General features: G+C 47.7%; 8 protein-coding genes across 21 annotated transcripts; 4 read left to right on the forward strand and 4 right to left on the reverse strand.

Annotated features, from left to right (window-relative positions):
• Positions 1-289: 289 nt before the first annotated feature.
• Ccnq (cyclin Q) lies at positions 290-32,684 on the forward strand. 4 transcript variants are annotated; one of them, XM_046453265.1, is made up of 5 exons: positions 290-507; positions 3,019-3,202; positions 4,780-4,912; positions 6,737-6,964; positions 32,215-32,684. In XM_046453265.1, exons 1-5 carry the CDS (start codon positions 390-392, stop codon positions 32,242-32,244), a joined length of 693 nt encoding a protein of 230 aa, XP_046309221.1. In that variant the 5' UTR covers positions 290-389; the 3' UTR covers positions 32,245-32,684. The 4 variants fall into 4 exon arrangements, with proteins under 4 accessions (XP_046309221.1, XP_046309220.1, XP_046309218.1 ...); XM_046453264.2 differs by lacking the exon at positions 32,215-32,684 and adding an exon at positions 8,805-9,467; XM_046453262.1 differs by lacking the exon at positions 32,215-32,684 and adding an exon at positions 8,560-8,879.
• A 5,096-nt stretch (positions 32,685-37,780) lies between these two features.
• Atp2b3 (ATPase plasma membrane Ca2+ transporting 3) lies at positions 37,781-106,454 on the reverse strand. 7 transcript variants are annotated; one of them, XM_046453248.2, is made up of 22 exons: positions 106,278-106,454; positions 87,986-88,319; positions 81,994-82,191; positions 81,626-81,883; positions 81,066-81,191; positions 80,306-80,431; positions 78,196-78,237; positions 76,269-76,433; positions 75,433-75,647; positions 74,530-74,772; positions 73,768-74,009; positions 68,723-68,957; positions 65,129-65,308; positions 64,918-65,005; positions 64,352-64,458; positions 62,963-63,154; positions 60,707-60,920; positions 60,201-60,412; positions 58,731-58,838; positions 56,286-56,468; positions 51,514-51,600; positions 37,781-41,162 (listed from the first exon to the last, which is right to left on the reverse strand). In XM_046453248.2, the coding sequence occupies exons 2-22, from the start codon at positions 88,191-88,193 to the stop codon at positions 40,842-40,844; spliced, it is 3,750 nt and encodes a 1,249-aa protein (XP_046309204.1). In that variant the 5' UTR covers positions 88,194-88,319; positions 106,278-106,454; the 3' UTR covers positions 37,781-40,841. The 7 variants fall into 7 exon arrangements, with proteins under 7 accessions (XP_046309204.1, XP_046309211.1, XP_046309212.1 ...); XM_046453258.2 differs by having other exon boundaries at positions 41,002-41,162; positions 51,447-51,600; positions 106,278-106,453; XM_058582499.1 differs by lacking the exon at positions 37,781-41,162 and adding an exon at positions 51,914-51,980 and having other exon boundaries at positions 51,466-51,600.
• Positions 106,455-113,672: 7,218 nt separating this feature from the next.
• On the reverse strand, positions 113,673-127,426 carry Bgn (biglycan). Of its 2 annotated transcripts, none has more exons than XM_046453273.2 (8): positions 127,274-127,426; positions 118,629-118,880; positions 118,197-118,309; positions 117,460-117,673; positions 116,728-116,838; positions 116,412-116,505; positions 116,173-116,311; positions 113,673-114,865 (listed from the first exon to the last, which is right to left on the reverse strand). In XM_046453273.2, exons 2-8 carry the CDS (start codon positions 118,867-118,869, stop codon positions 114,668-114,670), a joined length of 1,110 nt encoding a protein of 369 aa, XP_046309229.1. In that variant the 5' UTR covers positions 118,870-118,880; positions 127,274-127,426; the 3' UTR covers positions 113,673-114,667. The 2 variants fall into 2 exon arrangements, with proteins under 2 accessions (XP_046309229.1, XP_058438493.1); XM_058582510.1 differs by lacking the exon at positions 127,274-127,426 and adding an exon at positions 120,753-120,881.
• A 24,051-nt stretch (positions 127,427-151,477) lies between these two features.
• Haus7 (HAUS augmin like complex subunit 7) lies at positions 151,478-177,864 on the forward strand. Of its 4 annotated transcripts, none has more exons than XM_046453294.2 (10): positions 151,478-151,609; positions 152,424-152,539; positions 156,834-156,901; positions 158,551-158,612; positions 165,260-165,351; positions 165,885-166,043; positions 166,194-166,290; positions 167,043-167,267; positions 168,657-168,771; positions 177,712-177,864. In XM_046453294.2, exons 1-10 carry the CDS (start codon positions 151,499-151,501, stop codon positions 177,729-177,731), a joined length of 1,065 nt encoding a protein of 354 aa, XP_046309250.1. In that variant the 5' UTR covers positions 151,478-151,498; the 3' UTR covers positions 177,732-177,864. The 4 variants fall into 4 exon arrangements, with proteins under 4 accessions (XP_046309250.1, XP_046309259.1, XP_046309266.1 ...); XM_046453303.2 differs by having other exon boundaries at positions 167,055-167,267; XM_046453310.2 differs by having other exon boundaries at positions 165,885-165,980.
• A 35-nt stretch (positions 177,865-177,899) lies between these two features.
• Trex2 (three prime repair exonuclease 2) lies at positions 177,900-181,492 on the forward strand. The gene is made up of 2 exons (XM_046453323.2): positions 177,900-179,898; positions 180,509-181,492. The coding sequence occupies exon 2, from the start codon at positions 180,543-180,545 to the stop codon at positions 181,251-181,253; it is 711 nt and encodes a 236-aa protein (XP_046309279.1). The 5' UTR covers positions 177,900-179,898; positions 180,509-180,542; the 3' UTR covers positions 181,254-181,492.
• A 12,749-nt stretch (positions 181,493-194,241) lies between these two features.
• On the reverse strand, positions 194,242-206,220 carry Zfp92 (ZFP92 zinc finger protein). Its single transcript, XM_046453325.2, has 5 exons — positions 205,667-206,220; positions 199,131-199,182; positions 198,691-198,817; positions 197,444-197,548; positions 194,242-197,110 (listed from the first exon to the last, which is right to left on the reverse strand). The coding sequence occupies exons 2-5, from the start codon at positions 199,161-199,163 to the stop codon at positions 195,876-195,878; spliced, it is 1,500 nt and encodes a 499-aa protein (XP_046309281.1). The 5' UTR covers positions 199,164-199,182; positions 205,667-206,220; the 3' UTR covers positions 194,242-195,875.
• A 15,689-nt stretch (positions 206,221-221,909) lies between these two features.
• Positions 221,910-228,337, forward strand: LOC124097529 (paraneoplastic antigen Ma6E-like). Its single transcript, XM_058582647.1, has 4 exons — positions 221,910-222,113; positions 224,380-224,577; positions 224,677-224,770; positions 224,951-228,337. The coding sequence occupies exons 1-4, from the start codon at positions 221,910-221,912 to the stop codon at positions 227,206-227,208; spliced, it is 2,754 nt and encodes a 917-aa protein (XP_058438630.1). The 3' UTR covers positions 227,209-228,337.
• Positions 228,338-262,960: 34,623 nt separating this feature from the next.
• LOC124097546 (glycoprotein-N-acetylgalactosamine 3-beta-galactosyltransferase 1-like) lies at positions 262,961-264,190 on the reverse strand. Its single transcript, XM_046452054.2, has one exon. It carries the CDS (start codon positions 264,188-264,190, stop codon positions 263,075-263,077), a length of 1,116 nt encoding a protein of 371 aa, XP_046308010.1. The 3' UTR covers positions 262,961-263,074.
• Positions 264,191-284,362: the final 20,172 nt, after the last annotated feature.

Raw genomic sequence — 284,362 nt, forward strand, 5'->3', positions numbered from 1 at the left:
CCACTCCCTGGGACAGAACTTGTCTCCCACAGGCAAAGCATGACTTTCCCAGGGGCGTGACTTGGACGCCTAAATCCGGCAAGTGGAGTGTGGAGGGGGTGTGTCTCCAGGGGGCGGGGCGTGCGCCTCCCCCGACTGGTTGTACGGTGTCCGGAGGTGAGCAGGCGCGCAAGGAGGCCTCCAGGAGGTGTCGACCTCTGCGCCTGCGCCTGCGCTTGCGCACTTATCTGAATCGCCTTCCTTTGCGCAGCCGCGCTCACCTGAGGAGGCGTGTCGGGGCGGGGCCTACGAGGCGGGGCGGCCGCGCCCGCCGCGAGGACCCCCCCGGAGCCGGCCTCGGCGCGCCGGGGGCGCTTCTCCTTCCTCTGGGGGGTCGTGGGCGGGGCCTCATGGAAACCGTTCGCCCCGAGAGCTTCGAAGGAGGGGCAGTGGCGTCTGGGGCCCAGGGGCGGCCGGCGCCGGAGGCAAGGGTGCACTTCCGAGTAACGAGGTTCATCATGGAGGCAGGTAACCGCCGCCAGGGAAAGGGCAGTTCCTGCATGGACGGGGCATGGAAACCGGGGTTCGCGGAGCTGTACAATCACAGCGCCCAGCCTGCAGGCCGTTGCTTTGCAGAGAAAGCGCGGCTGGGCCAAGGGAAGAGGCCAGGCCTTGCCAGCGTGACCCGCCTTAGCGGACGCTGGGAGGTCTGCTCAGGACTGAGGGCCTCTGCCTTTCCGGTCTGCCATGTGTACCAGGCATTGAGATGCGAGGGAGGCGCTGGTATCCCCCTTGCACAGAAGAGCGCGCAGGCCCAAAGAGCGGATGTGGTTAGGGACTGGACTAGGCGGGGCCCGAGTCTGAGAGCCCACTACTCTGTAGTGTCCGGCACGCCTTCTGCCACGCCTTCCGCCACGCCTATCCCTGCATGCTAGAAGATTGGCACTTGGTCTCTAGGAGCCTTTTGCAGCATGCTTTTGGGCATCCACGATGCAGCTAGAGTTCTGAGTCTTGGCTAAATCTACCATAGTGCTGGGCAGCCAGCTTCCAGAGTGATGCAACTAAGCCACAGGGATTTCTATAGAAACACTTTTTCTCTTTCAGTAGTATCTTGTTAAGCTGGCTAACAATTATTTCCTTGACACTATGTGTACTTCTTGGAGCACAGGCTTGGGCACGTGTGCTTTCAAGTCAATGTGGTTCAGAGGGTCTGAGGAAATGGCCTCAGACCTGCTAATCCCAGTGATTTGTAAATTTACAAGAGTTGTAGAGTTTATTAAGGAAAGATGTGTTGCCCCCCTCCATCTGGCTACCTTCCATCTGCTCAGACGGTCAGGCTAGTAACACTACCTTATCTCGCATTTTCTGGAATGAGATCCCATGTAGGAATTATCTGATTTTTAGACCTTAACATACTCTTTAGGTGTTTTCGAAGGGCTGCTTTATAAGCATCGTATATACCATTGCCCTTTGTAGAAGCTACATACTGGTTCCCTGAAGATGTCCCTGTCCTAATCTCTGGGACATGTGAATGTCATATAGCAAAAGGGACTTTGCAGATGCAGTTAAGGACCTTAAGATGGGGAGATTATATCCTAGATTATTGGGGGTGGACCTATTTTCACCACATCTGTCCATACAAAAGAGAAGCAGTGGGGGTCACAGAGGAGAAGGCCATATAGCAACCAAAGCAGTGTTAGAAGATGCTGTGTCACTAGCTTTAAATATGGAGGAAGGGGCCAGGAGCCAAGGAATGTGGGAGGCCCCTAAAGCTAGAAAAGGCAAGGAAACAGATTCTTTCCTGTATCTTCTAGAAGGAACCAACCCTGATGACACCTTGACTTGCCCCCTAAGTCTCATTTTTAACTCTGATCTCCAGGATAGGGAGAGCATAAGTGTATGTTTTCTCAGCCACTGAAATTAGTGGTTATTTGTTACAGTATCCTTAGACAATATCTGCCTTCTTAGATAGAGAATGCTGAGAGCAGTCTGATTATTTACTGGTTGCTCTCCACATCATCTATTAACTTTCTCTTGTTAATCTAGTCATTGCAAATTGGTTTTGGTTTTGGGACCCAGCACATTAATTCCCTTTGGAACTGTTTAGAGGGTGAGAGGGGAGAGGCTAAGCCCTGACCCCTCCACTCCACTCCACTCCATCTGTGATTTTTTTTTAATATTTATTTTTTAGGTGTAGATGGACACAACACAATGCCTTTATTTTTATGTGGTGCTGAGGATCGAACCCGGGTCCCACCTGTGCTAGGCGAGTGCTCTACCGCTAAGCCACAATCCCAGCCCCTTCATCTGTGATTTTTGAGTTCTGCTCACTTCTCAATGAGTTGGACTCCTTCTCTGGTGCATGTCCATGGCCATAAATGTTGCTTTTTCTCTTCTCTGCCTGTGGTTGCTCTGATCAGCTTGCTTTTCTGACCATATCTGTGGACTAGGAAACCAGTGGTGAGAGTAATGTTTAACTATAACACTGGAATGTCTAGCATTTTTTGATGCCCCCACCCCCCCAGGGCTTTTACCTCCTGTCTTCCTAACAGGATTTTTGTTAGGTGGGTTGTGGGGTGAGTAACCTCCAGCTCAGTGCCTGCTTGGGTGAAAACAGATACACAACAGTCCTTGGTCCTTTCCAAGCTTCTGTGCAGAAGCCCATATGCCAGTTGGTAACTGAGTAATAGTCAGAACCTTTGCTTATTGGGTTGGTCCTACCCACACTATTGGTTTGCAGACCATAGTGTGGGTAGGACCTGGGGCCTTGTCAGAAGTGCACAGTCTCAGAGCCCCAGTCTTCCTGAAGGGCATCTGCATTGCAGTCTCATCCCCAGCATCTTTGCTAACCTTCTGGAGTCTGAGAATTCTGGGTACCCAGCAAGAGACTGAGCAGCAAGGAGTGGCAAGGCTAATTGTTCTTGGTCTTCTCTGCTTAGGGTGTGCACCCTTAGGGCCTATTCCAGCAGCTCCCTCACTTGAGCAGTGTGTGAATGAGCATTGGACTGAAGGATTCTCCTGCCTGCTTTCTCTCTGTAGGTGTCAAGCTAGGGATGCAGTCCATTCCCATTGCCACTGCTTGTACCATATACCATAAGTTCTTCTGCGAGATCAACCTGGATGCCTATGACCCTTATCTGGTTGCCATGTCTTCCATTTATTTGGCTGGCAAAGTAGAGGAGCAACACCTGCGTACTCGGGACATCATCAACGTGTCCAACAGGTACTGGTGTCCTGGTTGAGGTGTTTGGGAGGGCTTCCTGCTGTTCACCTGGCAGGGGCAGAAAATGCTTTCTTGGGCCTGCTGCCCAGGTACCAGCTTTCAGGCTCAGAAGGAAGCAATTGAATGGCTTGACCCAGTGTCCGAAGCACTAGCTGCAAACGCAGGAAGGAACCTGGGGTCAGGAGCCCAGGGGCCTCTGGGAGGGAAGCTTGGCCACATTATGGGGAGCCTCAAAAGCTAACCAGGGTGGAGGTAGGTTGAGCAGAAGGAGCTTGGAGAAGAATGTCAGAGAAGAGTTATCTGTTGTCCTGGATAGGACAGAGGGAGATGGCTGAGGGCAGAAGAGCATGGAAGAGAACCTTCTTGGTTGGATTGTGGGGCCCAGCAGGCCTGAGTGGCCTGGAGGGGGGGATTATGGACCCAGCAGGGCAGTCATCATATTTAGGATATTTAGGTGGTGTAAGAACCTGAGTCCCAGGTGCCCAGGGGTCAAGGGGGAGGTGGGTTGCACAGCTGGGCCAAGCAGTTGTATTGCTGCTGGGAAGGACACGGGGGCCTATCCATTTAGGCTGCACCAAGGCCCCAGGGGGCTGGGTGGCCAGGAGACAGACATGAAATTTATGGAAAGTTACTGACTAGCTGTGCGTCATGGGCCTTTCCAGGAACTGTAATTAATTAGGAAGAAAACTATTTTGTTCTTTTTTTAATAAACAGGTAACGGAAAAAGCACTCCCTACCCCCTAAGCCTGACAGGTTCACGCTGTACAGGGAGAGACTAAGATAAAAACAGGCACGGAGTGAGAGAGTGCGGCTGGAGTCCACCCATAATTGCATGGCCCCCAGCAGGGAGGAGCAGTAGAAGGGGAAATTGTGTGGAGCCCTAATTAGATGTGGGCACAGGGGGCCCAGGGTTCTGCAGGGATCATGGAAAACGAGTGAGCAGTGAGGAAGGATGAGTCACTGGCAGAGAGTTCTGAGCATTTGAGTGTGAACTCTGTTCACGTACATCTTGGGGATCTTGCGTAGGTAGAAGCGTTGTGGACATACAGGGTGTAAATAAGGACAGAAAGATCTGGAAGAAAGGAAAAATAATCCAAGAAATATAAAAGTGAAATATGTTGCCTTTCAGAATACATGTTTCCTAGGCTGTTTATGTGCATTCCTTGGGCTCTAAGAGCAAGCCTTGGGTGCTGTACCTTAGGTGAGGAAGAGTCTCCCCAACGCTATACTACCCAAGACTAGGCATGCTAAAGCTTCTGCTTCCTTTGGAGTCATTGCACAAACCCAGTCTTAGCTCTTGATAATCTTGCTGAATGATGGTGGATGGCCCATTGGACTAAAACTCGGAGCCAGCTTCTTTCCTCAATGCCTCCAGTTGCCATTGTGTACACTAGATGTGTAGATAAAGAGTCATTTTATAAAAACAGAAATAAAGTGACCCCATGTTAATATACTGGAAGAAACTGTAGGTTATGCTTGGACATCATATGACTTCAGTGCTTGGAACACTGGAAGCTGCCCCATTGCTTGGGAAACATGTCTCTTGCCACTGTAAGCATTGCAATTCCTCCACACAGGTACTTTAACCCAAGCAGTGAGCCCTTGGAGCTGGACTCCCGCTTCTGGGAGCTCCGAGACAGTATTGTGCAGTGTGAGCTCCTCATGCTGAGAGTTTTGCGCTTCCAGGTCTCCTTCCAGCATCCACACAAGGTACGTGCATGCTGGGGAAACTGACAACTATTTCTAGAGACTGTGAGGACTTTGTTCCATTGCCTGAAAGCATGTTTCTTCTAATGTCTGAGGGTATAGCAAGCAAAGAGCAGAAGGGAACCAGAGCTTCTGATTCCACACGCAGCAGTGGCTCAGCCAGCCTCCCTTACCCCAATCCTGGAATCTTCTGGGGCAGGTCTTATCTCAGCTGCCCCCTTTGTGCTTGCTCATCTGTGCCCACAGGCTGGGACTTGTGTGGCTCTCGGAAACCATGTTTCACGGAAACCACTACCCATCTAGATGGAGTGCTCACTGAGCCTCTGAGAAGGGCTGGTTTTATAACCTGCCAAAGTCCCTTTTCCTGTGAGTTACTATAGCATCCAGCTCAGCTGTGCTTAGAAATCCATGAGGAAAGCCAAGTTGCTGAGTCCTAGTGGTACCCTTTTAACTTCTAGGGGCAACAGAAGTCTAACAGAAGACCATTACAAACAGCAGCACAGGGGAAGGCCCACTCTTAGGAGCACTTGGATGTGCCATTGTGGTACGTCAGCTCTCTGCGCAGGCTGCTGGAAGGATAGCCTGCAGAGAGTGGGGCTTAGGGCTCTATACTAAGACTTCTCTTCATTTTTAAATGGGATTTTTATTGATGTAATTATAAATTCCCATGCAGTTGTATGGAATAATCTAGAACAATCCCATGTGATCTTTGCCTAGCCACTCCAGTGGGACCCCTTCAGTGTCACAGCCAGGATGTTGATACTGATACAGTCTACTGGTTTTATGAATATTTAGTTCTGTATTATTTTATCACATGACCATTACAGTCCAAAACAACTCCATCCATACAAGGATCCTTTGGTGCCCTTTTAAAATTTCATGCTACCCTTTCATTCCCCTCCCTTGCCCTGGAAACCTATGGTCTTGGATTTTTACACAGTAGTTTTTTGTCATCAGAATACCTGATCAGCATCCCAGGGGAGGGTGAGAACTGTGCTGGCAGCTGTGGGGTGGGGTTGTCAAGGTGACAAGACTTGGGAACAGTGTTCTGGCCTGTGGCCCCTTCCTCTTCCTCTAGGCAGATGAGAATCTCAGTAATATAGGTCACCCCTCCAGGATGTGTCTGGGTCATATGTGTGCTCAAGCTGCCTAAGTGCTTGCCATGATCTTTATGCATTGCATGGGGTTTAGGCTGACCTCCCAACTGGGAGGTCATGGGGACATGGGAGTTGAGGCCAACACTACTTTATGGTCTTGACACAAACTGGAGAAATGCAGTCTCTAGTCTCTAATCCTCCTGAAAGCGGCAGCCTCCTGAGAGGCTGGGCATATAAAGTGCAGACTAGTCCTCTAGTCTGCAAGTAAAGGCACTGCTTGCTGGAGCACTGGGCCCCAGATGATTTCTCATGGTGGATCGAGCAGGGTCCTGGGATCTAGGGTGTTGCTGTGGGGATGGCATTCAAGAATGGCCTGAATAAGTTCCCCCAGAGCTATGTCTGGAGAAAGAGAGTGGCCAGGCATGTGGAGACAGGGGTGGGGGTGAGATGGTTCTAGAGCATGCCCAGTATATTCCAGCATGGTGGGAGGGTGGACTGGGAGATGAGGTCAGAGAGGGAAACAGTGCTTGGTGACCAGCAGAAGGCTTTGGGGCTTTTCCTAAATGACATGATGTCATTGGAAAGTTTAAGCAGTGAGGTGGAATGATTTGGAATGATTATGACTGCTTATGGAGAGAGGGTGAAGGGACCACAGTACAGCGATGAAGAGTTGGGTTATGGGGGGGCCGAAGCCCTAAAGGCAGACTGGCTGATGTCTGTGTCTTTACAGTACTTGCTCCACTACCTGATTTCCCTCAAGAACTGGCTGAATCGTTACAGCTGGCAACGGACCCCCATCTCTGTCACGGCCTGGGCCCTGCTGCGTGACAGCTACCACGGGGGACTGTGTCTGCGGTTTCGGGCTCAGCACCTAGCTGTGGCAGTGCTCTACCTGGCTCTGCAGGTCTATGGAGTCGAGGTACCTGCTGAGTCTGAGGCTGAGAAGCCATGGTGGCAGGTGAGGTAGCCACTCAGTGTGTTGAATTGTGCCCCCTTTTCAGAAGTCCTTCTAACTGGGCATTCACCCATTTTCTTTCTGTTAATTGTCCTTGATGAAAGACATGGGCCACTTGGAATTTTTTTTTTTTTTTTTTTTTTGATACTGGGGATTGAACTCAGGGGCACTCGACCCCTGAGCCACATCCCCAGTCCTATTTTGTAGTCTCACTGAATTGCTTAGTGCCTCGTTGTTGCTGAGGCTGGCTTTGAACCCACGATCCTCCTGCCTCAGCCTCCCGAGCTGCTGGGATTACAGGCATGTGCTGCTGCGCCCAGCCACTTGGTAATATTGAAGCTTAAAAATACTCTGTTATAATCATCTTCCCTTTGGCACTCTTGCCATTTGGTGATAGATCATTTGAATGAACATGGCCTTAGTTGCAGTCTTGGGCCAAACACACCCTTAAGATCATGTTGGGGTAAGAGCACCTGTGTGGACAGAAGTACTGCTTCACGTGTGGTCTTCTCAGGGAGTTTCACGTAACAGGGATATAGTGGCCTTGCTCCGTTGGAATCAGATGGCAGCAGATGGGGCTACCACTTCCTGGGCCTGCTCTCTGAGGACATCTGGATCTGCAGTGCCCTCCCTTGCTTCCCATTGTGCTGGCCCGCCTCCATTTTGCTTTCTTTCTACTCTGTCTTCACTAGTTATAAACTTCACTTGATGTACCAGCACCACCTCCATATCTCATGCTCAGCCCTGCCAAGAGGAGTACCGGCTGCCCTGGCCCCGCACAGCCAGGAAGTAGCCCTATCACAAGGCTGTTTTCTGGGCATTGCACTCACCCAGTAATTGCTCAGCCTGGAAAGAAGTTGCCATTTTTGGGATGGCAGACACATGTTCACCCAGCTCTTCTTAAAAGTCTGTCACACTTGACTTCACCTTTTCTGGATGGCTCAGAGCTGCATACACCAGGAGCTTCCAGAATCCACACCACTTTGGGCTGGTGAAGTGTGAGTTGCCTTGGGATGAGCTGCTCCCGGTGAGGCCCCGGCTGCATGGGTGCATGGAAGCTCACATCTGATATTCGAAACACTTTTCCTCCTCATGTGCTCTTAGCTGCTACTTTTTTCCATGATTGCTTCTGTTACTTGTTGGCCATGGGTTCAGCACAAGAGCCTTACCTATGGGAAGCCAGCCTGTACTGTGTGTGCCAAGGCTATGTGCCAATAAGATGAGTGGGGATGGCAGTAGGCTCAGAAATGCCTCAGGCTATCACACAATGTTGCTGAAAGTTCCATAGCCAGAGCCACACCCAGGCCATCCATGCTTAGGAAGTTGATGTCTCCCACAGGTGGAGTCAAGCCACTAGGTCTTCTTGGTTCCAGAGGCCAATAGTGTCTCACCACTGGACTTGGAGATGTGATCAGATGCTCTAGGGTTTGTCACCTACCCTTGACTGTTTTCTTAATTTGTGGTGACAAACACATAAGATAAAATGTACTATCTTCACTTTTTTTTTTTGAGGGGGTGGTGTACTAGGGATTGAACCCAGGGGCATGCTGCCACTGAACTATATTCCCAGTCCTTTTTATTTTATTTTTTTGAGACAGGGTCTGTCTGAGTTGCTGAGGCCATCCTGGAACTTGCCATCCTCCTGCCTCAGCCTCCTGATTCTCTGTGATTACAGGCATGCTCCACCATGCCCAGCCCTTTGTCATTTTTAAATGCAGTTCAGTGATATTAATCACATTAACATAGCTGTGAAACTGTCACCACTAACCACCTCCAGAACTCTTTGATGCAAAAGGGAAAACCTGTCGCCGTTAAACAGTAACTCCTTGTTCCTTCTCTCCAGCCCCTGGCACACATCATTCTACTGTCTTTAGATTTGACTGCTCTACGGATCTTCTATGTATGGAATTGTACAATATTTGTATTGTTGTGACTGGCTCATTTCACTGAGTATCATCAGGTCCTCAAAGATCATCCATGTTGAAGTATGTGTCAGGTTGGATAATATTCCATTGTAGGGATGGACCACATTGTATTTATCCATTCATCTACTGATGCATACTTGAGTGCCGCAGTCTGGCTGGGCACAATCAGGAGCCACTTGTCAAAAGAAACTAACTTTATTTTTAGAACCACACACGACAAACAAAATAGTCTCTCAGGAAAAACCCTCAGAGCCTCAACTGCCACCACCAGCTTTCCCCAAGCCTCTCTCTCCCACACAAGCTTCTCTCCACCTCCCACAATCCTCCTGCTCTTGAGGCCGATTGGCTGGGTCACGTGGGCGGAGCCAAAAAAGTCCCCCAATGAGCAGCTCCGTGGTCTGAAAGGGCAGGGAAACAGCCCAATGAGCATCACCGCAGAGGAGCCAATCAGCTAGATGTTGCTGTGGCCGAGGAGCCAATCAGCTAGATGTTGCTGGGGCTGCTGTGAGCCAATCGTCAGCCGGCAGCTGGAAGTTTGCTGGCAGCTGGAAGTTTGCTGGGGCCCCTTCGGCTGTGGCTCTCAGCATCTCCCCCTCTCTGTTTAAACAACAAGCATGTGGCTTAGGGACCGTGCCTGTTAGGCAGTCCAATTCAACATATGGTCCTTACCCGTCATCGGATGAACTGACCTCTAGGCGTCAGCCTCCTGTCTTAGGTTGGTACCACTGCAATTGGATCATACCCGTCACTGACTACCGGTCCAGCATACAGCCATACTTGTGGATAGGCCTTTGCACCTGTGGGGGGGTGAGGTTCTTTGCCTCACCTCTGTTGGCCCCCAAATTTTAGACCATCACTAGTAGAGGAGGATGCAAAATGCCATGACATTAAGCCAATTGAGGGCTCCTTTGAAAAATTGTACCACCGGTGACATCATCAGCAAAAATACTCCAGCACTACCACAATTCGCTGTACCAACAGATAGTTCACAATGCATACAGGTGAGCTCACAATGTGTCCAGGCAAGTTCTGCAAGCAGTTCAGTGATGGCTATTGTAGAAGCTGTAGATTGGTTTTATCTTTCACTTCACCAGCACTGGGATGAAGATAGGAATTCTGGCAATAATGGCTAAAGAAAAAATTATGTAACATTACAGAAGGCACTAAAAGAAAACAATTTTCTTAACAATTTACATTGTCTTCACCGGCACTGGGATGAAGATAGGAATTCTGGCAATAATGGCTAAAGAAAAAATTATGTAACATTACAGAAGGCACTAAAAGAAAACAATTTTCTTAACAATTTACATTATCTTTAAGAGAATTATTAAATATAATGAAAAGGAAAGGTGAAAGTAAACAGATCTGTTAACCTTCTTTTTTGTTTACATATTAAAACAATCCTCAACAGTTGTTTACCCAATTTAAATTAAACCATATAAATCATGTGAAAAAAAAATATTTGGATCCATTTTATCATGAGCGCTCATCATATATGATATATGGACATACGTACATTCAAACATATAACACAAAACACAAGTGTGCACACATAATATAATACATACAACACATAACATTATAGTAAAGGCCTTATAACTTTTTACAGGTGAAATCTCCATTGCAATGCTTAAAAACTCTATAGTCAAAAAATAGAACTGATCAGCAAAACATTAACCTAGGTCTGTATGAGCTCAAAAAACAAAATAGAACTTCATGATATGGCAAAGGGCAATAATAAAATAGATATTGAAAAAAGCATCCTGGTTCTGTTGCAGATGTAAGAATAGCCAAACTGGAGTTTTGGATATCAGTTGTTATGGATTTGAGCCAAATCATCTTCTTTTTGGTCTGTAGAAATCGCTTTAGTTAATCTTTCTGGAATCCAAATCGGCTGCTGTTCTCCCTGTGGAAACACATAAACAGACCCCCGACTCCAGACAATCACTGGGTCAGGACCTTGGTTAATCTCTCTGGAATCCAAATCGGCTGCTGTTCTCCCTGTGGAAACACACAAACAGACCCCCGACTCCAGACAATTACTGGGTCAGGACCTTTCCATTGTCCTGTTAGAATATCCTTCCAAAGTACCTTGGGCTTATGTACATTTTTTGGACACATATGCCTTTCTGCAGCACTAAGTCCTGATGAATCCAAATTTAAAAAGTTTAGAGTAAAAAGGGTTATTTTAAGTTTATCTTTGGGGAATATATACCCCTTCCCAATTCCTTCTTTTTGCTTTAATAAGTACATTTTAATAGTTTGATGAGCTCTTTCAACTATGCCTTGTCCCTGTGGATTGTATGGGATTCCTGTTATATGAGTAATGCCAAATGTTGAGCAAAATTGTTTAAAAGAGGTAGAAGTATAACCAGGGGCATTATCTGTTTTTAACTGTTTTGGAACACCCACAGTGGCAAAATTTTGTAAGCAATGAGCTATAACATCTTTAGTTTTTTCTCCGGCATGAAGGGAGCCCATCAAAAATCCAGAAGAAGTATCAACTGTAACATGCAAGTATTTTAATTTTCCAAATTCTGGCAAGTGTGTGACGTCCATCTGCCAAATATGGTTAGGTATCAATCCTCTAGGATTGACTCCAAGATTAACTTGTGGTAAAAAGGTCACACAATTTTGACATTGTTTTATTATTTGTCTAGCTTGTTCCTTAGTTATTTTAAAACGCTTTTGTAAAGTATTAGCATTGATATGGAACTTTTTATGAAAATTTATAGCTTCTTCTAGTGTAAATATGTATGTCATGTGTAGTTTTATCTGCTAAATCATTGCCCAAACTAAGGGCTCCAGGCAATCCTGTATGTGCCCTGATATGTCCTATAAAGAATGGATCTTTTCTGTCCCAGATTAGACTTTGTATAGTGGAAAGCAAAGAGAAAACAGTAGAAGAAGGGGAAATCCTACCAGCATCTTCAAGAGATACTATAGCATTAACTACATACTGACTATCAGAAAATCAATTAAATACAGAATCTTTAAACATCACAAAAGCTTGTAAAACTGCATTAAGCTCTACCTTTTGAGCTGATTGTTTGGGTACTAAAAATGTAAAAGTTTGATCAGGGGTAACTACTGCTGCTGTACCATTATTTGACCCATCAGTGAATATATTTGGAGCATTCATGATAGGTGTTTTTCTTGTCATTTTTGGAAAAACTACAGGATGCAAAGACCAAAAAGACAACAAAGGATTAGATGGTAAGTCGTTATCAAATGAAACATTAGATTTGCCCATGATTATTGCCCAAGTATTTAACTCATTAGCTAACTCATCAATTTGATCCATAGTATATGGAGTAATAATTTTATTGGGAGAAATCCCAAACAATAACAATAAATAATAAAGGCAAACTTATATCAATTCTATCCAAATGCATATTTTCCATATATGTTTCAATGATTTTTAATGCCTTTCTTGCTTCAGGCGTTAACATTCGGGGTGAATTTGGATCTGATGGACCTTTTAGGATATCAAATAAAGGTCCCAACTCTCCTGTTGGTATACCTAAATAAGGCCTTATCCAATTTATGTCTCCTAATAACTTTTGAAAGTCATTAAATGATTTGAGTTGATCTACTCGTATTTGAATTTTTGGTGGACGGACCATGGTTGAGGATAATAGAACTCCTAAATAATTAATTGGAAAATTTAATTGTACTTTATCTATTGCTATCTCTAGATTATAATTTTTTAATAATTTTGTAAGTGTGGCATAACATTCTAGCAATGTGTTTTTATTTTTGTGTGCTAATAATACATCATCCATATAGTGAAATATTTGTAGTTCAGGATTTTGATTTCTAAGTGGCTGGATTACTTTGTTAACATAAATTTGACACATAGTTGGGCTGTTAGCCATCCCTTGAGGGAGTACTTTCCATTCATATCTCTGATCAGGACCTTCATGATTCAGTGCAGGGATAGTAAATGCAAAACGTGGACTATCCTCAGGATGAATTGGAATTGAAAAAAAAACAATCTTTAATATCTATAACTAAAACATACCAGGTTTTTGGCAAAGCAGACAACTGAGGAATCCCTGATTGAGCAGGTCCCATAATAACCATCTCATTATTAATGGCTCTTAAATCTTGCAATAATCTCCATTTACCAGATTTCTTTTTGATGACAAAAATGGGAGTATTATGGGGAGATACAGAAGGTTGTATATGTCCTTCTGCTAATTGTTGTTTGACCAGGTCATGGGCTGCTTGTATCTTTTCTTTAGTCAGGGGCCACTGAGGAACCCATACTGGTCTTTCTGATTTCCAAGTAATTTTTATTGTCTCAGTGGCCCTTTCTGAAAATCCAACCCATGTCTGTCTGTTCCTTGATCTATTTGTATTGGTGCTGCTATACCTTGTTCTTGTTTTTCTAATCTTTTTCCTTTCCTAAAACCTTGTCTAGTCATAATAGTGGGTGCATTTTGGTTGATGTTATTTGTTAATGTCAAACCTAATTGATCTAGGACATCTCGTCCCCATAAATTTACGGGAAGATGATCCAATACATATGGCTGTATAGTTCCTTCACATCCTTCAGGATCCTTCCAATCTAATACCATTGCACTTCTATGGGGATTAGTCGCCACTCCTAGGCCTCGAAGCGTTTGAGTGGCTTGTTGTAATGGCCAATGTTTTGGCCATTCTTGACGAGAGATGATGCTAAGGTCTGCACCTGTATCCAGTAGCCCATTAAATTCATGTCCTTGAATATTTAGTTTTAGCATGGGGCGAGAATCTAAATTTAAAGAAAGCATAGCCCAATGTACACCTGTGGAGCCTAATCCCTTGGAACCTCTTTCTACAGTACGACTGGAAAATTTATCATGTAGGCTGGGTATTATTAGTAACTGTGCTATTCTATCTCCTGGTGAAATTACTGATATACCCTTTGGAGAACTGGCTATAATTTTTATTTCACCTTCATAATCGGGATCAATTACCCCAGGACTTATCATAAGTCCTTTTAGAGTAGAAGAGCTGCGTCCCAATAATAAGCCTACTGTTCCTTTGGGAAGAGGTCCTTTCACCCCTGTGGGAATGATTTGAACTCCCATCTCTGGAGTTAGTACTGCTCTGGCGGAGGCGCAGATGTCCAACCCTGCGCTCCCTCTGGTTTGTCTGATGAGGGATCTGATGGACAATGTGTCCTGGGCACTACCCTGATGGGGTTGCTGGGTTCCTCCAGTGCTCCGTATATTTGTGGTTTGGGGCCCCGGAGCATTGGGCCCCCCTGTCCATTTTTTGGCAATGGAGCCCAATGCCTTTCTCCACGATATCGTGGATAAACACCTGGTCCTTGTTCGTTTTTTGATAATGGAGTACCCTCTATGGTGGTTTGAGAACGGCATTCATTAGCCCAATGTCTCCCTCTACGGTATCGTGGGCAAATACCTGGTATTCTACTCCTTTGATACCTAGTTTTGTTAAACCCTCCTCCAATGGGGCAATTCCTTTTAAAATGTCCTGTTTGTTCACAATTGTAGCATGTTCTTGGCCTGGCATCTAAAGCCTGTTTTACTGCAGCTGCCACAATTTGCCCTTGTTCATTAATGTCTCTGGCATCTAAAGCCTGTTTTACTGCAGCTGCCACGACTTGCTCTTGTTCATTAATGTCTCTACATAATTTAATATATGTGTTTAAATCTTCATGTTTCCATGGTCTAATGATATCTCTGCACCAACGATTCGCTTGCTCATAAGCCAGGTGTTTTAGTAATGGCATTGCTTGTTCTGTATTCCCAAAAACTCTGGTAGCTGTTTGAATAAGCCTATCTACAAATTCAGCATAAGGTTCATTAGCTCCTTGTATTACCTTAGATAATTGACCTTGTAAACCTCCATGTCCTTGTAAAGTCTTCCATGCCTTAATTGCATCTGCAGCAATTTGTGCGTATACGCCAGGATCATATGCAATTTGTTGCTGCTGATCCTCATAAGGTCCCTTTCCTAACAACATATCTAGATTTCTCTGAGGATAACCAGCTGCTGCATTTCGCCTAGCCGTCTCCTTGCAAAATTCCTCATTGGCAACCTTCCATAACAGGTATTGTCCTCCATTTAGCACAGCTTTACACATATTAGCCCAATCTGCTGGCGTCATGTTCAAGTTGTTAATGGATTCGACCAAGCTTACAGTGAAGGGTGCTTGAGGACCATAGGTTGTTACAGCCTCTTTTAGCTGCTTCACTGTTTTGAAATTTAAAACTTGGTAAAATCGCTGCCCTCCTGCCTCAAATACAGGGCATGTTAATATTTGAGATCTTGTCTCAGGATCCCAACTATCAACTGCGGGGGTTGGGGGCCTCCCAGCATATGGAGGTGGCGCTGTTGGTTGGACACTTTCGCCCTCTGGTGATAGAAAGGTGTTAGTAGCAGTCTCCTGTAGAGGTGGTGCTGTTGGTTGGACACTTACACCCTCTGGTGATAGAAAGGTGTTAGTAGCAGTCTCCTGTTGTACCTTTCCCCCTGATGGCTTTTTCTGTTTTACACTTTCTTTCTCTGTCTGACTAACTTGAGAGACCTTCTCTTTTACTTGAATCATTATGTCTTCTCCTTCCTCTACCATTGTCTGAACTGAAGGCTTTGGACTAAGCAAACAAGATATGAACGTCCACAATGGCAATGTGCCAACTGGCAGAGTCCCTGGGCTTTTCTTTTCTATTCTTTTTAAATCTTCACCATGATGGTTCCATTGTGATATATTTAACAACTCCTCCTTAAAAAGCCATGGGCTACATTTTTGTATTGTATCAACGTATGCCCTGATTGTTCTTGATTTTACTGAGATGCCTCCTTCCTCTAACAATTTACTTAACACTCTTTCAGTTTGTTTTTTACTAATTTCTGATCCCGTATTTCTACTATAATACAACCCAACAAGATGACGCCAAACAAAACCGAGACAGAATGAAATAAAAAGGGAACAACAAAAAGTCATTATAGCCTTTCTATCCTCCTGACATGGGCATCCGTCCTTTCTCCCTATCTGTTCCTCAGACGTAAATAGTTTTTCCTCAGATGTGAGCGGTTTTTCTTCCGTCTCACTCATCTCCAGGGACAGGCAACTTAAAACAAAAGTGAAACAAAATAACAAAAGAAGAATCTTAAAATGGCTACCCATCCTCTCGCCCTGCCCTCAGGGGCGCGCAGTTTCACTTACCCTCAGTCGCTCCCCGTGCGAGCCACCACATGCCGCAGTCTGGCTGGGCACAATCAGGAGCCACTTGTCAAAAGAAACTAACTTTATTTTTAGAACCACACACGACAAACAAAATAGTCTCTCAGGAAAAACCCTCAGAGCCTCAACTGCCACCACCAGCTTTCCCCAAGCCTCTCTCTCCCACACAAGCTTCTCTCCACCTCCCACAATCCTCCTGCTCTTGAGGCCGATTGGCTGGGTCACGTGGGCGGAGCCAAAAAAGTCCCCCAATGAGCAGCTCCGTGGTCTGAAAGGGCAGGGAAACAGCCCAATGAGCATCACCGCAGAGGAGCCAATCAGCTAGATGTTGCTGTGGCCGAGGAGCCAATCAGCTAGATGTTGCTGGGGCTGCTGTGAGCCAATCGTCAGCCGGCAGCTGGAAGTTTGCTGGCAGCTGGAAGTTTGCTGGGGCCCCTTCGGCTGTGGCTCTCAACATCTCCCCCTCTCTGTTTAAACAACAAGCATGTGGCTTAGGGACCGTGCCTGTTAGGCAGTCCAATTCAACATATGGTCCTTACCCGTCATCGGATGAACTGACCTCTAGGCGTCAGCCTCCTGTCTTAGGTTGGTACCACTGCAATTGGATCATACCCGTCACTGACTACCGGTCCAGCATACAGCCATACTTGTGGATAGGCCTTTGCACCTGTGGGGGGGTGAGGTTCTTTGCCTCACCTCTGTTGGCCCCCAAATTTTAGACCATCACTAGTAGAGGAGGATGCAAAATGCCATGACATTAAGCCAATTGAGGGCTCCTTTGAAAAATTGTACCACCGGTGACATCATCAGCAAAAATACTCCAGCACTACCACAATTCGCTGTACCAACAGATAGTTCACAATGCATACAGGTGAGCTCACAATGTGTCCAGGCAAGTTCTGCAAGCAGTTCAGTGATGGCTATTGTAGAAGCTGTAGATTGGTTTTATCTTTCACTTCACCAGCACTGGGATGAAGATAGGAATTCTGGCAATAATGGCTAAAGAAAAAATTATGTAACATTACAGAAGGCACTAAAAGAAAACAATTTTCTTAACAATTTACATTGTCTTCACCGGCACTGGGATGAAGATAGGAATTCTGGCAATAATGGCTAAAGAAAAAATTATGTAACATTACAGAAGGCACTAAAAGAAAACAATTTTCTTAACAATTTACATTATCTTTAAGAGAATTATTAAATATAATGAAAAGGAAAGGTGAAAGTAAACAGATCTGTTAACCTTCTTTTTTGTTTACATATTAAAACAATCCTCAACAGTTGTTTACCCAATTTAAATTAAACCATATAAATCATGTGAAAAAAAAATATTTGGATCCATTTTATCATGAGCGCTCATCATATATGATATATGGACATACGTACATTCAAACATATAACACAAAACACAAGTGTGCACACATAATATAATACATACAACACATAACATTATAGTAAAGGCCTTATAACTTTTTACAGGTGAAATCTCCATTGCAATGCTTAAAAACTCTATAGTCAAAAAATAGAACTGATCAGCAAAACATTAACCTAGGTCTGTATGAGCTCAAAAAACAAAATAGAACTTCATGATATGGCAAAGGGCAATAATAAAATAGATATTGAAAAAAGCATCCTGGTTCTGTTGCAGATGTAAGAATAGCCAAACTGGAGTTTTGGATATCAGTTGTTATGGATTTGAGCCAAATCATCTTCTTTTTGGTCTGTAGAAATCGCTTTAGTTAATCTTTCTGGAATCCAAATCGGCTGCTGTTCTCCCTGTGGAAACACATAAACAGACCCCCGACTCCAGACAATCACTGGGTCAGGACCTTGGTTAATCTCTCTGGAATCCAAATCGGCTGCTGTTCTCCCTGTGGAAACACACAAACAGACCCCCGACTCCAGACAATTACTGGGTCAGGACCTTTCCATTGTCCTGTTAGAATATCCTTCCAAAGTACCTTGGGCTTATGTACATTTTTTGGACACATATGCCTTTCTGCAGCACTAAGTCCTGATGAATCCAAATTTAAAAAGTTTAGAGTAAAAAGGGTTATTTTAAGTTTATCTTTGGGGAATATATACCCCTTCCCAATTCCTTCTTTTTGCTTTAATAAGTACATTTTAATAGTTTGATGAGCTCTTTCAACTATGCCTTGTCCCTGTGGATTGTATGGGATTCCTGTTATATGAGTAATGCCAAATGTTGAGCAAAATTGTTTAAAAGAGGTAGAAGTATAACCAGGGGCATTATCTGTTTTTAACTGTTTTGGAACACCCACAGTGGCAAAATTTTGTAAGCAATGAGCTATAACATCTTTAGTTTTTTCTCCGGCATGAAGGGAGCCCATCAAAAATCCAGAAGAAGTATCAACTGTAACATGCAAGTATTTTAATTTTCCAAATTCTGGCAAGTGTGTGACGTCCATCTGCCAAATATGGTTAGGTATCAATCCTCTAGGATTGACTCCAAGATTAACTTGTGGTAAAAAGGTCACACAATTTTGACATTGTTTTATTATTTGTCTAGCTTGTTCCTTAGTTATTTTAAAACGCTTTTGTAAAGTATTAGCATTGATATGGAACTTTTTATGAAAATTTATAGCTTCTTCTAGTGTAAATATGTATGTCATGTGTAGTTTTATCTGCTAAATCATTGCCCAAACTAAGGGCTCCAGGCAATCCTGTATGTGCCCTGATATGTCCTATAAAGAATGGATCTTTTCTGTCCCAGATTAGACTTTGTATAGTGGAAAGCAAAGAGAAAACAGTAGAAGAAGGGGAAATCCTACCAGCATCTTCAAGAGATACTATAGCATTAACTACATACTGACTATCAGAAAATCAACTAAATACAGAATCTTTAAACATCACAAAAGCTTGTAAAACTGCATTAAGCTCTACCTTTTGAGCTGATTGTTTGGGTACTAAAAATGTAAAAGTTTGATCAGGGGTAACTACTGCTGCTGTACCATTATTTGACCCATCAGTGAATATATTTGGAGCATTCATGATAGGTGTTTTTCTTGTCATTTTTGGAAAAACTACAGGATGCAAAGACCAAAAAGACAACAAAGGATTAGATGGTAAGTCGTTATCAAATGAAACATTAGATTTGCCCATGATTATTGCCCAAGTATTTAACTCATTAGCTAACTCATCAATTTGATCCATAGTATATGGAGTAATAATTTTATTGGGAGAAATCCCAAACAATAACAATAAATAATAAAGGCAAACTTATATCAATTCTATCCAAATGCATATTTTCCATATATGTTTCAATGATTTTTAATGCCTTTCTTGCTTCAGGCGTTAACATTCGGGGTGAATTTGGATCTGATGGACCTTTTAGGATATCAAATAAAGGTCCCAACTCTCCTGTTGGTATACCTAAATAAGGCCTTATCCAATTTATGTCTCCTAATAACTTTTGAAAGTCATTAAATGATTTGAGTTGATCTACTCGTATTTGAATTTTTGGTGGACGGACCATGGTTGAGGATAATAGAACTCCTAAATAATTAATTGGAAAATTTAATTGTACTTTATCTATTGCTATCTCTAGATTATAATTTTTTAATAAGTTTGTAAGTGTGGCATAACATTCTAGCAATGTGTTTTTATCTTTGTGTGCTAATAATACATCATCCATATAGTGAAATATTTGTAGTTCAGGATTTTGATTTCTAAGTGGCTGGATTACTTTGTTAACATAAATTTGACACATAGTTGGGCTGTTAGCCATCCCTTGAGGGAGTACTTTCCATTCATATCTCTGATCAGGACCTTCATGATTCAGTGCAGGGATAGTAAATGCAAAACGTGGACTATCCTCAGGATGAATTGGAATTGAAAAAAAACAATCTTTAATATCTATAACTAAAACATACCAGGTTTTTGGCAAAGCAGACAACTGAGGAATCCCTGATTGAGCAGGTCCCATAATAACCAGCTCATTATTAATGGCTCTTAAATCTTGCAATAATCTCCATTTACCAGATTTCTTTTTGATGACAAAAATGGGAGTATTATGGGGAGATACAGAAGGTTGTATATGTCCTTCTGCTAATTGTTGTTTGACCAGGTCATGGGCTGCTTGTATCTTTTCTTTAGTCAGGGGCCACTGAGGAACCCATACTGGTCTTTCTGATTTCCAAGTAATTTTTATTGTCTCAGTGGCCCTTTCTGAAAATCCAACCCATGTCTGTCTGTTCCTTGATCTATTTGTATTGGTGCTGCTATACCTTGTTCTTGTTTTTCTAATCTTTTTCCTTTCCTAAAACCTTGTCTAGTCATAATAGTGGGTGCATTTTGGTTGATGTTATTTGTTAATGTCAAACCTAATTGATCTAGGACATCTCGTCCCCATAAATTTACGGGAAGATGATCCAATACATATGGCTGTATAGTTCCTTCACATCCTTCAGGATCCTTCCAATCTAATACCATTGCACTTCTATGGGGATTAGTCGCCACTCCTAGGCCTCGAAGCGTTTGAGTGGCTTGTTGTAATGGCCAATGTTTTGGCCATTCTTGACGAGAGATGATGCTAAGGTCTGCACCTGTATCCAGTAGCCCATTAAATTCATGTCCTTGAATATTTAGTTTTAGCATGGGGCGAGAATCTAAATTTAAAGAAAGCATAGCCCAATGTACACCTGTGGAGCCTAATCCCTTGGAACCTCTTTCTACAGTACGACTGGAAAATTTATCATGTAGGCTGGGTATTATTAGTAACTGTGCTATTCTATCTCCTGGTGAAATTACTGATATACCCTTTGGAGAACTGGCTATAATTTTTATTTCACCTTCATAATCGGGATCAATTACCCCAGGACTTATCATAAGTCCTTTTAGAGTAGAAGAGCTGCGTCCCAATAATAAGCCTACTGTTCCTTTGGGAAGAGGTCCTTTCACCCCTGTGGGAATGATTTGAACTCCCATCTCTGGAGTTAGTACTGCTCTGGCGGAGGCGCAGATGTCCAACCCTGCGCTCCCTCTGGTTTGTCTGATGAGGGATCTGATGGACAATGTGTCCTGGGCACTACCCTGATGGGGTTGCTGGGTTCCTCCAGTGCTCCGTATATTTGTGGTTTGGGGCCCCGGAGCATTGGGCCCCCCTGTCCATTTTTTGGCAATGGAGCCCAATGCCTTTCTCCACGATATCGTGGATAAACACCTGGTCCTTGTTCGTTTTTTGATAATGGAGTACCCTCTATGGTGGTTTGAGAACGGCATTCATTAGCCCAATGTCTCCCTCTACGGTATCGTGGGCAAATACCTGGTATTCTACTCCTTTGATACCTAGTTTTGTTAAACCCTCCTCCAATGGGGCAATTCCTTTTAAAATGTCCTGTTTGTTCACAATTGTAGCATGTTCTTGGCCTGGCATCTAAAGCCTGTTTTACTGCAGCTGCCACAATTTGCCCTTGTTCATTAATGTCTCTGGCATCTAAAGCCTGTTTTACTGCAGCTGCCACGACTTGCTCTTGTTCATTAATGTCTCTACATAATTTAATATATGTGTTTAAATCTTCATGTTTCCATGGTCTAATGATATCTCTGCACCAACGATTCGCTTGCTCATAAGCCAGGTGTTTTAGTAATGGCATTGCTTGTTCTGTATTCCCAAAAACTCTGGTAGCTGTTTGAATAAGCCTATCTACAAATTCAGCATAAGGTTCATTAGCTCCTTGTATTACCTTAGATAATTGACCTTGTAAACCTCCATGTCCTTGTAAAGTCTTCCATGCCTTAATTGCATCTGCAGCAATTTGTGCGTATACGCCAGGATCATATGCAATTTGTTGCTGCTGATCCTCATAAGGTCCCTTTCCTAACAACATATCTAGATTTCTCTGAGGATAACCAGCTGCTGCATTTCGCCTAGCCGTCTCCTTGCAAAATTCCTCATTGGCAACCTTCCATAACAGGTATTGTCCTCCATTTAGCACAGCTTTACACATATTAGCCCAATCTGCTGGCGTCATGTTCAAGTTGTTAATGGATTCGACCAAGCTTACAGTGAAGGGTGCTTGAGGACCATAGGTTGTTACAGCCTCTTTTAGCTGCTTCACTGTTTTGAAATTTAAAACTTGGTAAAATCGCTGCCCTCCTGCCTCAAATACAGGGCATGTTAATATTTGAGATCTTGTCTCAGGATCCCAACTATCAACTGCGGGGGTTGGGGGCCTCCCAGCATATGGAGGTGGCGCTGTTGGTTGGACACTTTCGCCCTCTGGTGATAGAAAGGTGTTAGTAGCAGTCTCCTGTAGAGGTGGTGCTGTTGGTTGGACACTTACACCCTCTGGTGATAGAAAGGTGTTAGTAGCAGTCTCCTGTTGTACCTTTCCCCCTGATGGCTTTTTCTGTTTTACACTTTCTTTCTCTGTCTGACTAACTTGAGAGACCTTCTCTTTTACTTGAATCATTATGTCTTCTCCTTCCTCTACCATTGTCTGAACTGAAGGCTTTGGACTAAGCAAACAAGATATGAACGTCCACAATGGCAATGTGCCAACTGGCAGAGTCCCTGGGCTTTTCTTTTCTATTCTTTTTAAATCTTCACCATGATGGTTCCATTGTGATATATTTAACAACTCCTCCTTAAAAAGCCATGGGCTACATTTTTGTATTGTATCAACGTATGCCCTGATTGTTCTTGATTTTACTGAGATGCCTCCTTCCTCTAACAATTTACTTAACACTCTTTCAGTTTGTTTTTTACTAATTTCTGATCCCGTATTTCTACTATAATACAACCCAACAAGATGACGCCAAACAAAACCGAGACAGAATGAAATAAAAAGGGAACAACAAAAAGTCATTATAGCCTTTCTATCCTCCTGACATGGGCATCCGTCCTTTCTCCCTATCTGTTCCTCAGACGTAAATAGTTTTTCCTCAGATGTGAGCGGTTTTTCTTCCGTCTCACTCATCTCCAGGGACAGGCAACTTAAAACAAAAGTGAAACAAAATAACAAAAGAAGAATCTTAAAATGGCTACCCATCCTCTCGCCCTGCCCTCAGGGGCGAGCAGTTTCACTTACCCTCAGTCGCTCCCCGTGCGAGCCACCAAATGCCGCAGTCTGGCTGGGCACAATCAGGAGCCACTTGTCAAAAGAAACTAACTTTATTTTTAGAACCACACACGACAAACAAAATAGTCTCTCAGGAAAAACCCTCAGAGCCTCAACTGCCACCACCAGCTTTCCCCAAGCCTCTCTCTCCCACACAAGCTTCTCTCCACCTCCCACAATCCTCCTGCTCTTGAGGCCGATTGGCTGGGTCACGTGGGCGGAGCCAAAAAAGTCCCCCAATGAGCAGCTCCGTGGTCTGAAAGGGCAGGGAAACAGCCCAATGAGCATCACCGCAGAGGAGCCAATCAGCTAGATGTTGCTGTGGCCGAGGAGCCAATCAGCTAGATGTTGCTGGGGCTGCTGTGAGCCAATCGTCAGCCGGCAGCTGGAAGTTTGCTGGCAGCTGGAAGTTTGCTGGGGCCCCTTCGGCTGTGGCTCTCAACATCTCCCCCTCTCTGTTTAAACAACAAGCATGTGGCTTAGGGACCGTGCCTGTTAGGCAGTCCAATTCAACATATGGTCCTTACCCGTCATCGGATGAACTGACCTCTAGGCGTCAGCCTCCTGTCTTAGGTTGGTACCACTGCAATTGGATCATACCCGTCACTGACTACCGGTCCAGCATACAGCCATACTTGTGGATAGGCCTTTGCACCTGTGGGGGGGTGAGGTTCTTTGCCTCACCTCTGTTGGCCCCCAAATTTTAGACCATCACTAGTAGAGGAGGATGCAAAATGCCATGACATTAAGCCAATTGAGGGCTCCTTTGAAAAATTGTACCACCGGTGACATCATCAGCAAAAATACTCCAGCACTACCACAATTCGCTGTACCAACAGATAGTTCACAATGCATACAGGTGAGCTCACAATGTGTCCAGGCAAGTTCTGCAAGCAGTTCAGTGATGGCTATTGTAGAAGCTGTAGATTGGTTTTATCTTTCACTTCACCAGCACTGGGATGAAGATAGGAATTCTGGCAATAATGGCTAAAGAAAAAATTATGTAACATTACAGAAGGCACTAAAAGAAAACAATTTTCTTAACAATTTACATTGTCTTCACCGGCACTGGGATGAAGATAGGAATTCTGGCAATAATGGCTAAAGAAAAAATTATGTAACATTACAGAAGGCACTAAAAGAAAACAATTTTCTTAACAATTTACATTATCTTTAAGAGAATTATTAAATATAATGAAAAGGAAAGGTGAAAGTAAACAGATCTGTTAACCTTCTTTTTTGTTTACATATTAAAACAATCCTCAACAGTTGTTTACCCAATTTAAATTAAACCATATAAATCATGTGAAAAAAAAATATTTGGATCCATTTTATCATGAGCGCTCATCATATATGATATATGGACATACGTACATTCAAACATATAACACAAAACACAAGTGTGCACACATAATATAATACATACAACACATAACATTATAGTAAAGGCCTTATAACTTTTTACAGGTGAAATCTCCATTGCAATGCTTAAAAACTCTATAGTCAAAAAATAGAACTGATCAGCAAAACATTAACCTAGGTCTGTATGAGCTCAAAAAACAAAATAGAACTTCATGATATGGCAAAGGGCAATAATAAAATAGATATTGAAAAAAGCATCCTGGTTCTGTTGCAGATGTAAGAATAGCCAAACTGGAGTTTTGGATATCAGTTGTTATGGATTTGAGCCAAATCATCTTCTTTTTGGTCTGTAGAAATCGCTTTAGTTAATCTTTCTGGAATCCAAATCGGCTGCTGTTCTCCCTGTGGAAACACATAAACAGACCCCCGACTCCAGACAATCACTGGGTCAGGACCTTGGTTAATCTCTCTGGAATCCAAATCGGCTGCTGTTCTCCCTGTGGAAACACACAAACAGACCCCCGACTCCAGACAATTACTGGGTCAGGACCTTTCCATTGTCCTGTTAGAATATCCTTCCAAAGTACCTTGGGCTTATGTACATTTTTTGGACACATATGCCTTTCTGCAGCACTAAGTCCTGATGAATCCAAATTTAAAAAGTTTAGAGTAAAAAGGGTTATTTTAAGTTTATCTTTGGGGAATATATACCCCTTCCCAATTCCTTCTTTTTGCTTTAATAAGTACATTTTAATAGTTTGATGAGCTCTTTCAACTATGCCTTGTCCCTGTGGATTGTATGGGATTCCTGTTATATGAGTAATGCCAAATGTTGAGCAAAATTGTTTAAAAGAGGTAGAAGTATAACCAGGGGCATTATCTGTTTTTAACTGTTTTGGAACACCCACAGTGGCAAAATTTTGTAAGCAATGAGCTATAACATCTTTAGTTTTTTCTCCGGCATGAAGGGAGCCCATCAAAAATCCAGAAGAAGTATCAACTGTAACATGCAAGTATTTTAATTTTCCAAATTCTGGCAAGTGTGTGACGTCCATCTGCCAAATATGGTTAGGTATCAATCCTCTAGGATTGACTCCAAGATTAACTTGTGGTAAAAAGGTCACACAATTTTGACATTGTTTTATTATTTGTCTAGCTTGTTCCTTAGTTATTTTAAAACGCTTTTGTAAAGTATTAGCATTGATATGGAACTTTTTATGAAAATTTATAGCTTCTTCTAGTGTAAATATGTATGTCATGTGTAGTTTTATCTGCTAAATCATTGCCCAAACTAAGGGCTCCAGGCAATCCTGTATGTGCCCTGATATGTCCTATAAAGAATGGATCTTTTCTGTCCCAGATTAGACTTTGTATAGTGGAAAGCAAAGAGAAAACAGTAGAAGAAGGGGAAATCCTACCAGCATCTTCAAGAGATACTATAGCAGTAACTACATACTGACTATCAGAAAATCAATTAAATACAGAATCTTTAAACATCACAAAAGCTTGTAAAACTGCATTAAGCTCTACCTTTTGAGCTGATTGTTTGGGTACTAAAAATGTAAAAGTTTGATCAGGGGTAACTACTGCTGCTGTACCATTATTTGACCCATCAGTGAATATATTTGGAGCATTCATGATAGGTGTTTTTCTTGTCATTTTTGGAAAAACTACAGGATGCAAAGACCAAAAAGACAACAAAGGATTAGATGGTAAGTCGTTATCAAATGAAACATTAGATTTGCCCATGATTATTGCCCAAGTATTTAACTCATTAGCTAACTCATCAATTTGATCCATAGTATATGGAGTAATAATTTTATTGGGAGAAATCCCAAACAATAACAATAAATAATAAAGGCAAACTTATATCAATTCTATCCAAATGCATATTTTCCATATATGTTTCAATGATTTTTAATGCCTTTCTTGCTTCAGGCGTTAACATTCGGGGTGAATTTGGATCTGATGGACCTTTTAGGATATCAAATAAAGGTCCCAACTCTCCTGTTGGTATACCTAAATAAGGCCTTATCCAATTTATGTCTCCTAATAACTTTTGAAAGTCATTAAATGATTTGAGTTGATCTACTCGTATTTGAATTTTTGGTGGACGGACCATGGTTGAGGATAATAGAACTCCTAAATAATTAATTGGAAAATTTAATTGTACTTTATCTATTGCTATCTCTAGATTATAATTTTTTAATAAGTTTGTAAGTGTGGCATAACATTCTAGCAATGTGTTTTTATCTTTGTGTGCTAATAATACATCATCCATATAGTGAAATATTTGTAGTTCAGGATTTTGATTTCTAAGTGGCTGGATTACTTTGTTAACATAAATTTGACACATAGTTGGGCTGTTAGCCATCCCTTGAGGGAGTACTTTCCATTCATATCTCTGATCAGGACCTTCATGATTCAGTGCAGGGATAGTAAATGCAAAACGTGGACTATCCTCAGGATGAATTGGAATTGAAAAAAAACAATCTTTAATATCTATAACTAAAACATACCAGGTTTTTGGCAAAGCAGACAACTGAGGAATCCCTGATTGAGCAGGTCCCATAATAACCATCTCATTATTAATGGCTCTTAAATCTTGCAATAATCTCCATTTACCAGATTTCTTTTTGATGACAAAAATGGGAGTATTATGGGGAGATACAGAAGGTTGTATATGTCCTTCTGCTAATTGTTGTTTGACCAGGTCATGGGCTGCTTGTATCTTTTCTTTAGTCAGGGGCCACTGAGGAACCCATACTGGTCTTTCTGATTTCCAAGTAATTTTTATTGTCTCAGTGGCCCTTTCTGAAAATCCAACCCATGTCTGTCTGTTCCTTGATCTATTTGTATTGGTGCTGCTATACCTTGTTCTTGTTTTTCTAATCTTTTTCCTTTCCTAAAACCTTGTCTAGTCATAATAGTGGGTGCATTTTGGTTGATGTTATTTGTTAATGTCAAACCTAATTGATCTAGGACATCTCGTCCCCATAAATTTACGGGAAGATGATCCAATACATATGGCTGTATAGTTCCTTCACATCCTTCAGGATCCTTCCAATCTAATACCATTGCACTTCTATGGGGATTAGTCGCCACTCCTAGGCCTCGAAGCGTTTGAGTGGCTTGTTGTAATGGCCAATGTTTTGGCCATTCTTGACGAGAGATGATGCTAAGGTCTGCACCTGTATCCAGTAGCCCATTAAATTCATGTCCTTGAATATTTAGTTTTAGCATGGGGCGAGAATCTAAATTTAAAGAAAGCATAGCCCAATGTACACCTGTGGAGCCTAATCCCTTGGAACCTCTTTCTACAGTACGACTGGAAAATTTATCATGTAGGCTGGGTATTATTAGTAACTGTGCTATTCTATCTCCTGGTGAAATTACTGATATACCCTTTGGAGAACTGGCTATAATTTTTATTTCACCTTCATAATCGGGATCAATTACCCCAGGACTTATCATAAGTCCTTTTAGAGTAGAAGAGCTGCGTCCCAATAATAAGCCTACTGTTCCTTTGGGAAGAGGTCCTTTCACCCCTGTGGGAATGATTTGAACTCCCATCTCTGGAGTTAGTACTGCTCTGGCGGAGGCGCAGATGTCCAACCCTGCGCTCCCTCTGGTTTGTCTGATGAGGGATCTGATGGACAATGTGTCCTGGGCACTACCCTGATGGGGTTGCTGGGTTCCTCCAGTGCTCCGTATATTTGTGGTTTGGGGCCCCGGAGCATTGGGCCCCCCTGTCCATTTTTTGGCAATGGAGCCCAATGCCTTTCTCCACGATATCGTGGATAAACACCTGGTCCTTGTTCGTTTTTTGATAATGGAGTACCCTCTATGGTGGTTTGAGAACGGCATTCATTAGCCCAATGTCTCCCTCTACGGTATCGTGGGCAAATACCTGGTATTCTACTCCTTTGATACCTAGTTTTGTTAAACCCTCCTCCAATGGGGCAATTCCTTTTAAAATGTCCTGTTTGTTCACAATTGTAGCATGTTCTTGGCCTGGCATCTAAAGCCTGTTTTACTGCAGCTGCCACAATTTGCCCTTGTTCATTAATGTCTCTGGCATCTAAAGCCTGTTTTACTGCAGCTGCCACGACTTGCTCTTGTTCATTAATGTCTCTACATAATTTAATATATGTGTTTAAATCTTCATGTTTCCATGGTCTAATGATATCTCTGCACCAACGATTCGCTTGCTCATAAGCCAGGTGTTTTAGTAATGGCATTGCTTGTTCTGTATTCCCAAAAACTCTGGTAGCTGTTTGAATAAGCCTATCTACAAATTCAGCATAAGGTTCATTAGCTCCTTGTATTACCTTAGATAATTGACCTTGTAAACCTCCATGTCCTTGTAAAGTCTTCCATGCCTTAATTGCATCTGCAGCAATTTGTGCGTATACGCCAGGATCATATGCAATTTGTTGCTGCTGATCCTCATAAGGTCCCTTTCCTAACAACATATCTAGATTTCTCTGAGGATAACCAGCTGCTGCATTTCGCCTAGCCGTCTCCTTGCAAAATTCCTCATTGGCAACCTTCCATAACAGGTATTGTCCTCCATTTAGCACAGCTTTACACATATTAGCCCAATCTGCTGGCGTCATGTTCAAGTTGTTAATGGATTCGACCAAGCTTACAGTGAAGGGTGCTTGAGGACCATAGGTTGTTACAGCCTCTTTTAGCTGCTTCACTGTTTTGAAATTTAAAACTTGGTAAAATCGCTGCCCTCCTGCCTCAAATACAGGGCATGTTAATATTTGAGATCTTGTCTCAGGATCCCAACTATCAACTGCGGGGGTTGGGGGCCTCCCAGCATATGGAGGTGGCGCTGTTGGTTGGACACTTTCGCCCTCTGGTGATAGAATGGTGTTAGTAGCAGTCTCCTGTAGAGGTGGTGCTGTTGGTTGGACACTTACACCCTCTGGTGATAGAGAGGTGTTAGTAGCAGTCTCCTGTTGTACCTTTCCCCCTGATGGCTTTTTCTGTTTTACACTTTCTTTCTCTGTCTGACTAACTTGAGAGACCTTCTCTTTTACTTGAATCATTATGTCTTCTCCTTCCTCTACCATTGTCTGAACTGAAGGCTTTGGACTAAGCAAACAAGATATGAACGTCCACAATGGCAATGTGCCAACTGGCAGAGTCCCTGGGCTTTTCTTTTCTATTCTTTTTAAATCTTCACCATGATGGTTCCATTGTGATATATTTAACAACTCCTCCTTAAAAAGCCATGGGCTACATTTTTGTATTGTATCAACGTATGCCCTGATTGTTCTTGATTTTACTGAGATGCCTCCTTCCTCTAACAATTTACTTAACACTCTTTCAGTTTGTTTTTTACTAATTTCTGATCCCGTATTTCTACTATAATACAACCCAACAAGATGACGCCAAACAAAACCGAGACAGAATGAAATAAAAAGGGAACAACAAAAAGTCATTATAGCCTTTCTATCCTCCTGACATGGGCATCCGTCCTTTCTCCCTATCTGTTCCTCAGACGTAATAGTTTTTCCTCAGATGTGAGCGGTTTTTCTTCCATCTTACACATCTCCAGGGACAGGCAACTTAAAACAAAAGTGAAACAAAATAACAAAAGAAGAATCTTAAAATGGCTACCCATCCTCTCGCCCTGCCCTCAGGGGTGAGCAGTTCACTTACCCTCAGTCGCTCCCCGTGCGAGCCACCAAATGCCGCAGTCTGGCTGGGCACAATCAGGAGCCACTTGTCAAAAGAAACTAACTTTATTTTTAGAACCACACACGACAAACAAAATAGTCTCTCAGGAAAAACCCTCAGAGCCTCAACTGCCACCACCAGCTTTCCCCAAGCCTCTCTCTCCCACACAAGCTTCTCTCCACCTCCCACAATCCTCCTGCTCTTGAGGCCGATTGGCTGGGTCACATGGGCGGAGCCAAAAAAGTCCCCCAATGAGCAGCTCCGTGGTCTGAAAGGGCAGGGAAACAGTCCAATGAGCATCACCGCAGAGGAGCCAATCAGCTAGATGTTGCTGTGGCCGAGGAGCCAATCAGCTAGATGTTGCTGGGGCTGCTGTGAGCCAATCGTCAGCCGGCAGCTGGAAGTTTGCTGGCAGCTTGAAGTTTGCTGGGGCCCCTTCGGCTGTGGCTCTCAACACTTGAGTAGCTTCCACATTTTGGCCTTGGATACTTTTTAATAGTCATCTGTCAGGAGTGCATGGGTAGCAGAGCCTAACAAGCAAGCCTGTATTTCTCAATACGGAACCCAGGGTGGCAGCTGTGCTTCCTAAGCCAGGGCCTGGAACATTTCCAGGTCACTGTCTCCCATCTGAGGTTGTAGGCCCTAGGATATGGAGGTGCCTACCTTTGGGGGTTTTGAAAAGTGTGGACTCAGGTCCAGTTTTTGCCTTAATTCAGCCTAAGGCCTTGACCTTCTTAGTATCTTGGTTCCCCAGTGCAGGATGACTGTGGCATCCTACCAGGTTGCTTTGCTTTTTAACTTCCCTTGCAGTCAGGGATACCTCAGAGCACCCTCAGGCTTGATTTGCTGGGAGAGTATGCACTGAGTACTGTCACCCAGGAAGCTCACTTGGTCCCTTGTGTTTAGGATTTTTACTGGAGTTGGTCTTGGAGGAACCCTTGTGGCTGACCTGGGTGGTTCAGGCACCAGGCACCCGGCACCCCAAAGTCCATCTAGTTCCATGTGGCCCAAGGCCCCCACTTGCATCAAGGCATCAGCATAGATTACCTGGCTTGGGCCTTAAAACCCTGGTGAACCAGACGTGCTCATCAGGCAGGATGTTCAAGGGCCTTAAAGGTCATCCTCTAGGAGTCAGGCAGGACCCAGACTCAACTTTGGGATGTTCAGGCTTTGGGTTTGTAAGTTTGTTCTATACTGTGTCTCCCCCTTAGTTTCGGCCCCTTAAGGATTATCCTCAGTCTTGGGAGCACTCCTGTGCATTCAATCTGGATGTCTGTTTTAGTTGTTCCTTAGGCTGGGGGTAGGGTCCAAGTTACTTAGTCTACTGTTTTTGGAAATAAGACTTCTACCCTTTCCTCTTGCCAACATCCTTGGAGACCCTTGATTTAAGAAAGACCCAGATAGGAGGGAGGAGCCTATGCTCTGGGCCTAGTTCTGTCTCCACCCCTGTGGGTGATCTCGGCCAAGTCCTTTATCATGCCCAGGTTGAATGATCTATAAGGCCTCTTCCATCTGGAATGTTCTTTGCTTTGTATAGTCTTTGATCAGCCTCAGTAGGCTGGAGCTTAACTGGTTGACTGGAGAATCACCATGGTCTGTTTTTTTTTGTTTTTTTCCTTTTTTGTTTGGTTTTGGTATTGAGGACTGAACCCAGGGATGCACTATCACTGAACTTCATCTTGAGCCCTTTTATTTATTTTTGAACTTTTAAACAGAGTCTTGCTAAGTTGCCCAAGCTGTAATCCTGCCTCAGCCCATGGCGGCACTAGGAGAGCATGCGCTACTGTGCCTGGCAAGCCACCATCGTCTGGATAGCCAAGTCCCCATGTCCCCTGCCCTGACCGGGAAATGCCCTTCTGTGATAGTGGATGGTGCCTTGCTTAACACAGAGGGAGTCTAATTGGAGCCTGTTTTCCTTCTCCTTTCTAGGTGTTTAGTGACGACCTTACCAAGCCAATCATTGATAATATTGTGTCTGATCTCATTCAGATTTATACCATGGACACAGAGATCCCCTAAGGCCCTGGCCCAGGCCTGCCCAAAGAGAAGCCCAGGATGGTCGGCTGCCTGGGGACGGTGCCACCACGTCGCTGTGACGGCCGGTCCCCAGAGGACCAGCTGGGAGGACTGGTTGTGCTGCTGGAGATGGGCTGGTGAAGGCGATGACATGCTGCCGCTCTGACTGTCCCCAGCAGCCGCGGTCCAGATGATGCTGGGAAGTGCACCTCCAGCGGGCAGGCTGGGAGTGCACAATGTGCTGCTGCCCTGGGGTGGCTGCAGCTGCTTTTGTCCTTTGAGAGGACTCTTAACTGCAGTTGAGATGTGATATCACTGGCAGGAAAGTTGAAGAACAGATGAGACTGTACCCTATGGATTTTGTAAAGCCAGATTTATAGAAAGTATGAATGTGCAACATAGATGGAATTTTATTTTGTGTAATAAAAGATGATGCAAATCAACAGAGACCCTGTCTTTGCTCTGCACCTGTGCTGTCCTCAGGGTCTCATGGGGGTTGGCAGAAACTTGATTTTCCCTTGACATGCTCCCCAGATAGAGTGCCCCTTGTGCTCCAGGGTGCACTGGAACCCTGCAGCCTGGGAGGTGGCCCACTCCGGCTGAGAGCACAGCCCATCTTTGGGGAGGGTCACTGGTATTCAGGAAAACCAGACGTGATCCCAGTGTAGCGGGAAGTCCTAAGGTAATGTTTATGTTGAGACAGCCAGTCTAGAAGGGGAATCTGAAGAGATGCCAAGGCGTGGCACCCTGTGACTCCCCACTCAAGTCCTTTCTTCAGAAAGGCTAGCTTTTGGATTTGTGAGCAACCCGCCCGGCACTTGCTCCCTCAGTCCCCCATTGGGCTCGATGCATGTTGAGCACATGGTGGCTGCTTCCCCACATTTGCCAAGTTGTTACCATAGGGGAGTAGGATCTGGTACCCACAGGCCTCTGAGCCCTGGGAATGCCTGGAGTCATACATGGGGCTCCAGGTGAGAGCTTCCTGTTAGCTGGGCTGTACTCATCCCTGGTGGGAGGCAAAGGGAATGGTTGCATAGTAGTGGTAGGTCAGCCAAGGAACTTGCTTAGCTTTACAGAGTAACCACGTTATCTGTCCCCAGGGTAAGGAAGCTGAGCAAATGTCACAGCCCTCCCCAGTGGGCTGACCTGGCGTCTGTTTGAGACCAAGTGGTCATGCTACGATGTTTATCGAGCAGCTGCTGTGTACCGTCTCAGCTAAGAAAGCAGGCGAAACTCCTTGCCCATCTTTTAGTGTAGAAGAGGAAATTGCTAAGGAACAACTCTCCTGAGTACTTTGGGGCACAGTGTAGTTGCTCACCACACAGGCTTTTGAGGCAATCTTTCTGGATTCTTCCAGATACAAATGTAGCCTCCTTTGTCACCAAGCCTTGTGCTGAAAGAGCCTCAAGAGGCATGTGGAGAGGGTGAGGCCTCTAACTTTCCTTCTGGGTGTGCTAACAATGATGAACCTGACAGGAGTCCTGTACTTCTGTCAGAATGGAAGAAGATCCATCTGCCACCAATTTAGAGATGTACCATTGACTTGTTTGGAACGCACAGGCAGCTTTTCAGGTGAGCCAGAAAAGGGGGGAGGTGTGCACACTGAAACCCACTGCCTCTGCTGGCTGCCCAGGACTCTGGCCAGGTGTCCTGGACAGTGACCTCCAAAGTTGCATCCTCATCCCCATCTCTCCTTTTCTCATTGCACCCTGGCTTCTTAAGATGCCGGGCTCTTTGCAGTTGGCTTCCTTTATTGCCCCTGCCCTTTGCCTTCATGTATTTTTTGTTTTTCCTCAGTCTTTAGACTTGGATGAGAGGTTGCTCCAGACGGGTCTGGTGGTACTTCCTCTGGGCTCTGCTGTCCCTAGAATACCGTTTTTCCACTGTGTAATTTCTGCAACTATCCAGTGTGACTGGAGCCCCTGGAAGGTAGCGGCAGTAACCTAGACCCAGGGCTCAGGGCAGGGGTTCTGAGCACTAAGGGGAGGAGGACAGCCCAGGTGGCAAACCTTCAAGGATAGACCAGGGCTCCAGACTGTCCTTTCTGCCTTCTATTTGCCAAGCACCTTGCCTGTCCATTGATGGTGCACTGCTCTTGGCCAATGCTTATTGCTGACTTAAATGGGCTTCACAGACACATCAAAAGTATAGGCCCAGGCTGCCTTGATGGAGTCCAAAACTTGAGGGGACCCCAAGGAATTAAAAGCCTCTCCAAAGGTCTAGCCCTCCCCTGTGGACTGAGAGGGCTGGATGATGGGGCATATCCAGACCCCCTAGGAAGCTCTCTCTACTAATGTTCCAGTCTTTCTCCCCTCTTCTCAGTCCTTCCCCAGGGCATATCGTGAGGAAGCTGATGGTTGAATTAAGCTCCTCGGAAGACTGGGGAGCATCCTCCCACCCCCAGCTGAGAGTACCACACTGCACCAGGAGTGCTCAGCCTCAAAATACTTCATATTTTCTTTCATAATAATTGAGTATTAGCAAGTTCCTTTCTCTCTGTGGAACTCACTGAATTGTGTCCCTCAAAAAACCTGACCATGTCCCACACCTGAAATTCCCAGTTTCCATTCTGTAAATTGAGGCTGTAGCAAATAATCTGTTTCCTATTGTATTTGCTTGTTCCACCTATTGCTGGATGTGGCAGTGGACATCTGTAATCCCAGCAGCTTGGGAGGCTAAGGCAGGAGGATCTCAAGTTCAAGGCCAGCCTTAGAAATTTAACAAGACCCTAAGTAACTTAGTAAGACCCTGTGTCAAAATTTTAAAAAAGAAGCCAGGAATGGTTGTGCACACCTGTAATCCTAGCAATTTGGGAGGCTGAGGCAGGAGGATCACAAGTTCAAGTCTGGCCTCAGCAACTTAGTGAGACCCTGTCTCAAAAAATGCAAAGGGCTGGGGTGTAGCTCAGTGGTAGAATGCCCCTGGGTTCAATCCCCAGTATAGAAAGAAAGAAGAAGGATGGAAGGGAGAAGGAAGGAAAGAAAGAAAATGCCTTTTCCATAGCTTGTGTGCCCATTATACTGCTCTGGGGACATGCTGGCCTTGATTGGTGCTACTGGTCACATTATCTCAGTGCTTGTCACTTTGCCTGTCTGTTTTTCCTGAAATGATATTCAGCTAGTGTCTGTCAGTGCTGGTGGGACAGTGTGGTTCAGGCCTTTTTCTTTCTTTCTTTCTTTTTGAGACAGGGTTTTGCTAAGTTGCCCAGGCTAGCCTCCAATTTGCTATCTTCCTGTCTCGGCCTCCCTAGTGGCTGGGTTTACAGGCATGCACTACCATGCCTAGTACATGAGGCCTTTTTCTATGCATGGTAAAATTAAAGTAATTGTTTGCTTGTTTTTCCTATTACCAAGGCTTTTGCAAATAATAATAAAAATAATAGAGATTAAAGATGCACAGCCTTCTATTTCCTCTATTTTGGGTTTCAAAAGGCCTGCAATGAGAGATTCAGATAAAATATTCTAGAATCTGAAGCTTCTAGGAGTTTTCTTTTTGCAGAGTATATCTTAATTACTGTAAAGTGATCAATGGCTGAGTCTTACTTGACCTATAAATCCAGTGGAAAGAGGAGGAGGGCAACCAAGTGTTGGTAGAGACTTGGCCCATCTCTTCCTTCCTGGCTATGACTCACTGAATTGTGTCCCTCAAAAAACCTGTCCATGTCCCACACCTGAAATTCACGAATCTGACCTTATTTAGAAATAGGGTCTTTGCATATGTAATGAAATTAAGATGAGGTCATTAGGGTGGGCACTAATCCAAGGACTGGTATCCTTAGAAGAGATAAGTCCACATGAAGACACAGGCAGAGGTTGGAATGATGCCTCTAGCAGCCGGGGAACACCAAGTATTGCTGGCAATACCAGAAGCTAGGCGAAAGGTCTGGAACAGATTGTCCCTGAGAGCCCTCAGAAGGAGCTTGGCCTTGCCAACACTTTCACCTTGGACATCAGGCCTGTAGAACTGTGATAGGATAAATTTCTGTTTTTTTTTTTTTTTCCTTGCCACCCAGTTTGTAGAAATTGGCTACGGCAGCCCCAAGACACTTCAGGCAGCCCTCCCCCAGACCCTCAGGGCTCCTTTGCAGTAGTGCTTTCTTGCCCCAAGCCATTTGGCTAAGTACTGAGTTTTCCCCACGGAAACCTGTGGGAAAGAGAAGTCAGACACAAATTCCCAATTCTTTGGGGAGGGGCATGTCTATCCAGATGGTGCCAGCTGTCTTGATATGGAGTTTGGCCAATCTAGACTTTCTTATCTGCATGGTTCAATATGTACTTGCATAGCAATAAAACAAGGGTGTTCTGCTATTTGTCTTTTTGCCTGCTGTAGAAACACAGATTCTGGTGGTTGGAGGGAGCTTGGAAGCCATTTTTTCTCTTTTCTTGGCTGATGCCCTGCAAAATGTGTCCTCTGGTGCTGCCAAGTCTAAAACGGAGATGTGTGGAGCAGGGAAATAGAAACATAGCGAAATGGGATAAGGGAGTCTTAGCACTGTTGCTGCAGTGGTGACTTGAAATTGTGGGTCATAGAATTGTCTGCCTGGCTCTTCCTGGCCTAAAGAAAACACTATGAAGCACAGATGTCCATGTGCACGGGTATTCAGAGGGAGTTGAGGAGCGCAGGAATGAGGCATGTGGAGTAAATGCATGAGTGAAATGAGGACTTTCCTTTCATGGCTTCTGAGTAAAGAGGAAGTCTATGACTGGAATCCTTGTGCACTGCTGATGGGAATGTAAAATGGCACAGCTGCTGCAAATAGAATGGAAAGCAAGGTCTAGGAGAGTAATGTGTATACCCAGTTCCACAACAGCATTATTTATAATACTCAAAACCTTGAAGCAACTTAAGTGTCCATCCATGAATGGATAAACAAAATGTGGTCTGTCCATACATTGGACTATTATCTAGCCTTGAAAAGGAAGGGAATTCTGACACATGCTTCAACACGGATGACCCTTGAGAACATGATGCTCAGTGAAATGAGCCAGTCACAAAAGGGCAAATATTGTATGATTCTATTTCCACGAGAGGCTTTAGATGAGAGTCTTACAGCCAAATTCATAGACAGACAATAGGATGGTGGGTGCTAGAGGCTGGGGAGGAGGAGTTGGGACTTGTTTGATGATGTGAGGGTTTTAGTGTGGGAAGATGAACAGGTGTGGAGATGGATGGTGGATGTTTACACAATACTATGGAAGTGCTCAAAGCCACTGACCTTTGTGCTTAAAAAATGGTTTAAGGGCTGGGGTATGGCTCAGTGGCAGAGCACTCACATAGCATGTGTGAGACCCTGGGTTCTATCCCTAGAACTAGAAAAGAAGTCAAGATGGTCAAGCCAGTTGGAAGCTCCCACAGGTAGAACACCTCTCATCCCATAGATGGACTGGCTGCTTCTTGACAAGGACCCCACAGGACAGCAAGCATACCTGGGGAGAGATGCCACACCCGCAGCTTCCTCTCTGGCTCAGTCGTGTGAACATACCTCTGCTTCCACCGAGAGAGAATTCAGCAAATAAGAAATCACACACGTTGCCCAGACCAGGATTGTAGGAGCCTTTCATTTTTTTTATACACAGAAATTTTGGTCTATTCTTTAAATTAGGAAAAATTCCACTACAGACATAAAATTATTATGCATCTGTGGTCTTCCTCATTAAGATATTTTTGTTCATCTTTATAACAGGCAGATAAAAATGTAAAACATATTTATTAACTGAACACAGTTGACCAAGCCATTCCATATAATATAATGCTTTAGAAAGAGGGGCTTCCCTCAGCCTGAAGACTGTACAAGAATCAGAACAAAAGATGCAAGCTCACAGTGCCCCTTTCCCGAACCCCACAGCCCAGCGCAAAGGCAACTGAGGGACCACACAGTCAACATTTACATCAGGCAACTTTACACAGCAGCAGTGAGGGTTTGCTTTTTAATATATAGTGGCCATTTGCTCTACCGATGTGTCTACAACAGAGGATGAAAAGAAGCCCATGAGTGTGGCCGTATACAGCTGACCTTCTTCAACCAAAACGCTTCAAATTTTATTTCTTGTTGAAGAACACAAAGACCCTCAACAAATTGAGTTGCCCTTTTTTGTTGTGGTGGTTTGAACAAGGACATCAGGGAACAATTTACAAATGAGTAACATTCTCAATGTGCCCTTTAGAAAAAAGGGATGGCTTTAAGGTATCCGCAGCTGGCATTGGAAAGTGGGATTTGCTCTTCTAACTGAAATTCTTTTGCCCGAGATTTGACTACTCCTGCTCAGGGGTGACATGGCATTAATGTGAATGCTGGGGCAGAGCATGTTTTCTTTTGGATTTGCATGGATGCTGGGGAGGTGAGGCAAGGCCACCACTGGGCTTCCAGTACAGGATGGGGGTGTGACAGGCCCAGCTCCCTGGGGAGCTCCATTTATTCTCATTGTACACCCCTTGGCTTCCACCTGTGTCCCAGATGCTGAGCCCTAAGCAGTAGGCTTATGTGGGGTCTGTGGTGAGACCCCAGTTACCTCCCTGTGATGGGTGACACCCGTGAGTTCAGAAGGTAAAGGAACCTCATGGGTAAAGTGCTGCCCATTTCACTGGTGTCACTGTGGGTGTCCACACTTGGAACCTGGAGGCACAGGAGGGTGTTGGCCTTCCATGGGAAAGGGGCACATCTGTCCCAGACATCAGGAGCCTCTCACTCCTGCCTTCCCTGCATTTTCCTCTTGGGTTATCGCTCTTTAGGAATACGAGGCTTGGTGTGCTGGGTGCCTGCATTTGCCAGGAGAGACGCTTGGGGAACCCATCTCAGGAACCCCAGGCCCAGCTCTCCTGGCCTGCTGACCAGCCCTGCCTGCCTGGATGGTTCCGAGCCCTGCCTGCCCCTTGTTCAACCACTATGGCCCCAGTTGAATCACTGGCATGATGAGACTGACAGCAACACTGACAAAATGCCATTGCTCCAAGAGGCTTTGCTTCTCTAATGTTGCCGGAAGTGGCAGCGACACAAATCCATGCCTTTGTGGGTTATGTTTATCTTTTGGCTGAGAAGACCAGGGTTGGGAGAGTGCTCTGGCAGGGGGACACTACCCGTGCTGCAGCAGACACTGAGACACTGAGGCGGGCCGGTGAGTGCTTCCTGGCATTTGCCAAAACACAAAGTGGGAGCCCAGGCAGTGGTGTCAAGGGTGATGGGGTCTGGATGGTTTCCCTCAAGTCAGCTTCTTGGGTTTTTTTGTTTGGTTTGGTGCTGGGTCTTGTCATGCTAGGCCAGCGCTCTGCCACTGAGCCATACCTCCAGCCCAGCTTCTTAGGTTTTGATGATCCCTCTTCTTCAGTTGTTTTCTATTGGACTCTGGTCTTGTATTGGGGGCGATCAGTCTCTGCTCTTCCAGGGCTTCTCCCAAGGACTCTGGGTCCACCCATTGGGTTAGATGGGTCAGGGGCTGTAGAACCCATAGCTCACACACAGTGCTTCATGCTCTTGAAGTAGGAGTTAGACAAAGAAAACCATCAGCCAGAATGAAGGATTTGGAATTGGAATCAAAACCAAAGGAAGCCAAAACAAAAATTCCCCTTCCACCTACTGGAGGGGGGCCATTCTAATCAATACTTTGGTATTTTCCTTTTAAATAAAAAATCCCATTGAAAGGTTTTTCTCCTCTATAGGCAGGGGTCTCAAAGTGCAAATGTTCCAATTGTAAGGCCTCCAGGCCTCGAGCATCCCTCCCCAGACTTCCTCCTTGGGAAATTGGCAGGGCTATGAAGGAGAAGCAGTAGGGTGGGGGTGGGGTCCTGAGGGGCCAGGAGTTAGGGAAGAAAAGATATTAACTGAGAACATATTCTTGCAGCCTAGTTCCCTGAAAAAAAACTTGCTACATTCAGTAATGAAGTTTCAAAAGGAAAACGCCTAATAAGAGGAATGGAAATATCATGCCAATAGTTCCTTATTCTTTAGATATGCATCTTGTCATATATATGTATATGCATATAGACACACATACACATATATGTATGCACATGCACACACAGGGACTGCAGATGGTTCTAGTGTACTCAGGATGAGTCGCTTTGCAGTTGCAGGTACACTTGCAGGCGGCTCCCTCCGGTGGCCTGTCTGGGCAGTGGCACCCTTCCTGACCCTGTAGAACGCTGGCCTTTTTTGGTGCGGGTATGCAGATCTGATTGCTTGCTAGTGGGTGCAATGAAGCTCCCAATAAACCCAAACCAGCCCCTGCCCCCACCTCACAGCCAAAATGGCGAACACATGGTGAAATTGTAGTGTTCTTTAAAAAAGGGTTGGTAGAAAAAAACTGGGGAGCACACCTGTTCTTGCTCTCTCCTTTCTCCTTCTTCCCATCTGGGTGAAGAACCTCCCCCCTCCTCCTCCACTTGCCCATCTACTCCCTCCTCCTCCTCTTCCTCTGTCCCAGATGGAAGGCCTGATGGACTGCACCTTACTGGATGGATTTGGCTTCTTACAAGAATATTCTTCAGCCACCTTAGTCGTTTCCCTCTTTGGCAGGTGTGTGGGCTCCCCCCGCCCCCCGTGTGTGTGCGTGAGTGCGTGTGACTGCATGTGAGTCCAAGTGTGCATGTGCTGAGAGAAGTTCTGGTTAGAGGGACGTCTCCACACTGTGGAGCGGGCTCCCGGGCCTGGAAGAGAATGCTGAAGAGGTAGCTGACTTGGTGACATGCGTGGCCAGGTAGATGCCGCTGTCTATGGCGTTGTTGTTCTGGTTGGGGGCCGGGGGTGGGGGTGCTCGCAGGCGCTCCTCGTTCTCGTCCACATCTGTGTCATCGATGAGCGGGATGTTGTGGGTGTAGTCATTGATCAGAAACTCGGGCGTTGCCATGAAGTTGTGGATGGAGCTCTTGGATTCCGGTTTCTCCAGGCCTTCATAGAGTGAGCTACGGAAGGCTTTCACCACCCGGATCTGGAATGGGAGGTGGAGGGAAAGGCAGAGGTGGGAGCAGAGAGGGGGGAAAGGAAAGGAAACAATTAATGGCTGGCTGGTACTGCCAAGTTCTGCCCACATCAATGGCTGGGGGTCATCGCATGATAAATGTTCATCCATGGGGGGGCTGACACGGAATGGGCTAGCATCGTGGAAAGGGCTTGCAGGTCTGGGCCTTGGTCTTAAGTGATCTCCATGCAGGAAACATGGCTGACCTGGGCAGATGTTCTAGAACACTTTGCTCTTGACCTAGGAGCAGGACTAGTTTAGGTGGCTCCTGGGGTCTGTCCAGTCTGAATTTCAATTTGGTAGTAAAGAATGATTTTTAAAAGGGAGACTTCTGGAGAGTGGGCTCTCTACTGTGTCTTACCTGAAAGAATTAAATACTTTCTGATAAGAGAGAGGTCCCAGCCTATGTGCTTTGCTGGCCTTTCTGGAATGGTTCTCCCTCATAAGCTTCCCTCACCTCCATCACCGTGGCTCCTGTGGCTGCAGCCAAGACCCACCATGCCCAGTCACATCTGGTTACCACAATCCCTACTGCTAAGTCCAGCAGCCACTTCTGTATCTTAATCTTAATTGATCCCTCAGGGACACTCAACACAGCTGACCTCCTGTTTGTTTCTGGAAACTTCCCCAACACTGTTCCTGTTGACCTTCTTTTACCTTACCAGCTGTTCTGGCCCCACATCCTCTACTGCTCCCTTTTCTGTCCTAGGGTTCCCCAGAGCTTTGGCCTCTCCCTGCTCCTCTGTCCATATCTCCCCACCCTGGCCACAGAGCTGGGGCCCATCTGACTAGAACCAGGGACTGTGGCATAGGCCCCTCATCAGAGCCCCAGGCCTGAGAGCCTGTCAGTCCCCAATCTGGGGCCAAGAGTGAAAATGGCCACACTTTTGATTTGCAATACATCACCCGCCCCTGTCCAGGCTGCCCCATCTACTACAGAGGTCCTTGTGATCTCCTCACAGCTCCATGCAGCAGCTAGATGTATCTGGGTTTGATTGCATGCTTGGGACCACCAGCAGTCCTTTGCAATCTACTGCCACCTTCCCCTCCAACCTCTCTCACACTCCGCCCTCTTCCTCCTCCTCACTCTTCCATGCAGACATCCTCGCACTTTGTCATAGTCAGCCCCTGGAGCCCTCAGCCCTCAGCAAAGCTCATGTGTCCTCTAGCCCCTTGCATCTCCTGCAGGACTCTGCTCTGACAATTAGCTTCTCCCTTTTCTGACTTCTCTATCTTTACTTACACATGGACTCAAGTCTCATCAGTTTTTATGAGCCACAGGACCACTGCCTGTCTTTGATCCCTTGCTGGATTCCCAGGCTGGTCTCCCTCCAGCTTCTAGAAGCCAGAAGTTGATAGGTAGGCTTCTGTCAGGCCTTACACAAGCCAACATAAGCAAAGCCAGTCCAGCCGCCCTTCTATGGGGGCAGTGGAAAGAGTGCTGTCCTGCTAGGTAGGACACTGGGGTCTGCCTGGCCCCAGTTAGCTCCTTCCTATGTGAGGGAGTGGACATATTATGAGTTCTTAATGTCATTTCCAAGTTCAAGGTCCTAGAATTTGGTTTTCTTGCTTTAGATAAGGTGTCAGCAAACTACAGTCAGAGGGTTAACCCCAGCGCTCTGCTAGGGTTATAAATAAGTTTTTATTGGGAAGTGGCCATCGGCATTCATCTATGTTCTGTCCACGGCTTCTGTCAAGCTACAAGAGCAGGGTTGTGTAGTTGCAACAGAGACCTGGCTCCAAAAGCTAAATATATTTACTCTCTGAACAGTTGGCCAGTCCCTAGTTTAGACAATGAATCACCCTGACTACAATGACTCCCTTTCAGCCCCCAGAGTCTGGACCTTGGGGCCTATAGCTCAGCCAGGGCAAGCACAGAGCTCCTAAATCAGTTTAAAGGAGGCAGACCTTGGAGTCTGGGCAGTGCAAAAAAAAAAAAAAAAATGAAGCCAAAATGTTCCATAAAACAGGAGTTTTCTAACTCCCTGTTGAAATCCAGTGAGGATTTTCTCTGGACTTGGTGAAGCCACATCTGCCAGATTGCAGATGGTCAGCCATTCTCTCTCAGGTCTTTATCCCAGACTGGTTTCTGAAATAGGGGTATCACAGAAATTGAGGCCCATTTGACATTGTTAATAAAAAGATTATAATTTACTTTTTATAGCCAATTTAGATATTTTCTTGTTAGTTAGGATTTCTGGTGCAGGACTGGAGTGTTGATGCTCAGGACATTACCTTCTCCAGCTGCCAGCTACACCTATTAAGTCACAGAAAAGAGAAAAAGCTGAACACTGGTGCCCTTGATCCTGGGGATGTGCTTAGTAAGTTCACCAGCAATGCACCCATGATCTTGGCAACACCCTTTTCCTTGCTGAGCAGGAGGCCTTATTTGGATCTGGGTCATATGATCAGGCCAGGCCCCTGCTCAAACCTATCCACAGGTCTCATTGCACCTGGCTGAACTCCAAAGCCCTCCCCCACAAAGGGCGGCCAAGGCCATAGGACAGTCCTTGCCTGCTGCTTCCGCTTCTATAGCGATGGCTGCTCTGGCCCTAAAAGATTGTCTAGGGTGCTCCTCTTGGGAGTAATCTGCCATGTTTGCTTCCTACTACCACAGCCCAGTGGAGTACTTTCTCAGCCAACACTTGGGGAGCACAGGTGTGAACGAGAGATCTATCCCAGAATGAGAGGGCCACCGTGCTCTAACATTCTGCTGTTGTGTTCGAAGCAGGCTCAAGTCATCATGAGTCTTACAGCTGATGGTGAGTCACTTTTTGTCCAGGTCCTCTTTTCCCTGCACTCAAATCTGGGGCTACTAAAAATGGCTTTTTATTGGTTTTATGCTGGTGTTCTTAGGTAACCCTAAGCTGGAGGGTGCAAGCAATTCCTGGGAAATTGTTTTAGTGAAAACTAATGAATGTTTCTAAGACAGGCCCCTCTTGGAGACTGGGCTTGCACTCAGGTGCTCATGGACAGCCCACAGCCCCATGGCTTCCTGCATTTTCCCTAGCTTATCTCTATTCCTCCCAAAGGAACCTTGCCATCTTCAAGGCTGGTAGTGCTGTCTACAGCCTGTCAGAGCATCTGGACACCATCAATGCCATCTGTACCATGTCCACTTGTATACCTGCAGCAGGGACATTCATCCAGATTGCCAGACTTTGACACCCTGACAGGCTCCTTGGTGCCTCCCCTTGGATGTCTCCTGTCTCATCTCTACCCCATTGCTCCTTGCCCTCTTCCTGCCAAAGCTTGGAGGCACCTTGATCCCCACCCCACCGTCTCAGCAGCCTCGTGGGCCCTACTTACATGAAATGTCTTCTACATCAAGCCCCTCTCCACCTCCACTGCTGCCTCCATGTCCCCCCTGGGGTTCCAAGGCCCCTGGGGACTCACAAGCCCCGTGGTCAGAGACCTTGTCTGCCTGGGGATTGATCTTTCCTCAGCGCCTGTCTCATGGCTCCAACTAAGGTGTGATGACCCTATGGTCACCTGCACTATCTCTTTTGCAGATGGCATTTTCAGGCGCTCTCTGGCTAGTGAGTCAAATCCTGTCACTCCCCACTTGACTCCAAACATTCTAGAAGGTGATAGGTCAGGCCTGGGTCTTCACTTTGAGTGGAGAATTCATCCCACAGTCATCTACTCCCCAAAGTCCATTTTTCTACAGGATAACCTTTAAAGAAAAGAAATAAAACAGACTCCAGGAAAGATGAGTCCTAGGGTCAGGGCTGAGGCTTCTGGGAATGCAGAGAGGGGTAAGGTGGGCTGTCACTCTTGATACTTTATTTCCTCCCATGGCCCAGCAGTCCCCCACACAGCAGGTACTCAATGATGCTCCTCCCCCCAGCTCCTTTCCAGCCTGTTTGCCAGCCCCCTTCCCCTGACCATTCCCTGTCATCCCCTTGTGGCCTCCCATCCATCTGTCTGCCAATCACTGTTTTCTCCGCAGCTTCAGACATAGATATTTAAGCCAAGTCTCAAACTTAATTGACCCCAAAGCTCCAGGCCCAGCCCTCATCAATTCTACTGCTCCCTCCAAATGACATCCAGAATGCAACTTCACACCCCTCCACTACTGCTGCAGCCACCACCACACCAGGTTCACACTGGCTGTTGTGGGATCCCCTCCCTCATCTCCCTGCTGCCACCCTTGACCCCCACAGTCTATCATCAGCATAGCAGTCTGAGAAATCCTTTCCAATGGAAGCTTCCATCAATGCAAAGCCTCCCAAAGCTGTGTCTCCTGCAGAGGAAGGGGAGAAGTCCTGCCCCAGCCCTGCCTCAGACTCGCTTTTTCTGTTACCCTTCATGCCCTTCAGCTTCCAGCACATTCCTTCCTTAGGGTCTTTGCACTGACTCTTCCTTCTGCCAGGAAGGCTCTTCCTCAGTAAGACTCAGGACGCCCCTCCTGCCTCCTCAGCACCCCTGCACCCACTTTGGCTTCCCTTGCTCCCTTGCCCATTCCCCCTTCAAACATGTCCCCCCCCCACATTGTCTCTCCTGTGTCTTTCCACTGGAGCATAAGTCCCCTGGGAGCAGGGATCTGTGGCCTTCTGTGATGGCCCCAGCACCCAGCAAAGTGCCTGCACCCAGCAGGGGCTCAGTGAGCAGGTGCACAATGTCTGGGACTCACCCCACTGGCCCCTGGCTCCCCCTACCTGAGGCTGTTCCCACACTTTGCCATAACTAGCTAGTTGGAGCTGCTCCAGAGCACCCCAGCAGAAGCCCCTACCCCTGCTGATTTGTGACTCCTGCCCTAGACTGTTCTTCCTCCAGACAGAACCCAGCTGAAATAACTGTTCTCGCAGAGGCTGTCCCAGATGACCTGGGACCCAGAAGAGGACTTCTCATGCCTCTCCTCTCTGCTCTTTCCTTCTGAGGCTTGGGATCATCTGCACTCAGCTGTTTGTTATTTGCTGCCCAGAGGAGACTCCAGTGCCTCTGTGTGCCTTAGACAACAGGGCTTGTGGAGCTTGGTGGGCAGCTGACCTGGATGAATGAGGTGAGCCTTACCCAGGCTGTGATGCTGCAGACCAAGCCCCCCACAGCCCCCCCCCAGCTGCAGCAGAAGGGAAGCATGCAATCCCATTGGTGGATGATCAGTGTGGAGGCACCCCACTTAGGGCACAACTTGCTTAGGCCTTCAAGAGCAGGGGTTTGTGACTTGGGGGTGGGTGGGGTGGAGCAGGGATGCAGAAGCAGAGAAAGCGAGGGACTAGACAGGCAAGGGACTGAGGGAATGCCCACCCCATTGAAAAGAAGGAAAAGAAAAGAAAAGAAGAGAAATAAAAGCAAAGGCCTCCGAACCACAGTGACAACAGTAACAACAGAAACTGCCTGATGCCTTCTCGCCTCTTCTAATTCCTTGAGCTGCTGGGGTGCTGCTTAGTGTCAGCCTCTAAGGCTCATGGAGCTCAGATTTTTCTGTCTGAACTCCTCCCCTGCCTTTCTACTGCTGTACCAACCATTAGTCCAGAACCTCGTTGGAAAGCAAGGACTTGTCAGCTGCCTTGCCATCTGGGAAATGAGAAGCCAAACTCAGAAAGCCTGGAAATTTAGAAAAGGTGAGCTTTGGCCTCACTTCTCTGTGTTGGGGGAACAGCAACAGCAAGGGGAAGGTCCCTTTCTTCCCTGTGGAGGGGTTGTGTGCTTGAATCAGGAAAACGAAAATGCAAACTCCAAAGTTGGCCATTTCACCAAGGGATCACACCAGAAACTAAAGATATGGCTTTCTGTATGTTGCTGGTGAGTTTTGTGAAAACTGCCTCCCTTCCTATGCACACATAGGACCAGGACCATGAAATCCCAGGCTTGTGCTCCTGAAATCAACAGTTGAGCCCAGGCTTTTCAGGTAGTCAGACTATGAGGAACTGGAAGGAAGCCCTTGCCTCTATTACCAGCTGCATCCAGCTGCAAGGCCTCAAAAAAACATCTCATGAGCTCATGAGGGCTTCCAGGGTTTTTCCTAGGTTGGTTCTGGTGTGTGCTTTAGGAATTGCCTGCAGGGTTGTTCCACTGTGGTAGGGCCTAGGGTTCCAGAGAGACGTGGGGCAGGGAAAGGATCCCATTGGGGGCCTGATTATTTCCCACTGTGGAGGCAGTATGCACAATGTCAGATAGCTAAGAAAAAATTTCAATATACTATTCACAGAAACCCAAGTGGGGAGATTTGGCTTAACATCAGTTAACTTCCTGACAATAAATTCCAGAAAGCAAGACTATTTTTTCTTTGCCAGTTCCTTCCACCATGGGACTATGAGTGTGAGATGAACATGCTTCCATGGGTTCTGGAGAAGTATGTCCAAGTGAAGCAGTGGCAGCTTATCTAGCCCAGTTTGACCCAAAGGGAAAAAAGGGTTTTCATGTTGCAAAAGAAAAATAAAGCAATTGATGTGATCTGTTTCCACTTGGCAAATCAGAACTAAATGCCCAGAGTAAGCTTCTCTGTCTACATGGGACCAAACCCACTGACCAGCCCTGTCCCTTTGCTGGACCAAGTCAGGAGCCAACTCCTGAACTACTACAATAGTGAAAGTTCGAGTATAGAGGCCCAGCATTGCTGCAGGAAGGATGGGATGGGCTTGGCTATCAGTAGGAATGGGAGGACCATCAGCGTGAGGTGCTACAGAACAGACTTTGGATGTGGCTGCAGGGAGGCCGAGATGTGTCTGCTTGTTGCCAGGGAAAACAAAGACAAAAGGATGCTTGGCTACAGAGCCCACAGAGAGGCTTTGTTGGTACCAGGACCTGGCTTTGCTGTCCCAAAGATCCCACAGCCACCTGTTCGTACCAGAAGGCAGATTACAGTGCCCTGGGCTTACTTCAATATACCATCTCCAGCCACACTTTGGGGATATTGACACCAATTGGGAAAGAGATGCTGGGCTTCCCACTGCATTAGCTTGTGAGTGCACAGTTGGAGGTGGGACTGATACCCCAACTGGGAATAGGATTTCACAGCCCCCTAAATTCCTAAGCCACCCCAATGAGCTGGTCTCAGGGTCATGGCCCAGGTAATGTGAAATGAGGTGGCAGCAGTGGAGGGAAAGACACTCCACACTCCACCTTGGGCTGGGAGGAGGAGTGGCTGTCAGCTGGGAGGAAGCTACAGAAGCTATGCTGGAGCTAGGAGTCACAGGTCATAGCTAGGAGTCAGCAGATCACATCATTTGTAATATGATGTGACAGTGGTGTGTTTGGACAATCCTTTGAGTGGGGACTGCTGCCTGCAGAAGCAGCAGAGGCGTGTGCATTCATGTGGTGTGGGAGGCTAGAAAGGGTGGGGAGGTGCACTAAGCCCCCAGATCCCGGTTACCCTCTGGTTTGGAGGACATCCTCTGGCCACTTCTTTCATTGGCCCTGAGGGCACAGGGTGTGTCCCCTCTCCTAGGAGAGCCTGAGGGTCCTTAGTGGGAAGGACTTTGAACTTCAGGCCCCTCCAGTGCTCTGAGAGCTGCAGGCACAGTCCTGACTCCTTGCGGGGCTAAAAGGAAGACCTGCCTGGAGCATGTGAAGCGGGTAGGAATTCCTCATGTATGCAGCCATGGTTTTCCTTAGGAAACTGTGTGACTTATGGAAACTTTGAGCCTGTGACCATAACACCTTGTACAATGCTGCCTCTTGTCTAGGGGAGCTCTGTCATGGCCTTCACCCTGCTTTCCTTCTGAGCAGCTCTGGTCCTCTGGAAAGTTCTAAGGACAGAAGGGGGGCTGGGGCTAGTCCCCTCTCTACCAGGCCTGGCAGCCTAAGGGACCCTGAGTAGGTCCTGGCCCTTGCGGGCACCTGCCTTCTCCTGATTTGTAAGACGAAGGTGCTGGGCTCAGTGATTTCCTGGGGTCCTTGTAAGTCAGGGTGGGGGTTAGGTTCTGAGTTCTAAACCAGTCTGCCACAGGTGATGATGGCAGGAAGTGGTTTTAGTCAGTAGCTTCCAAAAGCTTCCCCCTTGGAGTTACCAGGTGTCTGAGCCAGCATCTTCCTTCACAGTCCTTTTTGAGGTGCTGCTGCTCAATGGGGCTGAGATTTCTAGGCCAGCCTTTGTCAGTTGGGACTTTGGGACCCCTGTTTCTTCATACCAATACCCTCCTTGGAAGGCCCTGCCACCCAACCCTTGCTGCCACTGCTTGGGTCCCCCCCGGAATAGCTTGTGAACAGCGGGAGGGTGGCATCTCTCCCACTGTACTTACCGGGCACTTCTGGGCTCCAGAGATGGGAAGGAGGGGGACAGATGTTCATGGAAGAAAGGAAAGAAGCAAGGTGCTGGGAGCCAAGGAAGAAGAGAGAGAGAGGCTGCCCCCAGGGAGGAAGTGGGAGGAATTCAGAGGAAGGGAAGAGACAGCATGCCTCACTCCAGAGACTGGAGGTGGGTGAGGGGGTCCACAGAGACTGGGCTGACCCTGGGTTGGGACAAGGCCAGAGCTGTGGAGAATGTGTGAGGGCCGTGTGGAGTAGGGCTCTGCCAGCTGCCTTCCCCCCCAAGTCGACATGTGGGCAGATGGACAGAGAGACAGGAAATGCAGAGAAGGCAAAGGAAAATATGTAGGAAGTCAATGGGAAGGAAAGGACAGGGCAGATCTACATGTGTCCTTTGGGGACACTTGCACCCACCTTTGCCCCTCACATCCCAGGAAGGAAGGTGCAGTTGCCCACCTGGGCCCTGGTCAAAGTGTGCTTGGGAGACCACACATCATTTCTGTCCTTAACTGACTTGGCAGAGACTGCTGATGGCCTCTCTGGGTGGGGTGGAGGTGAGGCCCTTTGGGGCCCCTGTCTGTGTGTGCCAGGAGCACTGGCTGCTTTCCAACTCAAGGGTGATGGGCTTCAGCCAATATCTTTGACCCAGGTGGGTGGTCCAGTGGGTGTATCAACAAGCTGGAGGGGTATGTGGCCTGTGGTTTGGAGAAGGGGTGTGTGTACACGCACGCCTGTACTGTTCCCCAGGGTGGCCCTAAAGGACAGCTTAAGCAAGAGGAGGGTGCCCCCCACCGGGGACCTCTCACGGGTTCCTAAAAAAAAGAAAAGAAAGAAATCAAGCAAAAAGAAACTCGAAGAGTCTGTGATGAGAAAAAGGCATAGTTAAGGACTCGCGTCTGCATGGGAGCTGCGGGGCTTCCCTGGAAGGCAAGGAAGAGGTAGCATTCAACCATCCCGTCAGGGGCTGTGGGATCATAGTTTGAAGGCTTACTGTTTGGTTTTGAAATCTCCTGAGTTTGTTACAAATAGCAGGCTGCCTGGGTGGGAATGGGGGACCTCACGTGGTTCCCGTGGTCTCTCCTGTTGGGTGAACCAGGGTGGCAGGTTCAGCAGTCTAGTGGCCTTTCCTTTGTCTTTGTAAAAAATGTGAGTGATTATGGAAGTTTCTACCTACTTAGGATGGCCCCTGGGTTCTCTAAAATGTGAGCAACACAATGGACCTATTCACTGAAATGTACCGAAGGGAATTGATTTCTCCTGGCTTCTTGGAGGAAGGAGGAGTAAGCATGGACCAGTGGGTTAAGACCTTCCACTCCTGGGGCCTGTTTGGAGAGAGCAAAGGTGCTTTGGGAACAATGGAAATGTGGTTCCCTCCGTGTCTTCCTGGCCTCTGAGCTCCAGTTCTCCAAACACCTCTAATGTCTGTTGGCTTGGGTCTGGCCACACAGGGCAGGTGCCACCTACAAAGGAGCACATCACCACCATTAAGCCTGCCTGGGGACAGGCGATGGTGGCATCCTTTGGAAGCCACCTCCAGGAGAATGCTGGGCATGACTGCTTTCGTCCACCAGGAGGTGGGCTGGGTTCTTCTGCTGCAAATGGTGCCACATGGCGGCACTTACCTCCTACACCAGCCCCAGGAGGTTGGCCCTGAGACACATACTTCCCTGAAACTCCCCACAGAACATGGAGCCAGGCCCCAGCCTGGTGTCAGACACTACTGGAAGAGGCCCAAGTTCTTGAAGAACCATCGGCACATACAGATAAGGTCAAGAAAAGAAAACCAACAGGCAGAAGGAGCACTAAACACAAACCAAAAAATCAAACAAAGCAAAGGACGGAAGGCCCGGCAGTGCCATGGCTTCGGCACATTTCATAAGAGAATATGGCTTTGGAGAGACACACCGCCTGGCGGGAAGGACTGGACAGGGCAGTAAAGAAGGAACGGAAAAGCCACGGTGAGCAGAAGTGCAAGACTGGAAAAAAGAGAAGGCAGAGTTGGGGAGGCTTTGTCTTCCCCCGAGATGCCATTTATGAGAGAAAAGGGAAGTCAAGACTCACTGCCAGCAGCGCTGGTGGGCTTGGCGGCAGAGAGAGTTACGTGAGTAGGGGTAGAAAGATTGGTTACGTCATGGAGCTGGCTGAGGACCGAAGACCGCCGGCGCACAGCACCCTGAAATGACCCGCTTCTCTTGAAGGTACTCACTACCTCCATCTGTGGGAGAGAAAACGAAATAAAGGTTGGCTTGTACTGCGGTCCAGGCTACCGCAGGGGGTGGGGCTGGGCGAGGACAGGGGCCACACTGGGGACATATCGTGACAGCAAAGCCTCAGCTAGGTCAGCCCCACTCACTGGGAGCTGCTGATGCTTTTGACCAGGCCATGACAAAGAGAGGGTTTGCTGGGCAAATGATTAGTGGTCATCAGATTAGGAGGGACGGGTTACAGATAGGGCACACTGCAAACATTTTGGAAGTAGTCATTTGCGATCACGATATGCTCATTGCAAGCCACTCATCAGTCAGTACCTGTGTCTGCCAATACTTTGTTATCCTACTTCGGCAGTTCTCAACCTTTCTTTCCGCCCCAACATACCTGAGGGACATGACATGCTCCCATTAGGAAGAGGCCTCTCCACTGGGTGGGGGCATCACCCTAGCTTCTGCAGCTCAACCAGGTAACTGGCACCCTCAAGCAGAAGAATGGATTTAGACGGAGGAGGAAGGCATTTCCCAAAGCACACACTTGGTCTTGTCATGACTCAATTCCCACAGACCCACAGCCTCCTAGGATAGGAGGATTGGGAAGCAAAGATGGCATGGCTTCTACTTTGTCTCCACCCTGAAGCTTCCTAGAAGTTGAAAGGGAAGTGGGTCTGTGGAAAGTGAGACCTATAGGAGAGCAATGTGGAAAAACCCCACAGGATGACCTCCAACCCTGTCTTTGCCTGGGACTTTTATTTATTGAGTTGGGGCTTGGGGTGGATCAGACATAAGCAGTGCAAGGGACTTCAGCTGATTGGCCACATCAAGTGTCCCCCCACTGGAAGACCACATGCCCAGACTCTGGGAGACCAGAAGCCTAGCACAGTCATGGCCACCTGTTTGGGAATGACCTCACTGGGGAGAATCTTTGGCCTTGGAGGGTGGATCTGATTTCTGGAAAGTACCATGTAGTTTACCGGATGACATGAGCAGCAAAGCCAGCATGCATTTCTGGAGCCCAAAGCACCCTTGCTACCTGCTCTAGGCCAATGAAAGGGAGCTGCCCACCCTCAATCCCTGCAGAGGCTATGCAGTGGCCATTAGTGGCCACCAGATTTCACTGAGCATCTGACTCGGGCCAGGGCTTCTCAGAAGAAGGCAGCTTGAGTGTTCAGAATTCCCCAACCAAAATGCAGATGGATGCCATTTCAACCTTGGACGCACTGCGGAAAAGACTCATCACCCCTCGACTCCACCTACCCAGAGCCCCTTTCACACAGCACAACCTGCTGGCTCCCTCGGGAGAAAGGGAAACTCAGAACTGTGACTGCAGCTGTGAGGAACGTGTACTACGCGCATGGTGTGTGGCACCGCGCAGTGAATCAGCACATGGAAGGCAGATGATCAATGCGATGGCGTCAGGATCTCTTGTGGGGGTCTCCTCTCAGATTTAAATGTTTCTAGGCTATAGAGACAGGTCTCTCCCAAGAGAGGACTGTTTCTGAAGCAAAAGTGAAGAGGGACAGGAAACATGCCCTTCTTTCTCAAATTCACATTGGCCTTTCCTGGCTCCATACGGTGTCCTCAAAGGATAACCGCATCATTGAAGATACTGCCATCATCACCCCACCACTACCACGGGAAGCCCAAGCACCAGGCCAGGAACAAGGCTTAGTTGTTGCTACTGCTTCTCATTGTTTTATAATGGAATGCAAAAAAAACCCAGATCATATCATGAACATTCAAAAAGCTCCATGCTCTGGATTTGAAGGACTTCCTTTTATTCTGCAATGACACTCTACCATCTGGTATATTGATATGTTAGTATGAAACAGGTGTGAGAGCAGGTAGCAGGTTACTTAGCAACAGAAAAAGTTGTGCAGGCCTCTGAAACCTGGGGAACAATTCTGTGGTTCACAAAATCCAGAAATCTGGGGTTGGCTGCCTAGAAACTCTTTTTCTTGGTTTGGGGTTTACACATAATCTGTGGGGCCTCTCCCAGGCTTTATTTCTGTTTTTCAAGCACGTATTTAAGAGATGTTCTTAAACAACTGAGCTGAAATAAGCATTCTTTAGAGGCATGGTGAATTTGACATGACAAAGCCAAACCGAAAAGCCACAGGTGTCAAGAGCTCATGGAGGAATGAGAGTGACTTTATTAAACGGAATAAAGTGTGTTGGGGGGGGAAGGCACAAGAGGCCTGGGCCCTGGTCAGACCTGGCTCTCAATCAGTGACCTTGGGCCAGGTTCTTCCCTTGGGGCCCCATTTCCTCACTTGTAAAGCATCTATATGGGCACAGACAACCATTTAGTCAGAATGGCATGGACTGCCAAGACTCCAAGTGATGGGACCCACTGCTGGTAACCAGGTGGCAGTGGCAGGTCCAGGAACCCACAAGCACACAAAGATACAACACACACACAGAGGTGGCCAGGCTACCACTGACACCTCATATGGGGGCAGGGCTGCTGTCTCAGCTGGTAGAAAAGCTAACAACAGGGAAATGAGCCAATGAGGAGCCAGGTCCTGCTGTACCCCTCCCTAGCTCAGGCCAGCTCTGCAATCTGCATTGGAACTTAAGTATGACAGACAAGAGCCTGCCTGGGCCAGAACAGGGCAGGGTATTCTGAGAACTCATAACCACAGTCTCCTAGATGGCACAGTTGAGTGGCCACACGGGCACTGGAGAGGATGTGAGGACTGTTTTCTAACATTTGGTATGTTTTAAATTTAGCACATAAATCTACATTGCAAGGAATAAGAAAAAACTATCTGTGCTGCATTCCTGGCCTGTCTCAGGCACTGTGCTTGAGGCATTAGCATTCCCATTTGGGAGAGGAGACTCAGGCCATGGCTCCAATGGCTGCTCCCCTTCTTCTGGGCTGAGGTGACACTACCAGATGCAGACCTAGAAGTCCTTTCCTGGCCAAGCTGGGGCAGGTTCCAGCTGGAGAAGCCTCTCAGGCCCTTGGGGAACTCCTTCAACATGGACTTCTTTGGTGCCACCTCACTGAGCCCTGCAGAATCCTATTACATAGGGGTGGGTTTGGGGAATCTAGCTCTGGAAAGTTCTCTAGGGCATTTGGATGTACCTAGACTAGTGCTCTGGGTTGGTTGCATGGATGGTCTGAAGTGGTGGGAGATAGAATGTGAGGAAGCTTCGCAAGGCTTGGGTGGCCTCTGAGCTGGCTTTTGCAGCATGAAGATGGAAGAATGCGGGGTGGGGTGCAGCAGCAAGCAGGGATGCACAGCGGCATGGAGAAGGAGAGGATGTATGTTGGCAAGACAAACAGACTCATGGGGCATGGAGAGGAGGAGGGAAATGCCAAAAGGCAGGGGCTTGAAGGCCATGCTCAGGGGCCTTCTGGACTTTATACTCAGGACAACAGAGAGAGGTTCTGCAGGCTGCAGTGCAGAGAGTAATGCCAGAGGGGCTGAGCTGAGCAAAGCCAATGGAGCAGGTGGGAGACCGGAAGTGTGTGGCCAGGCTGGGCCCCATCATCAGACCACTGAGGGTTGCACGAGAGCAGCCATGTGTGCTGGGAGGGAATACCAGACCTAGGGCACCAAAGACAGATGGGGGATGAGCCCTTGACCATGTTTGACAGACAAGTTGAAGGCAGACACTGTCGAGGAGGGGTTTGGCTTCAGTTCGTTCCCCAAGAAGTTGCCCAAATAGACCCCCAAGAGGGAATTAGCTGGGTGGTCCTGGGTAGGACTCCAAGGAGAAGAAGCAACTGGGCCTATGTTAGAGGCAGTAGGACTCTCACCTGAGACAAGGTGGACAGGGCCTTGCATGAGGAAGAGATGGTGAGCTATTTGGAGGCTTGCAGGGGAGGGGTGGGCCATGGAGAATTTACAGGGGTCAGGCTGGACCAGTAGGCTGCAGTGTGACGGGCTGGCTGACCTGGTGGGATGGAAAGGCTGGGGCAGTACAAGGCTGAGCCGGAGGTGTATTGCTGACAGAGAACAAGGAACAGATAGGACAGCAAGCTGTGTCAGGGCCAGCAGGGCAAACAGCATCCCAGAGGGTGACAGAGAAACAGTAACAATGCATCCAGAAGGAGACCTTGCAGAGCATGGGGAGAACTGTTTCTGGGGAGTGGCATGCAGTATGATCATGAGTGTGCAAGGGAACTGTGTGGAGAGGCCGTGCGTGAGTAGGGAATATTCTGGCAGGAAGGCTGGCCAAGAAGAGACAGAGACAGAGAGCAGGGTAGTTTCAGCCCTCAGGCTCTTGTGAAGCCTTCCTAAGTGGCTACTGCAGTTGTGCCCATCTGACTTCAGAGGGGCTATAGTTGATGGTGTTGGCCTTGACCAGCCCTGACCTAGGAGCATTTGCACAGTAGCAACTTGTCCACAACCTGGGACAGCCACCGCCAAGTAAAGCAGATGGTGCCTCTGAGACACAGCCACTGATCACCAGCACACACTTTTAGCTGGCACCTGCACCACTATGGGGGGTCACCTGGGCATTGAGGGAGGTGTCAGGGAGAGGCAATCTCAGTGCCCCAGCCAGTGATGAGCACACCTAGGATGGTAAAGGGGAGCCTAGCAACTGCCTCTGTGTGCTTGGGGGCAAGACCTAGTGGCTTCCCCATTGGTCTCAGGCCACTTGCTCACTCTACTTCTTGCTTGCTTTCTAACCTCTCAAGGGAGAAGAGCCACAGGAGCCAAGAGAAACGGCGGCTTACCTGCGTCTGGATCCGGTTGAGGCCCCGGAACCAGAGGATCTGGCCCCTGCGCAGTTCCCGCTCAGCATGGTCTATCTCCTCTTCCCCCTCGGCCAGCTCCTCATCGGTCATCTCATCTTTCCCAGGCCCATGTCCAGCTTCCTTCAGGCACTTGAGCTGGCTGGTGGGGATGGTGGCGATGACCTGTGGAGGCCACAGTCGAGGGACAGACAGCAAGCAGAGGTGGCCATGAGAGCAGGTTCTGCTGGAGTCAGCAAGAGACCAGAGGCTCCACCTCCCACCAACATAGGCTGAGGTCTGGTGTCTCAGGCCACCCCCCCCCCCGGGCCTGCAGACCCTTGTTTCCTAAACTGCCCCTCCCTGCAGGCAGACAACTCCTCCATCGAGTCCCCGCCAAAGGGCCAGGAGTAGTCAGAGAAGCCTATCTGCAGACTGCTGTGAGTAAAGATGGGTCCTGGGAGGGATCTCGAAGCCTGGAGCATCCTGCCTGAAAGAAGTGTGGCACATGGAGGCCTTGGCTTCCCACTAGTCTATGCAAACGTTTTAATTTACAGTGGGGACCTTGAGCCACAGAGGGGCTGGAGAGTGAGGCCCATGTGATAGACCCCAAAGAAAAACCCTGGATACCAGAGCTGAGCTTCCTAGCTGACAATACCCCACACATGCTGTCCCTCATGGTGGCTGATTATACTACTTCCAAGGAGTGACACGTGGAAGCTCACATCTGGGCTCTCCTGGAGACAGCATCTCCTGAGGAAGCTCAGTCTACAAAAGGGCCAAGATCAGGGTCCATCCAGGGAGGGAGAGGTGACAACTGGCAAGGGCAAGAGGAGGAAGAGCCAGGGAGGGCTGAAGGGAAGGCTTGGCTTTGTTTCCCTGTCTGGGCAGAGAACGGTGGATTACTCTGTTCGTCTTGTGTGTCTGAACTTTGTTAAACATGGCTGAGAGGAGACTTGATGATCTTTTCATCCTTTCCATTGGTTTTAACATGTTTTTTTTTTTGGGGGGGGTCATTGAAAACAGTTAAGAACAAAAAGAGTGGTACATAGCCTTATGGGACAAAGCTTCAGGCTGGTGCCACCTATCCTAGGAAAGGCCTAGAGCAGACACTGTGTCAGGAACTGGGAGCTCAAAGATCAAGAAGGTGCTGGCACTGTCCTGGCTCTGTGGAATCTAGGCTCTATGGAATCCAGGCTGTAGGAAGCCAAGGGACTCCATAGGATGACCAAGCCCAGGTGTGACTGGGAAGAGAGGTGCAGTGGCAGATGGAAAGAGAATTCCAAAAACAAGATGGAGGAATTGGGCAGGCCATCCCTGAGGACTAATGCCAGGTACCAACAGAGTCTGGCCTCTGCAGCAACTGCAGGAGCCCCTCTGGCTGGCTTGGGGTGATGCCAATGGATCAAGAAACAAAATCCAGAGTACTATGGACTAAACTGTGTCCCCCAACTTCATATGTTGAATCCCTAGCCGCCGCCCCCCCTCCGCAAGTACATGATACTTGGAGGAAGGAGATTAAATTAAATGATACCAAAGAGCTCTAGCTTTTTCTCTTGGCCCTGTGAGCATGCAGTGAGAAAGCAGCTGGCCACAAGCTAGGAAAAGAAATTGGCTGGAACCTTGATCTTGGACTTTCATCCCCCAGAGCTATGAGAAGATAAACATCTGTAATTTAAGCTGTCTGTTTGATATTCTGTTATGGCGGCCTGAGCTGACTAAGACACAGAGAGAGGTGGATCCTGCACTCAGCTTCCTGTGCCAGTGTTCCGGAACTCCAGAGAAATGCTTTTTGAGATCTCTTGTGCATCCATGGCAGGAGGAGCTCACTCTTGCCACCCAGGCTGAGGCTTCCTGATCTAATCACTGTGTGGTTCTCACATTTTCCCCCAGATCAAAATGCTTCCTAAGTTTTCTCAAGAACTTCTCTTTGCCCTGCAGATTATTTATTAGGGTATTGTTTAATTTCAAATATGTGGCATTTTCCAAGCCACCCAGTTAATTGTGTGTGTGTGTGTGTGTGTGTGTGTGTGTTTTCTGGGGATGGAACCCGGTGCTTTATGCATGCTGGGAAAGCACTCTACCACCAAGCTATGCCCCAGCTCCCAAGCCACCCAGGCTTAAGGGGCAATTTTTGGTTACTATCACAGAAAGTGGAACAATGGGTTGTTTCCTGGGCCCTGGGACATCCCAGCCATGATCCTTTGCTGCTGATGCCATCACTTGAGGCCTTGCCTCTTAGTCATGGTATGTCACAGGCCTGAGCCTACTGTGCTGAGCTCCCCACATGAACATGTCATGCAAGTACTTTCCCAGGCACAAGCTCTGAGGCTCTGGAGCAGGTAGTTGGGTCAGTGGGACCCTAGGCCAGCCTGGACTGCTGGCATCACTGGTGCCATCAGCAGAGCCAAATGGAAGAGTGAGAAAGCTGACTAGGAAGACACTCACCTGTCCCCAGACCAGCTCCCCAACACCAACAAACAGGCACCAGAGCCACTGCTCTGTAGACAGAGGGGAGCAGCTGAAGGGCTTCCCGCCAAACTGGACGATGACAATCTGCAGAAGGGGGATGGGAAAGGGTGGGTCCAACAGCAGTGGACCACTGGTACATATCCCAGCTGCCCTTCATCTACCCCAGCCCTTGACCTGTCTTGCCTACCAGGATGGCCTTTCTTGAGAGCCAGGCCATCCTGGTCAGAGTCAGAGGACTGTTGACTCCTGCAGGCAGACCAGCTGCACCCTGGGAGAGGGCCTTACTTTCCTTTGCTGGGGCTCTTTCCCTACCTTTTTGCCTCAACAAATGTGTGAAGGTGAATTCACAGACTGGTTGACTACAGGGCCAAGGTTTACATGATGGGCCAGCATGTAGCTTTACATACCACCCCCACATCCTCTCTGGGGGCTATGTACCCACTGACTCCAGCTTCTGGATGAGGCTCAGCTGTGCCGACCGCATTTCCAGCTTTCACGAACTGATGCTTTAATACCTAGTCCACATGCACATGCCAGATGCCCTTGGGCTGGGTAACCCATAACATGAAGGTTACTTTGATTTGGCTTCCTCTCTCCCTCTCCCTCTCCACCTCAGAGAGCTCCTATTCCCAGGGGCAAGCTCTTCAAGAAGTACAAACCAACCAATCCAGAGCCCATTCCTGAACTCCCTCCCAGGGCAGTGTCTGACAACCCAGACAGCCCCCATGCCCCAGAGTGGGCTAAAATGATTCACACCAGCCACTCCTAAGCCTGTGGATCTTGTTTTGCCCATTCTGTCTTGGAGAAGCCACAATAAAGGTCTTTGTCCATGGCTCTCTCTCTCTCTCTCTGCCTTCTGACTGACACTTCTGAGTGGCCTCTGTGGTGTGGCCTCTGTAGTGTGGCATGCCTTCTGCTTGGGATCTGTGAGCACTGAATAATTATGAATAAAAAGATAATTATCTTTTGATGGCAACCATCTTCCAATTTGTGAGCCTTACTGTAGCTCAAGTTTTCCTTGAAGACAGTGTATTTTAGAACATTCAGCCCCTGCTGGGGACCTGAGATGTCCAACTTGTCCATTGCACAGTGGCAGGTAAAGTTCAGTACATTAACTTTGGGCACAGCTGGCATCTCCAAAAGAACCTTCTGGAGTTCCAGTAGCCTCACACCAAGGAATTAGATGTCAGAAATAGGAATAGTAGACTGGAAGGGAGTCAGGGAAGGCTACTTCTGCCATAGGTGAGAAAAGTCAGTTCTGATTCAGGTCCACTAAACCCCTCTCTGGCACAGTAAGGTATGGGTAAGAGGAAAACCATGATGGTCCAGACTGGTTTTGTGACTGGAGGCAGGAAGGCCAGGACCAGGGGAGTCCTAGGGCCTTGAAGCCCTCTATCCCCACCCCTCAAAAGCAGCACAGAATAAATGTGGAACTGCCCCTTCTACCTGAATTCCAAAGGTACCCAGGACAATGGTGCAGAAGATGGGGTTGCTGAAGATGCCATCAAAGACGTTCCTTTCGCCGTGGATCTTGCGGGCATTGATCTCATTGAAGAGCTGCATCATGACGAAGGTGTTAAAGATAATGGTGTAGTGCTCTGAGGGCGGGGAGTGCAGAGGTGCATTCCTCCCACTGTCGATGTCAAAGAAGAGCTCCCCTGGAGGGAGGAGAGAGGCAGGGCTGAGGATGTGGCTGTGTGTGTGGGTGCTCCCTGCATCAGTCACCTCTGGTCTTTACCACCTCAACCCTGGGGATGTCCAGTGGGAGACCTACAATGAGGGCTGGCAGGGAGGTGAGGGCCAAGGGTGTGGAGCAGGCCTGTTCTACCCTGTGCTGGGCTGGGGATCCAGATGACATGTGCCAGACAGCACCCAAGCATGAGGGGAAGCCACAGTGTAGTGAATGCCTTGCACACACCAGCTGCAATGTGTGCACTCTGGGGCCAACCTACCAACGAAGAGCAGGGTGAAGATGATGGTGAGCTGATAGACCGCATGGCCTAGGATATTCTTCATCATGGTGCGAGAGATGAGGGGCTTGTCCCGACCATAAGGCTTCCGCAGCAGCAGTGACTCTGTGGGAGGCTCCGTTGCCAGGGCCAGAGAAGCAAACGTGTCCATGATCAAGTTCACCCACAACATCTGCACAGCTTTGAGAGGAGAGTCCTGTGGAGAAGGGATGGTCACCCTTCTGTAAGCAGGCTGCCCAGTTTCCCAACTGGGGACAGCCTGGGGTGGAAAAACCTGTAGCTCCTAGGAAGGAACTCAGCTTGCGGTCAATGCCATCAGAATTTCATTCCCATAAACATATAATGTCTGCAGCCCTAGGTGTCCTTTATGTTAGCAGGGGTTTACTGCTAGGCTTCTAGTTTCTGCCCATCTCCTTCTGTTGCCTGCTGGCAGTGATCTAGAAGGTGTGAAAGGTCCAGCCAGTTATCCCAGGCTAAAAAAAAAATAGTCCAGTGAAAGGGGGCTAGCTTTGGGGCCACAGAAGGATGGACACTCTTTCAGTCTCCTATTCCCAAGGGGCAGGAAGAGGCCAGAACTCTGATCTGACTTGCCTTGTCATCCCCTAATCGTTCTTTAAAAATTGGCTTCAAGGCGTCATATGGTTTCCCATGATCATATGATCACAAGGTTTCATATGATTTAATTCATTTGACATTTCCAAAACTGACATCTTCACAGAGAGAGCACCTTAGGGGAGCTGTAGGTTGGGAAAGGGAGTGGAGTGTCTGCTAATGGGTATGGGGTTTCCTTTTGGGGTGATCAGACTATTCTGGGAGTACATAGTGATGATAGTTTTACAACGTTGTGAATATAATAAAAACCACTGAATTGAACACTTTAAAATTATTATTATGGGGAAGTTTGTGTCATGTGATTTAGATCCCAAAAATCTTTGAAAGGACCAACTTGATCAGCAAATAATTTAACTACCTGTTGACAATAAGCTTTGACATCACTAATAGGGAACAAATCAATTCTGAATTGTCACCGATAGGGAAAATGGGACAATGAGAAAGGGGAGGAGATTCCACCAAGGGAGAAACTTGGAGTTCCCCAGAAAAATGGTACAAATATGTCCACACAGAAACTTGCACATGAATATTCCTAGTAGTACCAGTTATGATATCCAAAATGTAGAAACCACCCTGTGGGAGACCAACCTTACACGTGATTGAGTTACACTCCCCAGCTGGGTGCTGAGGCGCTCAGTCACAGAAATGTGGCAGAGCTTCCCCCACCCTTCTTGGGTTAGAGGGTCGGTGTCTTGTGCATGGGTGTGTCTTGCTACAGCCCCATGGGTGAAGCTATGCTCACCTGTTCCTTTGTAATATAACCCCTTGCCCTGTTTAGGATAGAATCTTCCATGGAAGTGCCTTGTGTGTGTCCCCTCCTCTTACTGTGCCCTTGGGTGTGGCCTACCCAGGTGTCAGTCAACCTGCTGACAGTGGACATCATGAAGATAGACTCAGCCCCCTGAAACCTGACCCCTTGCCTCATTTGAATAGCTTCTCCTCAATAAAAGGGGTCAGGGCGTGCTCTCGCTCTCTCTCTTTCTGCGGACCCTTAAGGTCAGAGGAGCCATCACAGCAACCCCCCCCCCAAAAAAAAGGTATTTGTGTCTCTTGTGTGGTTATTTTGCACAGCCCAGTTAACCCAGTTCAACTGGAGTGACCCCTGAGCCTGTTAGTCATGAGAACAGAAACCCGGCACCACCCAATAGTCCACTGGCTGATGAATGAGCAACACAATGTGGCATATGTACACAGATGGTATTATGAAATACTTTTCAGGTATAAAAAGGAATGATGTACTGACTATAACATGGGTGAATCTTGAAAAAATTGTGCTCAGTGAGATGTTACAAACAAAGGCCATATAGTATTAGGTAGCACTGATCTGGTGATTTCCAGGGGTGTGATAGGGAGTGACTGTATTGGGTATAGGGTTTCCTTTGGGACTGATGAACATACTATGGAACCAGATACATGTGATGGTTGCATAACATGGTAATCGTACTAGAAAATCTACTGAACTGTGTACCTAAAATGGTGAATTTGGGGGTACGTGAATTTGATTTCAATTAAAAAGAATCTGCAGCAAATAAAAAAAAATACTTGCTTTCCACCTGGCCTTTAAGCCTGAGCTTTTCAGCCTGAGCCTCTGCCCTCAGAAACCTTCCACAGGATTGTGCTGCCCACCTGAGTGATGCAGGCGCCTGTGAAGGCCACAATCACAGCCACAACGTTGACTGTCAGCTGGAACTGCAAAAACTTGGAGATGCTGTCATAGACGTTGCGGCCCCACATGACTGCCTTGACAATGCTGGTGAAGTTGTCATCGGTCAGGATGATGTCAGAGGCCTCCTTGGCCACGTCAGTTCCTGCAATTCCCTGGGGGATGGCACACAAACACAGAATCCATGAGTGTCCAAACCAGAGTGCTCATGGAGTCCATCCCTCAGCCCCCTTTGTCCACCGAGCCCTTGTGGGCTGGTTTTCTGTCTTGCACTTCCAGATGATGTTCGCCCAGCTAGGAACAGCACTCGTTTTAATCCATTATGATTTGTGCTATAAACATACTCTGAGAGTCATTGCCTGCCACAGTACAGGGAGTTTGCTCCTAAACTCAGAGGATGCTGATGACAGGGTCACTCACCAGCTTTCTGTTTGCTTTAGTGCTCTAGAGAAACTGATTATCTAAGTAGGCCCTGGGGGTCCTGGATTGAACAGTGGGTCCTTGCTTCTCCAGTACAGAATGCAGATGTGGCTATACCTGTGCAAAACTGCCCAGCCCTCACTTGTTCCACCTCAGGCCTGGCCCTGTGAGACCTGCTGTCAGAAAGCTCAGTTTGGTCTTCCCTCCAGGTCTGGGGGCCCAGAGGGGGTGGACTGGGCCCCTGGTGGGCTGCATTGAATGTGGGCTGAGTTGAGGGTACTCCTTTCTGCTAGAGTAGGGATAGGGCTTGCCAGGCTTCTGCCCTCAGTGGCCAAGCCCAGAGCCCTGTGTGTAGTACCTCCAGGCTCCTTGCTCAGTGGGCCTGGGGTTTGAAGGGAAGAACCACCTCTATGTAAGCAACAGGAAAGCAGCACAGAGGGAGACCCCACTAGGGACTCTTAATCACAAGTATAGAAAATAATTCAATTCTACTAGAAAGTCATAGAAATGAGAAGGTAACTTTTAGGCATTTGTCAATCAAATCCTCCCTACTCCCTACATGCATCCATATTTGCAATTTAGAAAGTGTATGATTTAGAAATATGGTCCAGGAGTCCACTTAAAGTGGACCAGGAGCGGGCAATGGCAGGCAGGGCCCATCACTGATGAGCCCCTGCTGCCTACTCCCCATCTCAGTGATGCCCCACTTCACTGCAGATGTCATCATGTCAAATGTCTTTAAACAAACCACAGGAAACTGAGACCCAAGGGAGGCAGAGCTCATATAGGCCCAAGTGCCAGGATGTGAGAGAACTTTCTATCCTACTGTAACCTGCCCTAACACAGTGTTTCACTCTCTAGTGCACAGTTACTGTCTGCGAGACTCAAGGTCTCATCTGTTGAGGTGACTGGCCTGGCCCTGGGTGACTTACCATGGCAAAGCCCACATCTGCCTTCTTGAGGGCTGGCCCATCGTTGGTGCCATCTCCAGTCACTGCCACCACCTGCCGCTGCTCACCAGTAGTGCTGTCGATGATCCCTGGAACACAGAATGGGGCAGGGCAGGGCCAGTGCCATCTGTAGATATGGAGACACCATGTCCCCCTGGAGCCCTGCCAAGGCGTCTGTGGGGCAGGCTGTCCTTGTGCTCCTGGGCACCTGTGGGTCAAGTCCCTCTCTTCCCACTGTGGCCCATCAGGCAGTGGTGAGGGGGGTGTCATTTGGTAGAAGAGAGGGAGCCGGCGCTGCGTGATTTGGGTTAATGTCTTCCTCCCGTGGATCTCAATTTCTTGATTTGCTCCAGTAAGGAGACCGCCTCTGTGGGCTCCTCCTGCTTGGGTATTTTCTATACACAAGTTTCTAGAAGCAGGATCCTGGCTTCATAAGCAGGCCCTGGAGACCCACATGGGAACATGACTTGAGGTGTTCATGAGCAGATGACAGGACGTGCCTGGGCACCCATGCTGCCCCCAGGAAGGGGCTGAGTGAGCTCGTTTACCTTTGACTAGAGTGTGCTTGTCGGTGGGAGACGACCTGGCGAGCACCCTCAGCTTGGGCCACACCTTGTCCAGCCGCTCTTGTTCTATCTGGGGGAAGCACATGATACTACACAGGTAAGATGGGTGCAGGGCTAGTGGAGGGACTGAAAAGGGCAGGGAAGGAAGGTCATAGAAGCAGTCAAAACTGGGACTAAGGTGGCAGGGAGCTACCTCGCCTTTCTCGTTGCGGATCCTCCTGTTGAACTCCTTCCCTTCCAAGCACAGGAAGTCCTCTCCTGGTTGGATGATGCCACACTTGGCTGCAATGGCCCGGGCCGTATTGATGTTGTCTCCAGTCACCATGCGAACTGTGATGCCTGCACGCTGGCATTTGCGGATAGCTTCAGGGACCTGCAAGAGACAAGAAGAGAAAGCAAAGCCAGTAAGGCAAAACTTATTTCGTGTCTGGGCTGTGCTGGGTCTAACATCCAGAGCTAGTAGTTAAGCCAAACCTGTGTACCCAGGCAAGGTGTCTGTGGAGGGTGGGCCCAGAGAAGGCATAGAGAACAGCCCATGGTAGGCGGGTGCCTCCCTCAATCCTCAGCCTACCTACGCCAGGGACCAGCAATGACTTAGATCCAGGCCCTGGTGGTGTGAGCAGGGCTGGGAGAAGCCATTGGAATCTTTCATATTCATGTCTGGAAGGGGTACCAGGGTGGCCATAAGATTTACCCAGCTGTTAACCTCATTTTCCAGCTGGTAAACTGAGCTCCAGGGCTGCTGAGCAGAACCAGTCCAGGTCACCAGGCAGCAGGTAGGGCAGGGACATTGACTCTAAAGAAAAATAAGAAAGGGGCCTCCCAACCCTGGCTACTTGACTAGCTTTCCTGTGGCTAGCAGTGCCTGCTACAGGCCCATCCTTCTGGGACCCTGACTCAGGGTGAGGACTCAGCGGTCAGCTGACTCTGAAGCAGCCAGAACTGCAACTAAGCTCTGGGCTCCTCTCTTACCGTCTGGGCATTAATCTTTTTCTTAGAGATGTGGGCCTTACATTATCTATTTGCTGGGGGAAATGGAACATTGCTTGGTTATGAAGCATGGATTTCATTTCCAAATATCATATTCAATTCTGATACAAGGCAAGGAGAAAGAGAACCCCCCTGGCATTGAGTGCAAAACGAGGGTTGAGAGTGGGAAGCCAGGAGACGAGCTAGGAGGTCATGGCATCATTCCAGTGAGAGGAAGATGGAAAGGACATTTCCCAAACCAATGAAGTACTGGCTCTTCAGGCCCTGAGGCTGCAGCAGGGAAGGAAGCAGACAAGATAGGGTCCGACAGATGCACTGGCAGGGAGGGGTGACAGAACGGAAAAACCATCCAGAGCTTGAGGAATTGAAAGAGGTTAGGCCTAAGCTTGCTAATTTTGCAGTGGGGGTCACTGTGAGCATTGATGGGATAAACATGGATTCCCTGGGACAAACACAGAGTCCAAGGAGGAAAGATGTAAGGATGTGCAGGTGGCCCAGATGTGGCCCAATCCTCTGGTGTAGGGATCCTAGAGTAAGAGTCAGGCTGTGGGGGACTGGGGCAGAGCTGCCTGGGAACAGCCAGAGAGAGTGGGGGCAAGAATAGAGGGGCCCCCATTTCAGGCTGTGACAGAGAAACCTGATGATTCCTGAAGGAAATGGCCTTAAAAGTGACCAGGAAGGTTGAGCATCCCCCTGTGATGTATCCCCTTGATACTTTCTGCTCTTTGAGGACCTTGGCGCGCTCTAGATAAGACCACATGTTACCAGGAGACAACTTCCCTCCCAGCAAGGCAATGAGGCAGCTCCTGTCCCTGGAGCATCTGGAAGGCATTCCTCTGCTGCCACCAAGTGGCTGGGACAAACCCGAAAGCTGGGAGCTGCAGACGGAGGCTGGGCTGCCAGATCCTTCACGCAGTCTTGGGACTCTGAGCCTCCCAACCAGGTGGCAGGAAGGCCCCTCTTTATAAGGTGACCCCCTTCTCATGGGACAGATTTCCCTTGTCATCTGTTCAGTGGCACTCCCTGCTTCCTCCTCAAGGGTGGGCAGCACAGTGGAAGAGCTGTCAGGCTCTGCTCAGTCATTAAGGTGGCACACACCAAGCTTCCTGCAGGCACAGCCCACAGCAGGGTTACCCAAGGCCCATGTGCCTTCCCTCCTGCTATTGGCACCAGGGAGTCACAGGGCCCTCTGTGCTCTCTTCCTGGTTACTACCTGGCTAGCCCATTTCCCTGAGAATCTTCATGGCCTTCCCACATGACCTTGTCACTGTGACCTGCCTCCTGGACTATCTAAAGCTACTCTCAAGTCAAAAAGGAGCCATTTCTGATTCCTTGGGCCCCTCTGCCAATGCCCAGCCTGGGGTGGCCTCTCCCTAACCTGCTAGGGCACCTACTGAAGGTGGGCCTTTATTATATCCTCACCACAACTTGCCTCTGTTTGACATTTTCTGAGATGAAAACTTACATTAAAATATTTTGCAGCAGGCCTAGGAGCTCACCTTAATGCCAGTTCACACTGGGTTCTTCTTGGAATGCAGGGCTGCTCTATTGATAATGATCCATGGCCACTGGGCATTTTCTTCTGAATTGAGTTTTTTTGGTCCATGGTCCAAAGCATGAAGCTTCTCCTCTCCCGTCACCCCACACCCCACTGCAGCTCCTACAAATATGTTTTCAGGTTTTTGACATGAGATGGCAGCAATAGAGAGGGTCTGTGAAGACAGAAGGCCCTCCCAGACTCTGCCTCTCTCCAGGATCTCCCATTTTTAAATTTTTTTTTTAGTTGTAGATGGACACAATACCTTTATTTTATTTTATTTTATGTGGTGCTGAGGATTGAACCCAGGGCCTCACCCATGCAGGCAAGCATTCTACCACTGAGCCTCAATCCTGGCAGGATCTCCTATTTTTAAAGAATAAAAAGCAGCCATCCCATGGAACCTGCTCAGCTCAAGGTCTTTAATGACTTCCCAATGTCAAGGCCATGACTGGGCAAACTCACCCTCTTTTCCTCTGTGCTTGCTTCAGACACATGGCCCTTGAAGTTTCCATTCCCTGTCTGGCCTCTGTTGCAGTGCACACTGTCCCGGTGATGTCACCCATACAATGATGCTCCTGGAATTTCTCTCTAGTCAGGAACTTTGCTGTGAGCTCTCTATTCCTATAGCCACTGACCTACTTGACATTTTCATAAGGATATCCTGAGTATCATTTGGATCCACCTAAACCCTTGACTAAGAATGGTCCACCCTGTCCCCCAAACCTGCGTCAGTCAGGCTTCCCAGCTCAGTCATCCCTGGCTCCCCGCTCTCCCTCACCATCCCCTTGAGCCTATTGGTTTTGCAGGGGCCTGGGGTGAGGTTTGAAGATCTCACTGCTGCACTCACTCACCCAGTAGGAGGTGAAGCCTGAGCTATGCCCCAGGGCCAAGCAGGAGGAGGCTTTCTGTGGGCAGCCCAGAACCTCTGTGTGGGTCAAGGGCAAGAGCCTCCAGGAAGGAGATCAAGTGTACTGAGGAGGGTGTGATCTGGGGTGCAATGGCCATGACCCTAGGAGGATCCCAAGTCTCTGCCATTGACCACCTTATCCAGTGTTTCTGCACTTCAGCAGGTGGCTGGTTTGCTCTACCTGTAACTATGCAGTAAGAGGTGTAACAGCTGGGAAGGTGAGGAGAAAGTGGCTCTCGCCATGCATGCTTGTGTTTGAAGTACACCGTGGAGGTTAAGTGTGGGAAAAGGCTGGCCCTCCACTTATCGGACACCTCAGGTCCAGAAAGCAGTTACCAAGGGGTGGCTACCTCAGGCCGAACGGGATCCTCAATGCCCACGACAGCTATGCAGGTGAGGTCACCCACCACCTCATTCTCGTTGTCCCAGTCGGGCTCCTGGCCTGCAGAGAAGTCTCGGTAGGCGATGCAGATGGTACGGAGGCCGTCGCAAGCCATTGGCTCAATGATCTTCTTCACCATGTCATCCCGGTCCCGAGGACGAAAACTTCGGAGTTCACCATTGCTGTTTAAGATGTTGGTGCACCTGGGGCAAGGGGAGGGGTGGTGGAGTGAGGTGGAGACAGGGAGAAAACAAGAGGAAGCAGCACTAGTCACAGTGGAATAGGGTGGGACTTTAGCCAGTGTCCAATGTCCTTATATAGATAGCAGAGGACACAGAGACACACAGACAGGGGAGGAGGCCATGTGACAACAGAGGTAGAGACTGGAGTAATGCAGCTGCAGGCCAAGAAGCATGGAGGATTGTAGCCACCACCTGAATCTGGGAAAGGCAAGCAAGGATTCTCTCTTATAGCTGTCAGAAGGAGCACAGCCCTGCCTATACCTTGACATTGGACTTCTGGCCTCCAAAACTGTTGTTTTAAGCCAGCAGGTTTGGGGTCATTTTTTCCAGAAGCCTCTGGACACACATACATTAGAGTTGGCTGAGAGACCCCCAGTTGGCAGGTGGGAACTCCTGGCTTATGGCAGTTCTCCCATGGACTCCACGGGACAAGGAGGAAGATCATCAGGAAAAACCAAATGCCACAGACTATCAGTTGTAACCACGGAATGGGAAAAGCAGCAATCTCAGTCCAAGCTTTGATGGACCCAGGTGCTTCTCAGAATAGATATGACTGGGAGGATTCAGCTAAAGACAGGTGTGATAGAAAAAGTGAATGGGCTTAGGAGGTAGGTACTACAGGGACACTGATGAAGCAGGAACTGGTTGTCAAGACAGAAGGAAATGATAACAAGAGCTGGCACAGACTGATGTCTTCCTAGGAACACGGATTCACTTATGTCATTCTCACAACACTCCCAGGAAATAAGTTATCAGGGGAAACTGTGGTGGCCATGGAGAGTGGAAGTAATTTGCTCATGTTCACATGGCCAGCAAAGAGTAGAGTCAGGTTTGGACTTCAGGCTCTGCTATAGAATTTGGGTTTTCAGCCACAGTGGCCATCAAAAGAGAAGCCCAGAAAGAGGTCTAGGCCCTGAAGTCCAGCCTCCACTACCAACCCATCAGGGCTTCAGGGAGGATGTGGTTTTTGCCCTGGGTTGCAGTGTCTGTGCCTGGACTATTTGGGGCTCACCCGGTGATCAGGTCTGCTGAGAACAGTGGGCAGGCTGAGCCTGGGGGTGCAAGAAACCCTAGGCTTCCCAGGGGGGAAGTATGGGAGGATCCAGGTGGGTGGGGCAGAAGGAATGGGGAAAAGAGAGAGGCCAAGGCCAAAGGAAAGTGTATAGACTGAGAAAGGGCAGGGGGAGCAAGGGTGCTTGGACGCAAGGCTGCATGCTCCCTCTTTCTGTTTTGTTAAGCAGCTTTATTCACATACCACACAATTCACCCATTTAAAGTGTACAATTCAATGATTTTTAGTGTATTCATAGATACATACAAGCATCACTACAGTCAACTTTCAAACATTTTCATCACTTCTAAAAGAAACCCAACAAAAATAACAGTAGCAAAAATAGATAAATTGAACTTTATCATAATCTTAAAACATCATGTGTCTAGGGATACTCTCAATAGTAAAAAGAACTAACACAATGGGAAGAAATATTTATAAATCCGATACCTGATAAGGATCTAATAACCCGAATATATAAAGAACTCTTAAAACTAAGTAATAAGAACACAAACAGACCAACTAAAAAATGGGCAAAGGGCTTCAATAGACATTTCTCTAAAGAAGTCCTAAACTTGTCACTAAACACTTGAACAAATTCTCAACAGCATTAGTCCTTAAGGAAATGCAGATCAAAACCACCATAAGATACCACCTCACATACACTAGGATGACCATAATAATAACAATAAAAGGAGAGAATAACAAATATTTGGAAGGATGAGGAGAAGTTAGAATTCTTCTACTTAGCTACTTGGAACATCAACTTGTGGAGTCAATTTGGAAAAAAAAAAAAACATAGTTATAATATGACCGGGCATGGCACTCCTAGGTAGACATGATGGTTAATTTTAGTGACAACCTGACTGGATTGCAGGATGCCTAGAAAATTTGTGCCAAGAAGTGGGTCCTCGCTGTGATTACACCTGTCAATGTAGAAGAACATTGAGAATGGGTGGGAGGAGTTTGGAAAGTTTGAAGGAGCAGGCTAGGAAAGGCCAGAATGCTATAAGCACAGCTTCGTGGGCAATTCTCCTGGGAGCTCAGAGGACCAGAATGCTAAGGGAATGCAGATAGTAAAAACTGTGCTCATAAAGTTTCATATGGAAACAAGGGCTCCACTGGAAATGGTACAGGGGACCATCCTTTTTTACATTATGACAAAGAATTTGGCTGCATTTTGTCTATGTCCTGAGACTCTTTGGGAGGCTGAGTTTCAAGGTGAAAAATTAGTTCATGTGAAGGAGGAAACAGCAAAGCATTCAGGATATGGCATGGGTATTTATTCCTGCATCCTTTTTAGCTAAATTTACTGTGAGAATCAGGAGAAAAGAGGAATAGAGTGGAAAGACTTGCAAAACTTGCTGTTTGGCCAAAAAAGAAGTTAGTGTAAAGTTCCAGCCAAAGAGGGTACTGATGTGGTTGCTAGTGCAACTAAAAAGAAGCCAAGTGGATAATAGGAAAGATGCCTAGAGGGAATTGCAGAAATGGAGTGCCATCTCATGCTTAGAAATGTAGAATTATAAATTGGTTTCAAAGAATTTCCAGGACAGAGTCTTTGGAGAAGAAAGCCCCAAGGTGCCATGCTCACCCAAAAGTGACTAGGGATTTATTTCCCTGGAATTTATTTCTCTGTTTTTAGCCAGAGGCAGCTAGAATCATGGTTCAAGTGGGCCCAGATACAGCTCTCACTGGTGCCAGACCTTGGTGTCATCCAGGTGATGCTGGTTCTGCAGGCATGCAGGATGCAAGAGTTATGGAGTCATGGAGGCTTCCACCAAGATTTCAAAGGAAAGCCTGGGAGCCAGGCAGGGTGTGGCAGCATTGGCATCCTTGCAGGCAGTCTCTGCCAGAGCAATGATGGAGCCATGAGAATGAAGCTCATGTTGTAAAGGAGACCCCATGAAGTTAGAGGATGCTAGGAATGCTCAGAGGAAATTGCAGACAGCGTGTAAAGCTAGCTCAAGACAGTGGCCTTGTGGGAAGCAGCCAGCAAAGTTATTAGGATGGGATTGACCAAGCCCTTGGGAGGCACATACTAACGTGGTGTGCTTTGGACACCAGACCTGGAGATTTAGGATTTGCCTCCTGGGTTTTGGTCTTACTTTGGTCTAGACCCTCCATATTATTTTCCTATTTTCCCCATCTTGGAATGAGAATGCTTACGCTGTGTCATTGTATCTTGGAAGAATGTAACTTTCTTTTTTAACTGTATAGGGGCTCTTGACTAAGATTTTGCCCTGAGTCTCAGAGGAGACTTTTTGGACTTGGACTTTTAAGCAAAGTGGGAATAGTTAAGACTCTGGAGATTCATGGAGAAGAATTGAATGCATTTTGTATTGGGAGATGGACATGAGCCACTGGGGGTTAGGGACAGAATGTGTCCCAAAGGCCTATGTGTTAAAAGCTTGGTCCCCAGCTTGGCACTCTTGGGAGGGGTGGGAACTTAGGAAGTAGGGCCTAGTGTGGGGGGGTTAAGTCCTTGGGGCATGCCCTTTAAGGGGATTGTGGGACTGTGGTCTCTTCTTTCTCCTTCTCATCCCAGCCATGAAATAAAGTGACTCTTTGCTCCATCACACACACCTGTCATGATGTACTGTCTTGCCACAGCCCCAAAGGCAATGAGGCCAAGTGATCATGAACCCAAACCTCCAGATCTATAAGCCAAAACAAACCTTTTCTCTTTATAAACTGATTTAGCTTAGGGTTTTGTTATTGTAATGGAAAGCTGACTAAAATGGGATATATCTAAAAGAGTTGAAAATGTGAATTCAAGGGCTGGGATTGTGGCTCAGTGGTAGAGCACTTGCTTAGCATGGGCGGGACCCGGGTTCGATTCTCAGCACCACATAAAAATAAAGGCATTGTGTTGTGTCCATCTACCAAAAAAAAAAAAAAAAAAAAAAAAAGAGAGAGAGAGAGAGAAAGAAAAGATTCTCTCTCTCTCTCTCTCTCTCTAAAAAAAAAATGTGAATTCAAACACAACCTTGTTCACAGCAGCATTATTCACAATAGCCAAAATGTAGAAAAAATCCTAGTGTTTGGCAACAGATGAATGGATAACAAAATTGATCTTATACACACAATGAGATATTAGTCAACCAGCAAAAAGAAATGAAATTATGATACATGGATGAACCTTGAGGACATTATTCTCAATGAAAGAAGCCAGACACAAAGGCCACAAAGTGCATGATTTCCTTTTTTTCTTTGCAATACTGGAGATTGAACTCAGGAGTGCTCTACCACGGAGCCACATCCCCAGACCTTTTGATTTTTTATTTTGAGACAGGTTCTCACCAAGTTGCCCAGGCTGGCCTAAACTTGCCATCCTTCTGCCTCAGTCTCCTGAATAGCTGGGATTATAGGGTGCACCACTGCACCTGGCTGCAGGATTCCATTTATATGAAATGTTCAAAATAGGCAGAGACAGAAATCAGATCAGTGGTTTCCAGGACTGGTGGGGAGATGGACAGTAGCTGTTTAGTGGGTCAGGGGCTCTTTATGGGGCGATGGAAATGTTTGTGAACTCGAGTAGTAACAGTTGCATGACATTGTGAATGTACTTAATGCCACTGAACTGTATACTTTAAAGAGATGAGAATGGTCAATTTTATATCAGGTCTATTTTGCTACAAAAATAAAACAAGAAATCTTGTATATACCCTTAAACTAGCCCCCAGCCACCCAGCCCCTGGCTCCTTCCTGTTGCCCACTCACTTTTTGAGCAGGATTTCCGAGGCCCCCTTGCTGAAGAGGCGGAAGCCGCCGTCAGGCATGCGGATGACCGTGCTCATGGACTTGCGGACTGAGTTGAAGGTGTACACTTTGTAAAGCTTATCTTCTGGAATCTGCTCCCGCACAGGCTGGAAGTCCCGCTTCAGGTCCAGGACAAAGCCCAGCAGAGCACACTCCGTCTTATTGCCCACTTGGCGTGGGAGAGCGCCTTCCTTCTCTGGAGGCTGCAGGGCGAGGAGAGCCAAGATGGCACCGAGGCCAAGAGCACCCTCCATGCTGCCCCCGGGGCCTGGCTCCTGCCCAGTTGTGGCTACCGTGTTTTAGGGTGTGTTGTCAGGGGAGCAGAGGACTGCTCCCCTGACTATGTGGACTAGATGGGCCATGCCCCAGCTGCAAAGTGACCCCTTGCAGGCAGGATTCTCATCATTCACCAGACTTAGAAGGGTCTTCTAGAAGCTGCAGGCCCCACCCAGTAGCCAGAGCACCCTGTCATGTCAGGGACTGAGAGGAGGGTGAACCCAAAGACTCTGCTCAAAAAAAAAATTTTTTTTGGTGATGCTGGGAGTTGAACCTAGGGCCTCATGCATTCTAGGCCTGTGCTCTACCTTTGAGGGGCCTCCAGCCTCTCAGAAGTTCTTAAGGGGGTATAGTCAGCTCTTCAGGATAGCTCATGCCACACCCCAGCCCAGCCCCTTCCCTTGTCCCACAGCAGCTCTGTCAGCCTGCCCTCCTGCTTCAGCTCACTAGTATTTTGGTGGTGTAGGCACTGTTGATGGAGATGGCATGGACCAGGAGGTCAAGGATCTTGGGGGTCAGGGCACTGGGGGCTGGAATCTCTTTGTAGTGGGTATCTCCTAGGTAGGACTGGACCACAGTCATCCGGTTGGTGGTGAGCGTGCCCGTCTTGTCTGAACAGATGGCAGTGGCATTGCCCATGGTCTCACAGGCATCCAGGTGGCGTACCAGGTTGTTGTCCTTCATCATTTTCTGTAAAGGGTATAGATCGGGTGGGGACACTTGTGTTGTTCACTCATCAGGTTAAGGGGAACAAGAAATGGTCAACACAAATATGATGTACTTGTGGTACTAACAGCCCATTGGGAACCCTGATCAGCACTGGGCTATGTGGTGGCTAAACCAAGGGAGCAGGCCTATGAGACAGAAAGACTCTCCTCAAAGAGCTAGCAGTCAGACTTCAGGCAGTCACTCTCCTCAGAGCTCATCTTCTCAGAGGCCCCTCTCAGGTTACCCACTGGCCCTGAGGTTCCCTGATGCCATCCTGACTCTCGCATGCTCTGCCCATAGTCTTCTCATGTCCCAGCGCCTCCCTGTTCCCATCCCCACAAACAGTACTGGTATCTTCACTTCCTAACCCTCTGGCCTCTCTATTTTTGTGTCCCAGAGATGCTAACCCTCAGGTCTACTTCACCACCCACTTGCTCTCTGGCTTATCTCATTGTGCCCAGGGATCCAGGTGGGGAACGCCCCTGAATACAGCAAGTCCCTCTGTATCAACAGATCTGCAAAGATGCCCCTTGGTCCCCACTCAATGCCTTCCCTCCTCCCCAAGGTGTACCCAACCTCCCCTAGTCCTCAATGCAGCCCAGGTGCTTGCTGAAAGCCCACAACTGTAAACACTATTATTACCTTGACAGAGTAAGCCAAGGAGATGGTGACAGCAAGAGGCAGGCCCTCAGGGACAGCCACAACCAACACAGTGACACCGATGATGAAGAACTTCACGAAGTACTGCACATAGACGGGCGTGCACTCTGCCAGCCACACCCGGCCATCCACAACGAAGGTCTCAATCACAAAGTAGAGGACCAGGATGATGACAGTGATGGCAGACATCACCAGCCCTGTCCGGTCATGATGGAGGCCACAGAGGGTTGGGGAGGAAGAGGGCCACCATAGTTGAGAAGGAGAGAGAAAGAGGGAAGAAAAGGTAAGGGACACTGTGGCTGTGGCCAGCTCAAAGCAGATTTGGTTTGAGTTTTGGGATAAACAGCTGGGGGGATGGCTCAGTGGGGGCAGAGAAAGGCCTGTTTGCATAAGAGCTTGAGATGTTCTTTGGTCAAGTCCCCTAAGACATGTGGAAAGGAGAACAGAGAGCCTATGTCCAATGGCATGAGAGGCACAGCTGTAGGGACTGGCTAGGTTTGGCCCACCCTCAGAAGTTAAGAGTTCCAGCCAGTAGGCCCTCGATACTGCTGGCTGCCTTTTGACCATGCCATGGGCAGAGCATGCTGGGTAACAGGTCAGCTTGTGATTTGGGCCTTAGGGAAGGGTTTGGAATCCATGCTTACTGGGGAAAGTTGGGCCAGACCCTGATGGCTCTAGCTGGCCTCTGGCTGCCTGGCCCATACCACCTGCAATATCTCTTCATCCTGACTGTACATGTCATGATTCCATCTCCAGGATCCCAGAGTCCCTTATGCATGACTGGTGGCCCCTGGCCTGCCACCTCTGGCTGTCCCTACCTGCTTTTCCAATCTGCACAGCCAGTTTCGTGAGCTTCCCCTGTAGAACTGACTTCTCCTTCTTGGGCACGTTGGCTTTCTTCTTCTCTCGCTCCTCCATCTCCCCACCCTCTGCGCTCTTCAGGGGCTGCATTTCCATGGCAACTGCCCCATCCTGCTTTTTAGCTGCACACAGAGGAATACCATGGCCAAGGTTAGGGCACAGCCAGGATGAAAGAGCTACAAGGGGCTATCACAGGGGAAGACATGCCATACCATTCAAAATGAAATGGAATTCACTGTGGGTTCTTTTATATAATCCCAAGCTTAACATGGCAAAAGGGAGTCTATTGACCTCCCCCATCTTGCTGCCTAAGGTCAGACCCTCCTAAGGTGGCTGGACAGCTCCAGCACTGTGCTAGGTAGGAGAGAGAAATGGTTCTCTCATGGAAAGGGAGGACAGACACAAGAACAAGGTACTTGGGCACACAGACAGGTGGCCAGTCCTGGAATGCCCCAAATCTCAATACCTGAGGAGAGGTCTGTGGTCCAAGGAATATTCCAGAACCTGAGGTTGACTCATCTGCTCACTGGTGTACAAGCCACCTCCCTGCTCCACTGGGAGGCTTAGGGGCCCTGGTGGACCCTCCTCCTATCCCAGCCACCCCTGCTCAGTCTGTCTACTCCCACTCGTATGCTCTCTGGGCTGCAGTAGGCAAGCTTTTTCTGACCCTCCAACTGCCTCCCTGCCTCCCTGCCTCCCTGCTGGAGCAGAGGACTCCCCTTCCCCTCCCCCCTCCTTCCTCATCCTTGCTGTGCTTGATATGGTGGTGGTATGTCCCCACCCCACGGCTCCTCATTTTCCTCTTTGCCAAGCTCTGGCCTCACGCACTCCCTGAGCTCCAGGGTCTTCAGCTGCATTCCCAAAGTAATCATGTCTACTCTACTTGCTACCTTCACTCTTCCTCAGGGAGGGGCTAACTGACCCAGCAATTGGGGGTTCCCTGCTTGTCTTTATCCCCCATCACTCTGTCTCCCATGCAATGGGGCTCTTTGCATACAGCCATCACCTCTGTATCCCCCCTCCCCACCTTCTAGCCCAAGGCCACTCACCATAGTACCTTCCTCTCAGTAGCCTCAGGGATATGCCAAGTCCTGCCCAGCTGGGCCACTTCTATCCTTGTACCCCAACTACTGTCATGCTCCCATAGCCCTTCCCCAAATTCCCTCCCAACTTCAATTTTATCCTTTCAGCTCCAGTTGGCTTATCTGATCCAGTGTCAGTCCCTAGGTCCCTGGGTGAGTAGATACCATACTTGCTTGAGAAGGTCCATCTCTTGTACCACGACCTTCCTGAGGTCACACTTCCAATACCCAGAACTGACTGCTGATTTGACTTGGATTGCTTCTTCTCCTTGGGCTGCCATCTGCTGTCCAGCCACAGAGTGCCAGAGCCCACTAGGGACTCATGGCTTAGAGGAGAGCTGGGCCTCTGCCCATTGGAGGGTTGCTCTGTCACCCTGGTCCACAGGGTCAGTCAGAAGGAAGCTGACATGGGAAACCCACAGGACCAGGACCAGAGCTTTGGGAAAGTCAACTTCTTTGTATATCAGGTTCCTTCTCTGGCCAGAGGACCCAGGGTGCCTAGCCACAGATTATCTTTATGCACAGATCTCAGGTGCATAATGGCCAATAGCTCAGGTGTCTGCTAGCCAACATCTAGGTGGTTGGTCTGGGCTTCCAGAAGTGTCTGTGGATGGGAGGCTCAGAGCAGCCCTAGGGGGTGCTCCTCCATTCTCAGGCCAGGGCAGGACCATAGAGTTCACTCACCTGGTCTCTTGGTGCTGCTCTTGCTCCATTGGTGGGTGGCCCCTCCCACACACCCACTCTACCCAGCCCCAACCCCCAGGCTCCTCAGCTGCCCTTAGCAGCGCTGCGTACACATTACCTCTGGTCTGGCTACTGTCCATCGCCCCATCTTGCTGCTTTCCTACAATGGAAGAGGAATGACAGACACGGAGACTTGAGAACATCCATATGGCCAAGACAAACAGACATGCACAGGACAGTAGGCAGAGCTGGAGCACAGAGAGTGCAGCCTGGAACCACGTGGGATGGGCGGGAGGAGGATGCGTCTAATTGCTGGTGGCTCTGATGCTGCCCACAGAGAGACCTTCTCCATACCTTGTACTTTCCAGGCTCACTCTGCCACCACCTCCCAGAATGTGGTTACCACACAAAACCCAGGGCCAGGGCTTCCCACTGAGCCTTGACTCCAGGCATACAGTGAAGCCTTGAAGGCAGACTAGATGATTCCTGAGTCACATGAGAGAGCAGTGGGAAGTTTCTGAAAGGACTGCTGTCTTGAGAAGGGCCTTCCCACAGCGCTGACCACATCTGAGGGCTGCACGAGGTAGGTGGCAGTTAGGAGGGCTATCCTGGGGGCCATACCTACGCTGGCCCCAATCCAGAGGGGAACTGACCAGGGCAGGAGGGACTTGATCTATCAGTCACCACAAAATAGCTCATGTCATTGGGGATCCAGGGACACAGACAAGGTGCTAGGTGGATCCTAGGCAGGGGGATTGGGATCTGGGATCCCCCAAAAGCATGGCAAGATCCTCCTTCTATCCAGAAGTGGAACATAGATTGGGGCCTCTGTCCAGGGCTCCTGTGGAGGCTGAGGATAGTTCAGAGGTAAGGGAGATATCTGAGGTGGAGGGGAAAGAGACACCCATAGACATAGGATGACAGTAAGATGATAACACAGCACAACAAGGGCAGGCACTGCTAGAAGCCCTGGGGTTGTGAGGGCCCAAAGGAAGGAGAGACTATAGGGCAGGGCTGGGGTTGTGGCTCAGCAGTAGAGTGCTCGCCTAGCATGTGCAAGGCCCTCAGTTCAATCCTCAGCACCGCATAAGAATAAATAAACAAAATAAAGGTATTGTGTCCAACTACAACTAAAAAATAAATATTTTTTAAAAAGGCAAATGGCAGCAAGTGGACAGGGGGCACTTTTGGAGTACGCCCAACAGACTGGGTTGACTCATAGGGAGTCAATGAGGCAAGGAGAGGGGAGACATTGGGCATGGTGGCTGCTGCTCCCCCTTAGGGCCCATCAGGGTACCCCTCCTCAAAGAAGCTCTAGCCACTAAGTTGCACAGCCTATTGGTGCTGAAGAGAGTGGGATAAAAGGTCCTGGTAGGGGTTGGAGGGGGTCTGTTTATGTTCAAAGAGGAAGAGCCTAGGACCCAGCAGTGAAGGACACCAACATTTAAGGGACAGAGCAAGAGGCCAGGATTCTGCAAAGGAACCACAGGGGAATCTTTTCTTTCTCTCTGAGGACCAAAGGAGACTCTGGCCACGCTTGCAGGGCAGCAGACTAGCTCTGTGCTAGGGAGGATACGACCACTATGGAGCTGAGCTCTCTGAAGTTATTTGTCCTTTGACACTGCTGTCCCTAGGACAAGGGCCATCACCCATTATGATCTGGTCCCGCCCCTATCCCATCCCAGCATCCTGTGATCCTGAATGTCCTTTCACAAATCCTATCCTTTCTACTATGTCTTCTTTGCTGTGCTTAAGAGTCCTCCACCTCTGAGTTCATGACCCCTATTTCCCTGGCTGTTGTATTGACCCCCGATTCTTGACATTTTATTGTGTATTCACTGTTAAGGGTATAAGGGCTGAGCACCCTGAGGGTGGTCATTAAGCTCCTAGAGCATCCAGTGAAGCCAACGAGTCTAGCCCTGTGTCCCTCTGACCTCATTCCTGTCCAGGCAGAGCATTCCAAAGCCTTCAGGAAGCAGCCATTCCAGGGAAGCTGCCCTTACACAGATTTGGAGGGGCCCCTGGCCTGCTGACTTTGGGGGATAAAACCCTAGAAGAAGGATTTCCAAGAAAAATCAGAAGAGAGGACATAGCCTGTCATCCTTTGAGGGCTGGATCTCCTGGGAGCCTGGGACTGGCCAGCAGGAGACTGCTGATAGGCAGACAAAGAAGAACAGTGCCCCACTGTCCCTGTCAGCACTAGAAACTAGAAGTCAGGGTTGCCTTACCTTTCTTATCTTTTTTCTCCTCCTCCTCTCCACCAGCTCCAAGCAAGGTAAAGATAATGCCTGTCTGGGAGTTTACACCAACGGCCGTTACCACCATTCTTCCAGAACCTTCCATGACATGAGTGCCTAACACAGCAATACAGAGAGACTGAGACAGAGATTTGCACCACCTGGTGAGAGACATGTTCAGTGCCTACATGAGGGTTCCCAAGGAATCCCAGAGGCAAGAACTCATCATTCAGAGGCTGCTACAGTTGTATTGACCGAAATCCTCAGCTGGCTCAGAGGAAACCCATAGGCCCAGAGGGGTAGGTACTTGGCAGAAGCCTGGGTGAGCCATTCACAGGGGGCTCTGACCAGGGGGCTCTGGCCTTTCTGTCCAGTTTCACACTGCATTTCCCCTTGGGATAAATGCTAGGCTAAGTCAGAACCTTCTGGAAAAGGAACACTTGCCTCTTTTGGATCTCCTTGAAGGTCTAGATTTGGGAGAAGTGCTACTTTGATCCCTATGAAATTTCCTCCCCATTCAGGACTACCAAGGGTCTTTTGGAGCCCTGTGGCTGTAGGTACCACCATCAGTTCTCCAGTGGCCCACTCTGGCTTTGTGATGGGTGCAGTCCTCAAACCCCCTAACTGGAAAACCTATTTAGGGAAATTGCCCTCTTGAGGTGAGTCTGGCAAATGGCTTCAATGGGGATATTGGGACAAATGGCTTCCAATCTGCTGACTTCAGTGGGCTGGTTGGGAAGGCAGCCCTTACCTGAAAGCAGCATAGGGTCTTTGTCAGCTGACTTGCGCACATGATCCGACTCGCCTGTCAGAGAGCTCTCATCGATCTTCAGGTCGTTTCCCTGGATGAGCACGCCATCGGCAGGCAGCAGGTCTCCTACAGGTCCACCCCGAGCCAGAACCAGAGGCTGTGGGTCCAGGGGACCTTTCTCCCCACCACCTCCTCCCGGCTCTCCCAGGAAAGGTCCCTCTAGACATGATGAGCCAGGTGGTCAAAGGAGTCGAAATCCCTCTTCTTTCAGTCTCCTCCTTTGTGGGGGAGGGAACCACCCACAACTAGCCATGTTGTCCAGCTTGCAGCGGATAGGGTCAACATTTCCCTCCTGCAGTAGTGGGGGGCTGTGGAAACAGTCTGCTTCTTGGGGTGTGATTACATCTCTAATATTCCCTTTCCATGCTGCCTCACGCCCCCTGTGGGTGAAAGCACCTGTGTACTGGGGACAGCCTGCACGGGGGTGTCCTGTGGCCCATGCTTCTTGGAAATGGGAGTCAGGCTTCCTTGGTGGGGTGGGTGAAGATTGGCACACTCACCATACTTGACCTGAGCGATGTCCCCCACCACCAGTGCAGCCACAGGGACCTGGAGGAGCTGCCCATTCCGGATGACTGTGAACTTCTGCTCCTGCTCAATGCGGCTCTGCAGGCCTCGAAACTGCTTCTCCTTGCTCCAGTCATTAAAGGCCGTGACAAGCACCACACAGATGACAGACAGCAGGATGGCGGCCCCTTCGATCCAGCCAGCCTCAGCCTCCCCCTCATCTTCTGCCCCACCTGATACATTCCCGCAGGCTTTGCCCAAGGAGAGAAGGGAAGAGGAAAAGAAGTTACAGAGCCAAGCCCAGGTGGGACATCTTAGGACCCTGCCTCCACTCCTTCCAGCCCAGAGCCCTTCCCCTCACCTTCACTCTCCTCTCCAGGAGGTGCATAGAAGGAGAGGCCCAGGGAGACGATGGCGGCCACCTCCAGGATGATGAGGGTCACATCCTGCAGGGCCTCCCACACCAGCTGCAAGAAGGTCTTGGGCTGCTTGGGAGGGATAAAGTTCTGCCCATAGATCTGCCTGCGCTTCTCCAAGTCGTTGGTGCTGTCCGCCAGTCCTGCACAATTCCCAGGAGGGCAGTAGAAGCACAGAGGGAAAGGATGAGAAGGCCAGCTTTAGTCCTAGGAACCCCCAAGAGGCCCTGCCTGACCTGCTGCTTTGGGGGTCTCTGGCTGGGCTGCCTCTCCCTCTAGACTCTATGGTTGTGGAAGGCAGGAACTGTGCAGACATGGCACCATGAGCCTTTCTGCAGACCTTTGGGGCCAAGCACGTGGGAGTGAGTGTGTGGCTCTCCACAGCTAGCTTGAGAAAACCCAGTCTAAGGAAGGGATGCAGGGCCAGGCAGAGGGGCTACAACTTCCTCCTGATACACACATGAGTAAAGCTGTTTTGTGCTCCATCCAAAATGTCTCTGAGTGGGGCTTTGCAAGAAACTGACGGTTAAGGCCTAACAAGTGAAAAGCACAGAGGGGCCCATTAGGGCCTAGTATGGACCAGGGTTTCCCAGAAACAGGAATAAAAGAGAGCAGCAAGCAGCTCCCTAGGAAAAGTAAGAATCCAGATAGCTTCAGTGGGTTCTTGGGAAGGTTACCAGTCAAAAGGGTGTGGGTGACATTAGCCTGGTTTCAACTGGATGCCAAAGAAGTTACCAGAACCCTTTCTGAAGTAGGGCTTTCTTCCTGTCAGGAAAGATCTCTCTAGCTCCAAACATGGATTCCCTGTCTTCTTCAGAGCAGACTAGTCACTGGGCCCCACATAGGTCTATAAGATGAAAATGTGCTTTTGGGTCATGGACATCCTAAGAGCAGAAAAGCCAATGGGCCTTGGCCATAACCCTACTCCCATGGTCTGCTGGTCCCAGAGAATGTAAGGTCTCGCAGCCTAACTTGAAAGGGAGCAGGGCGTGGAGGCAACCAGGAGCACATGCACAGCCAGGGCCCAGGGACATGGGAATCTCTGGAACCACAACTGCTGAGGAGGACAGAACAGCCACTGGAAACAGGGAGTGGAAGCCTGATTTCCAGAAGTTTCTTAGGAAAGGAACAGAGAGGGGGAATATGAGAGCTAGTGGGAGATGCAAGTTCTTGGGTGCAGACAGGGGGACCAATAGTGGCTTATGAAGAGAGAGACCCAGGAAACCAGGTTGAGGGACAGGGTGGACAGGGGAGAAGCAAAGCCAGAGTCCCAGTGGTAAAGCCTTGCTTGACCTCACCATGGTGGGCAGCATCATATGCTCAGCCATGCCTGGGGACCTGGGCCCCTGGGCTGGGATGGGTGGGGAGCTTATCATTTGGGAGGAAGGTGCCCTGCCCATCACAGTCTCAATGAGGCAGACGAGGCTGGAGATGAAAAGGGGTCTGAGTCCATGAGTTAGAATTCTTTTTTTTCCTAAAGAGATTCCTTTTTTTTTTTTAAAAAATGGGCCTTTATTTTGTCTATTTATTTATATGCAGTGCTGAGAATCGAACCCAGTGCCTCACATATGCCAGGCAACTGCTTTGCCACTGAGCCACAACCCCAGCTCCAAGTCGGAGTTCTTGACTACAGGCCAGGTCAGGTTGAGGGAGCCTCCCAGATGTTGAGCTTCCAGGACACAGGAATGGTGAGAGGCTAAGCAAGGACCTGGTGCCCATGAGGTGTGCAAGGAGACAGCTGCCTCATTCACAACACCTCTCCCAGAGCCTGGCTGTAGTGCCAACCTTAAGCCCAGGTTAAGGGGTAGGACGTGGACTCCCACTGCCTCCTCTAGAACTGGGAGGCTGTGTGCACACATGGAGACTTGAATTATGGGCAGAGCCACGTTTAGTTTTCTTAGAAGCCCCACAATTGGCCTTGGCTTCACAATGACAGCTACCTTTCCTAGTCCAATTGTCATCCATCATCCCTAAAGACAAGAGGTGGGGATGCTGGGAGATCATCAGTTATTTGTGATAATGGCACATTATCAGCAGGCAAAGGACACTGAGGGGAGGGAACCAGTTCTGGTGGGGGACCCCTTTAGTCCTAAGCAGCTGAAGCTCCTTAATTGATGTAGGCCCAGGGGCTCAGAGGTACTCCACTCATGGCTCTAGAGCCCTTCAGGCTACCTCCACACCCTGAGCAAGTTCTTGTGGGCTGGGATACACAATCTCCTCGGGCCCATTTAGGCTTGGCATCCAAGCCATGGGCCTCTGAGCCTGCACACCTATTCAGAGGTAGGCAGGTAAGATGATTCAACCCCCTGCCTTTAGCCCTCAGGATTCTCAGTCCAGGCTGATCCAGCCCCTCCTTGAGTTCCCACAAATCGTCAGTGCTGCGCCCCCAAAGTGCCCAACCCCACAGTGACACCTGGTGGACAGACAGCAGCTTATGGCTCCTGGCCCAGAGTGGCTGGCGTTAACTCCTGCCACCTGCTGCATGGACAGGAGGTGAGCAGAAGGGCCATCCGGTCCATGGGGCCCTCACTGGGCAGTGAGCTTGGGAAGGCTCAGCCCCAGATGACTCGAGAACAAGAAGTGCTGACGATGGGGCTTATGCAAAGGGGCAGGGTGAGGCCCATTCGAGATGGAAGGGCCAACAAGAGCAAAAGCCGCAGCCTACACAGCCTTGGCACATCCACCCAGCTAGGCGATGGCCACACAGTGTCCTTCCCACTCAGAAGGGCCACAGCTGTCCCTGCCTTTCTTCTCATGGCCTCATGGTGCCTGGGCCCAGCTGGTGGCTCAGATTTCTGCCAGGGCCAAAGGCCTCTTTCAGAAGGCTTGCAGCTTCTCCAGTAGGACGTCTGGGAGAAAATCCAGACCTCAGCTTCTGTGGTGCCAGGGTAGCGGACTGGGTAGGGTAGGGGGCTGAGGCCAGGGATTTAGCTGAGAGACATGTCCATCACTCTGGACAGGGCCTTATCTTCTTTACCTATAGGAACTATGAGAGATGCCCCAGGAAGGCAGCAGGAGCCTCCCACATACCTGGGGTTTCTACTGCTCCTGGCCTGGAGCTTCCAGAGTGAGACCAAAGTCCCCTGAAGCCTGTAGGTCCCCAAAGCACCATGTGAGTCTGCCTCCTGCTGTCCTGATGCACATGCCTGGATTGTCCCCAAGGGCAGTGGGCCCTTGAGCCCCTTTCCTGGAGGTCCCTTCCCCTTCCCCCACCTTGCCCTTGGCCTTGATTTGCCCTTGCTACTGCAGCAATTCTCTCCCATTGCCTGAAACCAGCAGCTGCCCTCAGACTGGCCCCTTTCCTGTGGGATTGGGGGTCCTAACAGCTGCCGCTGCTGCCACAATACTCATTGTGGTGGGGGGTGGAGGCAGCTGAGGCCCCTCTGGTTCTGAGCACATGCCTGCCCAGCAGGCCCTAGGGCAGCCTGGGTCCAGGGCATGGGGGCAGGGGCCTGCTGGTTGGCATGGACACAGATGGGCCGTCTGCCCAGAGCAGAGGCCAGATGCCATCAGAATTGGATTAGGACCACATCGTGTTGGCTCTCAGCTAATCTGCCCCCTCCTTCCCATGACTGCCTGTGGAGACCAGACAGGGGAGGGCATGGGGCCCTAGAAAGTCTATCACTGAGGTTCTCTGACAAACATGAGCAGCTTTCTTCAGGACAGGTTCTGGAAGCCTCTTGGATCCCTACAAAGACTGAGAAGGCAGTGGATTGATACGCTGATTGCCAGTAGTCACAATCCCTCTCTCCCAACATTCCACACACCTATCTGGCCTCCCTCCTCCCCATAAAGCCCCTCCTGGCACCCCCACATCTTCCCACCCTGCCAGGGGGTTGATGTGGAGCCAGCCCCTCCTACAGCTCAGGCCACTGTCTCTGATTTGGAATGAGCAGTTGAGCCTGGGTGAGAACTTTTGGCCAATCCAGTAGGCCTACTGAAAACTTCATGCTTTCCTGTGGCTCATGGCCTGGCTGAGGGGACAAGGGGAGTGAGAGACACCTGCTCCTAGCATCAGACAGCTGAAGCCTGAGCAGCTTGTGAGGAGGGACTGGTTCTCAGGCTGCTTCATTCTGCAGGAAGAAGAGCCAGGCCTCGTGGCTCCCTCCATTGGGGCTACAGGGACACAGGTGCTCAGAAGCATGTCAGGGGCTGGGCCACCCACCTGCACACCTGCCCTTCTTTACACCCACCCCCTCCTCAGACACCAGGCAAGATCCTGAGCTCTGTGGCAGAATCAGGAAGGTTCCCAGGGGCCTTGACATTTTAAATATTTAACAAGGCCTGACGGGCAGAGGGAAGAGCTGCCAGCTGAAGCCCATCTGCTTCCTTTGATCTGGGAGAGGCCAGAGCCCTTGTGGCTAAATGGCCCTCCACCCTGGCCTCCTCTGAGGCCCCAAGTCCTCAGGGGGGTGGGCAAGGAGGAGGGAAGGAATGAGATCCTTTGGCACAGAGCCCAGCCATCTGCCCTGATAGCATGCTGCTCCAGGCTGGTGCGTGCGGTAGGTGGGACAGGGTGTCCATGGGTACAGGGAGACCTAGGTGGCCCAGGGAGGCCACTCCACCATGGAATTCCTCACCTGCCCTATGGGCTTCCTTCCTTCTACCTCTGCTTTTCCCCTGGGCCCATGAAGACAGAGTGAGCTTTCTGAAGCCCAGCTAGGGTGAGATCAGAGCACCAGGATCCTATTTGTGCCCTAAAGTCTGAGTGGGGGGTGAGGGCAGAGCAAGGAGGCTGAAAGTGATGGGCCATGCCTAGACCAGAGTAGAGGCAATGGTCAGGAGGGAATGCGTCAAGAGATTGATTTATAAACTAGAGTGGGCAGCGCCTGGTGATGGATGGGTCAGGGGTGCCAGAAAGTAGGAGGAACCTAGGGTGACAGCCAGGGATAGCAGCACTGGGTGGGCCAAGGTGCCGCCACTGAGACAGGCAGCTGATGAAATCAATCAGTGCTGGCTGGGGAGCAGGCCTGGCATTGGGCTGGGCTAGCCCTGGCAACCCTGCCAGCCCAGTGCCAGCTGGACCAGAAAGTGCTCCAGCTCCTGGAATATGGGGCTGTGCCTGGCTCCTGGGTGGTCCCTGCCTCGTGGCAGACCCCAGCAGGGCTGAGGCAGGCCACACAGGGAATGACAGAGCTTTGTCTCCCGCAAGGGGAGGTGGGGTTCCAAGATGGCAGTCAGGTCTCTATCCCAGACTCTTCTAGAGGATGCTCACTAGGCTTCCTAGAGGCTCACTGTGGCACTGCCTCTCTGGGACTGCCTGTGACCACTGTCGCTTCCAATCAGCATTATGGGCCTACTGTGCCCTAGCTTTGGCCATCCCTTCCCACCAGACTCCAATAGCCCTGTGCCATCCTTAGGCCATTCCTCTCTCCCAGGGTGAATCCCCTTGCAACCTGAGTCCCCGAAGACTTGTACCCTACACCCCTCCCACCTATTCTGGCTCCCTTAACTGAACATTAGAGATGAGCATACAGGGAATCCTCCAAAATGCAGTTAGGGGCTGTGTTTCCTCCTCTATCAACTAGGAGCCACCTAGCCCTGCCTCATTCCTTGGAAGGGATTTTCTGGGATGCAGTTTGGGGCCCTTGGCCTGTGTGTGTACACCTCATACTGTTCTTATCTGTCCCTTTCACTCTACAGGTGGAGAAGAGCTGATTATGGGGTTGTAGATGAGGGGGTCAGGCCACACACACACATTAGGACTCAGGTTACTCAAGGACAACAGCACCTCCTGCACGGTGTCTCCTGCTCAAGGGGAGGGCACTTTCAGGGTCCTGGTCTTGGTTTCCTCAAGGGTCACGTGGGCCTCCCCTCCACAGAGCCCCTCTACGAAGTGCTGCAGGGGCACATGGATCCCTTGATCACATCCTCAGGAGTAAGTAGGCCCTGTGTCCCCAGTCTCCCCTGTGGCCCCACCCAGCCAGAGGGACTTACCCTCTGTGGGTGAGGTCTTCAGCCTCCTGCAAAGCCCACTGACATCCCCGTAGGCTTCCTGGATCTTCTGTAGTGCCTCAGCCCCTCGGAGCTCCATGAGGGTGCGCAGCTCAGCCAATGTGCACCCAAAGCCGCCTGCATGGGGGGCCTCCCGCTGCTGCTGGGGCTTGGGGTGGAATTCGATGGAACTGTTGGCCATATCGCCCATCCTATCTGTCGGGCCTTCTCACAGAAGTAGCCTCAGCTCAGCCACAGATGGGAATAGGTGGCCACCTGCAGTCCCAGTGGCCAGGCAAGGTGCAGTGATGGTGGGAAAGTGGTTTAGTGTGGACACCTGGGGAGGAGGTGAGAAGAAGCCAAGGGTTGAGACAGAACTAAGGTCCAGTCTTCCAGAACATACTCTATAAATCTTTACTCTGTATAAGCCAGGCTGCATCAGGGACCCTCATGCCCTGCAAGGCCCCACCCTCCAGGCCACCCCCAGTTCTGCCCACTGTGAGCACCCAGAGCTGGGAGGGCTTGCCCAGGTAAGGATGGAAGAAGTGTCAGTGCCTCCTGTCAGGGACCTTCCTGACAACAGCACTGGCCAGCCGGGGCACAGAGGCTGTTGTCCCCAAATCCATTTGGAAACCCATCTGAGGCAGTGCATTGGGATTGACAGTGGCCAGTCCTGCCTAGTATGGGTAAACTATTTGCGCCCCATGGTCAACTCCTTGCCTGTCCCCCCATCTCACTCCCTGCTCTTGCCTGATTAAGACTCGCCCGGTGCAGCTGGCATGCTATAAATCCCGGTGGTCTTCTGGTGCAGCCTCAGTGACTCAGTTTCAGGCCTGGGGCTGTGCAAGGCTCCTGAGAGTAGGCCCAGCCATGGACGGGGACAGCTGGGCTCGAGGTCAAGGCTTAGTGCACAAGGTACTTCTGTAGCCCTGAGGGTACCTGGGGGCCAGGAGGGATGAAAGGAGGAAGCCCAGAGGGAGGGAGGCAGAGAGGGGAGATGAGGGGGAAGGAGAGAGAGAAGGTGGGAAAAGGGAAGGGAGGGAGAGAGGGAAGGGACAAAGGAAGTAAAGGGGAAGTGACCAGGAAAAGGCACATGGGAAAAAGGCCAGAGCAGCCACAGGTCACTGGTGACTGCCAACACCCTGCCCCCAGCACAGTGCTATCCATACCCGTCCAACACGCTTCCCTCCTGAGGACACAGTAAGGAGCTGGGCTCTTCCACACTCAAAGCAGCCAGGCCACTGCCAGGCTGCACACCATTCCCCCCTTTGAGAGCAGCATGAGGCTGTCATCCCTCACACTGTCCCCTATACACCAGTGCCCCTCTCCTCAGCCAAGGAACTGCTGGTGAGAACACTGGGCTGTCCTGGGCTTGCCTCCTTCCTCGGCTGGGTCACAGCCCTCCCTGACTTCACTTTTCCTATATCTTCTTCCTAGAAGCCTGCACATAAGAGGGCACATACCCCAAGGTCATGTGATACATCCTCCTGGAACTGAACTAGTCCAGTGCACATGGCCTTGGCTTTGACATCAGCAGAGTCCCCCCCCCCCCTGGTGACAAGGTTCAGTTGGGCCAGACCTCACCTTTGGGGAAGCTCCAGTTTTCTGATCTAGAACCACCCAGGATGATAGACCCCTGAAAAACAGGCAAAAAGGCCCTTGAGAAGGCAAGGGAGTGGGGCAAGTTCATGGCCTTTGCTCTCAGGACAGCTCCTGCCTCTTACAGCCCAGCAGTCTACAATCCTATGATCCTACTAGCCCCTATGTGATGTACCACAGCCCTCATGGGAGAAGACCAGAGTTTCTGGGAAACAATGAGCTATTCCAGCATGGGCCCCCAGCCCATACAAGAGAAATCCAAAAGAAGCCACAGGTCAGGGGATCTGCTTCAGAAAATGCCTATCCCAAGTGATCCCCAACTGAAAGGTTTGGACACCTGGTGTTAACTTTCTAGACACTGGCCATGAGGAGAAGCCTTCAGTTCCGGATGATGTGGGAACATGACGGACACATGCCTGCACCATCCTCCCCCTTTCCCACACACCTCTTTCCCACCCATTCCTCCAGCCAATCGTCTGACGCATATTTACTGAGCATCTATGTGTGCCCAGCAAGGGCATGTGTAAGTGGGGGCAGAGGGTCTACGAGACTAAGCTAATTCCTTCTCTGCATTGTAGGCACATAACAAGCAGGGTGACAGAGATAAGGTCAGGCTCAAGAGCCAAGAGCCACGGGGTTTCAGGAAGGGTGGGGGGAGGGGCTGAGGCCCTTCTGCTTGACTGAGCAGCAGAGGTGAGCCCTGAGCTCAAGAATATCCGGGGCAAGCAATGTGAGTACAGGAAGCCAGGCAGCCCCTGGTGGGCTCTTTCCGGGGGTGCCCTGTGAACACCCCCAGCCACCTAGAAGGTGGTGGCAGTAACCACTCTCCTTTTTGTCAGTGAAGGAAACTAGGGTTTGACCAAGGGAAATTGCTGTGCCAGAGGAAGCTGGATCTGCTGCCTCTGACAGCTCAAGGCAGCGATGGCTGCTTTCAACTGATACCTGCACTCCTTGTCTTCAGGTTGCCTCCACCTACCCCTGCCCTGGAACCTTGGCTTAGGACAATGCCTCTGTCTGCCAGGTGTGCCTTCTCCTCTCCCTTCTCTGAGCTGAGCTCCAGGTGCCCCATACAACCTTAGTACACAGCATCTGTAAGGTTTGGGCTGTTCCCCACCCCTGCCACCTCCAGCCTGCTGGCTGCTAGACTGAGGAATAGACAGGTCTGGTTCAACCACACAGGCACTGGCTTACACCAATACAAAACCCCTGTGAGCTAGCTTCCTAGGCCCCAGGCAGGAAGGGCTGCTGTGAGAGACCCAAACAATAGGGCCCATGTGTATTGGAGGCTCCAGCCAATGTCCCCAACTGAGCTGCCTAGGGACACTACATGGGCAGTTTCTAAAAGGAAAGATGGATGATTTTGTTCCTTTGGAGCACATTCATTTTTTCAGCCTCTTCACACACTTGGAGGAGTAGAGGAGGTTGTAGAGTACCTACAGGACACGGGGCAGGGGACAGAGTGAATGGTACATTGAGTGGGTGGGCTCTTGGGTGGTGCATGAGCCCAACAGAAATTCCTGTTCTTCAGAGCAAGTACCTGCAGGCCACAGGCACAGTTACCCAGGTATGGGGCCTTTACTCAGTCTTGTACTTCTCCCTCCTCTGACCAGGCTAGGTCTACCCTTCCACTCCCTGCCCCTGCTGCCCAGTGTGGTCATGCCCTCAATTAAGCAGCAGTAGTGGCCCAGGCAGAGCCACACCAGGTCCTTGAGAAGCTCCTGACTGGTGTACTGTCTTCACTGTGGCTGACCAGGCCAGTGGTGATTCATGGTAAGGACACCAAACAGAAAGGCAAGGCCAGAGCTTCTGATGAGGTCAAGCTGTGTCCCCTCCCTGCAGCCAGAGAGATTCTGCCCTATCAGGCAACTGGTCACCATGCTGCTCTGAGCCACCATCTTCCCCTATTCAGGCACCATCATTCTAGAACAAAACATGTTGGTCCTGCCATGCTCCCTGTTTCATTTCCCCAGTTCCATCAAGTAAAGGGCCTACTTCCTTCAAAGCACCTTCTGGATCCTTTCCTGCCCCCACACCCTGCCTGTTCACTGTGCCCCACTTTGGCCTACCTATGGCCACTGCTCACTCTGCCACAGTTGCACTGCTCTGAGACTTGAGCACACACCTTTCTCTCCCATCCCCACCTGCTGATCTCCAATGAATTTTTTTTTTTACTCACAATTCCGGTGGAACATTCTCCAAAACATCTCTGCCAGTTAATACTCCAGCCAAAATTGATTGCTGCAGAGTTTAGAATCCCATGGCCATTCCTATTTTGCTCTGCTTGGCACCAATACTTGGTGACTCTGTTTCTCCCACTTTCCAAATCATTAGCTCTTTGAAATGGGTGGTTATTGAGTCGGCAGGAAGTCTACTGTGTGGTCAGCCCTAGCTGGGGACAGGGCTGGAGGAATGAGTGAATGGCGGTAAGGCAGATTGGGATGGGCAGTCACATTTACCCACCTTGTCTTTATGAACTTAACAGGCCATGGGCTAGGAGCCATCAGTCAAGGTGAGGTCCAGGTTTGAGTAACTGTTGGCTACCATAGAGAGCAAACAGCATATACTCTTCTTTCTCTAGGTCTCTGTAAACCTGAGAAATGGCCTCCATCAGTTTGAATAAGGACAACAGGCATCACTGAAATGGCCAAGAACAGAAGTGACCAGGCCTATCAGTTCTGCAGACCTGACAGAGTTTCCGGCCTGGGCTGGTTGCCGAGAACGGCCTGTAGGCACCAAAAGGGCAGGGAACGTACCATTTCTGGGCTCTTTCATCTTTCAGACCTTAATTGGCTTAATTGAATTGAGAACTTCCACAGAGGGGCACTGGGACCTTCCGGCACTTGCTCCATCCTGGCACAAATTGGCCAGCATCATGGGGTGGAGTGACAGAGACCTGTATTGGGTTCCCTAGCCTACCTCACCCTCACTATGTGACTGTCAACAGGTTGCTACCTCAGAGGATTGTTGAAAGATGTAACCTAAGTCCAGACCCATCACCTAAATGCATTCTACAATCTTCCCTCATGGGGCCCAGACACCTTCACCTCCCCCTCAGGGCAAAACAGTGCACATCCCTAACCCAAAACCCTGGGGTCCCTCCTGTGATGTCTTTCTCTGACCATCTCTAATGAGGCTTTGGGGAACCTCCTAGTTCCTCTGATTTAATCCCCTTAGACTCCCCTAAAGTCCTGGGCTGCCCTCCAGGGAGCTGTAAAGTTCCCAAGTGAGGGACACCTTTGTCCCCAGCCTCCCCTCTTGTGATCTCACTCTCAACATGGACTTTTGAGCTGCCAGTGTCCATGGGATCTTAGCACCTGCCAATGCCTACATACAGCCCTCATAGAAGACACACAGACACCCATAGCACACAGGGAAACTGAGGCTGCCTGAGGGTCACAGATGCCGAACTTCAGGTTCCTGTTTGGCAGTGCCTTCAATGTGGCCTGAAGTGAGTCACAGCCACCCAGGATGGGACACCCTGAGCAACTTTTCCAGCAGACCCAGGCTGTATTCCCTGACCACCTGCTCTGTGTGGGGTGTCTGGCCTCACCTTCAGAGGGGACAGTGAATGGTGGGAGGAAGTCCACCACCATCCCCAAGTCAGAGCTCAAAAATGCATTAGAATTCATCCCATTCTCAAGTCTAGAAACAGCCCCAGGGCCAGCCCTGCTTGGCACCAGCCAAGTTCGTGGGGGCATGTATCCCCATGCCCATAATGGGCATTTGCCACCAAAAGCTGCTGCCTCCCCTGGGGTCGAGGAGCTAGGCACCAGCATGAGATAGAAGCCAGGAAGTCCCAGCCCCAGATTGCTCTGTAGTCACTGGGTCCTCACCAACAAGAACATCCCACCCCTGCACTAGTCCACAGGGAGGATGCCTGAAGTAAATGGTCAGATTCTGCTACCTGGGGCTTTCCACTGTCCTGATGCCAGAGCCAGGCCCAGGACGACATGGCCCTGAGATGTGAAGGAAGCAGAAGCAGAGCAGGTTCACAGGCAAGAGATGAAGGCCTAGGAGGCTGCCAGGCACATGCCCTCTACCACGAGCCCTCCTTAACTGCCCATCAGCATCTGCCTGCAGACCCACCAAGTAAGGCTTGCCTTCCAGAAGTGCCCATCACTCAGCTGTGTGACTCACACGGGGATTCCTTGAAATAACAGTCCCAGCTTCCCTCCACCTCCAGGCACCTCTAATGTGAACCTGGCCCCATGGAATGGAGAGAGAAAGAGCAAGCCCGAGGGACAGCTAGATGCCCAGCCCCAGGCCCCATAGTCACACATCCAGAGCCTCCCCACTGCCTGGCTCAGCAGCACACCTGCAGACTGGAGTGGGCTTTGGAAACCAGGTAGGGAGCAACTGGAGAGAAGGTATGGGAGGAGGGGACCCTGACTAGTAACTGCCCTGCCTTCTCCTGGACCTGGTGTGGTCAGGACAGGTACAGACTTGGCCTGTGTACCCCAAGGGAAACTCCTTTAACCCTTGACATCCCTTCCCCTCCAAAGGCCCCCTCCCTCCTGCCTACCCCATCCCCTCCCCTCTGCCTGCTGCACCTTGGTGACCACCAAGGAGGGGCAAGGAGGGTTCCAAGGACAAGGCCTGCATGCAGCCCAGGAGGGGGGAGGGAAGGAGCCAGGCAGAGAACAGCCTCATTAATATTTCAGAGGCACCGTCACTGCAGCTTCTGGGCCCTCGCAGCCCCACCACTTGCACTGGTGGAGGGAGGAGGATGGGAGAAGAGAAGGAAATAAAACCGAGAAAACAGATTTAAAGGGACAGGCTCCCCCGCCCCCTGCTGCTCCGTTCCTTCCTCCCCCGTTCCTGGTACAATCTGTGCACATGCCAAGTGGCTCTTGAGCAGGGAACAGCTTTAGGCAAAAACAATAACAACAGAAAAGGGTCAACTGCCACCATAGTGCCCCCACCCCACTCACACACACACCCACCTACCTAAAGCTCTGCCCCTGCAAGGCAGTCCCTTGGGGACCTGCAAGCACAACAAGGGCACCTGGCAGATCCACTAGGGGCTGGCCAGCCACCCTACAGGGGCCCTGCACACCGAGTACCAAGACACATGCACAGAGTCCAGAGTCCCTGCTACCAAGGGTCCAGCCAAGCAAGATTCTGGAATCCAGAGAAACCTAAGTCTAGATTCCTGGAGGTGACAGAGACAGGGACATTACCCAATTCCACCCCTGCTTTTGGGTAGGTAAACATCTAATGGATGGCCAAGCACTTCAGTCTTATCTAGAACAGTCCATGCCAGCCCTGCATAGGCCCCTCCCGTCTTTGGAGAACTTTAAAAATACAGGATCCTGGGCCCAGAGCTGCCCATCCTGAAGGGGTAGTGTGGGAAGCTATCCCCAAGGATATCTAGTGCCCAGCCAAGCTTGAGACCATGCATTTGTCTGCCTTCAGAGGCTCTGAGGAGGCCCCGAATTCTTCAGTTAAAATAAGTTCCATCATAAAAAAAGAAAGCCCCACCATAGAATGTTAAATGATGCAGTCACTGTGTAAAGCCGTATGGCAGTTCCTGAAAAAATTAAACATCGAATTACCACAGCCTCCAGCAGTGCTACTTCTAGGGACATCCCTAAAAGAAGTGAAAGCAGAGACTTGAACAGATACTTGGACAGCCACGTTCACAGCAGCATTACGGTGTCCAGGGATAGATCAATGGACAAACACACTCTGTGTATTCATACCATGGAATATCATTCAGCCTTAAAAAGGAAGGGGATTCTGACACTTCACAATGCACATGCCCCTTGAAGATATAAGGCTCAGCAAAAAGAGCCAGGCTTAAAAGGACAGATACTGCCTGACTCTGCTTTCCTAGGAAGTCCCTAAAATAGCCAAAATCACAGAGACTGATAGTAGAATAGTGGGTGCCAGGGGCTGGGGGAAGGGGCACTAGAGTTTCGGTTTGGTAAGATGAACCCAGTCTGGAGAGGGATGGTGCAGATGCTTGCACAGTGATGAGAATGAGTTTTGTGTCACTGGACTATCTGCCTAAGTGGTGTATTTTACTACAATACAAAAACCAAAGAAGCCTCACCAGGCACTTTGCTCTGTGTACAGGGTGGTGTGAGCCTCCAGGAAAAGGAACCATGACAGTGCTCTTTGGGTGGGGTTTACTGTGGATTGAATCCAGCACCTTGTGTATTCTAGGGAAGCTTCCTACCACTGAGCCACATCCCTAACCCTTTTTAATTTTATCTTGAGGCAGGGTCTTACTAAGTTTCTGAGGCTGGCCTTGAACTTGTGATCTCCTGCCTCAGCCCCCCAAGAAGCTAGGATTACAGGCGTGTCCTAGAACGACCAGCCATGACAGTGCTCTTTGTTGAGTCCATTAGTCCTGTCCTGCTTCCCCTCCTGGGGTCACCCCATCATCCCCTCCCTCTGTCTGCCCTGAAGCCCAGGGCAGCACTACACTAGGCCTCTATGGCAATGAATGATTATGCCCACTGTAGAGCTGAAGCAGGCGAGGCACAGAAAGGTTAAGAGGTTTACTCAAGGACATACAGGCAGCAAGGAGCAGAGGCTGAGGTAAACTCAGGTGGTCTGGCTGCAGAGGATTCTATGCGGTTCCTCTGCCAAGTAACTGCCCCGAAAATCCCAGAAAGCAATGAACACATGATTAGAACCAATTAAAAAAGAGTTCAATAAAGTGACTGGACAGGAAATCTGTTCCTATAAACCTCAGGGCTTGGGAGTGCAGGCGCTGGAGTCAGAGAAGCCTGGCCATGTGATCCCTTCTGGGTCACCTCATTGTACCTTCCCCTCCCTCTGCCTGCTCTGAATCCTAGACCAGTCGAATCCCAGAGTTCATAGGGCAGAGCCAGGTTCCATCCGTGAGGCTAGAACATTCTATTTATTCACTCTGGGCTACCTAGGACAGGGAGAAGTCAAAACTCCCACACAGGTGGCCCTCACAGTGCTGGGTGGCCCTGGGCCCCAGAGGAAAGTTGGAAGCCCCACTCAGGCTGGGGTCTTGAAGTCTCATTACTGGGGCCGTGACTCCATGCAGAAGGAGCGAACGAACGTTCATTTGTTTTCTGCCAGGGAAGGCGGGAGCTAGAGAAAGGGAGAGCGAGGGAGCAGGAGCTGGAGAAGCTGATGGGCAGGAAGCGTCATGACACTAATTACCCAATTACAGCGAGCTGTGCGGGCAGACAGCTGCATTGCAGCAGGAGACCAAGCCAGCCCTGTGCCCCGCCCCCGCACGCGCTCCGCACACGCTGGCCCCACGCCTCTCCTGCCCTGATGGCAGAGGTGCCCTGGCCAGTCTGTGCTCTCCGGAGAGGCAAGGGGACCCAGGAACACTGTGGCTGGCCTCTGTGGAAGACGCCAGCTCACAAAGGGGCCAAGATCTTGTGTCTGGCTCTAAGAGGGCCAGGTCCCTGTCCTCTGGCCTTTCAAAGCCAGAGAACACGTGGCTAGGATAAGAGGTACCCAAGTGTCCCCAGCTCTGTCCGAGGTACCACGGTGTTTGCCCCTGCCAGCTTCTGATCCCACAGTCAGCTCCAAGGACGGAAGCCGCCAAGTAAACACGTAATTAAGGAAATTACAGACAGGTGGAGGCCATGGGGGCTGCAGGCCATAGGCTAAGTCCTTCCAGTCAGGACAGGCAGTGACTAGTTAAGAGACTACCAGTTCACACTTGGGTCCTCTGGGAGCCTGGGCTCCACAGGGCCCAGAGTGAGCCTGGTATGTGTGGTAGGGGGAGGTGATTGCTGTTTTCTGGAAACAGTCTGAGGTCTGAGAGGACAGGCTGGGGGCATTCATTGGAGATAAGGTCAGGGGCTAGAGCTGTGTGAGCCCCCAGCTCTCTCCAACTGATTGCAAATTAGCCTCTTTGTGTCCCTTTTGTGACCTGACTGATGGTAGAAAGTCAACACAAAGTAGAGAAAGAATTCACTAGGTGAACTATATGGAACTCTGAGCACACAGGATGGGGGTCTGGAAGCTCACTTTCCCTGGTACCAGGCCACTCTGAGCCCTTAGAAAAGTCCTTGACCATGGTACTCTTGGAAGGGGATGAGTAAGGCAGGGAGTGGAGACAGAAAAGTCCAGTTCAGGCTAAAGATGGGAGACAAGTCTTGCTGCCCTTCTGTGACCCAGACACAAAGAACTAGCACAACAAAGCCTTGGTGCCACTTCTCCAGGCTAACCAAGGCCAGATGCCCGCTGTCAAATGCAGCAACAGAGGAAGAGCCAGTGGCCAACAACGCCCCCGAAAGAGGATGCCTCAGAAGCTGCAGCCCAGGGAGGGTCACCTGAAAGGCTACCAGGACCTGCTCCAGCATCCTTGCCAACCCCAACTGGCTGCAATGGCAAGACCTGAAGGTCGCCAAGGGTCTGGATGCCATCTGAATCACACAGACTGAGCTTTGCACCACAAAGCTCATGCAGGGTCTGGGGTACCCAGAAGGACTAGGGTTGGGGGGCTCCATCTCATGTCATGATGAAACACCAATGTGGGGTCTGAGTGCTTCCCTGAGCAAGCCCCACAGCCCATCACATACCCAGCTTCATCCCTCTCCTAGATTCCCTTGCCAGCCTCTGTGTGCTCATGAGCAGATGATGTATGAGGCCAAGAGCTTGGGGGGAGTTAGTGGGTCATGAAGTGGCTACAAAAGTCTCCTCTCTGGGAAGCTGGAAGAGAGTGCAGCAAGGACTGTGGATGAGAACACTAGAGGGTCCTCTTTACAGCACATATACCTTGTACACTCCTCTGGGGGAAACCCTGACCTGCCACCCTAGCCTCACCTTTGATGATAGCGCTGTGGAGCTGTTTCCTCCTCCTAGGGAGAGTGGCAGGGCCACAGGAGACAGTCCCTGGCCCTGCCTGGACCCTCTCCTGCCACCCTGTCTCACCTACAAGTGCAGCCATGTGGGTCTCTCTGGGGGCTGTCAGGATAGGGATCCTGGGCAGCAGCCTCTAGGGCAGCCCACTCTTACCCTTCGCTCCAAAGGACACATTACAGGGAGACACTTTTGATCTGCTCTTCAGGGCAGAGGTCTCTAAGAGCAAAGGCCCAACTGCTGGTCACTGAGTTGTGGGCAGATGAGTCCCAGGCTGTGAGGGAGACTAGGCTGGGTGGGAGGGGCACAGAGGACAGACTCTGCCTCCCACTTACAGCAGTATTCAGAGACCCCAGGAGCCAGAGGAACCCAGACCAGCTACCTCTGGGTCACAGCCATCCCACCCAGGCCTGTGACTCCACACCCAAATATGGTATGTCTGGTTTTGGATTCTCCCAAGAGAAATGTAGCTGAGGCCCATAGGAGAGCAGGTAGGCAAGGTCCCCTGTAACTGGCGAGGCAATCAGAGGCCTGGGGTATGGCTCAGAACCCTTGCCTTGCCAGGGAAGTGGGGCTAGCTATATTGTCCTGCTGTGCTCTGAGGGCATCAGTGGTTTCGGCAGGGCTGGTCTAATCTGGAGAAAAAACTCCTCCCCTCTCTTTCATGCCCTGTGCCACCATCATGCCCCTGGCCAGCCATCCGTGCAAATGTTGGTTCAGCAACAAGCCTGCCACTCTGCATGTCTTAACCCGGTTTCAGGTTTGTGTCAAAAATGCCAGAGTGCAAAGAACTCAGAGTGTTGAGATAGTCCAGGGACTGACGGTTCCCAGGTGAGTCGAATAAAGAAGATGTGGCAGTTCTTTTTCAAACACCTTCATTCAGCACCTCCCTAAAAGAGGAGCAAAGAGGCCAACACCTCTGCCTGTCCTACCTACTCTGGGCAAACACACGGGGTCTGCCGAGCCAGCTGCCACCTGGCCCTGTGGGGACACTTTGGAGTTCCTGCTGCTCAGGAACTCCAAAGATGTCCAGAGTGCTTGATTTTGGGAGGAGGGAGGAAGGGGGACCTTCCTCCAGGAGACGACTAATTTGATTAAGGAAATGGGGACAAGTGGCAAAGGACACACCTTACCTCCTTCACCTCATACTTCCCCAACACAAATCTCCTTTGAGTTAAACAGTTTGGCAACTACAGCCCAAAGGCCTAATCCAGCAGCCAAGTGTGCTTGTGAATAAAGTTTTATTGGCACACAGCCACACACATTCATTTATGTATCTTATTATCTGTGGCTACTTTCATGCTTTCAGGCAGAGTCTAGTCCTTGAGTCAGTGACCATGTGGCCCACAAAATAGAAAATATTTACTGTCTGGCCCTTGCAAAAGAAGTTGCTGACTGCTGGGTTAAAGATTTAAACATCTTAAAGATGCAAACTACACACAGACATATGCACACACACAGGTGGAAAGCGCACAAATTTCCATAAGGGATTTTGTAAGCCCAGAAGCAATGGAAGAAACCACAAGACATTGTGACAAAAAATGTTTACCTTTTACCTGAGAGAAAAGTCAAAGAACAAAGAGGTTAAACTTTTTTTTTGGCAACAAAGATATTAAATTGTTGCTATTTTTCATGTCTACAGTTCATTCAACCCCAAAGGAGAAACACTAAGTCATCAGTAAATTGGGTATAGGAACAGGTAATTCACTTAAAAGAAAAGATATAATTTATAAACATGGAAAAATGCTCACTGTCACTTGCAATTAAAGAAACACAAACTAAAGGAGATATTTGCTGACCTAGATACTTATGGCAGGTTATTTGATTGTAATACCTAATGCTGGCAAGGGTGCATACGCGAGTCCTTCTGGCACACTCAAACAGCCCCTTTGGATAGTGACTTGGCAGAACAGTCTTGTGTCTGGGTACTCTCCTCAGGACAGGGTGAGCGTTCCGCACCAAGATGCTTAGCAGAGCCTTGTGTATAAGGGCGAAACAAATTTGACTGCCTGGATTTCCAAAAATAGCCAAATAATTAAGTGAATTAGGATCTCTTGAGAGAATACTATTCAGCCATTAAAAATTGTAATTACTGAGAACTGCCCTGATGTAGCCTGGGTGCTTGATAAATAACTGTCAAATGAGTGAGTGATCATTTGGAGTTTCTTCATTGCACGACTCAAGTTCATTCTTCATTTTTGCAATAAGTACTTACTGCTTTCATAATCTTTTAAAAATTAAACTATAATTAAACTATATCCATTTTGAAAAAAATGTTCTTTTAGGAAGGGATTATATTAATAAAGAAAATGCTTATGTGAAGTAAAAACTAGATTACACAATTGAGCCCATGGTATAATTACAGTAATGTGAAAATAAATAGGTTATGCAAAGAAAAGGGAGCAGAAACAAGTTCAATAAAATGAAAACAGTAGCTTACATTTTGGGGATTGGACTGGGGGAGGTTCTATGTTTTTGACGTCTCTGTGTGAGTATTCTATAAAGAGCATGCATGTTAAGAGCATCACCATCATTATTATTAATATTTTTGGTGCTGCCTATTGAACCCAGGGTGTTTTATCACAGAGCTATATCCCCAGTCCTTTTTATTTTTTATTTTGAGCTAGAGTCTCACGATGTTGCCCAGGCTGGCATTGAACTTGGAATCTTCTTGTTTTACTTCCTTAGTGTCTGGGATTATGGGCATGTGCCACTATTTCCAGTAAAAGTATTATTTTTATAATGCTTCCTATTTTTAATAGGAAGAAATCAACATTATTTTTTAAAAAACATTGCCTTGCCCATCTGGGGGTGGGGGTGACCTGGGCCGCTTCTGAGGCTGCACCCCAGCCCTAACTCTTCCCTGCTCTTTCTCAGGCTCTGGCAGCATGTTGGGTACATGGCAGGACCTAATCAGGACCAAGCTGGACATGGGAGGACTGCTGGAGTCAGCTTGAAGCCAGGCCTGGCATCCCTATGGCCTGTCAGGCTGTGCCTGGAAGGATGCCTCCCTCTCCATGGGTGTCTGGGCATCTGGGCCAGCCCTTGGGGAGCACAACTCTGGATCTTGATGCCAACAAGCTGGCTCTACTGACTCTCACAGAGAGTCCTCCCGCCAGCCCCAGACTCCCCAGGGGATGGGCGGGCTGCCCTGAGGCATCTGCAACTCCTTCACCTACTCCCTTTCAAGGTGCCACGGGGGGAGTGGCTTCAGGATCTGTGCAAGGTCTCAGTACTGTCTGATATGGCAGGCACCAGCCATATGTGGCCATTGAGGAGTAAGGGGTCAGGACTGTCTGGCTGAATCTGGGTTGTTGGGCCAGTGAGGGTGCTGTGGGGGCCTGAGCCCTGGAAGACGCTGCCTGGCCTCAAGGTCTCAACGCATCCTTCTGACCCCAGCACTTGTATTTGGTTGCCATAGATGAACACTTAGCAAAGTGTACTTCCTTTGCTGCAGGAAGTACATTTTCCTTTTCCTTTCCATTGTATACACAGAACTAACACAGGGCATGGGCCCCTATAAATATGGTTGAATGACTAAGGGCCAGAATCCCCAGTGGTCATCACACCCATATGATGTGGACCCTGGCATGGCAGGCCACATTCTGATGAGGGGTACATTCATTCTGAAAGGCAACTTACCCAAGCACCTTGTTTCCCCCAGTTGTCAAGTGCTCAGATCAGAGCCTGGCCAATCACAGGACACTTTTTCAAATGCCCATGAGCACCCAGAATTCCTTGAGGGCTTCTCTTCTGGGTGATTACCTAGGGGAGCCTGACCATGGGGGCTGGCCAAATTCAGACCACCAGTGACCATATGCCACAGGAGAGTGGCCTTGAGGGTGACTTCAAGATCCATGGGAGGAATCAACCCTTCATTTTCACTGAAGTGGTGACATAGATAGTACATTTTGGAAAATTCTCTACCTGCACCATCCCATATGGTGGCCACTGGCCACTGTGGATACTGAGCACTTGAAATATGGTCATGCAACTAAGGAACAAAATTTGTAATTTTACTTTAAGTTGTGACTGACTTGTGGCTATAGCTACTACATAGGACAATGCAGCTCTAGAAAGTGCCTTAAGTCCACAGGCTCAAGGAAGAACTCATTTGAGCTGAGGGACCCACCTCAGCACAACAGAAGCAGACTCAAGACCTCTTTGCACAACTTGGATTTGGACCTAAGTCTCTGGAAACCACTTGTGCTCACAGAGAGTCCTCCCACCAGCCCCAAGAGCCCCTGAGCCTCAATGTTTTTGTCCATGCCCTGTGGCTCTGGTTTGGGTTTTGCCATCTACTCAGCTTTGTGACCTTGGACTTATCCCCTTCTCAACCTTGCGCTGTCCAGATGCCCAAAATCCCCTAGATCTGAGAGCCTTCTTCCCTCTGTCCTGGTGATGTGTGGCTCAGACCCTTCTCCCCAGGCTGCTTCCGGGCCCACTGCCAGCACCACCCACCCAACAGAAGGTGCTCAGGCAGGGGAGGGCTTTCCAGCCAGGCACGGTTGGCCTGGCTTCTGCCAGCCTAGCCAGGGCAGGGAAGAGAAGTACAGTGAGGAGCTGGGAAATGACAGGGGACAGGGAGGAGCCATCTGTGTGGCCCAGATCTCTGCCTGCCATGCTTAGCCTGGGGTGTTGCTGGGGATGGCACTGGTGGGGCTCATGGGTGCTTAGATTGAAGATCTGCCTCGTGTCACAGCCCAGGTCCCCATCTATGAACTGCTACTTCTTAGGGGTGCCCTGAAGAGGTCATAGGAGCTTACTTTGGGATGGGTAGAAATCACCTTTGATCTTTCAGTGGGAAGATAGGGGTGGGGATGCTGGTATTTCAGCTTCTGAGCTGCAAGGTTTTCAAAAGAATCCCTAGCCTCACCCCAGCAGGGTTCCTTGGACATTCAGCTCCAGCGAGTGCATAATGCCCCCTTCTGCCAAGTTTAGCACACTTCTAGAGAACAAGTGGCTACAGGCAGGGAGCAGACTCAGGGGCCCAACTGCTATGTTGCAATCCTGACTTTATCACCTACTGACTGTGCGACCTTGAGCAAATTACCTAAACTCTCTAACTTCTCTGGGTCTCATGTGACCAGCTGTAAAATGCGGATAATACCAACACTTGCTTCATTTGATTATTGTTTCAATTAAGTGAGGAGATGTTTGTGAAAAACTTAAACCAGTATGGCACAAGGTGACTGCTGTTATTATTACTGTCATTATTGACATTACGTTATGGGTAAACTCTGATGCAGATAGCAGCCATCAATGAAATATATGAGCCATAAGTATAAGATCAAAAGGGAGTACAGGTGTGCTGATGACTTGCTCTATGAGGTGGGGGAGGAGGTGCAAATGTCCAGAGGAAGCTGGGTCTGACTGTGCTGGCTCCAAGAGTCCCATTTGAGCTCAGCTCTCAGAAGCCCTGGGGCCCGGGGGCACTCTTGTCCCCTACCAGGAAGCGTGGGGCCCCTCTCTACAAGTCATGCTCAGAGAGGCCTCTGCAGCTGACCCCAGCACCCTCCAGCTGCATGTCTGGACTGGACTAGAGAGTGCTCACTGATTCCCAGACCTGGCCTCTCCCGCTTGGTTGGGAAGGATTCAGCCTCACTCCAAAGCTCCAGCTCCAAATCCTGAAATGTCAGTGCAGAGTCCGCAGGGCACACCTCCACTGTCTCTAGATCTGGAGCAGGGAAGGGACTTGGCCAAGGTCACAAAGACCATCAGGCACAGAGCTGGCACCAAACCCCAGAGATCCTGTCACTAGAGCCCAAGATGCCTCCTACAAGCCTCCTCTTCCCCTTATTGCCCCTGGGGCTGGCTACAGCATCTCCGCTGCCTGCTGTTGGAGTGCTCCCTAGCACGTTCAGCCTTGGGGGCTTCCTTCCCCAAAGGACTGGCTCTCCTTCTGGTTGTGTGCAGAGCCCCCTCCCACGCCCGTCCCACTTCCATCTGCCTGCCTTCCCCCCTGTTCTGTGCCAGAGCATGCCTGCCCCTTCACTCAAACCACCTGGCAGTGCTGGGCATGCACCAGGTTGATCTGATCAAGACTAGCTGTGTCCTTGGCCCTCCCCCTCCTGGAGGCTAGTAGCAGGGACAATCAATGGTCTGGGACCACAAAGCCCAGCCCCTTTCGACTGGCTCACTCTTCAGATGCAAACTCAAGGGGTAATATCACCCTTGGTCCTTCTGCTACGCCAAGTCCCTTAGGGACCTGGGCAGCCTCCCAGCCTCTCCTCTGCATCCTAGCTCTCTTCACAAGCCGCCTGGCCTTGATTCCCCCATCTGTGAAAAGGGGGCCGGTGAGAACAGCAGCTCACACATATGGTTGAGGTGAGACTCAGATGGAGGTCCAAGAACATGTTTAGAACCACGCTCGGCTGTAGTAGGTGCTCAGGAAGGGGATTGGCTTCTTATTAGGATACCTCCCCACCAAGTCCACGGGAGTGTCCCCAGCCACCTGCTCAAGACAGAAGGGGCCTCCACCCATGTGCTCAATGCACTGCTGAGTTCCCACCCCTCTTGGGGCTTCAAGCATCTCATCTGAAGAATGGGGACAAAAATACAGGCCTTGCCTTTATTCTCTGGTGAGTCTACAGATTCAGTGAGGTCAAGGTCATGTATGTGCCATATGAAAACTACTGCCCACTCTGCCAGGCCTGTGCTGGGCACTTGAGCAGCCCATGCAGGTTAAGAGAAAGCCCCTGCCTTAAGATGCTCATAGATTAGGGAGAGGTCATGACTGTGCTTGAGGGTTGCAATGCTAGTGGATTAAGTGAGAGGAGTAGGTGCAGGGGGCACCTTCCAAGCCGATGCTCAAGTCCTTGTAGGGAGCCAGGGGAGATGAAGATGGGAGCCAGCTAGGGACAGGCTGGACTAATCCTGCAACAGGCAGGAGCTCACTTTAGGTCAGAGCCCCAAGGCCTCATCTGTGAAAGATGGGGTGGCTTCACTCCCCCACCCAGCCCAGGAAGTGGCAAGCATCTCGTGGAGGGGACTGCCCTTGGAGCAGGTAAGACAGCAAGTGGTGTTTGCACACTCTCTCCTAAACCTCTCCCAGGATTCTCCAAGATTCCTTCCTGGGCTGCTCTGCCCAGGCATCAGGCCCCCCACCCTACCTTCCACTCCTCCTTGGCTGGTCAGGCCACTAAGCCCTGCAGTAAGCCAGCAGAAGGAAGGAGACCAGGTCCTAGAGAGAGGGGTGGGTCTCCCCAGGCTTTGGAGATGCTGCACCAGCGGCTCAGAATTCCAGAACCCTACGCCTGGAGCTTTCACTTTTCAGAACACTGAGGCCCCCTATGCAGAAGCCCTCTGGCCAAGGTCACACAGGTGAGAAGGGGGGAAACAATCCTCCGTGGAGGGATGGAGAAGGCACTACCCAAGTGTGGCCAGGGGCCGCCTGCCTTAGGCACTGTCCATGCCAGCAGCGGGGTCGGCTGGGTAGCTATGTGGGCGTGCAGGGGGACAGTGTGGGAACGTGTGAGGGGGAAGATGACACAGTGTGAGGGCGCGGGGGGCGGGGGGAGGGGTGCCGCGAGGCTCCTGGAAGGTGCGTGCTCACCGGCTGGGCTCCTGGCCCAGGCCCTGCGCCCCTGGCTGTGCCCGCCCTGAGCCCTCGCCCGCAGCCCCCAGCGGCCTTGTTCCCCAGACGCAGATGCGCGTGCGCGCGGGATGCGGGGCGCAAGGTGCGGGTGTGGGGCGCTGCCTGCCAGCCCCGGGGCCCCGGGGTGACGCGCGGCCGTGGTGCGGCAAGGACACGCAGGCCTGACGTTGGGCGCAGGTGCCTCAGCAGCAGACCTGCGTCCCCCCACCTGCAGCCGCGCCACCTGCTGGGCTGCCCTCCCGCCCCCGCCCGCGCCCACCTCGCCTGCGCCCGTGCGCCCTGGGCACCACTTACCCGGGCATGGGCACAGCCGCCACCGCGGCCTCAGCTCTGGCGAGTGCTGTCGCTCTAGGCGGGCGCCCGGCGGGCAACAATCCGCTCCAAGGACGGAAAGGCCCGGGCACAGGGCGGCCTGGCCAGCGGCGCGGAGCAGCACCCTCCGCGGCGGGCGACGGCTGCGGCCGAGTGCTCCCCACGCTCCGCACCGGCGGCGGCGGGCGACGCGGCGCGCTCGGCTCCAGCCGCAGCTCTGAGAGCGGAGGGAGGGAGGGAGAGGGTGGGGGAGGGAGGGAGCCGGTGGAAGAGGAGGAGGAGGAGGAGGAGGAGGAGGAGGAGGAGGAGGAGGAGAAGGGAGGAGGGAGCGGGCGCGGGGGGCGGTGCACCGGTGCACCGCGCAGGGGACACCGGGCTCTGGAGCCTCGCGTCCAGTGCGTGCCCTTGTGCCCCCAGGATGCGAGTGGTTGCCCGTCCTTCCTAGCCTGACATTGCCCCCCCAAAGGGCACTGGCCCAGTGGGGGTGGGATCAGCTGGAAACTGGGGGGGGGGTGGGCTTACCACCACCTGCAAGTACAGAGAAAGTACCCCAAGCATGCGACTGGAAGTCCAGGCTGCCACTGCCTCTCAAGATCCCCTGCCCTCTGAATGCATTTTCCCAACAGTAAAATGGGGCATGGAGCTGGGTGAACTGACTTGTAGCATGGGGTCCTTGAGCCCCAGGTGGACTCCAAGGGGTTGCTGGTCCTCTGACACTGTCTGTATTGGGAATGCAGACATCCAAATGCTTTCCCAGAAAGAAGCTGGAGCTTACAACAAATTCTTAAAGTCTGTGACCCAGGAAGGTTATCTCATGAACATCGTTTTGCAGGACACACAGGGAGACTGAACACAGATGGACATCCAGAGAGACACACCAGCCACACACATCTGATGACACAAGTGGCGACAGACACACAGAGAAACTGCAGTGCAGACAACCACCTGTCCCAACTGACATACACTTTCACATACATGGGCAAATACACCAAAGTGTGTGTCCCTGGGACTAGCTTCTGCCACTAGTCTTTAGAGCTTCCCAGTTCCAGTGACAGCAGAGTCCTCTGACTCCAGATTCGGTCTTTGCTGTGATCTGTGAGCAGTGGGCATACTCAGGTTGGGGACCCAGGATGGGGCTGAGGCTGAGCGTGTGGAAAAGGGAAGGGACTTGTCCCTAGGCAGCATATCAGCATCTCTCTCTCTCTCTCTCTCTCTCTCTCTCTCTCCCCCCCCCTGTGTGGACACACATGAGGGTGGGAGGATACAGAGGATCCTACGGTGTCCTGGGTGCTGGTCTGGGTGCTGGGGACACAGCAAGGATTCTATAAAAGGTAGTGGCAGGCTGACTGACTGCCCCCACAGTTGGTAAGGGCCATGGGAGACCACTGATCCATTGATCGGGGGCAACAAAAGATTGTGCTGGAGCTAGGGAACGCCTCTTTTGAGGAGCTGTCACTGTGCCAGATATCTCAACGACAGAAAGATACTGCTCCCCCCCCAAGGGCCAGAGGACAGTCACAATTGCTATAGCCTGCCCCCTCCCACAGGAAGCAGCTGGTTCTGTGGAAAGCCCATGAGCACTGGCATTGCAGGGAGTCAGAGCCAAGCCCCTGGCACTTCTCTGTGTGAGCAGAGGTTTACACACACACACACTTATAGACATTCTCTCACACTCACACATGTTGGCTCAGGCATACTCATTCACTCTCACACACATTTACATTAAAAAATGGAGGGATCCCCAATCTTCCTGAGCACCTATTCTGAGCTACGTGTTACTGTTCAATTTCTCCTCTTACTACCCCACATTCCTGTTGGGGAAGTGAAGCTCAGGGGGGTCACTAGATGCTACCTGGAACAGGTTGTGAAACTGGTTTTTTGCCCCTGGCTAGGAGATAGGGCACCAGGCCATCCCCACTCCCCTCATGAGGACAGAAGAGCTTTGAGTACGAGAGCATGTCCTAGGGGACCAGGGCCTCCCTCCTCCAGTACATTCAGGTTGTGCCCCCTTCTTGGCTTTCTATAGTGTGGTGGGCTCCCTGGGGTCATTGGCTTCTCTCCCTGTCCTGAGGCCCTGGCTCCAGAATGAGAGGAGGTAGGCAAAGGCAGATGAGTCAGCCTCCTCTGGTGGCTCCAGCAGGACCATCCCTTGGGTAAGGGGTACACTCTGGCTAATGACAAAGCCCTGAGTTATTGGCTGCCCTTTAGCAAACATGTATTGGCAGCTCTGGGAGGACAGGAGTGGGACAGAACACCAGAAAGGGCCCCTGTGGAGAGGAGGAGGGTGCTGAGATGGGAGGGAGAGACTTCCACTTAAAGGCTTGGAAGTGACTGTGAGAGCAGAAACCAGAGAAGACTCTCTTGGGGCTGTGTCACTGCATTCTCTCAGGGACCAGGGAACATATTGATCACTCTGGGGGCATGTTTATTAAATTGATGGCTGCTGTCCATATGGGAAAATTGGCATCAGCCTGTGAAGTCTGTCCTGATCACTGAGCTCCAAGCTGTTTTGTAAGGCTTGAGTTCTTATGTCCCCCATGTGGACAGCAGCCATCAGTTAAATGAACATGCCCTTTGGCCCAGAGCCTCTCTTACCAGGGGAAGAAGCAAGTTGGAGGGAAAATCCAAGGCTGGATCACCTACTGATGCTCCTTTGCCTCTTCCTCTGAGCTGGAATATTGCCTTGGCCTGGCACAGTTAAGAGTTAACCATGCTATACAACTTTGTGATGAGTCCCACCAAGGTCAAGGTCAGATGGCCAGGAAACAAGGTAGCATGGAAGTCCCTAGTCCCTAGAAATTGTGGTCCTCAAATAGCTAATGTTCTCCTTTTTGTAGTTCCAGTTGGTTGGTCCCCAGCCTGGGCCCTGAGACCGAAAGGGAGGACTCAGGCCTGAGAATGAGGCCTGGGTGCCAGACCAACTGCGCCATTGTCACTAGTGACCCTGGTTCACTGGCCAGCCCCATCCTAGTTCTTCCATTTTTAAAGAGGTGGGCTGGGGCACTTTGCTAGAAAGTTCTTTATTACACCACACCCTGTCCTCTGCATTGGAAATACTTATGGAGCCAACTCCAGGGAGGCCCATGGCTGAGGCTGGAGGTGTGATAGGGACGGACCACTTGGCCAAGTAGCCCAGACCTCCCTGTTTCCCTACACCCTCCCCCATTCTTTTCCTTCTCTCTTTTTGGTCCTGCACCTACCCCCACTGTGCCCTGGACCTGCATCTTCAGGGACCTTAGGCCTCTAACACTGTCAATGGTTCCTCTCAGGCAACCTCAGCCTAAGAAAACCCCCAGAGAACCCTCATCTGAGTCCCTCTCCATGCAGCCTGGCCTGCTATGCCCCTGCCCCCTCTCTTTTTCTGTGGACTCACTTCACTGCCTGCAGCCCTCACTCCCCTGCCCCCAACCTCAGCTACTGCCCTGTCACCAGAAGGCTCCTCCTCTCTGTGGGCCCTGCAGCTGCCTGCCCCTCCTCCCATGCCCCCTCCTTGCCTGCTTTTCCTCCTGCCACTTTTGGTGTGGCTGTCACAGCCTCCTCTGGGACAGCAACTCCTTGGCCTGGCCTAGAAGTGAAGGGCCCTCTGGCTGAGCCTGGGCCCTCTCTTTACCACCCCTGCTCTCTCCATGGCTGAGATCACAGCCCTCTCCCTGAAAGCTCCGGAGACCACCAGGTCAATGTCTGCCTGCAGCCCTGTCTGGCAGGCTGAAAATGCCCCAAGAGATCTGTCCATGTCCTCAACCCCAGAAGTGGAATGTGACCTCATTTGAAAATAGGGTCTTTGCAGATGTGATTAAGTGAAGGATCATGAGGGGGGAGATTATCCTGGATTATCCAGACAGGCCCTGTATGCAATAATAAGTTATTATAAGAGAGAGGCAGGAGATTTCACACTCATCCAGAGTAGGAAGCCCTGTGATGGTGGAGGTTCAGTGGTGCAGCCACAAGCCAAGGGACACCTGGAGTCACCAGAGGCTAGAAGAGGAAGGAAGGGTCTTCCCCTAGACTTCAGGGGTAGCACAGTCCTACCCACATCCTGACTCTATTTCAGGCTCCCAGCACTGTGAAAGAATAAATTCCTGATGTTTGAAGCCACTTGGTCTGTGGTCATTTATCACAGCAACTCCAGCTGGACACCAAGGAGCTCCATCCTACAGAGCCCTGCTTGTTGCACACCTCCTGCCTCCCAGCCTGGTTCACCTCAATAGACTCCATATCTGGGAGTTTTGGAAAGCTCTGGTCTGCTATGGGGGGGTGTGCGCACACAATAGCCTTTGGCACCACAGTTGCCTGCAAGGCTCCAGGCTTGGGGGCCAGCTCAGTCCTCAGGCCATTACCCCTTGCCCTGGCTGCCCCTTGTATAGTGGAAATCAGCACAACTTCAGTACTCAGGCATCCCCGGGTTCTCCAGGGCTGCAGGGGGTTTGTGCTCCTCCCAGAAGCCAAGGGAGACAAAGACTTTCCCTAGTAATGGGCCCTGTGCCGCATGTCCATAATGGACGGGGCTTTGCCTCTCCTTGTGGCCCTTATCCTCCTGAGGTGAGAGCTTGGAACCCAAGGGGGCAAACCTGAAGACCAGCCATTTGAGTCAGAGGTGCAGGGGTGCAGCCATAGGGGACGAACACTCAACAGTGAACACCATCTTCAAGGTCTCAGAGCAGCCCCTCCACCTTGGCTGCCTCAGGCCCTTTAAGGAGGGGCTGTGTCCCAGAGGGGGCCCTGCCTCCTCTGGGCTCAGGCCTGGGATTACCTGGCTGGCTGCCCCTTGACAAGCCCTGACTTGCCTAAACCCAAGCAGTGGATTCGGCTTAGGCTCCAGCTGGGCCCTGCCACATCCAGAAGGCACCTGACCTGCAGTAAGTGCTTGGAAGTTTCCCCTATCCTGCCCCATGCCCCTCAAAGGCCATTCCTTGGCGGCCACCCCTTTCACAGAGCAGCCCTCCCCAAGTGAGCAGCTCACATGACACTGCCATGAGGGCTTTTGTGCGTGTGCTCATGTGTGCTGTGTGTGTTCGTGTTTGCATTTCTCTGTGTTCTTGCACACACATTTCTCTATGCATGCATGTGCACATGTGTTTGCATACGCTTGTATGTGTGCCTGCTTGAGCTGTGTTCCTGGGGGTAAGGTTGTGTGCCTGTGTGTGTGAGTGCTTGTGTACATGTGGCTTTGTGTTCATGCTTGTTTTTTTTTTTTTCTCTTAGACCCCTCATTTGGGTTTGCCTGTGTGTGCTGTGCTCATGTGTGCATACATGTGAGTGTTCATGTGTGCACACATGTTTATGAGTGTGCATCAGTGTATTTCTGTGCTTGTGTGTGTGCATGCACATGTTCCAATGGCTGCCCCAGTTGGGCCCTGCTCTGAGCTGTACCCTCAGACACTATTCCTCACGATCCTATTCTCCTCAACATGTCTCGCCCTGCTGGGAGACTTAGGCACCGGCGTGCCACAACCAACCTGGTGGTCCTATACCCACACCCTGCCCACTTGCTTCCTCTCACTTCCTATCCAATCTGTCCCCAAGTCCATAGGCTCCTACTCCAGCAAAAGTTGGGCTGGAACTTGTTCCCTGCTCTCTACCTTTCTTGCCCCACTAGCTCAGGGCACATTATCTCAGTGCTTTCTAGAGCTTTGTTACCCTGGGACTTCCTGTGACCATAGTCAGGGACCAGAACACAACTCTACTTTCCAAGCAGCGTGAATGTGAACATGTGTTGGGGAAGCTGCCGGCTTACAGGGAAAACCTTGGTCTCACTGTAGGTTTTCAGTAAATTATTATAGTCAAATGGTGTGTGACACACTTAGTAGTAGAGTGAAGCTGAGGGATTCATCTTTATACTGTGGTCAGCACCAGGTGATCTGAGAATGGAGCCTCCCCTCTACCATGGCCCACAAACCCTATGGGGTGCAGCCCTCTTCACCCAGGGTTCCTACCTGGGCAGCTCATGGCTTCTGGTATACGTGCTGCCTTCCTCTGCACTTGCTACCTCTGTAAAACTCGTCCCCCAAGCTTATCGTGACACCACTGCCCCATTGTGCCCTGAGCTGGGACTCACAGAGGATGGAATAAAGGTGAGAGGGAGACAGAGGAAAGGGGAAGCTAGGAAGACTGAGGGGGCAGCAGCAAAAGAAAACAGAGATCCCGGGGGCTATAGTAGACACACAGAACGTGGACCCTGCGCTACAAACACATCCACAGAGAAGCAGGTTGAAGGCTCCATGTTTCTATCTCTGCCAGGTCCTGGTGCTGACTGCCCCTCCTCCCCACCAGTGTGGAGACTTGACGGAGGCCCTAGCTCCTGGCCCCCAGCCAGTGCCCTTGCCCTGTGCATGCCCAGCTCAGCAGAGATTGCCGGGCTGTGGAGCACATGCCCCAGAATAGTGCTATGATGCTGCCGGGTGACATTCTATCGCTGGGCCACCACGCTGAGCGGCGCCTCCCGTCCCAAAAAGGAGAAACCTGGGGACGCTGGGTGTCCCGAGTGCCAGGCCAGGCATAAGGGCATGGCCCTGTACAAGGCACTGCCCAGCTCCTCTAGACTCCACCTCTCCTGGGCTGTCACTCACACAGGCCCTGTCTGCTGTTTTTCCTGGCTGCCTGTGGTTACCCAGGGAGGCTCTGGCTCCTGCCAGATGAGTGGGAGGCCCCTCATGCAGGACGGAGGGAAAGCCGCAGGCCTAGCCTGGGGCCACCTCAACCTGTTGGGCAAGCTTCCAAGTGGGCATTGCTCTGGGGACTGTCCTTTTCCAGGGCAGCCTTGTGTCCCCATTGAGCAGGCTACCCTGGTTCTGAGCTGGACCCTGTCTCTGGAACCAGGGCCATGCGCTGCAATCTGCAATTGGCTCTTCCGGCACCCAGTGGGATTTATGGGGGTGCTGGATGGGAAGCCAGACCAGGCCAGCACACTGAGCACACCAGCATAGTGCCCTGTTCCCATATGCCTTCTCCCCTCTGATCTTCCCAAGCATGAGCACAGCCCTGACAACAGTTAAGTTCCAGCATATTCTGATCTCCCAACTCTTTGAAACAGATGGGCAGTCCTTCTTGAATATCCAGACTCCCCTACTGGTGGGAGAAGGTTCATCCTGGTGCCACCCAGACATCACGTGCTTGACAAATGCTCCATTCCGGGAGGGCAGGCCTGGCCTAAGGACAGAGAGAAGGGAGGGGAAGTGGCTGCCCCTGGGCCTTCTGCCTGATCGCCTGAGGCCTATGTTTCCAGCCTTGGACCCAAGGGTGATGAGGACCCTTTTCTGAGGAAGCTCAGACTGGACACTGAGAGGCAGAGCCTGGGAGATGGCAGAGGTAGTCCCTCATGTCTCTACTCTCTGCTTGGTCCCCAGTGCTGCCCCAAGAGCAGTGGCACACAGAGCCCTATTGCACAGTGTTTCTTTAATTGAAAGACAACCAACCTCAAAAGCAGCCCTCCTTGAGCTGGGTGTGACTGCTCACAGCCCACCACGGCAGGGACCAGGAGGTGAGGGAAGGAGACCCAACTATCTTGCGGGGAGGTGGGAACCAATGAAAACTGGTGCTAGGACTCTGGTGGCTCTTGAGAGTGGAGCATGGCCACCTTCCTGGTTTTGATCTTCCAGCCTCCTCCAATCTGGGGGCAAGACCTCAGTAGGACAGTGAAAGAGGCAGCCATCCCAGGCAGAGGCTGGGCAGGGCCTGAAATGGAAAGAAGAGATAGTCCAGGGAAGAGTCAGGGTGTGTGTGTGTGTGTGTGTGTATGTGAGAGAGAGAGAGAGAGAGAGAGAGAGAGAGAGAGAGAGAGAGAGAGAGAGACAGAGAGAGAGAGAGAGAAAGAGAGAGAGAGAGAGAGAGAGAGAGAGAAAGGACTAGTCCAGGGACCAATAGAGCAAGGTAATTGGGATGGATAGGCCATGAACTTGCTGAGGTGGAGGCACCAGAGGCCAAGTGCAATAGATGAGCCCAGGAGAGGTGGAAGGCTGGAAGTAGATGGGGAGGAGGAGGAGGATGTAAGCCTGGACAGGGTGGTGGCTGTGGCAGAGTCCATTGTCTCCATCCCTGCTAACCTCTCCTGCCCCACAGATTCATGGATTGTTTTCCTAGGGCTGGAGCCTCCGACCATTGGGTTTTAAGGTGAACAAGAAAGCTTTATAGGGGTGCCTCTGAATGGCCATGGTGGGTGAGCAGGGCAGCTCGGGAGCTGAATGACAGGTGATGGGGGCCAGGCCTTATGTCCACCTGCATGCTTGGGAGCCAGGAAGAGGCTGTGATGGGGTAGTGAGTCAGGGTTGGAGACCAAATGTGAGGCTTCGCTTCTTTGCTTTGCCTTCCCTTCTGGGACATCTGGCTGTTTTCCCCAAAGACCCCAACCAAGGCCACCATGGTGGCTGCCACTGCCTCTACTTTTTGTAGTTGCCAAACTGGATGGCCAGGCGGTCCGTGACGCAGCGGAAGGTAGCTGGCTGCACCTCCCAATACGGCACAGGATTGTTGAAGAGGCTGATGCCATTGTAGTAGGCCCGCTTGACCCCGAAGCCCACCGGGCAGAAGTCGTTGACGCCCACCTTTGTAATGTTGTTGGAATGCAGATAGACCACCTGGGGGCACAGACAGGAGGTAGAGGTCTGCTGTCAGGGCCCAGTAGCATAGGTGCTGTGGGTCAAAGGCCAAACGGAGGGCAGACACAGAAGGGGATGGGCCCTGCCTCCATGCTGAGTCCCACCAGCTGCTTCCCAGGTATCATCTCATAGTAGTATGTCTGCACCACCCTTTCAGGGCCACTTTGGGATTCTCCCCAGGGATGGGAGAAGGAAACTGAGGCTTGGATATGTTGGGTGGGTGTTGGTCAGGATTAGGCACTGATGTGTGACCATCATGAGGGGCTCATGTGTGGTGAGTGGGAGATGGGGGATAGGTGGAGGTGGGGCTGGGGGCTGGGCCAGAGGGGTCATGGGGGGCTGTGTTGGGTGGAGCGGGGCAGTAGGAATCAAAACTTGATCCTGATATGATGTGCGTGCAAGAAAGATGGTACTAGGGCTGGGGTTGGGGCTTAGTGGTGAACTGCTTGCCTAGCACATGTGAGGCATTGAGTTTGATCCTCAGCACCACATAAACATAAATAAATAAAATAAAGGTGTTATGTCCATCTATAAATATATATATGTATATATACACATATATGTGTGAAAATATATACGTGTGTGTGTGTGTGTGTGTGTGTGTGTGTGTATGAGAAAGGTGGTATGGTTCTCTTTTCGGATTCCCCGGGCTCCAGACCTGTCCACAGAAAAGCACCCACTCACTCCAGATTCCTACGGGGTGTGAGAGGACAAAGAGCCTCAGGGTGCCCCTTCCCTTCCTCCAGGCCTTAGCAGCATTTGCCCTCTGACAGAAGCCTCCCCTAGCCCATCCCTGAACAAGGAAGGCCCAGAAAATTGACTGAGGAGCCCAGTGGTGGCAGAGAGGTCTCCGGCCACTAGAGGGCACAGTCAGCCCAGCATGGGCTGCATTGCATAGGATGGTAATGCTCCTACCATTTTGAATGGGGCTGAGGAAGAGCTTGAAACCCAGAACAGGGCTGGGTAAGACCAGGTTATCCCATATGACTGGAAGCCAAGATAGGGACAGAGGTCCTACAGATGGAAGTGGCATAGTCTCAGTACAAACAGGGGGTTTGGTGCCAAGGGAGGGAGAATGGGGACTTCTCCCTCCCAGATGAGGAGATGGGACCCAAAGAGCAGAAATGACTGGCCAGGTGCATGTCCAGGTCCTGTCCTGCTCTGTACCCTGGATCCCCCCAAAAGGGGGCAGGGAGCCTAAAGACTGCCCTGGAGACATGGGACACTACTCCAACCCAAGTCTTAGAGAAGCTGATGCCCAGGGGCTTCCTAAACCCAACTCTCACCTGGAGGAGCTTGAGGTCTGGGAGGCCCGCAGGCACCCTGGACAGCTTATTGTTGTCCAAGTGCAGCTCCCGCAGGGTGGGCAGAAAACTCAGGCTCCCATTCTCGATCATGCGGATCTGATTGTGGCCCAGGCCCAGCCTGCAGATGGGCAAATGAGAGGTATTCAGAAGCTGGAGTGGATAAGGACTATGGAACAGCGTGCTGGGGTTCTCTGATGCTGCCCCATGCCCAGTCCCACCTGTACAGCTTGGAGTAGCGGAGCAGGTCCTCCAGCTCAATAGCCTGGATTTTGTTGTGGTCCAGATGCAGTTCATTCAGGGTCTCAGGGAGATCTGCCCAGAAAAGAGGGTGCTTGAAGATGAACACCAATGCTGGGTGTATGCATGTGCATAGGTGTGTGTGTGGGGGGGCAAAGGCCTTATTTCTGCCTCAGGTGAGGGGAGGGTACTGCGAAGTCCTACCTCAAGCAGACTGTACAGGTTCAATCCCATCCCCCCACCCCATTTGTGTTCTTGAAGGTGAAGCAGGATGCAAAGGAAGGGTCACCTTCCTACCTTTGGGGATGCCGGTCAGCTTGGCCTCTGAGATGCGCAGGTAGTTGAGCTTCAGCCCATCAAAAGCTCCAGGTTCAAAGCCACTGTTCTCCAGGGGGTTCCCACCCATTTCTAGGAGAGAAGCCCTCTCAGCCTTGGAGCCAGCTAGTGATGCTTGGCACCACTGGGGCTTCTGAGGTCAGGCTTGCATGATGGACCTGCGAGTTGCCAGTTTCCCTACCCCCTCCTGAAAGAGTTCCATGAATTTATCTGGCTAATTGCAAACTCCTAGATGTTCAATACCATTAGCCCCAAGAGCCCTGGCCCTGGCCTTGCACTCTGGAAGCACGGAAACAAGCAGAAAGGGAGGAGACCCAGAGATGAAGACAGGACTCCTGAGATGCTCCCCAGCCCCTCCATGCCCAAACCCTTCTCAATTCTCCTCTGCCATGCCAGTCACCCTCCATGTTCTCTTTAGCCACAGTGATTTGGTGATTTACCAGGAAATACATTGGACTTCAACTGTTTCAAGATTCTTGAGCTGAGCCTTTAAAGCCACCCCCGTCTTCCTTCACCATGCCCTGGGACAAATATCTGGAGCTTCTGTGAGGTCTGCAGGCCCCCTACTTGGCTGCACTGGACAGTCCAGGACCCAGCTACTCTGGCTAGAAGAGGGCTCCTTCCTCTGACTCCTTTCTGTCTGCTAGCAGTGCTAACAGGTTTGGGTCTGTCACAGGCCAGGGCTGAACTTACCAATGCAGTTCATGTTCCGGAGCCCACTGAAAACACCCTTGGGCACTTTGCGGATGCGATTGTCATGGATGCGGAGCTCCACCAGGGAGCTGGGCAGGTTGGGAGGGATCTCCACCAGGTGGTTCTTGGAGATGTAGAGCTTCTGCAGCTTCCGCAGGGGGCTGAAGGCCTTTTCGTGGATCTTGGAGATCTTGTTGTTCACCAGGACAAGGGCCTGAGGCAGGGCAGGTGATGCAAGTGAAGGCCCCAGCTTCCTACCCCAACTACCTTCCTCTTCTCCTCCCGAGTTTGCTGCTATGACACTTGAGAGGTGTCTGAACCGGCTTGGTCTCAAGGAGCTCTGTCTGTACTCATGGGCAGAGTGCAGGGTGAGAGCCAGCACACAGGCCCAGTTCCAATCCCAGGCACAACTAATGCCCAGCACATCAATTTCCCCATTATCACACCGGCTACCATTAAATCTGTTCTTTATTTGTTGCTGGGAGGAACAAATAAAATGAAAATTGTTAGACAAAAAGGGAACTGAGTTGAGTGATCCTGTCCTGTACACATACACATGACCCACAACCCATGACCCATGACCTTGGGAGCTCCCATCATGGCTGGCTTGACTTCTGTCAGGACTCCATGCATCCCCAGGACCCTGTCACATCCCCACAAATATGCATCCATCTGACACATACCCTCTAGCTACACAGCTCATGACCCCTCCCATTCCACAGAAAGATGGGGCTTACATAGAGGTGCTGGAGGCCTTTGAAGTCATCCTTGCGGAGTTCAGAGATGTCATTGTTCTGCAGGTCCAGCAGTGTGGTGTCAGGTGAGATCTCCTTGGGCACTGTCTTCAGACCTGGAGCCAGCACCATCACCAATGTGAGCATAGAGCCACCCAACTCTCTAGCATGGCTGGTGTGGAAGGGTGGGGACATCAAGGGGACACACACACACACACAGGGATACTGGCACAAACACAGGGACTCTGCCACAAATGGGTGCAGGCTCCAGAGCTTGCAGAATCTCTGCTTGCTCCTTATGCACTCATGTCATGATCCCCCAGGCTCTCCCATCCCCACCGGTCCCACAGGATGCATGTGCATCTCCTTTAGTAGGGGCTCTCAGGCTGGGCCTGGGCCTTCTGCACTCCCCACCCCAACTGCCCAGGGACTGACCCAGGTCAGAGCACTGAACAACCCGCAGGTGGCAGTGGCAGCCAAAAGGACAGATGGCACTGAAGGTGGGTGGAAGGGAGTCCAGGTCCGGGGCGCCTGAGGTGGTGTCAGCGCCTGAAGCCTCCTCATCATTCATCATGAGCATCCCGTCGTCCAGGGTGAAGTCCCAGAAGCCTTTCTGCTCAAAGGGTAGGGCCTGGCTCAGGGCCAGCAGAGCCATGAGGAGCCACAGGGGCCGCATGGTGGGTGTGCCTGTGATCAAAGGGCAAGGAAGGGCCATGTATCAGCACCAGGACCACTCTCTGAGTCCTTTCCTGCCTGTCTTCCCAGCACCAGTGGCTGGCGTCATGTGTGTGTGTGTGTGTTGGCACTGTGTCCCCCATCCCTCACCAGACAGCCAGACCTGGGGAGGGGATAGCAGACTGAGGGGGTGTGGACAGCAGGCACATGGCAGGATGGGGGTACACACTGGCCAGAAGGGCACCTCTTTGCCCTCCCTTCCTTCCAGGCAGGACTTGGTTTCACTGGAAGATGAAATGCCTTCTCATCAGTGGATCTATGGCTCCCACCCGTCCACTAAGTCAGCCAGAACCTGCCTTGGGTGGTGAGGGGTGATGAATAAGGTCAAGTGGAGGAAGCAGAGGGAAATCTAGCCATTGGCCTTGCTGGCTGCCAGGGTCAATTCCTTCAGGAAGTTTGGGGCTCAGCAGTTTGGACGCAGTTAGTTAAATTAGTTGACTGTGAGTCATTTCCTTCTGTGCCTGAGCCCCCCTTGACCATGCCCACATTTCTCTGACAAGATCCAGAGGTCAAGAGATGGGAAACAAGCTGGAGACAGAAACGGTGTCTTCTGAAGCTTGGGCAGCGCTAAGTGGAGGTGGCAGGAGTGAGGCAGAAAGCACAATGCCTTCCCTTCCCTTTGCTCCCCAGGACTTTGTCCCACAGAGCTTGTGGCTCCCAGATCTGTCCCTGCCCTTCCTTTGTGTCCATGGCCCTGGCATCCTGGAGAGGCCCCTGACAGGAGTAGGCTACCGCCAAGGTAGCAGGCAGGGTCAGGCTTGTCGGGAGACCCCCCAGGCTGAGGCAATGGGGTGGAGGTGGAGGAGAAGCTACCCTGCCTGAGCCTGTCTCTGGACCCATATCTACCTCCTCTTCCTCTTTCATCAGACACTGCCCCCCATGTACCTGTTGGAACACACCCCAGAGGAAAAGACCAGAGCCCCCACCTCTCCTACAATCCCACTTGCCATGACTCCTTGGCAAAGGCCCAGGTTGAGTCTCAGCCTCATTCTCCCTATCTGTTAAATGGGAATAAATATGTCAGCCCTGATTGCCTTCCAGGCTTGGGTTTCTAGGGTTGGCTGGGTGCATCTGTGGACAGGGAGCACAACTGAGCACCAGGACCCGCCTGCCAACTTGAATCAGTTCCAGACCAAGGAAGCCCTCACTTGGGGCCCAATCCAGCAGGGAGAAGCACTGTTTGGGGCTTACACAGGGCTAGGTAAGCCTGAGTCTAGCTGCTAGTTGCAAAGGTATGAGGCCCTTGGGGAGCAGCTTTCCCAGATAGGCCCCATGGCTGGGGGCTGCTCCTTTGGAGTCAATGCCACCAGTAGGCCAGGGGCGTGGGGCCCTCCTGGCCTGGTTGGCTGGGTGCCAGCACTGCACCTCCTGCTGCACCTATGCCAGGAGAAAGGTGGGATGGAGGTCTGTCCTGTTGGCCCTGCAGTGTTCCTCGAACACTCCACAGGCACAGGCATGTGTCTCCCTGAGGGCTCGCATGACTTGGCCCTGGCCTGGACCCATACCTGTGGACAGAAGGGACTTTAGGGAGATCAGAGCTGGGAGGGAGTGGTGCAGCCCTCCTGAGCTCAGCAGGTCACACAATGGGGGAAGAGCCCAAGGTCTAGCCCAGTTTTTCTCTCACATGGAGAGTTGGACTTGGTGCTAACCCCTGGGGTCGAAGGAAGTGCCCTGCTAAAGGAGTGACCAGCCTCCCTTGCTCCTTCAAGCCACATTCTCACCCCAGGGCCTGCCTGCCCCAGGCTGCCCAGAGGCCCCCAGAGACGGCCCCCTCTCCCAAAGGTCTTAGGCCCAGAGTAGATAGAAAGACCCGAGCTCGCCTACCTAAGTAGTGTTCCCCTTCTTTCCCTCAGTTTGCAGCCTGCAAGGCAGGGCAGGGCAGGGCAGGGCAAGGCCTCCTGTGCCTGCTGCCACGGGCAGAATCCTTGCCCAGGTGCTGCTGGACTCCAAGGGCTGGGAGGAGAAGCAGGAGCAGTGGGAGAGAACAGGAAGGGGAGGCTGAAGGCAGGGGAACAAGGTGGAATGGGAAAGAAGGAGGAGCTGCCCCAGCCCCTCCTCACTGCCCCTGCCAAACTGCTACCTCACAGGGGGATGAGTCAGGGCTGGTATGCCCAGCAGAGCCCTGGGAAGTTCTGGGACCCAGTCCACCTGGACAGGTGGGAGTAGGATGGTCTAGCCCTGCCGAAGCAGAGGTGGGGGAGTAGCAGATGACCAACCTGTGGCCAGCCTGGACCCCCACCCCCTGACCCCAGGGAAAGGGTCTCTTTTGAGACTCCTTCCAGACACTCAGGATCTAAGTCTGCCTCACAGGCAGTTTGGGAAAGGTGGAGAGTCCCCACCAAGGTAGAGGACAGATAGTCACTGGGAAAGTCTGGCCATTGGGGGCACAGGTGGGCTCATGGGACCAGTTTTGTGGGGTTAGAGGCCCTAGATGAAATTCACCAATTCAGAGCAGCAGTGCTTGATGTCATAGTAAGTCTGGGGGTCCCTAAGGGGCTGAGAAAGGGGTACAGGGAAGAGCCCAGCCCTCTGCCCCTCAGTTCCAGCTCAGGGCTACCCCAAGGGGTGAGCAAAGGGCTTGGAGGCCTGCACATCAGGGCCCTATGAGAGAAGCAAGACAACATTTGGCTAGTTTTCCTTGGCTCCTGGCTAAAGAGGTGGGGGCCGGGCAGCCTTCCCAGCACAGCCCTCATTTCCCCTCAGAGAACTGGCATCAGACTCAGGGCCCAGAACTCTACAGGGAAGGAGGCAAGCCAGACCTTGAGTCTCTAGGAGATGGCAAAGGGACCCTCACACAGCCAGAGGACCCCAGAGTGTGCAGGCACAATTAGTATCCCCGTTTTATGGATGAGAAAACTGAGGCCTAGAGAGAGGAACTGATTTCTCCCAAGTCACTCAGCTCACTCAGCCTGAGGCTTGGAGCCTGGCTGTGGTGATTCCAGGTGCTGAACCTTCAGCCCAGAAGCAGCCCTGCCCCTGCCCCTCAGCTATAGGTGGGGGTCTGGGCCTGGCTGACTCACAAGTGGGCCATCCAGAGAGCCTAGGGAGAAATCCTGGGTCTGGCCATGGTGGTGATGGGTGCTGTAGATGTGTTTGGCTGCCTCCCTTCTCCCCACATATCACACCGAGGAGACAGGCAGGCTATAGCCCAGGAAGCTGGAGCCTCCCATGGTAGAACTGTGAGACCCCCAGCAAGTTCCTCCCATCCCCACCTCCCCACCACCACTGGTGGTTTCCTTTCATCAGCCTCCCTGGGTGTGTCCTTAAGCCCCATCAAGTATGCTCTGAGTTTGCTGGACACCACCTCCTCAGAGCAAAGGAAAGAAGTGGTCATGGTGGTGAGCCCTGACTGGACGACCGCAGGTGTGAGGGAGGGAGGGGGCTGGGCTTCCTGGAGCCTGCAACGCCACCACAATAGGGCCCTCCTTGTCTGCCCCTCTGAAAGCCAGTGCAGTCCTCCATGCAGGATTGCTCCAGGTCACAGCCAAACAAGATGCGCTGGCAGCCTCTGAGAACATGGAGGGGCTGTGCCAGGCATTCAGACCAGGCCAAGGGCGGCGGGAGCAGGGCTTGAGGTCTGGCGGGTGCTGGGAGCTCGCCTGCAGATGTGTGGCTGGCAGCTGCCAAGGAGCAGACGTCGAACAGTCTCTGTGGCCTCAGCCTGGGGCATCTGGCTCCACTGAGCAACCCGACCTGAACTCTGCCTTTCACACAGCCCTGCTGGACCCCTAAAACTACATGGTTGGAAAGAGGTGAGAGGGAGACAGGCGACATTAGGCACCTCTCCTCCTTCCCCTCTGGTCACTGAAGTCATCTGAGTCCAGCTTCGACCAGCCAGCTGACACCTGGCCTACTCCCTGGTCCCAGCACACCTAACCCCTGCACCAGCCAAATCAAGCCTATGCTGAGTGTCAACCAGACAGAAGGGATGTATGCTGCCCGTGGGTCTGTCAAAAGGCCATGTGGTGTGCATATGTGGACGCTGGGGCCAGAGGGGGGACTCTGAACTCCATGTCATCTGCACCTGGCTCCACCCTGAACCCACAGCCATTGCCCCAGCATGCCCTTTATACCGCAAGGGGAGCAGATGCCCAAGCATAGCTGTGGGGCAGCTCCTTATTGATGTGGCCCTGGCACTGTTGCAGTGACTGGACAGAGCTGGGTCCTGTACTTGGGCAGATTTGATGGACAGACTCTACCTCGATGTAGGTGACAGAGGCTAACTTTCTATCTCCTTCTGTATCCTACCAAGAAACCTCTGGAAAGGAGTCAGTAGCAGATGACCCTGGTCAGCTGGGGGGTCCTTAGTATTATGGTCCCTCTGTACTGGGGCCACATGCCATCCCATCTCTCACTCACTGAAGAAATTTGGACTCCTATTTGTCATGTGTTAGAATCTTGAGCAGTGGGGTAGGGATGCAAGTGACTTCTTTACCTCGCCACTGCTCTCCCCTATTGATCATAAGTCTTGCCTAGCCCAGTGCTGTGGTGCATGCCTATAATCCCATTGACTCTGGAGGCTGAGGCAGGAGGATGGCAAGTTTGAGGTCAGCCTGGGCAACTTAGGAAGACCCTGTCTCAAAATTAAAAACAGAAGGGCTAGAAATGTAGCTCAGTAGTAAAGTGCCCCTGAGTTTAGCACCCTGTACCAAAGAAACAAAAAGCAAAAACAAAAAACCCAAAACAACAACAACAACAACAACAACAAAAACCCAAAAACCTTTTGGCCAAGGCCACACAATGAGGAAATAGATCCAGGACTCCTCTGTCTGTCTGTGTCTTCCTGCCCATGTTGCGGGGATGCACTTCTGGAAAAGGACAGCAGCCAGACACTTGGGTCTGGAGTCAGGGAACCCCTTCTCTTTCTGGGCCTAGGATTTTCTGCAGCCCCTCCTTTGCATTTGGGTCCCCTTCTATCTGCTAAGGACTCTGGATGATGTAAGACCCAATGCTCTTCAGCCAGCCAGGGAGGCCAGGATCCTGCCCATCTTCAGGCCCACAGGGCTGCTGGAGTCCTGCATACAAATGCCTCCTTGCGGCTCAGCATCCCTTCAAGCCCATGGGAACACAATCATGGCAGGTTCCCAGGGATTCAGACTTTGAGAGGATAAAAGTGGCCCCAGGGACAGGGCTGCCAGCCCCAGCCTGAATTTGCCCTCCACCCCTCTTTGTGTGGAATTGTTCACCCCGTGGTTACCCAGGCCTCAGCCTTGGCCAGCTGACCCTCTGGAGACCAGACAAGGTATCGTATGCCTGCAGCATGCGGGGGGGGGGCGGGGGAAGCAGAGGCAAGTTCAAGAGTCACCCCACTCAGAATCTGGGAACTTGGGGCATCACAGGACGTCTTCAAGCCCCTGCTCATTGTCCTCCTGCTCAGCCTAGGCTGGGTGTCTGCTGAGTTGGGAGTCAGGATGTAGTGGACCTGAAGAGGTCAATGTAAGGAAGCTGGGTAGAGACCCAAGACTTTAAATCTGAGAGATGAGCCACCACATAGAGGGAGGGGCGGTGTGTTCCCTGGGCTGGGAATGCCTGCGATGTGGTGTGGACCTGGCCAGAAGCAAAGAGCCTCCTGTCCCTCAGGCTGCAACTGGAGCTGAGCAGGGGGAGTCAGAGGGTTGTGTTCTGTAGTATCTGGAAACACCGAAGCTGGTGGGCTCAGGGGAGAAGGCTCCCTGCTCCATGGCCACCCCAGGGTCTGCCCCAACCCAGAGCAACAAGAAGGTGGGTGTCACCTGGCATCCCAGAGGTATCCAAGGAGGCCCTGGAAGCCCCTTGGCTATACGCTCCAAGTGGGGGAAGGGACTTGTTGGCCTGAAAGGAAAGGGGAGGACAAAGCACAACTCCCATCCCAGAAGAGGTGGCCCAGCAAGCCCCATGCCTTCCCCAGAGAAGGCTGAGAAGCTCATTCTTTCTGGAAGGCTGGAGGAGGGCCTGGACATGGAGCAGGTCTGAGCCTCTCTTGCCCCCTCTACTCATCACCCCCACTGTCCCTGTAAGATTTGCAGAAAGGGTACTGTGGGTGGCCAAGGGTGGTGTGGCCCCTGGCGTCCCCCAGCCCATTGTGGGGCATAAGGGGACAGGAGGTCTCTGGAGGCAGAGGGGTGAAGGACAAAACAGAAAAGCCTCAGCTCTCAACTGATCACAGGAAGGGCAGAACCAGGGCCTGCAGGACCTCAGGTTGGCCCACCTACCCCTTAGCCCATGACTGTCTGCACTACACTGTCTTTCCAGGGTGTGAGAAGGACTGTGGTGGTAGGCTCAGGAAGCAGGGAGACTAGAGTGCAGTTCTGTCCCTGTTCCCTACCCTACAGAGTGCCAAGGAATTAGAAATCCTCTGGGAAGCCTCCAGATGCAAACTCTCAAGCGTGGCCTCATTAAAAATCCTCCTCTGGGGACTTGATGCTGTCTCTGGAAGGGATACTCCATGGTCTTGTTTGACTATGGAATGTTGCTAAAAGAAACTCTTTCTTGCCTTGAAACTATCCCTTTTTCTCCTGTCCTTCCCTGTTCTCAATCCAATATCCTAGGACTGGAAGGGCTGGGGAGGAGTTTGGGCCAATGCTTGCAAGGCACCCTGCATAATGGCTGGAGACTGGCATCCTTCCTCTGTGGGCCCGGCACAGACTCCTTATCTACACAATGGGAGGCTGGCCCCAGCCTCATGCAGTGTGCCAAAGCAGTGTGCTCCAGGGACAGGTCTTGCCTGTGTGCAGGTTGCCCAGGGAGGCCATGCTACCATGCCCAACTGGCCACAGGCGCCCCCTCTGCTCCCTGGCCAAGCCAACCACTGCTGCCCAGCCCTAGTGGCTTGGAGGCATCTCTGTTTTCCTGTCAATACTCCCACACAGGCCTGCCCTCAAAGGCTCACCCACAGTGACCCACAGCAGCCTTACATGGGCATGTTCCACATGAAGTCACCTCCTTCTTGCCCACCAGCTCTCCCAGGGTGCGGGTGGCACAGGCAGTTGCATGTCACCAGGAGGTGCTCACATGCACCTCTGGATACAGGTCCCTTCCCAGCACCTGTGGAGCATCCCCAGCTTGTCTCAATCCAAACATCACTCTGGAGCAGAGAGCTGGCAGGCCGGGGAAAGGAGAGGCACAGTGGCAGGAGCTTCTTAAGGTCAGAACTTGAGCTTCCTGTGTGGCCGGGAGAGTGGACCTGCCCTTGAAGACTGTTGGAGAGCAATGTCCCTGGCTTGAGCAAGATCTGCCCTTTCCTCCCTACCTGCACCCCTGCCCCGCAGGGCCCTAAGCCTCCTGCTTTGAGTACACAGGCACAAGCCCCACCCATGGAGCAGTGGGTAGGGGTGCTCTCATTTCCAAACCTTCCAGAGAATTTGGTGGACACCCAGATGACTCTGTTCTTTCTTGCTCTCTCTCCTGAGTTCGTTGGAAGGCACCTCTGGGAACCCAAGCCAGGTCTTCCCCAGGGAACATGACACAGTTGCCAAATTCTCTCTCCTCCCCGTCTTCTACCCACTTTGTGTCCCAATCCAAGAGAGTTCTGGGCACAGACAGGACTCTCTGTCTCTGTGCCTCTGACTCTCTGAGGCACCCAGGCATCCCATTCAGGGCCACAATAGCTGTGACTCCACGGACCCACACCTTGCCTAAGAGGAAGTAGAGGCAGGGCACCAGCCTGTGCTGTGCTAGGACTACCTGGGCAAGGTGCCTGGGCTGTGCCTGGGAAACTGAGTCTCCTAGACCCACACCAAGGATTAGTTCTGGCAGTGGGGAGTTCCGGTTTTGAGCTGGTGGGTGTCTGAGGCCTTTTCCCTCCAGGCCAGAAGCAAAGCTCCAGAGAGTGTGCCTGGGACTTGCAGCAAAGGGATGGAGCTGTTGGTTGATCCAGGGTGTCAGCACCCAGCCAGGCCTCAGAGATGCTCCAGGCAGGCGGCAGCCTGGGGAAGCACCTTCTTCCCACCCCCACCCCCACCCCCACCCAGAGGCAGAGATGGATGGAGCCTAGCAGCTGAAGGAGGTCAGCAGGGGCAAGGGAAGGGAAGGGGTGGGAGGAAGGCGCCTGGAAGAAGGTGGGGAGAAGAGGCAGAAATGGGGCAAGAACCAAGGGGGCCGCAGGGTGGCGTTGAAGGGGCGTGGACCAGGATCCTGAAGTGGGTGCCTTGGAAATCCATGGGTGCCCTGGAGGCAAGAGAGGGCAGTAAGGGGGCAGTGGATCCACGGACACTAGGGAGGACAGCAGGACCATAGGCTGAGACAGCAGAGGCAGCAGACGTCTCTAGATTGGTGAGGGGACAGCACAGTCAGGGATGAGACAGTGAGAGCAGCTTAAGGCCAGTACAGGATAGTGGGGACAACGTGGGGCTGGCGTGGGGCCCTACCTGGGGAGGGGAAGCAGCCAGGTGCAGGCTGGCTAGTTGGTGGGCTGGGATGTTGGGCCGTCCGTGCGTCTGTCGGGCAGAGCCGACTGAGAGCAGCTGCTCACTCCTGGGCAGTTCGTGGAGAGAGGGAGACAGAGGCGGTGGGAGGGAGGCTAAAGGCTGGGCGGGCGGGCCGACGGGAGGGGACGGCGGGGAGGGGGCGGGGAGGGAAGCAAGGAGGGAGGGGGCTGGTGGCGTGGAGAGGGAGGGAGGGCGCAGGCTTCCCGCCCCCCTGGCAGCTTCAAAGGGAGCAATTTTCTTGTAGACGGCTGGGCTAGCTGCACCCCCCTCCTCGACCCCCCAGCCCCCGCCTCAGGCACACCGTGAAAGGGCACACACTCACAGGCACTCACACAAGGACCCTTGGCATCTCTGGGTAGGCAATACCTCAGAGAGTCAAACTTTCTGCTGACAAGATAGGGACACTGAGGCATGTGCTGGCATGTCCCTGGGCAGAGGAAAGGGAGAGGACAGAAAAATGGAAGGGGGATGGGGGGGAGATGGCCTCAGATTGCAAGAGCAGTGGCCCCTGGAATTCTGTCCTGAGCCTGCCCAGAACCTCCTGCAACCCAGACTGCAACAAGGAAATGATTTCTCAGGAATCAGAGAAGGAGCTCCTGTGGATTTCTGGAACAACTTGACCTAGACTCCCAGGCACTCTGTACACCTCCCGCAACGTCAGTCTTTCCTTCCTCAAAGAGAGGCTATGGGCCAGGCATGGTGGGGTATGCCTGTAATCCCAGCTATTCAGGAGGCTGAGGAAGGAAGATCACAAATTCAAGGCCAGCTTCATCAATTCACTGAGGCCCTAAGCAACTTAGCAAGATCCTGTCTCAAAATAAAAAATAAAAAAGGCCGGGGATGTGGCTCAGTAGTAAAGTGCTTCTGGGTTAAACCCCCCCCCCCAAAAAAAAAGAGGCAAAGTTCTTTGTGTGACAGCAGGCAGGAGCCTGCTGGCGGCCTCCCTAGAGTGGGAAAGCTGATTCAGAGAAGAGTCATCTTCTTGCTCAATCCCTGCAGGCCCCCTAGGATGTGATAACCACTCTGTGGGGGGCACTTCCTCTGGTCACTTTCAGGGGCTAACTTGTTCAGCCCGCCAAGCCTCAGCCACTTCCTGAGGGCCCAAGAGAGTCCAGCTTTGCTTTTGTCTAGCTAGGGAAGTCCCCAGCACAACACCTACTCTCTGTCCATTCATGTCCCATCCCCTCCTTGCCAGAGCAGCTTCCAAGACATCACAGTGAGGTCTTAGAGTGAGAACTCAAAGCGGGAAGCAACTCTGAAATCTGCAAAAGGAGAATTGGAGACGAGAAGACTGAAAGGACAAGCTCCAAGTGGACAGAGGTGAAGAGGTGGGGGTCCACTGTAGAGAGGACTACGGTGAGGGATGAGGGTTCCCACCCACCTAAATGTTGTCATTCAGTTATGGGGTGGGGTCTGAAAGTCCCAAGACCCAAGCAGATGCTTTCATGAGGACCTTGCCTGGTGCCAGCATCAGCACAGGGCCCAACTGGAACGCCATCTGTAAGAAGTTTTTGGGCCAGGCCACGAAGTGAAGTGGACAAAACAGGGTCTGGGCTGGGAAGAGATTGAAGATCACTTTCCCTGCAGACCAGGGCTGTTGGTTTGTCTGCCTGCTGATTGGCTTCTTTTACATTTTTATTTTTGTGGTGCTGGGATGGAAACCAAGGCCTCCAGTATGCGAGGCAAGCACTCTTCCACTGAGCTACATCCCCAGCTCCGTGTTTTATGTTTTAACTGTTGATATGTACTCATTTATGCTACACATGTCAGCAGAGACTGGGGTACAGGCTGCAAAGGTCAAAGGGGGTCCAAGGCACATAAGAACAATCTGCTCAATAAGAGCAGACAGTGGCAAAGATAGGGGTGACAGCTAAAGGCTTTCTTTTTAAGGTGATGAAAATGTTCTAAAAGTTTCTGTAGTGATGCTTTCATAACTGAGAATGTATAATTACTGAGTAAAAAACATTGACTTGGACTTTTTTTTTTTCAGTACTGAGGATTGAATCCAGGATGCTCTACTGTCAAGCTACATCCCCAGCCTTTAATTAATTAATTGATTGATTTTTTTGGTACAGGAAATTGAAGGCAGTGACACTCTACCACTGAGTTGCATCCAAAACCCTTTTTATTTTTAATCTTGAGACAGGGTTTCTCTAAGTTACTCAGGGCCTTGCTGGGTCGCTGAACTGGAGCTGGCCTCGAACATGTGATCCTTCTGCTTCAGTCTCCCAAGTCTGATTACAGGCATGCACCAATTTGCCTAGTACCCTTTAAAAAAAAATTTTTTTTTGAGACAGGATCTGGCTAAGTTGCCCAGGCTAGCTTCAAATGTGATCCACCTGGGATTATAGGAGCATGCCACTATGCCCAGCTAATAAAGCTATTTTTTTTAAAAAAAAATAAACAAATATATAAGATGCACCTACTGCCAGAGATGCTTATACTTAAGTTCTTTATCGAATATGGCACCACTTGGCCTCATTCTGTACGGCTCTGGGGGCTAGGATTCTTGGAGCAGTTACTCAGAGCCTTGGCCTCCAGGAGCCCCAGTGGGGGTAAAATGGCCCTGAAGAAAGTGGTCAGGGAGGAATCTTCCATTACCCCCTCCTGGGACTCTTAGGGCTGGGCTCTGTGTGCCACGAGGAAAGGACAGGGGCACTCTTGTTTCTGGCCTTGCCAGGGCCACATACAGCACCAGAGACTCAGGAAGGCTTCCTGGAGGTGACATGGTCAGTAGGGAAGAGGAACATGGCCTTTCAGAGGGTGTGGGGAGCAGCAGAGAGAAAATGCCCTGTAGTTCAACAGAAAGCTAACCAGTGGCCGGCCTGTCTCCCTTTAAGACCTGACCCTCAGGTCTCAGCTAGGCATATTTCTGGGGGTGGGGGACACATATTCACCTTTGTAGCTTGTCTTCACATTTGGGGGATGTGTTGGGGGCAATACTGCTGTAAATACGGTTCTTGTGCCTGGAAGGTTCTTGTTTCTGTGGTTTGCAGTCTGCAATAAGCTATAACTGCATGCCCAGCCCAGGGCCCACTGAGTCACCCGGCCTGGCCCTCTAATTTGGGGGCCACTCCCAGACCAGCCAGGCAGCACCTCGGTCCTTGGGCCTGCCTCTCTCCCCTCCTCCCTCTACCCCTCCCCAGGCCTCCACTCTCTGCAATGCAGGAGCAACCTGGATCCTAGCTGAAGTGCACAAGAAACAGTGTGTCCTTGCTGGCTAATGGAGTGGAGCCTCAAGCAGCCTCCTGCCCTGTGGCCTCCCAGGGCTAGTAGGAGGGGGCAGGCATTGGGGGCAAGGCAGAAAGGAAGAGCAGGCATTTCCTGAGGCCCCCAGGGCTCCTGAGGAGGCCAAAATGCACAGCTGTCTTAGCTCCCCAGGAACCAGTGGCAGACAGGGCGCCAGGGGGGTGGGGAAGGCAGAGCCCATAACCCTGCAGCATGTCCTGTGTATGACTGTGGGACACTACTGGACAGCCCTTTGAAGCCCTGGACATTTCCCCAGAGGATTAGAGAAGGTCAGGTCATCCTGCTGGTACCAGTCTGCCTCATCTTGCCTGCCTATCAGGCCAGGAAGCCCCTTCTTTTCACTCTCAGAGCCAAGGACTCAGCCTTCTCAGCCTGAAAAGGAGCCCAGCCCCTCAGACATGTGGAGAGGGCAGTCCTGGGTAGCTGGCTCTGGCTTCTCAGGGAAAGCTGTCCTACCCCTCCTGCCCCAGGTTCCTGCTCTGAGCAGTCAGCTCTTCCAGCCCTGTTGGGCAACTGCTTCCCCAGCCCACCCACACTCATGGAAGATTATGGGGAAGGTTCTGGAAGGGGAGGACAAGGCAAGGGCAGAGAGTCCATATCTGAGGGGGAGAAAGGGCCTGTGTGTGGAGAAGGGCCTGGAGTCAGCTGCAGCCTGTCCCCCCATAGCTGGCTTGCAGCTGTTTGTGCCCTTACTTCAAAGCTAGAAGGAGGAGGCCCAGGAAAGAAGCAGGGCACCCAGAGGGAAGGCTGTGAGCCTTCTGGTCCCCTTTGGGAACAAAAAGTTGGGCTTTGGTATGAGTCCCTGGAGAACAGGGCATGGAAGCCTGGGAGATAGCCCAAGGTGCAGGCCCTTTGTGTGGAAAGCCCCTTGCAAATGTGACAGCTGCTGAGAGAGCTCCCCACAAGATCTGCAGCCCATTCAGCTACTTGTCCCATAATTTTCTGGAGCCTGGAAACAAGAACCACTCAGGTCTGAGCTTCAGGGACCCTCTGCTAATCCCTTTCTGTGTCTCTTCCCAGCTTCCCTCTGTCCTGCTTTCTGAGTATGTCCAGCTGGCCCCACCTACTTCTTGAACCTTCCACATGACTCCTTCACATCTCTTCTGAGAGTGTGAAGAGAAAGGCCAGAGATAGAGGGGAAACCTGGGAAATAGTGGGAACCACAGTGAGCAAGTCTGATGTGCAGTAGCCCTGACCCCATGCTGCCAGATAACAAACAAAGCCAAGCCTGAAGAAGGTGACCAAGTGGAATGAGTGTATATAGTGGACTGAGGGGCAGGGAGGGATTCCAGAAAAGGCTATGTCCAGGGGCTGCCTTTTAGCACCCTGTACTAACATGGGCCCCTACAAAGCCAGCCCAGCAAGGAGTCCCTCCCATAGGATCACTTCATGCCTCAGCCTCTAGGACAAAAGCCTAGCCAGGGACACGTCACAGGTACATCAGGGTCACTGGAGCAGTCTTTGGTCCACGTGCCTGACACAGGCTAGTGCTGGCCTGAAGGCTAAACATCTCAGTGAGAGACAGGGATCTGTGGGTTCTTTGTCTCATGAATTTGAAGAATGAGATCCATGGATACATTGAGACAGCAATGTTGCCAAGAGCATCCCAGTTCACAGCCTTGCTTGGTCCTCCCTCCCAGCTTGCTGGCTGTGACCAGGCCTGCTGCCCACACCCCCACAGACTCTAGAAGGTAGCTCTGCCACCAGCTGAGTGGCCCTTGAGTGACGATCTGAAGTCCCAAGGCAGCATGAAACAGATATCCAGGAGGACCTATTGGGTGTGGGGATGGGGGGGCAGTTATGGACAAGACTCATGCCAACATGCCCAAGAGGTGGCTGAGGTGGTGCTAGTGAGCTGAGCCTCTACTGTCTGGAAGCTTCCCAGTGTCGATGGCCCAGGCGTGGCTGCTGAAAGCTGGCAGTCTCCACGCCACGAGCTTTTTTTGACCTTCCCTTGAGGACATAATCACACAGCGTCTCTCCCTTATGGGCCACCAGGGCTGTAATTTCAGGGCCTGAAGGGGGCTCCTTGGAGGCCCGGCCAGCGTCTAGCTATCTTTAGAGGCCTGGTCTGGGGCGTGGCCAGAGGAGGGAAAGTGGACAGGGGCTGTGCCGTGGCCTCTGTGGATGGCCTTCAAAGCCGACAAGTAAAGAGAGAGGCTGGGAAGCACCCCAGGATCTGGTTAAGGCCAGATCCCAGCAACACTGCCTGGCTCTGCCTGCAGCCTTCAGGACCAGGAGGCTTGGGTAGGGGCAGGGAGAGGTCAGGCTCTGGCCCTGTCCTGAGCCCTGCCTGACTCCAACCTGGAGCAGTCTTTGGTCCAGGTGCCTGACACAGGCCAGTGCTGGCCTGAAGGCTGAACATCTCAGTGAGAGACAGGGATCTGTGGGTTCTTTGTCTCATGAATTTGAAGAATGAGATCCATGGACATGAAGGTTGAGAGCAAAGTAACAGGATTTATTGAAGAAATAGAAAGTAGGCAAAGCTCCTGCAGCAGGAGGGGTACCAAGGAGGGTTGCAGCTGTGTGTCTGCTGTCTAGGGGTTTATACAATAATGTTAGAGGGGAGTTAGGTGATCTGGAAGACCACGGGCTAGAGATTTTAAAGAAGTTGATCTTTGAGTCCAGTCACACCAGGGCACCTGGTGTTTGTATGCCCCTTTCCAAACAGGACATGGATCATGTACCACTTCATTCAGGGTCTGGCTCAGAGTTCCTGCCCACACCTTCTGGCTCCAATGGAGTCACTGGTCATAACCTATGTACCCCATTCATAAACTCCTGGAGGGAATGCTTAACCCTGTCTGCCTAATGCATTTCTATCTCCTGCTCTCACCAGCATGTCCCAGGTTGTCCCTGTATAGCCACCATGGTGGTAACTCCTATAGGTGTACACTGCATGGTGGTAGAGACATAGGGCACAACACATTAGACATTCCTTCCTGGGACAACTTCTGGAGGAGGATACCTAAGCAAGGCTTGCCCTGCCATAGGGTATAAGAGAGGAACTCACTACAGGACTCTGCAACTGGGGCCAGAAGTGGAGTGGAGATGCAAGGTCCTGCTGAGGCCCCCAGCAGGAGACACAGGCCCCATCCCAAGGAATGCATGACTCTCCATTCCCATTTTCCACCCCTTTCTTCTTCTTGTCCCCACTATTATTAGCGTCACTCCCACTGCCCCATCATCTTGGTGTCCCTATCTCAATCTGGGTACTGATGAATGCTTCCCTTTTCCCCACCTGAACCCAGTCACCTCTACCCTATCAACACCACCAATATGATCGTTACCACCATGTGTTTCCAGAGCCCCAGCATTTTGGGGTTACCAACTGGGTTGCACATACCACTATAATGCTCAGACAGAGCTGGTGCCTGCCTCAGGAGAAGGGCAGTAGCTACCTGCCCTGTGCAGGCATAAGGGAGAGCAAAAGCAGGCATCAAGTGGCTCAGTCCTGGCCCCAGGCCCTTCTGTGCTGAACCTGCTCTCCAGGCTGGACTTGTCTGGTGATGTCACTGTAGTGCTGGCAAGACTCTGGCTGATTGCTGACTAGCATCTCCCACATTGTCACAGGACTGAAGCCCCTGGTCCCTAGTTGCTAGGACTCACCCCCATACTGACCTCTTGGTTCTCTTGGGGAATCTCTTGGACTGGAGAGAGTACCCCATATTCCCTAGTTATGTCTCCTAGCTAATGATGACCTGGGGACATAAAGGCTTCATTTCCCCTTCCCAACTCAGGGCCAGCCCAGCTCCCAGGTGCTCACAGAACTGGCTGAGGACTACCTAGACCTATATTGTCAGTGACAGCCCAGTTTCTCACTTGGCCAGGGGGTGACCCCCAAGAGCCCCTAGCAAAATTACTGAATTTTAAACTCTTGCCCTTAATGGGGATAGTCACAGAGGGAGTGTTCCCCACCCTGGGCTCTGCCACTGGAAAGCAGCCACAAGGACAAGCCATCTGAGAAGTGAAATCAGCCCAGGAACCACCCATGGAGTGCCTGCCCCCTGTCCTCCTCTATCTGGCAGGGGCTCCTCTCTCCCTTTCTTTCCCCCTTGTCTGGAGCAGGGCCTGGGGCCAGGATGCCCCTGCACACAGCAGTCTTCCTGGCCTCATTTGCTCAGCAGAGGTAAGAATGGGGAGGAGAGGATGTTGGAGCTGCCCAACCCACACTTCCTGTGCCTCCAGGCCTGAACTATGAAGAGGGTGGGGGCTGTAGGAGGAGGCTGGAGCAGGAGGGACAGGGGCAGGGGCTAGGGCCCCCAGGCCAGGGAGTAGGGGTCGTGAGAGATGAGAAAGCAGGGCCAGGGCCTTGATGGCTGCTGACCTCTGACCCAGCCCAAACAGGAAGTGCCATATCTGTGGGCCCAGGCCCCAGAGAAGGAATGCAGGGATGAGTCCAAAGCAAACACTCCACCAGCTTCCCAGGCCTTTCCCCGCCCCCTTTCAGAGTCTGGCCCTTTCTTTACTGAGAACACTCTTGTGGGGGTGGAGGTAGAGGGTTGGGGGCGGGGGCAGGGGTGGATCAGCCACAGAATGGGACAGAGGCAAGATAAAGTTCCCAGGCACAGAGCCCAGCTGGAGCCAGTGGCAGTGTGGTCCCTCCAGTGCACATCTTTGTGCCCTTCCTCCATCCACATCCCTGAAGGCAGGGACTGGTCCCTTACCCACCACAAGTTGCCTGCCTGTCACCTGGCATCATGAGCTGTAGAAGCTGACCCAGGGATTCAAGTCCACCCCTGTGGCTCCCCTCACACAGGCACAGGGCAACCACCTCAGTGCTTTCAAGGGCTGCAGACTGGGGTCTCTATCCAGCACAGCAGCCCAGTCCTGTCCTCAGGTCAGAGACTCTTGTTTTTAGCACCACAGGCTAACCTTGCTCAGACAGATGGCAATACTGATCAGAGAGCAGTGACCACTGAGTCCCCAGGGCAAGGTCTGGGTCTTGTATAGATTCAGGGTTCTGGCCCCAATAATTACTGAATGGATACTACTCTGGCACCAGGCCACATTGGGGCACAACTTGGTCCCACAGCAAGCAAGCTGTACATCCTTGGGCAAGATACTGGACTTGTTCACACCTTAGCCTCTTGTCTATGAGCTGGAGTTGGTGCCCTGGGGACTTTGCAGGCTGAGTGGGGATAGAGATGCATGGGAGGACCAGAAATAGGGTCCTGCGACTTGGAATGGTGGGAGAGGGAGAAGCAATGTTGGTTCCTCAAAGGTGACATTGTAAAGTAGTTACTGCCTCTAGGACAAAAGACAGGTGCTGTGGGCCTCTGCACTAGCCTGCAATGACAGTTGAACCCACTCTTTGGAACCTGGCCCAGGACAGGGATGCTTGCTGAATAAGAGGGTTCTGTTGGTGGGAAGGACAATTGCAAGGGACTGCAGGACCCTGGTGAGAGTGGGTAGGAAGCGGGTCCTCTGAACCCGCTGCTACGAAGCAGCATATAGTGCATGGCCCAGGAACTCCATGGACACTGCAGAGCCAACACTTACAGCTTAAATCTTGGAGAGAGAAAGGCCTGCCTCAGGCTTCAGTGAAATTCATTTATTAGTTCAAGTACAAACCAATGCTTCCCCAACCCCTTGCCCTCCACTGGGACATTTGCTAAGTGAAGGGGTTTCCATCAGTCAATGAGAAGAGGATATTTCTCCCAGTCTACAAAGATCAAGTGGAGCCTGCCCTTGGTGACTCCCCACATAATCAGCAGTGTACGTATGAGGAAGGTGGGTATGGCAGGGCTAGGAGCCCTCCTCCCCTGCTGGGGCTGGAGGACCACGCTCTGATGCCTGGCTGCAAGAGAAGGCAGTGGGTATAATGTGGCGCTGGTCAATGAGGTTGTTTTCCAGGTGTGCGGAGATGAGGTTGGAGTCCTGGGCCACACACATTGTCACAGATGGAATTCAGGGGCACATAACTGTGAAGGGGGTAGCAAGGCAGATCAGGGGGAGAGAAGAGCCCCCAAAGCAGGGGAAAGCACCATGCAAAAAGAGACAAGGAGAGGGCTGGAGTTGTGGCTCAGCAGTAGAGTGCTCGCCTAGCATGTGCAAGGCCCTGGGTTCGATCCTCAGCACCACATATAAATAAATTATTAAAACACAGGTATTTGTGTCCAACTACAATTAAAATAAAAGAGAGAGAGAGAGAAGAGAGAGAGAGAGAGAGACAAGGAGAGAGACCCACAGAGAGAGGAGTGGTACGATGGAGGCCTAGAGACCAAAACCTGGGGCTAAGGTCAGGCGGGCTCCTGACACTGCAGCAGTTGCTACTCCCTCCTGGCCTCGACCCAGCTGAACACTTGAGACTAGACCCCAGCCCTTGCTCTTGCTACTCTGGGCTGCAGCCTGCCCTCCATTGTTCACGCTTTTGCTCAGGTACAGCTAGGGAGGCCAGTTGCAAGGGACTGCAGGATCCTAGTGAGGGCGGGTGGGAACCAGGCCCTCTGAAGCCCCTGCCAAAGAAGCAGCATCTAGGGCATGGCTCAGGGACTTCATGGACATTGGAGAGCCAGTGCATGTGGCTTAAATCTGTCCAGATTCACCTATTCCAGCCCTCTTCCTTGGCTGCCTGGGCCTGGCAGTCACGGGCATAGCCTCCAATCATGACAACTAAAATGGACTGATGGATGGATTATGGGGAGGGAGTGAAAACCCTACTCCTGTCCTCAGCCTCTCCCAGGCCTCTAAGGCCTGTGGGTGAGGAGACCACTCTAGCCAAGCTGAAAGGCAGCTTGGCATAAGGCCAAAGGCTTCCTGGCATAAGGCCGCCTCTTCCTCCCCTGGCTGGGGGTGGGGACTGCGGGTAGAAAGTCACAGGTAGGTAACCGTACCTGATCTTATTGTGGCTCAGGCACATGCACCTGCAGACCCTTGAGGCCCAGGTGGCCTCGCGGGATGGCCTGCAGGTGGTTGTGATCCAGCAGCAGCTCTGCCAGAGAGGCACGCAGGCCATGGAAGGACATGCCATGGACACCATCAGCACGAAGCCTGTTGTGGGACAGGTGCAGGAACCCCAAGCCCGGTTTCATGTGTGCAAACATATAGCCAGAGATGCACTCGATGAGGCTGTGATGCAGCATCAAGCACTGTAGGCCCTGAGGCCTGAAGGGGGGACATGCACCAGCCAGTTATGGGATAGGTGGAGGGGTCCCCAACTTCCTGTGGAGCAAGACACAGGTGTGCAGGGAGCTGGTGGCTCAAATGTGCCACGCCCAGCTGCAAGAGCTCTAGAGACTAAAACTCCAAATCAGGATCCTGGGCCCACACCCAAGAGGATCCTGGGGATTTGACCCTAGATGGCAGCTGCCACCTGGACCTCTCCATAGCAGGGATTCAAACAATAAGTCAGGCCTGACCCTGTGTGGCTTCTGTTTCACCTTTTATCATCTAAAGCCTAGGGAGAGGGGAACTGGGTGGGGCTTTCCTCTCTCTCTGCAGGGCTAGCTACACCAACCTCTGCAGAGACAGCAGACTCTTCTCCCACTCCTTCCACTCCCTCTGTGCCTTGCCACCCCCAACCCCCATTCTACATCCTAGGCCTCAGAGCCCTCCCTCTCTCCTCTTGTCCTCTTCAGGCCTCAGCCAGTCTTATCATCAGCCATGCAGAAGGCAGATGGACAGGGAGAGACAACCCAGGCTCCCAGAAGGACCCTGAGGGATCATGTAGACTTCAATGTCCACTGGTGCATAGGGATGCAGGGAAGCTGATGATGAAGTTCAGAGTGAAACCATCTGCAGGGTCACTGTGAGCCCCCTGTGGCTCCATGGTGGACCCCTGAGGCCCTGACCCCAGCAGAGAGAAACACCTAGATCCTGCATGTTTGTAGAAGCAGAGTGCTTCAGCCCTGTGGGCAGCTCCCCTGCCTCCGCTTCTGCAGACCCGTACCTCCCTCCCCTTCCACCAGCAGAGAAAAGACGAGTCAAGAAGAGGCAGGGGCTGTGCTGCCTGGGCTTGACTGGCCGCCAGCCCCCTGCCCAGGCCCCGCGGCAGGCAGGCAGGCAGGCAGGCAGCAGGAGTGGAACTCGGCTGGGCGGCCCCTCCCAGGCTGCTGTCTGCTTTCCTTTGCCCCCTTGGCAGGAGGGGGAGAGGAAAAAGGAATAATTAAACCCAAACGTCCTGGTAACTTTTTCCTGGAACATGAGGATGCAGGGCGGGAGGCTCTGGTTCAGGGAATGGCGGTAGGACTGTCTGGGGACCCCCACCTCCCCTCCCCACTCCAGCCCCACCCTGTCTTGGTAGTCACCAGACCCTCTTCAGCCTGTGACCTGGCACTCAGCCTCTCCCGGCCTTCCCCACTGTTCCCAAGACCAGGTGCTGGTTCCTTAACCATGCAGCCTCTGGTCACTGGGAAAGGCCTGTAAGTGCCAGCACCCCCTACCCAGTTGTCCACACCAAATCTGGGAAGTCATCCTAGACATTTCTTGTAGTGAGTGAAGTGAATGGTGGCTCCCAGGAGATATGTCTCCCCACACCATGTGACTATGACCTTATATGTCTAAAGGGTCTTTGCAGATATAGTCAAAGTAGGGATGTGGAGATGAGGAAGGACATCCTGGATTACCCAGGTGAGCCCTAAATCCAATGACACGTGTCCTTATAAGAGACAGAAGAGAATGAAGATAGAGGCAGAGACTGAAGTGATGCTGCCACAAACTAAGGAACAATTTTGGGGCCACTGGAAGCTGAAAGAAGCAAGGGAGGATTTTGTTCTAGTGACTTGGGAGGGAGTACAGCACCCCAACACCTAGATTCCAGATTTGGGGCCTTCAGAACCGGGAGAGAATCCACTCCTATTGTTTCAGGCCACCCAGTTTGTGGTGCTTTGTGATGGCAGCCATAAGAAAACAGACTCTTCTCTTTGCCCTGCCCCTTCCCTTCCATGTCCCTTGTGTCCTTGTCACCTCATAGCTAAATTAGCCTTAGGCCAACTCTCTCTGCTGCCACTGCCTCTGGTGGGCTTCCTGGGTACCGGCTGGGGCAGATCTGGGCATGGATGTGTGAGGGAGGCTCGCTCTCTGGGCAGGAGAGCCGGAGGGAAGGCCTTAGAAGCTGGCAACAATTCAGAGGACCAGATAGTTACAGGACAGGGAGGGAGGTGACCTGAGTGACCCACCTAAGACCAGGCCCAAGCAACAAGTTTCCCTCTTGGTGTCTCAGGCCTTCTCTGGCCTCTCCTGGGCTTTATGGCTCCATACCACCCTCTTTACTTTCCCCACTTGGTTCTCCTTGATCCTTTCTTTCCTCTCTGAGTGCTCACGGGAGATCTATCCAAGCACGGGGCGCCAGCTGGTCCTCCTGGAGCCGGTTGTTGTTGAACACCAGCATGCTGAGGCTGTGGCTGCCTTTCAGCACACTCTCTGTCACCTCCTCAATGAGGTTTGTGCCAAGATGTAGCCAGAGATCAGGGTGAGGGCCCACCTGCCACTCACTGGTGGCTCAGCCAGGTTCTGGTTCTGGCTGTCTCCATTGCCTACTAGCATTGCCCCCTTCCACCCAGCCCCATCTGTGGGATCCAGGTGCCATCGTCTTGGCTACTCTCAGGTCCCTGGATATCCATGCAAAGGATTCTGGGAGTCCCCATGATACAGCCTCAGAGAGTACCACCAATGGTAGTGACCTTTTCAGGAATCTGTGTGGCTTAGAGAGAATATGGGCCTTACTTAGGGATGCTCAATATGTCCAGAGCACTCCAGGGGGTCCAACTCTGGGCTTTGGGAAGGTTAACTCAGGCTGAGGAGAGGCTTATTGCCTCCAAAGCCCTGTAAGTTTCATTGTAAAAATTCCCCTGAGGGGCTGCACTATGCCCTTCTTCAGACCCTGTGGTCATTGGACTGTATTGATGTCATTTCCTTATCCTGAGGCTCCAGGTCACCTGCAGGGAGGCTGGCAGGCTAGGTGGGATGGTCCACAGTAGGTTCCTGTCCAGCCTTAGGTAGAGAAGGCTGTGCAGAGGCTGGAAGGCCAGAGGGGAGATGTCCCTATCATGCAACTGATTTCCTTCCACCTCCAGTGTCAGCAGATGGCTGAGCCCTACAGGGCAGACAGAGAAGCTCAGGGACCTGAGGTGCTTTCTTTCCAGCACATCTCCTCAGTCTCCCAGCCTCCCAGCCTTCTAGCCTCCCAGCTTCCCAGGCCTAGCTCCTCCAGCCCCACCCTTGGACTCTGACCACCCCCTGAAAACTGCTGCGCTGCAGGCCCTGTAGGAGGTTGTCATTGAGTTGGAGCTCCTGCTGGGAGTCAGGCCAAGCTGGCACTGTGGACAGTGAGTTCCTGTCCAGGTTCAGGTACTTCAGCCACGTCCGATTCTGGGGGAGGGGGAGAAGGGTTGGGCTAGGGACTGGGGTGCTGATGATTTGACTGCACTGTGGCTTCCCAGTTCTCAGTGGAACCAGGCCTATTGCGGGTATCGTTTACTCTTTCATGAGGCACTGGGTCTGTGCTGCTCCCCACAGTCCCAGCTATAGACTACATACCCCAATCATGAGAGCCTTCCATGCTGGGTGACCCCTGCAGTGCCTCATTCAAACCTGACCCCCAGCAGCTCCACCCAGAAGACCAATTCAGAGGAACATATTTCAGGACCTGAGAGTCTCTAGGACCGGGCTACCCCAGAGATTAGGTAGAAGAGTCATGTGCACCTTGAAGGCATGAGGGTGCAGGCCTTGGGTGTCCAGCTTATTCTTGCTTAGGGCCAGCCACTCCAGGTTGGGCAGCCCCAGGAATGTGTGGGCTGGGATCTTGGCAATTTCATTTTCTGTGCACACAAAGGACCAGACACATTCCATGCCCCTGCCCCCTCCCCTCTGTACCTACCACTTCTTTGAAGAAGCCAACTCTTCTGATTGTCCCAGGTCAGGGCGTCTTCTCACCACCAACCAGGACCCACAGGGAGTTGGACTATCCCCAGTGCAGTGAGGCAGCCACAGTGGCCTAGGACTCACCAGGACAAGAACCCAGGCATGAGTCCTTCTTACCTTCTCACAAACCTGGAAGAGGGGTCATTTACCTGCCAGGTAGAATGTGGTCAGACTGGGGTCAGTCAGGGCAGGGACATGCTTCATCTTGATGTTGTTGCAGGCTATAGCTGTCTGGGCCAGGAGGCATGAGGCTGGCAGGGAGGGCATGGCCCGTTTCATGGTGTCCAGGTCTGCAAGCCCAGGCCAGTGCCCTCTCCTGTTTCCAAGCCTTTTCTGCCCATGGCTTGTGGTCTCCAAGGGGCTGCTGCTGCTGCCCTGGCCTCTGCTGTGGTCCTTCTGTTGGTGCTGGGCCCCTGGCCCAGATTGGTGGGAGGCTCCTAGAGGAAAAGATAGTACTTTGGCCTGGTCACAAGTGGCAAGGATCTACTGAGGGGCAGGGGCTTGCCAGTGACTGAGGCAAGCCCCAGTACCTGCTGGGAGGCAGAGGTTGTTGGGGGCTAGGCAAGCCCAGAGGCCACCTTGAGGGACTGTCAGCCATTTCAAAGGAGGGGTGATACCTTCTGGGGCCTCTCCTGTCTCTACAGCCCAGCAGCAGGGGGTACTATTCTGTCTTCATGGTGCAAGGGCCTGGACCCACCCAACCACCCCTCCTGCCTTGTGTCTAGGTCTGTGGCAGGAACATCAAAGCATAGCATCAACCACAAGCCTGTGAGACAAAGGCTGTGCCCATAACCCTCATCCTTGAGTCACTGGAGCGCCAGAGCACCAGTCACCCCACCCAACCAGGCCTACCCTTTCATCCCCCCAAATTCTCCTGGTCCCAGTAGGTCTTGGGGCAACCAGATAAATTCCCTACCCAACAAACCCAGATCCGTTCTTCCTTGCCACATCCTATGCAGTAAGCACAAGGCCTCCCAGAGTCTGCGATCCCCTCTTGCCTGCCAGGGAGGCCTCTCTGAGGGCCTACAGGTTCCTCTCAGCCCTGCTTGAGCACGCCAGGTGGGCACCAGCTAGGCAGCCTCAGGGGGACCAGCTTTCTACCTACTCACCAGTAGAGGACCTGGGCGGCAGCTGCAGGGGAGGGAGGCCCACAGGGGTTGATGGAACCATGGGGTTTCTCAGGCTCAGCCCCTGTTTGGACAGGACTCCTCCAGAGTAGCACCCTGCCCAACCAAAGAGCCAGGATGAGGAGCATCACACCCTTCATGGCCCCTGTGGGCAGGCTCTGCAGCCAGTGGAGGGCATGGAGAGCTGGGAGATGCAGAATGGTGGCCACAGAAGGACAAGTCACAGGGACACACACAGTAATGACTGGATGGCATGTGACAGTGCTACTCCCTGAGCTTCTGGTCCTGGCTGTGGCGCTGAGAGCCACCCCCACCTATCCAAGTCCTCCCCCTGGAAAACTCCCTTCTGCCAAACAATCACCTCCCCAGGCCTTGCCTCCAAGTCCTCTGTGTCCCCTGCTCTCACCTGAGGAGAAAGACAGACTGATTCTTTCCTGGACCTTAGTTCTTGTGCTTTTTCTATAAGACCTGCATTGATTCCCCACTGGCCCAGGCCCAGTGGCCCCCATGAATGGAGCTTCTGTCTCCACACACAGCAGGCCTGTGAGGCCCATCACAGAGCAAAATGCCCACCACAGGCTGCCAGGTCATACTTCCATGGCTGGAAAAGGAGAGGCACAGGGGCCTCCTGGGTCCCCTGGAAAGGGGGCAGATACAGGGCTACCTAGGCAATGGTGGTCCTGGCTTCTATAGAACCTACTAATCCCATGGGTTTATGCCACAGGTAGCAGGACTCCCAATCCCAGAGGAAACAGAACACATGGGCAGAATGAGGGCAATGAACATGGCCCCTCTGGCCCTCAAGGCCCCCGTACTACCTAGGCACTGGCCTGCCTCGGGACAGGACCAATTCCTGGTTCTTCTATTAGCTTTTTGCCTTCTTTCTGGGCAATTCCCTCCCCTCTAGGCTCTATTTCCTCCTCTGTAAATTGGGGGGGGGGGTCAGTTTGTATGTCTTGTGGCACCCCCATTGAAATTGCATATACCTGGCACTGCCTATGTCCCCCAGACTTCTTGGCCAAGAGGCCCAGGTCCCAGTTGTGACTACTGCCTCACACACTCCCCTGATGCTCCCATGCCTCCTCTATACACTGGATCAAAGGGTCCCACGTGGGTCAGGATGGCATGAAGCAGGCAGAAAGGAGGCTGGACTGAGGGCTAGGTGGAGGCAGATGGGCAGGTGACAGAATAAGAGGCAAAGAAATAGCCCTTGGAGGGCTGCCAGCAGTCTCTGCTCCAGTGGCTGGGGTTGGACACCAACCAGGATGTCCTTGAGGCCCCAGCCCCATACCAAGTTCTGGATCCTAGGGCGGCAGGCGGAGGAGCTGGCAAGAAGCACTGAGCTTACCACAGCTCAGCTCTTTGGGGCCAGAATTGAGGAAGCTTTTCCTACAGCTCTGTCCAGTGTTGACTTATGTTTGGAAGCAATCTGAAAAAATGAGTTAATTGTGGGTGAGGCAGAGGGGGAGGGGCAGAGGCCACAGCCCCCATCTCTGTCTGGGTGTCTGAGTCTCTGTCTCAGGCCTGGGGGCAGTGTGTGAGACCCTGGAGGGGTGCAGGAGCGAGTCGAGGTGGTGAGGAGACTCTGGCAAGGGGAGACTCATCGGGTTCCTCAATATTTACCCACTCAGGTCTGAGAAACAGCAGATGTACTGCATGTAGAAGACGGTGGGGGTACGTAGGAGCTGCTGTCCCAGAGGAGCCCCCACACCAGCTGACAGCCATGTATGAGCCATGCAGGGTCCATGGTTGCCCCTCCCACCCCTGCCATGCAGGGCTCTGGTTTATGATCTGAATTTGGGACTGAGCCACACACCGAGCAGAAACAAGGACTGTCTGGGGAATGAGCAAATGCCTTGGAAGCCAGGGATGAGGCCACTGTCTGACTGTGCACCCTGTGGGTGACACAGTATGGCCTAGGCCCAGCATCCTGCCTGATGGGGGGGCATTGCTGAAGCCAGGGGTGGGAAGCACTTAGGCAAGAGAGGCCTGAGGTGTGTCTGAGACAGAGTGAAGTCTGCCCAGGGAGCCTGGGAGACTAAGCACCACCAACCTCCCATTTTACAGAGAAAAAACGTGGAGGGGGTGGGGCTCACTCAGTTACCATGTGCCTCCTGCCTCCCGGTCCAGGTTATTGCCTGAGCCAGGGGCTGGGACCCTGTCTGAGGTGGGCCTAGAGGTGGTCTGGGGGCAGGGGCTGGAGATGCCTGCTATGGGAGCCCTGGCTCTGCCCCGCCCCCCGACTGGGGATGGATTCTGGAATCCTGGCCCCCTACCCATTTCCCCTGTTCTCGCTGCTCCCCAGGCGCTGACTAAACATCCTGCCATCTGGTTCCCATTAGCTGGGCTGGGGGTGGGGGGGGAAGCCTGCTCCCAGGTTTCTCTGGCACAGCCAGTTTGGAAGAAGGAGGAATCCCCACTCTTGCCCACCTAGGCAGGAGGGGATGGAGCCTGGGGTGCTCTCAGTTCCCTAGCTCCCACAGAGCCCTGTCCTGGCTGCCCTTTCTCTGGATTGGGGACCCCGTGGCCACCTAGGTGTGCACATGGGAAGTGAGTGGTATGCTTGTCACCTACTCTGTCTGGTCTCAGGGGGCCCTGCCACCTTGATCATCCTGGGACTTTGAAGGAACCCCTGCAGAGCAAAGCCAGCCTGTAGGGCATGGGGGGCCTTAACAGAACAGAGGTTCCCAGCAAGTTTCTGTCTTGCCCTCCCTCTCCAGCTCGCCTCTCCCCAAGAGCTCACTTGCGGAAGGACTCCACTGAGCCAGGCAGGGCCCCAGGCCAGCACTGATCCTGGAGCCGGTGTCTGGAGCAGAGGGTGGGAGGGGCATTGGGATTTTCCAGGAACTAGGAATGAGGCCTGGGGGTTGCTGGAAAGAGCTGTGGGCTCCCTGCTCCACCATGGACTGACTGGCCATGTGATCTCAGGAGCAAGCCTTCCTGCTCAGTGCTTCAGTCTCCCCTTCTCAATATGGTGGAGATGGGCTCTTCTAGGATCTGAGAATAAGCAAAGAGAAAAAGCTGTGTTAGATGATCAAGATCACTTCTAGCTATATAATCCCAGGATTCTAAGGGCAAGGAAGGAATTCCTGCCCGTTCCTTTCCATGCAGCCAGCATGCTCACCAGTATATACAACCCTCTGTAAGTCAGGACTCACTCAACTTGGCAGTGGGGAAGATGACAAAGCAATGCTTTTTGTCCTTTAAGTCTCCTTACAGTTGCACAGCTGAGAGGTCCCCTCTCATCAAGAGAAGACTAGAGAATGGAATTCTTGCTTATGGAACATTCCTGAGCTCTAGCATGCTGGCTGTGAGAGCACAGGGACTCCTTCAAAAAGAGGCTGGCTATAGTGGCTAGAGGGAGGAACACTTTTGTCAGAGGATCAGATAAGGACCATGAGAAAGTGCCTTGAGCAGGGATGTGAATGAAGAAGATGTAGTCTTGTAAAAAGAGCTCCAGTAAAGGAGGGCCCTGATTTGAGAAAGAGCAAGGAGACCAGGGTGGTGGAACAGGCTAAATGAGGGGTCGAGACTGGGGAGGGGAAGAAAAGCCCACCAGAGTAAAGTGTTAAAGGGTGGCTGGTCACCTCTGCCTTTGCCCTTGAAAGAAACAAGAAGCCTCTGTGTGCGGGCTGCTCTGCAGAAGTTGCAGGATTTGACTTCTATTATAAAGTGGTCCCTGAGTGGCAGGGTGGAGCACAGACTCACTGGGACAGGGAGCCGAAAGTAGCAGTCAGTGAGGAGTTGCTGAGTAGCTCAGGGGACAGCCTAAAGGAATTGGCCCTGGATGGAGGCCATAGGTGGGGGAAGTGGGCAGAGTGAGACACAACTGTTAGGACTCCCCAGAGAGGGGCAACAGGCCCATTCTCAAGCTTTCCAAACTTTGAGTGCATATCTCACATGGATGTGGGTTCTTCACTTGCACATGTGGGCAGGTCTCTGGGTACATGTGCCTGTAGCTATGTTTTATGGCAATACAGGTATGGGGGACCTTTCTCTTCTTACTGTTTTGAGAAGAAAAATCCAAACTTTCCATGCCCTCTTCCTGTTGCTTATGATCCTTCCCAAGAGGAAACACATCTCATTTTAGTGCCATCAAAACCTCAGAAGATCTGGTCCCAATTAAATAAATTTTGTGGCAGATGTTTTGTGAGCACCAAAGACAGCAGCAGATTTGGGTTCAGACCTACCCTAGGGCTTCCCTGCCTGAGACCTGGTTGGGGGAGGACACAGAACAGACGCAGAGGAACACAGAACCTCTGCTGGCACAGGGATGGTTGGAGACATGGTGGAGGTGAGTGAGGCATATGGACTGTTAGGCCTTCAGCGGCTGGGGTGTGGCCATCCCTGGGGAGGGTGCCAGTGGAAAGTGACCTGGAGACAGAAGCATGCACAAGAGGGGCTTTGGGGCAAAGGTTCCACTTGGCCCGTGTGGCTGGGCGGATGGAGCTGGTGTGTGGTCCAGGTGGGGACCACTTTCCCATCCTTCTTCCTGGTCAGAAATTCCAGTTTGTTCCTGCCAAAAAACGTGGGCTCCACTTGACTCCCAGTGAAAGCTGTCCTTCAGGCAGTCTCAAACAAGGAACAGAGGCCGGGCACAAACTGGGGCTCAGACTGGGCTGGGGAGGGCACTAGATATAAGAAGGTGAGACTGAGTACCCCTTCCCCCAGCCTGGCCTGGCTCTCCAGAGCGGGCACGTTCATGTTCCAGTCCTGGCGTCCGCGTCTCCAGCTCCAGACACATGTGACTCAGCCCTGCTGGCCTTGCCAAGCCGTCTAGACCCAAGAGTCTCCCCATGGAGGGGGCTCTCCCGCCGCCGTTTCCTTCGTTCCTGCCCAGGCGGAGCCCTGCACACATGCGGCCAGATGTCCCGGGCATGTCCCCCACTCCCTACCCCCATCATGCACCAGGACCAAGGCAAAGAGGGAGTGTGGGTGGTGGGGTACTGGGTGGGGTGAAGACGGGGGTGGGGGTGGAGGGGGTCATTCAAATGCAAAGGTACCCAGGGGCCCAGCCTGTCTCCCCATTTACAGGGCCTGGGACAAGAAAATGAATGAATACCTTAGTGGTTACCTTTCCCCTGCCCCTGCCTTTCTTCCCAGGCCGATGCATGCAGGCCAGATACCATCCACTGGTTCCACTGAGCCCACACAACCAGGCTTGTCTGTATCCTGACCAAAAGTGGACAGACTCTAGGGACCCATGCTGGCTCTGGGAGTGGGCTGGGATCCCACTGGAGTCTTGAGTTGTTGAATGTGCTCTTGTAGGAAATTGTAGCCAGGTGAGGGCAGGTGATGGTGGCATCCCCTTGGCTCTGAGCACCCCTCAATTCAAGATTTGAATTTGAATTTGAATTTTAGGGCTAGGGCCCTAAAGCAAGAGGCTTACGAAAGATTCTTGTAGGATACTAGGGTGGCACTGCTTTGGACTCCCCTTGGGGAGCTGCCTTTGCCCCAGCATAGATACTAGATATGACAGGAAAAGGAGGTCAAAGTCCAATGGCAGCCTTCCCATTCTCATGTGCCAGTAGACTCCCAAGGTGGACACAGTCTAGAGTCATCAGGCTTTAGTCAGCTCCAGACTTGACAGTCTTATTCATCCAGAGCTAGGACCAGAAATCACCAGACTCCCAAGCTGTAGTGGTGGCAGGCCCACAACTTCTCGTCCCATAACTGAATTCTCCCACTGAAGTATTTTCTCTTTCTCAATCCCCTCCCCCACAAGCTCCCCCATGAGCCTGTATTTGGTGCTTGCTGTCTTACTGGGGAACTTCAGGGGTGGGGAAAGTGGACGCAAAGGGAGCTTTGGTTCCTGGCCCCTTGAAAGCTGCCTGGGATTCCTGGCTCTGGGCCAGGTGTTGATGAGCCTGGGTGGTGCAAGGCCTCTGCTGCTTCGGCTCTCACAGCACTGTGAAGCCTGTTCACCTTCAGGAGGGGAGCTCTTCATCAGGCCTAACTCTAGCCCCTGAGGGCTGAAGCAGAAGAGGACTTCACCTTCCTATTCAGTGTCTTCCACCAGGAGACTGTGAGGGCAGCTGCTATAGACGACTTCTTGATGACTTTCTCTTGTCCTGATGCCTTCCAAGCCTCCTGTGGTGATCTGCTGCTCCAAGGCACTCAGGCTAATTCTCAACCCGGCAGCTTGGCCGTACATTTCTGAGCCCACCACACAACAGAGGGGCCTCACATGCTTCCACCGCCCTCCAGCCCATCCCCAGTACTGTGGGCCAGTGCCTGTCAACTGCTCTCATTTTCCAGCCTGTTTGCCAAGCACCGAAACGTGGCTAAGGCCCTGCTGGGACCCATGGCCAAGTTTCCCCCTCAATCAGGAGGTTGGTTGCTGCTGCCTGCAAAGCTCAGCCTCCCCCTGCAGGTCAAAGGGGCCTTCAGCCCCATTTTTGGCCCCTGACTCATGCAGCCCTCCCTCACAGAATCCACAGTCTCTGGCAGGAATGCCCCTTAGAGATCTGCCCACTCTCTCCTCCACTGCAAGCATCCACCCCTCCACCTTGCTCCCTCCCTCCATGGGCCTACCAGCCCAGGTGCACACACCTCCCAAGTCAGGGAGCTCCCTCCCTCTCGAGGCAGCTAGCTGGTATGTAGACTGTGCTTCCTGGGAGTAGTGCTTCCTTGTGTTGAGCTTGAGTCTGTTTCCAGAAGCTTTTACTATTGGGCTCCTTCTTTTCCCCTCTCTGAGAGGCCCATCACTCTTTCTGTTCACATACCAGTTTCCCTCCAGCCTTTCCAGTGGAGAATGCCCAGGAGGTGCCATGACTTGAGTAAGGTGTGTGGGGGGGCAACCTGTCTTTAGCAGGCATCTCCATGGGCTGGACAGCAGCTTCTCCATGCAGGAGGATGGCCTCCATAACCTCTCTGGATGGTCTTGGCCCCTCCAGACCCTGTCAATACCTCCATGCCCCACCCTGTGCCATAGACAGAGCTGCTGAGTCGGGAAAAGGTCTGCTTAGTGTACTGGCTCCCTGGAACTGGGTGGAGAAGGGGGATTTTCTTCCAGAATACACAGGGACTGGTTTCTTCCCTATCCTCAGGAGCAGAGGATATGGGGAGGGCGGGGGCAGGCAGCCACACTGCCTTGCTTTCTCCCGCCAAATTCCCCAGTCCTAGGAAAGATCCACAGAAAAACCCACAAGAATTTGAATGTCTGAGCTGGGGCTGTGATTGAAATGAAATTTTCTAAAGAGAAAGGAAGAAAAACAAAACCAGAAAGAGAGGGGAAAAGGAGTAAAAAAAAAAAAAATCTTCATAACCAAAGCCTTTTACAGTTCTCTTCTTCCAAAAGGGCCCTAGGCAGCCAACATGTGGAGGGGGGAAGGGTGCCTTAAGGTGATTTGCCAGCTGCTGGGACCCTGGGCCAGGGCTCTTGGGCCTTCCTCTCCCTAGGTCCCTTCAGCTCAAGTTTGGAGGCTCCATGACCTCAGAAGAGCCTAAAATTTCAAATCATTCAAAAAGCTGGGCCTGGGTCAGGGCCTCCCAAAGCCAGGCAGAGGTTCCTTCCTGTTAGCCCTAGATTCTGTGCACTCCTTCCTCCCAGGATAGATCTGAGCCTTCCCCTGTCATTTGGATGACTGCAGTTTTCCATTAGCAGGTCCCTGAATTCCCTGCCGCTTGACTTGCCCCCCAAGATCCCCCTCCAGGAGAATGCAGGGCAGTTGACAGATAAGGGACAGTTGCTGGCCGTGGCTGGCTATCTACTGCCTGTTGCTGTCTCCCAGCTTCCCTGCACCATCCTTCAGCTCCTACCTGCCTTGTCCAGTCAGCAGAGTCCAGTGAGGGGGCATTCAGCAATCTGAGGGCTTTGGAGTTCTGGGGAAGGAGGGGCTGACAAATTTCACTCTAGTCTGATTCCACAGGCCTGAGAGATGCAAAGAAACTTGTAAGTGGACAGGGCAGGAAGGAGCCACAGGATCATCCAGGAAAGCCAAAAGTAGACTGGGGAGGAGGGTTGGCCAGGGCCTAGCATAATAATAGTAAACATCTGCCTGGTGTGGGGGTGCTCATCTGTAATCCCAGTCACTCAGGAGGCTGAGGCAGGAGGATCACAAATTCGTAGGTCAGCTTCACACACTTAGCTTAGCGAGACCCCGTCTTAAAAAATAAAATAAAATAAAAGTCTGAGGATACAGTTCAGTGGTAAAATGCCTGTAGTTTCAATCTCCACTAACAAACAAACAAACAAACAAAAAACCAAAATAATAGTGAACATTTATATGGTGCTTTTGGCCTATTATTTCATAGGAATTATTACCTTAGGTCATTCTCACAGCAACTCAATGACGTAACATTTCTCATTATCTGGTTAGGCGAAGGCAAGGAGGCACAGAGAGGTTAGGTAACTGGTCCAAAGTTACAGAGCTAGTGTCAGAGCCAGATTGAATTTTAAAAACTTCTAACTATAGTGTGAGCTAGAGAAACAGGAGACAGCACCCCGCGCTGGGAGATGAGTCGCTCAAGTCTCAGTTCCGTGCTGCACCCAAGGTCGCTCCCCTTTGTCCTCCTGGGGACTAGGGTCCTCAGAGCTCTGACCAAGGAGAGCTGTGGCAGGAGCGCCCTCTCCCGGAAGAGCCTCGCCTCTAGGCGTTCTGCTCCCGGGTTGCCACTAGGGGCGATGCCAGCAGGCCTGCAACAGGGAGCAAGTTCCAGCCCGTCCGGTCCCGCCTCCCGCCCCGCGCGGGTGGTGTTAATGCCCACGCTTGATCAGCTCTCGGCCCGCTGTGGAACCGCTGCCCAATAGGAAGATGCAGTGGGAAAGGGGCGGGGCCACAGGTGCTCCAGACACCGCTGAGAGCCCCGCCTCCGCCGTGCGCGGACGACGGGGCGGGGAGAGTGCGAAGTGTGGTGTGATTGGCAGCCTGATTGGCGAGGGAGGCTGGGGGGAGCGGGCGGGGCTCTGCTCGAAGCGCGAAACATGGCGGGGCAGGACGCTGGTGTTGGTGGCGGCTCTGGGGACGAATACTACGAAGACAAAGGCGAAGACAGCGTGTCCAAGGAAACCATGGAGGTGTTCAGGAAGTTGAAGGTGCTGCGGGTCCAACAAGCCACCCCAGGGAGGGGGGATGGGTAGGGTTCAGTCCACTGCTTGCTCTTATGGGCCGTGCGTCTGCGACGCACGCAGCCACTGTCGTGGGTCCGGGCTGTACTCTGTTGACCAGCAGTGCGGGGCTGCTTGTAGCCCATTTGCCCTTCTCTTTGGGGTTCCCTGGACTTTGGCTCTTGCTGGCTTCACGGCCCGTGCCCAGCCGTGAAGTTGAGTTCAGCGCCATGTGTGGAACTCTGCAAGACCAGGTCTGGGAACTCAAGGCAAGTGCAGAGACGGAAGATGCAGGCCCGGACGTCAAGTGAGTTGTATAGTCCAGGGGGACAGATAAGTAGAACTCAGTGTCACCTGTCAAGTCAGAGAGTTGGGGGGCAGCGTGGTCAGGGAGCTGCCTAGGCCCTTTGCCCTCCCCACACCCCCCCTTCCACAACAGGCTTCGTGTTCCTTCTTGCTCCCCCTCCCTGTTTCCAGTCTGAACCTGGGATCTGAGTATTTCTAAAGATCAACTCTTTAGCCATTATTTCTAGTCTAGTTCTGCTGCCACCAGAGCCCAGAGGGGGCACACTTAAACGTGATGGGGCAGCAGGCTGCAGCATACGTAGAGATGAGGATGAAGGACTTGCAACTCCTGGGAAGATGGAAGTAAATCAGGAGGAGTGTCCAGGGGCGACCTACGGACACCCTGCCCTAGGCTGCTGGCCCAGGAAGGGATACAGAACACAGATTGGCAGAAGTGCATTGCCACCCTGCCGTGACAGATTTCCTAAAGCTTCCAATTTTCCTTTTCCTTGCTTAGGACCTAAACTGCCCCTTCCTTGAGGGTCTTTATATCACAGAACCAAAGACGATTCAGGAACTGCTGTGTAGGCCCTCGAAGTACCGCTTGGAGATACTGGAGTGGTTGTGTATACGGTAAAACCTGGGTTTCTTTCTCTTCTTATGGGGTGTCCTCCACACCAGCAGTCCACCTGGGGGAGAGGGGATGTATCTTGTAGGGCTTCATAACAACCCAGCTGGAGAGCAGCTGGTTATTGGCTACAGAGCACAAATTGGGGGCTAAATGGCCCTCAGCAGTACTGGGGCTAGTACATCTATCACCTTACTCGGACAGTTGGTTTGGCTTGGCTTCTGAGTGTTCTTCTAACTTTAACTACAAGTTTGGAAGTCCAGGGCTGGCAGGACCTGAGAAATGCTCTGCTTAAATCCTTCTCAGACTAGAGAGCTGAGGGTCACCTGGGTTCAAGAACTGTCTTGGATCTGTGGTAGAGGGGGACCAGGAAGGTCTGTGTGATGGGTTTACCAGGTGGCTCTCATGCAGTACCAGCTCTTGCTAGCTTCTGTATCATGATCCTGTTTCCCAGTCCTTTTGGTCAGGTGTGGCATGGGGTATGTTCTTCCTGAGTATGTGTGCTGGGAGCAAACCCTGCCCAGGGGGCAAAGGGAACACTCCAGAATACCCCACAGAAGGTCTGCTTCTCAGCAACACCATTACCTGAGGCACATGTTCTTCCCCTCAGCTCCTGGGATGAGCATCTGTCTTTAAGCTGCAGGTGCAGAAGTCTTACCCCAGCCTCCCTGGGGAACACAGACTCTTGTGGGATTTGATATGATCTTCAGGAACTTCTCTGAAATGGTGATCATCTGTTGGTATGGGAGTTTCTTATGAGGCCAGACCTGGGCCTGTCTACCTCAGCCTGTGGCCTGCTACCCTTGCTACTGAAAAGGGGGGCTGGGCTAGCTTGCACTCAGCTTATATGACCTGTCAGGCCATAGGATATCAGGAGGACAGCCAGAGGATATAAGCATTTTCACATTTGAACCTCTGCCTTTCCATCAGACCTTTCCTCAGGTTCCTCCCCAGGCCTCAATACACCAGCACTTTATAACCTTTTGATCTTACTATACTATTTTCCTTCTTGGAAGCATGCTTTAGGTCTCTGCTTGTCATACATACTCCTACAGACCCTCAAAGGTCCAGCTCACATGCCCCATTTCCTTATATATTCATTTTTGTTAATGATGATTGAACCCAGTGGCACTTTACCACTAAGCCACATTCCCAGTCCCTTTTTATTTTAATTTTGAGACAGGTTCTCACTAAATTGCTAGAGTGTCTTGTTAAGTTGCTTAGATTGGCCTCAAACTTGTGATCCTCCTGCCTCTGCCTCCCAAGTCTTTGGAATTATAGGTGTGTGCCACTGTCCAGCTCCATTTCCTTGTATAAAGTCTCCTGTTTGCATGGCATGGTGGCATATGCTTGTAATCCCAGTGACTCAGGAGGCTTAGTGAGGCAGGAGGATCACAAGTTGGAGGACAACCCAGGCATCTTGGGGACACCCTATCTCAAAATAAAACACAAAGATGTGTTGCGATATGGCTCAGTGATAGAGTGCTTGTGGGTTCAATCCCCAGTGTTAAAAAAAAAAAAAAAAAAGTGTCTCCTGTTCCCAGGGTGAATCATTTCTTTTCCCCCTGGATGCCTACAGTCATTTGAACATACCCACCCCTGCTGGAGTCCTTAGCCTGTTGTTCTCTTGGACCATTGTCCTAGCTGGATCTCCAAAGCATTGGTTCTAGCATGGTGTGGCACATGGTTGGGAGGTGCTCCAGGGTGCAGCCTGATGGGCAGGTGTACACATGCATGTGCACTGTGTGTTGTTTCAGGTGTCATAGGCATAGATTGATATCCTCAAGGATCCAGGGCCCTAGTGGGCCTGGGTTCCAGTAGCAAGCAGAAATAATAGTTGCATGCTGTGGTTGTTGGCAAGGAGCAGTTGGCATTTAATCTGGGAGAGAATAGGTAATGACTAGGTGGCTGGGGGTATAGCTCAGTGGTAGAGTGCTTGCCTAGTGTTCATGAGGCCCTGGGCTCAATCTAGCACTGAAGAAAGAAAGGAACAAACAAATGAAAGAAAGAAAGAAACAAAAGGGGAGGGGAGGGGAGCACAGCAGTGGCCCAAGGTGGCATCTTGGTGCAGCTCACTCAGGGCCTGGCAAGCCTTGTGAACTTCATGTTCTGGGTATGGCAGGCAAGGGACCAGGGGAGTGAGATGCCAAAATTCGCATTATGGGGCCTCTGTGGCAGATGAAGTTTTAGAGAGGAATCCTGGAGGTAGGGCTACCAATACCACAGGAAAGGAAGGTAGAAACCTGGCTTAGAGTACATACAGCCTGTGTGACAGCTATTGCAGGTCCTGAAAGGACCAGTGCTTGGTCCAGGAACCTGGGAGGAAAGGCATTAGTGGCGATGGCCTGGCCAAGTATAAGGTCTTGAGTGAGGCCCCAAGGAGGATGCTCTCATGGGAGGGAGCACAGATTTGCCAGGCCCAGGCAGAAGCTGGGACCAGCAGGAACAAGGGTACTCTGCTGGCCAGAGAGGGATGGGTAGGGGGCTGAGGCCACATCCTTAGAATGCTTCCAGTACTTCTAGTGTATCCTAGAATACTTCCAATACTTACTAGAAACAGAATCCTTTTAAGAAGCAGCCAAGAAAATATAATGCCATTTTGTGATTCCAAGTTGGTAAAAGCACCTTAGGCCTCTCAAGGGGTGGAACATATAGACCATGCCCCCCTTAAGGAGGAGATTTGGTGGAGTGCCTAGGTGTTGCCAGACTTCATGACTTATAGTCTCATCTGGAACTTGTTCTGCTCAGAAGATTGTTGTCTTAGGGCATGGTGTTTTCTGGAGTGATCATTGTGACCACTGTCAAGGCTGGGGCAGAAGATCTGGGACATTGACTATAGATTCTATTACAGTAGGAACTTAAGATGGCTTAAAGCGGGTCTCAGCAAAACCTTTCTGGTGAAGGGCTAGTCAACATTGTTGGTCTGTGTTGTGACCACTCCTAGAGGAGTGGAGGTGGGTGGGTGCTGATAAACCTTTATTCACTAATTGTTTTGCACTACTGGGGATTGAACCCAGGGCCTTTTGCAGCTAGGCAAATGCTCTACCACTGAATTATGGCCCCAGCCTTCAATAAACCTTTATTTACAGAAATCGGGAGCCTACTTGTGGGCTGTCTCCATCTTTCAACTCTGGATTATGGGTCTTTTTTTTTGTTGGTACCCGGTACTGAACTCAGGGGTGCCACAACATCCCCAGCTAGTTTATTTTTTATTTTGACATAGGATCTTGCTAAGTTGCTTAGAACCTTGCTAAATTGCTGAGGCTGGCTTTGAACTTGTGATCCTTCTACCTCAGCCTCCTGAGCTGTTGGGTTTATAGGGATGTGCCATCACACATGGCTTCTTTTTTTTTTTTTTTTTTTTTTTTTACATTTGGAGATAGGGTCTTGTTAAGTTACTTAGTCTTGCTAAATTGTTAAAGCTGATCTTGAGCTTGCAATCCTTCTGCCTCAGCCTTGCGAGCCACTGGGATTACAGGCACCTAGCTGAATTAAGTTTTTTTTTTTTTTTTTTTTAAACAGGATATCTCTGGAAAGAGGTTAGCATCAGTATTTACTAATAGCAGAGGTGGTGGTCATTCATTCATTACACACTCACTGGCCTCCTCTGGGTTGTTATCCAGAATTGTGCTAGGCTCCAGAGATATAGAGAGAAAGCCAGCTTCTGGCCTCAGCAGGCCTGCACTCCAGCTCTGCTGGGATGGAGGGCCACCAGAATGGTTGCAGGCTTCCCTGGGGTGGCCTTTGTGAAATGTTAGCCACTGACTTGGGGATTGGAGTTTTGCCCACCTTTATCTATGTACATTACCAGGTTAAGGACAGTTTCTGCCAAAACATGATAGGAAAAAAAAAAAGAGGTTACAAGACAGCCCCATAGGGAGCAACCAGGGTGCTTCTAGGAGTGCCATGTGGTTGGACCACTGGTAATGCTGGCAAGAATCATTGTCTCTCTGCCTATAAGTGCAGCAGTGGAACAACATACTTTTATGGCTGTCCCACTGGCAATGCCTGGGAGACCCTCATTCTAGGCTCTAGTAGTATCCACAGGGTATGCACCACCCAGAACAAAACACCAGTCTGATAGATAACTCAGTTAAGAAGGGGGATTCTCTATGGGCTTGGGTTGTGGCTCAGTGGCAGGGCACTTGCCTAGCATGTGTGAAGCACTGGGTTTGATTCTCAGCACCACATATAAATAAATAAATAAATAAATGGCTCATTAACATCTAAAATTAAGAAAGGGGGGGGGGGGCGTTTCTAGTCCCTTCAAGCCTGACTGGCTTTGCTATTTTCCTGCAGGATCTGTCCCTCCTTGCAGGACAAGTTCAGCTCATTGAAGGGGGCCCCAGTGGAGGTGAAGATTCGAGGTAGGTTTCTTTATGGGAGTGTGGAATGTGATGGTAAATTCTGGGCAATTCTAAGCTTGATTACAGTTCTTCTTTCTAACAGCTGTGCCTGCATGCTAGGGATTAAACCCATGAGTGCTTTACCTCTGAGCTATGTCTCCAGCCCTTTTTATTTTATTTTGAGGCAGTGTCTTATTTAGTTGCCCAGGCTGGTTTCAAATTTGCCCTCCTGCCTTAGCTTCCCAAGTATGGGGAATTCAGGCCTGTGCTACTGCACCTGGCTTAGGCTAGTTCTTGAATTCATTTGATGTGCAAGAAGCTTACATGTTAGGTAATAAACCAAGAAGGTCCTAAAATTCTCAGTGCATGGGATGGTAAGAAGAACTATAAAGACTTGGGGAAAAAGGAAGGTGGTGCCTATGGTGTGTGTGGGAAGCTTGGCCCTGTTGACATAAAGATGGCAGGAAGGGAGGAGATGAGCCTGGGTGATACCCTGGGTGTTTAGGGTAGAGGGACAGCAAGTGCAAAGGGCCTGAGGTGGGCTTGTGCCTTGAAACTTTGAAGAAGAGTCAGGAAGCAGATGTGGCAGTAGAGGGAAGAAGAGGGAGTGTAGGAACTCCAGAAGTGTTGGGATCACATTAGATGAGGCCTTGTGGCAATAGAAGTCCATTGGCTTTTACTCAGAGGAAGGCTACAGTCCTGTATTAAATTTCCCACGTTCTATGGGCTCACTATGGTTAGAATAGGAGCATGTTGGCAGAGGCATGGAGACCACTGCTGGGCTCTTGCAGTGACTGATCTAGTTGAGAGGTTGTAGGGGAGTGCTAGCCAGGTCCTGGGTTTATAGTTGAGGGAGGGTCAGCTGGACTTGCTGAGGGGAAGAGATGATTCAGGGAGGACGTGGGTTTAGGGCTGTAAGTACAGCAGGCATGCTTGTGGGGAGCAGTTGGCATTTGTAGAACATTTCCAGGGATATTGAGAGCTCACACAGATTCTTTGCTTCCTTCTTGCGTAGGCCTCCCAAAGCACTGGCCCCAGGCATTCTGGCTCCACATCTTGGCCTTTCTTCACATTCCAGGTGGTTACAAGATGCCCTGGGCACCCTGGAAGATGTGGCTAGGTGTTCTGTGGCCTGCACAGGGATTTGGGCTTCCCATCTATAAAATGGAGCCAATACCCTCTCTCAGGGTTGCCACAAGATGACAGAGAGGAAGACATGAAAAGCCCTTAGGGTGTGAACCAGTGTGAACTGTGGTTCCTTTTGCTTTGGCTTTGAGAGGGCTACGCACACTGCATTTCAGAGTTTCCCTGACCTCTGTTGGCTCCTCAGGCAGCTGACTGGTCTCGATTAGAATCCAGCATTAGAGAGTTCCATACATGCGAGAGCACAGAGGATAACCTCTTATTTTCAGACAAGGAAACTTGTTCAGAAAGGGGCAGCGAATGGGTGCAGGCCACACAGCAAGGGCACCGAGTGTGTCTTTTACTTGCCTTCTTGTCCACCTGTTCTTCTATATTCAGCCCAGCCTAGTGGGTGCTGCTGCTGCTGCTGCTGTGGCAGAAGCCAACTCACTGAGGGAGAGCCTCAGCACCCCATTGCCATGGCTTACTGGGTGTCTGGTGTCCCCTGTTTGGGTAGGTGTTGTAACAGGGTCTCTGTGCTCCAACAGAAATGGTGAAACTAGCCCATGAGCTGATGCTGTGTGCGCCGGATGACCAGGAGCTTGTAAAGGTGAGAAAGGGTCCTTGTCTGTCCCTGCAGAGGTAGTGCACATTTCCTTTCCTAGTCTGGGGACTTCAGCAATGCTATTGTGGGGATGGGAGGGGTTTCTGTCTCCTGTGCCTTTGAAGGTTCTCTTGCCCCAGAGTCAGCCTGGTGTCTGGGCAGGCTGTTTCTGAAGGCATCCCTAGGGCAAGAACTGCTAGGAGTCTCTTGGGTAGATAACTTTAATCATCCCTTAGGCGAAGTGGGGAGGACAGCCATGGAGGTAGAGGCAGGTCTCTGGTTTATGATAACCAAGGGATGGGGGAGGTGCTCTTTCCTCAGTTGATGCCATACTTGCCTGGCACTGTGGTAGGTACTTTACATCAGTAATTGTCACACCCACCCTTGGCACTAGGTGTTTGTCTTAGCCCTATTTCAGTCTACTTACTCAAGGTCACATGGTGACAGAGCCAGATCTGAAACCCAGGTCCCTGGCACCCAGGCCCATGCACTTTCTCCCTCACATGGCCCACCCAAGGTTTGTATGCAGAGGTGCCTGATCCACCCCACAACTAGCCAAAGAAACCCACTCCCTGCCATGAAAATGTATACATTTCAAAGTATTTGTTTCCACTCTTTGTTGTGTACAGTGCAGCTATGCAGTCTTCTTCTTATTGTTATTATTTTTGGTGGTGCTGGGATTGACCCCAGGGCCTTGTGCTGCAAGGCAGGCACTCTACCAACTGAGCTTATTTTTTTTGAATGAATCGTTCGTTTTTAGATGTGTGACTGGGAGTGGGATTGTTGGGTGAGGTGGTGGCTCTGTGTTTAACTTTCTATTCTTCTGTTAAGTCTATCTGGTCAGGTTTCTTTTTTATAATAAGTAGACTTTAATACACTAATAAAAGCCAAAAAAAGTAATATTAATGTTAAACAATAAGTACAGAAAATTCTCACAGACTCCCCCCACAAGCCTCTCTCACTATCAACATTTGTTACAATCAATGAACCAACATTGACACATCATTATCACCCAAAGCCCATATCCAGTCAGTTTTTATTTCAGCTTATTCTGTTTTTCTGTTCTCAAGTTGCTACGTGGTTGTTGTTTTATTTTCTGCTTCTTTGCTGATGCTTCTGGTTTTAACTTTTGTTCATGTTCATAGTTGCTTATTCAAGCATTTTTATAATGGCTGTTTTAAAATCTTTGTCAGAGCATTCCAACATCTGTGACAGCTTGTCATTGGCATCTATTGATCATCTTTTCTCATGCAAGTTGATGTTTTTTCATGTGCCAAATAATTTTGGATCGCATGCTGAACATTTTGGCTATTCCTTTGATTCTGGGTCTCATTAAATTGTGTGGAGAATAGTAACGTGTATTCTAGCAGGTATTTGACCTGGTTAGGCTCAAACAGCAAGGTCCAGCCATCTCCTGTGGCCTGCGGCTCTGTTGACAGCTCAACTCCTTCCAGTCTGTCCTACATGTGCTCCACCCAGTGGTCATCCTGGGACCTGGGCCTTGGTTTAGTAATCCAAGTCAGCTGTTAGGTCGAAATCAGATCCACCCATGCACAGGTAGGGCTCAGCCCAGGCATTCAGAAATAGATAAATGAGGTTACTTTCTTGAGCTCCTTCCTCTCCACCATCTCTTTAAGATGTTTTCTAGTTTGTTGGGGCTTCCTGTTCCCATTCTCCATGACCATGGTGCAGTGGTTTCTGTAGAGAGAGTAAAAAGTAGTAAGAAGGCTATCCCTGTGCACTTGATGCTACTATCTCTGTGCCCCTCAATGGAGCAGAGGTTCCCCCCATCAGAATTTTTATTTTGAGAGAGTCTCAGTAAGTTGCTGAGGCCAACCTTGAACTTGTGATCCTCCTGCCTCAGCCTCTCTCTGGGATTTTAAAGGCACGTTCCAATGCTCCAGCATCCATCAGAGTTACAGCTTCTGCAGATTTCTCTCTTTGGCTACTTCTGTCACCCCAACCATATTGCCTGGGGTCTGAGTGGCAGATTTCCTACTATCTCTGAGCCTTGTGGGTTCTCTTCTCTGCTCCTTGAGCCAGAACTACCTAGTAGGTATGTCCTAGGGCTCTGTACATCTGCTTTGAAGCACTCCCTTCTGGTGTTCCATCTGGCGAGCTCTCCACCAGGCTGAATGATGGCTTTGAATTCTGGTGTTCCTTCCTGACCACCTGCTGGCATTTACTGTCCAGAGATTGCAACTCCTGCCCCATGCCTTCCAGCTCTGACAGACGGGTCTTCAGTGGGAGAAAAAGATGGTGTGTTTTCTCCTGCAACTGGAACCTTTGTCCTCTCTTTAGTCTTTCATAGTATTTATTTTGGCAAGCTGCACATATTATAAAATCCACTATCTTAACAATTTTTAAAAAATTTTCCAACAAGCTCTGAGAGGGCTCTACTCTTTTTATTTTTATTTAGAATACCTTTATTTTATTTTTATGTGGTGCTGAGGATTGAACCCAGGGCTCTGCACATCCAGGTGAGTGCTCTACCCCTGAGCCACAACCCCAGCTCCAGCTCTACTCTTTTTAAAAGAAACATTTTAACATACATATAAGATAAAATTTGCTATTTTTATTATTGCCACTATCCATGTCTAGGATTTATTCATCTTCCTGGGTTGTAACTCTATTATTATTATTATTATTATTATTATTTTTTGGTTTGAGATTGAACTCAGGAGCGCTAACCCACTGAGCCACATCTCCATCTCCAGCCCTTTTTGTTTTTTATTTGGAGTCAGGGTCTCGCTAAGTTGCTGAGAGCCCCGCTAGGTTCTTGAGGCTGCCCTTGAACTCACAATCTTTCTGCTTCAACCTTGTGAGTCACTGAGATTACAGTTGTATGCCCCTGTGCCTGGCTGTACTCAAAGTTTTAAACCATTTTTAAAAGCATAAAAGTGGCATTTAGTGCATACATTCACAATATACTACATCCGCTGCCTGTAACTAATTCCAAAACATTTTTATTCCCTGAAAGGAGACCATGTACCCATTAAATAGCCTCTTCCTGTTCCCCACAACCCTGACACCCATTCATTTAGTATCTTTGTGTCATTTAAATGGGATTTTTCACTGAGCACAATGTTTTCAAGGTTTTTCCAGGTGGCAACACAGTATGTCAGGGCTTTATTCCTTGTATGGAATGAAAACTAGAAGCAAATGTATGATTACATTGGCATTATTGAGACATGGGAAATACATTTGTAAGATTGGAAGGTTTGGTCAAACTCTGTCATCCTAAATTTTAATTGGGAGTATCAATGCTAATATATTTTAACTTAAAAGTGTATATGCATTCCCTTCCCTTGTCCTCCACAAAGGTCTAGATCAGTGATGGCCCAATTATAACAGTGATGGCTGGGGGAGGAAAAGTACAAATTGAGCCGGGAATACCTTATGACAGCAAGGAGGAAGACAGCCATCCACGACTTAGGGTGACGTCTGTGGAACTCTGGAGCCAGCTAATGATAGAAACCTTCACTGGCCAAAGAGGGGCACACATGAGTGCCATGAGCACAGTAGCTGCTGTGGATTGCTGTCCTTCACATACACTCCAACCCAGGTGTTCGTAATGGTGGTTTAAAGAGTCATCATTTGACATGAAAAGCACAAGAAACAAAAGAAATAGGGCAAATGGACTTTATTAAAATTAAACCCTTTGGTGCACAAAAGGACACCTTCTAGCAAGTGAAAGAACAACCTACAGAATGGGAGAGAATATTTGGAAATCATTTATAAGGGACTTATCCAGAATTCATAAAGAAATCAATAACCCATTCAGAGAACCCAATTCAAACATGGGCCAAGAATCTTGAATAGATACTCCTTCAGAGAAGACACACTGATGACCAATAAGCTCATGGAAAAATGGTCAGCATCATTGGTTGTGAGAGCTCTTCGAATCAGAACCACAGTAAGAAGCTCTTCACACATACCAGTGGTTTTTTTTTTTTTTTTTTTTTTTTTAAGAAAATAGCAAGTGTTACTGAAGATGAGGAGACATTGGAACCCTCACACATTGCTGATGGGGACATGAAATGGTGCAGCCACTGTGGAAAACTATCTGGTAATTTCCCAAAAGGTTAAACATGGAATAGCCACATGACCCCAGCAATTGTACTTCCAATGGAATTGAAAACACCTGTGCACACCAAGGCTTATATGTGAATGATATTACCATAATAGCCCCAAACTGGAAAAAACACCCAAATATCCATCATCTAAATGGATCAACTTATTTTCAACAACAAAGAATAAATATTGGGGCTGTGGTTGTCAGAGGTAGAGCGCTTGCCTAGCATGCATGAGGCCTGGGTTTGATCCTCAGCACCACAAAAAAAAGAAAGAAAGAAACTCACGGTACTGAGGCAGGAGGATTACAAGTTTGAGGCCAGCCTGTCTCAAAAAATGAAAAGGGCTGGGGATGTAGTTCAGAGTGAGAGTGCTCCTGGGTTCAATCCCTAATACTGTGAATTAAAAGAATAAACTATATGGGGATCCTTGAGGACATTAGCCAAGAGAAAGTACTCAGGCACAAAAGGTCACATACTGTGATTCTGTGTACCTGAACTGTCTGGAAAAGGCAGATCTATGGAGATACAAAGGAACTTGTTGTTAGGGGCTGGGGACAATGAAAAATGACTGCTAATGGTGACAGAGATGTTCTAAAATGTGACTTTGTCAACAACCACCAAACCAGTACTTTAAAAGGGTGAATTTCATGGTATGTGACTTAAAACTCGAAAAGTGTCAGTCCAGCCAAATGGAATGACAACATCTGGGAGAACAGCAAGTACAAAGGCCATGAGATGTTGTGTTCTTGGTTATGTTTAAGAAATCACCAGCAAGCCCGTTAGGCCCTGGTAGAATGGAGGGGTGTGGCAAGGGTATGGAGCAGGGTGGGAGGACCATGAATACCTTTGTAAGCTCCAGGAGGCCTTAGAGTGGTGGTGGTGGTCATCAGAGAGTTTCAAGTTCAAGAACACTGATTTCCATCAAGCATCACTGAGATGACTATGGCTAAGGCATAAAGGTTGGGTGGAGCAGGGGTGGCCATTGGGAGGTTCATTGGTAGGTTGGCAGTGTCCAGATGTGTGTAGTTGCTGGCTTGAATAGTGGTGGTAGCGGAAAAGGTGGGGGACTTTCTGGGTTTGGCCAAGCCCATTGGACTTGCTGATGGATGGTTTGGGGTGGGGTGCAAGGGGCTTTGTCCTGGGGTTCAGCATGGTGTGAGGCCTTATGGATTCATTCTCTAGATCTTTCTAGAGTGCCTTTGCTGGGGAATAGGGAGAAGACAGGATTCCAGCAAGGTGCCTGCAGACCTGTCTGGGCTATGTACAGAGGCCAGCAAGTGCCCTCAGGCCTTGTAGGGGCTGGGCCCTAGTGATCCAGAATAGACTGGGTGGCCAGCCCTGTGGCTTTGGAGAACCATAGGGAGACACATGCCAGGACTGCCCAGGGGAATCAGTGCTGTGGCCATAACCTGAATGCTAGATAGGCTACTCACCTTTTTCTGAACATTGGGAGTAGGTTTCCTGGAGCTGTCTCTCCACTGAGGAGGTAATAGCAGGCAGTGGTATTTCGTCCTAGGCCACTCGTCAAAGCTTTGTGAGGTTCTGAGTAAAGACACTCTGTGTTTTTGTTGGGGGCATCTCTTATCTAGACAGTCCCACCATCCAGTGTGTGTGTGCCCTGCAAGTGTGTCCTTTGGGTCGATTGGGAGACTGAATCAATAGAAAAGGAATAAGAAAGTCCCAGTGGCAGTCTATGGTCCTGGAGCTGGAAACTTCTAGAAGACACTGGTCATTTTCAACTTGGTCACATTAGTGGGAGCAGCAGGCCTGCTGCGAATGGCAGGCAGCTGCAGATGTGAGACTTGGTACCTGTGGACAGGAATGGGGAGCTGACCTACCCCCAAGTCTCCTCACCAGGGCTGACCAGCCCTTTTGTTGAAGCCTGTGCCTTCAATGTGGAATTCAATATGAAGGCTTGTTGTAGGGCATTCTAGAAAGTCTGTTCTCTGGGTCAGTTTATTCACTTGTGCTCCTCAGAACAACAATGAGGTAAAATCTGTGAGACTGACCCAGCTTTTATCCTGGTGCTCTTACTTTCTCAGGGCTTTCTAGGGCAGGTATGACCTCTGAGGTTGTTTGGTTCTGGGGATCAGGGCCTTTCTGGAAGGAGGCAACCCTTAAACTCCTGGCCAGGTAGCTCCTTATAGGAATTTCAGCGCAGGAGATCAGGTCAGCCCATCAGGAGCTGCTTCCTGAAGCCTTCCTGACTGGACCTCCAGTCCCCTGCTGGAGAGCAGGCCACCTCCAGGGCCCCCTCATATCACACTCACCCCATAAGCCATGCAGCTGGTTGTGTGACAAACACACTGCAGTATGTTTCTACAGCATTTATCATTTTTCAGAGTAGTCCTAGGCGTCATTGCAACCTGAGGTGGGGGCTGGGCAGGGAACACTTCATGGCAGCAACTTTTGAGACAGTCCAAGATGTTGCTGGGTGCAGACAGGGAGCTGGTGGGCCAGGTCCTTCCTTTTCAGTGGCCCCCAGCAGGAATCCACATGAGAATAGGGCATCTAAAACAGATAAACTGGGCTTAGCCTGGGTCTAGCCAGCAGACATATGTGACCTTCCCTGTACAGGGCTGTGCCTGTGCCCAGAAGCAGCTGCACTTCATGGACCAATTGCTGAATACAGTTCAGAGCTTGAACATTAGATGCTTCACTTGCTCCAGGTAATGGTTCCCATAGCCCAGCAGGGCACCCTTGACAGGCTGGTCTTGTTCTTAGACATGGAACTGGAAGGGTCCAGGACACCTTTCTAGCTGGGATCTTGCTGTCTCCCTCCTGTGGCACAGACTGCTTACTGGTCCAGGAGCTGGAGGTACAAGGTGAGAAGGACTGTGCTCTGGGGGACTGGCTGGATGGTCAGAGGCCAGCAGTGTACTAATAGGGTGAGGTACATCATTTGGATACCAGGTTGCTGCCCAAGGTCCCAGGCACTGTGCCTAAAGGGGTGCTGTGGTCTTTGGAGAATACAGTCTGGGCACATTGGAGGAGGGTGAGCCCCTGGGTGCCCATGCAGATGAGTGGGCTTCTTGGAGGAGCCAACGGCAGGCAGGGGCAGTGAGTGATGCCGAGCAATGGGCTTCATACTCCCTTTCCTTCTGCCTGCTCTCCTCTTGCCTCTTGGGTCTTTCATGTGGGCTGTGGGCTCATTGGGTTTGTGTTCTGCCAGTGATGATGTGTCCTGGGTGTGCCTTTCCAGCCTGAAGGAGCATTTGGAAGACACCACAGACAAGAACGAAGCATTGCTGGGAGAGCTCTTCACCAGCTCCCACCTGCGGGTGCTCCTGAACCCCAGGTGTGACCCATGGCCCCTGGATGTACAACCCCTTCTTGATAGACAAAGTGACAACTGGCCAAGGTAGAGGTCACAGAAGGCTCCTGTCCCAGCTCCAGCCCTGCTTACTTCTGTCACCAAAGGCAGATCCTTGTGTGTGGCCCATAGTGTGCCCCACTGCCTGTGGCAACAGTGGCAGACAGCTGGAAGTGTCTCCCCTTTCTTTCCCTATAGGGCCAGCCCCTCTGCTCACTCAGAGGAGGAGAAGGTGGTACAACTGGCCAGGCAGCTGCAGGAGAGTGCCGCCAAGCTGCAGACACTCAGGGTAGAGGTGAGGGGCATCAGCTTCCATGAGCTATGGGGCTTAGGGACTAGACCCTGCTCTGTGTCCTAGGGCAAATGACATCATCCCCAGCATGGGGTGCTCTGAGACTTCATTGAAGTGGCTTGTGTACATGGCCTGCTGGGTTCTAGAAGGTAGAAGGTGCTCATTTCACATGGAGTTGGGGAGGTGGGTGCAGAGGTGGAGCTCCCCCCATATCTGGAAAGCTTCTGAAAGAAGGGGAAGGCTTGGGTGGGTGCAGTGGCTCACGCCTGTAATCACAGCGGCTCAGGAGGCTGAGGCAGGAGGATCACGAGTTCAAAGCCAGCCTCAGCAATGGCGAGGCGCTAAGCAACTCAGTGAGACCCTGTCTCTAAATAAAATACAAAATAGGGCTGGGGATGTGGCTCAGTGGTCAAGTGCCCCTGAGTTCAATCCCTGGTACCCAACCAAAGAAAAAAAAGGAAGTGGGGGGGGGGGAAGGGGAAGGCTTGGTCTCAGGCAGCATCCATGTGCCAGGCATATACCAGTCCTGAGCTCCATTGCTCCTGTGTACCTTGTTAAATGTGGCCCTCCCAGCAGCCCTTGACTGGGCCTCTTTGTTGAGCCACTCGATCATCAGCAGCAGGGCCCAGGCTGTGCTCAGCTCCTCCATCTCCTAGTTTCTGGAAGCTTTCCTCATCCTGCTTTGCAGTGCTTAAGATGCTGGCTCCTAGCCCAGCCAGGGCAGTGTCTAGGGACTGTCCCCTCTGACTTTGCAGTGCTTTGCGCAGCATAAGCCAGGAGCTGCTGCAGGTGGGACTGATGCTAGTACCCTAGACCAGAAGCTGCGCCTGGTTGTCTCCGACTTCCACCAGCTCATCTTGGCCTTCCTCCAAGTCTACGACGATGAGCTGGGAGAGTGCTGCCAGCGCCCTCGCCCTCACCTCCACCCAAGTGGCCCCATCGTCCAAGCCGTGTACCAGACTCTGACTTCCTGCAGCCAAGTAAGTATCCTCCTCTCCTCTTCCCACTGAGAGCTCACACCTTCCCAGGTTCAGGGGCCTCAGCAGCCCCTGATGGACGTGAGGGCTGGGACAAGGGACTGCAAAGGGCTTGACTTCGGCTCCCCAAGCTAGTGGCATGTCAGGGCTCTGGGCTCTAGGCCTGGGGCCTTTGGTGAGTTGGAACAGACACTCTGTGCTTGTGCAGTGGAGGGGATGAGACCTGATGTGGATGTTGTCCCCAGGAGACCCACTGCCTTCCAGTAGAAGGGGCATTAACCAAGCCAAGAGACTGGGTTCTGGAGAGGTCTGCACATGGCCTGGGTTGGGTCTTCGTTGATTCCATATGAGATCCTTTTCCTGGCCTTCCAGCCCCTGTCCCTGTGGTGGTCTTGCTCTATTTTTACACTATGTCCCAACATACCAAGGTGCCTTCAGTATTTTGTATGACCAATCTGTGCACCAGACACACAGACAAATGCTTGTTGGTTTGTGCCCATGAGCCACCTTGGACAAGACAGGAGAGAACTGTCTCAAATAGCTATGCCAACTAAGTAAATGTTCTCTTGCTTTGTTCTGCATTTTGGCTCCTGTTAGGCCAACCTCAAATGCTGGGTTAATATCATTGTAGTTACCATGTGAGAACTCTGACCTTGGCTCAAGGGTCATGATGTTTCTTCTTCATTCTTCCCTCCCTCCCTCCCTCCCTCCCTCCCTCCCTCCCTCCCTCCCTCCCTTCCTTCCCTCCCTCCCTCTCTTCCTCCCTTCCTTCTTCCTTTCTTTCATCCCAAGAGCATTCTCCCTCTGAGCTACATCCCCAGTCCTTTTTTCTGTTTGTTTTGTTTTTCCTTATTTTTTTACTTTGTGGTAGGGTCTCCCTAAGTTGCTGAGGCTGGCCTTGAACTTGTGGTCCTCCCACGTCCTCCAGAGTTGCTGAGATTACAGGAGTGTACCACCATGCCAAGCTTATTTTGGGGTTTTAACAGAAAGGTTCTAAGACTTCCAACACTTGGGCCAGCGTGGCCAGGAGACCCCCAGCAGGACAGTTAGGGCATTGTGTCCTCTCATCAGAAAGGCCTTTTTTCCCTTGGGACATTTCTTTTCCTACTTTACCATTTGCTTTGCTTGGGCTGGGATGTCACACAATGCTGGCGTGTCACTGAGCACTGAGGGTTGCCAGAGTGACATGATTGTGTAGTATCCCCACCAGGCCAGGAGGAAGAAGACTTAGGTTTGATTGGTTATTCTCTGGGTGGGAGTTCTGCCCCTTGCCCTTGGCTATTTCTGGGGTGACTGCTACCTGCTGAGGGTGAGTTTGCATGGGAAACAGGAAATACCATCTCCGGGTCAGAGCAGCAACACAGTGCCTGCATCTCTCTCTTCTTGTGCCAGCTGTTGAAAGCAGTTGTGGAGGTGACTAATACCTCTGCAAAACCTGTGGAGATGGTGAAGAAGCAGCAGGACAAGCAGATTTCTTGGGGAAGCAGCAGCTCCGTGATGAGTCTAGGTATGTGACTGCCACTGACGGGGAATGGGTTAGGTGTCCCAATGCATGCCCAACACTCACTTGGCTCAGGACTCTACTAGTCCTTGGGGAGCATTTGGGGACTGGCCCTTTCGTCTTTTCTTTTTCTAATGCATGTTTCCTTCCCTGGAGAAAAAAAATACTCTCAACAGATTATAAAATAAAAACATTCATAATAGAAAATTGGGATAATCCAGAGATGTACAGAGGTATAATGACAATCCAGAGGTGGTCAATGTTACTGTTTGGAGTCTGTTTCCTGCTGTTCTTTCTCCTATTGTCATTTTTAATTTTGTATAACTTAAGTATAATCATTACATATACAGTTATTTGTTTCCTTTAACTTCATTTTATATGCCTTTTTCTAGTTTTCCTAGTAAAACTTTTCTTTTTTCCTTTGGGTACCAGGGATTGAACTCAGGGGCACATGACCCCTGAGCCACATCCCCAGCCCTATTTTGCATTTTATTTAGAGACAGGATCTTACTGAGTTGCTTAGTGCCTTGCTTTTGCTGAGGCTGGCTTTGAACTCATGATCCTCCTGCCTCAACCCCCTGAGCCACTGGGATTGCAGGCATGTGCCACCCTGCCTGGCCCTAGAAAACATTTTTACTTATCAAATACTATTCCACTCAGGCATTTGCTGTAATTTGCTAAACATTTTCTATTACTGAGTCTGCAAATCATTTTCATTATTTTCTATCGTATATAAAAATAATGTAGAGTTCTAATGTTGGGTAGTGCTTTGTTAATAATGTCTGTATGGTGGGACAGTAATTATTGTTTAAAGAGTTAGTTACAATGACATGAGGGAATGCATACTATAATATGTTAAAGGAAAACCTAGAAGAAATCCTTGAAGGAAATGAGCAGGATATGGACATTGATTTTTCTTTGTGTTGGAATCAGTTTGTTTATCCTTCTGTTTGTGTTTGTGTTTGTATCTGTGTGTATGTATTATTTATTGTGGTGCTGGAAATTGAGTGCTTTACCACTGAGCTATATCCCTAGCCTTTTTTGTTGTTTTAATTTTGATACAGGGCCTTGCTAAGAGGCTGAGGCTGGTCTTGAACTTGTGATCCTCCTGCCTCAGCTTCCTCAGTTACTAGGATTATAGGTGTACACCACTGTGCCTAGCTGAATTTAATTTTAATTAAACTTTTTTTCTAAATTTTTCTTAATTATGGAAATATACAGTCAGAAAAGCTTTTTTGTTTGTTTTTGAATAAGAAAAATAGCATTCTGGGAAGAGTCTCATTTTTCAGATCCATAATGATCAACTGGTTTGGATATTTTCCCTGTGCTATATCAAACCCAAATTGATGATTTCTAGGACAATGGTGTGGTGACCCAGGTGGAGAACAGAATGTAGCTGTGATGTGCCCTCAAGGTCACTGCTGACCTTAGTAATAATTCTTTGTGAGATTTATCTACATCGTCTGTGTCTGTAATCTGCTCATTTCATTGCCATGTGGCACAGGCCAGCAAGCTTTTTCAGTAAAAGACCAGATAGTAAATATTTGCAACCTTGCAGGCCACATGGTCTCTGTGACACTTCCTCTTCTCTGCTTTGCTAGTGAGAAAGCAGCTCTCTGGGATGCATAAATGAATGAATGTGGCTATTTCAGTAAACTTTTACTTATAAAAATAGGTGGGGCTGGGATATAGCTCAGTTGGTAGAGTGCTTGCCTCGTATGCACAAGGGCCTGAGTTCAATCCCCAGCACCACAAAAAAAAGCAGGTGGTCTATACCTTGTTGACTCCTGCTGTATAGTGTGCCACCTGCCTACATGACACGGTGTCTGCTCTTCCTGGACATGTGGGTTCTTTCAGTTTGGGGGTCTTGTGAATAATGCTGCCATGAATATTCTTGAACAAATCTCCCTGTATACACTTGCCAGTTTCTCCAAGATGTCATCCTTGGAGTAGAATTCTCCACCTTGCCATGTTGCTGGTCCATGCATGAGCCATCTCATTGCTTCATGTCTCATCAGTACTTGCCATGTTTTGCCTTGGTGATGGGTGCTATTTGGTAGGTGTGTAGTGGCCTTTCAGTGCAGCTTTAGTTTGCATTTCCCTATTTACTAACAGGATTGTGCTTTTTCATACTTTTTTTTTTTTTTTTTTTTGCAGTGCTAGGGATTGAACCCAGCGGTGCTATATTGAGCCACATCCCCATCCCTATTTATTGCTTTTTTCCAATTAATTAATTAATTAATTTTGTGGTACTGGGGACCTAACCCAAGGATGCTGTACTACTAAGTTATATCACCAGCCCTTTTCATTTTTTGTTTTGAGACAGGGTCTGGCTAAATTGCTGAGACTGGCCTCAAACTTGCTATCCACCTGCCTCAGCCTTCCAAATCTCAGGGATTATAGGTGTGTGCTACCACTTCATGCATTTATTTACCATTGAAGTTTTCTCATGTGAAGTGCCTGTTTAACTATTCATTTTTATATTGGGTTGATTTGTCTTTTTCTCCTTGATTTGACCCCTTTTTGTATTATAGATACAATTTCTCAAATGTAAAATATCTCGTGTATATCTTTTTTCTTTTTTTCTTTTTTTTTGGTACCAGGGATTGAACTTGACCACTGAGCCACATCCCCAGCCCTATTTTGTATTTTATTTAGAGACAGGGTCTCACTGAGTTCCTTAGCACCTCACTTTTGCTGAGGCTGGCTTTGAACTGGCAATTCTCCTGTTTCAGCCTCCTGAGCTGCTGGGATTATAGGAGTGCACCACCATGCCCGGCTCTCATGGATAGCTTTTGTTTCTCACTGAAGAATACTTTCCTATTTCAGCTATCATCTTCCAAAAGATTTATAGCATTACCTTCAATAGTGAGGTTAGTAATCTTCCCAGAGTTGATCTTTGAATGTGGTGTGAGGTGGGGGTCTAATTTCATTTTTTTCCTATAAGGATACACATTTGTCTTGGCACCATTTAATGGAAATCCACTCTTTCCCAATTGGTCTACAGTACCATTGCCTCTGTTAGTTATTTAGTGTCCATATATATGGATTTTTGGGTTCTCTATTCTTTTCTATTTCTGTTTTCTTTTTATCCTTGTATCAGCACCATATTTAACAAGATTAGAAAATATGTCAGGTACAGTGGTGCATGCTTGTAATCCTAGTAGCTTGGGAGGCTAAGACAGGAAAATTTTGAGTTCAAAGCCAGCCTCAGCAATTTACCGAGGCCATAAGCAACTCATCAAGACCCTGTCTCTATTCTTTTTTGTGTGTGTGTGGTGCTGGGGATTGAACCCAGGACCTTGTGCATGCAAGGCAAGCACTCTACCAACTGAGCTATATCCCTAGCCCAAGACCCTGTCTCTAAAGGGGCTGGAGATATAGCTCAGTTGGTAGAGTGCTTGCCTACCATGCACAAGGCTCTGGGTTCAATCCCTGGTCCCACATGAAAAAAACAAAAGACCCTGTCTCTAAATAAAATATTGAAAAAGGGCTGGGGGGGTTGGGGGCTGTGGCTGTAGCTCAGTGGTAGAGTGCTTGCCTACATGTGTGAGGCACTGGGTTTGATCCTCAGCACCACTTAAATATAAACAAATAAAGGTATAAAAATACAATAACATCATTAAAAAATGGCTGGGGATGTGGCTCAGTGGTTAAACATTTCTGGGTTCAATTCCTGGTACAAAAAAAAAAAAAAAGTCAAAGCAGCAGGTGTAGTGGCAGACGCCTGTAATCCCAGTGGCTTTAGAGGCTGAGACAGGAGCATCACAAGTTCAAAGCCAGCCTCAGCAACTTGGTAAGACCCTAAGCAACTTATTGAGGGCCATGATTCAAAATAAAATATAAAAAGGGCTGGGGATGTGGCTCAGTGGTAAACACCCCTGGATTCAATCCCCAGTATCAAATATAAATAAATAAAAGTCAAAATAAACTCAACAAAAAAAGGTAAAGATAGTTTCTTTATCTCTATCAGTGCTCCCTTCCTTCTTCCCTCCTTTCCTCTCTCCTTTTCTTTCTTGTGCTGGAGATTGAACCCAAAGCCTTATGCATGCTAAGAGAGCATTCAAGAGCTGGGATTGTGGCTCAGTGGTAAAGTGCTCGCCTAGCACGTGCAAGGCCCTGGGTTCGATCCTCAGCACCACATAAAAAAATAAATAAATAAAACAAAGGTATTGTGTCCAACTACAACTAAAAAAAATAAATATTAAAAAAAGAGAGAGAGAGCATTCTACCTCTGAGCTATACCCCAGCCCTATTTTTAGTAACAGCTTTAACTAAGGTAAAATTTATATAAATAAATTTATAAAATTATATATATTCATAAATTTATAAAATTATTATAAATTTATAAAATTCACCCTTTTAAAATTGTACAGTCCAGTTGTTTTTTTTTTTAGGATATTCACAGAATCACATAATCATTACTACTATCCGAGTCTACAATATTTTCATCACTCTGAAAGGGAACCCCATACAATTAGCAGTCAGTCCACATTTACCCCTAGCCCCAGCCAACCATTGATCCATTGTCTATCTCTATGGATTTATTTCTTCTGGATATTTCCTGTAAATGGAATCATACAATATGTGGTCTTTTGTTTCTGTCTTCTTTCTCTGGGCATAGTGATTTCAAGGTTCATCCACATACTACATTTTTGGGGGGGGGTACCAGGGATTGAACCCAGGGGTACATAACCACTGAGCCACATCCCCAGCCCTTTTAATTTTATTTTGAGACAGGGTTTCACTGAGTTGCTTAGGGCTTCACTAAGCTGCCGAGGCTGGCTTTGAACTCATGATCCTCCCTCAGCCTCCCAAGCTGCTGAGATTACAGGTGTGCACCACCGTGCCTGGCTGGCTGGCCTCTATAGGTTTTGATATGAAACCAGATTTTCATTTTTTTTGGCAGGGGATACCAGGGATTGAACCCAAGGGCACTTGACCACTGAGCCACGTCCCCAGCCCTATTTTGTGTTTTATTTAGAGACAGGGTCTCACTGAGTTGCATAGCACGTTGCTTTGAACTCACGGTCCTTCTGTCTCAGCCTCTTGAAGTGCTGCAATTACAGGTGTGTGCTACCACGTCTGGCTCAGATTTTAATTTTATTGAGAATCCTTTTATGTGAGAAATGTCTTCATTCTTTTTTTTGTTTTGTTTTGCAGTGCTGGGGATTGAACCCAGGCATGCTCCACCACTGAGATATACCCCCAGACCTTTTTATTATTTTTAAATTTTTTTTAACTTTAAGACAGGGTCTTGCTAAGTTGCTAAGCCTCTGGAGTAGCTGGGATTACAGGTGTGTGTCCATGCTTGGCTTCTTCACTTTCTTTTTTTCATAATTGTATTGGACTCTGAATTTTGACAGTTTGGTTATGATGTGTATTGGTATGGGTCACCTTGAGTTTATTTGATTTGGAGCTCTTTGGACTTTTATTTTATTTTTTTTTATAATTTTAATATTTATTTTTTAGTTTTTTCAGCGGACACAACATCTTTGTATGTGGTGCTGGGATCGAACCCGGGCCGCACGCATGCCAGGCGAGCGCGCTACCGCTTGAGCCACATCCCCAGCCCCAGGAATTTTCTTTGGACTTTTAGATCTGCAGATTTCTGTTTTTCGTCAATATTTAGCCAGGCAGTTGACAAATCTTCCTTCTCTACTTTTTTCTGGTTTTGGGCCTCAAGATCAACTGGAAGGAAGAGCTAAGGACTTTCATTGGTCTCCCCTGGTCATTCACATGGCCTTCTGAAGACTATTAAGAGCTTTTCAGAGTGCTGTGGACAAGCTTGTTCCTTAGTCTTTCTTTTCAGGCCTTTTGATTAGTCTTTTGTTTGCCACACTGTTATACATCACCTCAGGCAGCACCAACCAAAGCCTTTGTCTGTGAATGTTTTCCACTAATGTGTCCCCAAGTAGTGGCTTCAGTAGCCTCTGAGCCCCCTCCCAAGACTGTCAATGGATGAACTCTCCAGCTGGCTCTCTGCTCTGACAATTGGCCTTCTTGCCGCTCTTGTCCTTGGCACTCACCTGCCACATGTAAACCAGACACTTAGGAGTCTATTCATACTGATTGAATGGCAACTGAATCCTCCATTTTAAAATTTATTATAGCATTTATCCTAATCACCACTGTCACTCTGACTCTTGCCGCAGTCTGTATAATTGCTGTTATTAAAATGCTTATAATCTATACTGTCATTATTATAATAATGATTACTAGTATGCTTAACAGTATGCCATTTCACTGGTCACCAGGGAACAACAGGACTGGTAATAGGTGTGGCTTTTCAGAGTGGCACTCTTTATGTGTAGGCTGTGTGAACCAGACAGTGCTGGCCCTGGCCCCACACTTCAGTGCAGGGAGGTGGCTGCTCACCCTTGAGCTCTCAGCAGCCTTGGGGTTCAAAGCCAGGGCTCCTGACAGCTCTTGTCATGCTGCTTTTTGATTTACTTTAAGACATGTTCTTAGACTCTAGACATGCTCAGAGAAAGGAGCCAGTATCATATCCATGCCAAAGGGCACTTGGAATGGTCCTTTACTTCTCACCTGTCTCCCAGCATGCACATTAGGGCCTTGGTCTCAACCTCCTCAAGCCCCACCTCTTGGAAGGATTTTTGTTTCTACCCCTACCAATCTGGGTGCCAGTAGCTGAGCTGTGTTGGTGACATGTCCTGGAGTATGAAGTGAGGGTTTGTGTGAGGTGCACCTGCTGTGAATGGAACTACCATGAAGTCACATTTAGAAGACAAAGCAACACTGTCAGTGCTGACAATGAGTGTGTCAATGACCCCAATACAAGAAAGATGTTTACAGCTATAGATAGTAGGAAGGGAGTGGGAGCCATTTGCCTGATGCCATGCCTGGGGAAGCTGCAGGGACAGGACAGCCAAGGCAGCAGTGCTTGGGGAGCTAGTCTGCCTGGTGGAACTTGCCACAGTGATTCCAGGGCCTGGCTGCTCTAGAAGTAAAGCAGGTGAAGCAGGCCTATAGAGAGGGGACAGCTACATAGGCAGATGCCCCCCCCCCCAGCAAGATTCTAGCGTGTCCTGGTGTGAAAAAATATGATGGAGCCAGGATATGGGTGGGGCACAGGGGCAGCCTGCCACCCAGGCTCCTCTCCCCAGCCCAGCAACTATCCAGGATAGGGGATGAACACTAGCACCAGGAAGAGACGAGGCCTGGGCATGCAGGAAATCTGACTTGCAGAACTTTCAGAGACGAGACTGAGAACTTGCTCAATGTGACACCCAAACATGAAGACCTAGCAGTGAGGAAAGGCAAACGGGCAGCACATGTCTAAGAGTGGAGGGGGGGAGCCAGAAAATGAGTATGAGGCTCAGAGAGGTAGAGGCTGGATGGAGGTGGCCAACTGTCTCCAGAGCCAGAGAGGAAGGGAAGCCTTGAGTGGGCAGAAGTGAAGTGGGTCAGTCTCCACACCAAGTCCAGAGCAGATGGAACCCAAAACATGCAGCCCAGGATCCATGCCATCAGGAGTGCCAGGACCAGCGACCTGAGGGCAAAGCTTCCAGAGAGAAAGCTCAAGCAGGGCCTCAGGAGCAGCCATGGGGGCCAGATGATAGTATCTTACAAGGGCCAGGCACAATGGCACACGCCTGTAATCCCAGTGACTCTGGAGCCTAAGGCAAGAGGATCACAAGTTCAAAGCCAGCCTCAGCAACTTACTGAGTCCCAGTCTCTACATAAAAACTAAAAAGGGCTGGGGATGGAGCTCAGTGGGATAGCATCCTTGGGTTCAATCCCTAGATCCCCCCTCCACTAAAAAAGTAAGGACCAGGTAGGTGGCTTAGGGCCTCGGATTCTGGACATAGCCAAGCTCCTCGGAAAAAAGCAAGGCAAAGCAGCTGGAAACATGCCAGGGTTTGATAAAGGCAGATGCCACCCAAACTAAAGGCAGGTTGGAATCTGGGAAAACACCATCTGCAGAGAGGAGTGGATTGCCACAGGAAGCCGTCTCAACTGGCATGCCCTGGAAGTACTGGCGGCAATTGGGAAGGGTCCTCAGGGCAAGGTTCAGAGTGGCCAAGCACATCCCCTCTCTGGAAGGAGAAGTCTTCCACTCAGGCACACCTATGTATGAGTCTTGAGCTCCAGACCCACCCTTGGGATGGGCAGAGGATGACAAATTTAGGTCATCACTGGACCTAATGTCTGTGTTAATGACCTTGAAATGTGCAAGGCAAAGTATAGCTGAGGGTGGGATGTCCTCCCAAGGAGAAGGTGGGGGTGGGGAGTCAGATTGGTAGAGGAAGAAACAGGTTTGTGTTTAAGTTAGGAAAACTCAAAGATAGAACTTAGCTCTGGGTGGGAAAGGGCAGCTGAAGCTGATGGCTGGGGAGGCCTATGCAGTTACTGGGTACATCAGCTACAGCCCCTCCCTCCTGGGCAAGCTGGGTAGCTCATGTAGTGAGTGTAGTTCCCTGCAGGGTGGGGTGGGCAGCAGAGACAGGAGCTCTTCAGCTAAGGTCTTAGAGCTGGCTGTTCCATATCACTGGGTTAGTTACTGTGCACACACATTATTCATCTGATTAAAAGACACATCATCATCAGTCAGAACAAGCCCCGGCTTCTCACTGCATTGCGTCCCCTGGGCTCTGGGGTGGTGGGCAGGGGCAAGGTTATGACTGGCCTGAGCCTCAGCTCCATGCTGTAGTCAGTGTGACCCAGCCCAGGACTCTGAGCTGCTTGCCTGGCACTTACAGTAGTTTCTGGGTACAGTAGCTACTAAGACTGGCACCTAGGTTTCAAGCCCCATGGGGGCCAGGTGGGGCCCCCTCCCTGCCACTCAGTCATGTCTGAGAGGGAGGATGCGGGCCTCAGGTGGGAGCCAGGAGGCGATCCTGGCAGTTGCTGCCCAACACTGCCTTTTCCAGGCCCAGAAGCACTAGACTCACTTTTCTGTTTGTGTTTTTCTTTCCTCTGCAGCCACCAAATGGATGAACTAACCCAGAAGTATAAGGTCTTCAACGACAGTCTGCAAAAAGGCACAGGATAATGCAGGAGCAGGAGGCCCTCCCAGCACGCTTGCTGGAGAAGTGGTTCCAGTACCCATTGTGCCTCCATTTGCTGGGTGCCTTCAGCTTCTTGGGAGGGTGGGTGGGAGGGCAGAGAAGGCCAGGGCTGTTTGAGCTACAGAGAAAGGAATCCTCAGACTCTTAAGAAGTTGCCTCCAGCCAGCTCTTTGCTTCTGCCATTTGGGTCCCTTGTCTCCCCTCTGGCCTGGGCTACTGAGCTCCCTTCCTGTCCCTAGTATCACAGGTCTGGGGTCTGCTGTCCTGGTGGGCCTGGGCCCTGCCTCTACTCCTTCCTATCATTGCCTGCTTAAACTTGGCTATGCCTGGTGGGCGTGGGCCCTGCCCCTCGCCTGTTGCCTTCACTCCTTCCTGTCATTGCCTGGTAAGTTGGCTGTGCCCAGCCAAGGCCTCCACTCACCATGCATGCACCCCTCTCCCTGCCACCCCTGGCCTGTACCCATTCCTGTGTGAGCACTTCTCATAGCCCCTCAGGAGCCCTCATCATGTGCCTGGGAGACAGCTTGTCTATTGCTTCCTCCCAGGGTGCTCAGCATCTATTGAGGAATTCTTGATGTGGCCTGACTGGTTGTCCAGGAAGCTGCTCTCTGGGCTTCCCAAGATGACCCAGTATCTCTCTGAGCAGTGTGCCTGTCACAGACACCTCCCTCCCTTTGAGCATGGGAACAGGAAGGACTGATGGGGCCTGAGGGAGGGGGCTCCCTCCTGCCTGAGGCTGCTCTGCCTACTCAACTCCCTGCACCATCACCTTTACTCTCCCAAGTTCCCCTCTGGGCACTTGAGGCAAGGAAGCACCAGGGAACCAGGCACCAGGCCCCCTCCTGCTATCACCTGGGGTGGCCCCTAGATTGCTGCTGTGGGAGGACAAGCAGACCCGTGCTCACCACTGTCTGGGTGAACTGACTGCCTTGCAGGTCAAAGGACACATGAGGGTTTGCACTGGGCAGAGAGCAGCATCCTGATGGCCTCCCTATTCCCCTAGCAGGAGATTGGACCTGTAGTGTGTCCACTGCCAAATGCTGGCATGTGGTGCTCTGGAATGAGGTTCTTGGGATTCTACACACTTCCTGGACCAGGGATGGTTCTCTGGCCATCCTCCCATCTTGATGGTGCCCTTCATCTGGAGCCAGGTGGAAAAGGGATCCCAGGAGCTGGGCTTTACTCCTATTCTGTAGTCCTGGGGCCACCTAGCCCCTACCGCCCCCCACCCCCCACCATGTTGAGTGTTCCTATAAGTGGAAGAATCTGTACAGGCACAGCCCATGGGGCTTGCTGGGCCAGGCCCAACCACTTCTCCAGCCCAGCAGAGTTGCTCCTGCCTCACCTCTTCCCTCCCTGGCAGCCTCTGCTCAATACTTGTTAGACATCATGGGTCATTTCAACCTGGAGCAGATAAACATCCCACTCCCCTTCCTAATGGAAGATGAACCCACAAGGTGGGTGAGCAAAAGCCAGGCAGTGTCTATACTGGGCACATCCCTGAGGCCACCCCTGGTCATTAGGGTGACCCAAGACTGTCCTTAGCACCCCTTCTTCTTCATAGGCTGAGTGAGATATGTGGGTGCCTGTTTCACTGTTGAGGTCACATTAGGACAGCCTGGTCCCCAGTAATGGGGAAACCAAGGCCTGGAGAAGGTGACAAGTCTGTGTGACATGTCCATCATGGGGCTTGGCATCAAACTTGGGTCTGCCGGACCTGGTAGCTGCAGCCTGACCCTCATCAGACTCATAGGCAGGACTAAGTAGAGGGCACAGCCTTCTGCCCCACTCCAGCTTCCTTGTACCTGTGAGGACACGTTTCTGCAGCCCATGGCAGCACTCATCACTCACCGGAAGCCTGCGTGTGGCCAGAGCCTGCTTCCCAATCTGTAAACACGGGGTGTGTTTCCCAGTGGTGGTGAGCTTGAGAGGGGGTGGCAAGCGAGCCGGCCACACAGGTCCTGCGGCCTCAGGCCTCCTGGTTGCCCAACAAGCTGCTGGGGGCGGGCCACAGCTACTGATTAAAGGCTGCCCCGAGCAGCCTGTGTGGAGACAGGTGTCCCGTCCTGCAGCCTAGGAAGCCGGCCAGCGCCTGCCTCAGGTAAGCCAGTGTGGTGGGGTTGGCGAGGACTTCCTCTGGGAGCCAGGAGGCAGGCAGAGGCCTGTTTAGAGCTAATATTGGAGGAGGAAGGCTAGGACCACTGTGTGGGCTTTCTTGGGTGTCTGCTCCCAGGCTTGGTATCTACGAAGTGGCCAAAGTGCCATTCCTGGGCTATATCTGCCTCCCAATGTCCCTGAAGGGAACTGCGGCTAGACAATGGCCTGGCAGCAAAAGGCGGAGGGGGAGGGCTTGGGACTAGGATCTGGGCTCCGTAGGCCTTCCTTTCCTCTGTTAGGTGGTAGGAAGTGTGGCTGGCTAGGGAGAGGTGTGAGGGATAAAGGGGGATGGGTCCCTAGCAGGCCCCTTCTTGGACAGAAGTTAACAGGTCCTGATCACTGGGTCCCAGCCCTGTAGAGGCCCATTCAAAGTCTCCTTGGATGTAGGCTTTAGATATCACTTCTAGAGCCAAAGCTCTGTGAACTGGAGTGGGGGTAGCAAGGAAGTGAAACCTAATGGGGTCAGAACTTTGACCAGAGAGATGGCTGTGGGTAACAAGGTCCAGGTGTCCCCATCTCTTTAGCATTCAGATTTATGCCTCTTACTCTGGCAGCTCTAGGCCTCACTGCCCCTGTGAAAACATCACCATGTCTGAGCCACCCCGGGCTGAGACCTTTGTCTTCTTGGACCTGGAAGCCACTGGGCTCCCCAATGTGGATCCAGAGATTGCTGAGATATCCCTCTTCGCTGTTCACCGTTCCTCCCTGGAGAACCCTGAGCGTGATGAGTCTGGCACCCCCATGCTGCCCCGTATCCTGGACAAGCTCACATTGTGCATGTGTCCAGAGCGCCCCTTCACTGCCAAGGCCAGCGAGATTACGGGCCTGAGCAGCGAGGGTCTGGCGCAGTGCCGGAAGGCTGGCTTTGATAGTGCTGTGGTGCGGACGCTGCAGGCCTTCCTGAGCCGCCAGGAGGGCCCTATTTGCCTTGTGGCCCACAATGGCTTTGACTACGACTTCCCTCTGCTCTGTACAGAGCTTCAACGCCTGGGTGCTCACCTACCCCGGGACACTGTCTGCCTGGATACGCTGCCAGCACTGCGGGGCCTGGACCGTGCCCACAGCCACAGCACCCGGGCTCAAGGCCGCAAGGGCTACAGCTTGGGCAGCCTCTTCCACCGCTACTTCAATGCTGAGCCAAATGCAGCCCACTCAGCTGAGGGTGATGTACACACCCTGCTCCTCATCTTCCTGCATCGCGCTGCTGAGCTACTCGCCTGGGCAGATGAGCAGGCCCGCAGTTGGGCCCACATTGAACCCATGTACACACCCCCTGATGGTTCAAGCATTGAGGCCTGATTCCACCTCACCAGTTCATCCAGGCTCTGTGGCCTGGAGCTGGTCCTCACCAGGGAGACTTGCTGCCCCTTATCCTAGTTCTTAGCTGGGTGATCCCAGGCCTGGTTGACCATATAGCCCAAGAGCCTTTAAGCCCACCTCCAGGCCTATACACCCTCTTGCTGGCCAGCCCGCTCTTGCCGTTGGCAGCTTTGGGGATTCCATTCTTCCCCTGTTTCTCAATAAACATCACTACTTACCTGCTGACTTACTGGCCAGACCTTGAGGACAGGCTCCCTGCCTAGGCCTCCCATCATCCTGTCTAGAGAGGGCAGGCAGGGAGCTGTGCCTGCCAGAGAAGAGCCCCCAGCTTGCCCCACTGTGGTCTGTCCCTGTGGGGATGTCAGAATCCATGGGCTATTGACCCTGAACCACTGGCTGCCTTCCTGGCTTGTCTTAATGTCACCTTGAGTATGCCTCTCTCTATTGTTGCCCCAGAGATCTAAGAAATGAATGAACAGGGTCTTGGGTTGAGCAGCTTCAATCTGTGCCAGGAAGGGAGATGGAAGGGGGATCTGAGCCTAGAGAATTGGCACCTATCAAAATGCAAAGCCCAGTCCAGCACTCAGTCATTGTGGGGCCCATCCAGAGTTGTCTCTGTGCTGTGAAGTGGTAACAGGATGAATTGATATGGGGCACTGGGAAAAGGGAGGTGCCTCCTATCCACATGCAGGCATAGTACATGCACATGCTGCGCCACAGGAAGTCCATGGAAGCATGCGGGAAAGGGGTGCACAGAGGAGGTTATGTTGTAAAACTGACCTGAGATGTGGAAGAGGGGTAGGTAGCCAGCACAGAGGGCACTACCTAGAAAGGAACGTATCCTGGGCCCTACTTCTAGAGGCACAGCCCTAGGAAGGCTAGGAGGGCACCTCACTAGCCAACTCAGCTGGGCTTTGGGTTGCTGGTTAATCTGTCTCTGGAGCCCCACCCTGAGGCACTCCCATCTTGCAAGGAGGTGGACAAGGAGAGACCTGTCACCCAAACGCTGGGATAGGTAAGAAGGGGTGGAGTGGCCACATCTAAGAGTGACTCTCACAAGCAAAGCCTCCAGCCTTGAGCCAGCCAGGCCCATTTGGGGAACCCTAAGTAGGTCAAAAAGTCTAGGACTTCTGCAGTATGCAAGGTGGCAGGATGATAAGGACAGAACAGAGGCAGCAGCCACACCAGATGGTCCTCATGGCCTGGCTGGAACTGAGCCTGATGGTAAGGGTGAGCTACAGATGGTTGTAAGCAGGAGAGGGCAGGATCTGATTTATGTGTAGTTTTCAGTACCTCTCAGGCTGCTATGTGGAGAATGAAACTAGAGGAGGTATGGGGAGGGTGACAGTAAATAAGAGACAGAGAAGTAGAAGGGTTAGGGATGTGGAAGGAGAGTCATCAGTCTGGTTAGGGACAAAATGGTGGGGACAGGGGAGGGATGTAGTAAGGGGAAGCCCTGCAGTGGCTAGTTTGGGAGTGGGTTCAGTAACCGGGTCTTGTCACAGCCAAGCTTTCTGATCAGAGCTGTGCCTGAGGGAGTGTTGCAAAGCCAGGGCTTTGGCTGGGCTCCAGGTGGGTAGCCTGAACCAGCAGGTGGTGCCCTTGGAATGCTGGCCTTACTGCTGACTCAGGTCAGAGGGCGCTCAATGCCAGGTGCAGAGAGAAAGACTGCCCAATCTGTGTCAATGTTGCCTCTGAGGGTGGTCTCCAGTTTGTGTCCTCCCATCCCTCCAGGACCAAGGTGCCTCTCTCTCACCATTCTGGGCTCCCTTGACCTCATGGTGTCCTGGCCTCAGGCACCCTCCCTGAGTCGGTGCTCACCCGGACCAGCCAGGACAAGTGTTGTGCTTCCAAGTAGTGTAGACAGGCTGTGACCTGCCTCCTGCTGTTTCAAAGCAGTGTTGTGCTGATAAATGTGTAGCAACTGGCTATCCAGGAAAGGACCCGGAAGCATTTGTATTTATGTTTGTATGTTTGTGCCTGAGCTGTGACAGCATCTGATGAACAAATGTAGTTCCCACATAAATGTTGGCTGAGATTCTCATTTATCTTAAGGTGAAGGTGAAACAACGAGGCAGTATGTTGGAGCATCCTTACTCATGGTGATCATAATGTCATGGTCACAGACAAGACATTCTTCAGTTCGATCTGTATTATTAACATTTTCCCCATCATTTGCTAAGTCTAGGCAATTAAAAAAAGCAGAAATAAATTGCTGAAGGTGGACTTGGCAAGAGATTTTACATAACATGCTAGACCATCCACTTCCACCATGCAGATCTTCTAGATGAACAGCAACACATAGAAAAACATGGTCAAATAAGATGTGATGGTGGGCTGGAGTTGTGGCTCAGTGACAGACCACTTGCTTGCACATGTGAGGCACTGGGTTTGATCCTCAGCACCACATAAAAATAAATAAACAAAATAAGGATATTGTGCCCATGTATAACTAAAAAGTATTTTCAAAAAGATGTGGTTGGTTTTGAGTATCATCTTTCTTTTTAATAAAGAAAGATGGAAGGTGTTCTCGCTACATACAACAGTTTGGATGAGTCTCAGAGCAATATGTTGAGTGAAAGGAGCTGTGGTGTGTCCTAAGAGCCAACTCCAGAGCTCCAGCTTGTCCCTGGCCTACCACCTGCCCCTTGCCAAGCTGCGTTATTGACTGACATGAGACCATGGGGGATATCTGCCCATGGGGACGTCACTGTGATAACAAGAGCATACCTGGGAACATTTGACACAAGCCAATCGAAAACAGAATTATCCACAGAGAGAGAGACAAACACTAAAATTAAAAGGCCATAAGCATTTCTAGCTTGTCTGTGCAGGAGACAGTGACAAGAGCAGTTATAGCTCTTAGTTATAGAGGCTGGAAGTTCAAGACCAAGGTAATAGCAGGCTCAGTATCTGTTGACAGCTCCCTTCCTCATGGATAGTACCTTCTTGTTGAGTCCTCATGTGGTGGAAGGGACTAGCTCACTCTGTGGGGTCTCTTGTATGGGCACTAATCACATTCATGGGACTCTGCTGTTATGATCTATTCACCTCCCAAAGGCTGCATCTTATAATATATAACCTTGGTGATTAGATTTTAAAATATGAATAGGGGGCACACTCAGACCATAGCACACAAAGATACACAGACACACACAAGTTTCCATTTCCCCCCATGTATACACACCTCTAAACCCTCACATACTTCCACAACCCGTTCACTCACATACACACATACAATGTCCCTCATTCCCACATATTCACTTATGATTTTGTATAAATGGCATTTTACTAGATGCTGCTTTTTAAAAAAATCACAAAAGCCTTTGTTGTTCGAGTTTTTCTTCTTGTTGCAGCACTGGTCGTTGACCCCAGGGGCACTTTACCACTCAGCTACATCCTCAGCCCTTTTTTAGAATTTCAAAACAGGGGTTTGCTAAGCTGCTGAGATTAGCTTTGAACTTGCTATCCTCCTGCCTCGGTCCCCTGAGCTGCTGGGATTATAGGCATGTGCCACCACACCTGGCATTATGATTTTTGTTTGTTTTTGAGGCAGGGTCTCACCATGTTGCTTATCTTGCCCAGGCTGGCCTACACCTCTTTATTTTCCTGCCTCTCTCTCCCAAGTCACTGAGATTACAGATATTTGCCATTATGCCTGGAATTTTAAATAATTTTCTAGTTGATTTCCTCTAGGTTTTCAAATGTCTTGCCATCATTCTTTTCTTTTATTTTAAGTAGAAATTTTAAAGCAAGTGAGCAGAAATTTTATTAAAAAGTAAGAGAAAGATTCAGAACTCCTGGTGCAGCATGCCTGGGAAGAGGGAGAGTGTCCCATGACTCTTCTTCAGTATCTGTACTTATGTCTCCTTTCCATTGCCGGTCATGTGTTCATGTGTGGTTATTTTTTACTTAACAAGGATCGTAAGAGATTCATACATTTTAAAGAAGAAAACAGTATTTTTTTGGTACTAGGGATTGATCCCAGGGGATGGATCTTAGCCACTGAGCCACATCCCCAGCCCCATTTTGTAGTTTATTTAGAGAGAGGGTCTCACTGAGTTGCTTAGGGCCTCACTAAGTTGCTGAGGCTAGCTTTGAACTTGTGATCCTCCTGCCTCAGCCTCCCATGCTGCTGGGATTACAGACATGTGCCACCATGCCTGGCAGAAAACAGGATTTTGAATTCTTTCTCCTTTTTAAATTATTTGCTTCATTAACTTCAGCTTTTATTTTGATTAATTCCAACAATAAATTTTCTTTGGTTTAGTTTTTGCTCTTTCTTCCAGTTTCCTGAGATGAAGACTAACCACCTTTGTCATTCCTCTTCTTGAAAGACTAAGGCATGCAAAGGCTGCAATTGTGCACCTAACTATGTCCCATTAAACAATCTTCTTTGCTTTGCTTTAGAGGTAGTTCGTGATTTCACCTTTCATTTCCTTCCCAATCTAATGCTTGTTTAGTAGAATTTATCTTAATTTTGGAGTAGTGAAGATTTTGCAGTCATCTTTTATTGTGTATTTTAGTTGGATAAGATGTGAGAATGTGTTGCTTAAAATATCATCTTTTTGTCTGGGTGCAGTGGGCATGTTTGTAATCCCAGGGGTTTAGGAGGCTGAGGCAGGAGGATCACAATTTTTAAGGCAAGATCCAGTAATTTAATGAGACCCTGTCTCAAAATAAAAAATCAAAAAGGGCTGGGGGATGTAGTTTAGAGGTAGAGTGTCCTTGAGTTTGACCCGTGATACCCCAAAAAGAAAAATCATGACTGAATGTTATTTGGGGACTGTATGAGTTTTCTAGGGCTGCCATAGCAAAGCATGATAAACTGGGGGACTAAAATAATTGAAATGTATTATTTCACAGTTCTGGAAGCTGGAAGTATAAGATCAAGGTGTCATCAGGGTGGGTTCCTTCTGCGGGCCCTGAAGAGTCTGTGCCATATCCCTTCCCTAGCTTCTGGTATTTGCTAGCAATCTTTTCCATTTCTTGGCTTGTTGGTGCACAATTCTGATCTCTGCTTTCTTCTTCACATGGTCTTCTCCCTGCATGCATTCTCTGTATCCAAATCCCCCCTTTGTATAAGGACACAGTCACCGTGGATGAGGGCCTAACCTAATAACCTCATCTTAACTTGACGACCTTTATAAGAACTTTATCTCCAATGAGGTCACATTCTCAGGTACTAGGGTTAGGACTCCAACATATTTTAGGGGATGAGGTGACCCATAAAATTGGGAAAATAATGAATACTTTAAAAAAATGTGTCACAGACTCTGAAAATCTGCGTCTCCTTAAGGCACATGGGGTTTCTATATATTTCTAAAAGCTAGTTTAACAATCATACTACTATTTAATTTCTTTACAGTTTTATTTTTTTAAATCAATGACATCTGTCTAATTCTATGACAATATAGGAAAATATTCCATTTTAATTTCTTTTCACTGAGGTCTTCCTTCTGGTCCAGTAGTTTTTCTTTGCACATGTGCAGCTGCTGCATGTATGCTTACTGCTTTTGTGACTGGTTAGTCTGCATTCTCATAGTGCCTGTGTGTCTATCTATCCATCTATGGAGAAACCTTAAGGCATTGGCTCTTGTGATGTGGAGGCTTCAGGGCAGACTGGGAACTGAGGGAAGAACTGCAGTTTGAGTCCAAAGGTCACCTTTCTATTCAGGTGATCTTAGTCTTTCTTCTTAAGGCCTTCAGGTGATTCAGATGAGGCTGCCCCACATTGTGGACAGAAAATCTGCTTTACTGAATGTACTGGTTTAAATGTTTAATCTCATCTGAGCAATATTTTAGCATATTCAGACTGGTGTTCGACCAAAATCTGGGTACCCTTGATAAAGGAGTCAAACTGATACCTGAGCCAGCCTCACAGTGACTATTGTATAGTTATTCTCTGATCTTTTCTTAATGCATAAGGTCCCAAGTCTGGATTTAGGCTTCCCAGAATATTCTGCCAGCCCCTCTGTTGTCACTTTATAGAATGAACCATACAGTTTACAAGAATGACCTCCTCTTACCACCTCCCCCTGGAGATCTCTGTGGTTTCAAGGGTTATTTGATCTGGTGGCTTTGCTTCTAGAAGTAGTTTCTCAATCCTCACTTCCCTTTCCCTGCCAGGTGAGTGGTGTTGGGCTAGGATTAGGGCCCATGGGCTACTGACCTTTCCCCAGCTTCCAGTTGCCAGAGTTGCCCAGGGAAGCCAGCCTACTCTCATCCTGTGGTGGGTTCCTTCTGTTTGGAGGCTTCTAAGATATTCCCATGTCCTGGGAGCCCAGGAATGTTTGCCAGGCAATGCCTAGGTCTGTGGCAATTAGAATGGGAGCCCAAAGTCCCTCTGATGTGCAGACAAGGGGCCTTTGACTTCTCAAAGATATTTCTTTAATCATTTGTGAAAGCACATGGCACACAAATGTCAGAGATGGGAAGCAGGAAGCAGACCTTGGATCAGCAAGCTCTTCTTTATTCAGTGGCTGAGTCAATTGGTGGAACACCTGACGTGGCTAAGTTTTGAGGTGAAAAAATGGCTGCTTGCCACCACGAGGATCCGGGTTTTATATACAGACTTAGCAGAGCCAGGCCATGAGAGGAGTTAGTTACTTTTGGCGGGCCCTTTTGGTGGGCAGCGGGTAGGGCCAGGTCATGGGAGGAGTTTTGGTGGCAGGATTATTTAGGGTGGGGTGGGAGGACAGGTAGGTAATGATATCCTTCAGCTTGTTCACAGTTTTCCCTCTGACCTTGCTCCTTACTTCAAGCCTCCTGATCAACATTCTCCCACTTTCCATCTTTTGATCCCTAGTTGCTCTCAGGATATAGCCCTAGTCCCTGGGGTCCTGTAATAGCAGCAACCCCTTAAGTGAGGTGAGGTCTGACAATTGCCACAGTCCTGGATAAGGCCCTAGCCTTCTAGGTTGCCAGTCTCCTCCTATGGCAGTAGCCACAAGGTCTCTGCTTGCCAAAGGGTGGTTGTGCTGTTCCTGGATGCCCCCATGGCCCTGGGTAGCTGGGGTAATGGGCCTGCACTCAGCTCCTCCCACCCTGACCCTGATGCCAACCTCGAGGAAGACCCTGCCAACCCAAACTCCTCCCCAAATGTAGAAAATAAGGCAAACAGTAAACCAAATGGGGATGATGACAGGCACTCCAGTCCTCTACTGACATTGCAGAGGTCATGAAAGGAATCTCACCCTGTAGCCAGGCAGATAGCATCTCAAGATAACTCTAACTTGTCCTAGTTCATTTTGAGTATACCTGGTAATTAGGAGTGGACATTTGGGCTACTGAATTGTCTTTACCCCAAGGGGGCATAAAGCTCTCTCTAGTTAGCACGAACTTGGAGCCAGAGCCTAGGCTGAACTCCCACAAAAGCAGGGAGCCAGGCTCACCATCTTTCTAATGTTTGCATTTCAAGGAAATGCTTCCAGGCCCTTAAGAAACACCTCCTTGGGCTGGGGTTGTGGCTCAACAGTAGAGTGCTCAGTCCACACGTTCGAGATCCTGAGTTTGATCCTCAGCACCACATAAAAATAAATAAATAAAATAAAGATATTTTAAAAAAAAGAAACACCTCCCTGGGTGATAGGGCTGGTGGGAGGCTTATTGAAAAGGTTTACAAACATATACTCATATCCCCAAGAGCCAGAGGGAGGATTCTTTTATTTTTTTGGTACTGGAGATTGAACCCAGGGACACTTTACCACTGAGCTACATCCACAGTCCTTTAATTTTTTTTTTTAATTTTGAGGCAGGATTTCACTAAGTTGCATAAATTGCTAAGAGTCTCCATAATTTGCTGAGGTACCCTTGAATTTGTGATCTTCCTGCCTCAGCCTCCCATGCCATTGGGATTATAGGTTTATGAAAAACTCTGAAAAGGGGAGAGGAAAGAATTTTTCCAACAGGGAACCCATGGATTTTCAATGACCCTGCTTTCATGCTGAGTAAGGTGGGTACCCAGCCTAGCCATAGTCCCCTCCTCTCCATTTGGCTGTGTAGTTGCTCAGGCCAGATAAGGGATGAGCTCCTGATGAAGGGTTCCTGGTGGCCATCCTAGGCACTTGTCTGCCTGTGGGCTTCCCTCTCTAGGTGCACGTGTATCCCACAGTCTGCCTGATTCTCCGCTGCTGAGGGGTGACCTCCATGCACACTCAACCCCAAGAGTTGGGCTGGAGAAAGAACTCAGTCTCCCCTCCCCAGTAGGCTTGGCCTTGCCGAGTTCTACCCTGTGTCACTGCCCTGAACCTCAGCATCAACCAGGGCTCCTGGAAAGAGTGCTCAGCAGCCCTGCTGCAGGTGTCCTTGTTACTGAGCATCTTTAGAAATGCTTGGCCTTTAGGGCTTCTTAACCTCAGTTAAGTGCTGTCTATCACCTGAAGTGATTATTTTGACAACCAGATGAACACGTTTGACCACTCATTCAATTTCTACCCATTGCCACATACTAGCTCCCGACCTCCCAGGATTTACATGCAAAGAATCAAAGGCCCATAGGTAGAAACGGAGGAATCAGTGGGGCTGTACTCCCTCAAAATGCTCTAGGGAAGGATCCTTCCCTGCCTTTTCCAGCTTCTCATGGTCCCACAGGTTTTTATTGGTTATACCCACATCACTCCAATCCCTGTCCTCACTTGGCTGTCTTTTCCTTATGTGACTATGTCTACACATGACATTTGCTTTTCCATTCCGTTCCCATAAGCACAGGATATAACCAAGATACCTTGGACCCCAGTGTTCCATCTCTGCAAAACTAAACTACTCTTATTCCCCTCAACTATGCTTTCTTCCTCCCTCCTCTATCTTTCTCCCTCCACCCTTTTTGTGCCTGCCTGACTTGATTTTCCTCTACCTCCTCATACCCTGTTTCCACTCAACTAGCTAAAGTGTGAAAAAGCACATCATATTATTAAGTGGAGAATATTTTTACTGAAAAAAAACCAACAATTAATTTGATTATTTGTTTTGATTTGATTTTGGTTTTCTGTCAAAAGACTTTGCTAGAAAAATTTTTTTTCAATCTTGGAATAATTATAAATTCTTGGAATTATCAACATGGGACACATGACTCTGTTCCGTATTTATGGTCAAGGCCACTGTCAAATCTGGGCTGGGCTAAATAAAAACACAATAAGAACAAATTATTATTCCTGATTCTGAGTCTAGGCAACATATATATCATATTTATCCTCAACTCAACAGTTAAATGTTCAGTTCTGTGTCCACTGAGTGAATAGATACCTAAATGAGAATGTAAGGTTACTAAGGATGGTTGAAAAAAAAATAACCCCAGTATCAGTAATCACATATTCAGAGAAGGCCTGGATACTGAAACTACAACCTAATGCTGAGAGGAACTGAAGAAGGCCCTCAACATGGAGAATATACCATGTCCTTGGTTTCAAAGGGTCAATACTAAGATGTCAATCCTCCCCCAAATGATTCATCAATCCAATGCAATCCCAGTGAAAATTCCAGCAAGCTTTTGTTTTCCCTAGAAATTGGCAATGTATTGTAAAACTCATGTGGACTTTGAAAAATAAGAACAGAGAACAAATTCCTTATTGATTTCAAGATTTAGAAAGCTACAGTAATCAAGAGTGTGGCATTGACATAAAGGTACACAAAATATTTTAGTTGGTTGGGTTACAATAATAAAATACCATACACTGGGCAGCTTAAACAATAGATTTATTTCTCATCATTCTGGAGGTTAGGAAGTCCAAGATCAAGGTGCTGTCACATTTGACTCTTGGAACATAGCTTCATTCTCTCTGTAGCTTTACATGTTGGAGAGAGGACACTGGTATTTCTTACCTTTAGGGAACTAATCCCATCATGGAGGCCCCTCCCTCATGACCTCATCTAAACCTAACTTCCTCAAAGATCCCACCTCCCTAACACCAGCCATCGGGGCTCACACACATGACTTTTGTGGGGACACAAATATTCAATCCATAGCACTGATGTGGCATCATGAAGACTCTAGAAACAGACTCACAATCATACATACAACTGATTTTCCACAAAGGCACCAATGCAATTCCACCAAGGGAACAACTGTTTTTGCAACAAATGATACTGGGGAAACTGGATATACAGATAGGAAAAAGGGAATTTTGAAAGACATGTACTGTATAGAGTCCATTTATATAGAACTTTAGGAAATACAAATTAATCTATAGTGACAGAAAGTAGAGCAGTGATTATAAGGATAGGGGTAGGGAGGAGCAGGAAGGAGGGGCTACTGGGGCCAAAGGCCATTACTGGGGAGGTGATGGATATGTTCACTGTCTTGATGGTGGGGATGGTTTCATGGGTATACACACATGCCAAAATCCATCTAATCGTACACTTTAAAGATGTGTAGTCTATTATATGCCTACTATACCTCCATAAGTTGTCAAAGAAGGGTTAAAAAGCCAAGAACCCCCAGTAGCCCTTCATTTCCAGCCTGAAAGTTCCTAGTTGGTGGAAAAGGACCGAGTTTAACCTTCCTAGACACAAAAGAAGGCACTGTGCCATTCACAAATGCCCAAGGCCTTGAACTTGATGGTTCTTCTAACATAAAAATAACGATCTTCTGAGAAGCTGTCCAGGAATCCTGGAGGGTCTGGTATTGTGAAGTCATAGTTATACTGGGGCCAGCAAAAGACAAACCAGCTACAAATACCATGGCAAGTGGGAACTCCTGAGGAATATGGTTGTGGCCCCTGCTATGCTTCCCTTTTATGTTACCTCATCATGCACAGTGGACTTGAGCCATACAGAACCATATGTCACACCTCACAGACATAAGAACTATCATCTGGATAGTTATTGTATAGACTACACTTTACAACATTGGTGGTTGTTAAGATGTCAATTACTATAGCAGCTATAATTTACATTAATTTTCCTTCCTCCATCACAGAATAACTCATGTTTTGAAAACCTGCTCCTCACCTAGTACCAGCTAAAGCCACACTCTGGAGTGTGGCATCCTAAGCTCTCCACACTTGAGGTCTAATTGACCTTAAACCTAGAACAGTCCTGGAGAAATCCCTCAGCCTTTCATGGGTTCCCCCAACATACCAAATGCTCACTCTCCTTTCTTTCACCTGTTGCAACTCAAGCACTTCTCAGCAAACCCACAACAGAAGTCCCTCTACTTCCATTTCCTGTCTGAAGAGCTGGGCACTCTCACTTGTGGGTGTGGATTCTGCCATGTTGTGTTGCCTGAAGTCTGGCAAAGAAATTGCCAAAGCCAGAGCTGCTATTCTCAGGAGGTGATGTGGCAGCTTGTTAAGGAACATAGCAGGCTGGCCAAATCTCCCTTCCTGGTCACAGTCATGGTATCCAACCAGCTTTAGTTGGCTGTCCATAACCCAGTCAGAGGAGTCTATACCCTGTTGTAGGACCCCAGACAGAGCTCCATGCACCAGGGAACCCAAAGGGTTACCAAAACACTGGCTCTGGGCTCTTCCCAGATTCCTGGTGAAGGCTTTTCCTAAAAACTTTAACCCAACTGCCTGTTTAAACATTCAAAATAGCCCCTACCTATTGGAGGGCTTCTTTCAAGGCCAACACTTGTAGAACTTCTTTATTTGCAGCCAAAGGAAGTGGAAGCAATCCCATCTCACAACAAATTCAGCCAGGACCACTTACCAGTTGCATGGAGATACTGCCACAGGATGTATACACCTCTTGGAAAAGCATTCATTCAAAGTTTCAAAGAGCAAATGGTCCAAAGGGGAAGGGGCCTAAGATTGGCATCCAGGAAAGGTCCTGGGGAGGGGGAGCAGCTGGAGGAAGGAATGGAAAGCAGCAGGACTTTCCTGGATAGTTTAACTGTTTACACTCTTTTGTCTCTCAAAAAGCAAGGGCAATCATCCCCATCTCCCACACAGCAGGAGGGATGGAGCCCAATTTATAGGCACCATAGAAGGAAAAAAAGAGTCCTTTCCAGGCTCTCTCTTCCCTCTCTTATTCCACGCAAAACCCGTGTTGCATACCTGATTACCCTACCTGAAAGAAAAAACTACTCTTATTTGAATTGTAGTGAAAATCTAATTAACAGGAACTAAATTACACCGAGAACAGGAGAAACAAAAAGACTAGCTTGCCATTATAAGCATCATTTACCTAGGCAAGCACTAGAGGTTTTGGAGCTTTCCAGGGCACTCAGACAAAGTCAGAGAGCAGTGCCCTGTATCTCTCCTGGTAGACCCACTTTCTGCTGAAAATGCTACACATGATGCTTTCTGTATCGAGTTATCCTTGGGTGTAGGACTAAGGTGAAAAAAAGGTGCTTGTGTTAAAAATAGAATTAGCTTATATATTAGAACCAATGGAATGTCACTGTCCTGGGAGAGCCAGCTCTTCTCCAGTAGAAGTTGGTGACTGTCCGGCTTGTAGGATCTGAATAGTTCCCTTCCCAGAGCACTGGAAATGGACATTAGAGTACATGGGACAGAGACCTTACACAGCCTTCTGCTATGGATACCTGCTCTATATGGGAACTGATTCCCTGCATCTCTGCAGGCCCTAGGAGATTGTCTGAGACTCAGAAAAACCCCAAATGCCAATTACCTCACCAGGAACTTCAGAGACATGTTCCTACTGGAAAACATAAAGTTGCAAATGCTTTGGATTGCCTCCACGTGAGGCTGGAGCTGACGAGACTGAGCCCAAGTGCAATGTGCTGAGTGCGCAGAGTCCATTTCACACGCATCTGCTAGTGCCAGACCTGGGCTGTTACAGAGGACACAAGGCTGAACATGACACACAGCTGTAGGCTTATGGGGCACTAGCTTACAGACAAGAAGGCAATCAAAGGACAAGGAAATAGGGAGCCACTGGACACAAGCCACCTTGAGACAACAACAAGTTACAGAACTCTGGAACGTTCCACAAAATAGTTCATTTATATATATATATATATATATATATATATATATATATATATATAACTTATATACATGTGCGTGTGTCTACATGTATGAAATTTCTGGAGTTGTCCTAATGACTGGCACTCCAAGCAGCATCCTTGGAAGGAACCTGGATTTTCAGGCCCTCCCACATTCTCCTGGCAGGAGGAAAACGTCTTTGAACCTCCCCTGTCTGGCAGGAAAGTGCATGCTCCTCCTTGGGGTCCCCATGGGTGGCCTCTACCACACCTATCACTTACACACCCTTGGAGGGGCTCTCTCCTGGGAGTGTAGCAGGATGGAACGGGTGGTCAACTGACCAGGATGCTGGGCTGAGAATACCAAGGGGTCAGGATTCCCAGGCCTCCAGGGACAGTGTGGGTAGAACAGGACAGTGCCTGCTGGCAGCTGCCTCCAGTTAGTAGCCAGCTTTCCTCTTGAAAACTCCCCTAAGATTTCATAAAGTGCCTTCTGAAGGGTCTGCCCTGTCCATGGGGCTGAAGGGGGGGGGGGACTGCATCATTCCAGGGAGAAGAGGTGCAGGCTTGCCACCAGCTTATCAGATGTGGGCCTGGGATGGCCCCTTTTTCCTGCCTGAGGTCTTGTCAGGGGGTTGGGGAATTCTTATTTAAGGAGTGATTCCCTGCACTCTCATATGGCCAAAATCTCCATTATCAACTTACACTATCCCTGAATACAAAAACATTCCAAGCAAGGGCACCTTGGATACTCTAAGAAATGTCATGTGAAAGGCAGCTGCCCGGTCACCCAGATCCAACTCAGGAGCAGTTAAGTTGAAAGTTTTAGGCACTGGCGGGTGTGGGGGTAGGCAGAGAGGCCAGGACAGCCTTTGCTGGGTGGGCAGGTTTGGGGTCTGGTTGACAGAGGCAACAGGGCATGAGCTGGGGGCTGGTGGGCAGGGAGGAGACTGAAGCCAGCAGGACAATGGGGGCACAAATGTTGCCATGTCTTGTTCAGAGCCCATTCCTGTGAGGAACCACAGGAGGTCCATCCAGGGCTCCTCTCCTAGAGAGGAGAAGCTTAGGCTCTCTTGGTCTTATCCTTTGTGTAGAACGCAGGGCAGCCATTTCCCAGAAACCCCCACTGAGAGGCAGTGGGGCTATGTGCAGCTCCTCCTCCGAGCAGAAGGGGGCGCCCAACAGGACCGGAATTTTCAGGCACAGCCTCCCACGGTTCCCCACACCTGCAGGGCTTTTCCGCGCTACTAGCTAGCGGGGTGCTCGTGCCTTCCGTAGGAGCAGCAGTCTAGTTTCAGAGCTCTCTGCGTTTAATAAGCCCTGAAAGAGTTAAAGTGCTTGTAGTGTCTTCTACGCAGAAACACTAACTCTTGGCAGGAGGCCAATGGCCCCGCCCTGGAGTGAGGACGGGGGCCATTACCGTGTAAACTGCTCGCGCGAGGCGAGGCGAGGCGAGGCTGCCTCCTCCCTCCACACAGCAGGCAGTGGTCCGCGCACGGGGGAGCAATTCCGCAATGTACAAAGCTCAGCCGGCGCCTCCGCACGCGTGCGTGGGCGCCTAGGAGTACCCTGCTAGGCTGGGCCGGGCCTCGGGGTGCAGTCTCTAAGCATCGACGGCCCCTGTCCCTCCTCCCCGCCCTACCCTTAGGGACAGAGCGCACTTGGGGAAGGGCGCGTCCTTCCACTCAAGAGTCGTGCACTGTTTCTTGGCCTCAGGGCGAGGCTTTGCCCTGGGTCTTCCCAGAGCCCAGAACGCTGGCCCCGTGGCCGCCATCGCTCCCCTCAATGAGTGACTTCCCCTCGAAAGCCGCCGCCCGTGGGCTGCCTGCCTGGGGCTTCTCGCCGCCATGGGAGTGCCTGTGGCCACTCAGCTGCGACTTGCTCTCGAAGGCCTGGCCGCAGTGCTCACACGTATGTGGCTTCTGGCCGCTGCGGCTCCGCCGGGGCTCGGCCGAGCTGCTCTCGCCGCCCTCCTGGGGCCGCGGCCCTCGGTGCCCACGCCTCGGCTCCAGGAGCATGCAGCCGCGCCTCAGCCCCTTGGCGCGGCCCCGGCGCTCGGAGGCCCGTATGCCACCGTGCACCGCCTGATGCTTGAAGAGGTTGGCGCGGCGGCCAAACGCCTTGCCGCACTCGCTGCACTCATAGGGCTTCTCGCCGCTGTGCACGCGCCGGTGCTGGCTGAGGCCAGAGCGGCCGCGGAACGCCTTGCCACACTCCTGGCACGCGAAGGGCTTCTCGCCACTGTGGCTGCGCTGGTGGTGAATGAGCTGCGAGACGCCCTTGAAGGCCTTGCCGCACTCGGGGCAGGTGTAGGGCTTCTGGCCGCTGTGCGTGCGCTGGTGCTCGATGAGGTTGGAGCTGCGGCTGAACGCCTTGCCGCACTCGCTGCACGCATAAGGCCGCTCGCCGCTGTGGATGCGCTGGTGCTCCAGCAGCGCGAAGCTGCGCCGGAACAGCTTCCCGCACTCGCTGCAGGCGAAGGGCTTCTCGCCGCTGTGGATGATCTGGTGCTTGATGAGGTTGGAACTGCGCGTGAAGGTCTTGCCGCACTCGCCGCACGCATACGGCTTCTCACCGCTGTGGATGCGCTGGTGCTCCAGCAGCGCGAAGCTGCGGCGGAACAGTTTCCCGCACTCGCTGCAGGCGAAGGGCTTCTCGCCGCTGTGGATGATGCGGTGTTTGATCAGATTGGAGCTGCGGCTGAAGGATTTCCCGCACTGTTGACACAGGTACCGTTTCTCGACGCCCTTGGAAAGCTGTTGCCTTAGAACCGGATTGTGTACAGAGTCCTGGGGACCTCTCTGTGCAGACACTCTCTTGGTGCCTCCTGGCTGGGGAGGTGACGCTGCCACCTGACCCCCCTTGCCGCCCTGAAAGTCAGGTCCTGGGCGTCCTCTTCCAGAATATTTCTGTTTTGAAATGGCTGTCTTGCTCTTTATCCTCTCACCTGCAAAGACAAAGAGTGCCAGGCAGTGTCAAGTGTCACCCCTCTCTCGGACTCTATTGAGGGTTTTACTCTTCTTCACCTTGGCAGAAAAACATCAGGCAGGCAGACAGAGGGAGAGAGACAGGATGGACTGGAAATGGTGGCTGAAAGGGTGTGAGGCAGCAGGACAGAGGCTCTCGCTTCACCAGGATGGGAGGGAAGCCCTTGGGAGACTGACATCTGACACTAAAGACAATTTCCCATCCAGGGTGGATGTGCCAAACCATCCTGGTTTGGTAGCAGCTCTTTCCTTTCTTGGGATTCAAGCAAGTGGGATGAGCACTCCTCACTCACCTGCATGTGATTCTGCCTCTGCTTGGCCTCTAAGGGAGTCTGCTACCCAAGGCCCCTCCCCTCGCTCCAGCTGGGACACCAGGCGAGGCTTGGAGAAGGCAAATCCTGTTCACAGAAATAAAGCAGGTTAGCAACACTATGGCTAAGGACAGAGTGACTCCTAAACACAGTACAGCCTTAACATCTGCAGATAATAGAAAGCAAAGAACTTTCTAGAAACTGCCACTAAGAAAGTCCAGAGAAAGGTCACCCACAGCCATGCTCCTTGAAAGGTGAATGTCCCTGTTTCACCATCCAACTCAACTGAGAATCCTGAAGTTTCCTTGGAAAAAAGATGTGTCCCCATCTGTCTGTTGAATGTCAGAGAAGCCAGGGGGAAGAGCTAATTTCTCTCAATGGGGTCAGGTTACAGAATTGAAGTCTGTAGAGTCCAAAGAAAAGGGTTCAGTGCTAAATGGCCTCCTCACAACCCCAAAGGCTTTGGGATGTAGTGGGGGAGCCACCTCTAGTTTTACAGCCCACTCCCAGCAGCCAGGAAAATGCTGGGAAAAGGAAGGCCTCAGCTCAGCTGTAGCCAATAACATGCTGGGCTGCAGGAGGGGAAAGGCCAGTCCCTGAGCTCCTCAGACGCAGGAGGCAGGGCACTTGCGGCACTCACTCTCTCAAAGCTTCTGCCACAGCCCCACCCACCCAACCTGTGACTCTTGGTTTTGCCCTTCAATTAGCAAAATTGACATCCCTCGTGGTGTCATAAAGACGAGAAGTTGGGGGCATGTTGACAGAGGAAGGGAAAGGCTGCCTGCTCACACCTGTCCCAGCTTCTTCTTGGATTCTTTGAGGCACATCTAGTGCACACTTAGTCCTTGCTTGGCACCTCCATGGCTTATGTGAGGAAATCCTGCTGCTAAATTCTACAAAGTGGGATGAGTGGAAAATGAAACTATTATAAAGATAAATCAAGTTTAAAATAGTGCATATAAATATTGCAGCATAACTGGCATTATAAGTAGAAAGATATTTAGTCAATTCATGACTTTATATACAAGATAACTGATTTGACACTAAACCATTTAGCCAAAAACTCCTATTGAGATGACAGCTGGCCTACAACAGATGACTGGTCTGGTAGAGATGGACAAATGCATTTATTCTTGGACTCATAGTAATTAACCAAAAAGAAACTCAGAAATAGAGTCCAGAGGCAGAGTAGGTGGGCCTGGGTGTTTGTATATGGCAGGGTCACTTACCTAATGACACTAAATGGCCATAGTTCTCCAGCATCACCTGCTTGTAGAGGATTCTTTGTTTGAGATCCAGAAGCTTCCATTCTGTCTTTGTGAAGTACATTGCCACGTCCTCAAATGATACTGGGACCTAAAATAAGCCATTCCTGCAGCTGTAGGGGAATTCAAGCCCTTGGGTCCCAGGATGAGCCAGCAGCAACAGAATGTGGGTGTCCCCACCCCACCCCCAGAGACCTCAGCAGGAAGGGCAGGCTGAGTTGTAAGCAGACCACTTAGGAAAGAGGAGCTGACAGAAGTCAGGACACCTACTTTGAGGCATCAGGAAAGGGGCATGATGCTGAGGCTAGCCTAAGCTCTCCTGAGTAGAATGGAAAGGTCCGGAATCTGGAGGAGCATTGGAGACTGCTGAGGGAAGATACTGGGGGGGAGGGCCACCCACTCACCTTGGGCCTTGTCCTCAGGAGAATGGCTGCCATCACCAGGCACCTGGAGAAGCTGAGGGAAGTGCAGAGCCCTGGTGAGACCAGGCTAGCCTAGAGCACCAACCGGCTGCTCAGAAGCCAACCAAAACTTGTTTCAAACCCTGGGGGGTTTTTCTTGTCCAGTGGAGCCGAGCAAGGTCGGGCTTTGGTGAGTGTGGGGGTGAGGTGGAGCAGGGACAAGCGAGTGGTCTCTCCCTGAGAGGCCCAGGACTCAGGTGTCCCACTGAGTGTGGCTGCTGCCCACTTGCCCACTGCACACCTTGATTACATCTGCAAAGACCCTATTTCCAAATAAGGAAACCTTCACAGATATCAGGAGACAGACCATCAACATGTCTTTTTTGGAGGGGCACAATGTAGCCCCCAACATGTTCCTAAACAGCCTCCATGCCGTCTTTTCCTCTGTGCAGTGGGTTTAGAGCCAGGGATCCCATGCCTACCTCTCACACCAGGCCCACCCATCTCACCTTCCAAGGGAGTCTGTCCTTTCTTTTTTGGGTTTCCTTCTTTTATTAGCTCTATTCTCATCTGACTAGGACCCCCTGACCCTAAATTTCTAGCCTTTCTGAAGAAAAGAAGGATCTGTTAAAGTGGAATGAATGCTAGAACTATTGTCCATAGGGCAACTGGCCCAGTCTCCTCTGCAAATCAATGTCAGTGGGAAAAACGAGGCTGGGAAGACCCTTCTAGAGGGAAGTAGATTTAAGGGGCCCAACACCCAAGTGCAAAAGGGAACCTCAATAAGATGCTGGAGTGAATGAAGAGTCATCAAAAGTATTGGGGATGATGGGAAGATAGTGGATGATGATGAGGTGGCCATCAGAGGACCGTAGGGGATCATTAGTGCTCATGTGTTGAATGGATAATGGCACTGAGTCATGTAAGAAAATGTCTTTTTTTCTTTTTGGTACTGGAGATTGAACTCAGGGGCATTCGACCACTGAGCCACATCCCCAGCCCTATTTTGTATTTTATTTAGAGACAGGGTCTCACTGAGTTGCTTAGCACCTTGCTGTTGCTGAGGCTGGCTTTGAACTCATGATCCTTCTGGTTCAGCCTCCCAAGCTGCTGTGATTATAGGCATGTACCACTGTGCCTGGCCCTTTTTTCTTTTAAAATGTAACTTGAGAAGTGCACATATGTTGGCCCTACCAAAAGTAAAGTCATGCTAAGAAGTTATAGAGAAATGGTTAATTTGTATAACTATCCAAAGGAACTATGGGGGCTTAAGTTTAGCTTAGTGGTAGAGTGCTTATTTATAATGAGAGAAGCATTGGGTTTGATTCCCAGAGTGTACACAGTCAAAGTTATAAGTTTGTCTTGAGTTGATTTAAGTCTTATCTAACAGATGTGCTAATGGAAAAATTTTTGATCTTCAGATGTGTATAGGTGAAAAATTATTAAAGCTTATTTTCCTAAACTCACTTGGCTGTTTCCCCATTAGGACCTTAGGCTACTATACTTAATCTTCAAGTAAAATTTGTATCTTCCAGATCACAACAGTACCATGGGTAAGCCCCATACCTCTTCTCACACTCCAAGTGGCTCCAAAGGCTCATCTCCATTTGACCCCTTTTGAAATAGTGTATGACAGACCATTTCTGTACACTGGCTAGTCCTGAGTGTGCTGTCAGCCTAGTTACCATGGTTGAGGCCCTTACTGACTTACAGCAACAGATCAACTCCCTGGCTGCTGAGGTCCTACAGACAGGTAAGACTTGGCTATGATCACTGCTGCACAGGGGTGAGTCTGCATACTGCTCCAACAGGAGTGCTGTTTTTGAAGCAACAAGTCAGGACAGATTGGGATAACATTCGCACACTAACCTTCCAGGCAGGCATCATAATTAAGGGAGAAAGCAGCCTAGGGCGGGTTCTCTTGTAAGGAGACTCGGTTGTGGTTCTTACTAGCACTATTAACCTCAATCCCACTTCTCTGGTTTGATTCCTGTTTGCTAAACCTCCTCACTAAGTTTATCTCTTTCCACCTACAGGCCATCAACCTGCAGAAGTCCCTGAGGCTTGCTGGGGACTATTAACTATCGTGCCTGAGGCCTCACTGCCATCATCATCTGTATCAGATCAAGTGGGGCAAAGATTCTACAGTGCTCACCTGCCAGCAAACACCTCCTGTAAAGCAAGGAACCCTAACACTCCTATCCCAACCCCTTGACACTTAGCAAGGACTCAGACTTCATGCCCCTCTCTAGCATGAAGTAGCGGAAGATGTGATCTGATGCCCCAAATCTGAAGGATTTCAGAGTTCTGAGTCCATGATGGAACAATGGTAGATTAGGTAGATAGACAGGAACAGGGGAGGTGGGGAAAGGAAATCCAGGTTCTTCCCCTGGGGGCACCCAACTGACTGTTACACTGTCCAGGGATCACTTTCTTGCAGTCAGACAGCTCCTTGTCAATATAGAGAAAATGGATATGATCTGTGCTGGAAAATAATTTCACCATGGCAAAATTGGTTCAGACAGAGTAAGCTCTGGTGGAACCACACTGACCAGCCCAAATAAATAATTCTTGGGGCTGGAGGATACTAAACAGGCCATAAGCACCCACAGTGCAGAAGACACAAGGCTGTTTCCTCTCTTGGAGGAGTATCATTCCAAATTAAAAAAAAAAAGCACCCTTTATGCATTTCTAAAACAAACAAAAAACAGAAAAAAACACCATAAAATGTTAAAGAAATGTGTATTGAAGCATTTGAGGAGGAAATGGTATGCAACTCGCTAAAATAATATATATATATATATATATATATATATATATATATATATAAAAGGATGAAGCAAAATAAGGCAAGATGGCAATTACTGCTAAATATGGACAGTAGGAACCTGGGATTCTCTAGACTCTTCTTTCTACTTGTCTGTATACTTGATAGTGTTTGCTGTAGTTTGGATCTAGAATGTTCCCCAAAGGCCCATGTGTTAAAGCCTTGGTCCCCAGGGTTAGGGTATTGGGAGATGAGGTCTAGTGGGAGGCTTTTAGGTCAGTGAGGGTGTGCTATTGAAGTGAATAGTGGGACCCTGGCCTCTTCCTCGTCCTTTTGTTGCTTCTGTGTGTGGTGGTAAGTGCTGTTGCTCTGCCATGTCCACATGCTATGACATACTGCCTTGGCACAGGCCCAAAGCCAGGGGGCCAATTGTTCACAGATGAAAGTTCCAAACCTGTGAGGCAAAACAAGTCTGTTCTCTTTATAAGTTATCTTAGTTATTTTGTTATAGTAATGGACAACTGACTAACATGGTGTTCACAAAATGGAAAAAAGCTATGGAAACCATTTTGGTCATTCCTCAACGAGTTAAACACAGTTACCATACAACCAGCCAATTTTATTCCTGGGTATATACTTACAAGAATTGAAAACACATGCTCAAGAACTTGTATACCCATGTCCACAGCAGCATTATTGACCAAAGCCAAAAGATGAACACAAACCAAATGTCCATCAGCAGATGAATGGATAAACAAAATGGTCTGTATATACAATGGAATATTATAAAAAGGTTGGAAATTCTGACACATGCTACAGTGTGGGTGAACCCTGAGGACATTTTGTTAAGTGAAAACAGCCAGACACAGACATAAAAGGCCACATATTATATGATTCCATTTATATGATGTAATACGATATTTCACAAGAGCTCTCTTGACCTAGTTTTGAAGTTGTAGCTGGAAAGTCTCTTCTCTCTGTCCTTAATGGGCAATGTGTAAGCTCCCATTGTCCATCACTTCTTGTATCAAGATCCGACTCTCCGGGGCCACTAAACACACCCCTGTGGACTCCTTATTGGGCTCCTACACTCTGGGGTCAGGTTCCAGACAACTAGGAACGAATACAATTCCCCAGAGCCCACAAAATTCTTCAAATTTGCGAATCCACAGACAGCCACCCCACTCACTGACTAGGCGTAAGTTGTCCCTACATCTCCAGCTTGCTGTTGCCCTGTTACTGGGTGCAACCCCCGTGGCCCCTTGTGGCAGCCTTGTCTTGTTCAGAGCTTCAAGAATCTGAGTTCTGCCTTTTGCAGAGCCCAGTGTTACTGTGCAGTGAGCCACATCCAAAAAATCTGATGTAACATATGACATGCCTAGAATAGGCAAATCTGTAGCCCCAGAAAGCAACCAGGGGCTGGGGGCTGGAGGTGAGGAAAGACTGCTAATGGGTCAGTGGTTTCCTTATGGGGTGATGAAAACTACATACAGGCGGGGTCACACCACACTGAATATACTACATGTCATTGAATTGGTCCTTTTAAAATGTTAAAGTTTGTGTTGAGAATCTCACCTTGATTTAAAAAAGGGGAGGGGGTCCTACTGGAATTGTTCAGATGCTCATAGGCCACACATATATTTTCATTGTGATGCACTGTCAGTCACTGGGTGCCCTGGGACTCTAAAGAATTACTGATAATTTCAAGGTTTTCAGGATAAAATTATTGTTTTGAAACCCAGCATAAGCTTGTTTTTCACTGTCATAACAGTTCTTCAAGGTTATTGTCTATTTTGGAAAAACTAGAACGAGGAGGAGGTATCTGTAGTTCCCCCACTCAAGACATAAGAGGTAGGTCTGGTCCCAGAGGGGGCAGAAAGCTGTCAGGTAGTGATCCCTGAGAGACCCACCCCATGGTCAGGATTCCACCTAGTGGAGGCAAGGCCACACGAAGCTCCAAGTGTCTGTCTTTGAGATCTACTATGGAAAGTCAGCTATAATTTCAACTTTGGCAAAAGGACTCACAGAACCCAGCAGTGACTTCGGGGCAGGCAGGGTGGCACTCCCTAGTATGTGCAGAAGGAGGCACCTGGAGGGCCGCCAGAGCACAGGACAAGTTGAAGGATGACCCAGGCCCTAGAGCTCAGGTTTTCTGCAACATGGGGCTGGGCATGCAGGTGAGGCCCTTCAACCTGTGCCTCAGGTGAGGCCAGGGAGGCCTGTCAACCTGTGTACCCAGAAGCCTCTCCCTGGGCTGGTCCACTTCTTTGAGGGGCCTCGGCCCCCGGCCAGCAGCAGACTTCTCCCTTCCTTCCTCTGGCAAAATGGAGTGTTGCTGGGCAGCCTCACTGCAGGCTGGCAGCAGAGGAGAGGAGGCTTGGAAGGAGTCCACTGCCCAAGGAAAGAAAGCCTTGGTGAAAAGGGAAAGCCCGTCAGCGCACCTCAGAGCCATCCTGAACACCAACACTAGGTGGGGCGCTTTCCCCAGAAACAGAAAACAAAGCAAACAACATTAATTAAAGCATTCAGAGTTTGGGCTTTTTCATCCAAGAGGATGGACAGGCAGCACCACTTCAGGCGGAACGTCCTCGGGTCCATCAGCTCAAGACCCCAGCTGCTTCCTCTCAGCTCTGTTAGCTCTTCTTGTTCTGGGGTCCTAGTCACCTGCCACCCACTTCCTGAAATGGCCAGGGAGATCAGCATGGAGGGCCTGCCTGGGCACTCTCACAGATCAGCCCCTGGGCCAAGGCTCCATGAGCCTAGCTTGGTAAGGCCCTCTGGGGAGCTCTCCCACCACTACTGTGTGCAGGCTGTGGGGACAGAGGCTGATCTAGACATAAAAAGGGCCGTCCAGGTTGTTTGCTGAGGATCCTTCCCACAGGTGTTCAGGTCCTGCCCTTTTCTCTTCACAGATCTTCCTGAGATGCCCGTGTCACTCAGAGCAAACCCTCATGCCCCTTCCTGAACCATTTCTCCCCCACCCTTTCCTCTGCTCCAGGCATACTGATGTCCAAGCTCTAGCTCCCATAAGCCAGGCCACTCCCGCCTCAGTGCCTTTGCACTAGCTGTTCCCTCTGTCCAGAATGCTCTTCCAAAGCATAAGCACATGACTCTTTCTTTTACCACCTTCAAGTATTTTTGGAGAAATAGTGCCTATGAAATGAGACCTATTCTAGCTTCACTATGTAAACTGGAAACAGGACCTCCCTTCCCCAGTTCTTACCATCTTTTAACATTTTTTATAATTACTAATTTAAAACGTGTACTGTTTATTGTCTATTTAGCCACCAGGACTAGACCAGAGAGCAGAGATTTTTTTTTTTCTTTCTTGTTCCCTGATAGATCCTGGATATCTGCAGCAACCTGGCCCATAGAGGGTACTTGGAAGATATTCATTGGGCTGAACTAGTCATAACTAGCCCTGTGAGGAAGTGTTGGGCACAGTTCCCTGCTCAGATTAGCTCACCTTGCTCCCTCTTGCTCTTCCCCACCTTCCATCCAGCCCGTCCCTTCCTCTTCCTGAGGTTGGTTAAGCTAATGCCCTTCCCTGGTGTAGGATGGGATGACACACATAGACACGCACTACTGACATGCACAAACCCCCACCCTAGATAGCCACAGGAGCACAATTTTGTATGTCCCCCTATCAGGGGACCCTCTGGTTCTGTGCCTGTGGACAGTTTGCCAGGTGCCCCTGGGCAACAGTGTCATGGCCTCACAGTGGCAGATTGTCCCTCGTTTCCACACCCAGAGGTGCAAAATCCAAACTTACCTGGTGGATTAGCGACGGGATGCTTTTGCGCCAGCTCCAGGACCAGCGGCAGAAAACCAATCAGAGTAGAGAAACTGGAAAACACGGGCTGAGGCTCCCCAGGCGTCCAGCTCAGGCTGATCCCTCTCCTGTGGTGCCCCTGGAAGCGGGCAGCCCCGAGGGCCAGCCTGGCTGCTTTTCGCCCTCGCCTGCCTCCCAGGACGTCCCTGACTGTCGCCGCCGCTGCTGCTCCTTCTACCCAGTGGCTACCTGCACCCGCCCTCTTGTGCCCCAGCCGAGACTCCAACCCGCTCCACTGCGTCCCTGCCCAGCCGGCTACCAGGTCTCCTCGGGCGGCGGGGGCTGTCGGCCTCCCCTCCCGCCCCCCACCCCCCGCCGCAGGCCTGAGGCCAAGGCCGCCGCCTCCGAGAAGCCCTCCGGGGCGGCGTTCCTGGAGGCGGGGGTGCCCAGCCGGGTCTCGACCTCGCCTGCGGGCGCTCCTTGGGAGGAGCGTCCTGCGTGTCTGTCCGTCGGTCAGGCAGGCTGGCGCTGCTGAACGGGGCCGCAAGCGGGCGGGGCTGGGGCGGCGGCGGCGTGGGAACGGGGCGCGAGGGGGGGCACGGAGCATGCGCGGCGCGGTGGGAGGGCGGCCCGGCCCTCGCCCGCCCCACAGGGGCGTCTGGCCTCGCTCCCCACGCACCCCTGGGCACTTCCGTTTTCCGTCTGGGCTGCTCCCAGGGCTTGGGGTCACGGTAGTCACTGTACTGAAGTCCCTGAAGGACATAGGGGAGGGGCCAGCATTGGCAGAGTACTTCCCATGGGACAGACCCCTGGACATTACGTCCATGCATCCATCCATCCGTCTCTCTGAGGTCTACGGGGCCCCTGCAGAGTGGCTAGCATCAAGTGGGGAGGCTGTGGTCTGGCAATAAAGGACCAACTTGGGTGCACTGGAAGGAAGGGATGAGAAAGTGGTGGGGGACATGAAAGGGGACTTGGGGAAAGTGGGTATGGAGGCAGATGGAGAGCAAAGAGGAAGCCAGCAAATGCAAGAGGCAAAGACTTATTGGGTACAGAGGCCTGCCCCTCAGGTTTTCCCACATGAGCTTAAAGCCAGCCCCCAGAATGGGCATTGGGGTTGCCGTTTTCCCATAGGTTATGGTCCACATGGTGGAACCAAGATGGCAACTCAGGGCTGACTTGGATGTTGCTCTGTTGAGGATTATGACTTCCTTGAAGAAAATGTAGGAGAGTGAAAAAAAATTAAAAGAAAAGTAACAAGGAAAAAAAAAAAAAACCCAGTCACACTGCATGTCTCACCTGCTACAGGCAGGAACAGGGCCTCCAGGGCAGCAAACCCAGATTTAGAAATGGGAGAAGGTCTTGGGTTGGAGAGGTTACAGTTTCCTCCCCTGGCTCCACTTTTCCTGCTGCACCACCCCTTCATTTTCCCCTATCCAAGACTGGCCTGGAATGGGACAGCAAGCTCCTGGGCTGCAGGGAACAGGCGCTGTCCTAGGGCTGCAGTGCTGCCTGCTGAGCAGGGGTCTGTGTGAGGTAATTCTATCCTGGGTGCAGGAGAGCAGCCAGGCTTGGCTGCAGCATATCCCCAGGGGCTCCCATGGGAGGGATCTGGAGAAGGGGTTCTGGGTAAAGCCAAGCACCTGTGGAAAGTTGAGAGAGCCTCTTGAGAGGGTCTAAGCCAGTAGGCGCAAGGTCAGGCCCTGTGGGCTCAGTTTGCATTGGGGCAGAGACTGGAATGGCTGAATGTCCTCTGGGTCAGCTAACATGCTCTGCTGGCCTGTCTGTGGAGGGAGGTGGTTTGGGGGATGTGCAAATCTTTGAGAGGTGTCCTCCAAGCCCCAGGTACTGACTGGGTTGATAGAGCCTGGGAGCTTAGGTATGGACAGGCTGTGTGGTTTCTGTGCAGCCTCACCCTTGCACCCCTGCTGGGAAGGAGCATGCAGGTTGGGAGGGGGATGTCCAAGCTGTGGTGTAAGGAGACAGTGGCTCTGGCGGGCGGTTGGGAGCAGTGAGTGGAAGTGCATGTGGAAATGCCCCAGGTCACCCTGGCTGCTCTTTGACCATGCAAAAGCATCAGGGTACTGAGTAGCCTGTGATTTGGAGGAGGTCATGTAGTATATGAGGTCAGCTCTCACACCCCTGAAGCCCTTAAGGCTTTATGGGACCCTCATGGTGAGGCAAGTGGGTGGTGATAGTATGGCCTGGGTACCAGGAGGTAGAAGATTTGCCATGGTTGGGAGAGAGCTACTCCCTACCCAGGGGACTATCTTTGCCTTAGGATGCTTGTGGACTTGACATGTGAGTCAGCTGGCACCACCACTGGAGGTGATCTGTCATCCACCTGCTGCCTGAACTGCAGCTTCTTTTACAGCTTCAGCTGAAGCAGTGGTTTCCAAATGTCCCAGAAAGGAACCACCACTGTCCCTCTCCTCAGTGTATCCACCACTGTCCTTCATGGCCCCTCCCAGTATGGTCTTCCTTTCCCTATATTGACCCTTCCATGTGGCTATCACTGTCCCTCTCAGTGTGACCACCCAGCTTCCTCACTATCCTGAACTGTCACTCAGGACCTAGCCTCTTTACATCTTCAGGTCTTGGCTCTGGTTTCAGGCTGCTTCTGTGTGCTTGAGAGTCTTTCAGTGTCAATTAGGATCACATATTTCCTTGTTTTTGCTCAAAGAGAGAGAAATCTCTCATCTGTGGAGAGAATAGGAATGGTTCCCCCAAGTTCCAGTGGGCCATGGAGCCAATGGACTATTGGAGTCATTAATAGTTGCTTTAGGAGTGTCAGGTGCAGCTATTCTTTGACTAATTAGGATCTGCTTCTGAATTTGGGGATGGAGGTTAAAATGCCCTGAGCCCTGTGGGGGAGTGTTGTGGTTTGGATCTGAGGTTCCTTCCGAAAGCTCATGTGAGACAATGTAGTAATGTTCATAGGGGGAATGATTGAGAATTGTAACCTAATTACTGGATTAATCCATTTGACAGATGAATAATTTGAAAGGGCTACTGTGGTGGGTGATAACTGTAGGCAGGTAGCATTAGCAGGAGGATGTAGGTCACTGGGGGTGTGCCTTTGAGGTTTATATTTTGTCCCTGGAACCTTGCTTGCTCTCTGCTTCCTGGCTGCAATGAGATGAGCAGATTTCCTCCACCAAACCCTTCTACCATGATGTTGTGCCTCACCACAGTCCCAGAGCAATGGGGACGGCCAATTATGAACCGAGACCTCTGAAACCATGGCTCCAAATTAACTTTTTTACTTTAAGTTGTTCTTGTCAAGTATTTTGGTTAAAGTGACAAAAAGCTGACTAACAAAGGGAGAGGCAGGCACTTCAACAAAAGGAGGTCCTCTTTTAGCAAGGAAGAAGGGGGAATGGCTGTTGGGAGGGCAGTTGTTAGTGCCCAGTCTCCAGGCATCCAATCAGGTGACAGGGACCACATCTAGGAGGACCATCAATGGTGAGGACCTGAAGAGCCATCGCACACTTTTCCAGAACTTCCTGGCAGAGGAGAAGGCTCAGTATTCCCATGGCCCAGGACAGCTACTCAACCTGAGATTGGCCTGAAGCTGGCCTGCCCTCTCTAGTGGCCACATTCCCTCATGTCCACGTTTGGAGGGAGGGGTAAATGAAGCATGCCTATGAGTGGGTTCATTCTTGGATCACCTGGAGTCTTCCATGATACCCCATTTCTGTCCCTACCCCAGACCTTTCCTCAGAGTTCCAGCTCCTTGTATCCAGCTGCCTTCTTGATTTGGATTTTCCCACCCCACATATCCAAAACTGAACTCATGATTTACTACCAGGGCTGCTGCTTATCCTGTGTCCCCAGCTACAGTGAATGGAACCCCTGTGCATTCTTGTTAGATGCTAGAAAGTAGGGACGCATCTTTTGCTCATCCTTCACACCCCACCATACTTGGTATTTGGTCAGTTTACCACATTTTAGATCTGTAAATCTTCCCTTTCTGCTCCATGACACTACCATTACTGTTTTTCACAAAATGGGCATCTCTAAGGGGGAATCTCAATTGGCCCCTATTACTCTTCCTGCACCCATTCTTCTTCCCATATAATTTCTTACAAACAACCAGGTTCTTGAAATATAATGTGATCACATTACTCACCTACATGAATGTGTGTGTATTACTTTTAAACTTTTCAATGGGTTCCCAACTCTTTTAGAATAAACATTAACCTCTGCTCAAGGCTCACAAGGATGGCATGGTCTGGTCCTTCCAGCTTCAGTGCATAGTTCTTGTTCTCTGTCTTCCTCTCTGTCTTTCCGTCCTGCAGCCACACTGCCCTTTTGTTCGACACTCACCATATTCCCCAGAACTTTTGTACATGCAGTTCTCTCATCTGATAGAGTAGGGGCCACTTTCTATAAGAGGGGTGGAAAATGCCAGGTCTGGGATTTCCCAGGTTTTCTTGCAGTTAAGGCATGAGTACATGACCCAGGCTCCACTCATCAGATACACCCATTGGTAACTGAATCTGAGGCTCCAGACAAGAGGAAGCAGGAGCCCCACAGATCCCACTTGGGCAGGTTGATGGCAGAAGGGGCAGTGCTACCTGTTTCCAAGGAGCAGAGGCACCTGTGGCTCTTGAGGCAGCATCCCAATCTCCATGGTGTCTGTGACACCTGTGGGTGTGAGCCACAAGGAAACCCTCCCCAGCTAAGCACTGTGGTGGGGTCTTGACCTTTGTCCCTCTCTGCAAAGCCCCAAAGCCTGGTTCTCCAATCCTACCCCCAAAGCATGGGGGATATCCTAGAGCAATTCCTGCACTGTGTCCATCAGCCAGTCTGTTTGTGTTGTTTGCCATTAGGAACCTTGAGGGACCAGGTCTCTGCAGTTGCCATCTGATCCCGTTCCAGGGCTTAGGTACACCACTTGCTCCTGGTTTGCTTCTTTGGCCTCGGTGGCTTTTTATAGAATCTTTCACTGGCTCCTGTTCCTGCAGACTTCCTTTATGGTTGGTGTTTGTTCATAGTCGTCAATGTTTAGAGGCTTTGCATCACTTGTTGGCTAAATGATAGTATCTCAGGTCCCACAAAGTGATGCCTCCCTGGGTGACTATTTACTGGGTACCATTTACTAAGATGATGTTTCTCAGAAGAGGAGGCTTGGAGCAACATTCCTAGTGCTATTGTAAGACTTGTGGGCATTAAGGGGCTATTGTAGTGTTTTTATTTTGAGACAGGGTCTTGCTAAGTTGCTGAGACTGGCTTTGAACTTGTGATCCTCCTGCCTCAGCCTCCTGAGCTGCTGGGATTACAGGCATGTGCCACCATGCCTGGAAAGTTATCCATTGTTATATGCCAATTGCCCCTATTGGCTTAGCTGGGAAGTTCTGGCTGAGGGTCACTCAGGAGATAACACTCAAACTGTCTTGTGAAGCTGCAGTCTCTGAAGACCTGACTGGGGCTGTGGGATCCACTTTAAGCTACTCATATGGCTGTTGGAATGTGACTCAGTTCCTCACCACATGGGCCTGTCCATAAGGCTGCTCATGTGGAGTTCTCCACTAAATGAATGATTAGGGTGGGGAGAGAGGAAGGAAGGGAATATAGAGAGGTGGCAGCGAAGGGATACCCAAGACACAAGCTGCATTCTCTTTTAACCTACAGTTGGAAGAGAATTTATAGCATGTTGATTCTGGATTATTCTGTTTGAGTCACTATGTGTAGCCTTCACTCCTGAGGACAGGGATTATTAGACTACACATCTCAAAAAGAGGAGTGTCAAAGAATTGGTAGATCTACTTTTAAAATCATGTATTAAGATATGTATGGTAATTCTTCATCAGGTGCCATGAGAGGGTGGGTTGGACAGGAGATAATTCTTAAAGTGTTAGGTCAGTTAGGGGCCTCTTGCTATGAATAGTCAAGGCCTAATTGATGATGTTAGACTTAAGTCAGGTTCTGCTCTTAGCCAATGGTGGAGACCAATCCTTCTGCAGATAGTAACTTGAAACCAGGATGAAATATTAACAACAAAATTTCCTGACAGCATCAACACTAAGCAGCAGAAACAGAAACTATGAGAATATTAACATGAGAAGGGACAGCAGGAGATAAGTTTCTTGCTTGTCTTCAAGTGAAGGTGGGCATTGAGGACATCATGGTGGATGGCCAAAACTCAGAGACAGACTTCAGGACTTCTACAGCAGAAGGAAAGCAAGAGAGATGTGATCCTGGAAAGGACAGAGAGATATGATGCCAGAAAGGACTCTGCTTGATCTCTGAGTCCGCACAGGAAAGAATCCAAGAATGGAGCTGAATGATATTTCAGCTGATGCTCAATACAAGGGAAATAGAGTTTGGAGTTTGAGTTTAGCTAAGTCTACAGCCTTGTAAAAGAACTATAGCAACATGAGAGTCAACAAAATCTCTTTGGAGAAATACAATAGAAACCAAGAAGCCAGACCTACAGAACTCATTATTGGCAATGTTTAGAATATAATGCTAAATTACTAGAAGAAAAAGAAAGAAAATAAATTACTAGAAAAGAAAGAAAATGTCCTGATATTTAAAAATTATTTAAGGGAAACTGACCCTGAAATGACCCTGACTAGGATAATTTGGAATGTTTTAAAAGTATGCTTAAGGACATAAATCATGCTCATAACAAATTTTTAAAAAGAACATCTCAGATGTGGAAAAGAAAGTATCGAAAAGAATCAATTATAAATTATAAAACTCTTAAATATATATGAAGTGGAAATTTTACTGAACTTTTTGGGGGTGGTACTGGGGATTGACCTGGGGTCTTGAATATGCTACGAAAGCACAGAGCTACATCTTCAGCCTTTATTTTTTTGTTTTGAGACAGAGTCTTGCTAAATAGCTCAGACTGGCCTTGAATTTGTGATTCTCCTGCCTCAGCCTCCTGAGTTATGGGGATTGTAGGTGTGTGCCAGTAAGCCTGCTAGATGGCATTTTTATTTATTCATTTGTTTCTTTTTTTTCAATCTTGGTAATGTACCCAGGGACATTTTCACCCATGAGCTATACTCCCAGCCCATTTAGTTTTTATTTTGAGAAAGGTTTTCTCTAAATTTCCTGGGCTGGCCTTGAACTGGTGATATTCCTGCCTTAGCCTCCCAAGTTGCCGGGATTCAGGCATATGCCATTGTTCTGGGATAGATGATCTTAATAATAGACTGTATATGACAGAAGAAAGAATTACAAATCTAAGGATGGATAAATAGACATGACTCATTCTGGAAAATGAAATAACAAGATTTTTAAATTTGCTCTAATTAGTTATACATGACAGTATAATGTATCTTGACACACTGTACACAAATGGAGCACAACTTCTCCTTCCTCTGGATGTACGGGGGGCAGAGTCACTCCAGTAGTGTGATCATACATGTATATAGGGTGATAATGTCTGTCTCTTTCTACCATCCTTGCCATCCCCATAATCCCACCCCTCCCCTGACTCCTCTTTAAACAAACCAAAGTTTCTTCTTCTTCCACACACCCCTGCCCTACTATGGATCAGCATCCAGTTATCAGAGAAAACATTTAGCTGTTTTATTTCATTGTCTTATTTCACTTAGCATGATATTCTCTAGTTCTGCAAATGCCATAATTTTATTCTTCTTTAAGGCTGAGTAATATTTCATTGTGTATATGTACCACATTTTCTTTATCAATTCATTGTTGAAGGGCATCTAGGTTGGTTCCATAGTTAAGCTCTTGTGAATTGTGCTGCTATAAAAATTGATGTGGCTGTGTCACTGTAGTATCCTGATTTTAAGTCCTTTGGGTATAGACCAAGGAATGGGATGGCTGGGTCAAATGGTGGTTCCATTCCAAGTTTTCTGATGAATCTTTATACTGCTTTCCATAGTGGTTGCACCAATTTGCAGTCTCAACAGCAATGTATGAGTGTGCCTTTCTTCCCACATCTTCACCAACACTTATTATTGCTTGTATTCTTGATAATTGCCACTCTGACTGGAGTGAGATGGAATCATAGAGTAGTTTTGATTTGCATTTCTCTAGTTGCTAGAGATGATGAACATTTTTTCATGTTTGTTGCTTGATTGTATTTCTTCTCCTGTGAAGTGTCTATTCAGTTCCTCAGCCAATTTAGGGATTTTTTTGGTGTTTTTTGTATTCTTTATATATCCTGGAGATTAGTGCTCTATCTGAGGTTCATATGGTAAAGATATTCTACCATTCTGTAGGCTCTCTCTTCATGTTATTGATTGTTTCCTTTGCCGAGAAAAAAGAGTTTTAGTTTGAATCCATCCCATTTATTGATTCTTAATTTTACTTTTTGTGCTTCAGGAGTCTTGTTAAGGAAGTCAGGTCCTAAGCTGACATGATGAAGATTTGGGCCTACTTTTTCTTCTATTAGGTGCAGGTTCCCTATTATAGTGCCTAAGTCTTTTATTCTCTTAGTGTTGATTTTCATGCATGGTGAGAGATAGAGGTTTTATTTCATTTTGTTGCATATGAATTTCCAGTTTTCCCAGAACCATTTGTTGAAAAGGCTATCTTTTCTCCAATGTATGGTTTTGGTACCTTTGTCTAGTGTGAGATAACCATATTTATATGGGTTTGTCTCTGTGTCTTCTATTTTGTACCATTGGTCAACTTGTCTGTTTTGGTGCTAATACCATGCCATTTTTGTTACTATGGCTCTGTAGTATAGTTCTGGTATTGTGATGCCTCCTGCTTCACTCTTCTTGCTAAGAATTGCTTTGGGGCTGGGGCTGTAGCTCAGTGGCAGAGCACTTGCCTGGCATGTGTGAGGCACTGGGTTTGATCCTTAGCACCACATAAAAATAAACAAATAAAATAAAGGCATTCTGTCCATCTACAACTACATTTTTTTTTTTTAAACGAAATGCTGGGCTGGGGATGTGGCTTAAGTGGTAACACGCTCGACTAGCATGTGTGGGGCGCTGGGTTAGATCCTCAGCATGACATAAAAATAAAACAAAGATGTTGTGTCCACCAAAAACTAAAAAATAAATATTAAAAAATTTTCTCTCTCTTAAAAAAAAAAAAAACCAACAAAATGCTTTGGCTATTCTGGGCCTCTTATTTTTACAGATGAATTTTATAATTGCTTAAAAAAGTTTTTTAGTTATACATGGACACAATATATTTTATTTATTTATTTAATTTAAAAATATTTTAGTTGTAGATGGACACAATACCTTTATTTTATATATATTTGGTGCTGAGGATCGAACACATGTGCGAGGCAAGGGCTTTGCCACTGTTCCACAACCACAGCCTTTATGATTGCTTTTTCTAGTTCTATGAAGAATTTTATTGGGGTCTGGGGTTGTGGCTCAGTGATCGAGCACTTGCCTAGCATGTGTGAGGCACTGGGTTCGATCCCCAGCACCACATTAAAAAAAATCTAAATAAACAAAATAAAGGTATTGTGTCCATCTACAACTATAAATCTTAACAAACAAACAAGAAAGAATGTTATTGTGATTTTAATAGGCATTGCATTCAATCCACATAATAGTTTGGGTAGTATTGCCATTTTTACAATATTAATTCTGCCTATCTAAGAGCATGGGAGATCTTTCAATTTTCTAAGGTCTTCTTCAATTTCTTTCTTTAGTGTTCTGTAGTTTTTCATTGCAGAGGTCTTTTACTTCTTTTGTTAGATTGATTCTCAGGTATTTTATTTTTTTTTTGAGGCTATTGTGAATGGGATAGTTTTCCTAATTTCTCTTGCAGTGGATTCATCACTTATGTATAGAAATGCATTTGATTTATGGGTATTGATTTTAAATCCTGTTGCTTTGCTGAATTCATTTATTAGTTCTAGAAATTTTCTGCTGGAAGTTTTAGATCTTCTAAATAAAGAATCATGTTGTCAGCAAATAATGATAGTTTGAGTTCTTCTTTTCCTATCTGTATCTCTTTACTTTCTTTTATCTGATTGCTCTGACTAGAGTTTCAAGGACTATGTTGAATAGAAGTGGTGAAAGAGGGCATCCCTGTCTTGTTCCAGTTTTTAGAGGGAATGCTTTCAATTTTTCTCCATTTAGAATGATGTTGGCATTGGGCTTAGCATAGATAGTTCTTACAATGTTGAGATATGTTCCTACTATCCCTAGTTTTTCTAGTGTTTGAACATGAAAGGGTGCTGTATTTTGTCAGATGCTTTTTCTGCATCTATTGAGATGATCGTATGATTCTTATCTTTAATTCTATTTTTGTGATGAATTACATTTATTGATTTCTGTATGTTGAACTAACCTTGCATCCCTGGAATGAACTCCACTTGATTGTGGTGCACTGTCTTTTTAATATGTTTTTGTATGCAATTTCCCAGAATTTTATTGTGAATTTTTGCATCAGAGATATTGGTATGAGATTTTCTTTCCTTGATGTGTCTCTGTCTGATTTTGGTATTAGGGTGATACTAGCCTCATAGAGTGAGTGTGGAAGTGTTCCCTCCTTTTATGTTTCATGGAATAATTTGAAGGGTGTTGGTGTTAATGCTTCTTTGAAAATCTTGTAGAACTCAGCTGAGAATCTGACTGGTCCTGGGCTTTTCTTAGTTGATAGGCTTTTGATGGCATCTTCTATTTTCTTGCTTGAAATTGATTTAAATTGTGTATGTCCTCCTGATTGAACATACGTTGAGTAGATGATCATATGTCACTAGAAATTTGAGGGTATCTTCAAGATTTTTCTACTTTATTTGAGTATAAATTTTCAAAATAATTTTAAATTATTTCCTGTATTTCTGTAGTGTTCATCTTGCTATTTCCTTTTTCATCACAGATGTTAGTAACTTGAGTTTTCTCTCTTTTTCTCTTTGTTAGTGTAACTAAGGGTTTATCAATTTTATTTATTTTTTCAAAGAGCCAACTTTATGTTTTGTTATTTTTTTAAATTGTTTCCTTTGTTTCAATTTCATTGAGTTCAGCTCTGATTTTAATTATTTCCTGTCTTCTACTGCTTTTGTGGTTGATTAGTTCTTCTTTTTCTAGGGATTTGAGATGTAATGTTAGGTCATTTATTTGTTGACTTTTTCTTCTTTGATATATGAGCTCAATGCAATGAATTTTCCTCTTAGTTCTGCCTTAATAGTGTCCCAGAGATTTTGATTTGTTGTATCAGTATTCTCTAAGTATTTTTAAATTTTCTCCCTGATGTCTTCTCCTATCCATGCATCATTTAATAGTGTATTATTTAGTCTCCAGGTTTTGGATTAGCTTCCATTTTTATTTTATCATTGATTTCTATTTTTATTCAGTTTTACCCTGATAGAATGCAGGGTAGTATTTCAATTTTTTTTTTTTTGTATTTCCTGAGAGTTGCTTTGTGGCACAACATGATCTATTTTAGAGAAGGATCCATGTGCTACTGAGAAGAAAGTATATTTGTTCATTGATGGATGAAATACTTTATATATGTTTGTTAAGTGTAAATCATTGATTGTATTGTTTAGTTCTATAGTTTCTTTGTTTAGTTTGTGTTTGGAAGATCTATCCTGTGGTGTGAGAGCTCTGTTAAAGTCACCCAGTATTATTGTGTTGTGGTCTATTTGATTCTTGAAAATGAGAAGGGTTTGTTTGATGTATGTAGATGCTCCATTCTTTGGGGGCATAGATATTGATGATTGTTATGTCTTGTTGATGTATGGTTTCCTTAAGCAGTATGAAAGGTCCTTCTTTATCCCTTCTTTTGCCTCATTATTGAAGTGATTTTTAACTTTCTGTATTTTCTCTCCAATACCATCCTTTATTTTGAAGATCAGTCTATGTATTTCCTAAACTCCTTCTCTGACATTTCTTCTACTGTGTTGTGTATTGATTATATCATTAGAACATCTTGGTTTGTTTGAGGCACTTTGTTCCCTTGTTTTTTCATGTTGTTTATATGTCTTCCCATCTAGCGGTGTGGATTCGAGACAGTACAATTTCTACCCTGTAGTCTTACAGTGTCCCTGAAGGCTTCCAGTATCTCGTCTTTAAGGGGGAGACAAATATTAACAGTACCCAATGCAAATAATATACCCTTAAACCAAGTAGCTTTTATTAAGGTGTTTACAGTTTTGTTGCAATAAACAGAAATGATGTGTTCAATTATTGTCTATTATAAACTGTAAGTTTGCTAAAAGTGTTTACCATTTCTAATGATGGACAATGAGGGAACAGAAGTAGGTAAGATGTGATGTTTATGAGGGAGAAAGAGAAAAGATAGAGGTAAAAATGTATAGTATGAGTAAGGGAGGAATTAATAGAGGTTGGTTGTTAGTATGAGAGAAATGGGAAAGTGAATCCAGGGAGACAGACAGGTGAGAGAAAAAATATACATAGATTTTAAAGAAGTAAAAATATAAGAATAAACAACAAAAGTGTAATATACTATTCAGACATCCCATTCTTCAATAAATAGATTCATGAAATATATTTGGATTCAAAGATGGTAGAGGTGTGTGAGAGAGGGCAAAAAATACTAAAAAAAAAATAAAAATAAAAAAAGAAAGTCTCAATAGAAAATTGCTTCCCTTGGCTTTCAAAACTTTTCTCAGCTTCCCTTCTCTACTGATAGATGGGATTGTCTGAAGTTTGATGTAGCTCCAGTCCGGTGGGTGATGGAACAGTTGGATGGGTGAGCTGATAGCAAAATGCTCTCACACCCTCTTCCAGTCCTCCCAACCATTTTAGACGGTCCCTTCTATCCCTACACACTTCAGGACTTATTGAGCTGGAAAGAGCCCAGCTTTCTCCAACCTGTGCTCCCCACAGGGAACTGACCCTGGTCTGCAGCTTTCTACAGGCTTGCAGGACCCAGGCTGGCCCATGCAAAACCAGTAGCAAGCTGACAGATGTGGGCTTCAGCTTCCCCAGGCTCTGCCCTGCTGTAGTCCCAAGATCTCAATGCCCTTTCAGCTTGCAGAGAGATCACCAGGGATGTACTCACATAAAGGAGTCATCCTGCAAAGAGGCAGCCAGATGGCAGCCACTAGCACACCCAACAGAAAGACCTTAGGTATGACCAGACCTACAGGAACCCCTAGAATACATTTCCAGGCCCTGGCTGGTGTTTCCAGACTGAGGCAGCTGTGCCTTGACATGGTGGTGGTGGTGGTGGTGGCAAACCTGCAGACCCTGGTCAGTGTCCCAAGATGGCAGCAGCTGCATGTAATCAAACCTGTGGGTACTGTGACAATGGACTTACAGGCAGCAGCAGGCAGCAGGCCGTGGGATGTGAGTGATCGGTGGGTGGACATCAGGTGGTGGGTGATGAGTAGCTGAAAGGCAGGTGATGGGCAGGCAAGAGGTGGGTAAATAGGAAAATCGTGAATGATAGGAGGTGGTCAGCGCTGAAAAGGTGGGTCATATGCTGGCAGACAGCAGGCAATCATGGCAGATGAATGGGGGGTAAACAGCAGGGGATTGGTGGGCAGCAATGGCTGCTTCATTGAGAAACAGTATTTCCTCTGCTTGAATCCTGAGTCACAGAGTGACAAGGAATGCAGCCTCCTTCTAGTTCACTATCTTGACTCTCTTGACAAGATATTTTTTTTTTGTCTAATAAAAAATAAGAGAACTTTAGAGATCTGTGGGGAAATATAGCAATGTGAAATAAATGTGTATATGTAACTACAGGAGAAAGTCACAGCAAGGGGAAGAAACCACTTGAAGAAATAATGACTGAAATTTCTACAATTTGGAAAATTACATAATTTACAGTTTAAGAAATCTCAGTGAAACCTGAGGAGGCTAAATACAAAGAAAAATCATCAGTAGAGACATTGTAAACAAAGTACTGAAAGCAGGGGGCTGGGGCTGTAGCTCCGTGGTGGCAGAGCACTTGCCTAACATGTATAAGGCACTGGGTTCAATCCTTAGCACCACATAAAAATGAAACAAATACAACCAAGGCATGCTGTCTATCTACAACTACAAATATATATATATATATATATATATATATATATATATATATATATATTTTAAAGTACTGAAAGCAAAGGATGAAGAGGAAATCTTGAAAGTAGTTGGAATAAAATGAAGCATCACTTATTGTTCATTAACAAGAAGATCTACTGAGTTCTTATCTGGAACAATGGAAGCCAGGAGATAATGGAATGACATTTTTTTAAAAAAATTTTTTTAGTTGTAGATGGACACAATATCATTTATTTATTTATTTACTTTTATGTGGTGCTGAGAATTTAACCCAGTGCCTCATGCATGTGAGGCAAATGCTGTGCCACTGAAGTACAACACCAGTGCTGGAATGACATTTTTTAAAGTGCTGAAAGAGGGGAAAAACCCTTCAACCTTCAAATCTGTATCTACAGCCAGGGAAATTATCTTTTAGGAAAGAAGATAAAATAAGGACATTTTGAGATACATGAAAGCTAAAAGAAGTCATGAATAGATGTACATGAAGAGAAATATTAAAGAAAGCCTTTTAATCTGAAGAAAAAGATTCTTTTGCTGACAGTTTAAAGTAATATTAGGATGTTTTGAGGGTTTATATCATAGGTAGGTATTCGACATATGGCAACCCTAGTATAAAAGATGGAGTGAAATGGGAATGAATGTATATGGTAGGTAGGTTTTTACATTTATGTTAAGGGGCAAAATATGAGTTATAATTAGATAATAAAAAATAAAGGATATATATTTTATATCTGGGGAAATTACTAAAAAATAATGCAAAGTAGTATTGTTAAAAAGGCAAAGACAAATTAAAATGGAATTGTAAAAGTGTTTTTATTTTTTTTTTTAAATCCAGGCATGAAATAGTGAACATAGAAAGAAGAGCATATGGGACAGACAGTATAAGGATGGACTTAAATTCAAATGTAGCAAATGTTAATGGGCTAAATACTGCAACAGAAAGGAAGGGATTTTCAGAGTGGATGAAAAAGTAAGAGTTTTGGTATCTACAATAGATTTCATTTAAATATAAAGACTTACTTGGTGAGACAGGAAATGTGATACACCATGCGAAGGGCAAGTTCGCTTTACTAGTAGCAGAGAAATAGGGACAAAAAGTATTACCTGAATTCAAATGTAGTAATGACATAAGTGCTAATTGATCAGAAGTACATAAAATTTGTAAATGTGCTTCTACTGAATAATAGAGCTTGAAAATATATGAAGTAAAACTTGAAAGAGTATGGATGGAAAGAGGAGGAACTGCAATATGAAACTGAGCAAATTATGTTTATTGTGTGAAAGAATACATCACAACTAATTCCACCATCATGTATATCTATGAATCACTGACTAAAAATCAATAAAGGAATACTAGTAAAGGAAAAGAGAAGAAGGTGAGGTGGGAGGGGGCTGAAATGGAACAAATTTTGTTATGCACATTAACTATAATGCACTAATCAAAGCATTAAAATGAATAATTTATAGCATAACGGAATTTTTTAATTCCGTCAACCCCACTACCTTCTGGGTAAGCCATCTTATTGGCTGAGAGCTAATGGGCGTGTCTACTGCTTGTGGAAGTTCCAACCCCTGTTGCCTGGGCTGAACCGTTACATTCGGGTGTGCTTTACTGGAGCCTCCTTTTGGTTGTTCCTGCTTAAAAGTGCTGGAACTTTCTGCACAGTTTGCAGGGGCTTCTGGGAGAAGTAAGGCCTTCTGGGAGCTCAGAAGGCCTGAGCATAAAGGGCCCAGGAGATCCTGAGGGGATTTCGTCAGATTCTTCTGAGTGCGATTCCAGAGTTGTCTAGAGTCAGAGAAAGTCCACGGACAGGTAGGGTAGTTCCTCGAGTTTTGGGGAATGGTAGATAGCTGGTTATGAGGTGCCAGGGCCAGGCGCTCCGTGGCACCTCATAACTGGAAGGGGATTGTGGCTGTCGAGATCGGGGAGGCATGAGGGAGGGGTTCCCTGTGTGGTTTGCAGGAACGACATGGGGAGGGTCCTTGGCTGCCCGTGGGGTTGCTGGAGGGGAGGGCTCCTGGTTGTGGGGACCTGTGAGGCAGGTCTGGTGTCACGGAGGGGACGGGTGTGGGGCGGCTGAGGAGGATACATAACTGTGGGGGTGGGGTTGTCGCTTGAGCTATGAGGATCCTCTGTGGGTTCAACGGCGGAGGGGTCGGGATAGGGTGGGAAGGAGGGTCCTGGCAGGAGTGGGGGGGTGGTAGCTCGCCACGCGTTTGGAGAGCAGAGGTGAGAGCTACCGGCCGCCATGTGGGGAATACAGAGGGGACCAAGGAACCGGGTGCGGGACGTGTGAGGGAAGGCTAACGTCGAGATGGATGAGACGTTCGCCAGCGCTGGCTGGACGAGCGGGCTGACTAGTGGCTGCGTCTGTGGAAGGAGGGCTGGAAGACGCTGCGTAGCACGTGGCGGGAACGAGGCAATAGGCTGCGATGGGGTCGTGGTGGGCGAGAACGCAGGGCTGGTGGTCTGGGGCTTGAGGGTCACGGAATCGAGGGCACCCCTCGGCTTCCTGGGGGTAAGTGTGGCCGGAGACAGCCCTTGTTGGGTGTTGGCGGGAGTATGGCAGGGAGGGAAGACCAAAGGGCTCACAGGGTCGTGGGAGCCCTGGGGCGCCCTAATTATGCCACCGCTAGTGCAAGCAGGTGTAGGGAGCATGGAAAGTAGAGGCTGCAGGCTCGAGGCGGTGGCCGTGGCAGAGCTGCATGGTGTGGGAACACCACGGAGGGAGCCCCGACCCAGCACAGGGGGGCGCCCTATTTCCCGGGTTTACAAGTCGCCACAAGAGCCCTGTGGGCACGTGTGGCACTACACAGGACAGTAGGAGGAGTTCGCTCCTTGAAGCCGGGAGGGACATGGGCTGGAGGACACAGTCGCCACCTGAGGGTATGCAGGACGCGGTGGGGGGCATACGTGATGACAAGACACCCTCAGCTGCCCCAGCCTAAGTGAAGACAAAGTGAGGAGCAGAAGACGCGGTGAGCAGCTGTAGCTCCTACAGTTGGAATTGGAGATGCTTCAGGTGGCCTCCGCAACATGGGATGTAGTGTTCGCATGGGACGGGGGCTTGATGTCTTGAGAAAAATGCACATTGATTACAAGGGCACATTCTATTTTTACCTTTACTTATGTAGAATACATACTGCACATAAAGAAAAAACGACTTTTTATAAACCTGGTGTGAGTGCTGTTCATCTGTAATCCCAGATACTGGGGAGGCAGAGGCAAGATGATCACTTCAGCCCACAAGTTTGAGACCACCCTGGGCAATGTAGCAAGAACCTCTTTCAGAAAAAAAATCATAGACATTAAAAGACTGGGGGGCTGGGGTTGTGGAACAGTGTCAGACTGCTTGCCTAGCATATGTGAAGCACTGGGTTCCATCCTCAGCACTGCATAAAAATAAATAAATAAAATAAAGATATTGTGTCCATCTATAACTTAAAAAAAGATTGCACTCTTATTTAATAATTTCTCAGTGGAATTCTGTTTGAAGTTAATAATGATAACATGTCTAAATATTTGTAAATCCATGAACCAAAGAAGAAATCAAAAAAGAACTAAGAAGATATTTCAAACTCAATGATAAAAAAATTACAACTTAAAAATATAAGCCTGTGTGCGGGGTTTAGCAAGGATGGTGGAAAGTGATAGACATCATTATCCAAAGTACATGTATGAACACATGAATTTGTATACAACTAGAGATATGAAAAATTGTGCTGTATATGTGTGATAAGAATTATAATACATTCTGCTGTCATTTATTTTTTAAAAAATCAATTAACAATTAAAAAAAAAGAAGGAGGAAAAATATTAGTGGGAGACAGCTAAAGAAGGGATCACAGGAACATTTATTGCTTTAAATGCTTGTAATTGGGAAAAAAGCAAGGTATAATGGCAGTGGTCCACTGGTTTATTTAAAGAAGCTAGAAAAAGAACACCACCAAATATAAAAAAAGCAGGAATTTATTCACACAAAATAAACCATACATACAACTAACAAACACACATACTTTTTTAAAAAAAGGTAACAAAATTGATAAACACAACACTAATCAAGACAAGAGAAAAAGACACTAATCACCAATATTAGGAATGAAAGAAGATGTTATTACAGGTTGTACAGACATTTAAAAGATAATAAAAAGCACAAATTTGTACCAAAAAATGTTGAAAACATAAAACTTGGGAATTCCTTGGGGGAAAAGTATTTTACCAAAACTGCTACCACATAAACTAGAAACTACTGACTCTATAGCTTATAAACACATTTTTGTTCTGTAATACTGGGAATCAAACTCAGAGGTACTCTACCACTGAGCTATATTCCCAGCCCTTTTTATTTTCAGACAGGATTTAACTCAGGGGCATTGTACTCCTGAACTACATCCCCCACCCTTTTAATTTTATTTTGGACAGTATTTAACTCAAGGGCACTCTACCACTGAGCTATACCCTAGACCATTTTATTTTATTTTGAAACAGGGTCTCACTGAGTTGTTGAGGTTGGCCTCCAACTTGTGATACTCCTGACTTACCCTCCCAACTTGTTGGGATTACAGGCAGGAACCTGTCTTCTTATACATAAATTTATTAAAAATTTTCCCTAAAATCAAAGTAAGGGAGAGGAAGAGCCCCTGGCCCCATGCTCAAGGGGCAGCTATTTGACGGGTTGGGCTGTCTAGCAACAATAATCCTTTCTCTCCTTTGCACACACAGGGTGCTCAGAGACTGCAACACTCGGCACACATCCCTGTTCAACCATGCTTCCTTCCCCCAAGAATACTGCTATGGCAATGACAATGCTGCAAGACTGGTGTAGGTGGATGGGTGTCAATGCCCAGCGCTCATTGCTCATCCTGGGCATCCCTGAAGACTGCAAGGAAGATGAATTCCAGGAAGCAGTGCAGGCTGCCCTATGGCCCCTGGGCAGGTACCAAGTGCTCTGTAAGACCTTTCGAAAGGAGCTCGGGGCCAGGGTAGCTTTAGTTGAGTTCGCTGAATATTTAAATCGAAATTTGATCCCCCAACAAATACCAGGTAGCAGGGGCCCATGGACTGTGATCTTCCTGCCCCAGGCTCCTGATGCTGACTTCCAGGATACTCCCAATTTCCCTGCACAGCCTCAGGGGAGAGCAGTGGTAGGAGCTGCATGTGAGGCAGAAGCTACAGGTGAGGGAGGAGCTGCCTGTGAAGGAGGAGCTGCCTGTGAAGGAGGAGATGCATGTGAGGCAAGAGTTACAGGTGAGAGAGGAGCTGCATGTGCGACAGAAGCTGAAGGTGAGGCAGGAGATACAGGTGAGGGAGGACCTACAGGTGAGGAAGGAGCTGTAGTTGAGGGAGAAACTGCAGGTGAGGGAGGACCTACAGGTGAGGCAGCAGTTGCAGATGAGGAAGGAGCTGTAGGTGAGGGAGAAACTGCAGGTGAGGGAGGAACGGATAGTGAGGCAGTGGCTGCAGATGAGGGAGGAGCTTCAGGTGAGGAAAGAGCATCAGGTGAAGTAGGAGCTGTGAATGAGGGAGGAGCTGGAGGTGAGGCAAGAGATGCAGGTGAGGGAGGAGCTGCAAATGAAGGAGTTGAAGGTGACAGAGGAGCTGCAGATGAGTCGGAAGAAGCAGGTGAAGTAGGAGTTGTGTATGAAGCAAGTGTGTCAGATGAGGAGGGAGTTGAAGGTAATGTGGGAGTTGCAGGTATTATACGACCTATGGACATGGCAGCAGCTGCAGGTGAGGTAGGAGCTTCAGGTGACAGAGTTGCTGCAAGTGAGGGAGGAGCTGTAGTTGAGGCAGAAGTACGTGAAATAGGAGCTGCAGATGAGGCAAGAGCATCAGGTGAGGAGGGAGCTGCTGGTGACATGGGAGTTGCAGGTGTTCTAGGAGCTTTGGGTCTGGTAGGAGCTGCAGGTGAGGCAGGAGCTGCAGGTGACGGAGGAGTTGCAGGTGAGGCAGGAGATGCAGATGAGGCAGCGGCTGCACGTGAGGCAGCAGCTGAGGCAGAGGCAGCAGGTGAAGTAAGAGCTGTGCATGAGGCAAGAGTGTCAGATGAGGAGGGAGCTGCAGGGGACATGGGAGTTGCAGGAATTATAGGAGCTGTGGGTATGGCAGGAGCTGTAGGTGAGGGAGGAGCTGCAGGTGATGGAGGAGCTGCAGGTGAGGCAGGAGCCGCAGGTGAGGGAGGAGCCGCAGGTGAGAGAAGAGCTGCAGGTGAAGCAAGAGAGTCAGATGAGGAGGGAGCTGCAGGGGACATGGGAGCTGCAGGTGTGATAGGAGCTGTAGGTACAGCAGGAGCTGCAGGCGAGGCAGGAGCTGCAGGCGAGGCAGGAGCTGCAGGCGAGGAACGAGTCTCGGATATGGCAGGAGGGACAGATGACGCGGGAGCCCAGACCCAGCAGTGGAGCCAGGCCCTGCAGCCTGTCCTGGAAAACATGGCCTATGAGGAGCTGAGAAGCTTTTCTGGGATTGAAGAGCCAGCCTGTGGGGAAGACTCCTTCGACAGCTGGCTGGATCATGCCAACGACATGCTGTACCTGTGGCGCCACATATCTGAGAGGGAGAGGAGGAGGAGGCTGGTGGAGAGCTTGGGTGGGCCTGCCCTGGATCTCATGTGTGGGCTCCTGGAAGAACACCCAGACACTCCTGCACAGGACTGCCTGGCCGCGCTGGTGCAGGTGTTTGGGAACAAGGACACCCGGATGACTGCACGCCTGAAGTTCCTGACTTGCTCTCAGCGGCCTCAGGAGACTCTCTTTGCCTATGTGATACGCTTGGAAGGCCTGCTGCAGGTAGCCTTGGAGAAGGGGGCCATCCATCCGGTTATTGCTGACCAGCTGCGAGCCCAGCAGATGCTGATGAGGGCCCGACCAAACCAGATGCTCCAGAACAACCTGAGGAGGATGCGTCTGGAGAGGAGGCCACCCGGCTTCCTGGGGCTTCTCCGGCTCATTAGGGAGGCTGAGGCATGGGAGGCTGCCCTAGCTAGGAATGAGCAGGTGGAAGGTGAAGAGGGAGCTGAAGTTTACCAAGGAGATCTGGCTGCTGCCCAGACTGCACCTGACAACGAAGATAATGCTGAGGCCACTCTATCCAGTGAAAATGCCAGTGAGGCCACCCTTCCCAATGAGGTCACCATGGAATGTATCTCCATCATTGTAGAGAAAACCAAGGCAGAACCATCCAATGAAGATGCCAGCAAGGCTGCGCCTGCCATTGGAAACACTGATGAAGCCTACCCAGCCGACAAGGTTGCTCCTAGCCCTGAGCATGCTGCTGAAGCTACTTCCAATACAGATGATGTCATGAAGGCAGCACCTGCCATTAAAGAGGCCAATACCTCCCCTGCCACTCAGGAAAATGAAGATGCTTTTTCCCCTGCAGGTCTAGGCCAGGCAAGATCAGTGGAGGCCTTCAGTGGCCTCACCCCAGCCCAGATGGGCAGTGCTTCTGATGCTAGCCCAGGAGGGCCTGGTTTGGGGCCAGAGAGCCTCCTCCAGGGGGAAAATCAGGAGGCTGAGGAGCCCCTGCTGGAGGGGCTTAAGGACATCCTGGAAGAGCTGGGAAACAAGGATAGGGCTGGGGAGACGAGCCACCCCAAGCCCTCCTTGGGCAAATAGGCTCAGAAGTCCCAGGGGCCTTCTCTCCTCTCAGGCAACACATCCCTGGAGGCAGGGGTAGGCCAGGCCAGGGCTGTCACCCTATCCCATATTTGGAGCAGAGTTCAGGGAAGGGCTCATTCCACCCCAAATAGGCCTCTCAACTCTCCAAGGAGCTCTCATCACCACCACCAGCTCTTCCAAATGGCCCAGCTCTTCCAAATGACCACAATTTCAACCAGATTTGGCAGGAGGAGTCACTCTTCCCCATGGCATCCCCAGCCTCAAACTCCACCAATCTAGGGCAGTAGGCCTGGAAGCACCCCTGAGCTGCTAGCTCTGGCCTAGATGAGGGTACCTGAAGATATCTGACTGAGAGACATTGCCAGGGGTGTGGGGAGGAAGCCATCTCAAGGGTGCCGGCTGCCTGGCTCTCCCATCAGGGGGATTCTATCCTCCCCTCCCAGTTCACCAATTCCAGAACAGGATGCTACCTGTTCCTGGAAATCCACCCTTATTTGTAAGCTCCGTGGAGATCCACCTCAAGCAAATGCCCACCTCACACTAGCCATAATTCTTGTGCAAAGCCATGAGGTGTGTGTCATCTCTGTGTGGAGGTCCTTGCCCTCACAGCCAGCCACCCCTAGGTCTGGGCACATGTTGTGAGCTTCCATGTGAGCCAAGGCTCTGCCTGCTCCTGTCCAGTGTCCTGACTTAACCTCTGCTTTCTTGGTGTAGATATAGGCCAGCTTTCTGCCACTTGTTCTTGTGGAGTATTGTATGTTTTTATCTGAGCAGCTTCTTCCAGGAGATCCTGAGCCCACCAGTCCCAGGAGACAGCGGAAAGGATGGATGGTGATGGCGTGATTGATGCTGTGCCCATGACTGCAACTACAACTGTGACTACATCTGGGACTGCAATCTTACCTTTTGCAGAAAGAACTGGACTGGGGATGGATGTGGAGAGCTGGAGCCTGTGCTTTGATGTTCCACCTCTGTTATTTGTAACTCAGTTTCCTCAGCTTGGTGAGGCATTTCCTGATGTGCTTTTTAGTGTCTCTGTGCCAATTATAGGGCAAGGGCCACCCCACAGTGAGTCAGTCTCAGAGGGAATTCCCTGAAAGTAATGTGTATTGCCAGAGGTCACCATCCTGGAAAGAGGCAGATCTGGGGGCCCTAGTAAGGGAAAATGTGGTAGGAGGGCCCTAGTATGGGGAGCAGATGAGAAACCTCATTAGAAGTCCAGGATGAGGTGTCCCTGCGTCCCAGTACCTGTGGTCTTTACAAGCTGTGAAGAGTCCCTTTCCATGTTGTCATCCTCTTCTCATTGATGGGCTCAATGAATGTTTCTCTTCAATAAATTTCATTAAATGTTCTAACTGAGTCTTGACTCTGCTATGGGCAGTTGATAAAAGGGATGGCTGGAGTTTGGGTGGGAGTGGAGGGACAGAAAAAGATCTCTTTGCTAAGTACTCATAGAAGACATCCACAGTGAGAGACTATGCACTTCAATAAGCAGGTTAGGAGTTGATGACTTTAAAAATTTTTATAGGTGAATTACAAAATTTTGAAGTTTAATTGTTCCTTGATTGAGGTGGTTTTTACCCTGGGACTTTTGAAAATGCTTGAAGGAGATGCTGGTTTTCTCCTTGATTGGGGCAAGACCACTCTATCATGTGTGTGGGGTTCTGGACTACTAAATATGAGTGATTCTTGTGGTAGGGTTATGCAGTAAAGAACAATTGTACTCAGAAGTGCAATAGCACCTCTGGTGAGAAAGCCAGCATTAGAGTGACTGGGTTTTTCTAAAAGCCTCAATATGTTTTAATTTGAGATATTCTAAAACTTCAAAATCTCACCCTGTAATAATTTAAAGAGCAAGTGCAAACTTCTAGATATTTGTGGAGCTTCTGGCAGAATGGGCAAAACATTTCCAGACAACTTCCACTTGCAAGCCAAGACTTTATCTTGAGGATAAAAGCAGGCAAGGCCAGTGAGATACATAGCAAAGGAGGGGTTTACAGGAGTTGGAGGATACTCTCTGAAGGGGTGATATCCTGAGACTGAGTAATGTGTGTGCAGAAAGTAGCATGTTGTTAAAAGAGAAACTTTTAAAAAATATTATTTTTAAAATAATGTTGTAGTTGTACACAATACTTTATTTATTTTTATGTGGTGCTGAGGATCGAATCCAGGACCTCACATGTGCTAGGCAAGTGCTATACCTCTAAGTCACAACCTCAGCCCCAAAGAGAAACTTTTTCAAAAATGTTTTAGTTGTTGATAGACATTTATTTATTTATTTATTTACGTTGCTGAGAATCCAACCCAGTTCCTCACACCTGCCAGGCAAGTGCGCTGCCACCGCTGAGCCACAGCCCCAGCCCCCAAAGAGAAACTTTTTAGACAAAATAAATCTAACATTTTTTTGGTGATTAAAGGTTCATGAATAGTACAGCTAGGAGAGATTCGGAGAGTTCAACTTTTATCAGCATGAGTAGTGAGCTTTTATATGTTCAGTGTGGAAACAAATTACTTGATAGGCTACAGCTTAGTACTTTTCTTATGGGAGTCCAATTGGGTAGGAAATCCCCAGTTGGAGGTTAAAGGTGTCTTTTGATTTGTTAAGCTTACAGTTCTACTGTTTACATTGGACTTCAGTTTGCTTACGTAGGAATCTGAGACACTAGAGCTGTCTCAGCCAAATGACTTCCACTTAATTATTATTATTTTTTTTAACAAAACCAAGGGCATAGCCCATACTCTTGCCCTCAGAAGGATCAGAGTATGGCATTATGCTGAAAACTGTGGAGTAATGGAGTGCAAAAGATGAGACCATTTTAGAGCTCTGTGGGGATGGGAAAGAGTCAAATTCCATACTAAAAGCAGTGCAATGCAATTAGACCATTTATGTGGGCCCAGGGGACACTGTTCATTCTTTCTGTCCTGGAAAGTTGCTGCGTTATGAGAGGAGTGGAAAATGCTAGTTCTGGGTGCTCTCAGCTTCCTTTTGCAGCTAGGACATGAGCATATGACTTGGGTCCCATCAATCAGATGTACCAATGCCATCTGAATCCAAGGCCCCAGATGGGAATAAGCATGAGCACCATAAATTCTGATTGGGTGGTAGCAATGCCACCTGTTTCCCGCAGAGCAGTGGCACTGGTGGTTCTTGCAGTAGCATCTGTTTCCTGCATTGGTGGATGCAAGCTACAGTGTTTGTGTCCAGGTATGAATGGGAGCCATGGGGTACCTTTGCCAGTCCAGCACTACAATTTGATTTTGACCCTTTTTCCTCTCTCCAAAGCCTCAAAGACTGGTTTTCTGGCCCTTCCAAGACACTTGTGAAATGGCATCTTTTAGCTAATTCCCTTTGGGTTTCCATTAGCTGCAGTGAAATGTGATTGCTAATGACCCTCATGCTACAGGGGATTTCTAATGACACCTGCAGAAAAGAGTACCCACTACTCAAAAGAGCAGACATCTGTACTGCAGCTCCTACCTGGTGGATAGCACTAATGGATCCTAGGAATAATGCCTCTAGAGGTACAGGTTTTAGACATCCTTGGAGCCACCGAAGGCCCTCTAATCCTGTCTTCTTTAATAGATCTCACTTAGAGACAGGTACCACACTCCTGCTTTTGTCCTTATCTCTTTCTGGGCCCTGGCCCCTAGCCTTTCTGTACTCTAATGACACCACAGGTAGCCCACATAATTGTTGCCCCTTTCTTCCATCCCGTTTTCATCATACGGCCAATCTTGGAATAGTGCCCTAGGCCCATCAGTCTTTACAAATGCAATGTCAGCATCTTAACAATTGGTTGGCAACTGTCAATCTAAAAACAACAAAGTGAGATTTTCCAAGGAACCATATTTATTTAGGACTAGCAGAACACTGCAATGGGAACATGCATACCATAGTAAACTGGGTGCATTCAAGGAAGTTGAGGCAAGGACAAAAAATGAGGGATTACATTAGCTATTTTGAAACAATAATCTTTAGTCACAACAGTTAACACCTGGGGTAATGTTAGTCTGAGGTTGAACAGACAGTTGCTGGGCAAATGTCCCTGCAGAGTACATGTTGTGTAAGGTTGCAAGTGGCCTCTGTACAACCTTGTGGTTCTGGTGAAGTCTTTTGTGATAGTTAGAATCAGGCAGTCACACATAAGGACTTGTACTTCATAACATCCTATATTTATTTATTTTTTGTTAAGGTTAACATGAGTGACTTATTTTGATTGTGACAACAATCATTTATTTCACAGAAACTAGAATGCAAGAGTCCTTCTTTTAGTTGCCTCAGGGATTTAGGGAAAATTCCTATTTGCAAATTTGGTGGTTAGGGTTAGGGTTAGGGTTAGGGTTAGGGTTAGGGTTAGGGTTTAGGGTTAGGGTTAGGGTTAGGGTTAGGGTTAGGGGTTAGGGTTAGGGTTAGGGTTAGGGTTAGGGCACAGTTAGGGGATGAGCATGTGGCTTAGTATGTACATTTTTAAATGCCTTGCCTAGGTCTCTGAATATGAACAGGAGATGCCAGGACGGACATGCTTGGAGGCCTGGATCCAGGCAGCAGCAATGGCAGCATGCTTGCCAGTTTACTTCTGCTCTTGGCTCTGCTCTGGGTTTGGAAGCCTGGCCCATCAGAAGCTCTTGGGGACCCAGTATTCAAAACCTGGTCCCTAGCCTCCTTCCCATTATGTGAGCCCTTAGTAGTTAGCCAAGTGATTTCCTCTATGTTAGTAAGAGAGCCACTTGCCTTCCTGGTGTAATCTGGCCACTGCCTTGTGCATGCTTCTCACCCCCTGGCTGCTGTGTCCATCCCTAAAACTCTGTTAAACCCTCCATGCAACCTCCAAGTGTCCCTTGAGGTAGAAACAGCTGGCAAGCAGGGCCTGGGTCTTGTTCATCCCTGTGTTGGGTATAACCAGACAGGGACTGGAGGTCAGCAAGTTTTCAAAGAGTGTGGAGATGATTCTACCAGTTCCAGGCTCTATCCTGTTTTCATCGCTGCAGTGAAAACCAAAGAGATGAATCCTATCCCACAAGCCAAGTACACTCACCCTGAGATCTTTCTGTGTAGTCCATCTGTCCAATCTGACAGCCTTCTTCAAATGAAGCCCTTTATACATCTTAGCTTGTTCCTTGTGGTTTGTGAGCCCCAATGAAGCACCATGGATTGCATACTTCACCAATCAACATGTGAATAATTCCAGGGGATGGACAAGCCTCACTCATCTCACAGTCATTACCAAGTTTATCAACAATCATTTCTACCTTGTCACATGGGGAGTTTCTACTTTCCAAACTGTGGGATATATCTGGCAGCAGAGCTATGACAAATTCTCCATTTTCAAGTCTGGGGCCACTCCTGTGCTCCAGTTCACCCTTTCTGAGAAAAGTAAGAACATCTTAACTCCCTCTGCCTTCTTCTGTCATTGCCCTGGAAGGTGTCTGGACAGATACCCTAAGGCTACAAGGGACCGGAAATCTGCTGGCCAGTAGCCCAGCATGAGGCAGAACCTGTGCAGAAGGTGGGACACTGGGATTGAGCCCATCAGGCTCACAGGTCCAGAGGAAGCAGGACAGGGTGTGCACAATCTTGGCTCTGGGAATTTAAGGTGCAGGGTCCTGAGAGGATAGGGCCTGAGTAGATGGGCCTTGTATCTCTCTCTTATAATTGAGTTCTTCAGCTTAAGACTGAAGGGGAGCTAGTCTGGTAGAGAGAGGGAAACCCCCAAGCAATGTGAACAGCAGGGCGCAATGCCCCTGCCTAGAAAAGCCCTCCAAACTCCAATTAAAGTTGGCACCTTCCTTCAGAGACTACTGCCCGTTGGGTACTCCTGATCATAGAGAGAAAGGGAGTCTGTGAAAGGACAGAGAGAGTCCTGGGGTTGGGGGAGTTTGGGGTAACAGTCACTTCAGTGTGTGTGTGTGTGTGTGTGTGTATGATTAGGTGCATGTGTGTGTGACTATATGAGATGTATGTGTTGGGCAGGTATCTCAGTCTGTCTCACCTTCTCTGATTGGAGCCTGAGACTTCCAGTGGCTTTTCTCTTCCGTATAAACTGAAGGAGGAACACATTGGCATTTTCCATCCCAGGGCAAGACATGTTTCCCTTGCAAAGCTCAGCCAACTTAGAGGCAGAGAAGATTGGCTATTGAGGGAGCCCCTGTCACCAATTCCATACCCTGTTCCTATTGCCTGAAGCTTCTGGGACACAAGGAAAACACCAGAATCTTTGGGGAATTGGGACAAAGTCAGAGCCTTTTCCACAAACCTTAGCAATGCCTTTCACATTTCTTTCTTATTCTCCTTGCTGTGAATGCCACTGGACCTTCAGGTCCATGGCAATCTGACCTCTTCTTGCACTTTCCTGCAACCTCTCCCTCCCCACTTGTCCAGCTCTGTTCACACACAGTGCCAGATACCAGGGCTGATGCAGGCCATGGGGGCCATAGCTTAGAGGGTGTGAATGATCAAACCTACTGAGTGGATGGTCTTTCTAGAAGCATAGCACAGACTCTGCCAGATATCCCCCAGGCTCTGTGCTCACCCTCATGCCAGCTTAGCTCCTCCCATGGAGGGGGGCATTATATTTAGCATATGTCCATAGATACACCCTTTACTGAGGGGCCCTGAATAATTAAAGAGAGAATGCTTAGTGAGCTAACACAGTGTCTCCTCCTAGGGGGCATTCCAAAAATTACCACGAGCAGATAGATTCCCCCAGCATATAAACTGGGGTTCAGGGCTCAGGGTTACATAGAAGGAAAGCCTGGTGAGTCCTAGTCAAACTTGGTAGTTCCAGAGTGCCGCAGTCTGGCTGGGCACAATCAGGAGCCACTTGTCAAAAGAAACTAACTTTATTTTTAGAACCACACACGACAAACAAAATAGTCTCTCAGGAAAAACCCTCAGAGCCTCAACTGCCACCACCGGCTTTCCCCAAGCCTCTCTCTCCCACACAAGCTTCTCCCCACCTCCCACAATCCTCCTGCTCTTGAGGCCGATTGGCTGGGTCACGTGGGCGGAGCCAAAAAAGTCCCCCAATGAGCAGCTCCGTGGTCTGAAAGGGCAGGGAAACAGTCCAATGAGCATCACCGCAGAGGAGCCAATCAGCTAGATGTTGCTGGGGCCGAGGAGCCAATCAGCTAGATGTTGCTGGGGCCGCTGTGAGCCAATCATCAGCCAGCAGCTGGAAGTTTGCTGGCAGCTGGAAGTTTGCTGGGGCCCCTTTGGCTGTGGCTCTCAACATCTCCCCCTCTCTGTTTAAACAACAAGCATGTGGCTTAGGGACCGTGCCTGTTAGGCAGTCCAATTCAACATATGGTCCTTACCCGTCATCGGATGAACTGACCTCTAGGCGTCAGCCTCCTGTCTTAGGTTGGTACCACTGCAATTGGATCATACCCGTCACTGACTACCGGTCCAGCATACAGCCATACTTGTGGATAGGCCTTTGCACCTGTGGGGGGGTGAGGTTCTTTGCCTCACCTCTGTTGGCCCCCAAATTTTAGACCATCACTAGTAGAGGAGGATGCAAAATGCCATGACATTAAGCCAATAGAGGGCTCCTTTGAAAAATTGTACCACCGGTGACACCATCAGCAAAAATACTCCAGCACTACCACAATTCGCTGTACCAACAGATAGTTCACAATGCATACAGGTGAGCTCACAATGTGTCCAGGCAAGTTCTGCAAGCAGTTCAGTGATGGCTATTGTAGAAGCTGTAGATTGGTTTTATCTTTCACTTCACCAGCACTGGGATGAAGATAGGAATTCTGGCAATAATGGCTAAAGAAAAAATTATGTAACATTCCAGAAGGCACTAAAAGAAAACAATTTTCTTAACAATTTACATTGTCTTCACCGGCACTGGGATGAAGATAGGAATTCTGGCAATAATGGCTAAAGAAAAAATTATGTAACATTACAGAAGGCACTAAAAGAAAACAATTTTCTTAACAATTTACATTATCTTTAAGAGAATTATTAAATATAATGAAAAGGAAAGGTAAAAGTAAACAAACAGATCTGTTAACCTTCTTTTTTGTTTACATATTAAAACAATCCTCAACAGTTGTTTACCCAATTTAAATTAAACCATATAAATCACGTGAAAAAAAAAATATTTGGATCCATTTTATCATGAGCGCTCATCATATATGATATATGGACATACGTACATTCAAACATATAACACAAAACACAAGTGTGCACACATAATATAATACATACAACACATAACATTATAGTAAAGGCCTTATAACTTTTTACAGGTGAAATCTCCATTGCAATGCTTAAAAACTCTATAGTCAAAAAATAGAACTGATCAGCAAAACATTAACCTAGGTCTGTATGAGCTCAAAAAACAAAATAGAACTTCATGATATGGCAAAGGGCAATAATAAAATAGATATTGAAAAAAGCATCCTGGTTCTGTTGCAGATGTAAGAATAGCCAAACTGGAGTTTTGGATATCAGTTGTTATGGATTTGAGCCAAATCATCTTCTTTTTGGTCTGTAGAAATCGCTTTAGTTAATCTTTCTGGAATCCAAATCGGCTGCTGTTCTCCCTGTGGAAACACATAAACAGACCCCCGACTCCAGACAATCACTGGGTCAGGACCTTGGTTAATCTCTCTGGAATCCAAATCGGCTGCTGTTCTCCCTGTGGAAACACACAAACAGACCCTCGACTCCAGACAATTACTGGGTCAGGACCTTTCCATTGTCCTGTTAGAATATCCTTCCAAAGTACCTTGGGCTTATGTACATTTTTTGGACACATATGCCTTTCCGCAGCACTAAGTCCTGATGAATCCAAATTTAAAAAGTTTAGAGTAAAAAGGGTTATTTTAAGTTTATCTTTGGGGAATATATACCCCTTCCCAATTCCTTCTTTTTGCTTTAATAAGTACATTTTAATAGTTTGATGAGCTCTTTCAACTATGCCTTGTCCCTGTGGATTGTATGGGATTCCTGTTATATGAGTAATGCCAGCACCAGAGCCCACATTTTTCTGAAGATTTAGGGCTGGAGAAGTCCCTTAAATCCTGCTGCAAGGATAGACAAGTTCCATTACCATTGTGTAAGTTGCCACTCTTTCCACTCGTTGCATTCCAGACACACTGGGAACTTGGCTGGGACTTGGGAAGCTTTCCAAAGAGGCCACATCAATCCAAGTGCAAGCTGTCTGCTAGTGCTGCTTCAGAGGGAATGCCTCCTGTCTTTGCTCTCTGAGTCCCTGGGGCCTAAGCATCCCCAAGTAGCTCCCAGTATCTGAGTCCTCTCTGATGACCCTGTCCTCTGATGCCATCAACTGAAGTGCATGTGACATGCCAGGGAGGCAAGCAACATGTCCCACCAGGGGGAATTAGCTGAGGGCACTGTGTTTCTTGAAAGAATGTAGTGGATATCCCAACGTGCATATAAAGAGGTAGTGGTGGGAGGCAGAGTGGCTTCTGGATGCTCCTATTCTCCTTGCTTCTCTGTCCTGCTGACTTCAACCTCAGCAGCAGGCATAGAAGGGACAGCCTGGCATAGACCTTAGCTCCCCAACTGCAATGGCTGCAGTTCCATGAGACATCAACTGTGTTACTCAGGTAGGGAGTTCTGTTTTGGACTGAACCTTAACTGGCACACCACAACCACAGCACGGAGCCTTCATGTGCTCACATCCAGGGTCCTCCTACCCAGGACTGCCTGTCCTGACTGTCCTTAAGCCAGACTTAACTAGCTCCTAATTCCCAGGCTCTGCTCTGTTCTCCTGGGGTTCCTGACAGCTGCCTCACTGTGTTGCCCTTCAGGAGTTACTTTAGGTCACATTCTGTTTAACCTCTTCCCAACTAGGTTGAGAAAGGCCTTCATCTAATGCCCCAGGCCACAGTTAAAGGAACAGTCAGAGTTGCCCAAGAAGCCTCATTTTGCTTAGCAAAGGAGTCAGAGCCAGGGGGCTAAACCCCTACCTTTTAGACACTTCCAGCCACATTTGGGGGATATGGGAATGGCCCCCTGTCTGAGCTGTCTTCAGTTCCATCTTGAGGCCTCTGGGGGCCACAGAGCTGAGGACCAACTCCCAGCTCAATTACTGCCATCTGTTGACACCTACCCTAACAACCTATTGTGACATTTCATTGACACAACAGATGTAGCCTCACAAATATGAGGCCTGGCAGACACCAAACTTCAGACTTCCTGACTGATAGACCTTAGCTCAGTCAGATGCTAAGCCTTCCCAACCTGAGGCAGCTTCCAAGCTGGGGCACAGAAACCCCATTCCAGGCTCTGGTGATTCACCTTTCCATGACTGACTTGGCCTGGGAATTGATGGAACTGGGGTGCTTTATGCTCATGGCATATAATGTTATCTGCCTTCAAAAGATACAGACTTCAGAAAGGAAATTACTTCAAGGCCTTGGGCTCTTTTCCTTTTCAGTTATACAGAAAGATGATGGGCTGGCCTTGCTTCAAAGACAACTTCAAAGAGAAAAATACCATCGGAAACTGCTACAACCCCAAACCACAAAATTAGCCAGCAGTCCAGCCAAGCGCTGCTAAGTCTGGACATAGAGCATGGAGCAAACTGAGCCAACAATGCCTTCTCAGAACCAGAGCAGGAATCAGATTGTCCACAAGTTAAAGATCACAGTCCCAAAACTCATAGAAAGATTGAAAACAAATCTTTGATTAGATTAATAAAATTTAAGGCCACAGGCCACAGGAATGACAGAATATCCTCGTTAGATAATGTGGAAGCAGGAGATGATTCGAAGATGTTGGTGAAAATGAAGTACGTTCTCTAACCAATATCGGTCTTATACATAAAACAGTAAAAATGACAATTACAAAAATAAGAGGGGGCTGAGGTTGTGGCTCAGAGGTAGAGCGTTTGCCTAGCATGCATGAGGCACTGGGTTCCATCCTTAGCACCACATAAAAATAAAATAAAGATATTGTGTCCTCCTATAACTAAACAATAAATATTTTAAAAAATAATAGATTAATTGATTTTTGTATAGGGTGAGGAATAATGATATACTTTCAATATTCTACATATGGATATACAGTTTTTCCAGCACCATTTATTGAAGAGGCTGTATTTTCTTGGATGTATGTTTTTGGTAGCTCTGTTGAGAATTAATTGGCTGAAGATGTGTAAGTTTATTTCTGGATCCTCTATTCCATTCCATTGGTCTATATGTCTGTTTTTTTTTTTTCAAATACCAAACTGTTTTTGTTACTATGGCTCTGTAGTATATTTTAACATCAGGTATTATGGTGCCTCCAGCATTGTTCTTTTTGCTCAGGATTGCTTTGGGGTCTTTTGTGATTTCTTATGAATTTTAGGATTTTTCCTAGTTATTTGAAGACTGTCACTGGTATTTTGTTGGGGATCACATTGAATCTGTAGATTTACTTGGGTAATATGGCCATCTTAACAGTATTGAGTCTGCCAATTCATGAACATTAGGAGGTCTTTCTATCTTCTAGTGTCTTCTTCAGTTTCTTTCTTCAGTGTTTTATAATTCTCATTATAGAGGTATTTCACCTCCTTGGTTAAGTTTATTCCTAGGTATTTTGGGATTTTTGAGGCTATTGTGAATGGGATCGTTTTCCTGATTTCTTTCTTAGTGAGTTCAGTGTTGATGTATAGGAAAGCTACTGCTTTTTTTTATTTTGAATTTGTATCCTGCTACTTTGCTGAATTTATCAGTTCTAAGAGACTTTTAGTGGAATCTTTAGGGCTTTCTAAGTGTAGAATCATATCATCTGCAAACAGCAATAACTTGACTTTCTCCTTTCCTACTTATACCCTTTTTTATTTCTTTTCCTTGTTTCATTGTTCAGGCTAAAATTTCAAGTACCATATTAAATAAGAGTAGTGAGAGTGAACACCCTTATCTTGCTCCTGATTTTAGAAGAAATACCTTAATTTTTTCTCCATTTAGTATTGATGTGGGCTATAGGTTTGTGGTATATAGCCTTTATTATGTTGAGGTGTGATCCTTCTATACTTAATTTATTCAGGGTTTTTTTTTATCATGAAGGGATGTTAAAGTTTACCAAAGGCTTTTTATACATCTATGTGATCCTTATCATTGATTCTACTTATGTACTGAATTACATTTATTGATTTTCTTATATTGGAACCATTCTTGAATCCATCAAATGAAACTGATTTGATCATAGTGTATGATCTTAGAATTTTTTTGCTAAATTCAATTCAGAAATACTTTATTGAGGATTTTTGCAATAAGGATATTGTTAGGGATATTTTTCTATATATTTCTTTTTTGGGGTGTCCTTATCAGGTTTTGGTAGCAGGGTAATACTGGCTTTGTAGAATGAGTTTGGAAGGGTTCTGTTCCTTTCAATTTTATGTAATATTTGGAGGAGTATCAGTATTAGTTCTTTAAAAGTCTGGTAAAATTCAGCACTGTATTCATTCACTCCTAAACTTTATTAGGGGTTGTGGGAGACTTTTTATTATTGTTTGAATCTCATTGCTTATTATTGATCTATTTAGATTTTTTTATCCTCATGGTTCCATTTTAGTAGGTCATATGTATCTAGAAACTTGTCCATTTCTTCTACATTTTTCAATTTATTGGCATATAATTTTTCTAAGCATTTGAAATGAATAAAAGATCTTAATATAAGGCCTAAAACTGAAACTACAAGAGGAAACACTTCAAGATACTGGCCCAAGCAACAGTTTCCTGAACGAATCCATTAGCTTTGGAAATAAAAGCAAGAATTGGCAAAATGGGATTACATCAAACTAAAAAGCTTCTACATAGCAATGGAAACAAAGTAAGGAGACAACCACAGAATGGAAGAAAATCTTTACTAGTTAATCATCTGATAGATGATTAATAACCAGAATATATAAAGAACACAAAAGATTCAACAACAAAAGAACAAATAGTCCAATCAGTAAATGAGCAAACGATATGAACAGACACTCAAAAGAAAAAATACAAATGGCTAATAAACATATGAAAAAAAAAATGATTAACATCTTTAGCTATCAGGGAAATGCAAATCAAAACTCTACTGAGATTCTATGTCATTCAAGTCAGAATGGTTATTATAAAAAATTAGAAAATGCTGGTAAGGATGTAAGGAAAAAGGAAAACTTACACACTTTTTCTGGGAATGTAAATTAGTATAAGCCACTATGTAAAACAGCATGGGGGTCCATCAAAAAATAAAAATAAAACTTCTATATTATCCAGCCATACTGCACATGGGTATATACCTAAAGGAAATAAAGTCAGCATATTATAGAGATATGTACATACCCATGTTTATTTTGGCACCCTTTACAATAACTAGGGTATGGAATCAGCCTAGGTACCTTCGAACAGATGGATTGATAAAGAAAATACTGTATATATACATAATGGAGATATTATTCAGCCACAAAGAAGAAGGAAATCGGGTAATTTGCAGGAAAATGGGTGGAACTGGAGGTCATCTTGTTAAATGAAATAAGCTGGACATGGAAAGACAAGTATCACATGCTTTCTTTCATATGTGCCAACTAAAAAAAGAAAGATGACCTGAAAGTAGAAGAAGCACTATTAGGGAAGAAGAAGTAGACTAAGAGAGGGGTGGGAAGATAGAATAGGTTCAAGGAAAGGAAATAGGGAAGATGGATTTGATCAAAGCATGATATATACAAGTATAGAAATGTTACTCAAGGGACTGGGGTGTGGTTCAGTGGTAGAGCGCTCTCTAGCATGTGTGAGGCACTGGGTTTGATCCTCAGCACCACACATAAATAAATAAATAAAATAAAGGCATTGTGTCCAACTACAACTAAAAAATACTTTAAAAGAAGAAATGTCACTCAAACCATTAATTTGTATAATTAATATACATTAATAATTATAATGAAAATAAGAATATTGGTCATGTTGAACATTTTTTATTGTATTTATCCACAAGTTGTGTATCTTCTTTTGAGAAATGTCTATTAGGATCATTTGACCATTTTAAAATTGGATTATTTGTTTTATATTGTTGAGTTTGAGTTTCTCATATATTTTAGATATTTATCCCAAGTCAGATGTATAGTTAGCAAATATTTTTTTACCATTTTGTAGGTTGTAACCACTCTGTTAGTTGTTTCCTTTTCTGTACAGAAGCTTTTTAGTTTGATGTAATCTCATCTGCCTATTTTTGCCTGTGCTTTCAGGTTATATCCCCAAATCCCTTGCCCACATCCATGTCCTGAAGCTTTTTCCCTATGTTTCCTTCTAGTAGTTTCATAACTTCAGGCCTTACATTTAAGTCTTTATTCCATTTTGAGTTGATTTTTGTAATTGATAAGAGGGATATAGTTTCATTCTTATGCATATAGATACCCAGTTTTCCCAGCATCATTTATTGGAAACATCATTTATCCAATGTATGTTCTTGGTACAGTTGTTAAAAATCAGTTGGCTCTAAATACATTTCTTTATTTCTGGGTTCTCTATTCTGTTCTTTGGGTATATTAGATATCATCTCATTCCAGTTAGGCTGGCTCTTATAAAAAAGACAAAAATAGAATCTGGTGAGGATGAGGAGAAAGGGAACTCTCATCCTCTATTGGTAGGAATGTAAATTAATATAGCTATTATTAGAAAACAGTCAGAAAGTTCCTCAAAAAACTAGAAATAGAATTATCATATGATTTAGCTATTCCTCTGTTGGATATTTATCAAAAGAAAGGAAATAAGTATGTTAAAGAGATATCTGCACTCTCATGTTTATTGCAGTGCTGTGTGCAAGAGTCAAACTAAGGAATAAACCTAGGTATCCATTGATGGATTAATGAATGTGTTAGCTTTCTGTTACTGCAACAAAATACTATCAACAATTTATTTGGCTCACAGTTTGGGAGGTTTCAGTCCATAGTCAGTCGATCCATTGCTTTTGGGCCTGTGACAGTGCAGAACATCTTGGTGGAGAGTGCGTGGTAGACCAAGCTGCTCACCTTATGGCAACCAGGGAGCAAAGAGAGAAGGGAAGATATTAGTGTCCCCAAATCCCCATTTGAGGGCATGCCTCCAATTACCTAATATCTCCCACTGAGTCTCATCTCTTAAAGTTTCCACCACCTTGAAATAGAACCAAGCTAGCAACTCAGCATTTAACACACAGGCCTTTGGGGGTCATCCATTTATCCAAACTTATAGATAAAGAAAATGCATATAAATACACAATGGAATATTATTTGGTCATTAACAAGTATGAAATCCTGTCATTTGCAGCAACACAGATGAGTAAGAAGAACACTGCCTTACGTAAAATAAGTCAGGCAGAAAAAGTCAAATATATTCTTACTTGTATGTGGAGGCAAAATATTTTTTCAAAAGTGCTCTCATAGAAGTAGAGAGCAGAATTGTGGTTACCAGACACTGGGAGAGTTGGAAAGAAGATGGATGGAAAGAGGACAGTTAACAGATACAAAGTGCAGTTGGACAAGAGGAATCACTATTAACATTCTATAGCACAGTAGGATAAACTGTGGTTGACAACGATTTTTTTGTGTATTTCAAAATAGCTAGTAAAGAGGATTTCAAATGTTCACAATACAAATGACAAATGTTTGTATTTGTATTGAGGTGATAGATATGCCAATTACCCCAATCTTATCATTACATATTGTGTACATGTATTGGAATATCATTATGTACCTTATAAACATGTGCAACTATCATGTGCCATTTTAAAAAATAGCAGGAAAGGAACAGAAACAAATAGCAAGTAACAACATATCACCAAGGGAAATTACACGAAAATACAGGAAGACTAGACAAAAATTATCCATAGACATAAAAACATTCCAGAAAATACGATTTTTCAAATCAAAAGAGAACTTAAGAATAGATATAGGGTTCAAAGAACAGATTACCAGAAAACAGAAGGAAATTAAATTAGGGAGTGAGCTCAGAAAAGATTTGGAACAGAAAAATAAAAATATTGTGGAGGTGAAAGACATTAAAAGCAATAACAATTTGAGGAAGTATATCCAAGGAAACCTCACACATACTATATATCTGGGGTCTTAGTGGCCAGACTCAAAGAAATCACATGATAAAAAATGGAAGAAAGTGAAGGACTAGAGAGAAGATATCAATTAAGCAAATGAAAAAAGAAATGCAAGATACATATTAACTGGTATTCCTGAAAAAGAAAACAGATAAACTGAAGAAAATATTCTTGGTAAAAAGCGTGTTAGCTTCACACTTCTCTACCTCAGTACTTAATGCCAGAAGACAGTGGGTCAAAGTTTCTGTACTTCCAAGTAAAGGATAAATTGCTTCAAGAATTTTGCATCTGTCCAGCTTGCCCTTCAAGTTTAAAAGCAAAAGTAAAAATTACCACTCAAATCTATTCAACTAAAAGATTTATCAAAACAAAGAACTCAGAATTGGAAGAACAATCATGGACAGTAAATTCATTTATACACAGAACTAATATTAAACATCTGTGGAATTTTGCATTGATACCCATTGCAGGTCAGGACCTAAATGTTAAGATCCTTGACAATATGAAATTAACAAAAATCAGAGGTAAAGGATGGCAGCTGTGGGAGAAAATGCATGGAGAGTTTCTTCATCTGTTATTGCATGTAGTTATTAGATACTATGTTGGAACATGGAACTAGATATAATATTTCAAATACTTTAGCACTTTTAATAGTTTCAGTCCTTAGCTTTGGTTTAGGAACTAACACTTCTTGTGAAGCAACATTTATTACAAGTTCAACAATTCTTCCAGCTTTATTTCAGTGTCTTTGGCTTTGTTCACACATGAAATGAATGTAGAACATTAGAATAAATACAATGTGTGTGTGTGTGTGTGTGTGTGTGTACACAATAATCGCATTTCATTGACATATAATACATTTGTCATAATATTCAGTCTTTTAATATGTACAATTTAGTATATTCACAAAGTTGGACAACCATTACCACTACCTCCACCCAGATCATTTTCACCATCCAAAGGAGACCTTGTCCCCATTTCCCCTCCATTCCCCTGACTCCAGCCATTAGAGACCACTGATGTGTTCTCTGTCTCTATGAATTGGCCTATTGTGGACATTTCATAGAATTGAGATCCTACAATAAGTAGACTTCTATGAGGGATTCTTTCATTTAGCATATTGGATAATTACATTATGGGGAAGTAATATGGTCACACCCACCCATTCCTGCATCTGTCCATCTTTATATCTTTTATACCCTTATGTTTGGGATGATGTTAATGGTGGGTATATATGGGTGCTAGGGTTTGGAGTAGATTCAACATCATCTCTGGACTTCTTCTGTAACAGTTGACTTTTTTCTGAGAGTATGTTTTCTGTGTTTGCTTCTTGTTAAGTCTCCTCAGGGTGCTCTCTCTCTCTCGCTTGCTTAGATTTTGATTCCAGAGGTATTTTCTGTGTTCCTCCTGTGTGCAGTGGTCATGTAGTGGGGATAGGGTCCTGGGCCAAAAGGGGCACCAGGGAGGAGTGGTGGATGGATGGAGACTACTGTGGGGATGAGATAATAGGAGTTCCTGACAGACTGGTCAAGACTAAGTGTGAACTTGTGCTTAAGGAAAATGAGACATCCTGGATGATACTGAAGTGTCTCTCATCCTGAGCAAGGGGCTGTCCTCAGGCTGCCATAAGAGGGAAGGACCCTGATGAAGAGGGTATAGGAAGTCATTAGACTGGAAGCCAAATGAATACAAACATGGGCCCTTCCCTCTGTGGGCAATCTCTGCCAGGGTCCTGAGGCTCCACCTCGTGAGTCCCTTAGGCTGGATAAGGCCTCTCTGCTGTGCTGGCTCCCTCCAAACTAGGTCCAGGTGGCTTGCACAACAAGTCTGAGAAGCAGCTCTGAAGGTGTGCTTGGTGTATATATGAGAGCAATAGACTCCATCCTAATAGATGTCAATCTGCCCTTAGCACAGGTGGTGTGTGGGTGTGTGCGTGCGTGCACTGTGTGCACACATGTGTGCTTGAGTGTGTTGGTGAAGCTTCCCATAGATGGGATTAGGTCATGCTTTACGGGAAACAAACATTTCCATGATTACATTACATTGGGGCCCTTCCCCAGTGCCACACCTCCCCTGCTCTAGAATTGCATTGTGTGACAGGGACCATGCCACTGGCCAGTTGTATCACTCCCCTCCCCAGCAGCTCCCAGTAAGAAATGGGAGAAGGTACTATAAGCCTTGGCTACCTCTAAGCAACAGCTGCAGGAGTTTGTACTAGCCCCAAATTTTCCAATGTGTGAAGAGGTTTGGAGCACTCTTCTCCTTTCTGCCTGACCTTGTCTCCCTTCTCCTGCCTCACTCTCTGTCACACACACACACACACACACACACATACACAAATATGAAGCTCAGAGATCCCCAAGGATAGCTGAGACCCTGCTGGGCACAAGGTGGGTTCCAGTCAAAGCCAAGAATTATCTAGCCCTTCCTGTTCCCGGAACTGTGCTGTTTCCTAGACAACACATTTTGTGTAATCATGGTCAAGGCAACGTACATTACTGCTCAGAATCAAGGTCACAGTATAATGCTGATTCACCATGGCAACAGCAGACTACTCATCTGACATGGGAGATGAAATTGCAATGAAAACCACATGCAGATTGCTAGTTCCCCAGTGATTCTGCACCATGAAATAGGTTTGATTCCAGTGGAATCTGGAATCCATAATCTGTGTCCTTAAAAGGCACAAAGTCCCTGTAGTTCAATATATGTAATTTCCATACAGGGACAGACAGGCAGATGGTGCCACTGGTAAGCAAACCTGTCACAGCAGGAGCCATTCCACCTGACCCAACTTCTAGTTCAGTCCATAAATCCATATAAGGAACACCTCTCATTGTAAACAAGCCCTGTGCAGCTTGAAGTCAATCTAAGTACTGGATGAACACTACCACCAGCTCACTGTAGGACTAAGCAGGCACCCATCCTCTGTGGGGCTCAGATGAATGAGCCCTGATGAATGGTGGTTTTAGAACAAAGCCTTGTAGTTTAATTTGATCTTGCTCTTAATTTCTTGGCTGGAGGCTATTCTGGGTCACTTTTAGCTCATGCCCCTCTTCTCTGGTCCCCTGAAATCAGAGAGATGGCAATGCCTCCTTTATTTTGGTAAGCTTGAGCCTGATTCTTTATGGAGTCTGTGGTTTTGGACACATTGCTCAGTCACCCACCAACAAGGTCTCCTTCTTGGGAGGAGGCAAAGAAGGAGGAAACTGCAGGGTAGGGTCTTTGTGAAAATGAACATCACCTTGAACCATCTCCTCTGGGTGTCCTATACCCCTGGTTTAGAGTGAGGAGGCCCTGTTGTTGACCTTCAGGAGAAAAGGTGATTACCTGAGCCTTGAAGGTCAGTTTCAAGTCCCCCTCCGAGGGAACCATAGGTGATGGCATCTCTGGGTGGAGGGAGTTCACCAGGTGATTAGTAGTAAGAATGGTGGCTCTTGGGCTGGGGTTGTGGCTCAGTGGTAGAGTGTTGAGGGCCACAACCAAGTCAAGATGGCGCCTGGCACTTTGCCAGGAGGAGTGGTTTGTGAAGCAACGCCAGCGAGCCATTAAGATGATGAGGATTCCTTAATGACTGACTGCTGTATCTGGATGATGTTAATTAAGTTAAGCTGTGTGTAATTAGTTAGGTATATATACCTCTGCTGTCCCATAATAAAGCAGCTCCCGCTGTTTCAATCTTCACAAGTTGCTTGTCACCCCCCGGTTATTTTGCCCAGCCAGACTGCGGCAGTAGAGAACTTGCCTAGCATGTGTGAGGCACTGGGTTCTATCCTCAGCACCACATAAAAATAAATAAAAAATAAAGGTACATCAACAACCAAAAAATATTAAAAAAAAGAATGGTGGCTCCATTGCATTAATGTCCCTAAGTATCCAGCCACAAAGGAGGTATAGATCATCTGCCATGCCTCTAATGAGGCACAAGAAGTCAGCTCACATAGTTTATTGAAATAACCAAACAGTCTGTCAAGCATCCCACTAGCAACAATGTATTTGAGACTCTCAAACTGACAGCCACTCCTGCCACAGGACTCTTCCCTCTGGAGCCCTCTCTAAATGTTCTCTTGTCTTGTCTTGGTTCCTGCTGGTGACTTTACAGGCCACATTAGTCTCATATTCTAGCCTGAGACCCTCTTTTGTGGTCCCTTTGGAGCCCAGTTGACTTCTCTTCCACCCGAGGGAGCCATTTCCAAAAGCCCTGATTGGTGGCTTCTATTGTAAGACTTGAGGCCTTGAGATTAAGAACTGACCCTCAAATCTAGCTTGGCTGCAATGGCTGGGGCTCGGAAGGCAGCCAGTGCCGATGAGGACAGCTGTTCTCCATTGTAGCTCTGCTGATGGTAACATGTGTTCTAATTCACAGAGTCCCGTGACTCTGGCCAGAGTTGCCTGCCTGTGCATGGCTGCTCAGGAAGGGCTGGAGGCAAGCTCCACGTCTATGTGGGTAAGGATTAAAGCTGGCCTGCCAGGAAACTCTCAGCTCCACTGCTTTGGTTACCAACTTTCCTAAACTTACATTCTGTTTGGATCTCATGGTTCAAGGAAATGCCAGAAGCACTTTGTAGCAGGCGTGGTGCTGGGCACTTTTCCTCACTTCATTTCATTTCCTCTTTACAAGCTACTCCCTTCACTGATTCCCTGATGGGTGGAGCCTCCTGCACATTGATCAGGTGGGTTGAAGTGGCTCTGGAGGCTGGGGGCAGGGCAGTGAGGGAGGTGTTCATTAGAAAAGAAGTGAACAAACAGGATGCAGATTAGCAAGGGTGAGGTTGGGGGGCACTCTGAGCAAGTGACCTTGAATATGAGAACTGAAGAGGGGTATGTTAATTAGATTTCTGTCATTATGACAGATAGCCTGAGATAACCTAAATGAGGAAAGAATTATTTTGGCTCATAGTTTCAGAGATTTCAGTCCATCATTGTTTGGCTCCATTGCTTTTGGGCCTGTGGCAAGGCAGAACATCATGGCAGGGATGTGTGGTGGGGCAAAGTTTCTTACTTCACAGCAGCCAGGAACCAAAAAGAGAGGAAGGGACTGGGTTTCTATATTCCCCAAATGACTTACTTCCTCCAACTATGCCCCATCTCCTAAAGACTCCATTACCCCCAATAGTGCCACAAACTGGGGACCAGGCTTTCAACACACGAATCTTTGGGGGACATTGAAGAGCTAAACCATAACAAGGTACAGGAGAGAACTCCACAGAAATGGGACACATGTGCCAAGGCCTTGTGAAATGTGCAGGATCAAAACTGTTGAGTATGTTGAGAACTGAGGTTCACACTGGAAAATGTGTGTTCAAGAAGCCACTACCAACGAGTGACTCTGCAATGTTGAATTTTCTTGCAGAGTCCTGTTCTCCTCAGGGCTCCTATCATCCATATATTTACTTTGCGACTTCACTTCTTTCCTGGCACAATGCCCATTTCTTTTCTTCTTGAGACTACAAACCCCATTGTACATTTCTTTCCCTCTCCAGATTGCAAACTCCACAAGGGCTCTCCAAAGACACTCCTAGCTCCTTTTGCCTATGTGTAGCAGCTGTCATTCAATGACATTGTCATTCATGGAGTACCCACTCAGGCCATCCTTGGACTCGGGGTTTGGGGCATAGAAGGAGATGGAAAGGTCCTTGCAGACATCATCTTTCCTACCTGAAGTCCTGTGAGTGGGCCACCAGATGACCTCAAAAGTGTGATTGGAATTCTGGACTGCAGCTGATTCTACCATCTCATGAAGGTGACAGTTTTCCAGAGAGCTACCCTCTTCCAACTGTCTCCCTGTACTGCTCTGTTCCCTCTACTGTCCTCTTCTAGGTATTCCACTGTGCCCTGACCCTATGCCCCTGCACTTGCTTTCTCCTCCACATCTTGCCTCAATGAGGCTGGTGCCTTCTTTGCTCCACAATGTCTTTCAAATTATTCCCTTATAAAGGTAAATGCAACCATATTTAGGGCCCACTCAGATGAGCCAGAATTATCTCCCCATCTCAAGGTTCTTAAGTCAATCACATCTGCAAAGTTTCTTTTTGCAGTATAAGGTCACATTCACTGGTTCTAGGGACGAGGTCATGGGCATCTTGTGGGGGCCCCCAGATGTCCTGTGGGCTTGGCCACATGGACCCTGAGCAGTACAGGAGGGCCAGAAGCCTGGGAGCACAGCCAGGGTTGAGCCTGCCCCTCTGGAAAATTCTTTCTGTGGGGATTTACAGTACAATATGAATGGAATGTAGTAGCAGAGAGGATTTAGTCCTGTGTACCTAGACTTTAATTCGGCTCATCTGGGAGGAAAGCAGGATTGGAAAGTCCCTGGTCAGCTGAGAGTCCATGTACTCAAAACTCATGGACTCACTGAGAGGGTGTGAAGTTGGAGCCTTGACTGGTCTATAATGAATTATCCAGGGGTTCGGGCAGGTGGGTGTGGGGAAAGAATTCTCATAACTGTCCTAATTTCTGCTTTGGTTGCTTTCTCTTCTTATTTGGATGTCTACTTACTTCAATGCTAAGTTGAAGGCTCTCTTTGGTCATGAAATGCTCTGTGTTCACTTCAGACTATGTCTCTCTGGTCAGCGTACTCATGTTCTTAGCTAGGGCAGCTCAAGGCCCAAAGGTCTTCTTTTGCCACCTGGCTGACTGGAATTTACCATTGGTCTTCCCCTTGGGCCTTCCTCCTCCATCTCAGCTTGCTTGCATTTCCCCTTTGTCCTGAACCAGCGTGACTGCCTTCTTATAGTGTACCTGACCTTCAAGCTGTTACCTCCCAGCCCTCCTCCCCTAGCAGTGCTGAGTTCTTGACAAATGAAGCAGCATCCTGCCATCTCCTGCTTAAAGCCACTCCTCCCCAGCAGAGAGGCCCAAACAGGCAGAACTAGTCCCTAGAGCTCCACTGCCTCACCTGTCTCCTTCTTTGTGCACACAAAAGCCACATGCATGTCCTCTGGACACCCCCACCCTGACTAACTCTTTGGCATTCACTCAGACTTGTCCATTTAAAGCATTTCTTTCCTTCAGGATCAAGTCTGATTCTGTCTCTTCCTTGCAAACTTCCCATGGGCATTCCTGAGCCCTGGGATGGCTATCAACCTCCCTCCTGGCTCCAAGTTTCCACTGGTGTTGATGTCTCTGGCAAGAGGACATGATTGGTTTATTCATTCAGTTGGTGTTAGTTTCTTGGGGCAGCTATATAAAAGTACCACAAACTGGGTGGCTCAAAACAAAAGAAATGTGTGATCTTACAGTTTAGGAGGTCACAAGTCTAAAATGAAGGTGGGAACAGGGCTGTGCTCTCTTTGAGGGCTCCAGGGGAGAACTCTTCCTACTATTTTCAGTTTTTGGTAGCCACTGCATTTCTTGATCTATGTTTGCACCATCCTGAGCTTCTCTGTCTAAGGGCCCATTGGGTTTAGGGCCCATTCTAATTCAGAATAATCTCATCTGGAGATCTCAACCTTAATTATATCTGCAAAGACCTCTTTTCCAAATAAGCTCGTGGCCACAGGGCCCACACATCTTTGTGGAGCACCATTCAATGCTCTACAACAGGTATATTTTTGATTGTGGAAAAACAAATTACTACAAATATGGTAGCTTAACATGGTACACATTTATCATCCCACTGTTTGCTAGGTTAGGTTTTCACCTCGTGGCTTAGGATATTCTTCCAAGCTCACTACAGTTGTTTTTAGAATTCTCATCCTTGCAGTTGTAGGAGAAAGTGTCCTGTTTCCTTGCTGGCTGACAGTGGGGCTCTTTGTCTCCTAGATGCTGTGCATAGGCCGCCTCACAACATGGCAGTTCCCTTTGCCAAAGCAATCTGCTGAGATGAAGTTTTATAAAACATGCTGCAATCATTAGAGGAATATCTATCACCTTTGTCACTGCCTTGGTTAGAAACAGGTCACAAGGCAGGATCCATCCTTACTCAAGGAGAGGGCATTACATAAAGGTATGACTCATTGGGGATCATTTTAGAATTCTGCCTGCCACCAGATTCAACATTTACTGAGCACCTGCTGTGTGTCAGGCCTGGGTTGGGTGCTGGTGGGATGAAAGAATCAAAAGGGAGTTTTATAACCTCTGATAGAGGAATTATCTCACAGACAAGGGAAGAGGAGTGGTTGGGGAAGGCTTCATAGGGAGATTCTACACCAGCTGGGTCTTGAGGCACAATTAGAAGTTTGCAGTGGTAGGCAATAGAGACTGAGCTAGGAGCAAAGGGATCAAGAAGCCAGGCCAGGACCAGTGATAGCAGGTAGATTAATATGAATCAAGAGAAGGCATAAAGGACTGAGGAGAGACAACTCTATATATGCAGCCTCTCCTGTGTGCAGGGTACTGTTCTAGGCACTGGGAATAGAGCAGCACACAAAATACATGAAGCCCTAGTGAAACTGGCATTCTACTGGTACAGGCAGACAATAGACAACCAACATAGCAAGTATGTAATAGATCACGTTGCAATTGGAACTGAGAAGAGCCACAGGCTCAGGCGAGGTTACTAGAGACCTGAGGGATTGAAGTATGTGCCATTTCCCAGAAATTGGTTGGGGAGTCTCTCATGAAAATGATACTTTGGCAGAAACCCAAATGAAGCAGAAATTGATGGACCCTGAGGATTACATGCAGGCATCCTTACTTGAGGTCTTCTCCCAGCTACAGTGAAGAGCAAACTGAAAGTGCAGGGGAGTTAATGCCCTTGGAAACAGCCATCAGGCAATGATAGATGGGAGATGGAGGATAAATACTTCAGCTCCCTTGTTTCTCAGGTTTGGCATACTCATGTTCACAGTGGTGACTGGCTTGATAACACACCATGTACTGATATCCTTCTTTCCCTGCATCACTCCTCAATTTTCTTATGGGGCTTCCTGGAATCACTCCCCAAATAAACCGTGATCAAGAAAAAGAAGGCTTGTCATTGTAAAGATGACAATTCATTTGTGACTTAATTCCTGAATCAACTATAAGCTGACAACTAAAAGTGGCTAATAAGCCTATAAAAATACTTTGAAAAAGAACAAACAAGGACACTCATATTATCAGGTATCCAGACATCTCTGAGTTCTAGGAATTAAAGCAGTCTGGCACTGTCTCAAGAATACACAGAGTGATGAATGGAATAGAAAAAGAAAGAGGACTTTACATATGTAGTACATGACAGAAGGTGTCATGACCCTGTTAGGAAAGGAGGGCATCTTCAATTCATGGTGATGGGAAAATTCAGTGCTCCATATGGACAAATAGCAAAAAGATCACTACCTGACACTATTCTAAAAAATCAGCCCTAGAGGGGATGAGGTTGTGGCTGTGGTAGAGTGCTTGCCTACTACATGAGAGGTGGTGGGTTTGATCCTCAGCATCACATAAAAATAAATAAATAAAATAAAGGTATTATAGCCATCTACAACTAAAAATATTTAAAAAATCAGCTCCAGAGGAGTTAAATATAAGATGCAAGTGTGAAAAATGCATTTAAACACAATATGGGACAAATGGTCAAGGAAATTTTCCAAAATTTTCTTGAGTAAGAAACAAAGCCCACAAAGGCAAAGATAAATTAATTACATTAAAATTAAAAACTGTGTGGATAGAAGTCACGTTTAACATAGTTTAAAAACAAATGACAAGGGCTGGGTTTGTGACTCAGTGGTACAGCACTTGTCTAGCACTTGTGAGGCCCTAGGTTCGATCCTCAGCACCACATAAAAATAAACAAATAAAATAAAGATATTAAAAAATTTTAAAAATTTAAAAAAGCAAATGACAGCCTGAGGAAAGAAGATATCTTCAATGTATAAAACAGGCAAGTAATGAATATTAAGACTATAAAGAACTCTTTGAATCAAGAATAAAATGATAAGCCATTCAGCAGAAAAGTGGACAAAGATACAAACAGAAGATTCATTGAACTAAAAGTGGCTAATAAGCCTATGAAAAAAATGCTTAATCTCATTAGATATCCAGGGAATGTAAGTCAAAATATCAATGAGGCACCATGGTTGATGAAAGAAATTTCAAATGTTGGCAAGGGCATAGGAAAAATGGTATTCTCTTACGTTTTGGATGGGGCTATAAACTCTTATAGCTATTCTGGAGAACAATTTATAATAAGTAAAATGAAAAAGTAAACACAGCATGACTCAGCACTCTACTCCTGGAGATGTCCTTGAGCAATGTGTTTGCATATACATGGAGACAGATTGGATTTTCAGTTAGGCATTTTTAATAATAGGAGCAAATTGAGAACAACTTAAACATCCATGGGGAGGGGAAAGGATAAATAGTAAATTATAATTATATGATCAAATACTACACAGTGGGGCTGAGGTTGTGGTTCAGTGGTAGAGTGCTTGCCTAGCATGTGTGAGGCACTGGGTTTGATTCTCAGCACCACATAAAATAAATAAATAAAATAAAAGTCCATCAATATCTAAAAAAAAAAAAGACTACACAGTGGTGCATTCATTCTGTTATATTATAGTTAGCAAACAAAATAAAGACTCTGCCCTTATACAGCTTGCATTCTAGAAAGGGTGGTAGACATTAAACAGCCACATAGAAATCACCAGAGGATGATAGGTGATAAAAGGTAAAGTAGTTGAGTGTTATGGGAAGCAGTAACATTCTAGAAAAGGTGGTCAGGGAAGGTATCTCTCAGAGTTTCAGGCTGCCTAATAGAAAGCAGGAACTAGAATGAAAGCAGGGAGACCAGTTTAGAGGGCAAGCAATAATCTAGGAGTGGCCAGTACCAAGGTGATTGCAGGGAAGTTGGTTGGAAAAGTACTCAGATTAAGGTATACTTTATTAGAGAGTCAACAGGATTTTCTGATGATTTGAAGGTGGGGTATGAGAAGCAAGGACACTTAAAAAAGTCTAGGTTGTCCTTTGCTGAGATGGGGAAATCTGGGGTAGGAACAAATTCAGAGCAGAGGGGTCAGGAAAAGAGACTGCCATTGGATGTGTTAAATCTGAGATGTTCTCTTAGACATTCAAGCAGAGATGTTGTAGAAAGTTGGTTTTATGAATCCAGAGTTCAAGGGAGATGTTCAAGCTAGAGATCTAGATTTGGCATACTTCAGTGTAGAAATGGAAGTGAAAGCCATGATGCTAGCAGACAACACCAGGCAGTGTTTAGAAGAAGAAGAGGAGAGGACCAAGGACTGAGCCTTGTGGCCCTCTAGCATTTAGAGACTTAGGGTTTCGGGAGATGAGAAGAAACTAGCCAAGGAGACCAAGATCAGCCAGTGAGGGAAGAAATAAAACAGCACAGTGGGTGTCCTTCAAGCCACACGGAGAAAAGACAAAAAGGTCAACTGTGCCTGAAGATGTCAAGAGGTCAGATGAGATGAGTACTGAGAAATGACCATGGTTTGTCAAAATGGAGGTTGTATCAAAAATGGTTTCAAGTGAGTGATAGGGAAGAAAATTTGCTTAGAATGGGTTCAAGAGAGAATGAGTAAAAGTCACAGAAACTTAAAATTCTATTTAGTGATCAATATTTTAGTATTTAACTTTATTTAGAACACATCCAGCTATCCAAGAATTATAAATTATTCATCAATTTGTTCAATTTAATGTTGATACAAGGTTTTAAGTGATTGAAAAATCATAGAAATTAATTTCAACTGACTCACTGTGAAACAATTATGGTTAAAATAAACTGTCAGAACAATGATTCAATTTCATTGAACAGAAACTGACATTTTTCATGATCTTAGACTTTATGTAGGGGCAACATTAGTTTATTTTGTCAGTAAATCTATAAAAGTTTAGGATACTTAAAAAAGGTACACTTGTATTATACTTAGAGCTGAGAAATAATGCCTTTTTAAATGCCCACATTATTAAAATAGTATGAAAGAGAATGAATTGGAGGAAAAGAAGTAAAAACACTGAATATTGACAAGTCTTTTTAGTATATGTGTGGATGTGAATAGATAAGAAAATACTCAGTGAATTAAGCAAGATGCAGCATGATACCATTGGTGTAATTTGATAAAACCATATAAGAGTTACAATATAATGTGCATGGACATAAATGTGTATGTTAAAGTATACAAATGAAATGAAAGGAAATGCCAAACTTATGAGAAGTGGGGAGGAGCACTGGGAGTTAAGGAGAAATTTACTTCTATGTGTGAATTTTGTTTCCTTAAAAAAGTAGCTAGAAGTAAATATGACAAAATGTTTTACATGTCAATTCTGGATAGTAGAAATATAAGTTTTGTTATTGTTATGTTATTCTTTGTAGTTTTTTTAAACATTCAGTTTCTCATTAAAATATTGAGGAGGGAATAGAAGCTGTAGAATAGGGCTAGAAGATTGGATTGATATGGTTGATTAGTCAAAAGTATTTGCTGATTCCATACAGATTGATTGGTAAAGAGACAAGTAAAACTGTCTTCATTAACTGCTAAAATTATTGTTGAGAACATTCTAGGAGTTAATAAATGAATTGATCAAGGCTGAAGAATACAGTTCTGTACACAAATATTAATTGCATGTCTATAAGCTAGCATCAAACAATGCAAAAACGAAGTTATAAAAATGAAATAATCTATGCAAAACACTAAAACTTCTATGGAGAGGATTTACCAGTTGTCAAAATTATCCACAAATTTTATCCTTTGATGCAGAAATCCCACTTGTAAGAATATGCTTTCAAGATAAACCTTTCCAAAATGAAAATACAGATGCACAATGTCATTGTAATTGGAAAATACTGGAATATAGGAAAGTAAGTAATTGCAGAAACATAGGAAAGTAATTGAGGGGACATACACATGATGGAGTATTATGCAGTTGTTAAAAAAGAACATAGAAATTCCTCATGAATTTTTTTCCTCTTTTTGGTTCCAGGGACACTTAATCACTGAACCACATCCTGGGCCAGTTTGTATTATTTTTATTTTGAGACACTCTTGCAAAGTTGCTGATGCTGGCTTTGAACTTATGATCCTCCTGTCTCATCCTCCCAAGTTGCTGAGATTACAGGCATGCATACCCAGACTACTCCTCATGGTTTGAAACAGAGTGATTGACAGGAGTTATTGTTATCTGGAAAAGGCAAAGTGCAAGGAGAATATACAGTGTGCTGTCTTTTGTGTAATAAAAAAGGGAAATAAAGATGTAAACACATTTCTGTTGATAATTATAAAAATAAGCACAGGAAGGATAACCAAGAAAACCACAAATTTGATGACCTACAAGGGGTAGAGATGTGAGAAATGGAATAGAAGGGATAGAGTAGGGAGTTACACTTTGCCGGGTATGCCTTTTTGATTAGTTCTGACTTTTAAAATCATATTAATGTTCTTCATTTATGAGAGCAATTGAACCGAATTGTATGTCAGGTGAATATCACAACTACATTGAAGTGGAACAAAGAATAAGTCCAAGTAATATAAACACAGAATTTGACCATGTCCGCTCAGACTTGGGCAAGGAGTTGCCAGGGAAAGGGGAGAATAGCACAGAGATTCCAAGTTCTTTTTAGTAGGTTTGTTTTTAGTGGTGGAAAATGTGAAGCAATTTTAAAACTATCTTATATGTGTTATAACACTGAGAAAATGTGTAAATATTTTATTGCTGACAGCCAGGGTTCATCTCAATGTGGAAGAAAGAAGGTACAAATATATAATGGAAGAAGTTGAGAAGTAACCATATGGGGATGAATTTAGAATGAAGACATAGATGTGCATCCATGATTTCTCAAATATGCATATGCATGAATATGTGTACATGTATATGCATGTGTGTATATGTATGCATATACATGTTAGTAATATATACATTTATATACATACATACATATACATACATATATACTCCTTCCACTGAGAATTCCCAGTACTAATAAGCACACAGTATAAAAATCTTGGTCTCTAAAAAGAGAAAGAAATCATGGTTCCATAGACAATGGCCGATTTTAGTGTTGGAGGCATAAAGGTATGAGATGACCCTTCTATACCCCATTAAGTCAGGAAGTAAGGAAGTGGTAGGAAGTAAGGATGGTAGCATGTCCAAAGGACATTGGAGCCAGCCCAAAGGAGCTTCTACTGGTCAAATCTAGGAAAATTTGGGCATCAAATAAGTAGGGACAGAAGTGAATTATGAATGAATCTATCTATCTATCTATCTATCTATCAATTAATCACCCATCTATCCACACATATAGGAGATGTAGGTATATTTAAATATTTATTATGAGGAGTTGACTGACACAATTATGAAGACTGAGAAATCTTACCATCTATTATTTGAAAACTAGAGTTGCAGAAAATCTAGGTGTATAATTCAGTCATAATCTGAGGGTCTAAGCAATAAGGGAGTGAATGAACGTAAGTCCCAGTCTAAGGGCAAGAAAAGATGAGATAAGGTATCCCAGTTTAAACAGTGAGGTGAAAAAATAAGAAACAAATTATTTCTTCTTTCATCTTTTGTGATAAATCCACTGTAACACTCCAGTCTTCCTAAGATTCCAAATCCCTTTCTCCTCATTAAACCAAGGGAGGTTGAGAATTTCCAATTAGGTTATGGTGAGCCATCATTTGGTCCATGTTTCAGCCAACCAAGGAAGCAGTTAGAACCCTTTATAACTCTCGGAGTTGCAATATTTAATGTAGAATCTCTGCTAAATGAGCTCATATCAATAAATTTAGCCTGATACAACTTTTTTTTTTAATTTTTAATATTTATTTTTTATTTTTCGGCGGACACAACATCTTTGTTTTGTATGTGGTCCTGAGGATCGAACCCGGGCCGCACGTATGCCAGGCGAGCACGCTACTGCTTGAGCCACATCCCCAGCCCCAGCCTGATACAACTTTAAGTTTTTGTCCACCATTATCTCACACCATCAGTTTTCATCTCCATGTATGTTTCCTGAATTTCTGTCTGCATGAATGATAAAACTTAAGTCTTTTGGAGTGTAGTGCATCTCCTCATGGTCACTCCATGCTTTACCATTAGGTGAATCCTACCTGCTGGGATTTGAGTCTCACTATAGGTCTAGAAGCAAGGAGGAGTGTTTGAGGTGGGCCTGAGGAAAATCAGCATTTCCTCACATGACAACTGTTGGTATGGGAGGGCATTACAGTTTGTTCAGGCAGTGAAGGGCTAATATGATACTAGTGTGGGTGGAGAGGCTCATATTGCTAGGGGTGATAATGTTGTTGTTATTGGAGATGGAGAAGTCAATTATTCTAGGGGTAGGAAGACCTCTTCCACTGGCAAAGAAAGCTAATCATAATTTAGGGGCTCAGTGTCCCACATTTTATCTGGATCTTCCCACATATCTCCATCTCAACACAAAATGTTATTCTTTCCCAATCAGTGTGTCCTCACTTTAATAGAGACATACACTGAACGTCTGTGAGTTAAACTTGCATTGTAATTCAGCCAGTTTCGGGAAGAGATTTTGTGTTTGATTTTCAGTAATTTCAGCCCTGCAGCTAAATAAGGACATTAGGGAGATAAGGAAACACAAGTCTCTTTAAAGGAACACATAGAAGATGTTAGGGCATTTATGTGGTGCTTAAGCTGGGAATTCATATCTCTGAGCTCATCCTTATCTTGTACCTTTTTGTCTAACAACATTAGAAGCAACTAGCTGAATCATTATATTCATCAGTTCAAAAGTATTATATATAAACTCACTCAGGTCCTTGCTTCTTATAAGTGGTTGATTAGGAGTTAGTGTCAGATTACCATGGACTATCAATAGTGCTCTCTTTACCACTGGAAACAGTCATTAGTATCTTTAAATTTAATCAGAATAGAGAGCCAATTCCAGAAATCCCAGAACCAATTCATAAAGCTAATCCTTAGAATTCTGTTCCTCTAGACCCACACTCTTTTGAAAAAATATTTTATTTTTTTTTGTAGTAGTAGATGGACAGCATGCCTTTTTAAATATTTAATTGATTTTATTTTTTACATACATGGCAGTGGAATTCATTACAATTCTTATTACACACATGGAGCACAGTTTTTCATATCTCTGTTTGTATATTTTTATGTGGTGCTAAGGATTGAACCCAGGGCCTCACACATGCTAGGCAAGTGCTCTGCCCCTAGTCCCACACTCTTGCTATCAAAATCTGTATTATGATTCTTCAGAGAAGCAGAACCAAAAAAATTATATAAAATGAGAAATCATCTCACATTGATATCTACAAATCAGAGATCCATGAAAGTTACTGGTGTAATTTGGTCCAAGTTTAAAGACCTGAGAAACAGGGTGGCTAATGGACATATCCCAGTCTGAGGGCAGGAAAAGATAAGATGCAATGTCCCAACTCAGATAGTGAGGCAGAAAAGAGGGCACATTCTTCATTCTTGTATCTTTTGTTCAAGTCAAGCCCTCAACCAATTGGTTTACACTCACTTACACTGGGAAAGACCATCTACTATACTGAGTCCAAAGATTCAAGTGTTAATCTTGGGTCTAGAAACACCTTCACAGATATACCCAGAAATAATGTTTAATCTGGGCACTGTATAGCCCAGTCAAGTTGACACATAAAATTAACCATCAGAAAGTACAAACTATTGAAAAAAATTGATACAGATGCATCCAAATCAATAATGAAGAGATAAATCAATGAATAAACAATTGAGAGGGAATGGAGGATTTTGCTTTCAGTAATATGCTGAATGGCAACTGCAGTAGTAAAGATTGGCCCAGGTAAAAATTGTCAATTTTGGGGAAAATTTTAATGAGAAGTAGAATATTAGCATGGTTTTAAAATGTCTATCCATAGATTGCTTATTTGCCGCAGTCTGGCTGGGCACAATCAGGAGCCACTTGTCAAAAGAAACTAACTTTATTTTTAGAACCACACACGCCAAACAAAACAGCCTCTCAGGAAAAACCCTCAGAGCCTCAACTGCCACCACCGGCTTTCCACAAGCCTCTCTCTCCCACAATCCTCCTGCTCTTGAGGCCGATTGGCTGGGTCACGTGGGCAGAGCCAAAAAAGTCCCCCAATGAGCAGCTCCGTGGTCTGAAAGGGCAGGGAAACAGCCCAATGAGCATCACCGCAGAGGAGCCAATCAGCTAGATGTTGCTGGGGCCGCTGTGAGCCAATCATCAGCCAGCAGCTGGAAGTTTGCTGGCAGCTGGAAGTTTGCTGGGGCCCCTTCGGCTGTGGCTCTCAACATCTCCCCCTCTCTGTTTAAACAACAAGCATGTGGCTTAGGGACCGTGCCTGTTAGGCAGTCCAATTCAACATATGGTCCTTACCCGTCATCGGATGAACTGACCTCTAGGCGTTAGCCTCCTGTCTTAGGTTGGTACCACTGCAATTGGATCATACCCGTCACTGACTACCGGTCCAGCATACAGCCATACTTGTGGATAGGCCTTTGCACCTGTGGGGGGGTGAGGTTCTTTGCCTCACCTCTGTTGGCCCCCAAATTTTAGACCATCACTAGTAGAGGAGGATGCAAAATGCCATGACATTAAGCCAATTGAGGGCTCCTTTGAAAAATTGTACCACCGGTGACACCATCAGCAAAAATACTCCAGCAGTACCACAATTCGCTGTACCAACAGATAGTTCACAATGCATACAGGTGAGCTCACAATGTGTCCAGGCAAGTTCTGCAAGCAGTTCAGTGATGGCTATTGTAGAAGCTGTAGATTGGTTTTATCTTTGACTTCACCAGCACTGGGATGAAGATAGGAATTCTGGCAATAATGGCTAAAGAAAAAATTATGTAACATTCCAGAAGGCACTAAAAGAAAACAATTTTCTTAACAATTTACATTGTCTTCACCAGCACTGGGATGAAGATAGGAATTCTGGCAATAATGGCTAAAGAAAAAATTATGTAACATTACAGAAGGCACTAGATAAATACTAGCTATTACTTATTATAAGATATATACAAAATATTTCCCTCAGTATCTGATTTGATCCCTTCCCTCATTTAATATTTATACTCTTTAAGATTACAGAACAATAAAACCTTATACTTATTGCTCCCTATTCTGAGCCAGACAGTGTTCTAAGAGCCTTACATATATTAACTTATTTAATCCTCAAAAAAAAATCCTGTGAGGTAGGTAGTATTATCATTCTTAATTCACAGATGAGGAAACTGAGGCACAGAGAAATAAGTAAATTGTTCAAGATTACAAAAATAATGAAGTGATGGAACAAGGATTTAAAACCCAGGCAGTCTGACTGCAGAGCCCAGGATTCATTGCAGCATTCATTTCCTACAAGTGAATTTTAAGATTTTTGAATGTTCATGCTAAGCCATTTACATTTCTAGTAAAGAAAGCAGATAAGTCCATGTCCACACCATGGTAAATAGTTGTTCAAAGAACAGAATGAATGGCCTTGAAATTTTGCCAGATGGAATGAACCATCATGAAATCAACAAGAACAAATGTATTGGATTAAAAAAGGTGTTTGTTTTCACTATGTGGACATGGTACTCCATAAATAGCCACTGAAATGAACATCCTCTCAAATATACCACCCAGAGAAGTCATGGTTTTGACATGTTTTGGCACAATAAATATATTAGCCAAGCAACAGTCAATGAAGGGACAACCATGTAAATTTAGCATAATAAGAAATGTAAATCGTATGCAACATTAATAATAATCTTAACTGTTTTTTGATGGCAGTCTTGAATGGGTATTCTGCTTTGTTAGAATTATTCACTGGCAAGACAATTATCCCAAAGTAATAAGTCAGCATCAAACTTAGAATTAAGTATTTGGTCTTTTAATTATATGACATTTTAGTTTGTTTAAGCACTCTGTATTTTCTAATGTTTTAAATTAACTGGTCAAAACCTGCATTCAAAATATTTTGCCAGTGTATTAGCCACCTCAGACTAAAAATGAATTTTAAAATGGCTTTAAACAAGTTATGAAAGGCACAAACAAGTTCTCATCTTAATAGGATGAGAATGAAAGGAATAATATTCATGTAGTTGGAGTTTTAAATAATCGATTGAAAATGTCAGCAATACCTGAGAATGGCACTGATACAAGAAAAGCATGCCCAAATAGCTTTAATACCCATAATTAACAATGGGTAAACCTGAAAAATATTTTAAATGCATGTTAACAGAATGATATTAATGCTTTGTAAATAAACATTAATAGTGGAGAACAGTATTTGAGAGTGGTTAAACATATTTGGTGTGGAGGGAATAGGGACCAGGTAAAAGATTAATTAGAACCAAGTATATAATATAGTCAAGGCCCATGATAACTTTGAAAATGTAATTTTATTAATGCACTTTAGGATAAGTGCCATTCTTATTCTACCTTTTTTGAATAAATATTGCTGATTATAAATAATCACAGCAGAATTTTCATCAGACAACTGTGTGGTGGGATTGTTTCATTTATATCACACAGCAAATGAGTATAAACAACACTGAGCAACAATATTTCCTTCTAAATTTTCTTTAAGGCAGATCTGTTTAGCATTGTGTATGTTACATGGTACAGTGCAGTTTTAGCAAATTTAACTGTTTAAGTTTTTCAGTGACAATATTACACACGGTCAGGAGCAGGCAACAAAATCTCTTCTAGTTCTTCTACCTTGCCACTGTCTTAAGAAAACACAAATTTTTCATATATATATGTATTTATATTTATATATTACTGTATCAAAACACATTTTAACAGACTTCACAGCTCATTTAAAGCTTAAGTTTACAGTCTTTCAGTTGAAAGATTTCTATATGGAATGTTCTCATAGAATGAATTTCTCAATGGGATTTCAGGGTTCTATGTCAGAAATGCAGAAGTTCTTCACTGCAATGCTGGACATTTTACCTAGGTTCATTCACATTTTTCTTTCAAGGGTTTCCTAATTTTACTTTTGTATCTTCATTTTTGTTTTCTTGATTTATTTCCTTTAATATATTCTCAGGTAAGGCAGGTTGATATCTATATAAATAACCATATGGACGAAGATGATAAACGAGGTATTCTAATTCATACATAGTTGTAGAATCAACATAGTGAAAAGAAATTGCCAGATCAGAACAGCAACCAGGACCCTCTACAGGAGGATAGTAGTTATAATTCCAGTACCAAAAGGTTTTGGGTAGATAACCTTTGATTAAGTGGTGTTCTGGTACAAAGGGATGAAAAGTTTCTTTTCCAGTGGTATCTCTGGAATCTCCAGCTTCTACGTTTATGATTTCCATGCATTTTCCCAGGGCTAAGTCTTCAATGGAGGAACTATGTGTACATTTCTCTGTTTTAAATGCATCAACAAATCTCTTCAAGGCTTCTTTGCTTAGTACGTATCCTGCTCCCCCACTCATGTAACCCTGCTTTACATAGGGCTTAAATCTTCTCCCAAAGTAAATAGGTTCTTTAGGGTCATAATTTGAAAGCAGCCATCTCAAATTGTCTAGTATGACATATGTATCATCATCTGCTTTCAGAAACCAATCAGCATCTTCTAAATAATGGTCATGAACATACTGAAAAGCTTTAATTGTTTTCCAATAGAGTTGATCTCTGCCTTCTTTGGTTTTTAATCCCACAGTAGGAAAGTCTTTATTTTCTTCTGAACTCATAAACAACACTTTATTACAACGTTGAGCCCATGTAGCTTTGACATGTTTGGCCTTTTTCTCTAGATTCTGAGGGCCTGTCATAACCCAACAAAGAATTTTAACTTTCTGAAAGAGGTTTTCAGCGATGTCTGTGTTCTCATCTTTATGTTGGCTAGAATCTGCATTGAAGTTCATTTGTCCTTGCAGATGATTCTGTCCATTATCATCAGAATGCCTAGCATGAGGATCATTATGAAGAATATTGGGCTGTGTGTCACCCTGTTCTCCCAACAAAATACTAAATAGCTGAGAGCATAAAAAAAAACCTATTACTGATCCACAGAGGAAAATTAAAAAATTCAACCAAGATTTAGAGGCCATTTCCCGAAAGTGTATTTCTGACATCAGCAGTCGACCCCCTCTCCGCCCCTCAGCACTTATTAAAGGAAAACTGTAAATTTGCAGTAGAAAAAAATCAGTCAGCACTTGACTGGGTGATCACAATTAACACTCTCAATGAAAGGCAAGTAGATATTAACATGATAGTCTGAATAGAGCATCATGCTACTTATGTATTATTTTAACCAGAAATGCATATTCTGAGTCTTATCCTGAAGAATTAGTAGGCAAACCCAAACTAGAAAAATTCTATTTTACAATTCTATTCTTCAGAAATGTCAATCTCATAATAGTCGAGAAAAGTCTGAGGAGCTGTTCCAGTTTAAGGAAGACTAAAAAAAGGATGATCACCCTTCCTTCCTTCCTTCCTTCCTCCCCCCCCTCTCTTTCTTTCTTCCTTCCTTTCTTTCTTTCTTCTGATCTGTCTTTCTGGAAGGGATGATAGATGATAAAGTAAATGGGGCCAAATGTTAATAACAGGTGAATTTGATTAAAGTGTATATGTGTATTTTTGTACTAATCTTGCTACTTTTCTGAAAGTTTAAAAATACTTTCAAATAAAAAGTATAAAATATTTAATTTACAATACCATCAAAGATAATCAGGTATCTTGAATATATTTAACAAAATATGTGCAAGACCCATGCAAACACTGATGAGAGAAATTAATGAAGACTAAAATAAATAGAGGAATCATGACAACTCTTCCCAAATTGATCAGCAGATTTATTGGTATCCCAATTAAAAATACCAACATAATTTTTTGTCAGAAATTAACAAATTGATTACAAAACTTATACTGAATAATAAAGGACCTAGAAGGGTAAAAACCTTTCAAAAACAAAACCAAAGTTGGATAACTCATACTACTTGACTTCAAGTCTATTATAAAGCGAGAGGAATCAAAACACTGTGGTATTAGCAAAAAAGACAAGAAAATACTTTGATGGGATAGAATAGATCCCAGAAACACACCAAAGTCCGTGCATAAATTCAGTTGATTTTTGACAAGGAAGCCAAGACAAAGGATCAACATTTAACAGATTATGCTGGAACAACTAGGTAAACGTAGAAAAAAAATGAACCTCAACCCCTATGTCACACTATGCACAGAAGTTAATTCAAGATGGCTCGTAGACCCAAATGTAAAAGTTAAAACATCTAGAATAAAATATAGAAGAATATATTCATGGCCTTGGAGTAGGGAGAGATTTCATAAAGATGACATAAAAGCCCTATTTATAAACTTAATTATTAAGTAAAAGTTTAAATATTGGTAAATTAAAATAAAAACTGTGTTCATTGGAAGAAGGTAGATTTCAAATATGTCAGTATTTAAATACAAAAGGACCAAATGTTTCATTCAAAAGACAAAGATTATTGGTCTATATTTTCAAAAATCAACTATAAAAATAATAAAAATCCAACTATACACTCTTTAAAACACATCTAAAACATAAAGATATAGAAATTTGAAAATAAAAGGAAAGAAAAAGGTAGTGAAATAAAGGAAATACTAAACAAGAGAAAGCTAGTTTAGTTATATTAACTTTTGGCAAAATTGGGCTTAATGCAAAAGCATTACTAGAGATAAGATGGGTTCCTTATCCTTAATGATCAAATGTTCTATTCACCAAAAATATTTGTAAGTACATATTAACTTAGTAACAGAATACCTGAGTCAAAAATGGTACAATAAAAGGGAAATTCAGGGACTGGGATTGTGGCTCAGTGGCAGAGCACTCGCCTAGCACATGCGAGGCCCTGGGTTCGATCCTCAGCATCACATAAAAATAAATAAATGAAGATGTTGTGTCCAACTAAAAAATAAATATTAAAAAGGAAGTTCTTTAATTCATAATTATATTTTGAGATCAAGTCCACCTCTGGAATTAATATTTTTTTGTACTGGGGATTGAACCTAGGGACCATCTACAACTGAGCTACATCTCCAGCCTTTTTATTTTTATTTTGAGAGAGGGTCTAGCTAAATTGCGGAGACTGGCTTCAAACTTGCAATCCTCCTGCCTCAGACTCCCCAGTAGCTGAGATCACAGGTGTGTACCACCACCACTGGCTTTTTATTTTAATGAGTTTCAAATATGTGCCAAAAGTGGACAAATAACATTATGAAAGTCCATGTAGTTATCATTCAACTTGAATGATGATGAACTTATAGCCAATCTTATTTCTTCTATATTTCTATCCACTTGTCTCATATTGTTATTATGGTTGTTGTTTTTATTCACAATTTACGGATTTATTTGAAGGGGCACATCTTAGTAGCAAGTGACTAAATCAAGAAATAGAACTTTTCCAGCTAACCAGAAGCCCCTCCATGTATTTTATTCCAATCATAGACCCCCATCTTTCCTCATAAAATATCCTCTGTCTTATCATTTATAGTAATATTTGCTTGTGTCTTTATAATTTTAACACCCAAGTGTATATTTCTAGACATCAGCCTGCACATTTTTCTGTCACGTGTCTTTTAATTCTGTTTTAATCTGTAATTTTTCACTCTGTTCCTTCCTTTCCCCTACAATGCATATGAGGAATAACCTAGGCCATTTGATCTATAAAGTTTCTTAAAATCTAACTTTGCTGGTGTAGTAGTTGTTTTCTGGTCCTTAGTATTTTCTGCAAATTGGCAGTTGGATACAGAGATTTGATCAAGATAAGATGGTATTGTGATCTTTCATCTGGAGGAACATCATGACTCATTTACTTTCTGTTTTTTTGTGGTGTTGGCAGCTGTTGAGGCTGAATAACAAGATGTATTGATTGACATTGAAAATCAGTGATATTCTGATTTTCTGATTTCTTTTTCATTTATCATCAGGAACACTTTTTTATAAAGAAGTAATACTCAGGCTAGGGATGTAGCTGAGTGGCAAAGTGCTTGCCTAGCTTGTGCAAAACTATGGATTCCATTCTCAGTACCACAAAGAGGGGGAAAGAACTGCTACCCCTCATCTACTAGGTGATACAGTTTTTACAGGAAAGGCAGCATAAATGCTTGGTTCTTTCCTTTAATTGACTAGATTTCAAGGTTATGATCAGTTTCCTTACCCACTGGATATGATCAATTAGATCTTTTAAAAACACAATAGTGGTGCTGGGAATATGGCTTAGAGGCAAAGTGCTTACTTGGCATTCACAAAGCCCTGGGTTCAATCCCCAGCACCATAAAAATATGAATTTAATTGTGAACATTTAGATTTAAACATATTTTATCAATTTCTTGTATTGTTATTCTTATCAAAGTCTAAATTACCTCAGGTTTGGCCAATGAGAGCTTCTTCATTTAGCTCCTGAGTCATTTTTACATGATCCCACCAGTCTTTGATTGCTTCCTTTCTTTATAGTGTGACAAGATGTCAACTGAAAGTTAATTTTGCTGCATAAAACATATCCTTGGAGGGGCTGGGGCTGTGGCTCAGCGGTAGCACATTTGCCTGGTATGTGTGAGGCACTGCATTCAATTCTCAGCACTGTGTATAAATAAGTAAAATAAAGGTCTATCAACAACTAGAAGAAATATATTAAAAAACTCATATCCTTGGCTTATTCTTTCCTTTGTGTCATGGATTGAATTGCTCATCCACTCAATTTATGTTGAGGCCATAACCTCAGAATGTGACCTATTTGGAAACAGGGTCTTTACAGATGTAATTAGTTAAATGAAGCCATAATGGTGTAGGATGAGCCCTCAATCCAGTGTGACTGGTGCCTTTATTAAAGGGAAAATTTGGACATAGGAGCATGTACATCATGGGCAAATGAAGACAGAGATTAAAGAGATGCTTGTATAAAAACTGCCTGAAAACAATCAGAAGCTATGCAAAGGGCATAGAACAGATTATCTCTCCCAGCTTCCAGGAGGAGCCAATCCTGCGACACCTTGATCTCAGACTTTTAGACTGCAGGGAACAGTGAGTGAATAAATTTATGTTGTTTAAGCCACTTAGTTTGAGGAACTTTGTTATAGCAGCCCTAGAAAATGTATCAGAGCTCTTTGGATATAAAGCACTCCTGTCAAAAAAGTATGATTTGGGGCTGGGGTTATGACTCAATGGTAAAGCGCTTGCCTAGCATGTGCAAGGCCCTGGGTTCAATCCTTAGCACCACATAAAATAAATAAATAAAATAAAGATATTGTGTTCAATACAACTAAACAATAAATATATATATATATATATATATTTTTAAAAAGTTTGATTATTATTTAATTTTATTTCCATTATAACTCACTTGCTCTTTTTCTTCATAGAGGCCTGAAGGAAAACCTTCTTTGTATTTAAAGTCCAGTGAGTTTACTAGAATGACTTGGAGTTGGTCATTTTGAGTCAATATTTACATGTTTTGCTTTTTTAAAATGTAGTTTCAAATCCCTTTCTCCCCAGAAAGTTTCTTTGAACCATACTTTATAGTATTTGTCCTGCTGCCCTGTTTTGTGTTTCTTCTTCAGTCTTCTCTGGTTATCTCCAATATTTGTCACTGTGTCTCATATCCTTTAAATCTATTTCCTCATTAGTTTTTGTGTTTAAAATATTTCCTCACTTTCACCTTTTATATTTTTTAATTTGTTGTGCTTTTGTTCTTGTATTCCTTCTAGTTTAGTGTTCATTTCTGACTCTTGAATTGTTTTATTTCTAAAAATATCACACTGAACCCCACTAATATGTATGATTAATACCTATTAATGAAGTTTTTAAAAAGAAAAAAATGTATTTTAGAAAGGCAAAGGATAATAAAATATGATTAAGGAAAAAAATAAAAATAAACATTTTACTTCTAATTTTTTCCTGAGTCCTATCACCTAATTTCTGTGTTTTTTTCCATGTGATTTATGGCTTTCTTTCATGTATTGCATTATTTTCTTAGTTTCGTCAGCTTGGTTTTGAAATAGTAATTCCCATTTTGCTTGTTTTCAAGGACATATCTCTCTGCTGTGCCTTCACTGTCCTTACAGATATGATTTTGCCTTTATTCTCTTTTTTTCTTAAAGTGGATTCTGTTACAAAAAAGGTGTGGATCTTACCTTGATATTTTCACATGAAATTATTTTTCTTAAACTTCTCACAGGAGGTGTGGTTCAGGATGGCTTTTCAAACTTCACTCATCTGTTTTCTTGTGATCAAAAATATGGTGGTTGGCTTTCAGAAACTTCTTCACTCTGTTCCCTTTGCCCACCTTAATCTGAATCTCCTCTTCATTTTGGCTTTATTGCCTGTGTTTAACTCAATATTAGCTTCCCTTCAGCAGTTTCTCTTTCTTGTGGGTCCCTGTCCTAGAAGGGAGCACTGTCTGGTAATTTTGAATATTTAACGAGGTTAGACCTTCCTATGCACCCCTTTCACTTACCTGCTACTAGGTTGGGTAAACCTCCACCCAGATTGAGCTTCCTTCCTTGTTTCTCAATGAAGACCTGTTGACTCTGTCAGTCATATGCCCTTTGTTTCCCTCTGCCTTCTTTGGTGCAGATTGTCTGTTTCTTAGGTCCTGTGGATGTTGGTGATTTGCACTCACCCACTTTGATTTGGGGATTCATTAAGAAAACCTTTCCACTTATCATTGTAAATGTTGCCCATGGAGCTTTGTTTGTGCCATCTGGTTCCCTGTTTTATGTGAGAATTTTGGGAGATCAAAAAGCTATGTCACAGTCATCTTCCCAGAATTTTCCCAATTATTTTGAAGAAGTGTTCAGACATACTATTATTTCACTCATAAATTGTAGGTATGCACCTCTAAAATATACTCTTTATTATAACATAATTATAATACAATTATAACTAAGAATTAACAATAATTCTTTAATATTGTCAAGTGTCCAGTACCAGTGTTGAAATTACCTATTGCTACATTTTTCTTTTCTTTTCCTTTTTTTTTTTTGTGGTGCTGGGGATTGAACCCAGGGCCTTGTGCACGTAAGGCAAGAATTCTTCCAACTGAGCTATAGCCCCAGCCCCGATACATTTTTCTTTACAATTTGTTTGAATCAGAAGCCAGTTGAAATCCACACATTGATTGATACATTTTAAGTGTCTTAATCTACATGCTCTCCTATATCTTTTTTTCTCCTTGTAATTTATTTATTGAAAAAATTACTTATACTATAGATTTCTGTACAGTCTGGATATTGATTGTTGCAGTGCCATGGGGTTGTTTAACAATTTCCTTTGAATTCCATGTTTTCTGTAAATTGGTAGCTAGATTCAGAGGTTTGGTCAGATATTGGTTTGCTACATTTTTAGCATGACTATTTCAAATGTAGTATTTAACATTCTTTACTCAATAACTGGAAGAAAATAGTAATTGGTAGATTAGACAAAAATATTGGTAAGAATATGGATTTGAACCACAGTTGGTAGGCTGACCGAATGAACATAAACAGAAATCACACTCAACTGTAGACTGCACATTCTGTTAGGCACACATGGAATATTTATTTAAAAAATCACATACTGGAACCAAAAGTAGGTTTTATGATGTTTCTAAGAGTTAAAATCATTTATAGCATAGTCTGTGATCACAGTATAATTAAGCTAGAAAGTCACAGGACAGGAAAAATAAACAGCAGGCCCTGATATTTGGAAGCTGGTCTGGCACTCACAGCAAGGCCATGTTGTTCTTCTATTGAACATAAACAACCTCACAGAATGCCAGCCTCGAACAAGGTTACCCTGAGACCATGAGAAAATGAGGCAAAGCAAGGCCACTTCATAATTTTGTCTAAGCATAGATAAAAACAAGGTCAATGTGCAATCCACAAAATACCAAGCACCCTTCCCCTTTGCCTCACTGATGTGGGTGACTGCTGCATCTTTACCCATTATAGTGGTAGCACTGTGCTTCAATCAGTCTCAGAAAGAAGATGTATTGAGATACCCAATCATAGAATTGTCCTCACTTTCTGACAGTACCTAAAACAAATTCTACTTTCTTTAAACTCTCCCTGATATAACCCAACCAAAGTTCAAATCCAGTATGTGTTTTTTAACACCCTGAAATTCCCTAATGATGTGTATTTTATCTCACTTTAAAGAGGAATAAGCATAACATATTCACCTACAGGTATGTTCATGGGAGTTAGTAGGGTATTGACAGTCTCAACAAAAAGATAACTAAAATATAAAATCTGGGCACTATGGCGCATGCTTTAATTTTAGTGACCTGGGAGACTGAGACAGATTGAAAGTTTGAGGCCAGCCTCAGCAACTTAGAGAGACTCTGCCTAAAAAGAGCTGGTGATGTGTCTCAGTGGTTCAGTGCCCCTGGATTCAATTCCCAGCCTACCCTCCAAAAAAAGACCCCCCTCACTTGTTTAGAAATGAAGAAATTCACATTAAAATAATTCATGACTCAAAGATAGTCCCATGGAAATATTGTATTGGATAATAAAAGTTATACATATTTATCAGTCAGCTGACTAATAAGAACCAAATGGCATATGTAAACTGAGTATTTTGAGGAATGTGAAATAAAGGTGACTTTGTAATATGCCAACTTGACTAATCTAAACGATATTTTCCAAAATTCCCTTCCCAATAGGTTTCAATTAGGTGGGCCACAAAGAGAGATTCTGATGAAAGGTTTGAAGAAGAAAAAGTAGAATATAACTGACAAGTTTCTCATAATTAGAAGATAAGAAATAACAAAATAACATTAGGACAAATGACAACAGAAAAATGGGTCAAAGACTTCAACAGACCTGCTTTTTCACAACTTAAACAATTCATATGGCCCGTGGACGTTTGAAAGGTGCTCAACCTCATTTGTTGTTACAGAACTGTAAATTAGAACTACCATTACACAATCAATAGATTGGTGGAAACTAAAAAGTTTGATAATTCCAAGTTGGCAATACTGTGGAGCAATGGGAAATTACACCCTTGCTAATGGGAGTGTACAGTGGGAAAAGAGTAGGCATAATATAGTAAAATTTAACATACTTCCCTTATGACCCAGAAATTCAACTGCCAAGTAGATAAACTCTGAAGAAGCTTGTGTATATGTGGATACCAGGAAACCAGTATATACGGTGGAATGGGTTGAATGGTGGAATCTCAAAAGACATGTCCATGTTCTGACCCATGGACCCTGTGTGACCTTATCTGGAAAAATGATCTTTGCAGATGTGATTAAGTTAAAGATTTGAAATAAGATCATCCTAGATTATCTACGTAGTTTCTAAATCCAATGATGAGGGTCTTTATAAGAGAGACAGAGGGATACTTGAGACAGAATCGGGGTAGGGGGAGTGATGTGAATATGCAAGTAGAGATTGGAGTAGTATGGGCCACGTACCAAGGAATGCTTGGATCCACCAAAAGCTGGGAGAGGCAAGGGAAGTTCTCTTCCAGAGCCCTCAGAGGGAGGGTGATCCTGCCAACATCTTGATTTTGAACTTCAGAACTTGAGAACTCTGAGAAAATAAATTTCCATTGCTGCAAAACACCACATATATGACAATTTGTAACAGGCCCCATAGGAAACTAATACAATTGTTCAATGTCACATTTGGTGATGAAAACAAACCAAATATCCAGGAGGCACAAAATGAATAAATATACTTGGTAAAGGTATGTAGTAGAATAATCTACTAAAGCAAAAAGGAATAAAATATATATACACTATAATGTGGATGAGTTATAAAAAGATAGAGTTTGAAACAACACACATAAATTAAAATTGCATTTATATGAAGTTCAAAACTGGCAATATTGAATTATGTGTGGATGTATGCTTAAGTGGCAAAATTCTGATGCAAAGCAAGAAAATGTTTATCATGGAAGTTGGGGAGGGAGAGGGTTGTGATTGCATGGAACACCATTGGGGCCATGTGTGGGGCTCCATCCCCTGATCTGTGAATGGTTATGAGAGTATGTTCACTTTACAATTGTAGATTCTAAAATGCAGAAAATTCACATAAAATATATATGATCTACACATTCCTCTGCATCTGGGCTGTACTTCACAGTTTGAAAAATTGAAACATTATGAATTAGAGTTAAAATGATGGCATAATAAACAGTAATTTAAAAAAGTCTTACTAGTATACATATAGAATGACAGAACTAAAGAAATACAAAGTTTAAAATACACCAGAACACAAACAAGAATTTAGCATAAAATAAAAATATCATTTCAGTTCTGTAGGGGAAGACTGGATTATTAAACCAATGGGAGCCATCTGGGAAAAAGACAAAAGTCAAATTCCACCTCATGGCCTGCAAAACACTAACTTGTGGATAGATCAAATTTAATGATTAAAAAATGAAACCATAAAATACTAGAAGAAAACATAATGCTGGATAAGAAAAGGCCTTTTTCAATTTGACATAGACCTTAAAGCCAAAAAGGAAAACCTTGATTAATTCAACACATAAAACCAAAAAGTTTTGTTAATATGAAAATAACATTAGCAAAATTGAAGGCAAATGATAAACTGGGAAAATTATTTCCAATCCATATCTGAGAGAAGGGGGCTAATAATCCTATTATATGAGTAGCTCCTACAAAATAATAAGAAAAATGCTAACAATGCAATAGAAAGATGGGCAAAAGCTATGCAAACAGCTCACAGGAGAGAAAGAAAAATAACTTCTAAATAAGAAAAATCAAAATTAAAGCTACAGTGAGATACTCATTTTAATTTTACAGATTGGAAAAAGCAACAAAGTTTGATAGCACAAAATGTTGGGGTGGGGGTAACAGGCACTGTTTTGCAGTACTCATGAATGTAGTACAACTTCTATGGATGTAATTTGAGGACATTAATCAAAATTACAAATACATGTAATTTACATGTACCTTTTGACCTGGGAATTCCACATCTAGGAACTGATTCTACAGATATACTAGCATGTGTGTGAAAAGATAAAGGAATACTAGATAGACATTAAGGAGAATGAAGAAACTGTGTGCTAATATGGAGCTATATCCAACATAACATTGTTAAGAAAGGAAGGTAAGGTACTGTGTAATAGTATGCTAGCATTTCTGTAAAAAAAGAATATGTGTGTCATTGTGTGTGTGTGTGTGTGTGTGCGTGCATAGATTATTGATGAATAATTGAAGCTGAGCAAGAGGTACATGGAGGTCCATTATACTATTTAGCATTTTTGTGTGTGTGTATGTCTGGTAATTTCCATAATAAAAAGCTTAAAATATACTTACAATAATGACAGTAAAGAGTATAGAAAGATACACAAGAAACTGATAATATTGGTTACATCCACAAGCAATGTGTTAATTAGGAACTATGTTCAGTTGAGTAACAGTCAACAATAGTGATTTAAACACAGAGTATACTTTTCTCATGTATTGAGATGTTTGGAAGCAGGCATTTGCTGGCTTTAGTCAGTTGCTCAAGGATGTCAAGAGAAAAATCTTTAATGATTCCTTTGGCAATTTTTTTTTACTGTATCAAATAGCTTCTGAAGCTATAGCCATCAAATATATGTTCCAGTTTAGGAGAAAGAGAAAATGAGAGGAATACCAAAGTGGGGCCTCTCCCACTAATTCAGTCCACTGTAAAGAAATCTCCAGAAACCCCAGCCAATGACTTCTATTGTCATTTTATTGGCCACTCTTATCTGGGAAATGTAGATTTGAAACTTACATCACTGCTACCCCAATAATCTCAGGATCTTGTTACAAAACAGATAAAACATGCTAATACAACATTAAAAGGAAAAAAACAGGTAGAACAAAATAAACTAATAGGAAACATCCCCAAACTGTTGAATAGATTAAAATTTTAAAAGATGCACAAACTCATGGCAATTTTGGTCAGGAGGAAAGAAGGTGAAGAAACAAATGTTGTAAAAAACAGGATGGGGTGTAACTTCAGATGCAGAGTCAAATTTTCTAAAACTTACAAGAGAATACTATCTGTAGTTTTATGTGAATAAATACAAAAATCTAGGTAAATAGATGACTTTCTATGAAAATATGAATTGACCAAGAAATAGAGAATACAATAAACCAATATCCATAAAAAGTGTTAAGATAGTCAAAGATCTATCTTTCAACACTATATCAGGTCCAAGTTGTTTTATGGCTAAATTCTTCTAAACCTAAAGAGGAAACAGGTAATTCTTTTTTAAAAAAAATTTAGATGTTGATGGACCTTTATTTTATTTATTTATTTTTATGTGTTGCTGAAGATTGAATCTAGTGCCTCACATGTGCTAGCCGAGTGCTCTACCACTGAGCTACAACTCCAGCTCAGAATCAGGTAATTCTAATATTACATAAACCCTTCTTTTCATTATAAAAGATGGAAACAATCCAAATCCATTTAGGAGGTTATTATAACTCTGGTACCAAAATTGGAATAAGATAGCACAGTAAAATTGCTGCTTAGACCAATTTCTCTTATGAACAAAAGTACAAAGATACTAAATCATACCAATAAAAGAATATCTTACCATTCGGAAGTATGGTTTTTTCCTAAGAATGCAATGATGAATCCATATTAACAGAGTTATTATTGCAAATCACTTAATTACTGGTTAAAGGGGAAACAAATTTATCATTGCAACTAATGTAGAAAAAGCATTTGATAAAATTCAACCTACACCCCTTCATTGCCAGTCTCTAATGAACTCATTATGATCAATATGAGACAAGAAAGAAATATGGAGTATAAATACTTGAACAGAAAATACTATAATTATTCAGATATGCTATGATCATTTTCTGGAGAATCTAAATGAAACATTTGACAAATTATTAGTACTCATGTATGAGGCTTTCACAAACTTTATCTTCTCAACAGTGATGGAATAACAAATATATTTTTAAAAAGCCTCCTACTCCTAAGAGCAATACAAATAATAAAAAACTTTGAAATAAAATGTATTAAAATATGTGAGGTGGATGTGAAAAAAATATAAAAAATTCAGGACATAAAAATAGCCTGAATAAATTATAAGACATATCATGTTCTTGGATAGAAAACATACTACTTTTAAAAGATGTCAATTCCCCTGAAATCAATCCATGCCTTCAATGCAATCACAATAAATATCACAAGATTTTAATGAAAACTAACAAGCCAACACTTAAACTCTCATTTGGAAAAAAATTATACAATATTGGCCCAAAAAACTTAAAGGAAAAAAATCTACTAGGCATCAAAACATATTATACACCTATGATAGTTTAGAAAGTATTGATGCAAGATTCTACAAATTAATTAATAAGATCCCAGAAATTCCAGAAACACACATGAAAATTTGTCAATTTAGGTAGGTGTGATGGCATATGCCTGTAATCCCAGGGACTCAGGAGGCTGAGACAGGAGGATTGTAAGTTCAAAGTCAACCTTAGCAACTTAGTGAGGCTTATTTTTTATTTTGAGACAGGGCCTCGCTAAGTTGCTGAGGCTGGCCTCGAACTCATGATCCTCCTGCCTCAGCCGCCTGAGTCCCTGGGATTACAGGCATGCAACCACCATGCCTAGATTTATATAGTTTTTATGTTTAGATATTTTAATTATTCAGGAATATATTTTCATCTATGAGACCTAAGTAACATCTATCTACTCCTAGTCATTGAATAAAGGTGATGTTATTAAACAAGGCACAAAATGTGGACACTCTGAAAGAAAATCCTAATATGTTTGATGGAATAATGATGAAAAACACAATTTCTGCATGACAACAGATGTGCCAGCATCAATTAAGTTAAAAACAGCAGCATGGAAGAAAGTATTTGCAGCATGTGGAGCAGATGAAGGGTCGCTACTAAGCATATGAAAGGAATTGTAAGTCAGGAGGAAAAATGGCAAAGAAGATGAACAAGTAGTCTACAAAAGAGTCAATTGGGGTGGCCTATAAATATATGAAAAGATGCTCAAACTGAAAAAACTAGTAATGAGAAAAATGCAAATGAGAAAAATACTATTTTTGGACCATCAGTGTGACTGAGATTGGGGGCCAATGGGAACTCTTTTTTTTTTTTTAAATCCTTTTATCTTTCTTACCTTATTTTTATTGGTGTATTATAGTTGTACATAATGGTGTGATTCACTGTTATATATTCATGCATGTACACACAATAATAATATAATTTGGTTAATATCATTCCTCATTATTTCCTCTTTTCTTCCCTGCTCCTACCCCTAGTCCCTTCCCCATCTTTCTTTTTCTTTTTCCTCTCTAGCTTCTGCATATGAGAGAAAACATATGATCCTTGACTTTCTGAGTTTGGCTTATTTTGCTTAACATAGTGGTGTCTAGTTCATCCATTTTAGTGCAAATAACATAATTTCAGTTTTCTTTTTGGCTGAATATATATATATATATATATATATATATATATATATATATCACATTTTCTTTATCCATTCATCCATTGATGGACACCTAGACTGGTTCCATAGTTTGGCTATTGTGAATTGTACTGGTATAAACATGGATATGCATGTGTCATTATAGTATGGTGATTTAATTCTTTAGGATAAATACTTAGAAGTGGTATAGCTGGGTCATGTGGTGGTTCTATCCATTGGGAACTCTTGCACATACTTGATACAGACTCTTTTTAAATTATTTATTTAATATATTTTTGGTACTGGGGATTGAACCCAGGGGTGCTTTACCACTGACTCACATCCCCAATTGTTTCAATTTTTTTTTTTTTTGAGATAGGGCCTTGCTATGTTTCCCAGGCTGGTCTCAAACTTGCTATCCTCCTACCTCACCCTCTCAAGTAGCTGGGATTACAGGCTGTGCCATTGCACCTGGTTAATAGCATCTATTTTTAAAATGCCTGTACTCTTTGAACCCAGTAAATACCACTTTTTGGTACTGTGAAGGACACTGTTCATTGCCTCCTTTGCCTGAGGGCTGTTCCTTCTGGCACTGGGCTGCTCAGTTGGACTATTCCCCTAGCTGCCCTCAGGGCAGTTAAGTGCCAATTAAGTAATAGTTCACCAGTGGAATTAAAGCAGTGGTGATGTGTCCAACTTCTGCCTCATCTGCTTGGAGGGACAGTGCTTGCCCTGGATGTGTACACCCTTCATCCTCTTGCTCTTCACAGGAGCCAGAGCACAGACATGACACTGTTACAGTCTGACTGTGGTCAAAGCAATGCCATCCATGGGACCACTGTGCAGCCACAGCTGTTTGTTAGTACTCCATGACTGGGTTAGTACAGATATCAGGAAGAAGTGCTTCGAAGTTTCTATAGAAACTGTATATTACCATGACATATTTACTGCATGTTAGAAAAGTTTCAGTCTGCAGTGGATCAGAGGAAGTGAACTATCTTTCCTCATGTGTGCTTTGAGAAACACCGCCCTTGAGGAGAGGGAAGAAACATAATGTAAGGAGCTAGGGTCCCTGAGTGACTGCATGAAGCAGAGCTGCCCCCATCAACAGGCTGCTCAGCTCAGACTTATGTGTGAGAGAAATGGTATTCAATTCTCCCTACACCAGGGCTGGGAATATAGCACAATAGTAGAATTGTTGCCTACCATGTGCAAGGCCCTATACTTGATCCAGAGCACTACAAAAAAAAAAACAAAAACAAACAAAAAAAAAAAAAACAAAAAAAACCCCAGCAATTTCTCTGAGCCATTGCATCATTGCAGATCTCTTTGTTGAAGTCATCCAGCTTCTGCCCTTCCTAACTTGGCATCTGTCCTGTAGCTCACATCTGTGCACAAGAGATTGGGGTAAGGCTGCATATGTGGCACTGTTTCTCTCAACAAAACCCTGTAAATGCCTGAATGTTTAGCAAGAAGGGTGAATAACCCTTGCTAAATCCATTCTGTGGAATATCTAGCTGTAGTTACCATCCTCCCAGGTATGCTTACTTGAAAGTAACTTGCAGAATGATCAACTCTATTGTATATACACATATAAATATACAGAAAAATGTCAGAACATATCTTCCCAGAAAGGAAGAGATTAGGAGTGCCAAAGAATGGTTTAAAGGGGATTTTATTTTATCCATATTTATTTAAAAATTTAAAATGACGTTGTATTTACATTTTGCTTGTGTAACTAAAAAGAAACTTTAAAAGAATATAACATAAAGAATATTCACACATTGATAATAGCAATAGAAGACAGATTTACCATACGACTCACTGGTTTGGCATACTGGCTTTGGTGGCATTAAATAAAAGAACTTTAAGAATGCAATTGAATATTTGATTGTTTGACTTCATTTAGGTCATGAGTGTTTCCAGAAAAAGTCCCAAGGGGAATTCTACATGTTGCAAAAAAAAAAAAAAAAAAAAAAAAAAAAAAAAAAAAACCAGGAAAAGCTCTAAATTTGTGTACAAGTGTACAATTTCATCTTTCATAAATCATCTCTTATTCCAAAATAATAAAGAATATGAACATATGAAGAAAATAAAGTGTTCGAAGAAAAAGAAGGTTCTTAAACAGATTTTTATCTCAACTAAACAAGCTTCAAGCCAGACTTTACAAAATGCTTTAGGAAAACAATTGCTGAAAAATTTAAAGGGAATCTTGCCACAAAAACTCTTATAGATGCTAATTGTTTTCAGTAAAGGCAAAGGATTTTTGAGAATTGACCAAGTTGTTAATCCTAAGAAGAAAGTTCCTTGTGGTAAACATGCTGCTAAAATCTTTCTTCAGAGAGCCAGTCAGCACCAGCAGCAGCAGGTGGAAAGTAGGCGAGAGCAAAGCTAGGGGCTAGCTTCAGGCAACAGCAACGAGAGGCCCCAGTTTCTGCACCAGAAGGCCACCTCTAAAAGCTGGAGTATGCAAATGGATAACAAAATTATAACAGTTCTATTTTGAGATAAATTTCAGAATTATTGAGCCTCAGAAATTCATTCCCTGATGGCAAAATTTGGACTTTGGCCTTGGCCATTTGACATTAGACAAATGTGTCCTTGACGCCCTTCCAAAGTGAGCTTGGTACTGTGAGACCTCTTGAGGATCAAGGTCAATAGACCCCAACCTCTACTATTAGACTCCCCTCCATTTGGCCACCAAGTCTGTAGGCAGCTCCTGATCTTGGCGACTTAGTTCATTATCTTAGTCCATATAACAGAATATCAGAAACTTGGATAATTTACAAGAAAAGAGGTTTATTTTGGCTCCTGGTTATGGATACTGGCAAGTATAAGACTGAGTAGCCACATCTGTTGAGGGCCTTGTGCTACTTCAACTCATGCCAGAAAGTGAAAGGGCAAAGGGTCCATGTGGAGGGAGAACATGAAGAGTGACCTTGCTTTATAACAACTGGCTCTCTTGGTAACTAATCCAGCCCCAACAGAATGACAACTCACTCATGGCAGAAAAGCATTCATTCATTCATCAGGGTTCTGCCTCCCCCCATGACCAAATACCTTCCAATAGTCGCTACCTTGCAATACTGCCACATCAGGGACTAAGTCTTTACATGAGTTTTTGTGATGACAAACCATATTCAAACTGTAGCAGGGACCTTCTGAGCAAAGGCTGAAGTCTCTACCAATCCCATCCTCTGTGCATGTGATACTCATCTTCCACCTCAAACCAGAAGGCTGGCTGCTCTCTGCTAGTGGCTCCCTTGGAATGGACATGGATCAGGTCCTGGTTGCTTGTTCTCAGGACTTGCTCAGGGATCTGGCTCCTTTTCCCCAGCCTTCAGCCCCACCAATTCTCTACCATGTGGCACGCTTAGGGCTCTGGGCCACACCTCACCTGGATGAGCCTCCCTGAGTCTCTTTGTATTGTCTGAGGGCAAGCCAGTGTGAGCATAGGAGGTGCTCTTGGGAGTCATCCTGCCCCCAGCTCCCCACCTGGACATGCTGCAGAATCCTCAGAGTGCACCATCTCCCAGCTCCATGTATTCACTGCCAGCTCCTTGACTATCTCATGGAGCCACATCATGTACCAGGTTGAGTAACATCATGGACACTGCCATGGGATCCATGACTGGGCTCCACAAGAGCTGGGGCTGACCCAGCCCCGACAGGTCCTCTCAAAACCAGTGGAGGATCTGAACCATGACCTTCACTGCTTTACTCTGCAGGGAGGGGAGGGGAGGGAAAGTCCAGGTAGAGGCCATGTTTTCTCTGTCCCAGCCATCTTATCCCTTAGGAACCTGTAGGGTACAGTGGATTTGGCACTGAGGTGGGAGTGCTGTGTACGATCATACACTCCAAGGACACCTTCTCCAAGGGCTACTCTGGGACAGGTCCAAGGTCTGCTGGGGACCAAGCAGATCCATCTCATCCTGCATTGGGTCTTCTAGTCTGGGACTATAGGCCACTCCCAGGCAGTGGGGCTCGGGTCCATAACACAGGGGGCACAGAGAGGAGGGAGAGGACCCCTCCCAGCCAGGCAGGGGATGTGGATTGCTGTCCAAGGCCTTGGTGGAGGTAAGAAATGTGTGGCTCAGAAGTGAAGACCTCTCTGGGTCAGGGAGGAGACATCCATTGACTGAGAATAACAATATAGTGCAGTAAAAGGAGGCATTGCTGGGCCTCAGGGGCCAAAGGCAGGAGCCAGAAGCTCAGGATTCAGCAGAACTTACGATAGGGAAGAGAGGACTTGAACTTTCAGATAAAATTGGCATTTTAACCCTGTATTCTGATGCTGAGTTGGGCCACGTCAGGCTGGCACATAGAAAGTATGACCTACTGTTGGATGGACTAACGAGGACAGACAGAAACAGGTTGAGAATCTTTAGAAAAATGGGTCAGAAGACCACTGGGGAAGTGAAGCCAAAATGCAGTGAGCATCAGAGCAGAAGCCACTTCTCTCCCTGAGCCAGCTGTCCGTCCTGGGTGGTCCTGTAGGTAGAAGTGGGTGGGGGAGAGGGTATGAAATGAACCTGGGCTAGGCAGACAGGGGTCATGTAGACACTGGCCCATGAGTTGCTATGCAGAACACTGCCAGGGGGCCTCACAAGATCTTTTCAATAATTTTGAATGTGTTACTGAAGGTGAGAACCAGAAAGTATATCCGTTTCATTAGATGCCTTTGTGCTTGTTCCATAGAGGATGGTGCTGGAGAAGCTACCAGGCTCAGGAAGTCAGGGGCACTAGGAAAGGCAGGAAGGAATGTTTTGAACTCTGTACTAGAGGCCTACAGGACCCCTGGAGAGAAATCCCTGATTGACTCCTCCCCCACAGTCTGTGCTGGCTGTCCAAATGATTTGTGGTTTTGACCCATGCCAAGTGAAGCTTGCCAGAACAGAGCTTGCATACATTTTAAGGAAAGAAGGTGGAATTCTAAGAAACAAGCACCTCATGAACCAATAAAAGCAAGTGAAAGGTTCTTTCCCAATGACTGGCTTGCAAGCTGATATGGCTGGGCCAGACTGGGGCAAGCACACAGGCAGGTAGTTGCACTGTCATGTAGGTACTGTGAAACTCCACCTCCCTACAGCTGCTCTGGGGTGAGGACCTTGAGGAAAGATGACACGGCTCTTCCTTGGGTCTCTGCTAGAAGCCAGGGAAACAGTTGGTGGGGAAGTCATTCTCTTTTCTAGAATCTTCCTCTCTCCTGTTAAGTTTCCCATTGGGTTCCTGGAGCTTACTTTGTGTTTGTCTTTCTACAATTGGGCAGCTGTCTTCACAGTTGAGCCCTATTTGAGTTTGGAAGAGTCAGTAAACCAAGAGCCTCCTCTTTTTTTCCTGAAGCAGTGGTCACCAGAGAGGATCAACCACTAGCCACCAAAATGACTGACTTCCCTGCTCCCACCCCGTCTAAGCTTAGAGAGGTGGGCTGATTCTCAAGTTCCAGAAACCATTTGTCACCCATTGCTGATCCCTAAGGAAGGAACTCAAGTTCTGACCTTATCTTCTGCTTTCATCTGGAATTCAGACTCTGGGAGTCCTAGCTGAGATGCAGAAAGTACCTGGATTGATGAATGTGACTGCCAAGGGATAGCTCAAAGCTCCAGGCAAACTAGTCCCTAATCACCAGGGTGCCTTTCTCCTCTCCAGGTGTCTATCAAGCCAATCCCAGCAGGGACCAAGATAGTACCTGGACCCCAGAAGGGAGTGATTCTTCAAGTATAAAGACATGCACCCCATGGTGTGAAAATAGGAGAAAGGGAAGAATTGATAAATAAAGCTTTGGTAAAATAAGTCAAGGAAGACCAATGCCATTTAACATTTATTTATTGATGTCTACTTGATGCAAGGCACTGTGTTAGATTTGGTAGGGGATCAGACATGAAGGGCCACCCCTGTCTTCTAAGAGCTCACAATCTAATGGGCAGGGGAGGGTTGAGGAGGGGAGAGGAAAAGCCAAGTTCACAAACAGCTCTAGTGCAAGGCCGATTATAGTGAGTGCCATAAAACAGACAAGGTCATGAGAGTGGGGAGAAGTAAGAAGAGAGTGGCAACAACCAAAAGATGAACTGGGACAGGACACAACTACTGTTAACAGAGTATGCAAGTAAATTGAGGGTCAAGTTTAAAGAGACCATGTCTGTTTTTGAAAGTAAACACCCAAACTGATGCAATGAGAACTATAGAATACAGGTATCTAGTAACAGGAGTAATCACCCCCCCCCCCAATACGATGGATTTGCTGGAAACACAGTGGGCTGTGATGAACTTATTTTATGGACCAAACACAGTTAAGGAAAGGAAGAATACTCAGAAAACCAATGATTATACTCACTGAGAGGAGAAGGCATAGGTTTTCACCCATCTTAGCAAACAGAATACAGTACCACATTTAAATAGGTATTCACAACAGTCAAGGTGGGACTTGGGCCAGGAATGCTGGCTGGGTAGAATGAGAGGAAAGCCAATATTGATTCTTCTCAAGAAGTAGCCAAATGGTCAAATGCAATTGGATATTGACAAGTTGCACAAAGAAGAGACCCACTCAAGCTGGCTCAAATCTAGGCTGGGGACACAGCATGGACTGACGAGGGCAGTAGCCAGTGATCCAGGAAACAGTGCAGTCAGGCCTGCCTTGTGGTATTGCTGGTATTGAACAGCTCTGGGGAGCCCAGTAGGAGCCCAGAGATCTTCATCTCAGTGTCACCCACAGGGGCAACACTTCTAAATACCACATGGCTTCCAACACCAAATAGAAACTTCAGTTTCCTTGTTTATACTTCACAGACCTGAAAAGCTCACTCTATCATCTCCAGCTGGCTCTAACGACTGGCTGCTGATCTTGCATCAGGTGTTTGGTTCTGCTTTAATTAATGTGGCCTAGAAGGGGGGTG

This window comes from Marmota monax, unplaced genomic scaffold (genome assembly GCF_021218885.2).
Source record: "Marmota monax isolate L192 unplaced genomic scaffold, Marmota_monax_Labrador192_F-V1.1 WCK01_AAM20220418_F8-fsc00142, whole genome shotgun sequence".
NCBI lineage: Eukaryota > Metazoa > Chordata > Mammalia > Rodentia > Sciuridae > Marmota > Marmota monax.

What these genes read in the sequence shown, in the direction of transcription:
- Ccnq (XM_046453262.1), top strand. Translation starts at nt 390, where the DNA reads ATGGAAACCGTTCGCCCCGAGAGCTTCGAAGGAGGGGCAGTGGCGTCT. An exon ending in ATCATCAACGTGTCCAACAG is followed by an intron (nt 3,203 to 4,779) that starts GTACTGGTGTCC and finishes TCCTCCACACAG; the next exon opens with GTACTTTAACCCAAGCAGTG. An exon ending in CTGAGAAGCCATGGTGGCAG is followed by an intron (nt 6,965 to 8,559) that starts GTGAGGTAGCCA and finishes TTTTTGAGACAG; the next exon opens with GGTCTGTCTGAGTTGCTGAG.
- Trex2 (XM_046453323.2), top strand. Translation starts at nt 180,543, where the DNA reads ATGTCTGAGCCACCCCGGGCTGAGACCTTTGTCTTCTTGGACCTGGAA.
- LOC124097529 (XM_058582647.1), top strand. Translation starts at nt 221,910, where the DNA reads ATGGATGAGACGTTCGCCAGCGCTGGCTGGACGAGCGGGCTGACTAGT. An exon ending in GAAAGGAGCTCGGGGCCAGG is followed by an intron (nt 224,578 to 224,676) that starts GTAGCTTTAGTT and finishes TTCCTGCCCCAG; the next exon opens with GCTCCTGATGCTGACTTCCA. An exon ending in ATGTGAGGCAGAAGCTACAG is followed by an intron (nt 224,771 to 224,950) that starts GTGAGGGAGGAG and finishes GAGAAACTGCAG; the next exon opens with GTGAGGGAGGACCTACAGGT.
- Atp2b3 (XM_046453248.2), bottom strand. Translation starts at nt 88,193, where the DNA reads ATGGGCGATATGGCCAACAGTTCCATCGAATTCCACCCCAAGCCCCAG. An exon ending in CAGGCGCCTGCATCACTCAG is followed by an intron (nt 60,921 to 62,962) that starts GTGGGCAGCACA and finishes CCTTCTCCACAG; the next exon opens with GACTCTCCTCTCAAAGCTGT. An exon ending in TCAACCGGATCCAGACGCAG is followed by an intron (nt 51,601 to 56,285) that starts GTAAGCCGCCGT and finishes TCTCTCCCACAG; the next exon opens with ATGGAGGTAGTGAGTACCTT.
- Zfp92 (XM_046453325.2), bottom strand. Translation starts at nt 199,163, where the DNA reads ATGGCAGCCATTCTCCTGAGGACAAGGCCCAAG. An exon ending in TCCTGAGGACAAGGCCCAAG is followed by an intron (nt 198,818 to 199,130) that starts GTGAGTGGGTGG and finishes GGCTTATTTTAG; the next exon opens with GTCCCAGTATCATTTGAGGA. An exon ending in AGAGGCAGAATCACATGCAG is followed by an intron (nt 197,111 to 197,443) that starts GTGAGTGAGGAG and finishes TTGTCTTTGCAG; the next exon opens with GTGAGAGGATAAAGAGCAAG.
- Bgn (XM_046453273.2), bottom strand. Translation starts at nt 118,869, where the DNA reads ATGCGGCCCCTGTGGCTCCTCATGGCTCTGCTGGCCCTGAGCCAGGCC. An exon ending in CCGGAACATGAACTGCATTG is followed by an intron (nt 116,839 to 117,459) that starts GTAAGTTCAGCC and finishes CTTCTCTCCTAG; the next exon opens with AAATGGGTGGGAACCCCCTG. An exon ending in CGCTACTCCAAGCTGTACAG is followed by an intron (nt 116,312 to 116,411) that starts GTGGGACTGGGC and finishes GCCCATCTGCAG; the next exon opens with GCTGGGCCTGGGCCACAATC.
- Haus7 (XM_046453294.2), top strand. Translation starts at nt 151,499, where the DNA reads ATGGCGGGGCAGGACGCTGGTGTTGGTGGCGGCTCTGGGGACGAATAC. An exon ending in AGTGGAGGTGAAGATTCGAG is followed by an intron (nt 156,902 to 158,550) that starts GTAGGTTTCTTT and finishes GTGCTCCAACAG; the next exon opens with AAATGGTGAAACTAGCCCAT. An exon ending in TGCAGACACTCAGGGTAGAG is followed by an intron (nt 166,291 to 167,042) that starts GTGAGGGGCATC and finishes CTGACTTTGCAG; the next exon opens with TGCTTTGCGCAGCATAAGCC.
- LOC124097546 (XM_046452054.2), bottom strand. Translation starts at nt 264,190, where the DNA reads ATGTCAGAAATACACTTTCGGGAAATGGCCTCTAAATCTTGGTTGAAT.